A 282780-nucleotide genomic window follows, 5' to 3' on the forward strand; every position below is an offset into this window, starting at 1 on the left:
ACATTTGTCGTCGCATGCACACACAGCTGAAAGGGTGTTTAAGCCCTCAGCATTGTCTCACAGACGCAGTGGCGGTACAGTCAGCATTGTCTCACAGACGCAGTGGCGGTACAGTGGGTAACTTGATGAAACCTCCCTTGAAAACAGGAAAAAAATGAGCATGCTGGAACATGTTCTGAGCTAACTTCTCTGCTGTTTACAAAAACAAATGTCAGGGCAGCAGTTTCAACAGTATGGAACAGAAAATACACAAACGGCTCCCACATGAAGACATGTTTTCAAGCAAATCGCTCTTCCTCAAAATTCAAAGTTGTAAATAAATATTAATCAAAATGTAGGAAGTATACACAAGTGAATGCCCACTCACAAAAAAAGCTTAAATGTCAAAGTTATAATGAAATTCTTTAGGGGCTGAAGTACCCTGCAGTTCACATTTTTTAACAGTTACAGTAATGCACCTCCTCTGCAGGGATTTTTCACTTCTTTCACATCTTAGTGCGGAGACGTTGTTTTCACAAGACCAGCAAAAATAAAAGTGATACCCTAATCTATATCTGTTGAGCAATGTAAAATTCATATTGTGTAACCACTTGTCTATCAAAATGTATGTTAAAGCTTTTTGATATTATTGAACGTCCGTTACATTCAAGCCATTACCAAATGAGTTGCCACAAAGCTAATTAAGATCAGCTCCACACATCTCTCTCAGTAATTTCTCAGTATGGCTATGTTCAGGAGATTGTGTCGTCCGGTGACTTTCCCGCGCAGAAGCTCGAGTGAAGATAATTTCCTCCTCTGAAGAGTCCATCATGTTTTTTTAATCCTCTGTGTCCTCTTTGGCTACTAGCAAATGCGTGGAGGAGGGGTGGGAGCGCGATCACGGAAGGCTTGTATCATGTGGACGCCCTGACAGTGTTGTTGTCATTACTTAGAATTCCTCAATGGGGAGAGACCGAAACTACGCACTGTAGCTTTAAACAAAACCTAACAATATTTTTTCATCTATTCCAGGTGAGTCGTGAAGAAAATCTATTAATTTAGTATGCAGCCTTTAACTGGCGGATGACATGCTTTTCTATGTTGTTATCTTGAGTGCCGGGGTGCATTGCTGTGTTACTCTATTGTGTATTGTAATGTGCCAGATATATGTCAAACTTGCAAAATTGCATATCCATATATATTTTTTCTGAGAAACTCCCAGCTTTTTCTTCCCAGTAAATCTTTTCCTGACGCACAAAGGAGTGTAGATAACCCATCTAATAAAATGTTATAAGAGATTTTGAGGCAACCGGGCTTCACCTTGGCCCGAGTGAGGAAGAGGATTTCAACCAGGCCATTAAAGTGTAATAAATAATAATAAATATTAGAGTTCTGCCCCTGTGAGATGATGTAAAGGATTGGAATGCAGTAAAAATCATATTTCTACTCTTTTTTTTTTTAAAGTTATATTTAGTCATAGAATTACCTCAATCTTTGCTCTTGTGAATTGCTAGATAATTCTACTCTAAAAAATAAAACAAGGAAAGAATTGACTCTTTTGTTGAAGTAGTTACAACGACCAGTAGACTTATGCAACCGGGGACGCAAATAGACACTGCTTCAATTTAAGGGGTCACAAGTCAAAAAGGTTGTTTACCACTGTCACAAAATAACAAAAATGGCTGGTATCACAAAAAATATTTTGTGACCTCAAGAAAATAGGTCCATTATGTCAACTTCAAGAACTTATTTTCCTGTGATCGCATGAAAATAGAAGAGACAATCGTTCCTCTGTGACCTTTCACATAAAGTGCTGCAGCTTAACAAACACTGCATTTCTTCAGCAGCTGAGTGTTAACAGCTACAAAATGTTCAGGCGTTTTCAGCATTTCAACACTGCAGGACTAAAACACACAAATCCCAGGGAGACTATCCTAAGCAGATGTACACAACCTGCATGCTGCAAAGATGAGAGTATGTCTATATACTGTACAGGATTAAAGCACCGGAAGGATTCATAGGAGTTATGCTGACAAGTGATGCCAGACAGTTATATAGTTGTGCTGGACTTTTCTAATATAACTCAATGGGCGGATCCATCAGAGTATCAGATGACAGACGTGGGGTTTCATTGTGCGTAGCCTGACAGGCCGGCTTCAGACGCAGTGAGCTATAGCAAGTTTGTGTGAGCGGAGAAACACTGCTGAGTCACACAAACTGTCCCTGGTTCCACACAAGAGATGCAATGCTAAAAAAAATGTATAAATAAAAAAGGAATTAGATAGGGTGTAGGCCACACAACAGTTACAGTTGGCAAGCAATTTAAAATCAGTTTGATACCCAATAAACCGCTGGCAAAATATGGTTGTATAACAGGAAAGAAAAAAGCAAAGGAGAAAGAGGAAGAGAGGGTTCTGAGTGTGGACGTTACGAAAGGAGACTGGAAAGGATAGGTGGAAAATCATCTGGGAGGGGTGCCTGATATGGTGTGGAGGGGGAGGGGGGGGGGCTGGTTTTTCCACTGCCAGAGAGAGAGAGGACGGCTAAATCAAATTAATTAGCTCCTTCATCTCCAGGCAGCTACTCAGGCATGCTGTACTGGCAAAGAGAGACAGTCGGAGGGAGAGGGGGGGGGGGGGGCGTTGGCATAAAAGAATGGGAGAAAGCGAGATAGGACATGGTGGAGGGGTGAAAAGCCTGCTGTGTATGTGCGCCATTCAGGAGGACGGGCAGCGGAGGGGAGGGGTGCATAATTCTCTGATAAGCGTGAGGGTTGTTTTGCTGGAGCCTCTGTTCAGCCATGAGGAGGAAGTGGCTGCATGTTGGCTGACGCTGTGTGCTGCTGCGCTTCGGGGCGATCGTACTTCCTGTTTCTAGACAGCCTGTATTTTGAGGACACTGTAAACAACTCTGCTTTTCTGCACGCCTCTTTAAATAGCACACAGACACTTCAATCAGAACCTCCCAGAAAAACGGGGGGGCTGAGAATGTCTTGCAATGAGAAAGAAAAAGAAAGATACTAAGGGTTTTGAGCCATGGCGCAACATGAGGTATACTTATCCTGTGATCACAAATAAAATATCACTAATCATTTCGCCGACATCAGAAGAAAAAGGAAAAAACCTAAAAGGGGGAATAGAAAGTGAGGCAGATGGTCAGAGGCAATGGCAGCATGCCAGGGGAAACAAAACAGCAGTACAGCAGAGAAACTAAACACAAAAAAGTGAGAAAAGAGGCAGGGCGAGTGGTACGACCAGGACAGAGCCACAGCAGGCAGCATGTGGCCAACTCTGAGGCTTAGTGTGCAAGAGAGAGGGGTGAAAGAAATGCAGCAAGGGAGGGAAGATGAGAGAGTTGAAGAGGGAGTCAGGGAAAATATGAAGGTTTGAGCACAAGTGGTAGGTTCAGACAATAAAGGAGGGAGGAAAAGCAATCATGTGACTACAAGGGTGGACTTGGTAGGCCAAGTTGATTCACAATGAGAGAATAAAGCTCAGTGAATGAGAGGAGAATGATAGTGAAAAAATATGTTGTATGGCAAAAGGGGAGCACCAGAGACAGTGCCAGAGGTCAAAACCTTGGGAGAAGAGAGCAGTGGACAGCTCAGTGCAGCAGCATTGCCTGGACGAGACTTGGCTGCCCTGTGAGAACCCCAGATTAGCACTAAGCCGATTGCAACGCGAGGTAGGATCAAGAGCAATTAATTTAGCACCCAGATAGTCCCAGGAAGAGGCTGAAAGAACCTTAACAAAACGCAGATCTCCTGCAAAACTCAAATACTAGCTGACTTAACATTCCTGCATCAGTCTGTTCTCTACAAATTAACTGCCTAAAAGGAATCCTGTGTAAAAGAGAGTAGAGGAAAATTTGGAAAGTCTGAAAGGGTGTGTGGATGATAAAAGGAAGGATAAAGGAAAGATGAAGACGCTTGGCAGGGGCTAACATGAGCCAAAACAAACACCCAAAGAACAGGACATTCTCTTGCGGACAGAAATGGGCCGGCCTGTTCCAATGGGCTCTTAGAGCATGCCTACGACTCTGCGTCACCCATTTTTATTACAAAACAACATCCTGGTGCATAATTTGAGTAGAAACGAAGACTAAAACTGATTCTTTTTTATTGATATAACAGACGATTCACTCTTATTTTGCATGCAAAAACTACACACAAAAACGCAATGACTAGCATTTCCTACCAGTTTGTTGTCTATTTTTTGATGGTACATACAGTATATGTGGGCTGATACTGTATACTAGGATTGGTTATTTTTACAGCAATAAGTTCCCAGAATATGATTCACAAACTTTACTGAGGCCTATAAAAATCTCCATTTCACGGTCAGCAGGGATGTTTTCAAACAACAACAGCATCAGCATCGCAGCCTCCAGGCCATGTTGCCTTGGTTAGTTTTTGGAGAAAGTTGTCCATGCACACCAACAGTAACTGAATTGTTTTGGTGTTTACCATTTTTTAGGTGGATTCAGGTACAATGGCTCACTAACTCACTGCAGTTAGTTTAGGCTTTGTAATTTTAAATCAGATTGAAAAAATAAATAGTCTGCTCCTCCCATCATGCTTTGCATCCGCCTGTCTGTCTCACCCTGCCTCCGTGTTCGCCTACTTTATTGTGCTACAAAGCTCCCCCTTCCCTAACTCCCCACCAACCCCTGAAACACTGACAGGCTCTGACATCAACAGACAAGAGCTCCCCCTAGATACACGAATCCTCACCCCTTCTGGGAATTAATGCCTCTCGAAGGAAAGCACATGCTATATACATTTATATGAACTGCTGAGGCAGGAACAAAAAATGATATCTAATTATACCAACTGCCAAAACCATCAACTGCAAGGCCTAATGTTATCAGGGATTTGACTTTTTCAGCACTTTAAAATACCACTTTGAATTAATTAGAATAATAAATATGGACTATTCCATCACTGAAATAACAGAAAATGTAGGCAAATCTAAACACATCAGAAGGTAAGTCAACAGTAGCATTCTCACTAATAAAACACATGAAATAATAGAACAAACTGTGATAAACTGTTATAAGCATTTAGTGCCTTAAAATTTGAAATCATAATTTCACACATTTTAAGGCTTTTTAAGTTCTTGCAAACACGCAGTTTAAAGTAAACTTACATGTTTAAATTGCAGTACAGGTGTAAGAAGAAACCAGATGCTGTAAAGGTAATAATACAATAGTGTAAAACTACTCAGAAGTAACATGTTAAAGTCCTGCATTTAAAATGTTACTCAAATAAAATTACACAAGTGTTACCAGCAGAATATAGGCTACTTTACGTATCAAAAGTACGTATTATACCAAATGGCTCCTATTTTATTATTAGAGGACCATGAAAGTAGTTTTTACAGCTATAGTGGGTCGAGGTTGGGCAAATTTTAACAAATGGATATCATGGCATCCATTTAAAAAAACAAAAAAGAATATTTTGCATGTATAAATTTACCACTTTAAAATGTAATGTAGTCACAGTATAAAGACTCATAAAATGGAAAAACTCGAGCAAAATACAAATACCTCAGACACTACCTAAGTACAGTAACTGAGTAAATGTAGCCTACATAGACTACACTGCAATATATACACAGTATGTCAATTATGAACCTTATGGTGTTTCTTAAAGTTCTTACAAGTTGTCACTTTAACCTGACAGCAATCTTAACAGGCACCGTATAGTAGGCATACAAGCACTTACCAGATTGGACTGTATACATTTCACTTTTAATCCGCAAATGTTGGGAAAATCGGAGGAAATTGCTTCCGATATGATGCAAACCTTCTGCATAAGTCCTTAAACGTTACAAACATACTGTAGATTTTCTATTCAAAACGCGGACGAATTCCCAGCAAACTACAGACTTAGACCGGACACAGTAAAGCCTTTATGCACTAACCTCCTTGCAACAGTAGAGGGGGCACGTTCGACAGCCTGGTGGGACTCGCTTCCGCATTGAAAACGTCGTTGTGCAATGTCTTTGCAACGCTGATCATTCTCAATATGAACCAGAGGAGGGAGCCAGCTGGTCAATAATGAATCCTTTGTATAGTCATGGTATTGCATGGCACATGGTGAACAAAGTGATTCACTGTCACATTCTTCTACGCATGTTAACCTGACGTGCACGTAGTTCTTTCAGTTTATTAAAATAACTCAAAACAGAATATGGTTCGACTCCATAAGGATAATGCAGATGTGGCATCTTTCCTAGCTTCTGGGCTTGAATGCTGCCTTCCTCTGCTGGACCTGCCAAAAAGAAATGATAGCAAAGAGACATGTCCATGCTGGTAGCAGCACATAAACACTAAGCTGTCCCACTTAACATGGACGTAATATTTTTATAGGACTTAAAAGGAATTTTGTTGAAATACTGAAGAATAAAACAACCCCACCGTCCAGCATATTGGTTTAGTGTCTTTATTTAAACAAAAGGCAGTAAAAAAGTTGTAACAACGTTTTTTTTTTTAGCACTGTTACATAGCCATTACATTTCACATTTTAAACACTAGCTACATCAGATTGAGTTGATGCATAGCACGGAGAGATTGACATGTGGTTCAACCAGTGTAGCGTTTACTTCCACTTTAACGTTAAATGTATGAAGACAAAATGCACAAACAGTCAAGAGAAACATTTCAGAACACCTTATACAAATACAACGCTGCTTGAATGGGACAATTGAGATATATGGCTCTCAAATGGTTATATATTAACACAGCGATCCGTTCTGCTTTTGGACATTTATATAGCCATTTACACCGGGGAAACGTGTTCCCTTCCCTTGGGCACAACTAACGAGAGCTAACCGGATAAGTCTATTGTGTAACAAGCTAATGGCATCTCCTAGTCCCCGGTAACAGTACTTACCTATAACGTTAGCACCTAGCTAAGCTTTAAGTAACGTTAGTCAAAAGATTGACTTGGAGGGTAGAATACCTCCATTGTCATATTCACTGTACAAACAGCCTATTGATTAAACAGCAACCATATACTTTCTATAACAGACTAATATGCACGTAGTTAGCTAGCAAAATGGCTTCAACTTCGACGAAGAGTCCAGACACTTGAAATACTGGCTAGCAAACTTCCAAGCAGTTTCGACACTATATCCTATCACGTTAAAATTAGTTAGATAAAACATTCATACAGTCGCTCCTTATTTTGTCAAGGAGCTCAACATTTTCTGAAAATGTGCAACTATGAACACTAGCCGGTCAAGTTAGGCAGCAAGAATATCCCAGACTCCATCTTTCTCGTTCACAACAAGAAGCATATTGTCAAACACCGCCATGTTGGGCGCTAATGTCCAACTATGCTAGCTATTATAACCTATACTGTTGTCCTCGTGGCAACGATATAACACATTGCCACTGTAAACAAAACCCATCTAATACAACCTTAACACTAAGACAAAAGTTGACAGGCAAAATCAGGGATTTACTTAGCTAGCTAGCTAGCTAGGTAGCTATGTCCCACCGTAAGCCACTTTTTTTTCCTAGGATGGCGAAGGCAGGTTGGTAAGGTTTAGGCAAAAGGAGTGGGATTGGTTAGGCTTAAGGTAGAATTTCAGGGTAAGCCAATCAGAGACAGAGTGAGGTAGAGCAGGGCGGGGCATTTTCAGGGTAAGCCAATCAGAGAGGCTAGGGCGGGATATACCTTCGCCATCCTAGGAAAAAAAAGAAAATCGCATTCAGTTAACGTTATGTACAATACTAAACCATCAGGCTGCTTTAGCTTAGCTACACAAAGACATCTTCTGAGCATACTTAGCTAGCTAAACGCCGACAATATTACTTCCCAAGCTTAGCTACGTTAACTAGCTAGATAAGCTAACGTTACACAATTCATGTTGAAAAGGTGTACAGCAAACATCAGGGAACATATTAACGTTACCGTCGTCGTCGGCAAACTAGTCGGATCACAAGCTTTAACGTTAACGCTAAGAAAGCAACATTTGAGCGTTTAGTATTTAAAACCGTATTCAGCTGGCTGGTAACGTTAACATTAAATTACTTGTAATTTAAGTTAGTGGCCATTTAAATAAATACCGAGCTAAAACCGCCAAAACGACCAGACTGCCATAGAATCGTGGCCTACGACAATGTTTTACATTTGAACAAAAATATTAAAAACACAACAACAACTGAACACGATAACTATATATATATTAAATGCAGAACATGTTCATGTAAAAATCCTCAACAGCTGTTTAAAAACAAATGTTAAATGAACACTTAAGGCTTCCCCAGACTTTCCTACAGGGCGTACGGAAAATCCAGTCCACTCTCTGGACATCGCTCTCAGGCGAGTCCGAGGCTTGCAACAAAGTCCCAGAGATCCAAAAATACAGAGGAAGAAAAACCGAAAATTCGATGTGTTTCCAAAGTAGCTCAAAAATAATCCATGATACAGTGTTTTGAGGCGAAAATATTATGTATTTCGACCATTTCCTCCTGTTTAATCAAAGGTCTTAACAGGCCTCAGCCCTGAGCCTCTTTTCTTAGAGCCCAGGCTGATCTAGAGCGAGACGAACGGGAGGACAGAGATTTTTTTTATTTTTGCTCTGAGGGAAGAAATTCACATCGGCCACACTCGGCAAATATCGGAAGCAGGGTGTGTTTTGTGGAAATGATTCTAAGAAGGATCTTTTCTTCGCAGCCATTGGTCATCTGTTTTGTACTCTTCAATATTAATAAGAAAACGGACGAATCGACAGGATTTCAGTTGAATATTCATATATTGCATGCAAAATATACGCCGCACCGCCTACTTGTTTTAATAAAACCAATCGGGATGAGTCTAGGTTCAATTTACGCCCGCCTTTAGTTCCGATTCGTTAAATAAAATAACGTGCTCTCTAATTGGCTGTACGTGTGATAAAATTAATTATTCATTTCACTGTCTTGAATGGCCAATGAGCGTTTTACTACAGAGATCCATGTCCCACCTTCTAAAGAGTCTGCCCCTGTCTTTGTGAGTGTGCAACCCCGTAGTATGCACTCAGTCTATAAAACCAAGCGTTGAACGGCTTCATGCTCAGAAGCGCTTAGAGCGCTCCGGAGTGTAGATCAGAAAAGGGGAAGGGAACAGTCGGTAGCCATTTTACTTAGGACCAAAACACAAATAACTCGGCTATAAAGGTAACCGACAGCAGAGGTTCCTGGGATATCACCTTCGGAGACTTTCCGGTCACCGTTGGCGGCCGGACCAGAGTCGTGGTGACAATTTAAAGCCTGCTCCTGCTCACAAAGCGGCGTGCCGAGGAAGGACGCGTCTCTTTGAATAGACAGGATGCACGGACCGCCCTCCGGCGACAGCGCATGCCCATTGCGCACGATCAAGAGAGTTCAATTCGGCATCATCAGCCCAGATGAGCTTGTAGGTTTTCTATTTGGGGGGAGTGGGGTATTTTATTAATACTCGGACAGATCACACGTCAGTCTTGCAGTTTCTTGACTAATCTTGTACTTTAACATATGTGGCAAAGACATGGTTCTGTTTACAACGGAACATGCTCGCTGTTAGCCTAGCCTAGCTAACTAGCTGTGCCAGGCTGGAGCTTGTGCTAACTAGCATGTTGCAGGAAGTTTAAAAAACTTTAAGCACAACATTCTCAAAAATTATCCATGCTATCACATGAATTAAACCCCCTTTGTATTTATGCAATGTACCTTGTAGGCCCATCAGTAAATAGAAATGTAGCTTACTTTATAGTTTATCGTTATGTACACAGATCGCTTGGTTTTACCACTGGTCGCATTGTACGCATTGGTTTGTTTTCTCACACATTAAATGAATAAAAGGGTACTTCAACAAAGTCCGAAATGCATGTTTTCTTTAACTCCGGATTCGGCGTTTAATTGATTGATGAATGCTAGATTAGGTTATTGAGCATAACGTTCATATAGTTTTATTTTAGCCACATTTAGTTGACGTTACCGTTGGAAAAACTTTGATTTGTCTAAATTTTTTATATCCGGTATTTGAAGTAATTTCATGGTTTATAGACATTAAGAATCTATCACTGATGTGGATGACTGTTAATTTAAATACTTATAACTCACAAATGTGTAGAGGTATTTATATTCTAACACTGTGGGTAGATGATCAACTGCTGATTATTGTAGTATAAATTTATAAATATGATGTATTTCTCCCCAGAAACGGATGTCGGTTACAGAAGGGGGGATCAAATACCCCGAAACCACAGAAGGAGGACGTCCTAAACTTGGTGGCCTTATGGACCCAAGACAAGGGGTCATAGAACGAACTGGAAGATGTCAGACATGTGCAGGTATAATGTCATGTTAGCATTTCATGTGGAAATATATTATTGATCAGTTGGCTAATGTCCCTATCTGATGTCCTTACTTAATGACAAACATGTTTTTTGTTTCCTCAGGCAACATGACAGAATGTCCTGGCCATTTTGGGCACATAGAACTGGCAAAGCCAGTTTTCCATGTTGGCTTCGTAACAAAGATAATGAAGGTTCTTCGATGTGTCTGCTTCTTTTGCTCTAAGCTATTAGTGGATTCAGTAAGTATATTCAGCATATTTCTGTACTTTACGATAATATGTGGGAGATCTGGGTTCAATTCCCACTGCGATACATCAATCGATGTGTCCCTGAGCAAGACACTTAACCCATAGTTGCTCCAAAGGCGTGCAGCCTCCGTCATATATAGCAATTGTAAGTCTCTTTGGATGAAAGCGTCAGCTAAATTACATGTAATGTAAAAAAGTATAATTTCAGTCTTTGATGTTCAACTTTCTCTCATCGCTGCTACCTCCAGAACAATCCAAAGATCAAAGACATCCTGATAAAATCTAAAGGGCAGCCCAGGAAACGTTTGACACATGTGTACGAGCTGTGCAAAGGAAAAAATATCTGTGAAGGAGGGGAGGAGATGGACAACAAATTTGGAATGGAACAGCAGGAGACTGAGGAGGACATTACCAAGGAGAAGGTATATGGGTGCAATCTTTTTGTCAAAGTTATTTTGCATTTTGGTTCTCTACATTCACGGCACTGCCCAACTTGTTTGCTTACTTACGCTTTTGCTTTCACTTCCTTCAATGTGACTTATGTAGGGCCATGGTGGCTGTGGGCGCTACCAGCCACGTATCAGACGCTCTGGCTTGGAGCTGTATGCCGAATGGAAGCACGTTAATGAGGATTCACAGGAGAAGAAAATCCTGCTGAGTCCTGAGCGCGTGCATGAGATCTTCAAGCGCATCTCTGATGAAGAGGACGTCATCTTGGGCATGGACCCCAAGTTTGCCCGACCAGAATGGATGATTGTAACTGTGTTGCCTGTGCCTCCACTGGCTGTCAGACCTGCTGTAGTAATGCAGGGTTCTGCTCGCAACCAGGTAAAGTAATATATCCTTCAGACTGATTGTTTTGTTGTGTTGTTACACTGCATATTTTGTTCCTGCATGTTTTAGAGCTGTGTTAAAAAAACGAGACACAACAACAAATCAATTGACTTTTTTTTTTTAAAGGATGACTTGACCCACAAGCTGGCTGACATAGTCAAAATCAACAACCAGCTGAGAAGAAATGAACAGAGTGGTGCTGCAGCTCATGTCATAGCTGAGGATGTCAAACTGCTCCAGTTTCATGTAGCCACCATGGTGGACAACGAATTGCCAGGCCTGCCAAGGGTATGTGTGCACTTCCCAGATGCCTTTTTAATATAGTTAGATTTGTGCCCAGTACAAGATTCAATGGAAGATAGTCTGAAATACAGTTTTCTGCACAGTATTTCTATGGTGCTTAAATTACATTTTTTCTTTCACAGGCAATGCAAAAATCTGGCCGCCCTCTCAAATCCTTAAAACAGCGTCTAAAGGGGAAAGAGGGGCGAGTCCGAGGTAACCTCATGGGCAAGCGTGTGGACTTCTCGGCCCGAACTGTCATCACCCCAGACCCCAACCTGCAAATCGACCAAGTGGGCGTACCACGATCCATTGCAGCCAATATGACCTTCCCAGAAATTGTCACACCCTTTAATATTGACAGGTACTGCGAAGAAGTTAGCTGATTAAACTTTCTGTAATGCACAACAAAACTGTATTTCAAAAGCATTTTTATGAAATGTGATGTCGGCCAATTCATTCTGATGACCATCCTAGATTACAAGAGCTGGTGCGAAGAGGCAACAGCCAGTACCCAGGAGCCAAATACATCATCCGTGACAATGGAGACAGAATTGACCTGCGATTCCACCCTAAACCAAGTGACCTTCACCTGCAGATTGGCTACAAGGCAAGATTAAAATGCATATAGCAGCTCTAGAGCTGCATCTACTGCTGAAACTATCTTGTTAGATGATCGTTTAAAACTAACATTTTTATCTGTTTAGGTGGAAAGACATATGTGTGACGGTGACATCATCATCTTCAACAGACAGCCTACACTACATAAAATGTCCATGATGGGGCACAGGGTGCGAATTCTGCCGTGGTCCACGTTTCGACTCAACCTTAGGTGACTTATATGAATGTGTTTCTTTTGAAATAGAGGATTTATAGATAAATCATTTATTTAATCATTATTCTTCAGATTTTGGCATAGTATCCAGGCAATGACAATTAAAGTCACAATTTTAGGTAATTGTGAATGCATTTTGATGTCTTAAATCAAACTTGTGTTACATCATAGTGATTTTTGGACTGTATCACTTTGGTCTTTGCAAATTCCTGTCACTTTTTATATTAACCTTGACTGAAATGAGTTACCTATGCGGTGTAGCAGTTCTAACATCCTATCCTCTCGTCTCCCTCCAGTGTCACCACCCCATACAATGCTGACTTTGACGGGGATGAGATGAACCTCCACCTGCCTCAGTCCCTCGAGACGAGGGCAGAGATTCAGGAGCTGGCCATGGTGCCTCGTATGATCGTCACACCCCAGTCCAACAGGCCTGTCATGGGTATCGTGCAGGACACCCTCACAGCTGTCCGCAAATTCACCAAACGAGATGTCTTTTTAGAGAGGGTAAGGAGATTGTTACGGGGTCACCAGCTGCTGCTTTTTCTGGTCTGAAAAGGGTCTCAAAACTGCATTTCCACACCACAGGGTGAAGTAATGAACCTGCTCATGTTCCTCTCCACTTGGGACGGGAAAGTGCCTCAGCCAGCCATCCTCAAGCCCCGTCCTCTTTGGACAGGCAAGCAGATCTTCAGCCTAATCATTCCCGGACACATTAATGTGGTCCGCACACACAGCACCCATCCTGACGAAGAAGACAGTGGCCCTTACAAACACATCTCACCTGGGGACACCAAGGTACAAGTCCCTCATTGATCATGTATAGCTAAAAGACTGAAAATGAACGACCGTGCAAGTGACCCCACGTTCAACTCATTCACACAGGTCATAGTGGAGAACGGGGAGTTGATCATGGGCATCCTGTGTAAGAAATCTCTGGGAACCTCAGCCGGCTCCCTCGTCCACATCTCCTACCTGGAGATGGGCCATGACATCACCAGACTCTTCTACTCCAACATTCAGACTGTGGTCAACAACTGGCTGCTCATCGAGGGTAAATGAACATACCTTTTTTGCTTTATGTCAGTGGTATTGAGTGATGTTGTGTCTAATATTTACAAGTTTCCTCTCGATATTTTCTTTAGGTCATTCCATTGGTATTGGTGACTCCATTGCTGATGCCAAGACCTACCTTGACATCCAGAACACCATCAAGAAAGCCAAACAGGATGTGATAGAAGTAAGCACAAAGTAGTTGTATGGTCACCAACATCTCAGATTGTGTTATTTCAACATAATTCCAGTTTGTTTTTGTTAGCAGAAATTACAAATGGAAAAGTTACATATTCCCTTTGCGTTTTGTCTGCCAGGTCATCGAGAAAGCTCACAACAACGAGCTGGAGCCGACCCCTGGTAACACACTGAGGCAGACTTTTGAGAACCAGGTCAATCGTATCCTCAACGATGCTCGTGACAAAACGGGATCCTCAGCCCAGAAGTCTCTGTCTGAGTACAACAACTTCAAGTCCATGGTGGTGGCTGGTTCTAAGGGCTCAAAGATTAACATCTCCCAGGTAAAATAATCCCTTTAACTATCACTACCTTACAGTAGATGAATGATGGCTCTGATTCACATGATCTTTGACATTTCTTTACCGCCTTACCTCCTTATTCAGGTTATTGCTGTGGTGGGGCAGCAGAACGTGGAGGGTAAACGAATCCCCTTCGGCTTCAAACACCGCACGCTGCCTCACTTCATTAAGGATGACTACGGTCCTGAGAGTAGAGGCTTTGTGGAGAACTCCTACCTGGCTGGCCTGACTCCCACAGAGTTCTTCTTCCACGCCATGGGAGGCAGAGAGGGTCTGATCGACACAGCTGTCAAGACTGCTGAGACTGGTAATTCCATGCAGCTGGGTGGGAGAGTGCAAGAAGAGAGTCAGGATATATTATATACAAGGACTTGCTTTTAGTAACTTTTTTTAATTCGTAGACTCTTAGACCTAAACCTGTCCAACAACAAAAAAGACTTTTTAGTTTTTAACGTGGTAAATCTGTACCCCACCAGGTTACATCCAGCGTCGTCTGATCAAGTCCATGGAGTCGGTGATGGTGAAGTATGATGGCACGGTGCGTAACTCCATCAACCAGGTGGTTCAGCTGCGTTACGGTGAGGACGGCCTGGCAGGAGAGAATGTCGAGTTCCAAAACGTGGCAACACTCAAACCCTCGCACAAAGCCTTTGAGAAGAAGTAAGTCACACGCCCATCAGCTCAGAGAATTGGAGCATTGTGTTTTCTTTGACGATTAGTTTCTTAGTTTAATGATGTTCGGCCTTAATGGACAAAATCCCCTTCATTGATTGAGATATTTGTATAAATTTGATCTCAGTTGCTTTCCAGTAGCTTGTATGGATTTGTGATTACTGATAGGGAGTTTTAGTCCCAAACGCGCTGTAACTTTACTCAACTATGTGCATAATGTTGTTTAATTGTCTATAATCAATGGCTTAAAACCTTCTCATTTTCTGTCTAGGTTTAAGTTTGATTGCACCAATGAGCGAGCGCTTAGGCGGATGCTGCAGGAAGATGTAGTAAAAGACGTGCTGACAAATGCCAACGTGCAGAGTTCCTTGGAGAAGGAGTTTGACAAGATGAAGGAGGACAGGGAGGTCCTCCGAGCCATTTTCCCCACCGGGGACAGTAAGGTGTGTGCTCACATTTTGTAGACACGCTTCTGCGTCTACAAGTAGTGTCTTGGTCCGCCATGTGAAATCAAAAATATTCATATACTGCAATTTCTCCTCGTCTGCAGGTGGTGCTGCCATGCAACCTGGACAGAATGATCTGGAACGCTCAGAAGATCTTCCGCATCAACACTCGAACCCCAACAGACCTCAATCCTCTAAGGGTGGTCGAGGGTAAGCTAAAAAATAATAGATTGACCAAAGAACAATCTATTACAGCTCACTGTTTATTCTCTCTTTAAAATTAACTCGTGCAGCCAAGTTGCGACTCAGTTTCTTCGCCATATATTTAGTTACAGGATTTTGTGAACCATGTGAAAGAAGCACTAGCTGCCGAATTAGAAGGAGGTGGTGGCCTGACCTCAGGTGTTCCTTAAAGCCATGTGAAAGCCACCTGGTGAATCCCTGCGTGTTACGTTACAAGTAGACCAGTTCAAGTCCTAATCCCTCTCTTTGCTAGAGAGAAATAATGATCTCTTATAGCATCACAGTATCAAGGATTTCCCCCACTGTCCCCATCAATCTCAATCCTGGCGCGTGTGTTTGCACCTCCCAGGTCTTCAGGATCTGAGTAAGAAGCTGGTGATTGTGAATGGTGATGACCCACTGAGCAGACAGGCCCAGCAGAACGCCACTCTGCTCTTTAACATCCACCTGCGCTCCACACTCTGCTCCAAACGCATGACCCAGGAGTTCCGCCTTTCCACGGAGGCTTTTGACTGGCTGCTGGGAGAGATTGAGACCAAATTCAACCAGTCCATTGTAAGTTTAGGATATGGTCTTATTTCGAGTTGCCAGATCTCTACTAGACTTTTTTGTTTGTTTAAATACTGAACTTTGAAGATAAGATTTTTCTTTCTTTTTTTTCTTTTTTTAAATAATCTCATGTTTTCCTGCGTTCCCAGGCCCACCCAGGTGAAATGGTTGGTGCTCTGGCTGCTCAGTCGCTGGGAGAGCCAGCCACCCAGATGACCCTCAACACTTTCCACTACGCCGGTGTGTCAGCCAAGAACGTAACACTCGGTGTGCCTCGTCTAAAGGAGTTGATCAACATCTCCAAGAGGCCCAAAACCCCCTCGCTGACTGTTTTCCTGCTGGGTCAGGCCGCTCGTGACGCTGAGAGGGCCAAGGACATCCTCTGTCGACTGGAGCACACCACACTGCGAAAGGTGAGAGAAGTTATTGGACAGTTCCTCCAAATAATTTAGTTTTTAATCCACGACCCTTCTCACGTTGCCAAAAAAGTAATTTCATCCTAATATAAAGCAGTGACTAAAAGTTTGCCTTTTAACACAGGTGACGGCAAACACCGCCATCTACTACGACCCCAACCCCCAGAACACGGTGGTGGCCGAGGACCAGGAGTGGGTGAACGTCTACTACGAGATGCCCGACTTTGACGTGACGCGCATTTCACCGTGGCTGCTGCGCATCGAGCTCGACCGCAAGCACATGACTGATCGCAAGCTGACTATGGAGCAGATTGCAGAGAAGATCAACGCAGGTGGGTTGTGTGTACACATTCTGTAGTCCTGTAGCTCTAACAGAAACTAGCTGGTTCTCCCTCATGACACTTTTTTATTTTTTTTTTATTTTTTTTGCAAGGTTTTGGAGATGACCTGAACTGTATTTTCAATGACGACAACGCTGAAAAGCTCGTTCTGCGAATCCGAATCATGAACAGCGATGAGAACAAGTTCCAGGAGGTGAGCATTGGTATTGTATTTAATAACGATGAACGCACTGTGGTCAGTCTGCGTGTTAATCATAACTGTATTTTCTTTGTCTAGGATGAGGAGGTGGTGGACAAAATGGATGATGACGTGTTCTTGAGGTGCATCGAGTCCAACATGCTGACAGACATGACCCTACAAGGCATTGAGCAGATCAGCAAGGTAACCGAACACACACACACACACACACACACACACACAGGTTTGTGGCACTATCTTTGTGGGGACCTGTCATTGACATAATGCATTCCCTGGCCCCTTATCCTAACCTTAACCATCACAACTAAATGCCTAACCTTAACCCTTACCCTCACCCTAACCTAATTCTATCCCTAATCCTAAAACCAAGTCTTAACCCTCAAACAGCCTTTTAAAGTTGTGGGGTCCAGCATTTTGGCCCCACAAAAGTGTTGGGACCCCACAAGTATACTGGACTCCCCGGTTTTTGAACCCCACGAATATAGTTAAACAAGCCCACACACACACACTCCAATAATAGCATTCAACAAAAGGGATATACCTGTCTGTGGCTATAAGTAAACTGTCACACCCTTCTCCTCCAGGTGTACATGCACTTGCCTCAGACTGACAATAAGAAGAAGATCATCATCACAGAGGACGGTGAGTTCAAGGCCCTGCAGGAGTGGATCCTTGAGACAGACGGCGTGAGCCTCATGAGGGTCCTCAGCGAGAAGGACGTAGATCCCGTCAGGACCACCTCCAACGACATTGTGGAGATCTTCACGGTACGAAAGCATAAAAATAGCTTTGTCTCAACAGTAGAATTACAGCAGGTTTAAAAAAAAAAAAAAATTTATTTATGTTTTCCCTCCTCTTCTGCTCTCTCTCTAGGTCTTGGGAATTGAGGCAGTGCGAAAGGCTCTGGAGAGGGAGTTGAACCACGTCATCTCCTTTGACGGTTCCTATGTCAACTACCGTCACTTGGCTCTGCTCTGTGACACCATGACCTGCCGCGGTCACCTGATGGCCATCACACGTCACGGCATCAACCGTCAAGACACAGGACCACTTATGAAGTGCTCCTTTGAGGAGACGGTGAGACGATCATGAATTAACCCGAAGACATTACTTTTACTAAACTAATGCTGATTTTTACTTGGACAATTTTATTAACTATATATCCTTACCATTCTATTCTTGTCTTGCATTTCCTCCTCTAGGTGGACGTGTTGATGGAGGCGTCATCCCACGGCGAGAGTGACCCCATGAAGGGTGTGTCGGAGAACATCATGCTTGGCCAGCTCGCCCCGGCTGGTACAGGATGCTTCGATTTGCTGTTGGATGCTGAGAAGTGTAAATATGGCATGGAGATCCCTACAAACATACCTGGCATCAGCGTGGCTGGACGTAAGTGGGAAGATGTTTGCTGGCTATAAATCAAAATTGTTGCTGAATGTTAAGAGCTAGGATATTTACGTTCTGTATCCGTCCTGTTTGCAGCCACTGGAATGTTCTTTGGCACAGTGCCGAGTCCCATGAGTGGTATGTCACCTGCCATGACCCCGTGGAACACAGGAGCAACACCGGCCTATGGTGCCTGGTCCCCCAGTGTCGGTGAGTATATGTTCTGGTCACTTTGTCTCTTCCCCCCCCTGCCTTGTTTTTGGGGTTTCCTTCACTGAGTTTTGCCCCTTTTTGTTTTTCCTCCAGGAAGCGGCATGACCCCCGGAGCAGCAGGTTTCTCTCCCAGTGCAGCATCAGACGCAAGTGGCTTCTCTCCAGGCTACTCCCCGGCCTGGTCTCCCACTCCCGGGTCTCCGGGATCGCCAGGACCTGCCAGCCCGTACATCCCATCTCCAGGTTAGACACCGCAGAAAACCTTCTTTTAGGTTACAGCTTGTTTTTAAAGCATTCTAGTAGTAATGTAGGTGATGTTGAACATTTTTCTTCACCCTTTTAAAAGCCTTTTCTGTTTTTCTCTTTAGGTGGAGCCATGTCACCCAATTACTCCCCCACCTCCCCGGCCTACGAGCCTCGCTCTCCCGGAGGCTACACCCCCCAGAGCCCCGGCTACTCCCCAACATCGCCCTCCTACTCCCCCACTTCTCCCTCTTACTCCCCAACCAGCCCCAACTACAGCCCGACGTCTCCTTCCTACTCCCCCACCTCGCCCAGTTACTCCCCAACCTCTCCGTCCTATTCTCCCACGTCTCCGTCTTACTCCCCAACGTCTCCCTCCTACTCCCCCACCTCCCCGTCCTACTCCCCCACATCCCCGTCCTACTCTCCCACCTCGCCGAGCTACAGCCCCACGTCCCCGAGCTACAGCCCAACGTCACCCAGCTACTCGCCCACCTCACCTTCTTACTCCCCCACCTCCCCCTCTTATTCTCCAACCTCTCCATCCTACTCCCCCACTTCCCCGTCCTACTCCCCCACCTCTCCTTCCTACTCGCCGACCAGCCCAAGCTACAGCCCCACATCGCCCAACTACACGCCCACCTCGCCCAGTTACTCCCCCACCTCTCCCTCCTACTCCCCTACATCGCCCTCTTACTCCCCAACCTCCCCCAACTACACCCCGACCAGCCCCAACTACTCCCCAACCTCGCCCTCGTACTCTCCCACCTCTCCGTCCTACTCACCCTCCAGTCCACGTTACACCCCGCAGTCGCCCACCTACACACCCAGCTCCCCCTCATACAGCCCCAGCTCTCCCTCCTACTCCCCCACCTCCCCCAAATACACCCCGACTTCACCCTCGTACAGCCCCAGCTCCCCGGAGTACACCCCCACCTCGCCGAAGTACTCCCCGACGTCACCGAAGTACTCCCCGACGTCACCGAAGTACTCGCCGACTTCCCCCACCTACTCCCCAACGACCCCAAAATACAGCCCCACCTCTCCAACCTACTCCCCCACCTCCCCGACTTACACCCCCACCAGCCCCAAATACTCCCCTACCTCCCCTACTTACTCGCCAACTTCACCCAAGTACTCACCCACGTCTCCCACGTACTCGCCAACTAGTCCTAAAGGCTCCACGTACAGCCCCACCTCCCCTGGATACAGCCCCACGTCTCCCACCTACAGCCCGGCCATCAGCCCCGAAGACAGCGACGAGGAGAACAATTGATGAGCCGCGGAAGAGAAGGGGAGGCCGCTGAAGAAACCCTGTCACCTCACAGGTGGACACCTGAAGGACAGCGCCTTTAACCAGCTGGAGGTGGCGGTACTTCTAGCCACAGGGGTCCCAATTGTTATTTTCTTTCTTTGGGGAAATCTCTCCTTTGGGACCTCGGTTATGCTCCAGTCTTGACCATCTGAGACCCTCCCCGCCCCCCTCCCCCTTAATACCAGAAATTGTTAAAACTACTATGTGAAAGACCTGACTGCTCTGCCTGAAGGGAAAAATGGCTGCCTTTTGAAATAGTTTTTTTTAATATTCCCATGGGGTGTTGGAGCAAAACTGCAAAAACCCAAGAGGGAATGAAAAGGAGAGGAAGATGTGGTGAACACATAACGGGGAGAAAATGTCCCCTTTTAACTTTATAGTGTACTGCATCCAGTCTCTCTCTCGTTCTCCAAATGTTGGGTGTATAGTTGTGGAAAACATACATATTTCCAAAAGCCTTTTTGAAGAGTGGATTGTATTTATCACTAAAGCATAAGCGCTAAAGAAAATCAAGGAGGTAAGGTTTAGACTTTGTTTACTGCATATTTCAACAATGGGCATCTTCTGAGATCTTTTGCTGCTTTTGTAAAAGTACAGTTGCTGCCATTTTAGTGGGCATCTTGTGGATCAAAGATGGAGCTTAAGGTTTTTGATGTATTCAAATGGTTGGGTCAGAATGTCCAAATAAGAAGGTTGGATGGTCAACAGAAATACATACATGATAGGAGAGAGAAACTGGCTTGCACGGAAAAGAAATGTCACTCTTGAACATCATTAACTACATAGGTGTATGTACCCATCGCCCTCCCCTCTTCCTCCTTCACACCCCAAAGACAAAAACCTGAAAGATGTCATGAAAACACCCACCAGCATCCTCTTTTCCTCTACCATTTTGGAGACTTGTGCATCAAAAGCAAAAAACAAAACAAACAAAAAAAACTTTTCCAGATAATATTCTTCCCTTGACAGTGGGAATTAAAAGATTTCTATGAAGAAAAAAAAAAACGATTATTCTGTCTTACGTTTTGATTCTAGGAGGAAATGAGACACTTGGATGAGGGACTCTAGTATGGCGTTGCTGCTTTTGTCATTGTTTGCATGAGTAGCACATGTTAATACATTTTAATCAAGCTTTAGGTTTAAATTGTTTCAAATCCCTTCCACTTCTTGCTAATCTTTGTTCCATTTCTGATAGCTGATGTGTACACAGGTTTATTTGGACTATTCAATTTATTTAAGAGAGTTAACAACTATTCCGTGTGAATATGAATAGAGGAAAATTAAGATGTATTTCTTTTCTTTTTTTTTACTTTTGTTTGCTTTTGCTGACTTTGTAAACCTGTTTGCAGGAGGCTCATGTTTATGTACTGTGGATGAAGGGGCAGGGGACGGAGGGGAGAGCTTTTTGTTTTCGTCCCCGTTCTCCACAACTTTTTTTTTTTTTTTTTGGCCATGGTGGCGACCGCTCTTTTCACTTAACATGTTGCATGCTGTCACCAGGTTGTGACAGAGTTTCAGTTAAAGGTAGAGGGGCAAAAAAAGTTGAGTGCTCAGTTCGGGGTTTTCTTCTTGGGACGACAGAGGGCAACATTTGTCCTTCTGTTGGCCTTTTTCTTTACAATGGCGTGGAACAGTGTATTTTCTTTTAAGCAGAGGTTGTCCAAAGAAACAGCACGTTTGGCTTCTCTGTTAAAAAAAACCTTACCCACTACATTAGTGTGAACTTTCTTTTTGGAAAATGGGTGCTTTCTCACGACTCAACCTAGTTTGACTGTGTTAGGGAACCGTCTGTACAACTGATAAGGGAAACATTTTTTTTCCTTTCCCTCCTTGTTCCATTTTATCATTCAATGTGGTTTCTCAATTCATTGGGCTAGCTGGGCCTCCTCCCTCTTCCCTCTTCATCCACAAGTGATCCTCATTTCAGAAATCAGTGTTCCTTTTTTCTACCAGTGTACGTACCTCTGATGAGGGGAATCATGGGGGGGCGTCTGACTGGGAGTCCTGAGGAAATAAAACGCAGCCAGTAATCCTTTGGGTTATGTTCTGAAAATGTTGAAATGATTTGTCATACATTTTTGAAACTTCAAGATGGTCTTGAATTGAAAGGACTGCATCTTCTGGCCTTTGAGATAAAGCAGGTTTGGTAATTGCACTTAGTAAATATTGTGGTGGACCTATGTATCCCCAGACATTGATTTTATTTTTTTTATTTTTTCTCCACTATGCTTGCATCTAATCCTGTTGTCTTAACTGTGTGCTGTCCAGTCAATTCAGGACATCAGGACTCCCAGGTTGTATGAATGTGTGTATGCGTGTGCAGTTAGTGTGCGTCCGAGGGCGAGACAGGGTTTCAAACTGAGGAAAGATTTCACGTGTCTGGGCAAAGGAAGGTTTAACTTTAAATTGCCACTGTATAAAAATCTGTTCATTATCTGTATCTTTGTTCTGTTTGTTTTTTGACTTGAAAAAAATGAATAAAAGTTTTACTACATGTCTGTCTTTTTTTTATGTACTGCAACAGTGAATATGCTAATAAATAAGTTTTGTGCAACAACAAATGCTACGTTTTACAGCATTTGGGGAAAAGAAAATGCGACATTTAGTAGATATGGAGACGAATACCCGTATACTTGCTTTGTTTATATAATTGAGGCAAAGTACTTACTCAAGTGCTGTACTTCAGAACTATTTTGAGGCACTTGTACAGGAGTATTAACATGGTATGCCACTATTAAGATTTCATATATAACCAATTGTCTCAAAAACATGATGCATCATAGATTTAAGTTAAAGTATAAAATAGGTAATAAACTCCACAATGACTGGCTACCACATAAAAATGTTGCTTAAACAACAATGAATCATCAATAATATACACTTAGTTAAAGGATTATTAGGAACACCCTACTAATAATGTGTTTGACCCCCCTTTGCCTTCAGAACTGCCTTAATTCTTTGTGGCATTGATTCAACAAGGTGGAAGCATTCTTTAGAAATGTTGGCCCATATTGATCTGATAGCATCCCCCACACCATTACACCACCACCACCACCAACCTGCCCTGTGGTAACAAGGCCTGACAGATCCATGTTCTCATTCTATTTACGCCAAATTCTGACTCTACCATCTGAATGTCTCAACAGAAATCGAGACTCATCAGACCAGGCAACATTTTTCCAGTCTTCATTTGTCCAATTTTGGTGAGCTCGTGCAAATTGTAGCCTAATTTCCCTATTTTTAGTGGAGATTAGTGGTACCCGGTGGGGTCTTCTGCTGGTGTAGCCAATCCGCCTCAAGGTTGTGCGTGTTGTGGCTTCACAAATGCTTTGCTGCATACCTCGGTTGTAACGAGTGGTTATTTGAGTCAAAGTTGATCTTCTATCAGCTGGAATCAGTCGGCCCATTCTCCTCTGACCTCTAGCATCAACAAGGCATTTGTGCCCCAAAGGACTGCAACATACTGGATGTTATTCCTTTTTCAGACCATTCATGGTGTTGAACGAGGGTATTTGAAAATCCAAAATAACAGCCAAAACTATACTTCTGCTTTTGAAATGTATTAGCTCAAGAACAGTTGAGACTGTGCGTCTGCTCAGGGCCGGCGATTGCTATAGGCGACCTAGGCGATTGCCTAGGGCGTCAAAAGTGTTAGGGGCGCCGTGGGTCCGTGTACGTTTTGATAGTTTGTTTTTTCGTTTGAACCACAAAACAAAGTAACGACAAACCCACATAACAATTTTTGGTTCTCTAAAGGTTCCGGGAAGGTTCGCTGAAGGTTCCGGGAACGTTCGCTGCAGGTTCGCGGAAGGTTCTCTCCGAAGGTTCGCTCACGGTAGCGCAGGAAAGTTTTCTGAACGTTCGCCGAACGTTACCTAAAAGTGATATACATTGTTCCGGGAACGTTCGGCGAACCGTCAGGGAACTGTCAGTAGGCTAGGTTCGCAGAACGTTCTGCGAACTACTAACTATTTTATTTTATTTTTATTTATTTAGTTATTTAGTTATTTATTTTTTATTTATATTATTATTATTATTAATAATAATAATAGTAATATTTAATGATAGTGATAGTAATAATAATACTTGATCATCCAGATGTAATATTGGCTACTTATTCTAGCCAATTTATAAGCCACCTTGTAAGATATAGGCTATGTTCACAACACTAGATGGATTATGGTCAATGAACAGACGGCATGTAAAACACTGAATGTTTTATTAAGTATTCGCTGGAATTGCAGACGAGAATGATGCACAATTTATTCAGGCGACACTTGGTTTCAATCCGGGAGAATGCCTTCTCCTGCCTTTGGATGATGAGTCCTGCAGCTCCTGCGAACGAAAGAAGAACGCCACTAAATCTACGTGTTTTTTGGGTTGCTGTTTCCCCTGGACCAAAAGCACACTGGATTACTGTACGAGAGATTGGCAGGTGTGTTAATTGTCCAATGCTTTTTGTATTGTATTTGTATTATATCGATCACGCACCAAAAGGCTACATCGTTATATATGCAGACATGCTGTTTAACCACATGTGTGAAACAAGCCGTTTCCAAAGCATGGTTTTTGGCCCAATATTTGATTCATTGTTTACAATGTACATGCGCAGTATGACCTGAGCTGACATACCGCGGTCTCTAGAATCCAGCGACACGTCTGGCCTCCACTCCATGTGTTGGTGTGAAAGACACAAAAAGACGGTTTTCAAACAGTTCATGATATATGCATAGCTAGACACAGGTAGTATAATTGTACCTTTTTAGAAAATGTAATTTAAAAGAGAATGGCAAATATAGCCCTCAGAATAGCTTTTCAGAGTTTAAAAAAAAGTATATATATATATATATATATATATATATATATATATATATATATATATATATATATATATATATATATATATATAAATGTGTAAAGCCACCACCCATATGTATTATTTAATATTATTTACTTAATTTAATTTAATTGCATTATAACAGTTCATGTTCATTATGTGCATTGCTTTATGTTGTTAAAAGAGTCACTGTGCTCCGTGCACTCAGGCATTGTAGTAGAAACATGTTGTTGCTCCCTTCAGCCACAAGAGGGAGTATACCCTTAAATTAGCGCTTCTGTCAGGAGTAAACAGAGTCAGCACGTACATTGAATGGTAGTGCCAAGAGCAAACGCTGGACAGAAATGTGTTGACAATGTCCGCGATGTCTGTGTATTTTGCAGGTAAGAAAACATAAAATGGGTAATAAGCAGATGTGTAGCATGGTGTCAGGAGATTGTAGTGATAGTGGGAAAGTTGGCCGTATATTCCGACTGTGTATATTGAAGTGACACGTAACTTGTTGTTAGCCATGTAAATGTAGCAGCTAAGCTAACTTTTGCTGGATATATATATATATATATATATATATATATATATATATATATATATATATATATATATATATATATATATATATATATATATATATATATATATATATATATATATATATATATATATATATATATATATATATATATATTACATTTTGAGCCTGTAGAACCTGCATGATCATAGTCGTACCCTTTTCTTTTCTTTACCAAAGGAGGCCTCTGTTGTGTGGTCACAAGTGGGATGAGACATGGCCCATGGGTGACAGCTGACCAAAGTGGCTAATTTTCATGTCCTTTCCAAAAGCACCCTTGGGAAGACAACGAAAATCAAATGTGAGTATTGAATCACAAGTGCACACTGAAAAGACACAGTTTTTGTATTTGGATAAAAGGACACAATTTTTATAGACTGATATTGATTAATTTTCCCTTTGCTTTTGTCGTTGCAAGATTTGTTCAAAAGCAGATATAGTGCTTACTTAACTTACATCAGAGGCTGAAAGAGCACATCGCAGGGATCCATGAAAAGGGTTAGAACACTGAAACAAATACATTATATTATTAATTTTCCACACAGAAAATGTCAGATATATTTAAAAATACATTCTCAATGAATTCGGTCCATCATGAGTTGGTAATACTTATCAGCATTTTCCTGAAGCCTCATCGATCTTCGTTTTCTCCAAATCACTTTCCCACCTGTCCACCTATCTGTCCCACTGATCAAAGCTGTCTCTGCAGTCATTGTTATATAGATATACATATGTACTAGGCCTACTGTTAGTAGAACACAGATATGACTGGAATTTGTACTAATTATCATAGACCTTATCCACTATAACAAGTAAATGACAGGACCTGCGATCCATAAATTAGATTTTATTTGAAACTACAGTTTTGTACTTCTCCTCCTCCTTTCCTCTTCCATCTTAAACAAAGAAAAAAATACAAGATTGCTATTAGGGATTAATCAAAATAATTTTAAGAGAGCACTTATGGTGAAATCATTAATGACTCATACCACTTTAATTGTCTGTGTGGTGCTAATTTCAGCGCCTGGCCAATGGCATCTTCCACCTCATCTGCCTTCACTTTATGCAATTTCTGGCATGCTCCTAAAACACATAATAGAGGTTAGAGATGTCAAACAGCTCCAAGTGTTAACATTGTACATAGGGTTGGGCACCGAAACCCAAACAATACCCAACCCTAATTGTAATAAGTAATAAAGTCTTTATTGCAATAACAGCTTACCAATCATTGCTTCACACAGTCGAAGCTTACTAAAAGGGCGCTTGCTCTGCCTCCCTTTAAAACTAAAATTTGACCAGAGGTCATTTTTGCCCACACGGCGGAGCATTCTTCTGACGGCTGCATTCAGGTTTGCTCCGCCGAGTGAGCGCAGGTACATAGTGTGAAAGATATGAAGAGATCATTGTTAGCTGCCACCGCCCTGTTGTACGCCATCATCAGCCCAGTTGTGGGCACAATGATGAAGATGACTATATGTATATAGTCAAAATGCATACCTTTGGAGAAAAGTATACCTTTTATACAATATACCTTTTATATTTCCTAGCCCTATAGTCCAATATGTGTGTGTTTATGAAATTGAATTGGTCACCATTTTTTGTTTTTTTGACTTGTCCTCAAGCTCCTTCTCCAATGTCTCCAGGTCCTCCAGGGTCTCGCAGGGACGGTCAATGATGTCCTCTGACTCACTCACAGGTGGCATATTTTGTTTTTGGTAATTTAGAATTTGTTGCTGTTGTTCAATAATTTGGTCCAATTTCATTAATACTTTCATCTGAAAGTCTAAACAAATAAGGAATGTATCACAATTTTATAAAGAAATAAAGAACATGTTATGTAAATACTATCTTAACGAAGAATATGCAATTAAAGGAACATTCCACCTTTTGGGAAATTGGCTAGGAGGTCTTGTAGATGAATTTAAATAACACTGGGGCACACTGCAAATAGGGTAATTTCCCAAAAAAGGTGGCATGTTCCCTAAAGACAGCTGACTGACTGACTGAGTATACCACAGTATTAAGACTTACTGTCATTTGCCACCTGTGTTGTATTGCGCTCAGCTTCAAATGAGAAAAGAAGACATATTTGTAATTGATGTTACAAATGTTGAGACATTAATAAATGATATGGAAATGTATTAGTAATAATAATAACAACAATAATAATACACTGTTTTGTGACACCAATACAATAGTTGGGACAGGAAGGTGATAAAAGGAACAGTCATCCACAACTGGGGATGATCATCAAGACCTCAACAAAACAACTTTTGTGTAATATTTTTGTATATTCATAGCCTATAATGTATTTTTTTTAAATTGGACTTACTAAGCACCATTCTCTCTGGCGTAGTATGTGACTTGCCTGTTGTAAAACAGAACTATTAGTGATTTCAATATTATTGAATTTTGGAATACTGGTTTGTTTGTTTGTTTTAACAGGATTATTTCACAACACTTTGCTTACCATTTGAAGGACCCGCCAAAGGAGAAGACCAGTCACTGCAATTTCAAGAAATGCATGCTTGTGAAATGCAGTTTTAACACTTAATATTGTTTTTTGTAATTTCAATATGTGTGTATTTTACTTACTCTGCACAAGGGTGTTTGTGAAGGACACAAGAGACCCTGGAGACCCTGGAGACTCTGGGCTTCCCAGCCCACCTTGTTTTGGGCATAAAAACATGTCTTGCGAGTAGAGCTCATCTAGTGATCCAAAAAAAGGGAGACTCCATCAGCAAAGGTATGAGTACAGAAAAACAGCAGAACATTTAAGGGTTTCGTTTACGCCTTACCTGGAGTCTCTGAATCACTCTCATGGTTCACAACTGTTTTAGTGTTGTACTGTTGTACTGTCTTCCGGTTGTTGTCTATCATTTAGAATTTTTTTAGTTAATAGAAGTCGTTTAGAAATAAATGGTAGTTTCCCCCGTAGAATTGTACTTACATTCTGGAGGAATTGGGAGGGTTTTGGTTGGGGCTGGCTCTGTTCCTTTTTTCTTTTTTTTTTGGGAAATTTCATCTGCAAAGTTAAGAAAAATTAGCTTGTTAACATCAAGAACAGTAGATCTGATAAAGTGGGTCTTCAAGGGTGATTTTGAGGTGGTTAGGTCAAAATGGTCACGGTTCTAGAGGGAAGGGGCAGCAATGGATACTTACCGTCGGAGGACTCTCTATTGTAGCGAATCGGCCTTTTGGTGTTTCTTTTTTTTTTTCTCAACCCAGGTGCTGGGAACAGCAGCCATTGCGCCGTCCAGGAATTCTACAACCGTATATTTTTTATCAGTCATTTCTACAAAGTAAAGGAAGGAAAGGTAAGCATGATACAGTAGAGTGTTATATTGCGTTGTTGAGCATGATGGCCCGTTCAATTGAAAGCCCACTCACCACGTCAAGGTACAGGCAGACATAAACTATACATTACACAAGGACATAGAAAGGGCAGGCTTATTGACTGTTTCAGCTTAAATTCAGCATTAGGTTGGGTTAGATTGAACAAAACGATGTGAAAGAACATTACCGACAATGACACTGTCCTGTACATTGTCGTTTGACTCCATGACTGTCCTGTCTACTGTCCTGTGACTCCACGACTGTCCTGTATACTGTCGTTTGACTCCCTGACTGTCCTGTACACTGTCGTTTGACTCCATGACTGTCCTGTACACTGCTCTGTGACTCCATGACTGTCCTGTACACTGCTCTGTGACTCCATGACTGTCCTGTATACTGTCCTGTGACTCCAATACACTGTCCTGTACACTGTCCTGTGACTCCATGACTGTCCTGTACACTGTCGTTTGACTCCATGACTGTCCTGTACACTGCTCTGTGACTCCATGACTGTCCTGTACACTGCTCTGTGACTCCATGACTGTCCTGTACACTGCTCTGTGACTCCATGACTGTCCTGTATACTGTCCTGTGACTCCAATACACTGTCCTGTACACTGTCCTGTGACTCCATGACTGTCCTGTACACTGTCCTGTGACTCCATGACTGTCCTGTACACTGCTCTGTGACTCCATGACTGTCCTGTACACTGCTCTGTGACTCCATGACTGTCCTGTACACTGCTCTGTGACTCCAATACACTGTCCTGTACACTGTCCTGTGACTCCATGACTGTCCTGTACACTGCTCTGTGACTCCAATACACTGTCCTGTACACTGTCCTGTGACTCCATGACTGTCCTGTACACTGCTCTGTGACTCCAATACACTGTCCTGTACACTGTCCTGTGACTCCATGACTGTCCTGCACACTGCTCTGTGACTCCAATACACTGTCCTGTGAGAACAAAACGTACACGGACCGCGGTGTCGTCCTTAGGTCTACTTCTCATTAATAATAGAATTAGAACGACAAGCGAAATAAAACATGTTTATTAAACATGATCCTCCTAGGGCGCCCCCTCAGCCACATGTTTACTTAGGATATCAACCTTTCATTACACAACGCTTACAGTCTCTGGGTCAGACTCAAACACATGGACCTCTGAAGCAGACCTGTGCGTCGCTTGGTGTCCACTCTCGCTGTAGAAATAGAGACGAGCAGCGGCACAGACACGGAGCTGCTGCTTCCTGGTCTGTGCACTTTCCGCGTTTATAATGGACGCGCTCTGTTGTGGGCATTCTGCGGCAAATGTGTCCCTATTTCTTTGTAGTTTTGTGTTTCCACCTCCGATGTAGAGCAGCGTAGCCTACAGCCACTTCCCTAAACTGTCTCATTCAGAGACCAGCATCCCAAACGGGGCTCTCTGTCTGTCAGGAGGTCTGACATCTACCGTCTCAGCAGAGCAATCACGTAATGCACAGCAGACTATGGTACAGGTGGATTATTTTCTGAAATATAGTGACTTTATTCTTGTAATAGCCTTTTGTTTTATCATGTTATTTTTCTCACAATATCACAACTCCTCCAAACCTCAGAGAACACAGATGAGATATGCTGTATTTTGAATGTGCACAAAGTTTTGAAAATGAGCAGAAATATTGCTCAAACACATCTGAAATATTACAGTCCAGGGGTTTATTAATTCATTAAAATGAATTAATGTATCATTCAGGTGAATCATTAATTAATTCCTTCTCAAAAAAAGAAGCAAAAGTGGGAAGAGTAAATGATGCCTAGGCTACATGTGTGCTGTCTCAGATATACGTAATTACAAACATCGATCCAAAGGAAAATAAATAGATGAAAGCAATACAGAATGCCTGAGAGCCTTACTGCAAAATATTCCATTAAGTTTTTATATTTGGATTGCAATTTCTGTTTCCCTTTAGATAAAGATATTTACAGAATAATTGATTCAGAAAAAGGTAAAAAAAGAAAAGAAAAGAAAAAAGTTTCAGGGGGAGGACCCCCAGACTCCCCCATCATAAGTCACCATGCACACAAATCTGGAAACAAAACACTGGCCTTTGGGTTGCCAGACCAGTTATGATTGGACCAAATGTTGGTGACATCTAACTTACATGCAAGCTAGAAACTAAAATGAACACATTGCTACTCTATTGCTGACACAGCGCTGTGGAGATCTGGCAATGCGAGACTGGGGTGGGGGGGCGCAAAACTCAATCGCACCTAGGGCAACCAAAGGGCTGGAACCGGCCCTGACATGAGTTAACCCAAAAACAGCTAAAATATATTTCTGCTCTTGAAACTATAATACTGCTTTTGATAGTGTTGATTCGCTTCTAAAACTATATGATTGCTTAGAAATATAATCATGCTAAACGATGTGTTACTGTTACTGATATCATTATAAACATGGTTAGAGACATCTTAGTGTGAATTACTGTGTGTAACTGCCTGTTTGACCCTGCAGCCGTAGAGTATTTGCAAGAGGCCTCAGATGGATAAGTTGTATCGTGTAACTGTCCGATTGAACCTGCAGCTGGAAAGAGGAAGTGTCTAGTGAGGCCCTAGATGCACACAGGAGCAAGAAAGATGGCTGCATTGACCTAGTGATGAACTGAGCCGTTAGATTGTATGTTAGATGGTAAATGCATATGCATATAGGAAATATCATCACATGAGATGTTTTTACGTATGTCCAGCCTGATAGCTGCATTGTATGCTCACTCACTGAGCAGAGGGGGAGGGGCCAGCGGCTAGAGCAGCAAAAGCCAATGTGTGCTTCTTTTACCGACGATATCTTTTGCGTTTCTTATCTAAACAACGTCAAACTTGCCACTGCACTGTCTCGTGCCCGGAGCAAGACACATGTCAAGTTTGAAATCCATTGGACTAACTGTTCGAGAGATATGCGCTTAACACCCACCCACACACACAGACAGACGTTCCTGCAATTTATAGATAGATAGAATTGCTCATTATTTTACTGTTGATGGTTTAAAGTAAAATTTGCTAATAATACTTGTGTACTTTTAGAGAATTTTACTCATTTGCATTTTTTGTATAGCTAGTTTTATTAAAGGAAGGGTATTAATACTCCTTAGTTTACCAAAATTGCAGTATTTTTGTGCATGCTGACAGACTTATCTTATGATGGCTAGTTTATTGAAGCAACAGACAATCACTTGATTAGTCCTAATGGAAAACACCTGTGCCAGTGAACCATGTGACCTAAGCTAACACGCTCCTTCCTCTTGGGGGCACGCTCATCTAGCTGTGAACTCACCGGCCCGCTGATGGGAAGGTAATTTATCTAGTTAATTAAAAATAAAAAAAACAGGCTAGTTTGTCTGTTGACTGGCCTATTTTGAGAGGCATGACTTCAGCCGAATATCGTTTGGAGGTCCTCATTTTGGAAATTGAATTTACAGGTACAATATGGAGAGTTGAGGCTGTAATTTTAATTAATTGTCAATCACCTTAGTCACCTTACACACTCAGCCAAACTATAGCTAGCTCAAGCTGACTGTTTATCTCTTATACATCTCTGACCATGGCTGTAAGCATATTGAGTGAGCACAAGATGCCTTAACATTAGCAAAACTGTACTTTAAACTGTACTGTAAATTAAATCTTACTGTACTTATCACACCACTAATATAGTATTTGTTTGCAACAGTCCTAAGGGCTATTGAACCCTAAAAGGGATTAGCAAGGATACTTGGCCTGAAATGTGTTGTGCAAGTAACAAAGACAAGAGGAGAATTACATCAACAAGGATGAGAAAAACATACCCACTATGTTCAACTGGACCGACAGTATAGTTTTAATATAAAAAGCCTTACAAATCAGGTTATGAGCAGATTTGTGTGCAGGCCGCAGGGCTGTTAGGCTACTTTGTCAAATCAGTCATTTTACTTCCAAAAACCGCACAATGTTTCATGTGTCTATTGTTTTAGCTCCATCTCCATTGTTTGTGCCATCTCCCCTCTCCAGCAGGTAGCAAAGCATCTTTGCATTGCCATCCCTGACCACCAGATGGAGAGAGGGCTCTGTCACATCCACAGAAAGGTTTGGACCTCACCACGGTGTTTGTTTTCCCCGGAAGAGGCCACTCAGAGCCTAACAAAGTAGGTATGGCCAGAGACGGTTATACGAAGAGGATCTTTGGTATGGCATACAGTTCTCCTGTTGGAAAGCTCATCTTATTTCACATTGTGTGACATGTGTTTGTTTCAGCTCTTCATTAATGCTACAGTATATTATATTCATACTGATATGTTTTAGTATTTCAATCACCCATAGCTGCACATACTGTATGTGCTATATTTGGAAAGTTTTGGATTTCTGGTTGTGTGGGTTTAAACAATGTTTAGCTGCACAATGTGAGTCCGTAATGACTTACTCACCAAAGGGTTAAATAGAGCTTCAATAAAAGAAACAGTGATTTACTGTTTTCAAATAACATAATCTGTCTGCTACTTAAAACCTTTGTGGAGATTGATTATTTAAAAATGATTTAAGTGACCCTAGTCATTTTGTCCCACAAGCATTCATTTATTTTTTCATTTGCTTAAAGGTGCTGTAGGTAAGACTTATAAAACTAACTTTCTGTCATATTTGCTGAAACTGACCCTATGTTCAAGTAGAACTACATGAAGCAGGTAATTTAAAAAGAAATCCAGCTCCTTTGGCACCACCTACATCGCCTGTAGTGCAATTTGCAAAAATCCACAGCTCCCTGTTCAGATGCACCAATTAGGGCCGGGGGGGGTCTAACTGCGTGTCAATCATTGCTCATGCACACTCATTCAAGTCCTGGATCTTCACAATTCTACCTACAGCATCTTTTAAAAATTTGTGGATTTTCTTATACTGTAAAACTTTTTCTTCGATTATCCAATGAAATCCAGTTGGTTGAGTGGTACTTAGTACATTATTTTTCACATGAAAACGTACGAGGTACAATTCCAGTGGAATGTAATCCCCTCAGCTCCTTCAACTTGTTGACAGTGATCTGAATCCTTCAGGATAGTAATCTTCACCTGTGGACATGATGAATCCCAGGTTTCACTCATATAATCTGAGGCTGCCCTACACACATGGGCGTGTTTGACTGGGGGAATCCATGTATGACTACTAGGTGTGTTTGGATCGGTTGCTGAGGTGATACTTACCAACTGTGGACACCGTGACATTGAGTCATTAATGACAGGGCAGGGCAGTTGTTAGGAGAGTTTGTAAAAAGTGATATTTTTTTAAAACCTGTGTTAAACATTATGTACAAGGAGACCAGAAAGAAATTGTAGTTAGTGGTACTAAAAAGCTGAGAGTGGGATGTTAGGATTAGACATGTTTTTGTGATTTTGTGTTTTTGTATCTAATTTTTGTATTTTGTAAAGAAAGTATAATAAAGTGTAAGTAATAATAATCAGATTGAAAATGAGCTGTTTCATCAGATGGACAATGAACTTGTTAAGTAGGCCTAGTTTGCATTTTTTCCCTCCACTACGTCCTGATTCAATTAAGTTTCCGCATTTTTTGTTTCTTTTGTGGTAAAGTCAGTGGGCTGGGCTAAGTCTGCCAAACACAGAGGCAGGAAATATCTTGTGTGTGAGAGAAATTTTTTTGCGTGTTTAGGGACGTGTTACTTCTTGCATGACTGCATTTCCTTTCCACTCTGCTCAGACGTGTTGTGTCCCACTGCCAACTCACTCTATAAGGTATGTTTTGACCTGAACTTTATTTTTGCAGTACAATCTGTTCTTTCTTTGTCTTTTTACTTATTTTCCTCTGTCCTTAACCCTGAAGCTTTTGTTTTTTTCTTCACGTTTCCTCCCAAACACTTCTTTCCCCGTTTGCTCATCACATTCCTTCTCCTGAAATCAGCTGAGGAATCTCAAAACGGGACAATGAAGCTTTAGTTTAACTTCAGCGAGACTCAAGTCTCTCAGAAATCTATCTTTTCATTCAAACCCTTGGCTTCAAACCCACCTTTTCTGTTCTGTTACCCAGTCTGTACCAGTTTCACTTCCTTAACATCATCCGAGTCTTCTTTGCAGCAATGGATGGGGTGTCAAAGTGGCCGTAACGGCCTCAGAACTTGGGACTAAGTTGAGAAAAGTAAGCTTGATTAGAGTAACTTAACATTCATATTAAACTCTATTTCCTGTCTCCCTTCTCTTTGTTCCATTCAGTTTCTCCCCATCTGCATCACTCGGTCTTGATTTAAGGCTCATAAACATAGAGCACACACAGCTATACAGATGCAAACACACACATACACACACTGTATACACTCCCACTCATCAATTGACAGATTGCTCTCAGATCTCTCCACGCCTGCTGCTCTGTCCGCCTGCATACTGCCTGCTCTCATATTTCTGTCTGGTTATCAACGCATGAATGACTGATTGGGTCAGTCACCCCTGTAGCTGTGACCTTGTGTTTCCATCTGAACCCCTCTGATCTCCATGTGTCCTCCACCTAACCAGACACCACTGACCACTCCAGTAGCCCAGGCCAAAAGGTCAAGCTTCTATCTTTTCTTTTAATGCCTCCGTTGGTAACATTATCAAGACTCACTCTTGAAATGTATTTGTAAATGTATAATGTCTTTCATTGTTTCTCCCCATTGTTAATGACTAGATATCCTTGAGACGGTCTGTCTGGGCAGAGGAAACAAAATAATTCCTGAAAATTAACTTTAAATATTACAATAGATGGGTGGCGGCAACAACATGGAGAGAAGAGTCCCTTCTTCATAACCGTATTAAAAGGATAAATGGAATCTTTCTCAAGCTCTGGTCTCGTGTTGTTGTCAGTTATCAGTGTTCCTATTTGAGCTCTGCATTGAGGTTTTAAGGCAAGGCACGAATCACAGCTGTAGCAAACTAAAAACGAGAACAAAACATGGCGTCATAGTTGTTGAATTCTTACAAGATTGACCCAGAATGTGACTGTGAATTACTTTATGCTGCAGATTGTGTTGTGTGATCGGTTTTCTTAACAGCATAATCGTTAGCTTCCACTCTCCAGTAGTGTGCTTTTAAGCTCTGTGATTGTATGTTTTTTACTGGGATGCATGCACCTTGGGAGTTTATCACCTTACGTTTTTATATATTTTTTGACTTTTAATTTTATAACCAGATATTTTCTAATGCAATTTAAAAAAATAAAAAATAAATCTTTTATACTAATGATTTAACCAAGAGAATGTCATGCTGATACACACGTATAATTGCTCAAACTATGAGTCTATCTACAAGCGGCCGAAATGGGTTTCCTCAGGAGGGTGGCTGGCGTCTCCCTTAGAGATAGGGTGAGAAGCTCAGTCATCCGTGAGGAGCTCGGAGTAGAGCCGCTGCTCCTTTGCGTCGAAAGGAGCCAGTTGAGGTGGTTCGGGCATCTGGTAAGGATGCCCCCTGGGCGCCTCCCTAGGGAGGTGTTCCAGGCACGTCCAGCTGGGAGGAGGCCTCGGGGAAGACCCAGGACTAGGTGGAGGGATTATATCTCCAACCTGGCCTGGGAACGCCTCGGGATCCCCCAGTCGGAGCTGGTTAATGTTGCTCGGGAAAGGGAAGTTTGGGGTCCCCTGCTGGAGCTGCTCCCCCCGCGACCCGACACCGGATAAGCGGACGAAGATGGATGGATGGATGGATGGATGAGTCTATCTATGCAGAAAGTAAACAGGACTTCTCCCTCTTGAATCGGGGAGGCCTACAGGCTCGTATTTGCTCTTGCGGATACTTCTTCGTAAATGAAAGAGGAATGATGGTGACATGGGAATGATAAAAGGGGAAAGGAGTCACTTTGTGAGCATGTTGGGGGGGCCTAAAATTAGTGACTAGCGACTACTCCCACCAACTCTGTTGCTGTATTTGTTTCCCTTCATGTAGAATCAGGGGTGTCGGACTGGGGGGGGGGAAGAGGACTGAGTACCCAGGTCCCTCATGTGAGAAGGGCCCAAAAAGATGCTAGAATGAATAGCTGTGGATGCGGGGAAGCCCATAGAAAATGCCTTTCTACAAGGCCCAGAATTTTGTGCTACGCCCCTGTGTAGAATGAGGGTATACAGGGTAAAGGAAGAGCTGGAGTCAGAGGAGAAGGGAAGAGTGGACAGATGGAAGAGCCAGCAGTCTGCTCTCCTAGTAATTATCCACTTGGTGTTTAGCTTTAGCCAGGAACCAGGAACCCGACTCTACTCCCCCACACGCGGCGTCCTATCCACAGGCCGCAGGTAGGCTTTCATCACACAGGCTCTAGTTACCTCCCGCATATAAGCTAACCAGGCCAGGTGAGCGCAAACACTGGTCCTCGCCAGACCTCTCGATCCCTTACAACCACACACACGAACACCGGGTCACTCACACACACTCCAGTGGACACGCACAATGGAGCCGGAGTCAGACAGCATGCCGGAGGTACCAGAGGAGATCCTACAGTTAAGTGGATCGGGCCTTTTTCTCTACCTCCTTACTTACTCTTGGAGCGGCTGTCCAAGCACTGTAACCTTAACTCAGGGCCCCTGCATGTGCTTCCTCAGGCCCTTTCTCTCTGTCCTCGCTCCTTTACCTCCTCTTCGCTACCATTTTATGTGTTCAAATATTCACTCTCTGCTGCATTGTCACCCTCTCTATTTGGCTTGTTTTGGTCAGTTAATTGACCAAAGTAGGCCTATTAGCTTCGTTATTATTAGATAACAGGAGAGGAGCGTCGTGAAACAATCTTTCAAACTTAACCCTTGTGTTGTCCTTCGGGTCACCGGGACCCGTCCAGTTTATTTGACGTTTTGTATTGGCCTGGCGTTGAGCTTTGGGTCCCGTTGACCCGAAGGACAACACAAGGGTTAAAAAAAACAAAAAACAGCCCAAACAGAAAGGGGCGTAGCTCCTGCTGACACTCTGTTCGACTGACCTCAATGTTGACTGTTAGTGCTAATAGTTTTGCTGCCTAAAGATTGACAATAGAGATTATGATAATAGAGTTGATGGCAGTCTCTTACATGTTGGATCAGTGTCAGTCGACTCCAATCACTACTCATGTTGTCCAGTCCTCTTATCAGTTATGATGCTTCCTGGAGCCAATCTACAAACAAATTGCTGACTTACATAATAGTTTTCTAGAAAAGAAAGAAGTGCAGCAAATGCTCCACCCATATTATATTGTTTATTTTAACACTGTGACATTTATGTTTATGTGTAATGCTGCCAGAGATTAATTTGAAAATGTAACAACCTCCCTCTCAAGCTGCAGGGCTGATCTTATCAGAAGACAGGAGCCTCAGCAGAAACTACTTGATTCAGCTGTAACAGGGGTTTGATAAGGTTTTAATTGTGTAATCATCCAGGAAACGCCTTGTGATTATCTGTAGAAGCAGGAAACTGCAAATATGTTACAAATACGTAACACTTAATATATTGCATCAGATATCTTAGAATTGACTACTGGATTTTACCAATTAATATGTTAGTTAATGGTTTAGTTAATAACATTGTTATTAACTAAACCATTAAGCCTTTAAATAACACTTAATCTTGATGAATCAATAATAAAAATAAATGTAATTTGCAGACCTACACCCAATGGCCTTCAGGTTCACATTACATTTTTATAAAGGGACCAAACGGTGAATGTATCTCAGTTTTGGCATCTGTTGCCACATAACATTATTGTGGGACAGCGTGAGAGAGAAAAAGGAAATGAAAGGTAGCGGTAACTCGTCTCTCTACAAACCTCACTTTCTTTTAGTTGTGCAAAATATAGCAAGGCAAGAACAGACAGGAGGAGACAGGTTGGTTTGGGTGACACACTTGGTAAAAATATTTTTGTTTTTACTTTGTGACATGGTGGGGGAAAAAAAACTAAGGAAGCAAGTATTAGAGTGACTCAACGAAATCCATGGCTCATTCTCACCCGTGACATGTTCTAGTTTGCATATAGCCACACCTGCTTTTGTTACGCTACTATTGTTGTGTTAGTGTGCCCTGCTTGGTCTTGTGTTGCATTAAAGTGGTTGTGCAAGGGCTATGCTGTACTTATGTGGAGAATGCAACCGACAGGGTTGCTCAATTTAAAAACTGCCACTGAAAGGAGGAGTTAATGTGCTTACTATATACGTATCTGTCTAATGTATATGAGAGCATGTTTTGTGTTGCATGAGAGTATGTGTTGAGAGATACTTATTTTCTGTATTTTGTGTTGTCTTTGAAAAGCTGCGGAATGGACAGAGTACAAAACAAATTTGCCTTCAGGGACAATAAAGTATATCTTATGTTAAGCAGCAACACAACCCCTCATTTTGTGTCAAGTCTAAGTGTTATAGCAGCGCTCATCAGAATAACCATTCCCTCCACTCAGTCTTGTGATTTGGAGGCGTCTGTGACTGGTCTGGTCTTGCAGTCAAATTTTATTCAACATTTCAGTCAATGTGGAGAACAGTCAAGCTCTGTTAAAATGTCAAGAAATGGTAACTTGTCTTCTAAACATGACAAGTTTGGTACTTCCTTCATTTTTCCTTATCTTGTGCGCATGATTTCTGCTTTTACTTCTCCATACTTCTTTGACCAAAACCACCCATTCCCACATGGAAACGGTGACACAACTCCATGTATTTACGCTTCCTGTTTCAGCCAGCCTGTTCCCCTTCTGTGGGAGGGGATTTTGTAAACAGAGTTTGACTCAGAGTGCCATTTGACTGTCATCCATTGTGAAAATCCCACTTGTCAGTCTGTAGTGACTGTTTCCCACTATTTATGGAAAAGTTTGTTCTCTGTCTCTCCCTGCAGTATGCTCCACTTCCAGCCAGTACCAGGTCAGTTTGATCCAGAGGTCCGCGAGCCGGGCCTCCGAGTATGGAGGGTGGAGAAGATGAAGGCGGTGCTGCTGGATCCCTCCGAGGTGGGAGCCTTTTATAACGGGGACTCCTATCTGGTGCTGGAGAACCGTGGTCAGTCGGGAGCCGACCTCCACATGTGGATAGGTGAGAGAGAAACATCTGGGTTAAATAATGTGTTCATGCCATTGAAGGAATAAAAGTGCACTACACAATAGGGTTATGTAGCATGCAGCTATGCATTCTGACTCAAGACTAAAGAGGTTTGTACACTTCTTGTGAGTCTGAGTAGGTGCCACATTTATAATGATGGCATCTCCTTTCAGGAGAAAATCAATCAGTAATGTCAGACGACTGCTATTTAATCAAGTCAGCGTCATTTATTTATCAAAGAAAAAGCAGGCCGAAAACTATTTCCTTGGAGCATTAAACACTAATAAAACCCAATAAGAGCTGAATGGGGAGATGGAATATTTTTGAGTAAAGAGAAGAGATTATCTAAATCAACAACGCAGACATAATGGGAATAATTGAAAAGAGATAAAATTAGACCATTTCCAAATTACATCAGAAAATTGCTGTAAAAATAGCAACAACCAGTGGTGTAGTCTATGCGACACGCAGGTTTACATAGAATATCCACAGAGAAAGCCCCATGATTTCCATATACCCACTTAAAAATGTGCAATGGCACGTAACATACTTTTTTATAATTTTGATATATTTTGAGTTCTCATCTGTGTTTAGTTTTTTCTTCAAATAGGCTAAATAAAGGTATTTCCACCGTAAATTGGTGCGTAAAAGTGTGTCAAAATCCCAAAGAAGTCACACCCAAATCCCCCCACTATGGTGTGTGTGTGTGTATGTATGTATGTATGTATGTATGTATATGTATATATATATATATATATATATATATATATATATATATATATATATATATATGCCCATGCATACCCACTACAATACATTAGACCACACCACTGGCAACAACTGTCAATAAGACACAGCGATCCCGGTTGTTGTAAGTCAACATACAGAAATAACATCTCTTAAATCTGCAAATTTCTTCAATCTGCTGCTACTGCAGCTGCCATGTCTAGTAAAAAAACATTGTCAGGATATGTCACTTTCTATTGATTTGGTTAGGGCAAAACAAACAAAACTCATAGAAAATGAAAAACATGAAAACATTGTCAGACTGAAAAATTAAGTAAAATAAAATAGCAATTCAGTTTGGTTGAAAAAAAAAAAAATTCTGTCTGAGCCTGATGATAAAAGTAAGATAGAAACTCTATCCAAGGGCAACACTGGTTAAAAGACATGTGTACACTACAACATGGAATGCAACATGATGTTACCCATTTCCTAAAAAAAGTCCACATTAGTGTGAGACAACTCTGCTGCTCTTTGGAGCAGGACAGTCGTTTGGTCTTTAGAAAGCCAGGAGAGACACAAGTCAAGACCTTTACACTTAAACATGTAGTCCTGACTTAAAGAGAGTTTATTGTCCAGTTCTTACTACACACTGGGCCCTGTGCTGCAGTTGACTAGCTAATAACCCTCCCACTAGTATGAGAGAGAGAGAGAGAGAGAGAGAGAGAGAGAGAGAGAGAGAGAGAGAGAGAGAGAGAGAGAGAGAGAGAGAGAGAGAGAGAGCTCTCAAGGGAAACGGGATGGTTTTTGAGCAGGGCCCATTAAAAATGCAGGACCGTTACAGTACTCAAATGTGGCTGTTGTTTCCAGCATGTATCCGGTGCTTGGGTAACACTAAGCTGATTGTCACAGCTTGAATAGGGCTCTCTGTGCTCAAGCATGCGTCTCTCTGAAGCCTCCCTCCACCGGTTTACGATTGATAACCGCTGGGTTATCTTTGTGCGTCTGCTGACCGACACACAGTTTGCCAGCGACTCTGTTCCTCGTATTGTGGCATGTTAACCTTTCTAGCCTCATTTCCTAATGCTTTTCTCATGTGTTCTTTCACTTCTACTGCATTTCTATTTTCTTTCCTCTCTCTGCTGCCTAACTCTATTTTCTTTGACAACCATACCTGTAATGACACAACATGTGACAGGGACTGCATCAGTTCCACACACCCTCTTCTCAGACTACTGTGAGGGATACATAAAATAATAAAGTATTACAAATGCAAAATAAAGTAAACATGCCCAGCCTCATGTGTAATAGATAACAGGTAAATACAGAAACCTTCCAGTTAAGCCTTTCCTGAACAGGCATGATCTAGAAAAGGCGATCCATGCTCTTATCAGTTCAAGATTGGATTACTGTAATGCTCTTTATATTGGTCTGAATCAAACCTCCATCTCACGTCTTCACCTTGTACAAAATGCTACTGCTCGCTTTTTAACAAATACGCCTAGACGTGCACATATTACTCCCGTTCTCCACACTCTACATTGGCTCCCTGTGCGTTTTAGAATAGATTTTAAGATTTTTTGTTTGCTTTTAAGGCCTTAAATGGTCTGGCCCCAGAGTATTTGTCTGAAATTTTAACTTTGCGGGAGCACAACCGGTCATTGCGTTCTTCAAATCAGCGAGTTTAAGAAGTGCCTAGGTCAAGGTATAAACGTTGGGGTGATCAGGCTTTTGCAGTTGCTGCCCCGAGACTCTGGAACAAATTACCCCCTGATATTCGCAGTATCACAGATGTAGCTCTTTTTAGGTCCAAACTCAAAACGTATCTGTTCTGTCTGGCCTTTAATACATAGCAGTGGTGTGACAATTTCATTCTTTTGTTTCTGTGTAACCTTTTCTGATTTTACTGTTTTCTATGTTCATTCTTTCTATTGTATGACATGTGTTTCTGATGTTAAGCACTTTGGATACCTGCTGGTTTTGTAAAGTGCTATATAAATAAATTTTGATTGATTGATTGATTGACCTTATATGTCCACACACACTAACAGTACAAATACGCATCACATTCGTTCTATACAAATCCCACAGGAAAACTACATTTCCCATAATGCCGCGGGTCCTGAAGCGCGACTCTGGGCATGCAGCGGCAAAGCAGCGGCACTTCAAAGGAACACAGTGCAATACAAACTTTTGCAATAACTTTGAAACACATTACAATACAGACTCCAGCCCTACACACCACATCTGTCCCTCATCACTCCTCCAGAACATAGTCATAGCATAGTAAATCAACATTGGAATTACATTTATACACGGGATACTCCGTCAACATAACTGTCTCTCTCAGTTTCCAAAATAGACTGTGAGAGAGAGCCGCTCATGCGCACGTACCACAATACACAGGTTATTCACCGATCACCATTATCAACACATCTAAATGAAAATAAATGTACATGAAACATTACTACTTTCTTTGGGGTTGAAAACAATAACAACAGTGACAAGGCTAATCTAGCACAATCACTGTATTTTAAATAACATAAGAAGTAAAATCTATACCCTCCCCCTGTCATTGTCGACAATTGGAACATCCTGTTACCCCTTTTGAGACAGTACCACTTAAGAAAATAAAGTTAGCTGGAATATACACAAAACACACTATTACACATGTCTAAATGAACAAAGTACATGGTTTTGACCTTTTTTGTAAGTCTTTATCAAGGATCAGAGTAGAAGAAAATAGCTTGGTTTGACCTTTTTGTACATTCATCCATGAGGGGGTGTGTCTTAACAGGTGTAAGATTATTATTATTAGAAAATAATAAATCCAAAACAATGAACAGAAAGTAATTAAAGCTTTACAACCCAAATGTAGTTCTTTCCTTTCTTACCAATCCCTTCTCTGTTGTAGGTGAGAAGTCGTCTAGGGACGAGCAGGTGGCGTGTGCCATGCTGGCCACGCAGCTGGACAACTTTCTGAGCGGTGACCCCATTCAGCACCGGCAGGTCCAGGGCTACGAGTCCCCGGAGTTCATGGCTCTCTTCCCCAGAGGAGTCAGCTACAAGGTGAGGAAGGGACAGACAGAAAATTTCACTTTATGAGGTTTTTTAACCTTGATGTGTTCCCCCAGCCTGCCTATTGTCCCCCAGTGGCTAGAAATGGTGATAGGTGTAAACCGAGCCCTGGGTATCCTGCTCTGCCTTTGAGAAAATGAAAGCTCAGATGAGCCATTTTGGAATCTGCTTGTTATGAGGTCATAACAAGCAAAGTTACCTCCCCTATCTCTGCTTTGCCCGCCCAGAGAATTTGGCCCACCCATAAGTGAGAGACATCATGGCTTTCAAATGAACAAAGTGGCAGTTGGTCAAGGCCACACCCCCACCGTCCACCTCCACACATAAATAGCATTTTAAAAAGTAAATTGGATAATACATACAAATTTATTATTAGAAATGAAACTCTTCATATGTTTAATTTAATTGTAGGCTTTTCTGTAGACGGATTTCATCTGCAGCTTTGCCTTGACTATGGCAATTAATTGGAATTGATTAATTGGATATGTACCAATCCTATTACACATGCAAGACATTTTACATGTATACTTCACTTGCAATGTCAATTAAACTTGCACAGTACATTTTCAATCATAAATGAGAAACGAAATACATTGTCTTTAAACATATCTCTCATTTTATAAACCATCTTTTTATTGCTGGGTGAATCCCTTCTATCACTTTACAGCACCCTGGATATCATGGCCAAAGTTCATCCATGCCACTCGATTAGCACGGGCACCAAGTCGTTAAAACAATCCAGGATGTGAAAGCATGACTATCTCTCACAGGTGGGTGGTGTGGAGTCGGGCTTCAGGAGGCCTCAGGGCTCCGCGGCAGTGCAGAGGTTGTACCAGATCAAAGGGAAACGCAATATCCGTGCCAAGGAGGTGGACCTGTCCTGGAGCAGCTTCAACAAAGGAGACTGCTTCATCCTAGACCTCGGAGAGGTGAGGACACAAACTGGAAATCCAGCTGCCATAATGCAGTAGACCTAAGTACTCCGAATACTGCTGCAATCCCGAATAAAAAGTTTGTTGTGAAGTTTAAACTGTAAATTGCATGAGATGAATATGATTATGGTGTGGCCTCATGTTGTTTTGTTGCGCCGCAGATCATTGTGTCGTGGATCGGGTCGCAGGCCAACATCTTTGAGAAGCAGAAGGTGCGTGAGATCGCCTTGCTGATTCGTGACACAGAGAGACACGGTAAAGCCCGAATCGTCGACTGCAATGAAGGGGAGGAACCGGAGGAGATGCTCAAGGTAAATGCACACTTTATATTATGTAATTAAAAAGAATTCTACTTAAAGGCCAAAGAATTTTAAAGGAACAGTTTGACATTTTAGGAAATGCACCACCCTCATGGTTGTATGCTGTAATGTGTTAATAAGTGAGCTTTAGAGGAGCTGGTAGGTAGACTTACTTTTGGACAGAGCCAGGTTAGCCGTTTCCCTTTCTTTTCAGTTTTTATGCTAAGCTAAGCTAACTGTCTGCTGCCTAGTAGCTTCATAATTAGCATCAGAGCTTCCTGTCTTGTTGCTGAGCAGGTCCTGGGACAGATGCCTCAGCTGGCAGAGAGCACACCAGAAGAGGACAGCAAAGCAGACACTTCCAACTCTGCCTCCCTCTACAAGGTAACTTCATCTGCAAAGCTTTTACAACTGCACAGACACATCAAACTGCCATTTTACATCTGCCTCTGAAGCAATGCCTAAAATGATGTACATTTACTCCTCAGGTGTCTAATGCAACAGGTTCCATGACGATGACCAAAGTGTCGGAGAAGAGCCCGTTTGCCATGGATCTGCTGGTTCGTGACGACTGCTTCATTCTGGATAACGGCGCCAACGGAAAGATCTTCGTCTGGAAAGGTGGGGAAGTACTTTTGACCCCGAACCAGAAAACTTGTGCTGCCTGAAATGCATACTGAGGAAAGTGATAGTTGCTACATGCCAGTGATATTCGGTATCTAATTGGATCAAGTTTGAATGTGCATTGTGAAAAATAAAGGTCCACAGTTTTCACAGGGAGGTGAGTCTCAGGAGGACGCACTCTGTGTCCTCCATGGCTACTAGCAACTGCGTGGAGGAGGGGTGGGGGCGTGTGCGTGATCATGTAAGGCTTGTATCATGTGGACGCGCTGACAGTGTTGTTGTCATTACTTAGAATTCCTCAATGGGGGCGACAGAAACTACGCACTGTAGCTATAATGAAAATAATTATTACAATAATGTGTTCAAAGAATACATATTTTCTGAGTTTATTTTCTGGTAGACATTAATTCCAAAGCAAGAATAATGGAGCACGAGAAAAAAAACTCAACTCTCACAATGAAATAGAGATAAAACCGTGTAAACAACTGAACTAAAGTTGTGCTACTGAGGATCTCTAAACCAACTAAATTGTCAATCTATATTAGATGAAATTAGCAATATGCTATATCTCCTAAACTGCCACTACTTATGTGAGTCATTGATTGTCAGGTAATGGCGCAAATGCTGAGGAGAAGCAGGTGGCCCTCCAGATGGCGGATAACTTCATCGAACAAATGAAGTACCCCAAGATGAAAACACAGGTACTCACACTTCCTCTAAATGTTATTTTAGTTGCTCTCAAACTATTTGCACTATGTCACCAGCTCTGGCTCCTGCAGCCTTTACACAGCCGCTTGGTATGATTGATGATCTAGTTTATCACCTCAGTACATTTACTGTAACATCGTTATGTATACAATAGGTAAAGTTTCTGTGTGTTGTGCTGCAGGTGGAGATACTGCCACAGGGGAAGGAGACCATCATCTTCAAGCAGTTCTTCAAGAACTGGAACTAAAACACAACATGGGAACATTTGACAAATCCTGCACGCAAGAAGAAGAAGCTGTATATCTGAAAACGGACAGCATCTGATACAAAATATTTTTTTTATATGCATTTACATGTATGTACATATTTGTAAGGTACCGTGCAGACACAGCACGCTGAAGTTTGTTTTTAAATTGGTAAAATAAGAGATGTGATGCCACTTTTATAAATACAAACAAGTTTCTTCTATTGAGGTTATTAAGATTTTAAAGTAAATGAGTTTGGATTTTCTTTTTTTTTTACAGTTTTAGTGTCACCGATTTGGAAAAAATAAAACTGAAACTGCTTGCTACTTCTCCAGTAGTTTGATGTTTTTCCCCTGTCAACCAGTTAACTGTGAAATGTGGTGCCTGCACTTATGACAGCAGTTTTTGCATTTTATTGTTTAAACTATGCCTTTTCTGTTGTCATGACTGCTGAATGTAACCTGCACACAATAACCTAGTATGATGATCTCACAGTCAACTGTAAATGTTGGTGGAATTTAACCCCATATTTACTCAAAGGCTTCACCTACTACCTATTCGGCTGATTACTGCAGGTCAAAAAGGTAGGGTGATGATACGTGTCGGGTAGGACAACAATACAATGTTTTATTCTGATGTTCCTTCAGTAGCTAACGAGGAAGTAAATGGGTGAATGTGGGGAAAAATGTGAGGTGTTTTTTGGAGTCATTTTTATGATTTTTATGCAGTGCAAGCATGTTGTTCTGCTCTGTGTGTGCATGTCAAAGAGGGTTTCTATTGTCTTTTCTTTGAACGTCTCTTGAAATCTCGTGAAAAAGGTGTGCTTTAAAACTGCCTGAAAAGTGACTTTTACATTAATGTATACAATACAATACAATACAGGTATACGCAGTATACCCACTAAGAAAGCTCCAGGAAAAATGCCCAATGACAAACTTTCCACTATATATGTTTTTTTTAAAGATTATTTTTGGGGCATTTTTAGGCTTTTGACAGGACAGCTGAAGAAATGAAAGGGGGGAGAGAGAGAGGGGGGAATGACATGCAGCAAAGGGCCGCAGGTCGGAATCAAACCCGGGCCCATACCTGTGTATATATAGGCCACTATATTAATATACAGCACAGTATGCCAACTACAATACATTAGACTACACCATTGTATAAGATTATAATCAACCCTTTATTATGGTTTTGTCCTAGTTCCTCAATATCAGTCTGAAAGTCCTTCCCTCTACGTCCTGCCCAAAATGGACTAACTCCAGATCTATTTTTTTTATGGCAGTTTATGCTGGAGAGGAGATATGACTGATTACAGTAAATAAACATCAATCATGAATATTATGTGTGTCTATGCAAAGATATACAGTTGTTACTGGCATTACATTTTACATAAATGCATTACTTGCGATAGAATATTGCAAATATGGTTTATAAATCTTGTTTAGACCAAATATCCTCTTGCACTTGCCGTCAAATTTATTTCTCTTTCAATATTTTATATTATATAACATAGTATTAGGTGTTTCAATAATCATTTTACACAGCAATTGATGTCTATTATAAGATCATCTATTTTTTGCTAATTATATCTCAGCTCCCACTGTATAAACAATATAATAACTGTAACAACTTTGTTAATAAATGTACTAATAGTTACAGTAACACCACTCAAAATCCAATCATGTACTGTATGTCACTCTGAGTGTAATCCAGAGACTTATATAACCACTATAAAAAAAATCATGCCTTCTTGCCCTCACTGTAAACGTGCCAGCAGCTGCCGGGAAGCCGTCAGGATTTCGTGTCAGAGACCTCTGCTGAAAGTTTCTCTCGCCGCCTCACAGGCCATAAAAAAAGTCCAAAGCTCAGGGAGTCCGAGAAGAACAAATAGGTTGATTAGAGAGCAGCAGCTGTCCAGTCTTCTCCACCAGCAGAGCTGCACCAGCGCTCCCTCAGACCAAAGGTACGACACAACCAACACCAGCAGAGATTCTATATATTACACTTTATCAGTCTACGGCACAAGTTTGCGTGATAGGACTGATTTTCTTCTGAATTTATGTTTCACACAATATTAGAATATTTTTTTGCATTGTAGGTATACATTGATGTCTGTGGTGAATACTGGGTAGTATTAGGTAGTATAGACTCAATTATTTAAATGTGATCACAAACCTGAAGGCATTCATTCTAAATGTAAGAAAAGTTGTCTCACATTCTAAATTGGTACTCAGGGATCACTGTATATAAATAATCATCGTATATGAACAAATTATTAATATGAGGAAATATTAAATTGTTTTGGCAGGTGTTTATCGTTTACATTAAAAAACAAGTAATTACAGAGCAAATATAGTATAGTAGTATAATAGTATAGCTTTCTGTAGACTTAATTCACTAGTATCTGAATGTTAAGCTACACTTTACAGCAATATTATATTTAACATCCTGTAGTTTCATATTTCAATAGATATTTAGAATTTATTTTCTTAAAAAAAAGAGAATGTCGATCTTTCTAAAATATATGTTGTATTGCTACAGGTTAAACTACTCAATAGTCTATAAAATTGTTAAAATTAGCTCCAACTACACATGAATGCATCAGCAAGAATAATCTAATATGATAATAATCAAAAGTATAAAACCTACAAGGGCCATTTTACTTTTGATACATAAAGTACATTTAGCTAATATATTTTCAATGCCGGACTTTTTTTTTATTGTTATGTGTTTTCATGTGTTCTCTGCGCCACAGGAGTAAGGACGCCAACATGGAGATGAAGAGTATCCTGAAAACCTCTAAAAGTATTTTATTTTTTATATGGTTATTCAATCACTGCCAATGCCACTCTTCTACTACATGCAACTTACAAGCTTTGCCTGGTGTGGGTAGATAATGTAGCGTCACAGAGCTTACATTCAGTCAGATACTCAGTCAGATACTATTCATGGTTTAAAGCATTGGAGTGTGACTGTAAATGTTAATCGCGACACCCCCAGACACTCTGAAAGGCTAATAATCACATTTGTCGGAAGTATCGTATTCAGATTTAGTTCATTTGTTGGAAGAGTAAAACTTATTTTTCCCCTCATTTTCTGCTGGATGTTGTGTGAACTTACACTTAAAGACATTGTCTCCTGAATGTGTCCCCCCTGTAGGAGTGGGGATACTGAAGGTGGGTGACAGAAGCAGCACCCAGAGCAGCTCCATTGGGGCCGTACGCTGGACCCTGCCCGAGGAGGACGTCCAGACTCACAGCTCGGCCCCCAGCCGACCGGCCAAAAACCTTCCCAAACACTCACAGGTACATTAAAACATCCTGGATTTTGTTGAAATTGATCTTTATATTTTTAAGTGACTTATATTTTAGGTCTTTTTTTTTCTTCTTTTTTTAAACCTGTATGAATTGTCCCATTTGGGCTTTTGTCTGTCATGAAAACAACCTATAGTAGGAATAAACATTTAACTGTGACCTGTTGTTTCCTGCAGAAAAATCCTCGTCAGAATGGCCTGCAGGATCTACGCAGCCTGCAGGAGTGTGTGCAGTTCATCCATCACTGGAAGAAGCAAGTGGACCAAGTCTGCAAGGTAGGACATGACAGAAGGAAGGAAAATGTAAAGTCACTGGCTCAGCAGAGTCATATTGTTATTACTCATTAACAGTAGTCTTACAGTGTAAATTTAGAGAGCAAAGGACAAAAAGTGTGTGAATGTTTTGCACGTCAGTTGTAGACTTAAGGAAGTACTGATGTTTGTTGGCCCCATATTTAACCCTCAATTTCCTTTTTAATATAGAGGCTTGTTTGTCAGCTCAGGAAAAAAATGTTATTAAAAGAACACTCAAGATCTTTTTGATACTGACACAAAAGTGGGAAAAAGGTGTCAGGCTATGGTTGATCATTTCAGTCTGTTGAAAGTTCATAACTGGAGATAAAGTGCAAAGTTTCTATTCAATACTCATTATAGTTACAACACCTTATTTAGTGCGTGATGAGTGTAGTTGAACCAGTATTTATCACCACACAGATTGGAAAAACGTTGCTATGGGAAATGATTACTTAACTTAGTCATGCAGAGTGATGGCTAGGTTATTTGGGTGGGTGGATGCTGATAGGATACGTGTTTATTGACTCTTTAACAGCCTGGTTACATGACCATCTGCCCTGCAGCACTGGAATCAGTAGGGTGGGTATCAACATGTTTTTTTTTTTTTTTTTTTTTAAGGGGCTTATATGACTTTAACCTGGCTCTTTTGACATCTGTAAATGGAAAACGTCACATGTAGGGTAGTTAACGCTGATTCAACCTGTAAACGAACTGCAGCTGATTGTTTTTTACCAGAATGACCTCTGAAATATCGAAACAAAATAAGTCAGTGCCCAATTTTCCTGAGCTCTGGCCTGGAAACTCACATCACTGTCAACATTTGTCATTTGTCTTTTTGTCATTTAATTGTCATAGTAGAACAGCATTATTTTTTTAAGAGTGTATGACATTGTCTGACAGTGTGGCGTTGTGTTTTAGCAGAGTAGCGGGAATCCAGAGGAGGTCAGCAGTAATCAAGAAGCCCAGAGTACAGACGGGCGTACTGAGCGCAGTCTCGAGGAAAGCAGGAAACTGATCCTGGAGTGGGCTGACGAACTCCACCACGTTGACAAGGTCAGTAAACACACACACATGTACATACACACACACACACACGACTATACTGTATCTATTAATTACAGATTGAAGATATAATTTTTGTAACAGATAGGGTTGTGAAAGAAAACATATTCTGATATAAGAAATAGCAAAAATATCATTCTTACCTTACTGATTTGGTGTTTTTAGCTCCTGAAGGAGAAGCCCTGGGCACCAGAGACTGAAGAAACTGAAGAAGAGGATGCCGATGAGGAGGCACAACAGAGGATCATGGTGTGGGCAAAGGAGCTGCAAAAGGCGACTGAGGTAAGGAGCTTGTGGAAAGGTTAAAGCATACAGAAATGAACACCTACCAAGTGTGAGCCCTTTGTCTGTTGGGCATAAAACTCCAGGAGGGCAGAATTTATCACAGCACAAATACAGCAAAAATGTTTGGTTTACTCTCATGCCAGCAAGCACTTTGTCAGAGTTGGTGTCATGTTTTTTTAAGGAAAAACGGAGCAGTTGAAATGAGCGTTTGTGTTTGCAGAGTTGTGGTGTGCAGAGCGACGAGCTGGGTAAAGTGTTGCGTCTGCTGGGCCTGAAGAAGAAACGGCTGGTGAACCTGCTGCCTCTGCTGGAGTTCATCACCTGGTCTCTGCTCAAAGAAGACAGCATGGTGAGAAACTAGAATTTGCAAAAGAAAATTGTGTTTGCCATAGAATTCTGTTCAAAAATCAGGTTCCTCAGAAGGCCAAAATGAAATTGAAACTATGGCAAGTCAATTGAATTCAAAGACACACATTTAAAATATGATAGCGCGTAAAACACAGAACTGATTGATGCCATCCAGTGCAGATATGACCAGGTTGTTTACGCAACATGCGTTTGAGTGAACCCTGCTCTTTGAATGCGTGCAGAGCACCAATAAATGAACACAGTTTATATGACCATTATCCGACTCTGCCCTGATAAACTTTAACAATAAATGTCCTTGATAACGGATAGTGGAGACTGCAAATAAAAATCATCACACAGATTATGGTGTGGTGTATGTAGCACTGTGCTTTCTTTGATTGTTTAAGGAAAATTTTGCAGTTGGTGCCCGGTTTTACTTATTTCAGCTGGAGTTTAGGCATGAATACTTCACGTGACATTCTGCTACTTGTGCAGTAACAATAAACAGCCATTTGCTCTATTTGTGTAGGGTTATGACCTTAAGGGCTTATATTTAGTGTTAACACACTTCCAATAACGGTGCATTATTTTGTATTATTACTCTCATAAAGCCATTGGCATCACCACAGCCAGCCAAACGTAGCCAAGTGCTAACAGGAACATTTTTCCCTAGAAGGTTCACGCAGCATTTACTGCTTATGATTATATTTTCAAACTGCATGGTCATAAGGAAAGGCCAAATTAGGGAATCACTACATAAAAATGCCGTTCCTATGAAACAAATTTCATTTTATCTTTCTTTTTTTTCCTTTTCAGAAAATGATTCCACAATTATGGTTACTGGCAAAGCAAAGGACCTGGAAGGCAGGAATTCCAAGATACATCCCCAACTCAGGTGTGCATTTTTTAAATCATTTTAAAATCATCTAAATCTTAGCTTTCAAAATGTCATTGATTTGCACTGATTACAATTATAATTATATTACACTGATTGTTTTTAGAACAGTGGTTACCACTGATTCTCCTTGCAGCCCCTCACACAGTTGTGTGTCTTTGAGCAGTTCATTTAAAGAGGGATTGTTTCTTCTCAGAATAATTTGTAGCGGCAACGTTGTCAAAAAAAGATAATGTTAAGAAGTATAATTTAGTTTACCCTATCCTGGAAATCATCTCACGCTTTAGATTCACCTTGTGACTCCTTGTCCAAATCCTTGGTAATCACTGGTTTAGACCATGTACAATAAACATTTCCATTTCCTGTTTATCCACTGCGACTTTAATATAATATCTGTCTCTATTTTCAGTCTGGAGTTGGATTTGCAGCGCAGCAGGTAAGATCAACTTTCACTTTCTCTTCGTGTTATCTCACAGAGCAAAGAAAAAGCAAACCTCACATTCACAGGACGACGAGCTTATTCGTGCCTCACTTTTTCTTCCCAGCTGATGTGATTCTCGACCCCATGACCAACCACCCCTGGCTGCTGCTGTCCGAGAACCAGCGTATGGTGCAGGAGGGCCTCTCAGCATCCGACCTGCCGCACAGCTCCCAGCGCTTCGACAGCTGGCCCTGTGTGCTGGGCTCGAAGGGCTACAGCAGCGGCCGCCACTACTGGGAGGTGGACATAACCAACAATGGCAACTGGCGCGTGGGACTGACCACCGCTGACTCCAAGCGCCACGGTCGGTTCCCCATGACCCCAAAGCTGGGCTTCATGACCCTGTGGCGCAGCACGAGCCAGTTCTACGCCTGCACCAAGCCGGAGACTCCACTGCCCATCAGCCTCACACCTCGACGTATGGGTATCTACTTAGACTACGAAGAGGGACAGATCTCCTTCTACAACGCAGAAACAAAGTCCCACATTTACACCTTCACTGAAAACTTCAGAGGGAAGCTGTACCCTCTGTTCGCCCCGCTGGATGGTCGCACACGCTTGGCCATACAGGATACACATACTGAGGGCGATGAGCCTTAAAAACTCTTTTTGGAAGATTGGAAGAATGCACTTTGACTTGAACAAAAATGGCATTGACCAAAAAACTACTGAAACTAAATCTGCACGAAGATTTCTATTCAAACTGGTGTCATCAGTTAGATTTTAAATTCATTGGAAAGCACAAGCTCTGACTTTATCAAAGTGCTGATGACATTGTTAATATACTGTATGTATGTGATCATATCTCAGATCACACCACTATGTTGAAAATCTGCTATGATATAAGTGGAGATTTTTTATCAGACCACGAGAAACAAAAACATTTGAATACTCAACTTTGAGTAAATATAAAAGTATTTATTTAAATAAATTCATATTTTTGTGTAGACTTGAAAGTCTGAAAACATTCTGCATCTACATACATGAATGCACTTTATTATGCACTTTCCGGTATGCACATAATCAACATTTCAAATACATATGTTGTCTTTCATGCTTATCTTGGACTTTTTTTCATCACATTTCCCAAAGATATTTCAGATTCCACCCTCATATCAACTACATGTACGTGTATGTGTACAAAGCTCTTCAATAAAAGTTCTTTGGACAAAGGTCTCCTGCAAAGCTGATTTATCCTTCAAGAAAATAAATAACTTTGCATGACTAAGTGTAGCTGAAGTGGGAGTGTCAAATTCTGTAACAATATAAAATCTTTGGTATGAAGATAGATAAAATGTGTGTCAGGAATCTCTCTTACAAGCCCAGGGTCCATAAGCCTCACAGCTGGCGGCAAAGAGATGTCCACCTCCTCTCAGGTCTGCAGTCTCTGTGATCAGCATCCCACTCCACACGTGTATGAAATACTCATACAGTGTATATATGTATATGCTTGTACTATATTGTTGTAATAAAAGAAAATGTAACTAAAATGTTATGAGGTTTGTGTTTTAATCTTCAAGAAAATACACAAATCAACAAAAAAATGTGTTTTCTATCTTTCTTACATCATTTGGTTTTGTATTTTACCTGACTCGAACACCGAAATCCCCCTTGGGATAAATAAAATGAGCTCTCTGTACAGCTTCTTCACAAATAAATGTCTAAAATTGGATACATAATTATTTTACTCTGTTATAGATAATAGATCCACAAATGTTTTTTGTATTTATTGATCATAAGCAGATTTAGTTTCTTCTCAGTGCATGCTACCAAAATGACGCCTTTTAATTAAGTAGATTCAGTAGAAGAAAAGTAGGATAATAGTTAAGTAGGCAACACTCATTAGTTATCTTGTTTGTCAGCAACAAAGTCCTGAATGTCCCAAAAGCTTCTCCAGCTATGTGAAAAATTAAAATGATTCTCTTTGGTCCCCCAAAGTCAATCCCTATTGTAAAAAACATCTTGGCTCCAGTTCTACAAAGGTAAACCAGCAGTCGGAATATTTGACAGTGACCATCTATTTGAAAAACATTGAATTACTTGAATCATGTTATCAGCTAAGGAGCATCTCAAAAACAGGGTCATTCATGCTTTGATTTCTTCTCTGATCATTGTAATTCATTGTATTCAGGCTAAAGCCAAAAGACATCTCATGCCTTCAGCTTCTACAAAATGCAGCTGCTGAGTTAACAAACTAAAAGACAAGATTTTATCAGCCCTGTTTTAGCCTCTCCTAACTAGTTACCAGTAAGTTCTGTTTAAGATTTTACAGATTATTTTTTAAAGCACTTTCATTTATTTAAAGACATCTCTCATTAATGCACATTTCTGTTAAATGTTCCAGTGTTTGCCAGCTGGCTAATTTTCAACTCTAGTCCTTTGGCAAGATGTTTTGAGACCACACTTGATGGTTCAGCTCCTAGTAACATTGCTGAATTGCAGCTGGAGCTGGAGCTCAGCCTCAGATAGGGCTCTGCTGACTGTTCCTAAGGCCCGGCTCAAAATAAAGATGCCGGCTGCCTTGATCTCGTGAGGTTATTGTTGGCATTGCCTACGTGTGCATGACATCAGAGCAAGTCGGGATCAAGTTTTTTGTTTTGTTTAAACTATTACATACACAAAACTCAAAACACTAAAAGATGGGGGGAGAAGCATAATAGGGTTTCTTTAACTTGTACAAATGGGTGTTGGAGGAATATCATTGAACGGTAAAAGAAGCCAGGTCCCCTTTCTCATCACAAACCACCATAACCACAATTCTTTTCAAAACTGTCGACTAATAAATCCTAACAAACTGAAGCCGCCACATGTTTTTTTGAGCCATTCCTTTGACATTAAACAGCAGATAGTCATGTAACAACCACACTGCAAATCCTTAGCCTTGCTCAATAAATGTGAGGCCTTAATTTGACAACCTAAGCCTACATCAAGTCCTTGTTTTTAAGTATTGGGCCCACTATTTTATATTTTAAATATCTCTCTGTCCCCTGGCTGTTTCTTTATGCCTTAAGCACAAAGCAGGGCATCCATTGCTTAAGAAACCTAGCCTTGACCCTCTGGATTTACTAAATTACAAATTTTAGTGAGGAAGGCTCTGCATTTGACATTTGCATTCTATTAGACTGCTTTAAAAGTGTGTTGTCATCAGGGACACTGTAGTCATTGATGATGCCTCCTCTTCTGTGGCCCCTCTGCCCTGTGGTGTTACCCAAGGCTCCATCCTTGGCCCCTTCAGTGTATACATGCTGCCACTGGGACATATAAACACAACATCCAGTACCATTGTTTTACAATGTAAAATGCATGCAAATGTCTCCCTTACAAAACACTTAAAGGTGCTGTAGGTAGAATTATGAAGATCCAGGGATTAGCAAAAAAATGTGAACATGGGCAACTTCTCAGTCCCTCCCCGCTTTCCGCTAAAGCCCAAAATGGTCTCCTAAGCCCCTCCCCCCACAAGGGAGAATTAATGCGTGTGCATGAGCAGTGATTGACATGCAGTTAGACAACCCCCCTGGCCCTGATTGGTGCATCTGAACAGGGAGCGGTGGATTTTTGCAAATCGCACTACAGGCTGTAGGTGGTGGCATTTTCTTTTTATTACCTGCTTCATGTAGTTCTACTCGAACATAGGGTCAATTTCAGCAAATATGACAGAAAGTTAGTGTTATAAGTCTTACCTACTGCATCTTTAACCTATCTTGCTGTGAGGAATGTCATAAAGCTCCACAAATAAATCCAGAGCATCGGGATTCTCTCAATAAATGCTGATTTACAGAATATTCTGCTATGTATCTCTCCTGTCACCTTTGTACTCAGATGTTAGACATTTCGATTAATCAATCCGGCATTTAAAAAATGGCTGGTTAACTGTGTGCCAGTCGATCTGTACTTACGGCTTGTGGTGCTAGTCTGTCCCGTCCAACCACAGCCACCTGACAGACCCTCCTGCTTAGCGTCTGTGAGTCCCACTCACAGGAAGGGAAAGAGAGGGAACTTCCTTATCAGACCTTGATTAAATTCCTGAGGAGGAAGTGACATTTAGAAGACTTTTTTATCAATTTTGGGACAGTCACTGAAATGTTACCTGATGTTTCCTGTCTGGCTGCATCCTCTCCCACTTTGCAAAGTTACCATCTCTGCAGAGTCTTGGATGAAAGCCAGGCTGCTGTTGTGTTGCAAGCAGAACTCGGCACTCTCATTGCACCCACTGTGCAACCTTCCTGCAGTCCAACTGTAAAGAAGTAGCCGTGACCCCTCCACCAAAGCCAGCTGTCTGGACACAAACTGCGCCTGGAGTCTACATGCAGCAGGAAGGGAACACTGATTAAAGTAAAGAGTAAAAATCCTGAAAGCGTTGGAATCACTAGTTGATATAATGTTACAGTAAATCACCTTGAGTGACAGTGTGGAGCATCAGGTTGACATCATGGCGCTCTTTATGGCACTGCTGCAGTCACTCCATCAGCTCCTCTACTGACGTTTTGGAGGTCTGATCCACTTCTGGGGCTGCCGGCCACGTAACAAAATGAACATCAATAACACGATGTGAGTTTGACTTTATCACCGTGTGTATCTTAAGATGGTTTGTAATTTCAAGAAGAAAAGTAGGGTAGTGACAGGAAATAGATGTCGACACATGCACAGGTGTAACAACATTAACAACGTTCTGTTGTCCTCTTCTTTTTTTCAATATATTTTGTTCCGGTTTGAAAACAGGATGCAGTAAAAACTTGATGTAGCCTAAATACATTTGAGAAATGTATAAATGGTTATAAAGCTACAATGAGGGTGTGACTGACTGCCTGGCTGACTGCTCAGAAATACTCTGAAAACTATACAGTATGTATGTAGCTATAATATAAAAATATTTACATATGTAAACTGTATTATCTTTTATTTGAACTCACCAAACATTAAACACAAAATAAGTGCCATTACCAGGACTGTCGTTGCCATAGCAACAGCCACACAAGTTGTCAGTTGACAAGTTTGACAGCATCCTGCATCTGTGGTGGTAAAAATCCTTAAACAAATAACGCCATTGCATCGAGACATTATTCTAAAATGATCGTCTTTTGCTTAATCATGACCTTTTATGAAGAGTTATTATACTTTGACATTGTAAATCCTCTACATGTAGAGGATATATTCAGGGAAAAATGTTAACCAATGACATAAATGTATTTTTCATATTATGACTTGACAGGCATGCACAATTTCACCTTTTGACCTCATACCCATTATAATAGATACAACTGTGACACTTTCATAGAAAAGTAAACTGCAGCTTTGCTTGGTATTGTTAAGCCTGTAACTGTAACATTTGATGAAGTATTTTGGTTGGTACACAAAGTAGGCTACTGACAAGTTGTAAGAATATCACACTGACACGTATTCACATAAGCCTGAAAATGAACAAGGTTGTTCTTTAAGTTTGTTGTTTTAATCCTTGCTGTGAAATCTTTTAAAGCTCTGCAAACTCTTCACATAAAATCCCAGGTTATTTACACTAGTTGTGGTAGGAGATGCTCTTTATAACTAACCTGGTGGTGTTTTCCTCTTAGCATCATCCGCCTGGTTTCTCAAATCGATGCTCTTTCTCCTCTAACTTCAACTGTTGCAACACATGCCTGTTGACTCAAATTTACACCTTCTCACTTTCACGCATTCAGCTGAACATAATGTGCCGCCCCAGTCCTCCTATCACAGCCATTCTCTTCACATAAGAGCTCAAAATCAACAGTTCTGAGCCCTAAACGGCTTTTTGCCGTTTACCAGAGGAAGCTGGCTGGGCGTACCGGCAGCTTATATCTGCAGTAACTATTTCTAACAGCACCATCTCAGACCCTGGATGTATGTGCAGCAATACAGCTCAAACCTGGACCTGACATAACAGCTTATAACAGCAGACACTTATCTGCTGACCTGACCTATCGGCTGCTTATTGCCTCTATTCGTTATCTTCTCATTATCAAACAAAGCCATCAGGTCAAGGTGATTCTCACATTGGTCTGGAATCACGTTTGTTTATAAAGGAAGGAGTGTGTGACTTTTCATTTCTCATAGCTGATCAAATTCCCATTTTTTGTATGGCTAATTTGTTTCTTTCTGCTTTTCTTTTATCTGTTCTGTTTTAGTTATTTAAAATAAGATTGGAAACTAACTGAGGGTCAGAGTTGAACATGCTACTTTTTATCGGTTACGTTTGGAAATTCAATAAAGATTTTTTTTTAAAGAAAAGGGAACTTAGGTCATTTATTGTCTTCATTGCCATTATAAATATTGTCTTATTTCAGGAAGCAAGGAGTAAACCTTACACAAACATTGTTATTAGTGTAATAGTATTGCATAGTCTATTCAATAAAGACTTGCTGTGATGTGTATTCAGCTGGAAAACTTTATTTACAGCTGGAACATGTTCAATGAGTTCACTGAAGAACTAATCTCTTACCCTTTCTTTATTCATGATTTAGTTACAACAGACATATTATTTCCTGTTGGAAATGGGCCATACACACAAAACAACATCAAGGGAAATAAAATGATATAAAACAAATAAAAAGCAGTCCAGGTGTTACAAAAAAAGCAGCAAAAGTAGGAAATAGATTTCAGTGTTATTATAGTTTTTATGCTGTGGCATTGTTTTGAATTAAAAATATAAAATAGAATCAGAGCAGTCAACTTGTAACTAGATTCTAAATCACAAAAGACAACATTACTTAATTCTTCTTTTCACTGTGACTTAATATTGATTTCCTGAGCAGAAGTATAGAGCAAAACAGTAAACCCAAGACAGAAAACACTAAAATACCTTCACCAATACATATTGGAAAAAAAAAAAGCAACATTATCATTCTTGTGTTCCTTTGTTTTAGGTTTTATGCTTCGTGAGATTCCAGATAACACTGTCCCCCAACAGATTGTTGAAATTTGAACGCAACTGCAACAAAACACACAAACACAAGCTGTTTATGGACATACATTTTTAAACCAAATGTATTTAAAAAAAAACTAAACAATTTGCCACTCCTTATCACACAATTTTGAGATTTTGCTTACTAAGTTTACCTCCCAAACCCTGTTTTTGTTTTGATCCATGTGGTGATTGACATACCTGCTCAAACACATTGTCCCTTATGGTGCTATTAGCACAGAGGAGAGGTTCAGTCGAAGTGCACAACATAGACAGGCCGATTTCCCTGATCTCTGCAACTGGGGAACAAACGGAGATTGTGAGATGTGTTATGAGAAAGTAGGAACAAAGAGGCACACTCTCATCCATGCTGTAAAATTTGCATGTGGAACATTACATAATATCCCACAAAATTTGAACTAGTTGCACAACTCATTTCCAGTAGTACACTATTCAGCTATCTTTCCGAAATGTTTGGGTTGTGTTTCAGTTAAAAAACAAGCATTTGCTGAATATCATAATCAGCCTCAAAAAAAAAAAAAAAAAAAAAAAAAAAAAAAACTTAGATATGAGAGTGTGCAGCAACCTTTTCAATGAATAGCCACCAAAGTTATTTAATCGTTTTCATGTTTGCCTATTGTTTGCCTTCTGGGTTTGATATCTCAAAAACACAGCTTGTGAATGCATTACTTTTGAACAGCTGACCCTCAAGCGTTTCCTTGTATGTGCCAAAATGCATTTCTCTCAAGACCGTTTCAAGTCTATGCCACTTTATTTTTAGCAAACAGAAACTGACGGACACATGAAAAGAAAAGTCTAGAAACTTAAGAAGGGTTTTTTCTGCATAGAGGAATTTTTGGCACCCCCCAAAGAGGTTTTAGCCAGCCCCAAAGGGAAACCACCAGCACCAAAATGATAAAAATTGAGAATTAAAAATAGCTATTTAAATCCTCTCTAAATGTTTTTAACAGCAATTTACTTAACAACCGTTAAACAAGCAGAACATAAACTTGAATATGAGAGTCAGGCTGTACTGGACTCTCCCATTGATTTATTTAAATTTTAAATTAAAATTTTTTTTTAAATTTAGTTTTGTTAATTGGCATTTTATTTACTCAACAATAATATAAATTTTTGTTTATCAAATTGTCAGAAATAACAGGTAAATGCATAGACCTCTGCCAAATAAGGTAACGAAGACTCTTTGTCCTTACTGTACGCTGACTGATCATGCTCACTGCTGTGCGTAGTCCCCCCCGCCCCCTCCCCGAAGGCCCATTCTGAGCCAGGAAAAACCCTGTTATGTTATGATACGCTAGTTAGTTGCTGATAGGCTAAAGCATGCAAAACAACCAGTATGGTCTTTTAAGTCAGAGTCTCACCTGTCCAATTTGACACACGTGCTGCAATACTTTTCTCTGTACCAGCCATTGTTTGTACTTCAAAGTCGTACCTGGTCCCTGATTTCAAGCCAACAAACTTGTAGCGGATGTCGTTAGTGGTGCTAGAACGGTTGATGTCCCAGAAGCTGGAGTTGATTGTCACAGAGTACATTGCTGTTGTTGATACGTTTTCAGGGGCGTCCCACTGTATGGTGATTTGATTTGTATTAGAGTCAATGGCTCTGGCATTAGTAGGTGGCAATGGCTCTGAAAAAAGAAAAAGAAAAATGAGGCAGTGATTTATCAGATTTTCATCAATCCGCCATTCCCTGCAGGGTCCAATTGCTTTCCCCTGCACAAGGGATTCACAGGAAAAGAGGCAGCATGTAATCCAATGTGAGTGTTTTTAATTTTATCTCACCGATATCAGCCTCACTGTTTACTAAATCACACCAGTAACCACAGGTGTCGCCAAATCAACATAGATGAAGAAAATACAAGAAGGGACAACTGCCTCATTTCCACTGCATGGTTCAGCTCGACTCGATTCACTTTTGGTACCAGTATTTTGTCCATTTCATTTTCCACTGCAGATAGTAACCAGTGTAGGCGGGATACTTAAGCCCAGTTCAGACCAAAGATTTGTGACGAGACAAAACCGTTTTAGAAAGTTGCAGGAAAAAGTTTCCGCGGTCTGAACCGGCCCATCTCAACTGGACTCAAGCCAGCTGATGGTGTTGCTGCGACTCAGCTGGTCAAGAGAGTCAAAAGAGGCTGGTTTTAGAACATTAGTAGACCGGTTTCAACAGCCAATAGAGAAGTCAGCTGGTAAAGTCTGCTATAAACTATAGAAATAAAATGATCCACAATCCAGTTTATTTTTATGTTACAAACAGCTGGTTGAAATGGCAGAGTTTTAGACGGAGCCTCAACAACCTCAGCCTAACGTTTTATGGTCAAGCGAGACAGAGAGCGAATTGGCAGGTTTCAGAACGCTGCAGACCGACTCGTTGCAAGAAGTTGCAAGATCCAATTCATCTCGTCGCAAATCTTTGGTCTGAACTGGGTTTTAGCTGACTGCCATAGTCCCGCGGGAAACTGCCGTGACATCATCTTGAACGAGACACTTAGTGGATCCTTTAATCTGCAACAATGTATACACTTCGTCAATTGTAAGGTGTAGTCTACCTCCTAGTTTTGCAGGCTGCCATTTTTTTCAAATCTGGGTCGAGTAAATAAAAAAATGTGTGGTCGTTATTGACGGTAGCTTAGATATTTAAAAATGGCGAGTATGTGCAGGGAGTTTTTCCTCGCCACTGTCGTAACAGCCACTGCTAATGCTTGCTCTTGAGGGATTTACTGTAATTGTTGGGGCTTTGGAAATTATAGTGTGGTCTAGACCTACTCTATCTGTAAAGTCTTGAGATAACTCTGTTATGATTTGATACTATAAATAAAATTGAATTGAACTGAATTGATGTTCCGTGTCGCAAAAGTGACAATTCTCGCTGACCAATCAGTGGTCTGCAGTGTTTTAACTCCAGCTTCTAGTATTGGCTCAGCTCGCTTGGAACCTTAACAGAGGCCCTACCAAAAAAAATGACCAGGTACTATCCACAACTTCCAACATGCAGTGGAAATGCAGCAAAGGCAACTCACTAGTGAAACAGGAGCTGGTCACTGGCATGCTACTGAGATTTCCGCTAAAGGCGGAGACGATCACTGTGTAATTGGCTGCAGTCTTCAGTCCAACAAAGCACTTCATAAGTGTTGTTATGTTGCCTGTGTCTACTTCTTGGCCATCCAAGTAGAGCTTGATGATGAAAGAATTACCACCAGTTGATGTCCAGGTGGCAGTGAGGGAGCTATGACTTGAAACCAAATTGAGGCCTGAAACAGGTCCAGGAGCTAGGTAGGAGTCACAAAGTCAGATTAGTGACATTCAACGCAGCAAGTTTCTTTTCTGTAAATAAATCATGGATTCTCTATCGACCAACAAGTAGCAGTCAACTGCCAAACACAGAGTTACCAGTGTAGGAGACGATGGTCACTTCTTTTCCATTCAGAGTGCCATTGGTCTGTGCTGTCACACGGAGGGTTATTTGGGTGCCAATTGGCAGCCGTGTTACATACATTTCAGTTTGGTTCACCACTTTAGACTCTGTAATACTGTTAGGAAGAGAAACAGTTACTTGATTAAAATTGCTGCTGGCAGAGGCAACTGTACATCTCCAGAATGACAATTTAAAAAAAAAATTAAAGGTAATACCAGTTTATTGAGACTTATTTTTGTATTTTGGGATATCACTTCTATTCTTATGAAGCACCATCACTAAAATAGTTGGAGCCAGTTACCTCCAGGATCTGTGCTAAGCTAGGCTAGCAGTGGATGCGTCAGACAGAGTTACAACACACACGGAGATGAGAAGGGTATGAATGGACTTATCTAACTCTGGGGGATATGGTGAATAACCTAAAGTCCCAATAAGTCGGTGTGTTCCTTTAAATCATTTTAAGGCAACATAAAATTAGATTTAAAAATGAGATAAGAAATAAAAGTAAATTTTCATTTTGTCTAGGCTTAAGTATTTCAGAATTGACCAAGGTCATTAGTATTCATCCTCTGGGCACCATGAATGAATATTTAGTTTCCACCAAAGTGGTGGACTGACATTGCTGTACATATACGTGAATTTAAAAGTAACGTAAGTAGATCTAGAGTATCTATCTACATACTTGTCATACGTAACATTCACCAAGAAACCCGTGAAGTTTCCCTCAGGTGGACTCCATCTAAGCAGCAGTGAGTTTTGGGTATTATCAGACACCCTCAGCTGCAACACTCTCCCGGGCTCTGAAAGAAACAGACAGATGAATGGACACAACATCACTCTGATTACAGACAACAACCCCAATAACAATCTCACAGGTGTCACTGCCTCTGCTGTTTTGAATTTTATATGATGTAAGCACAAAATGACCAGCTATAAACATTTTCCTCATCTAACACTGAACAAGCTTTGCATGTGCTCTCAGTGGTCTCATTTATACATGTACTTCCTGTTAAAATTCGTGCATTATAATCCTTTTATTTGTGTAAAGTTTTATGCGATCTAAACTCACTGGTGTATGTACTGATGTTGTATCCTTCACTCCATGTGTCATTGACTACTGAATGGACGGTGAATGTGTAAAGGCTTCCAGGTATCAAACTGTCGACTTCTTTGCTCTCTGTGTCACTTGTGATCTTCTTACCACCCTGGACCTCAATAAGATAGAAACCATGGTTTCCAACTGGTTTGTTCCACGTCAGGAAGACAGAGGTTTCTGTCACGTTGGTGACTGAGAGATTTCCCACTTTGTTGGGTTCTGAAAGAAAGGATAGAAATAATCAGGGTTACAAGTGATTACATTATTACAACTGCGGCTCAGGTGGTAGTGCGGTCGCCTGCCGATCGGAAGGTTGGTGGTTCGATCCCTGGCCCTGCCTGCAGTCCCATGTCGAAGTGTGCTTAAGCAAGACACTGAACCCCAAATTGCTCCTGATGCTGCGCCAACGGAGTGTAAATGTGTGAGTGTTTATCTGATGAGCAGATGGCACCTTGTATGGCAGCCTCGGCCACAGTGTGTCAATGTATGTAAATGGTTCCTGTACTACATAAAAGTGCTTTGAGTAGTCGTTAAGACTAGAAAAGCGCTATATAAATACAGTCTGTTCATATAATACAGTTGAGATACACCTGATGGATTGTGGGTGAATTTAGAGTCTGTTGTTGGTGTTAGCCATGGTGCTATAAAGGCTAATCAGGCTAATAAAAGGTTAATATTCCGTCAGAGTCCGGGTTATCATTGTTATATCTACATGTAGTAACAAGAAACAGTGAAGAATATAACAGTCTATTAACATTTACTTGGGCTCATTACTTTCTTGTTTTTAACAATCTGTGTATTAATTTATCAGTGTGTATTTGAAATAAAGCAACAATGGTAATCTGGCTTGAAAATAATCTGCATTAAAATTGGATTATGAAAACACTATGATGATGCTAGTTTGCTTTTTCTCCTCGTTTTACTTCTCAATTACTATTATTAAAAGCAAAATCTGAGCTGACAATAGGACCTTGTTTACCATAAACAGTGATCAGTGTCCTCTAACAGCAAAAAAAATGAATCTAAATAAAGCTTTATTTTAATGCAGTCAGATTTTGCAGGAGGAAAACTCACTGGTGTAGAAGGTGACCATCTGCGGGTTGAGGCGTCTGTCACATTTAACCGGGATCACCTGGACCGAGTAGCCGGTGCCTGCTGTCAGGTTGACAAGGTCATGGGTCAAATTTTCAGCCGGCAATTTCGTCAGGCTTCCGTTCACTTTTAGCAAGTAATGGCTGATGTTACCAGGCCCGGGTAGCCATGTTAAAAAGGCGCTCTCAGACGTCTTGTTGGTCACGTTGATTTGGCTCAAGAAAAGATCTGCGTGGAAATAAGGGGAAGATTGTTCATTGGCAAAGGATTTGAGATATCCAAGTGAAAATACACAGAAAATGACTAAGGTTTCAAAAATGGGGTGTATCATTCTGAATGTGTAGATAGATTGTTATTGATCCCAAAAAATATGGAAATGGAAATAACGGTGTTGCAGCAGCAAAATATCAGACACACAGCACATTAAATATATATAGACTATAACATTTTAGTGTGTAAACAAATCTCATAAGAATACATAAGGTATCAAATAACAATTCCCATATTGTCCTCGATGTAATAGCAAAGAAGGAACATTTATGTATCTTTAATTTCAATAAAGCAATGTTAGACATTGAGGTGGATTTAAGTCTGTGGTTGTATCTTTTAAAACAACATGCCTGATCTTTTTCTAGATAACAGAAAATGTATATTATTTATGATCGAAAATTCGGGTGGGGAAAGTGAAAGAGCAGCGCTTGTCCCTCCCTCATTACCATCACTGAGGTGCCCTTGAGCAAGGCCCTTAACCTCCAACCACTCAGTGGCCAGCAGATCAGACTGTGTCTGTACTGGGCAGCTTCCAGGTATGAATGTGGAACTGTGTGAATGTGATCAGGGTGTTCCTGCAAAAGAGAGGCTGCCTCTCAGTCAGCCTTCCCTGAATAAATAAAGGTTAAATAAAAATAATAATAAATCGCTTGTTTTGCAAAGAAATAATTTCTAAATAAATTAGTATTCTTTCAACAGTTAAATATTTTTAATGATCAGAATTGTTATAAGAAGAGAGAGGTAAAACTGTGGTCATATTTTTCTTCTTTCACATTTGAAAAAAACTACAGTTGTGAGCATTTTTAGATTTCTCTAAATCTACAGGGGATGTGGAATTGTTACATGTGACAACCTATGTTTTATTTCATTTTACTTTTTGGGAGGGTTTTGGAGGTAGGTATGGATGGGAACGGCATCTTAGATTGACGAGTGTGTGCCGTACGGCAAAGCAGCTTTATTTGTATAGCACATTTCAGCAACAAGGCAGTTCAAAGTGCTTCACATAAAACGAAAAAATGTAGTGTGTGAAGGTATGTATATTTATATAAATTGTATCATACATTATAGGGAGTAACAAAAGATTTTTAGCTAGACCAAATAATGGAAATAAAATAATTGGCTGAATTGTTGCTGTGTCATGAACAAAGTTGCTGTTCCATGAACAAAACTTAGTGATGTGGGGTATGTGGGGTGAAATTCTTAAAATATTAAAATAATTAATAATGAATCTAAGAAAAAAAAGGGACAGGATACCTTTACTGAGCTAATCACTGTGTGTAGTTGTATTCTTTGTGTATGTTATAAGTACTGTTTGTGGCGACAAACGTTTTTATTTCTATTAATTTTGCCCAGGATTAGATTTTACTTAATTAGAAAAACTACTGTTCGGGTGCAGTCGATAGGTGACACCTTACAGTTGCCCTGCACAAGTCATCTATAGTGGTTATGTTTGGAATGTCCGAAATCTAAAATCATAGGGCCAACAACAAAGGGGCTTTAAATGAGTCCTACCATCATAACATATGTAAGGCAGAAGCTCCGAACAGTTCTTTTCAACCCAAGCCCCAAAGCTCAGCATGGCCACACAAGAGTCTTCAATGTAGTTTACGTCAGTCTCGGGGACAAGCGGGGTCAGTGTAGGTGATGGCACACATTCTTCTTTTACCGGCATCCTGGGCGTTGCAGTGGGTGGAGTGTTTTGGGTGGTAGCGTTCCAGAGATTAAAGTCTGTCGCAGTTTGGTTTGTGATGTCGGTGAAACTGCTCATGTCGGTGAAACTGCTCATGTCAGTCGTGTTTGTCACATCAGAGGTTGTAAAGTTTGTGAATGTGGTGAAGCTTGTCTTTCCTAGGGTAGTCATTGCTGGGCTGTTGCAGGAGCAGCTGCAGCTGCAGCAGTATGATTTTGGGGAGGATTTAAACCTAGGTGAACCAGGGTACCAGTTCTGGAAGATGAGGGGATCCCCGTTGGCCCAGCGGGACCAGGACATACTGCCGTTGCTGGTGCAGGAGAGGTTCTTGCGGAGGCCGATCCAGTAGTCAGAGGTGAGGTTCTGGGTGAGTTTTGGGATGTTTTGTGGAGTCAGTGTCACCAGCTCTTTGAAACAGGCCTGACAGGACGTGAAAGACGACAGTCAATCTTTTACAGTAGATTTGGTATGTACAGAGTAGAGCCCGACCGATATTTCGGCCGATATTAGGCATTTTCCAAACTATCGGTATCGGCATTTATAATGTCCGATAAAAGAATATTTAAAAAATAAAATATAAACTGACAAAACACCCTTCAACCAGGAGTGTTGGTGTTGCATAGTTTGTCCACCAGAGAACACTCTACAACGTCCCTGTTGGCAACACTCGTGTTTAACCCTTTAAGTTTCATATCTTAAGTTTGTATTTTTATACATTTACATTTATCAGAACTTTAATATATTTTGATGTTCCTCTGTTCTGTTGTGACAATAAAACAAACATTATCATATTATTTTAGTGAGGACTCATAAATAACTACAAATAAGTAACGTTAGGGAAATCTGTTTATGTTTTGTTACGCATATATATATATATATATATATATATATATATATATATATATATATATATATATATATATATATATATATGCCGATGTATCGGATTTTTAAATCACCAAATACTTGTATTGATATTGGCCTTAAAAAGCATTTATTGGTGGGGCTCTAGTGCCAAGCTTTTTTGTTTTGTATAAACTGGGTCAAGTCAGTGTTGATTAGGGTATAGGTAGTTGTGACATCCTAAAATGACTATCAACATTTATGATTTAAACAAAATTGGTAATAACCAAGCAGCTATAGCATATTGGTGTAAGGTGCTTTCAACAGTCCAAAACTCAGTTTCTCATTGGTTTAAAGCACACACAATTTCAAATCCGACGGGGTGGCACATGCAATTATAAGCATTAATCTCACTAATTAAATCCAAACTATAAAGTGTGTTAGAGCAACATGGAAGTAAATTTGCCAATTAAAAGTTCTGAACACAATACAAGTTTTAATTTGACAACAGTATCATTACATGCTGCTGCAAACGCATGTGCCTTACCAATTAAAAATCACAACCTCTTCAGTATCTTTCACACACTTTCATCTAGCCTGATATGTTTTAGCCTCTTTTTGTACATTAAACTGGGCTTCATGTTGTACCTGACATAGTGTCCTGGCCTCATGCCAGGTGACAGGATCCGGACAAAGGAAGTAGTCTTGCTCTGCAGCGCTGCACATCAACACCAGAGCTGAAGAGAAACACACAGACAGGTGATTGGTTGTTTGTCGACACAAGTTTTAAGTTTGTCAAGTAACAGATCCGTTCTGAAAGACTTGAAAAGAATTCTTGCCATTACAAGCCCAAGGTGACATCTTTAATTTGCCTGATTTGTCCAAACAACTGACCAAAATCCAAAGACATTCAATTTATTGGGAGATAAAACGAAAGGGGTTTTGGTGGAAAATGTAATAAAATGATTAATGGACTATCTAAACAATTGCAGATTTAGATTTATCTCGAACAACCAATCGATTAATGCCTTTGGCTCTATACACAACCCAGAGTAATCTATCAAATTCTAACCAAATGTCTGCTGTTAAGCCACAAAACAGAACATACTGTACCTCGGTTTCCTCAAAAGTTATTTAGATTTCAGACCTGGCAGTCATATTTTAGATACAGCTGACAGTAAACTTCAGATTAAAAATATTCAGTTCTTTTTATTAAGCGTTATGACATAATTCTAAGCAGTTTGCATGAAACATGCTTTCACAAACGTATTTAGCTTTCCAAATAGATTTCATTGGCTGCAGCTTTAACTTTTTCTTCAACTTTAAAAAAATGCAGGACTTCTTTTTGCAGGTGAATACCATAAAAAAAAATACTCACCCCAAGAAAGTAAGATAAGGACTTTATCCTGGAGAGATATCTTTCCCATGTTTGATTCCTGTAGAGACTAGATTCGGGGCAGCCACTGGAACATTTTAATCTAAAAAAAGTAGGAGCCAAATGAAATACATTTAAACTAACTTAAGTTTAACTAATACTGTGCGTATGTCAGTACTCACCCAATCTACAGATGCATCCTGTGACCAGCTTCTCTACACAGAAGGAAAGGATCTCTCAGTACGAGACACAAAATAACCGTTCCAGAATATCAAACTGCACATTTGACTGGCAACACAAGACCCCATTCAACACAAGGCAATGAATAACTTTGGATACTCCCTGTTTTGCATCCATCTTCCAAACATGCAAAGTACTACAAAGAGGGATGATGTACAAATAAAAAAAAAGAAGGAAGAAGTGCAATAAACTGGCGGGGAGCAAAGACCGAAAACATTTGTGTGCGTTATATACTGCAACAGACACTACAAGAACAATTTTACATTACGCATTTATTTTGGCTCAACGCTTTGAGTAACAAAATGCAAATTATTACAAAAAAAAGCCATGAAAAAAATGACAATAAAAAATATAAAGATGAACCTCTTATACAAAACTAAATTCCCAAAATAATCTACGGAAATACAACAAAGAAATGCCTTTAAGTATACTTTTTTTGGCAGTGTGAAAACAAATGTGTTAAATGGCGGACAGTGAATAGACACAAACTGAAGTGCTGATTACAGTAGGTGACAAACTGCAGGGTCTGTGGCTGAGGCCAACAATTAAAACATAAAATCAAATCACATTACATTTTATCAGTTTAGCACAGGCAGTGGTTTCTGATATATTAACTGAGTGGCTTGCACCTCATAATTGTTGGTATTCTTGTTATATTGCCTCCCTAAGTATTTTGTTGCACATTTGTCCAAATTGTCCTGTATTTCTGTCAAAATTCCTCTTTTGCTATTTTTGTCAGCTCTTTGCTGTATATAAAAAGTTACAAATACTAAAAGTTGATTAGCTTTTGGGGTGATCCAGCCAGCCCCTCATCTACCAAATCTACTGTTCATTTTCACAAAAATCATAACCGTACATGTTCCCTGCAAGCGGATTCACCAAAAAGGTAAGGCCGCTGATGTCACACAGATCCTTGGAAATAAACAGGGATAATATGCATAAAAAATATTAATTAAACTGAGTTTTACAGCCAGACGAAATTACAGGCAGTCTTTATTCTGGCCTGTTTCTAACTTTCATTTTTATGTCTGCTTGCAAAGGACATCTAATCAGAACTTAACCATTTGGGCCCATCGAACTTTCTCAAACCAAAAAGAGAGTAATACAGCAACATTAATGGAGGTAAAAATCCATTCCAGTTTTACAAGCTCAACTTTAAACAAATGGCAGTGACTTGTATTATGATCCTTCGCAAAATGGAATCATTAAAACTCATATGAAAACCCCTGCATTAACACTGATCAAATACAGACCCTCCTAATTTTAAGTCCTACCCCGATATCCTGTTTCATGCAAAGTATTGTATTTAAATGCAATAAGGGCATAAAGGAGGAGGCAGAGCTTCTAACAGTATATAATGCTCTCCTCTGCATAATCTAGTAAACCTTTATTCATTTCCTAACGTACAAAACGGAATAACACTTTACAGAACTTGCAGCACAGTTATTGAAAGTTTTTCTGGTGTACTCAGGCAAGAGGTGATTTAGGGTTTCAATGACGTGTATTATAAAAGCCTGAAATACACCCAATGGCTTGGAGGGAAAAACAGGACATTCGTTCTCCTGATCAAGGCAACGAGCTTCTTAGTCACTGTCACTCCTCTCTCCTCTTTGCAGGACTCTCTTTCCGCTGGAAGGCAGAGCAAACTCATGTTTCACAGAAACCTTGGTCTTGGTTTTGCTGTGGAGAGAAAGCAGGACAAAGCCAGTGTGTCAGTAATTAAGCAGTTGTGACAGATTTGGTGTATTTGAAAGGTTTTTTATGACAATAACCTCAGTTGACCTGCGGTAGGTGGGTTTAACATTATACACAGTAACCTCTAGTGGCAGGCAATCTTTATAAGAGCCATGGAGTTGAGGATTAAACCCAGTTACAGCCCCTTATCACCTGGTTGCAAGATCCCATCTGAGTGATCGGATCACAAAACACTCAGGAAGCATTGAGATCGGATCGCAAAAAAAAAAAGCATTTGGAGGGAGTAGTCCACATTCTAATATTAGTGAGAACTGGAATGTGTCCTGCGTCCACATTAAAGACCACCTACTCAACTGTGAACAGAACTACCTACTGATTCTAAGTATTTTTCAGGTCACAGAAACCACTGAGTGAACAGTGTGTGTTTGGGGATGGTATTAGAGCTGAAGATCTCTGCTCGACGGGTTCGGTCTTAATGTCTATCATTTTACACGGGCTCGGGCTTGCGCTGCAGGTTGCGTGGTAAATGAGCGGTCAGGTGATGAGTTTAGATTAGCATGTAAATGGATGCTGAGGAGGTGAAACAGAGGCTGGCCTCTGAAGTACTTATTTTATTTCTTTGTTCCAACTTCCAAGTGGCCTATAGACTACGTTAGTCATGAATAAATGATGTAAAAAAAGTAAAAATAAAAAAAATGAGTATAAATGACTCATTCTTGACGAAAGACAAAAGAGCTGTGTGCGTGCTGCGGCGCAGTCTCTTTTCTTTTCTCTCCCTTTTCCACTGAGTGGTGCGTATGCCCGCTCGCGGTGTGAAGCACGTGTCCGCTCTATTCTCAGACATGCACTCTAATCGCTTTTGATAAACGGCCTTTTGTACAGTCGGGCAGTAAACTGGTTCGGGCTTTTAAAAAGCTGTCAATCAAAATGTACTTGTCGGGCTTGGCCCGAATTCTGTCGGGCTCGGTCCTTTTCAGGCCGAACGTTTAACGCCCGATTACAGCTCTAGTTATCATATACGGTTAGTGATGGGTCAGTGTTTTTGTTCCAGTGCGGCCTGCTCTTACATCCCCAGTTGTCGGGGCTCTCGGCAGCTCTGTTGCCTTGAAAATAACTTTTTTGTTTCATAAAGCGTCCCGAATTCACCAATATGTAGGCCATTACTACAAAACTTACTGCATTTAGGTCGTCTCCTTCTGTTATTTATTGGTCTCTCATTACCAGAGCTACAGAGCTGTCTGGAGTTGACGATGAAATAAGTGGTCAAAGTAGCGGCTGTGAAGTTCTTCACGATAAAAGCCCTGTTATTTTGGTATTTGATAGGGATGGAATGCTACACATGATTTAGGCAGTTTTGTTTTAAAGAACGCCCTTCTTACCTTTCTTTGTCCAGCAACTCCAGACCATCATTGATTTTCTTAAGCATTTCATAACGCTCGCGACCACGAACCTGCAGGAGAGATCAAAGGGGAATTAGTCAAACCGAATGAAACATATTGTAAAGCCGTCCAGCTTTATAACAGTATGCATCTTTACTTACATGCAAAGCATACACTTCCTTGTCCTCCTCCTCTGCACTGGAGGCAGACTTTGACTTTTTCACAGAAGTCGCGTCAGGAGCCCGAGGTGAAGGCACAGCCGGCGCGCTCTCTAAAGAAACATGAAAAGTGAAGTTAGCAAGGGAAAAGCAAGCAGGGACGGAAACTGAAATCTAAAGTAATGCTGCAAAAACTTACTACGTTTTTTAGTTTGTTTGGTGCCGTTCTGCATCTTAGTGCTATTTTCTTCCTCAGTTTTACGGTCCCTGCCAGGACATGCACAGACACGCACCTCAAAGCACATCCGGCCCAAAACAAGTCCCCTACGAAGAAGATGAACAAAAGTAAGGGGCAGAATGCTTTCCTAGGCAGCACAAAGAAATGAAGATTTTTTTTAAACTTAAAAAAAAAAAAAAAAAAAAAAAAAAAAAAAGGAAATGGGCATTTTTAGCCAGAATGCACACAATAACGGGTAACAAGTGTGTATATCCAGTTACACTGTGGAAATACCACTTCTTTTATACCCAGAAGAAACATTTACACTCCCACTGACATCTGTTAAAGAGAAGCAAGACTTACTCTGGGGTCTCGAGGGTCAGGATGGTGAGGATGGGTCTGCGGTTCATGCCCCCCATGCAGGAACTGTTGCACATATAGCTGAGCAGGATGGTTGTTATCTCTGAGCCCAACTGAAAACAAAAAAGTAGAACAATTTATATTTACTGCCAGTTGAAGTGTATACAATCAGGGAAAAGGGGCAACTTTACTTATTTTCCCAAAGTCCTCATTGACTCTCCTGCAACCATTTTTATTTATTTGGGAAACCCATTAATACATGGTTTTACAATTTCTGTACTTTATGGACATAGAATTTCCAGTCTAAGATAGGATATTATAATGACACTGTTCATATACTCACTCTTGGAGGTCACATATTAGGAAATGTGAATGGGTAAAAATAACTGCTGTAGTTGACAAGTTCCCCCTCAGACAGATCGAGTGGGGCAGTCATACCTGTGGGGGCTCGTAAGGGACGGTCACACTCTGCCTCTTTGTGTGCGGATCTTCAAAATACTGAGCTCTCTGGCTCCCCTCCACTCTGATCAGATGGCTGCGATGCTCTGCACCTAAATGGAAAAAGATTTAGTTTTTATTTTTATTTTTTATGATAATTTTTTGGGCATTTAGGCATTTATTTCCACAGGACAAATGAAGACATGAAAGGGGAGAATGACATGCAGCAAAGGGCTGCGGGTCGGATTTGAACCTGCGGCCACTGTGTCGAGGAGTAAACCTCTATATGTGTGCGCCTGCTCTACCAACTGAGCTAACCCCCTTGTTTTTTTAATTAAAATCATCTCAAGATATATTAAGCTCCAAATCTGATTCAATGTACATACAAAGCAATTTTTCTCTAAAACATTTTCCTTACCGTCCTCATTCTGGTGATGGGGACATCTGCGGACCACTTCAGCCACATGTTCAGTCTTCTTATAAACCGCTGTGGCCCTGAGGACAGCACCCGGAGGCAGCTCCTTGCTTACCAGCACCTCAACTGGGCTGGTCTTTGCCAGCTGGCAGTACAGCTTATTGAGAACTTCTGAATACTGACAGAAAGCACAGGGAGAAAGACATACACATCGTTATCAGCAACATAGCTTTGAGTACATCATGCCAAGCACTGGTCTGAGATCTGTCCCGGAAAAATCGAGGGCACCATTTTAAAGACTTAAAGTTAAACACAAAACGTTTCATCAAATTTGTTTTACTACTCTTTCTTGTCTAAAAGAAAAATAAACTAGATGTTAAGTTCTTCAAATAAGTAAAACCAGATATGTCAAATTAAGACACTTTTACCTTGCTTTTATCCTTTTTTTTTTTTTTAACCCATTCTGTGCTGGAGGACAACAGCGCAGGAACATGTCCCGTCATGTCAGAGCCATGCTTTATAACCAGACAGCACCTCTCCCACAGAGCAGAGCACAATTTGCAGGGGGCGGGAGTTTCAGGGCAGAGCACCCTAACCTCAACTAAACTGACCAACTGCAGCGCACTGCTGGGTGAGTCACAGTGGAAACATTAATGCCATTGGCTCTTCAAATGCAGTGACTGACTCAAATTTAGCGAATCGTCACAATGAATACGATTCCACGTGAATGCCACCATGAGAAATACGAAAGAATGGATTTTTAAGGCGACGCAAAGGTAAGATAACTTTTTCAATGTTTTACACATTTTAATTTTGTGGGTGATAAAATGATAAAAATTGATAGCAAAACCTTTTTAATTTCCAAAACTCCAAATTTGAAAATTCTGTATAGTCACTTTGGATTTAATTTTGTGAATTAAAACGATACTGGAGCGGAGTTTCTGTATGAATCACATGCTATGGATGATCGAAACTCTGTTGAGTAGTGAAGGGCAAACTCAGCAGCTGTAGAAATCTCTTTTGTCTCCTACAAAATGGGCTCAAACTTTTGCTCCTTGCAATGTTTGGTTGCAGGATAATCTGCTGCAAATCCTGTCAATTAATTCAGTTAAAGTAATACTATTCACTTCACCAAATATGTGCCCTAAGTACAGTCTTCTGTTGCTGAATTTGAAAGCAATTTGTCTTGCATTGTTTGGAACAGATATCATTCAAGTTATCCGATACATACTGTATACTGAAATTCGCTGCAACACATTTACAAGACACCAACAACGAGGGATTACTTACGGTGGAAGTGACTGACTTGGCTGTGCCAGATTTTTGAAAACGAAGCTGGAAGCCATACTCCCCTGGATAGTCCGTCGTAACAGGGACGGTGGAGGCCGGGGGAGTAACCCCGTCTTTGGTGCAACTCTCCGGGGGGAACTCAAAAAGATTTTCATCAAACCCCCGCAAGACATGATCGTCCATGAGCTGTAAGAGGAGGAAATTGAGAGTCATTCTGCCTCTATACATGAATAAATTCAGATTAAAGTTACCATTATATGAATATTGACCATTATATATCAGGAAGCTTTCTCCTGCTGCAATTTAACTTATTGTGTTCAATAGAGGCATGGGTAGGCATGCTTACCAGCATATCCATATTTCCATCTGGTCTCCACGCTTCAGTCCCATTATTTGCTGTGGGAATAGTGGAGATGGAGGGAGTTAGCCTGCAAAAACAAACATAAAAAGCTTAGCCTGTTTTTCTGAACTAAACTGGCATTTTTTAAATGTCATCCAAGACATAACTTACACAGTGTCCCATAGATCTTTAAAGGAGTCCTGGCTCAGTGGCAGAGTGTCAAACCCTTGCTCCTCCATTTATTTTCCCTCCTTCCACGGCTGAGAAATAAAATAGGAAGAGCACAGAGTGCTGTGTGGGGATCAACAGGAAGTAAGTGTTAAACTGATGACATATGTAAAAACTTGCTCTCTATCAAACTCTCCATTTGATTAGTTCCATGGTTATCAAGTATGGCTAACAATTACTTTATTATTTGTCTACTTTTTAGATAATGGTTTGGCCAAAAATTTTTAGAAAATAACCACCACAATTTTAAAGAGTCCACATTGATGTCTTTAAAGTAGGGGTGCACGATATGAAGAAAATTATTAATGTTTAATATCACAATAAGGAAATTACTTGCGATAAATAAAACATTAAAGTTTACTCAGTTATGCCTTTCTGTTGCTTTCTGTATAATGCTAAAATACAACAAATTGTCAATAAATAAAAAAAACTGAACACAAAAGACACCATGATACAGGGCTCTAGAGTGCGACCAAAATTTGTAAGGGTGCGACTAAGATTTTTCCTAGGTTGCACCGGTGCACCTAACGTCCTTGCATCCGCTGCCTCTCCACGAACGAAGCAATGTCGTTTATATCGATATGGTTTAATGTTGTGTTACGTGACCCATTCCTTCTGTAAAGCCGTGCCTGTGTTTTGATCTCTCCTCTTACTCTCCGCGCAGCAGATTTCGGGCTTTATTTTGATAGGAAAGCTAAAGACATGAAAGAGGAGAGAGAGGGTGAATGACATGCAGGAAAGGGCCGCAGGTCGAAGTCGAACCTCTATTTTAAAAGGGAGTCCTCTTTTAATCAGTCTGTTATTGTTGTTGAAAACAAGTGAAGGAGCTTTCTCAGAGAGAGAGAGAGAGAGAGGGAGAGAGAGAGAGAGAGAGAGATCCTAGGCTATTTATTTCAGATAATTTTCATTTAAGTGTGTTGCAACTGTATATTTTCAAACTGGTAATGGAAACCTTGTCTCTGCATTTTATTTTAATCACAATCTGTTTTAATAAAAGATCTTGTGAAAAGTGGCTTTGACTTAAAACTGAACATTTAGCCCACTTTGTAAAAAATAAATAAATACAGAGCTATATATTGTGTATCGCCATTCAGCGTTAACAGCGACCCAGAAGACATGCAGGAAATAGTCACAGATCGGACTCGAACCCTGGAGAACTGCTTCGAGGCACAAACCTCTATGTATGTGTACCTGCTCTACCAACTGCGCTATCTTGGCCACTTTAACGACACTTAACTAACTTAAAGAATCCCTGTGCCTGTCTTCCACGATGGGTTAATTGCGCAAGTTGATCATTAATTGATTATAAAAACGATTTATCGTGCACCCCTTTAGTCCAGCATCCAAATATGTTATACGATTACATAAAAACAGAGAAGCAGTAAATCCCCACATTTGAGAAGATGAAACAAGGAAATGTTGTGACTTTTTGATTTGATAAATGACAATAAGTAACAGTTTGGTTTATCAAAACTGTTTTCGAGTAACTATTCTATCGGTCGACTAATAGTTTCAACATAACTTATAACAAACACAAGAATACACTCACAGTACGCATTGCAAAAGTAGGAGTGAATGGTGTAACGTTATCGATCAAATGAATGAATGATAAAATGACGAACTCTGGTTGATGCAACGCAGGAAATACGAGTTCACGAAGTTGAAAATTAGTCGCGTTAACGTCCATTAGCCTGTCTAACTCCAATATAATAAAACACGTAAAAAACGTTTGCCTTTATAATCAGTGCATCCCCCCTCAAATCAAATAGCTACCACGAGAAACCACCCAACCTGCTAACGTTAGCTACTAGCTAACGTTACCGTCCATTGAATTTCAAGCAGGAGGCCTACACACTGAATGCAGCTACGTTAGCTTTATTCGGCCACCGACTCGGCATATTTAAAATAATTAAAACAACAAATGAAGTAAACGCCAAAATGTGGTGACAAGCAAAAACTATTGACTGTATCAATTAATCAGGGTTCGGTTTGCAATTAAAGCGCACTGCCAATGTTTTGTTGACTAGCGAGTTTAGCGCTAGCTTGCTACGTTAGCAGTACGTTTTGGAATTCGACCGACAAGCTAAAGCGCCGTAAAACTTTCTTTATCGGACAAATAAGTGGTTTTCCGGGGCTTAGTGTAAATAATGACACTTGATGACTACACTTACTCTTACTTACTTGTGTCCGCTGCTGCTGTGAGAGATAAATCTGTCTGGTGTGTAAGTAGGGGCGAGCAAAAACATAGGAAGTCAAAATATTGTGAGCCGAACACGTTGTCGTCGGGGAATCCCACAAAAAAAGGCAGGGGGAGGGGCGCATTTTAAGTGCACTCAGCGTCCAATCACAGAGCGTTCTGCCACATCGTGAAATAATAATAATATTATCGGAAATATTGTAACTCAAGAACAACCGTAGGTATAACAAACCGACGGGTAGTTCCATAGGTAATGGCTGTATATTTTTAGAATTATTAGGACTGTTAAAGTCTCGTTTGGATTGAGACAAAACTATATGTTAATAAACTTTTTAAGTGATTTTCTTTTCTCCAAAAGAAAGCATAACATAATTACAAGCTTCTCCTGAGCACTAAAGGCAACATGATGACAGCATGATGTATGGAAATAAAAATGAAATTAAAGTAGCCTTTACTGCACCCACCAAACTTATTGTAAGTATACTTAGTTTGTGCACAATTAAAGCAGTTTTCTAATATATAATAACCCAAACTTTTGCTTAATTTACATCATTGCTGACTGAGCTATTATGTATGCAGAGTGATAAAATGTATCTTGACACAGTAGCCTACTTCAATATGTATACTATCCCAGTGACAAGCAATTGTTGTACTTTGAACTGGTATACATACACTGAACATACATTCACATAAATTCGACACAAAATAAAAACACACATGAATACTGTACTGCAAATGTAGGCTATAGTTTGCCTTCAGAAACCTCAGTGCAAATTGAAATTTTAAGAAGAAAAAAAAGGAAAAAGTTCCTTAAAACTATAAGTGTCTAGTACATTTTATTTTGGTCCAATTAGAAGTTGTATATTTTTTTATTTAAATTGAACCAGTCCTGTGTACAATCAGAATCATTAGCATAAAGTATCTTAAATGCACAGTAATCAGTTGTAACACCTGGCAGTGGTACTTCCTGTAAAGCTATCTTAAGGGGTGACTATCCCCCTGCTTCTTTCTCTCCAGGGAGGTCAGAGGTCAACTTTAAAGCATGGTCCCTCACTCACGAAATTTCAAGGATGGTTTCCTCCTGCGTGATTTTAAACAGTCCTACCATACTGATTGGGTTTAAAAACTAAAGTTTAAATCAGTTAATTTCACACTTTGATGCAGTTTAATTCATAATCTGCTCTTACAGGGTGGATAACGTCACCTCTCATCACCCTTCAAATGCCCCTGAGCTGATAAGATAAACTTCTACGCTACTGAGAGCTGCAGAGAAACTCCAAGCAAGACCTCACTCAGGTGCCTGCAGCTGCGTCGGGCCACTTGTGTATCACTGCTGGCGTCTTGTCCTGAACTGGCAAGAGTCACATCCAAAGAGTACGCACTGAATGTTGGTTCTCGTCTATGGTGCCACTTTGGGTCTAGGTGGCTGTTTGACCTTTCAGTGAATGTGTTAATGGTGCCAGCGAGTCCACTATGAACTTGATCTCAGTGAGACTGCTTAAAGATACAATAGTGAGGTCTAACAGAACAGGACCAGGGCAGAGAGCAAAAAGAGAATGTGTATAATGTAGCAGCAGACCTAATCTGATGTTATGTGTATTTCATTCTTTTCTTATAGTGCATGTCATAAGACAGGACAAGAGGCTGAATTTGTGTGTGTGTGTGTGTGTGTGTGTGTGTGTGTGTGTGTGTTTTCGCAGTGGTGGAATGTAACTGAGTACATTTACTCAAGTAGCCTACTGTAGGACAAGTTTGATCGTTTCCAGTTTCTAAAAGTTTCTAAAATGCTTTCTGCATTAAGTACTTTTACTTTGAATATTTTAGGTACATTATCCTGATAATACATACATACTTTTACTTAAGTACTATTTTCAATGCAGGACTTTTACATGTAAGAAAGTATTTTTACAGTGTGGTATTAGAACTCTCACTTAAAGAATCTGAATACTTCTTCCACCACTGGTGTTTTGAAGCCTTTCCAGTGATTATCAAGCCCAGAGGGATACAGTCCTGATCTGTCGATCTATTCCTCATCTGGTACTGTGTCTCAAGCACATGTGGTTTGTCCTCAGTGGGATTCAGCAGATTAGGTCCTTGCAGCATGCGTCCTTCTTTTTTAAATTTATTTTCAATTGTTTTGTTTTGGACTTTGTGTAATCAAGGTTGGTAATTGGTAGTTGAGTCAAATTTTGTACAGTGTATCGCACCTTTTCACTGTATGGTGTCACATAATGTTCATACATGGTATCTATACAACAACCCATCACTCATGTTTGTGTTGGAGGTTTATGATCAGAGTTTTTCTCCCAGTAAATAACTGAACTGACATGCACATTGATGCAAATGTTATTGGCTGTCACACTCAAACACTGACCATAAAGTGCAACACACCTGCCTTCCATCACACAGCTTTACTGTAACATGCCTTTGAACCAGCTGACCCCCACACACACACACACACACACACACACACACACAGGAGGAGTATTTCAATCACTTGGGTGAGCAATAGAGGGCAGTCACATGCTGTGTGTGTGACTTTTTGGCACACTGGCTACCATCTCCAGTTTGGTGACATGCACACTGGCTGGCATCTCCAGTTTGGTGACATTTTGGATTGTAAATAGTGCTGAACACGTGCTTTAGGATAAAAATAGTGGCTGCTTGTAGCAAGGTTGTGCGTGTATGCTTATTTATACCATCTTCTCAGTCAGTAATTGCAGTTCTATTACTGTTTTTGGCTCTCTCTGTATGAATTCATGTGATACTTTTGGAAAATCTATCGTCTCTGTCTACCCATGGTTACGCACATGAACCCTTAAACTATGTTGGTGAGGCTCTACGCCACTGTTCTGATGGTGTAAAGTTTCTCTACATTTAGTCAGAGTGACACACACATGACTGTGCTTGGGGCCCCTGGCTTTGGATGAGGGGTGTCAGGTTCCTCCCTTTCTCAATGTTCGTATGAGGGCAGGAAAAGGCAAAGGCGGCAAGCTCCTAGGAGAGAGTGGCATGATGTAGAGAGTGGTGTAATGTGGAGGTGTGTCTGCAAGGGGTGGACTTAAATAATTTGATTGAGAGATCTAGAGCAGATATTTTTCCACTGAGCTCTTTGCCCGATCTGTACTTTTCCCGCCCAGTGCAACACTCCCACAACACACCCCCTAATCCCTGCCTCGGACACACTGAGTGTCACAAACTTCCCCTGACCACACCTACACTGCTAACGAAGGTGGCAAAGCCCAAATTTAGGATCCACCTGTTGCCTGCTGGAGGAGGATTAAGCTTTGTTGTGTGGAACAGAAGGGGGGGGGGTTGTGGAACAGGGTGAGGTATGGTGTGTGACCCCTTTGACATGTGATCTGAAATAGAAATGGATTTATTGCTGTTGGGAAGTGACAATGACAATGGGAGCCCAGGCGTCAAAGACGAGCCCCTCTCTGCTGCCCCATTAAAAATGTTGAGTCATAGCTGGTGGCGTGACAGACTCTGACTTGGGTTCGTCTAAGGTCCAACACCTGTGCAGTGCTAATATTTTTCCCTCTATAGATGATGCTTCACAGATCTGTAGCTCAAAAAAAAGAAAAAGATTCTTCAACACAATACTGCAAATGTTGCACCTCATGAGTAAGATGCACCACATTAGAGAGAGTTTATACAGTAATTCTTTAAAAGGCCAGTCAACATTATGTAACATGGGCTTTTAAAGTGGGCCCAAATTTGGTCCTCAGCAAACCTTCCACTCATCCTCAGATAAATTATTGTTTATTTAAACAGGAATCTTAAAATGTAATCACAGCTCTCTCACTTTCCATTATAGAAACCAGACGCCCTTGTCTTGGAGAAAACCTCAGTTTTCGGTTGCACATCATGGTCTTCCTATGCTCTCCCTTCAGCCAATAGCAGTTAAGGTCATATGAGCTTCCTGCTGCGCGTGCCCCGACCTCTGCGGGAGGACCTCAAGATCAGCCACCCCCACCCCCACCCCGACAACGCTCTATACGAGAAACTTGTGTGGGTGTCAGTCTATCCCAGCTGGACGGACACAACGCAGTTTGCAGCACAGGACGCACCAGACCGATAACTTTGGCGTTCTCTTTTGGATTTTACGTTTCCCTCCGTTTCTTTGTTGCTTAAGTGCTAAGGTTTAAATCGGGACTTGTTGTCCTTTTTGGGGGGTTTCACGTGTCTCCACTTGGCACCAGACGCATCTGTCATCGACTGCTACTGGGTGCCTGGAGCTGTCAAAGTCATGCCGGCCGGGTTTCAGCAACTTGGAGGGGAGGTAATTTTCGTTCTTTAGAGCTTTTCACAATGTGTAAATGTGGCTGTGTTTTTTTTCTTAGTTCTGTGCGCATATCACTGTTCGGTGCGTATTAGAAGACATTTTACGCACGGGTTTATCTCCGTCATATACAAAAAACTGGAGACCAAAACCATTTCTCTCAGTTTCGTTGAAAACGTGCAAGGCAACGGCCTATATTATCATTTACATAAAATCTAAAGTAAAGAACAATTGAGAATAATAACAATCAACAATTTTCAACTTTGCAACAACCAAGTAACTACAATAAATTTGTCCGTTTCAGGGAGGAAAAAACATCAGCTTTGATATGATTTTGAACAAGCCATGGCCCTTATTTAGTCCTGAGCAGTGACCTTGACCAGTCAAATAGCTGAGTGTTAGGTCAGAGCCGACTGTTGCTTTGTTACAGGCCACCTAGTTTGACTGGTTCCTTTTCACCCTCATAAACAATGCCTGTGCTATGTGCTACCTGCAGCTCTTTCTGAGAAATTAGGTCAAGTGGATGTATGAATCACTTTTAAGTGATTCAGTTTCATCTCTGCTTAATTTTGAAACAAGAGTGAGTGGACTGTTAATCTTAAGAGAAAAACTCCTGAAGGCGCTTCAACACCAGTCTGTGAGAACGCTGTCTGTAACAGGGCAGGCTGATGCTCCAGGGATGTGGGGATGTCTGTTGCACCTCAGACATTTTGGCTTCAATGTAAAATAAATCCTGCAAGCTTGGACACTCAAACAAAGCAAAAAGCAAACACACTCTCAGCGTTCTAAGGAATCAGATTAATTCATAAGAGAAAAGTAAATGAATAACTGAGCATTCAACTATGTGATTTTTAATGAAATGCAGGTAACATGAAGTGTAATAGAGCATAACTGGCTGCTTCTGATGTTCTACCTTTTCCATTGCAAGGACACAAACACACACACACACACACACACACACACACACACACACACACACACACACACACACACACACACACACACACTTTTGTTTTGGTTCATGAATACTACACAGCACTTATCTAGAGACTCAACACAGCAAGGTCAAGACACAGTGTTACAGACGCACGCTAACTTAAACTTAAACTGCTGAATGATCTGAATACAATATAACAGAATACAATACAATACAGGAAGATCAGCTTTGCACATTTTAGTCATATCATCTTTTTGTTGTCAGGAGGTCCACATCACCAAAATGCCAATTTAACAGGAAGCCATAATGGGTGTGTTTTTTCTGTTTATCCAGCAGGTCTTGAAATATTTCATAAACCCTCCAAAAACATGTAAATCGGTTATTGAGTTATGTCTTTAGCATTGGGATGCTATGGTAACTAATCTGCCAGTTAATGAAATGGCTCTTTGAGACTGAAACACACTATGCTAGAGGGGAAGACCTCATCTCCCCAAGACTGTCTCGTCTGTCACCGTGGAGACAGGTGCCTGTAGCCTGATGGGGAAGTTAAAGTTCAGGCGTCAATAGAAAAGTAGCCTGTGAAGTCATGGACAGTGCTGAAGAGACTGTCTCGCATCAGGATCACAGTTATATATAGTTGATGTTGGAGGGAGTAGAGCTACAGTGCTGAAACCAAGCCCAGTTATTCCCTTAAGCTCTCTAATTATTTGCCGCAATTATCTTTACACTCAGTGTGCGGTTTGTTTTTTTACCTCTCTATATGTGTCTCTTTGTGTGTGTTTGTACTCCAGACATTGACTGGAACCTTTGTTCTCTCAGTCTTCACTGCTGTCCTGGGATCTCTGGAGTTTGGATACAACATCGGCGTCATCAATGCACCTCAGAAGGTAAAAACAAAGAACAGATCACTAGATTATCAAAATTGGCCAATAAAAGTTCCAAACCGCTGCCAATCTGTATTAAAAGAATGGAGGTGTGTTTAAAAAAAAGTGCTGGTGTAAGATGCGGAGTGACGTTTGACCAGACATCAACTGGAGAAGCAGTGGCAGCAAAAACTGTCCTGTCCTGTTAGTAGTGTCCTGTACACTGTCCTGTGACTCCCAGACACTGTCCTGTGACTCCATGACTGTCCCTGGACAGTCAGACACTGTCCTGTACACTCACAGTGTCTGACTGTCCCGGGACAGGCATGGGAGTCACAAGACAGTGTACAGGACACTACCAACAGGACAGGACAGTTTTTGCTTCCATTGCTGCTGGTCAACTGAACTGTTTCTCATTTTTTCCTGATGTTACAATGCGGAGTGTTTGACACCTCAAACAATGCCAATTGTGTTCAGAAAATAAACTTGTACATGATGCAAAGGAGATAAATGCAAGGGAGTCAGATGTACACCTTATATGATCATCATAGGCATCTCAGTTGTGTTTATGTATACACAGCAATGCCAAAACATGACTGCCTCTGGTGTGACTGGAACGAGAGGGTATTGCTGTCTGGTTTATGAGGAAAGTAGGGTTAGGCTAAATGATTAGTTTTCTGTTACATCCAGAAGGCAACGTGGTACTGAACACACTTATGTATGGAGCCTTTGCATAAAAACGCTGTATGTAAATATATATATATATATATATAGATAGATAGAGGCACATGATTTTTTTTAAACTTGACTTGCTCTGACTGCTCATATTGCAGCCACATCTGGTGTTCCAGTATGAAGGCATGCTCGGTGACTGTATGTGAGAAATGTATGATTTTACGACTGCCCATATAGTGTATGTATGTTGCTCTTTTATCAGGACTCAAGTCAATAAATACTTCCACTTAATTCCATATATTAATATGTCACACAACACTTCACAGTATACGCTGTTGTTTGGCATTAGTAACACATTTACAGTCAGTCAGAAAGATGAATGCTCACAGATAACTAAAGCCAAATCAGGTAGGTTTTCTCTGACTCGGCTGCTTAACTACAAACACCACTCAGTTGATTCACTGACACCTGACTAGAAGCTGTCTTTATGTGTGCGTATGACATTATTAGACAGTTTTGTTGGTCATTAAAATAGAGCCGTTTTAGAAGGAGGCAGCCAGGTGTTGGCTGTTTATATATTTCTCTAATTTATCCTTTATTTTTTCTGCTGTGTACATCCTCCATATGGATTTTTTTTCCTGTTGTTTTGACTTTACTGTTTTGATGACCCCTTTACATTTGTATAAATGTATTTTCATCTCAGGAGCTAATAGTAAAATCCTGGCCCTGCCCAACTTCTAAGTGTGAACAGGGTTCTTTGAAGATTTTCAGTGTTAGCGCCCACACAATACCTGAATTTGTGTGGGCAAATGTTTTTTTTTAAAAAACACTTATTTGAGAAATATATTATATATATATATATATATATATATATATATATATATAATATGTTTTTAGGAAACCCGTACTAAAAATGTAGTACATTTGGACATTCAATGCCAGCTTTCAGTATCAGTACTGAAACACTTTGGTTGGCACCTGTCTTATTTCTTATTTGTCTTCATTTGTTTCTGTTTGACTCCTAGGGAGTTGAACTCTCGGGTCGATCTGTTGTTTAACATTACTCATGCTTTCTCTGGGTCTCCTGTCCCCTCTGTGCCCTGTCCAGATCATTGAGGCGGACTATAATGCTACATGGGTGCACCGGTATGGAGAGTCCATCCCCACAGGGACTCTCACCTCCCTCTGGTCCCTGTCCGTGGCCATCTTCTCCATTGGTGGCATGCTTTCCTCCTCCTGTGTGGGCTTCATCTCCGAGTGGCTGGGCAGGTAGGGAAACACAAAGGATGCCACACATAATTAAGGGATTTCCAATGGAATTGGGAGTTTGTATTTTGCCTGTTGCATGAACCCAAGCTTATTTAACCCAGGCTACAACTGATTTACTACATTACATTTTAGGTTCCTATTATCAGCTATGTCAGTGGTTGCACATTTTACTATCTGTCCAGTATGAACACTCAGGCACTAGAGTTTACATGAATATCACTGTTTGATTCACGTGTGCAAAAAACAGAGCAAGAACAATTCAAACAGAAATACTTGTGTGTATCACACTTAAATAACCTTAATTACTAGAATACACAGTATACATACTGTATAGTTTAACTAAACTACAAAACTCTTCCTGAATCCATGCTACCTTACGTTTGGACAATCTGGTAAATTGTGAAATATTTCAGTGGCCAACTCTATGAGTCATGATACATCAGTTTGCTTTACACCCTGCATGGATCCAAAATGCCAACATCTACTCTATAGTCACTTAGGGAAAACTCTGCCTAGGATGTTCTCCGTCGTCCCAGTTTCCCTCTGTAATCTGAGCTGGGATGCAAACTGAACTGCAGGCCACAGCTTGCATTGACTGAAAGGGGCGCTTAACAGAGCAGGCAGCACTGGGTCAGGAGGGGTCAGGAGGGTGGTAGCGTTCGGCTTAGGTGCACTCAGGACAAGGACATCCTAAAAAAAGCAGCGGACACTGGTGTGGCTGGTTGAGACGGTGGGAGCTGCTGTGACCTCTGAGGTCAGAGTAATTTAGATGTAAGTCTACAGGGCACAAATAAGAGTTTTCAAGACTGGAATAGGAAAATAACAGATGTGAGCACAGACGGAGCAGTGAGCAGTATGCTTTGAAATGAGGTTTTGCTCACTGTGCAGATGATGTATGGGCAGAAGGCTGCTCTAACGCACATTCACTTACAGTGAGTATGTCATTTTAAGATTGTTTTGGTAATTGAACATTTTTGTGAGGAAAAAAAAAAACATATCAGACCCAAATTATTATTCAAAGCAGAACATTTTTATACGTCTAAAACATGTTTGGGGAATCATATAAAATATGTGGGAAACATAACCTTTTGGCATGGTCTGAAAATAACTTCAGATATAATGCCAAACTGCAAGAGTGAGGCTGGTAAATGTGTCCTATTTAAGTTTATTTAAGAATAACTATTCATTTCAGTCAGGAATTCAGCAACTTACTAAAGCATTCAATGTTGTTGTATGATACTGCCCTCTGGAGGCAAAAGTGATCTGTCTAATTCATCTACACCCACCATACCTTATATCAAACACACAGACTATAGTATAAACAAATCTACTGTATAATGTTCATTATTCAAATAAAGTGTGCTGTAGTATTCTTCAAGTCAATCTTTGGACAAACATTTTTTACCCCAAAGTCATTGTGCTAACACTTACAGGACTAAAAGTTATTTTTATGTTTACCATAATTTTATGTTGCAAGTGATTTGAGAAGAGTGTGTTTTGTTTTTCCAAACAGCCTCTCAGCAAAAAAACAATGTAAAAAAGACTTATTATTATGAAATACTCTTAATAGTGTTTAAATTAATGCTAATCTTCTGGATGATAAGTTAAGACTTTTATTCCAAATGCAACACCCCCTCCAGGACTCTTTGATAATGATGATGATAATAGGTCAAGTTAAGATTTAAAAGCTGTTGAATCACTTCAAAGATGCTTGTCTGTGTATTTTCCAGGAGGAAAGCCATGCTCATAAACAACATGTTTGCCTTCATTGGTGGGAGTCTGATGGGGTTGTCCAAGCTCTGCCGCTCCTTTGAAATGTTGATCCTCGGGCGCTTTATCATTGGTATCTACTGCGGTGAGCGCTCCACTGTTCATTAGGTTATCTCCTACACACTTTATAGAAAAAGTTTCTGTCTCTCATCCAACTTTTCCTCTCTGCAGGGTTGGCATCAGCCTTGACACCGATGTATGTGGGTGAGATAGCTCCTACGAGTCTGCGAGGGGCACTGGGCACGCTGCACCAACTGGCTATAGTCACTGGTATTCTCATAGCACAGGTATGACAGCACATTATGATATAGATGTTGTAGAGATTATAAAACCTTTATGTATGAACCCCAGCTGCAATGTCCCATTATGTCAACAAGTGTTTCCCTGAGTTTTATGTTAATATGTTGTAATAGCCTTTTCTTTAAACGTTTTTATATATCATCTTATGCCCTCACACTTGACCCTTCTCCCGATGCAGGTCTTCGGTCTTGAGTCGTTACTGGGGGTTGAGGACTTGTGGCCAGTTCTGTTGGGTATAGCCATTGTGCCGGCTGTATTTCAGATGGCACTTCTGCCTTTCTGCCCCGAGAGCCCCCGCTTCCTCTACATCATTCGCTGCCAGGAACACCAAGCCAAGAGAGGTGAGCTGGGCTGGAGTACTCCAGACTGGTCTTACGATGTCTTTAAGATCTTGGTTTTTATACTGGAGTAAGCCTAAAAATGTTGCTGTCACTTTCATCCCCTTTAACATAATTGTATTTTGTGGTTTATTTTGTGAGGTTAAAACTAAAACCCAAATATACCAGAGGGAAATTATGATAACTTTTATTGTTTTCATCGCCAGTCACAGCTAAACTGGCACACAGAAAGTTAGCAGCCGTAGCGTCGTGTCGTGAGTAGGTATAATAAAGCAAATGTTATTATATTTAGTTATTATATAAGTTTTTTTATTGAATGACAAATTTGCTAAAACAATTACTGTACGATGGAATATACATATTTTTCCCTATTTTCTTTAACCAGAACATACCCCACCCTCCCACCCAATTACAAACAAACCTGCATTAAGAAATTCCTACAACAGATGATTTAAATCACATTCTAAATTATAATACATAAAGGTTGAAAGGGTTAAGAATGGCAGAAACGAAATACACACATAAATAGAATGGAATAAAATAAATTAAAAGAGGGGAAGGGGGTAGCTACTCTGATATTGTTGTAGTTGGTTTCTCAAAAAATGTCAAGAAGGGCGCCATATTTTGTAAAATTTATTCTCAGATCCCTGGGTAGTTAACGTATTTTCTCTAAATTCATACAGGACATAAAGTCTCTAATCCAATGTGAGTGGGAAGGAGGAGCAGGGTCTTTCCACTTGTGTAAGATAACCCTACGAGCCAGTAAGGAGGTAAAGGCCAATACCTTAAGCTTCACTTTAGGCAAGCCCAAATTTGGAGAAATGCCAAAAATGCCAGTAAAAGGGTTTGGCTCAATTTGATGGTGAAGTACTTCAGAAATTGTTTGAAAGACTGATGTCCAGAACTCAGTCAACGTGGAACACGTCCAATACATGTGAAAGAGTGACGCAGGTGCGCTCTTACAGCTATCACAGGTCGGTTCCACATCAGGGAACATACGAGCTAGTTTGGTTTTAGATATGTGGATACGATGTACTACTTTAAATTGCACAAGAGCATGGAGGTAGAGCGTATCCGATGCAGGACTGAATCCCACATGTGATCTGTGAAGGTAGAACCTAGGTCCTGCTCCCACATGGTTCTTATAGCTGCTAATGAAGGGCTATGCAACTTCGAAATAAGGTTGTAAAAGACAGAAATTGTGCCTTTTAATGTGGGGTTAACAGAAAGAAACATATCGGGAATTAACTTCTGTATATAATGCCTGATTTGTAGAAAGTCTTTACGAAACCAAAGTTTTTTGTCAATTGAGAGAAACTAGCAAATAGATCATTAATAAATAAATCGCGATGCATTTTAAGCCATTTTTTATGCCAGATCTTAAATGCACCATCCACCATCGATGGAGCAAACAAATGATTAGCTGCAATTGGGCCAAGAAGTGAAAAAATCTGCAATCCAAAATTCTTCCTAAATTGGGTATAGCAGAAGAGAGTGGGAGTGTGGCGCTTAAGAGGGCAGATAGAGACAATTGGCTAATAGCGCTGGACTCCATTGTTACCCAGACTGGGGCTGAGTCGTCGAGGTGAACATGCACCCAATACACTAAAGAACGAATATTAGCAGCCCAGTAATAGTACTGGAAATTAGGGAGGGCCATTCCACTTGTTTGTTTGGGTCTTTTAAGAAAAGCTTTCCGTAACCGAGGGTGTTTACCATTCCAAATATATTTTCAAGAGTCAAGGGCCTGAAAAAAGGATTTGGGGAGAAAAATGGGGAGACATTGGAAAAGATATAGGAACTTTGGGAGTACTATATTTTTGAAGATATATATAGAATTTTTTTTTTTTGCCGTTCCACAAGTACAACATATATATCATTATTTGTTTATAGTTTCAAGCCAGTCAGGAGACTGTGGATTTGGCTACAATGATTGGATCATGCTGAACATGAAGACATTTTATTGACATTTTCTGTATTTTTGTTGCTGTTGAACGAGTACCACAATAATATAAATCTCACGAGAGAAGGCTGAGATGCTGAAGTGAATTTAGACTTACTTACTTTGTGTTTGTTGGTTTCTAAAAATCTGACCTGAGGATGAGACAGCAAGACTGAATTCCTAATTTGGGGTAAACTACTACTTAAGTCTTCTATTTAAGTTGAGCAAAGAGCTGTACAAATACGTTGTCTACAGATTTACTACACTATCTAATCACTTGCAGTACAGTATCTTGCTTTTTGTACTAAAGTACTCTTAGGTCACCTTATGTAACATGTATGGGGCTGAATGTACTCCAAGTGACTAAAGGCCTTAAACAGGTTTTCATAAGAATATTCTAATTGAACATACACACCTTTGTGCAGGCCTGAGGAGGTTGACGGGCAGGCAGGAGGTGGGCAGCATGCTGGCGGAGATGAAAGAGGAGAAGAGGAAGATGGATATGGAGAGAAAGGTGTCCATCCTGGAGCTCTTTCGCTCTCCGCTCTACCGCCAGCCCATCTTCATTTCCATCCTGCTGCAGCTCTCCCAGCAGCTGTCTGGGGTCAATGCAGTGAGTTTAACATTATTCTTTATACTTCTGTTGTATGAGTGACATGAATACACCTTGCATAAAGTCTCAAAAAAGATTAGTGCAAGTATAATATTAACATAATCATATCATGTGTTTACCCCTCTGGTCAGATTTTCTACTACTCCACGAGTATCTTCATGAAGGCAGGAGTCCAGAGTCCAGTCTATGCCACCATTGGAGCCGGCGTGGTAAACTGTGCCTTCACTGTGGTCTCGGTTAGTAACACGCCCTCCTCTTGGCTTTTTGATGTCTCTCTTCCTTCCTATGAAATAATCCAATTGTAAATGTTCAATCTTTTGTGAATTTAGTATGAAAAAGATTACTGTCCTCTTATGTACCAAAGTGTGTCTCTATTACTGGTTAACATTGTTATCAAAGAGTGGATAAGATAGCACGGCTGGTTCTTCTCGTGGCTGTTTCTTAGACATTTCTGTATCCAAATAGGTCAAGGTTGGTTTAGCAGGTCAAGATGTTTCGTCATTAAACGGATCAAAAAGCGGGATTTACTAGCCACACTTGAAGCATGACTCTTTGGATGGCAATGTTGGCCGGTCCACAAATGTTTTACAATAATCCTGACTTTGGTGATCCCAAATCATCACTGTTCAACCTGACAGAGCTTCTAGCAGTACTGTAGAATCTTGCTCTTGTTTTGACATATTTGTCATATTTCTGTACAAACTAGGTGGTAGGGCTGCCACCTCTTAGTCGACTAATCGGTCGTTTTGGTCTTAGTCGACAAAGATTTCTTTAGTCGATTAGTCATTTTTTATGCTTATTCATGCTTAATTACTTATTTTCAAGAAACTTCTGAGCACATTTATGGTAAACACAAGATTTAATGTGGTGCTTTTGCAGGATTAATTGTGGAGAAACTCAGTTTTACAGATGGTTAATTAACTACATTTATATTGTGCTCTTCTGGTCTTAACCACCTCTCAAAGCGCACAGCTCTGTCAATTAAATCAACTAATCGATTAGTCGACAAAATCGTATAAGTGTTAGTCGACTAGGAATTTCTTTAGTCGAGGACAGCCCTACTAGGTGGACAACTAACCTTAGCAACTACAGTAGAATATGTAAGTTTTACCTCAAATTACCTACTGAGGATAACAACCTCTCAATTACCACATTTTCTTTTTATTAACAGCTCTTCCTCATAGAGCGGATGGGTCGACGAACGCTCCACATGCTGGGACTTGGTGGGATGTGCATCTGTGCCATCGTCATGACCACAGCTCTTGCTTTGTTGGTCAGTTTCTCAAAGATGCAAGTGTCCTTTACAGTTATGGATGTTTTCTCTACAAACTTCTGAACCCTTTTTCCTCCCACCTGATAGGACAGTGTCCCATGGATGAGCTACATCAGCATGCTGTCCATCTTTGGCTTTGTGGCCTTCTTTGAGATCGGTCCGGGCCCCATCCCTTGGTTCTATGTGGCCGAGCTGTTCTCTCAGGGTCCAAGGCCGGCTGCCATGGCTGTGGCTGGCTTCTCCAACTGGACCGCTAACTTCATCATCGGCATGTGCTTCCAATATGTTGCTGTGAGTATTTCTTAAGTTGAATAGATGTTGTAGATGTCCCAAAAAAATGTCTAACACTTCTAATATGTTTTAATTTGGACTTTTTTTCCCCCACCATCTTTCCCCAGGACGTGTGTGGGCCATATGTTTTCCTGATCTTTGCAGCACTCCTCCTCTTCTTCCTCATTTTCACATTCTTCAGGGTGCCAGAGACACGGGGTAAAACCTTCGACCAGATCGCTGCAAACTTCGATCAGCACTCTGCAGCAGGAATGATGGACATGGACATGGACCTGGACAAGCCCAGCACAGAGCTGGACTACTTGGGGGAGGAAAGCATCAACTGAAGATCCCCTGCCTGAAGAGAAATGGGACTGAGTACAGCTTGGGATGAACTGTGTGGGCCTGACTCCAAACTTTATTTTCTGACATGTATATTGAGGTCAATTGATGTATTCATATAGATTGCAGTGCCAAAGCAATTGTTAAAAGGTATGTGACAATTTAGGTGTTTTTGAATTGTCCTATGCTGGTACCACTGCAATATGAGGTTACGAATTGAGCCTTGACAAAGGCTAAAAATCTATGGATTAAAAGTTGACTACTGTAGTTTCAAGGAATAAGATGCATATCAGAACAAAGTGTCTGGACTGTTGAGGCATTGACTGCCCATGTGGTAGGATGTTATTCCATGGTGACATATTGAAAGACAGAGGTGGAGACTTTGGAATTCCTGCACTTTATCTACAAAGACATCCAAAGTTTTCAGTTTTGGAGGAACCCAAAAGAACTAGGATATACAGCCATATTTGCATATTTTGTACTAAAGCTGGGAACACTTACCATTTAGCTCCAACTATAGGATCATGGCCTGAAAATTGTAGATGTAATGGGTCTAACTGGTTAAGATTTAAATCCTAAAACCCCTTTACATTATACAGGAACATGGACATGGGTTTTAAACAAATACTTTATTGGTACTAACTGAAAATTTACTTAAGTACTGAAACATTGAATATCAAAAAGGTGGTCAAATTTATTCTTGATCAGGTTTAGATTAAAATTATAATTTTGCCAATTTTAGATTTAGAAGCAAGGTTCTTGTGCAGCTGCATGAGTTTAGACAACATTTAACATTTGGGATGTTTAAGAAAAGAACATTTTTATTCAAATTTAAATAGGTTTGTCATCAGTATCAAAACTCCGGTATTGTATCAGTGTAGAAACATTTCAAACGGTACCCAGCCCTAACATGTCAGCGGTTCATATTGTGTCCCATTTTAACCAGCCACTCTTTCATTTTTAGAAAGAACCTGAAAAGTCTTCATTGCCAAACTGGGCTTTCATTCATGTAGTCATTCCCAGCTTAAAGGTGCAGTAGGTAAGACTTATAAAACTCATTTGCTGAAACTGACCCTATGTTAGAGTAAAACTACATGAAGCAGGTAATTTAAAAAAAATTAGAAATATTCGGCTCCTCTGGCACCACCTACAGCCTGTAGTGCGATTTGCAAAAATCCACAGCTACCTGTTCAGATGCACCAATCATGGCCGGGGGGGGGGGGGGTGTCCAACTCTGTCAATGCCTGCTCGTGCACACTCATTCATTCTCCCTTGTGGGAGGAGGGGGCTTAGGAGACAATTTTGGGCTTTAGCAGAAAGGGGGTGGGGGGGAAGAGAGAGAGAGGGACTGAGAAGTTGTCGATGTTCAAATCTTCGCAATCCTACCTACAGCACCTTTAAACTCAGGCAAAGTGCCATGACGTATATTTCCGATGAGAAACTCATTGCACAACCTGCAGAAAAGCTACATTAAAAAGAAACAAAATGTATTTTAGTACTTTGTGTACATAGTGTGTTATTTGGTAGTTTAAAAAAAATTTAAATAAAAAGGTGTGAGGTTCTAAAAGTTCAATTCTTTAAGCACACCAGTGTTTGGTTTTGTAAACAAGCCTGATACATGAGAGCAAGATTTTTTTTTTTGGAATCACACAAGAGTCATGTTTGTGCATTTTTCTTCTGTCATGTGTGCGGTTTGCTGTCCAGTCTTTAAATGGTGTGTAGCACTATCTTCTGAGGATTTGTATTGAGGTTGTTCAGAGAGGCCCTGCCATTTGTATAGAGTGAATAATGATGCCAAGGTCATGTGAGTAAAGAATGCAAGTACTGTAAATAATGTTACTGAAAACCCCTATGAAGGACTCCATTTATTTCTAAATAGTACTTAATTGTGCTGCATTAAATATTAAGTAATCCAATTTCAAAAACAAATAGTCAAAGTAGTATCTTGTAATCTGCACCCATCGTCAGACAAGAAATAACGACTGTATCCTGAGATTTGCAAACATGATTGTTTTAATTAGCATTTGAACTACTGACATTGCACATAATCCCCTCCAAAAGAAAAGCACACACACACAAATAAGTAAAAAAAAAAAAAAAAAAAAAAGTTTCCTTTCAATCTATCCTTAACTGAGGAGATGAAGGGAAGAGTATGTTTTGAGAGGTGGTAACAGAACTAAACTGACTCCCATAATGCACCACCAACCTCAAACTTGCTTGGTTTTCCCCTCTTCAACCAAATTTAAAACAAGTTAAATAAAAATCAAGGTTGGTTCCTCAATAAACTACTTGATGTGTCCCATCTAGGCAATCAAAGAAAAATCATTTTCAAAGGGGGGTTGGAATAACTGGGTTACCAAGCAGATTGTCCATTTTTTTTTTCCCCCCTTTTATTTTTTTAAAGATGTATCAACTTCTAAATATGCACCCACTTGTATTCCCCCATTTCCCTAGCTCATCCCTCTTTTCAAAACATCATTGTCTAGACAGGACAACACAAGACAAGATGAGGGGAGGGGGCCTGAGGGATGACAGCGACACAGGGTGGGTTGGAGGATAGGGCAAGTGCAGGGAGGGGAGAGCAGTGCATGTGTTCTGAAATAGGTCCAGCCCTCCAACCCTAGGACCTACGAAAACAAAGACAAAAATAAAGACGCAAGGGAGACACAGGAAATGAGAAAAAAAAACATACAGAAACAAAAGACATTAAAAACACAAAAGACACCTCTGACCCTAAAACAAGGATAGTATCAACCTGAAATCCAGGATCAGAGCTCAGAGGTTTCACTCTGAATTATTCCCTGAATTGAAGAACTCCTTAAAGACTCCTCAAAAATCTTGCCACCCCTTTATCATTCCACCTTAAAACCAGCTACAGGAAATCTTTAAACAGCCTGTTAATGCCTGTCATCTTGCACTCTGTAAAAGATGTGACAAGTGCAACCCTACACCCTCATGTCCCCCACCCTGCCTGACCCACCTCTCACCAAGGGTCACGAGACTGTCCTCTCACTAACGTCACTCTGCTGGTGCTGGGACTGTTGTGGCAGCTGCCTGCTGTGGGGAAGGAGACCGTTTAGATATTTTGTCAACACAAACACCAGTGATCATACAGATAAGGGAATGAGTGTTTTAAAAAAAATAAAATAAAAAAAAGGCAGTTGTTTAACACCTTACCTCAGGTGATTTTGCTGTTTTGGGAGAGGTTTTGGGGGAGGCCTTTGGAGATTTTGATGTGGATTTAAGGTCAGCTGGTTTGGAGGTCTGTGGGGGGGTACCAGGTTCTGATGCAGACTTCTCTGTATCGTTCTGTGTAAAAGTACCAACATTGTGTTAAGCACACAATGACCGTAAACACAAATGTCTTACAAAAACAACAAAAAACACACACTTTCCATCTAAAATATAAGTAAACCAGTGACATTGGAAATTAAGGTATGAACCTTTCAAACCACAGGGACACTACAGATGCTTCTTTTGTATGAAAAAAAAAAAAAAAAAAAAAAACTTATTGATTTTAGTGGCACCCCATCAGTCCATTTTGTACAATGCATCACGGTCTACAAGCTACACACTGCTCTAGCAGATGAACGCTCTGATCAATATTTTGATTCCCTACATCAAACCTTTGATGTCACATCCTGTTTCAGGGCAACTTTGTGACTTGAGGCAAGTTGCAGAAGAGTCTTTATAATCCAATATGTCTCCAAAAAAAAAAAAAAAAAAAAAACAAATTCAAAATGTAAGTTCTTACTTGTTCCATATAGATATTCTGCACTTGGGAGTCTTTAGTTGTATTTGGGAAATGGCCCCAGTAGCTCATTTGTCAGTTACAGTACAGATACAGTTTACAGACCATAAAACCACTCACCTTCGAGGTAGAGGACTCAGAGTTCTTTTGCCTGCGCCGTCTAGACTGGCGGCGTTGTGGTTTCTGGCCCTCAGCTCCTTCTCCGTTGGTCTGGGGGCTCTCAGAGGCTTCAGTCTGCTTCACTTCGCCTTGCTCCCGGCTCTCTTCCGGAGCAGCCTGCTGGCCGTCAGCAGCCTGCTCAGGAGGTGGGCGAGGACGGAACGGTCTGCCACAGGAAACAGTAAAATCAACTTTGCAGTTCTGTAATTCAGAAGCAGAAAAATAAAATAACGTAGAATATAGGCAGTGTTGGCACCTGCGGTATGGGCGCCAGAATCTGCGCTGTGGCGGCCGCTGTGTTTGGTCCCCCTCTGCCACTCCGTTCTTTTGCTCTCCAGCCTCAACCTGACCGATCAAAAACAACCAGCAGACAAAACCTCAAGACTGATGCAGAACAGTTCCATCTCTAGCCTAAGAGATTCTTACTATATTTAATAACTTTGCAAAACTTCAAGATTTAAAAAAAAAAAAAAAAAAAAAAAGTTTTCCAATGTTTAAAATCTCCCAAATTACCACTATTCCTATAGTTTTTAACTGTGTCGCAACTTTACTTCTTAAATACAAGCTTTACACTCATTTTACTCTGGGTTGTAGCCATATAGCTCTACAGTTATTTTATATAGCGTTTAAAATTAAAATAAAAAATTTTAAAAAAAAAAAAAAAAAGTACTCAAGGTTCTTTACATAAAGACAAACCATAAAAGCAGAAAAAATAAATAAATACAAAATACAACTTGGTTGTTGCTTCCCCTTGTAGCAATCCCTGTGCTTCAGCTTACATCTTGTGCTTCCTGCCGTGGTCTGCGGGGCCTACGGCGGCGCTGCTGAGGTCTTGCTCCATCGTTCTCTGACCCCTCACCCTCAACAGCTGAGGACTGGCCATCAGCTGGTTTGCTCTCGTCACCAGGCCTTGGGCTGCGGGGGAAGAACCGTCGACGGAAGCGGCGTTTGTTTGGTGCGTAACGACTGCCTTTGACTGGAACACCGCCTGGACCAGTTACATTGGCTGCTTCCGAGCCCTGAGGGACACCAAAGAGGGGCAGGAATGGAAAATGTTAAAAATCAGACCTTAAACTTCTGTGGCAATGCCATACCATCAAATAGTTTCCGATTCTCACCTTGGCGGCTTCAATCACATCAAACTCTACGACCTCCCCGTCTCCAACACTGCGGAGGAATTTCCTAGGATTGTTCTTCTTGATCGCAGTCTGAGGAGAAACGTTGGACATTAAAGAATGGTTCCACATCAACCCATAAAAAAACATTAATTCAAGAAAATGCACTTTGTCTTACCTGATGAACAAACACATCTTCTTTGGTATCATTCCTGTGAGAAATTAAACTTGAGTATTAGTACTGAAAAAATTAATATGCACTAAAATTGTAGTGATGCAAGTAATACAAATATCCCAAAGTTATGTGGAGGAAACGCAGTACCTGTTTATGAAGCCATATCCGTTACGCACATTGAACCACTTCACTGTTCCTTGGACCAAGGTGGCTACAGTAACAGGTAGCACATGATTAAATGCGTATCCCAGTGACATTTCACATAAGGTGCATTGTTATACAGCCATTCAAAGAGCATAATACTGACTGTTATCTTGCTTGTACCAATGGCAGCCTTAACTTACATAAAGATATGGGAGCTCTGTGTGTCAATCATTAACAGTAAGACTTTGAAACCAGGTCTGCACTAGGTCACGAGGGAGGGGGCTGCTAAACAACAAGGCTACATTTTTCTCATCTCAAAGATGGTCATGAAAATCTAAATACATCACCCTTACGAGGACAAGCGGTTAACCGTTCCCCTGGAAGTTCACCTAAACGCATTTAAAGTGGAACGTTAGCTTCTCAGTTAAATGATTTGCACCTGTGAGGGCGCGCGGGCACGTCCAGATCAGAGCGCGCGACAGCTGATAAAGAGGAAATTTAGGTCACTTTAGGACACTAAAAACACAAATAATATGGCTTCCTTTTGTTTTGCTTTTTAGTGCAGAAAACAAAAAAGCCGCTAAAAGTCGATAAATGAATGTGCTTTTATTTTTTTTCCACAGTCTAAGGGGAGAACCAGACATGTTCTAGTGACCCAGTTTTGCATTAGCCGAACTAGGACTTAAATTAGGCCTAACGTTTTTTTTTTCTGCCAATAAAAGCTCTTAAACAGGTATTTGGTTTCCACAGTGGAGGTTTGACTTAATTGGTAACGTTAGTTGCTTCCCACAAAACCCATGTGTGAAACTCAGCACACGTGTTGCTCCAAAAACCGAAAAAAAAGGACTGATTGACCGTTATTCGTCGATTTAGCTTAAGTGGTACCACATAAGATAAAAACACAGTTTTCTTTTACATTAGTAGGACCACAATGCATCAAACGATATGCTGCAACAACATAAATCTGTTTACCTCACTCATATACATAAAGCGCACATGGACTCAAACTAAAGTTGTTTGAAATATTCCTGAACAATTTTCCACACACAGGTCTGTACCATAAACACTCTCTACACCCACCTATGACTTTCCTCTCCGGCTGTGGCTCGTCTTCCACAGGTGCCGATGGTGGAGCGCTCTGCGCCTCAGCGTCGGTCATGCTCGCTGTCGGATTGCTACTCACTCCGGAGTCCCCTCCCTCCTGTTCTTCCCGAAACCTTTCTTGTTCTTCTTCTTCTTCTTCTTTGAGGTTTCCCGGCAGTTGGCATCCTTGAAGTTGCATTACTGCCTCCTTCAGGATATAGTCTATAAGTCGTGTAATTACTCCAGTAGCTCTCATAAAACCAAATAGCTTTCTGCCCTTTGACTTTTTCTACATTTTATTATACTTCTTATGGCTTCTACCTGACATGCAAAATATTCTCATTGTATTGTCAGCAAAATGTATCAAAAGTAAAAGTACTTTGCCACTAAATTATTACATTATTAATATTAATGCATAGTAGCATATGTTGTAGCTGATCCAGGTGCAGCTACATAGTTTGAACTAGGTCTCCTTTAGATACAGTTAGGTAGTTTAGCGCAGTGGTTCCCAACCTATGTGTAGGGCCCCTCCAAAGGGTCACAAGATAAATCTGGGGAGTTGTGATATGATTAATGGAGTATAGAAAAGAAAACCCAAAGTTCTGCTACACAATCTCTACTTTTTGTGAAATATTGTATAATTTGACCTCTTTCTTTGGGCCTCAAAATGTTATTTACATGAAACCATCTCAGAAGTTCAGAGGGGAAATGTCACTTTGGTGAAACTGCTAACAACTCAAAAACATCTGAAATGTGACAAGGGGCCCCAAGTAGACACTGTAGAGTAGCATAAAATGGAAACTCGTTGAGTGGGCTTATCAGACAAATGCTGTCTTTAATAGGGGGAAGGAAATACTATGATGCATTTGGTTCATATGGTTATGAGGATGATGGATGGGATTTCTTTTATTCACATTATCATATATGATGTGTATGTATCATATATGATTATTACTGAGAAGAAAGAGAGAGCGAGAGAGAGAGAGAAAGAGAAATAATTTTCCTTTTGGAGTTACAATAACTATGCCTTTAACTACAGCCCTCAGCACATAGGTCATAGGAATCCAGTTTCACAGCACTAAATTTAACCCAGCAGCTCTAAGGACTGCCAAGTTCAACGTAACCATTTGCTGTGCACAGAAACCATGAGTCTCTGGACAGAAAAAACACTCTAATTAGAACTGTAATTATTACTATAGCAGAGGGAATTACAGCCAGCAGAGGAGCACACTGACAGGACGACAGCACTGACACAGTGGATTAAGAAAGATGCAGGGTAAATTATAAGAAAACAATACTTGGATCCTGTTTATTAAACTTCTGTTTAGTGAATGTGAAAAGTCCAGAACACACCCTAAACCATGTCTTGTAGTTTCAGTACACTGCATCTGGATTAGAAATGTTTTAAAACATTAATATGCAAGTAAAGGCACTATAGTCTGTATATGTACCAGATGAAATATGGCAGCAAAGCTCAGCTTGCCACTTTTTTTTATTTTGGGGAACTGATAGAACTTACTTTTTTGTTTTTTCATAATACAAGACATGCGTAAAAATGCGTGGCTAAAATCAACGCATACATTTGTCGTGGCGTCTAGGCTCCATGGGAAGTAAATCCAGAAGAGTGGAGTGGTCCCTGCAAAGCGACGCATGCGCAGAACATACCAAATTGCCGAGGTTTGTTTCATGGGCATTCGGATGAGAGCAGCATCAAGCCAAAGCCACTGTAAATTAGGGAAGAGAAGACCGGACAAGTTGAAACTGGACCTTCAATGTAAGAGTGTATAATTATGTAGGTTTGTTATGGCAGTATTTTTCACATTTTAGTTATTGGCATGATAATAAATTAAACGGATGTTTATAAGCTAAAAAAACACACCATGATTTTCCGAATTAGTGTTTCTCTCTCACAACGTGTTCCAATCCACCTCTTCTTTTGAACAAAAACATGCTTAAAAGGATTTGTCCAAATTAAAACAACAATATCTGAACTACTGACTTAATGCATTCTTAAATATACATGAATAAATAGCTTTTAAGGTTTCTTGTGAAAATGTCAGACATATGCAGTAATAATGAGCAAGCATTCAAATCCTTTAAGTAGCCTACTTACTTACTTGAAAGAGCACAAGTATAACCATATCAAAAAGTATTTAAGGCGCAATCATAAGAAGCATTGTCACAATATAATGTGAATTTGATGTGCACCTGATAGTGGGAGCTAACAGTTATTCACTTCAAATTATACATTATGTTATGTAACATCCCACTCTACATTAGAGCATAAACAATATATTGGTATGGTCGATATCATCAACTAATTTTTGGTTATTATAGCTCTATTGCTATCAGCACATATGTCAAACTATAGCCTAGTAGAGATAATTTTTCCGAGGCAGCCTATCATGACTCCACAAATAACATTAATAACGTCTTTTACTAACTACTTTATTCTGACAGTTCCAACGGGAAGTCGTGTGTTTAGATTCCTTTTTGATGTTCTGATAGTGTTGAGAGGAGCTGGGCAGAAGAGACAGAGAAGGTTGAGGCTACAGACGTTACAGACAGCAGGGTTCAGGGCTGTGATTCTTCTTGACCTGGTGGCAGACTTTAACAGTATTGTAGCCTACCTCTTTACGAGGTAAACTGCAATCTGGATTACAAAGCAGGGGGAGAAGAGAGGCCAGCGGAAACGACAGGAATGAAAGAGGAATAAAAGAGATAACGTTAGCTAAAGAAAAAGGGAGCGACATCGCAAACGAGCCACAGAGGAGGAGACAGACCCCGGCCAGACAAGCACGGATACAGGGAGGCAAAGAGGAGGAGGGAGAATTAAAGGGAAGAAAGGCTGATAAATAACATAAAGAGAGGAGAGCTATTACCACTAGGGTAAGTTCCTTATCAAAACATCCAATAGACGGGGCGTGTTTGCGCCTGAGCAGACGAGTTATATACTATGCACATGTCTGTCTAAGGCTAACATATTCAAACGGTCTCAACTTAGTCAACATTGTAAGCTACACCATCGGGCCAGCATTCAACCAAGTCTATAGGCTATGTCTGGGTTTATTGACAGTCAGCGTAGGATTTAAATAATCACGGCCGTTTGTAGGTCTACGTTGATATCGCGACAGGCACAAGTGGCTTCGTTATTTAGCCTGGAGAACTTGATTCTCTTCATCAGAAGGGCCTCGGCCGGCCCGAGTGCAGTCAGTGCGCATGGATCGTTCCGTGGCCGTGGACCCGCTACGACGGCGGGCACGTTCTGTACGCGCTAGGCCGCAGTTAGCCTCATCTTTCTACATTTCGCACCAGTGTTTAACGTGTAGCCTAGGCTATACATGCCGTTTACGACATGACAGGTGGTTAAATAATGTGGCAGGGCCGGTTCTAACCTGGGCTGGTAGAAAACATAGGTGGGAAACTTGGGCGGTTGCAGCCCAGATGGTAGTAGAGAGGCAGACTAGTTGCCCAAAGGTTGTAGGTTAAAATGACAGCACCAATTCATGGTGAAAATGTTTTTATTTACAGTATCCTATGTAAAGGCAAACACAGGTGACAATTCAATATCAAAAAAACATAAAGGAATATAATGCAGTAAGGCTCTCAGACAGTCTGCATTGCTTTCAAATAGCCTATATTTATTCTCCTGTAGATCATCTTTCTCTTTCTCTCTGCTGAGTCAACCTACATGAAGGCATCATTTTCTTCTCTTTGTGTCTTTTGTTTGGGAAAGTAACCTCTTTGAATGTGCATGTGGCACCTGCTCACGTCAATGACACATTCATTCATTTGAATTCATGTATAAACCCCCTTGGTTGTTTTGTTAGTGCAGGGAGTGTTGTATGTGTTTGTGTGCCAGTTGTGTGCATTTATGGAAGTGGGTCGTGTCGGACTTCACACAAATAAAATGAAGGTTTTGTTAGGATTATTCATCGTTTTGCAATAAGACAGTTAATTGTTAGGATTTGTTGTTGTTGTTGTTGTTGTTGTTTTTTTTTAGAGGAAAGTGTGTTATTGTTAGAATTGAAACTTTAAGGTTTGACGTAATCACATAGCCCAACTATTTCTTTTTCTTTTCCCCCTTTGTGTTATGCCACGCGGCAATTTCAAAATCACAATATTAAATCTAATGCTTCGTTTTCATTGTACCACAACAAACCAAAGGTTATTTTTTATTATCATCAGTGTTGAAACCAGTAACGGTATATGAAGAAAGTTCATGCAGTCATTTTAAATTCTTTTTTGAAATTCTATGATAAATGATGCTAGGATTTGAGTGAATGAAGCCTATGTGTACGTGTGTGTTTTTTTCTGGATCCACACCTCCCTCAAAGTCCTGTCAAGCACACTATTATTCTTTTGCAGGTGACTTCCAAAAAACTGATCAAAAATGGCAGTCTGTAGTTGTTACTGTTGTTGTTATGCTGATGTTATTGTTTTTCTTTGTCTTTACCATTTAAAGTGCCTTTGAGGACCTTTTAAAGTGCTATATAAAATAAATGTATTATTATTTATTATTAATGGGAACACGGGAAGTGTGTGTGTGTGTGTGTGTGTGTGTGTGTGTGTGTGTGTGTGTGTGTGTGTGCGTGTGTGTGTGTGTGTTCAAATTCTGCTTGTTTTTCTGGATCCACTTTCTCAAAGTCCTGCTAAGCACACATGGTATATTCTTTTGCAAGTGTAAATGTGATGTTAATACAGATATTAACAAAGCACTGAGTTTTATTGAATTACTATTATGGTAGGCAATAGCATATTGACCTTTTTCCACTGGTGGGGGCTCACTACGTCATACATTAATTCATTTTAATTGATCTACGACTTTAACAGCTCAGATGTGTTTCAGCAAGATTTCTGCTCATGTTCAAATTCTTTCTGCACATTCAAAATATAACTCAGCCCACCTGTGTTCCTCGGATGAGATTTGGGGAGTCGTGATGTTTTGAGTAAAAAAAAAAGTCGTAATATTACGAGAATAAAGTAATTTAATGTTCAAAACAAATGGACCATAGACTGTACACTGACCGACCACTGCTCATCTCTACTTAAAGAGACAGACACCGAGCGGCGGACGGGTCTGCTTCAGAGCTCCGTGTGTTTGCGCCTGAAATATAGACTGTAAAAATAAGACAGAAGACGACGGGAAGAGTGGGCTGTATGGGTCATTAGAGCGGGTTTAGCCCCGGTTTAACGTTTTACCCGATCGACAGCCACGCTAATTGAGCAGTAAAAGTTTTTTTTTTTTATGGAATATGTTCACCTGTTTGAACATTAGAGTTAGTTGATCCATTTTTTTTGTAGTGAACTAGCTCGTGTGCTACATCACTGCTACGTTAATGACGAGTTTGCCACGAACATTGATTACTGAAATTGCAGCTAAATAGCCTATTAAACTCCAATTTTAATTTGTTTTAATTCACTTTATGATTTATTTATTTTTTACAGTAGGACTGGGCTTGGTTTGGCTAACAAGTGCCATGTTTCTGTTGCTTTATTTAGCTCGGCATTATATGAATGTGTGACTTCCTTTGCACCCCCAAGTTTTAATTGGTATCACCAGCCAACTCTCCATTCACTTTCCATCTCGCTCTGCTGCAACACTGACAGCTATTCACCAGGCAGAAGTAAGACAAGCAGCCCAGGCTGGCTGCTTGTCTTACTTAATGGACTAACCTGTATAGATATTACTTACTCTTTAAATCCAACTATACATCCAGTGTGTGTACCACAATGAAGTTGAGTCTGACCTGAAAGTCAATAGTTAAATCAGCCCCAGTAAAAACCGGACGATAGAGTAAGAAGATCAAATTAAGTATTACAGTAAGTTTGGCAATTGTTTTCTGTGTGGCTGATGAATTAATTAAAATACTTAATCTGAATACTGTAGAGCACAGTGTCTCTAAAACCGACCAGGGTAACACTTTAAAATAAGGTACACAAAAAAATAGGTAGTTACTGTTTTTGAAAGGGTAGTTACTGTTTTTCAGAAGGGTAGTTACCCTTTTTCAGAAGGGTAACGAATGATTAGTTACCCATTTTCAGAAGGGTAACAAATGATTAGTTACCCTTTTTCAGAAGGGTAGTCACCCTTTTTCAGAAGGTAACTGCCCTTCTGAAAAGGGTAACTATCCTTTCAAAAACAGTAACTACCTATTTTTTTGTGTACCTTATTGTAAAGTGTTACCTTGACAAGTATCAAAAGTTGGTATTGAACGCCTGGCCATATTTGTAGTCTTGTTTACTTATCCTTTAATCAGATATTTACTGTTTTAAATCATCATTTTGGCAGTTTTATACTGTGTTTTCTTCAGGCAAATTCTTTTATGGTTGTGTTTAGGGAACATGTTTGAGGGTTTGGAAAACGCCCTTTTCGTTTGATGAACAAAGTTTCATAGAAAAACATGTTTATATTTACCAAAATAAGGTATGGAAAAAGTATTGTTTTTGGTATCATATCCAACAACAGTATCATCAAATTCCCCAGTCTTAGTAAATGCATGACAAGTTGATTTCAGTCAGATCAATCTGAAAATTGCATCACTAAATCGTCATCCCATACAGCATTTTGTCCTATGTCCCAATATGAAGTGAAAACACCTCCTAGATCTCATGGTAACTGTGCCTGTTGTCATTTTCCTGAATCAAACGTTTATTTTTATGTCTGCATCCTGTGTGCTGGCCTCCACAGCAGGCATGGCAGAACAAGATCTGGACTTCACCTCAGGTGATGCCGGGGCATCCGCCACCTTCCCCATGCAGTGCTCGGCCCTGCGTAAAAATGGCTTTGTTGTGCTGAAAGGCCGACCCTGCAAGATCGTCGAGATGTCCACTTCCAAGACTGGCAAGCACGGCCACGCTAAGGTCATTAAACCTTGAAGTGCTGGGACACAAGGGATGCTGATGTCCGAGAACATTATTGCTGGGCTTAGATGCATGATTCAGACAAATAACTAAAAAATGTTTCCAACGTGGACTCACTTTGATAAATATTGTGCAGTTTTGAAACAATTCTTGCTACAGGTTTAGGAGAATTTCAATGAATTATCACTCTACAAACTATCCATCTATCTCTGCCATAAACACTAGATCACAGTCATTAATATTAATGCACATTAATGGACACTTTCAGTCTGTCCAAGAACAGTAAAGTGTCCCTGCTGGGTTACTGTTTCCATTGCTAAAAATATTTAGTATTTGGAAAGGTTTATGTTTTATGAATTATGTTTAAATGTGATACACTTATTACCCAACTACCCTTTTTTAAAGGATAGTAGGACACTCAAGCACTTGCTTTACTCACTGGAAATTAAATATAAACTTAGCACAAAGTAAGGAAATTTGTGTTTGGTAGATTATTTCTCTGTGGTAACAATGCTTTTTGGCAATACATCTTATACCGTTGGAAAGCCTGTTTAGTTCCCTTACAAATGACATGCATTTGTGGGATGAGCAGCAGCGCCGAGTATGTGGGTTGCGCCCATGAAAATAATTGCCAAATCTTTTCTGTCATTGCCAAACAGGTTATTATGCGGTTGCTATTGACACTTCTTTTGAGCTTCTGGTACCCCCAGGTGCTGCCAATCAGGTGCCTGATTTAGGGATGAGATTCTGCAGTGGCAATCCCATATCTCCACAGTCTGGGACAGAACTCTGTCCTCCAAGATGACAATGCTCGCCCCCACATGGCGGGGTTTATCAGAGACTACCCCCAGAATGTGGGAGTGGAGAGGATGGAATGGCCTGCCAGCAGTCCTGACCTCAACCCCATTGAACACTTGTGTGATCAGCTTGGGCGTGCTGTTCGTGCCAGAGTGACCAACACAACCACGTTGGCTGACTTGCGACAAATACTGGTTGAAGAATGGGACGCCATCCCACAGCAGTGTGTGACCAGGCTGGTGACCAGCATGAGGAGGAGGTGCCAGGCTGTTGTGGCTGTGTATGGTTCTTCCACACGCTACTGAGGCTCCTGTTTGTGAAATGAATAAAGTGTTAAATTGCCAATGTCATTTTTCTTCAAACTTCAATCATCCAACCCACCAAACGAGTCAATGGCAGAATAAGCTGTTTGGCATTGGCAGAGAAGAGTTGGCAAATTTTTCATGGGCGCAACCCACATACTCAGCGCTGCTGCTCATCCCACAAATGCATGTTCCTTACAAATGGGGCACCATCTGAAAGGGAACTAAACAGGCTTTCCAACGGTATAAGATTTATTGCCAAAAAGCATTGTTACCACAGAGAAATAATCTACCAAACACAAATTTCCTTACTTTTTGTCCTAAGTTTATTATAGATACTGATTGATAAAATAAAGCTAAGGTTTTTTTTCTTCTCTAAAGTGGATATTTTGTTTTGAGATACACTTCAGTTAGAAAGCTGATTGTCATTTTTGCTGCGTGTTTTGTGCTGGCGCAGGTCCACCTGGTCGGTATCGACATCTTCTCTGGTAAGAAGTATGAAGATATCTGTCCCTCCACCCACAACATGGACGTCCCCAACATCCGGAGAATGGATTACCAGGTGAGACAGCTGGAGGGGCTGAAGAGACAGCAGCTCGTAATCCAGTATATTGTTAAAATACAATATTAGATAGATTAGATTAGATTCAACTTTATTGTCATTGTGCAGAGTACAAGTACAAAGACAATGAAATGCAGTTTGCGTCTAACCAGAAGTGCAAAAAGAGAAGAGTAATGTGATATTCAAGTATAGACAGGACAAGAAATATAGTGCAGTGTAGACAGTGGTGTAAAGTTGGTTTACAGAAAGTGGTTTAGAGTAATATAAATTAAATATAAATGTGTGCAGTGTATTAGCAGTTACCTTATAAGTGTGCAATAAATATGGTTATGTAATATGAACAATGTATGAACAACATGTACAGATATGTGCAATGTAGCAGCAGTGACATTATGATAGTAGTAAGCAATAATATAGGTAAATGCAGTGTATTATTATAAGAAAAACAGAATAAAATATGCATATTCAGTATGAACCATAAAGACAGATATGTACAGTATGAACAGCTATGTGCAGTGTGTTGACAGTACCATTGTAGTGCAGTACAAAATACAATATTACCCGAGTCTGTTCCATACTACTACTCAGAACATTTGGTCAGGTACACAACCACTTCTTTCAAATAACACACTCCCAGGCGAGGAAAAAGTCAGATTATAGGATACTGAGTGGAGCAATGACAATGAAGTCAAAACAGTTTGCGTAATAGAAATCATTCAAACTGAAATGTTTGTACATAAAATAAGCATTATGTATGCTACAATAATAAACATATGAATCACACATGCACACTAAGACACTACCAGTTAGTTCAGTGGTTAGTTCAGGAACAGAAAGAGGAAAAAGATAATACCTGCATGTATCAAAATACTCTACGTACTCTTTTCTGTTGTTTCCAACGTTTCCCTCTGCCAGCTGATTGGGATCCAAGAGGGCTACCTGTCCCTGCTCCAGGACAACGGGGAGGTGAGAGAGGATCTGAGGATTCCCGAGGGAGACCTGGGCAAAGAGATAGAGAGCAAGCATGAAGCCGGAGACGAGATTTTGGTCAGTGCTGTCACCTCACTTCACCTCGCACTCTTTTCTACTGTCTACTTTGCCTGTTCTGAAACTAGGCGGGACACGTCGCTATCGTTGTGGTGTGGAGAGCACCAGTCATTGTTTTAACGCAGTAATATACTCCAAACGTTAAGAATCGTCACACTCACACTACAGCTGGCTGATATAGAGTTGCCTTCTGAGTCTTGAGTCTGAGACATTGTAGCGAGGAAAATTATTTCAAGATCCAGATTCATGTGATATTTTCCAACAGTCCGAAGCCTCAAATAATAATTTTAAAGATTATATTTTGGGCTTTTTCTGCCTTTAATTTTGACAGGACAGATAGGTGAGAAAGAGGGGGAAGACGTGCAGGAAATCGTCACAGGTCGCATTCGAACCCTGGACCTCTGCGTCGAGGCATAAACCTCTCAGTATATGTGCGCTTGCTCTACCTGCTGTTCCAACCCGGCCACCCCAAATAATAATTTTAAACATAAAATCCTCACATTTGAGAATCGATATGATAAAATTTGACTTCAGGCAACAGGTTTCTTAGCTTCATTTTCAAATTGTAGCCAGATTGATGCCCATGACCTGGGATTAAGATAAAGGTATCAAACTCAAATTGCCTGGGGCCCACCGGGCAGGTACTTCTTCTATTCAACTTTTTAACTTTTAGCGCCAAAGTGATCACGTGAAAAAAGCAGGAAGAAACTATAACATCTTAAAAGTCTTATCTTTTTGCTCTTTTAGATCACTGTTCTAAATGCAATGGATGAAGAAGCTGCAATTAGCATCAAATCCGTGAATAAATAAGCCACTGCAGGTAAATACAGAGCTACAGCTGTGTTGACATTTAGCTGTCCTCTCACCCCCCCCAACTACCGCCTGACCCCAGCCTGCCTGAAGAGGAGTGTGTGGCTGTGTGTGTGTGTGTGTGCGTGTGTGTGTCTGGATGTTACAACACAAGCCACCAGCACGTGCCATGCCAGTGAAAGTGTGTGTGATGTCACAAACATGCACAGTTGTTCATCATTGGACCGAGGGAAAGGCAACTCCTGTCAACAAGTTCCAAGGCCGAAGTTGGATGTTTAGATTTGACCTTTTATATGATAAAAAATATTATATTTGCAATTTACAATTATGCATACCCAGTACACTGGATATCTCCAAGTTTTCAATATTATTGCACAATGACTTTTTCATTTATATGTTTGTTTAAACTGTACATACTAGAGATCAGCTGAAATTTTCAAGATTCCTAATTGACGAAATGTAACTTATTTGATGAGTGTAATCTAAATTTGAAGCCTGTGTGAAGTGATGGTTACTGAGCAGTGTGCCACTGTGGATTTGCCTACCCCTTAATGTGTTTTTTTGTCTCATGTTAACACTATTATGAGCATGTGTATCATTTTACGTAGCATTGAATATAAATAAAAGCTTATGGTTCATATTGTACTTTTGAGCAATGACGTATTTTGTTCTGTGGGTTGCACTTCATTTTACAGCCTCATCTAGCCAGTCACTTCCAGTATTCCTCTAAGAAACAGCTTGTAGCATTGTTGTAATTGTTGGGTATTTGTGTTTCAGGGGCAAACGAGATCTGCTGGACCTAGGAAAAAGGAGGAAATATTGCCTCGTCAATGCTACCCCCCCCCCCTCCCTATTTTTGTCTTTGTTTTTCATACTCTCTCTATTTTATGACCCTATTTGGGGTTCAGTTAGAAAAGAATTGGAAATGTCTAACGGTAAACAAATATTCGCTACGTACATGCACACATAAAACCACATCTGAGTCTGGACAAACGGATGTAAATAGATTCAAAGGTCAGCGGTGTAGAGGAAGTTCTCTCACTATTGATTAAGTCTACAGATCTTCAGTAGCTACCTACCATCAGGGAAAAGAAAGGTGGTGGTAATGTCAATACTGGGTTTTTTTTTATAATCTACGTTTCCCTGTTTTATAAAGGGCTTCACCTCTGGATCTGCATTGTTCTGTTGAGGCTTGTTCAGTGTGTGCTATTACAGGATTGAATACTAGGTTTCATCTTTTCTGTATTCAACTTTTCTTTTGGAGATCTGAACAAGCCCCTCCTGCTGTTTACTTTATCACCTGTCTATTAAACAAAGGTTACCAACATGGCACACCAAGGTTCTGTTTCATTTCGTCTCAAGAATTTGAAGGGTCAAAAAAAAAGAAAAAACCCTGCTTCAGGAACAAATTCTCATCTGTTCAAAAATCATTCACTATTCATTCGCTCTTTCAGAACCCCTTTACAGAGGCCACTTTACACTGAGCTCTTTGGAGAATATGAGTGGGATATAATTTGGTGTACTCCTGAACCTTGAGTGATGATTCAGGAGGCAGATAACTTGTGTGTACTTGTTTGGTATCCTTACTTTGTGTTCAAATCCAAACTGTGCAGAATGTCTCCATGGCCCAAAAAAAAGAAAGAAAACATGACACAAACTCTTGGACGTGGCGTTTGCTCATCATTTTATTTAGCAACATAAAAGCTTTAAAAACAGCAGAGACTCAGACTTCATTTATTCTGTAGAAGAGGACAATGCAAAAAACACTGGAAATCCTCCATCATTTTGTTAGAACAACGGTCATCTTGTTGATTTAATTAATGGTAACCAACCCTAACTGGTCGAATGTGATCGACCAGAAGTCAACAACACAGTGAAATAGATTCTTTTAGTTAAGTCAATGTGTTTCAGTTTTAGTAGTGCTTATCAGGGTGCGTGTGACGCCAGCAGAAACATGTTGATTTATTCCACATACTCCAAATTCAACTTAAGTGTTGCTGACTATTCGGTTTTTCCCCCCCTATTTTTTAGCGAGCAAAGTCACTGCAGAGAAACTGAACACTCCACTGATGTCGGAATTATGAATGTTAGTATACAAAGAACAACCTCTGCTTCATTCAGTCTTGGTTTATACAAGATCTTAACATTTTAGTGCACTCATGCACCTCCAGAACGGCTTTACAGTGTAGGTAAAATAATCTATTTTACAAATTAACATTTGAAGTGATGTAAAACTCAAAGTTGGATTTTAACAGAAGCACACAAGCATGAAGACTGCTGATCACTCATTATCAAAGTAAAAAAAAAAAGATACTGTACAGAAAATAAAAACACAAGGAACGTGGCATAATTCAGCCAAATTACTTTTTTTTTTTTTTTTTTGGAGGAAGTTGATCCATTACTCGTCCAAAAGGTTTTCCAGAATCTGGAGTGAAGCTGTGACGTCTCAGTGACGATGAAGGTGAAGGTGGCTACGAGTTACTTGCCATGGTGGTAGAACCTCTGCCCGCTCTGGCTGTGGGGGAGGAAGCTGTGGCGAGGAGCACCCTGGGGAGAGCTCTGGAATGGGGCCTGGTGATGGAAACATGGAATACCATGATGAAATGAGCTGTATTTTTACCGTTTTTTCTCCAGCAAATAGAGTGTACATCATCATAAACAGAAAGACATAACAAAACTAAACTAGAAGATGGAAAAGGATTTCTAAGCAAGCACATTCTAAGCACAGCACAAACGTGGGTTTGGGAGTAGCTCTAAAACAGTACATCATAACCTCATAATCAGACTGGACCCAGCTGGAAGATGTAAATAAGTGAAATGCAACGACCAAGGAAGCAATTGCCGCAGGTCTTAGCACCGCTGCCCTCTAGCTAAAAAAAGCTAGCACAATCTGGTGGTCCTGTGCAGACAACCTGAAGGTCTACAGCCATGGCAGCAGCCCTGTGAGGCTGGGATGCTCATTACACACAAGAAGACAACACTGTTTGATGAGGCTTCAGGCTGGCGCCAGAGGAAAGCTATTATAATATACTGCTTGTATAGCTATAGATATGCACACCTCTGGCCAGAATTAGAGAGGGAGCGATGAAGATGAATGGTTGGTTTAATGAAAATAGAGGTGTCTGTGTGTGTGCGTGCGTGTGTGCATGTTTCGAGATTCACCTTTGCGGTGGGAATCTGGACCGCCATCGATGGTGTGGGCAGCAGCCCTGGAGCAGAAGGATGCATGGCTGGTGGATGCATCGGCCTCAAAGTACCCTGTGAGAATATCAACAAGACAGAACCAAAATAAAATGTAATCAGATAAGGAAGTGATGACCTGAAGTACAAGGCAGGTGAATAAAGCTTATGCCAGCTGCTTCCACCATTTAGACAATGGCATGTTAGTAAATATTTAAGCGCAAACTTTAATACATTTTATGTTCTGTCTGATACAAATAAGACATAATATTATCTTTTGTAGGACTTCAGCATTTTAAAACACTACCCCCCTTTTTTTTTTTTTTTTTACATTATCCAATGCTTTTTTATCAAGTGTCTCAAAATTATATATATATATATATATATATATATATATATATATATATATATATATATATATATATATATATATATATATATATATATATATATATATATATATTAGGGTTGATATTTCATTTCTTACTGCATCAGTAAAGCCGGACTGTTGGTTGGCATGTTCCAGCTGCTTCTGGAGGGGTATTCCTGCTCCGGGAATGTATCCTGCACGAGATACAACGGTTACTATTGATGACCAAACAATCGTTTACATCAGATACATCAGGTTAGCAACGAAACAGCAGTGGGAACACAAGGACGATGACGACAACAACAACAGAAGAACCGACCAGGCTGGGAGGTGAAGTGACCGTGGACGGGGTAGCCAGCCTGCTGGTGGGGGAGGTACGGCATGGCCTGAAACGCAGACGCACCTGTGGGAGAACAAAAGCCAAAAAGCTTCGTCTTATAGCAATCACTAAAGTCCACTATCATGTGGTTAAAATTATTGATCTGAGCATGTCACAATAAGCTTGAAGGACAATGTAATCCCAAGGAAAAACAACTGAACTAGGGAATTTACAGTATATCCAAGTTGCAAAGCCTGAAGAGATATCTCAGACTGTATGTACTACACGACAAATATATAAATTTATTTCAATGTGCAAGTTTCCTTATATTACAGATGACGTGTGATCCCTGCCACTTAAACAGACAAGTGTCCTTTACCTCTGATCTGAGAGCTGCTTGCGAAGCTGACAGGTACTGATGGTCCAGGGGCGTAGGTGGAGGGATGCTGGGCCTGAGCCACCCCGTAGGGCTCATGGACCCCTTGGCTCCCGCTGAACTGTCCGTGCTCGGCTGAGCCCGAGCGGAAACCAGGCGTCTGATAGTGACGTGCCTAAAAGCGAAGGAGAAGCAGGAGGAGGGTTGAATAGTGTAATACGCAATGCTTGCATCTCCTAAGGCACACGGATTAAAAGGTGTAAAATGAAGAGAACAAAATCAGAGACAAATTCTAAACACACAGGACTCAAAGAAATTACATATCTCCGGGAATCAAGTATCTGCGGCAAGTTATTTTAGATAGATATTTCATGCAAAGACATTGGTTCTTTGAGTGAAACACCCCCTTTACTTACTGGAATCACAGACGCTGGGAACAGCTGTTTATTACGTTCTCCAAGTAGCGCACCAGGTCGACTGTGGCTGACTGGGCTGCCTAAGAGAGGCAAAGAGAAGGATCGGTTGACTAATACTAAATTTTTTCCAGATAACCAAATAGGTTAGGCATAATAATACTTGAAAACTGCCTTACCTTGAATGCTGAGGAGGTGCTGCCCTGAGTGCATGGGCAGGCTGGGCTGGTAGCTGGCTGATGTCAATGTTGTGATATCGCTGGAAAGGACAAAAATGCAACTGAATACCAAAAATACTTTAAGTAAACTTCTGGGTTTAATAAAAAATTCTGTCATACCGTTATGTACTGAAAGTACTGAAAAGCTGCGTCATCCTTACTACCTCTGCTCCTTTCTGCGCCTCTTTTCCTCTTCATGAAGTACTTTCTTGAGCTGTAAGAAGAGCTGGTGTTTCTCTTCTTGGAGTCCCTGAAGTTTCTCCCCCATCTTCATTACCTAAAGTTTAGTTTGGGGTTGGGAATCATAGTATAAGAAAACAAAATTGCCATATATTTTGCCGTATATTATTTGTCCCAACCCAAGGTAAGACGGAAATGCCACATGGAGTTGGTAGCACAGATTGCAGTAGAAATGTTCCCAACCTGTTCCTTTGTTTCCTCCAAAGACATCCTCTCCTCTATTTCTTTTGTCCTCTTCCTCTCTTCCTCCTCTTTCATCTTCTGCTCCATCATTTTATCCACCTCTTCCTCCTCTGAAAGATTAGATAATAATGTTGTTCAGTGGTGGTGAAAAACAGGTTCAAATCCCTTAGTTAAAAAAATTATGAGAAATAAAATGTACTTATGTATAACCTTAGATGGGAATATATTCATTCTGCAGAACTTAATAACTTCATTATTACGTATTGCACTATACTGAAATGGGTTTCTAATGATATGTCCATCAATTTTGATAATTATTTAAAATGTCCTGCCTCCAATACCCATATTACCATGCTATTTTTGTAGACCAGAAAAAGATTTAGTATGTCCCAATAAATAGCATGTAAAATGCAGTGTGCCAAAAATACCAGGATGTGCTACTGCATCCAGTCGGATTTTGCAGTATGCAAGCCAGCGTGCTTTTCTGGCTATTCTGAGCCAATCCTTTGTGCAGCAAATATTATTATTATTATTATTAATAATAATAATAAAATGGCATTAGCTGCTTGGCTTTATGGTTTCATAATATCCTAAAGTGAATATTTTCGGTTGTGGAGATGCCTGAAGTATAGACAGACACCAATAACACTTATCACACAATATGTAATAATCATAGTATTTCTGAGTGAGTACACTACAGACCGATGCATATTTAGGAGAAGAATTAAGTAGATGCTGGGGTATGTTCTAAAGTTGGGAGGCAGAATTCAGAGCCATTATTGCAGAAGTAAAATGGACTAAACAAATGGGAATTCATGAAACGGAACCACATTGTTTTTTTAGTGACATGTAGTATTTGCAGCCAGTCACAAGTACAACACTTCTACCTCTTCAGCTGTGACAGTGCACACTCGGCTAGTTTTAAAAACACACTGCGCACCTTGTCTCTTGCGCTCCCTCTCCCTCATGATGTGCTTGTGGAGGGCTCTGGCCATCGCGTTGGACAGCTTGGGTCTGTCCAGCAGGGCAGGCATGGTAACAGGGAGCGGAGGGGCCAGCTGGTGTAGATACAGAACCGTGGTAAAAATGTTACAATAAATATCCGGGGTTCATGTAATGGTGTCGATTATCTCAATCGTAGTGTAACGTTAACCAGTAGAAATACCACAGGAGTGACAACGTCAAGGGTTAAAGGCCCAGGTTAGCTGCTATTCGGCTAACAGATAGCTAAGTTAGCATTGTTAGATTTAGCCGCTGTAAACTGTGGTATAATTTAGGACGAAGATGTGTGGAGCTTGAACATGCAAACCAGCAGCGGCAACCTTTTTTTCCAACATCCCCAAAACAAACGTTAACTGGAGTTAACGTTAGCTAGCTGGCTGCTTAGCACTAACATTACGCATGTTATGGTAACGTTACGTTATCTATTCTAACGTTAGGTCTATTGTGGCGGAGTAATTAAGGACAGGATATCTTACTTTTGTTGCTTTGAGGGTCGTTCAATAAGAATCTAACCGTCTTGCGGTTTTCAATTTGAGGTGACTTGACTGTGTCTGGAGCAGTTGAACAAGATCAATTAAAAACATTTACCCAAAATATAAACAGACGAAAGGTTTTCAGCCCGGGTGAATGATGTTGCGCTTCCGGGTGTAAAGGACACCGAATTGCTTTTTGGGAATTGTAGTTTCTCCTGTATTTTGGCAGAGACCTCAGCCATTCTTATTTTGTTTCTTTCCCGCAGACTAGGCACTGATAGAATATTGCTGCCTCCCACTGGTGATGCCTATTTTCCAATATAAATCCGTTACCTCAGTCATTCCTCAGATCCCCCAGTCTAAATAAGAAAACTTAAACATCCTCTCTTACTAGGATGCTTATACTATGGACACATTGTAAGACAGAAATGAACATCTTATTATAGATCTTTAAAGAATATGTTATTTTTTTAAATGTCCACCATTTACATAATTTACATGGTCTAGTTATTCACTTCTTATCTGACCAAGTCAATCAATTTAATGGGTAAATATCAAAATGCAAGTGGTCTAACAGGCATCCTAATCCAAAATGATATCAAATATGAATTTAAAGAAAACTCTAGTATTCTTAAAAAATTAACTATTACTGAATACAATTCAGGACAACAGGCTTGAACCACCAACCTTCTGGTTATCAGCCGAAGACGCCTGCAATCTCATTGTCCAATCAAGTTATTCACTATCCAATGTCAGATTGGATGCATGCCAATCACAGCGCTTCTTTCCAATGTGAGAACAACGCTGACACAGAGGAGACATGGAGAAGGGAGGATATGATGAGGGCAAATTATGCTGCTAATCTGTTTTTTCTTTTCAGGCTGTGGATGACTCTGGTGTGCATGGACAGAGTTGACAGCATAGATATTAAACAACTGACAACAATAGCCTAACTGACTTAGAAGGCGGCGTTAGAACGCAGCTGGTCCGTTGGTATAACAGTAAAATTACGTATTTCACTGACCTTTTTGTTGTTTAGTTGACCTATATGTAAAAAAATAAATGTCAAATTTACTCTACACGTCTCTGACGTGTGAGAAGTGATGCCAGTCACTTTGGTCTTAGGCTAAACAGCAGAAGAAAAGGTAGCTGTTTTCAACCATTTTAGGTATGATTATCAATTCTAACTTAATTTTTTTTAAATGAACTCACCACTATTATACTAGCATATTGCAATGTTTGAAAAATTCAATTTATTGAGCTTTGAGAGGGAGTCATTGATCCCGTTAATAAAGAACACACTATGGAGTTAAAGTCTCTTAAAGATGAATTATTCACCAAGTCATCTGGTCAGTCAAAACATAAAGCTATTAAACTACACTAGGACAGGAAGGGTATAATAATTGTAATCTGAAAAGGCTAACTAAAAGCTGTAAGATAAATGAAGTGGAGTAGAAAGTGCAATATTCGCTCCTGAAAATGTTGTGGATTAACGTTATATTAATTGCATGGATAAACACGAGTAAAATAGTCTACAAGTAGGCCTACCTGGAATGTGTAGTTAAGTGCAGTAATGTTATTTAATAGTAGGCTACTAAATGTAGGCTACTTACATTCCACTGATTAATGTTGGTTACCACCGCTTCTTAGCCTACTAGCCTGCTGTAGCTACTTTTTAATAAAATATCACCAGAAAAATGACAGCTTCCTAGCGACTGCGAGCTGTGCTGTCTGAAGTTGCCATATAACGTAGGTTTATATGACACTATACAACAAAATGATACGATTGTTTGTGTGACCGATAGGCCTAAATAGGCCTAAAACGTGTATGGGTAGCCATTTAATAGTTACTTAGAGTACGTTGATGAGTTGTCTGGCTAACGTTACTGACAGATGAAAGCAGTAAAAATGCCCGCTGAGTTTGAGCATTATTCTTCCATTAGAAAAGTGCGCCCTGATTGGCCTACATCCAATCACACATTTGGCAGTGTTGCAACGTGAATGGCCTTCAATAGAATAGAATAGAATGATTGGATGATAAGATTGGAGATTCATCTACTCCTATCCTTGAATATTTTCAAGATAGATAGGCGATATTTGTTTTTTGTCATACGGGTAACATAAAGCTGGTCAATAAATAAATACCGTCCCTGGGTGGATTCGAACCACCAACCTTTCGGTTAACAGCCGAACGCGCTAACCGGTTGCGCCACAGAGACGAACCTAGATTGGAAAGGCGTGGCCACTGTCTTGAAGTACCCTCCTGTATATAAGGCAAAAGCTATGCTATTTTCAAATCGATTGAACGCTCATAATGCAGAATACCAGTACATTTAGTTACTTTGTGTAACAGAGATATTGATTTAAATATTTTTACCTTTGTGTAATTAATGTGATTTCCAATACAGATTGTCATCAATAATGACATCGAAAAACTTCAACAACCATCTATATTTATTGTTATATTTTTGAATGGAGCATCGCGCTTCCCAGCATTTCAGTCACATAATCCAGAGCCTGTCTACGGAGAGCCTGTTCACTCCCTATAAGACCCAGTGTACCGAATTTGGTTGCAGTTCCAGCAGAGTTCAACTGGGGGTGATCGCAGTCCAGTGCAAAATGAATGGCAGTCTATGGAGCTAGACAGCTAAATTTGTCTCTTTCACCTGATTGTCGAGAATTCTCAGATTTGATTGTAGTTTTTGCAAATTCAACATGGATTATAGGTCGAAAGTTTAATGAACGAGTACTTATGTCCTTTCGATTTCTTACAGGTTGAGTCGTTGTTTTTGATTTCTTATGGAGCTTTTCCATTACGTAGTAGGCCTACCTAACTCAACTTGCCTTTTTTGGTTTTCCATTATGAAAAAAAGTACCTGGTACCTGCTAACAGGTACTTTTTTTAGTACCACCTCAGTCGAGGTTCCAAGCGAGCTGAGGCGATACCAAAGGTGACGTGAAAGCGACAGATGGGGGTGTCCTGAACAAACCCGCCATTTTTAAATAGTTTAGCCAGTGGTGTTTTTTTTTTTTTTTTTTTTTTGCTGCATCCAGCTTCTTTTTAAACAAAATGTGTCTTCTGGCTGTGGCAACAACAACACACCTTCGACGTTCTGTGTGTGTGTGTCGCGCTAGGTTACGGCAGTTTACTGCGGCGCCGCTATGACAACCAGCCACGCTGAGGCAGTAATAAAATCTGCAATGGAAAACGGACGCACAGTGCGTTGAGTCGAGTCTACCCAAGGGGGTAAGCTTCGCTTCAGAACTCGAGCCATCATGGCGCCATTTTGTTGCTAACTGGCCATCACCTCCTGTTAGCATTCCGCTGACCGCCATTTTTTTTTACGTCACTTGACTGCGAATAACTTTACATCTGAAGCGTTTAAAGACTCTATTTGTCCGTTGTTTAGTTCCAAAGAAACACGACAATGTATAAAAGGCTCCATTACCTTGTACCTCACGTTATGGCTCCGTAGCAGACGTTTTTGTAAAAATAGGCTAACGATTGTGTCATAACCAAGTGACTTACTGTCGCATAGTAGAGGAATTACCGTATAGTACAGGAGAAGCTTGCAGGCAGTTTCGACTTACATGAGATGTTTAGGTTTAATTACTAATGTTAACTAGCATGTTAGTGATCAATAATTAGCCTGTGCCCATGTTATCTCCTTACATACACCTACAGTCTCCGTATCTGTAAGATTGGGAATGATTGAGATTTCTCTTGGCACAGCTACCAGAAGACTTACAACTTTCAGACACGTTGCTCACGTCACATTCTCTCAGTTGGAGGCTGCGCAGTAAAGCTGGCCATCACCGGAAAAGTGCTTCTAATAGCCTTCACTGGTCTCCGTCCAGAGCAACGGGGTCTATTGGTCCATTATATACTGTCTATGAGTCTACCGTGTAATGGAAAAATGCCATTACAGGTTGAGTCATTGTTGTGTTGCCCATAACATTCTGCTCATGCATGCTGATTGGTCAGATTACGACCAGAGATCCCGCTTGACGACATCCGAAGTGGAACCAGAATGTCAGAGTGATTATTTTGGCGTGGTCTTTAAAACATTAGCAAACCTCTTTCTAGCACATTTTTAGCACATTATTGACAGGGAGAGCCTAACCTGTCCAATATGGTCGATGCCTCGAGAGAAAAAAGGAAGTGACTCAGAGCTTGCCGTAAAGCAGTATCTCTGGCCGTGCGATGTGTATGACATCACTTGACATTTTAAAAGGCTTTTTAGAACAAAAAAAAAAACGACTTCTAAAAAAACTTCTAACACCCAAAAAAAAAAACGACTTCTAAAAAAACTTCTAACACCCAGCAGTGTGTATTTTCTTAGCCTACCCTTTTAAATGCAACATTCAAATTACTAGACAAAAAAATAATATCCTGAGAAAAGTGGATTTTGAGGGGTATAGCTCCATAGACCTCCATTCATTCTGCACTTGCCCGTGAGCGCCCTCATATGGAACCAGAGTGGAACTGCAACCAGTTCAGAAGCCGAAGTTTCCAAAGAGTGGAAGTTCTCCCCTTATTAGATATTCTCTGACACATCCCAGGGGTGGGCTCAAATAACCAACCTTCAGGTTAACAGCTGAAAGCGCTAACCTGCTAGTTTCCTAACTGATTTAACAGACAAAATCATGGACTGCTGTGAAACCTGTTTGTCACGTGTTTACAATCTGTATCTTGGGTCAATTAATTGTAGTGCTTTTGGAAACATTAGTCAGTAGTTTGCCGTTTATAAATGTATTACTTTCGTAGTTTGTTTCCCGTGCTGCTGTAACTCTAACAACTACTTCTTATTTAGTTTGGATAAAAGGACATACTGCTACTGCTGTGTCCTGTTTATTCTGCCAGTCATACTTTTGCTCCTGGTTTCTCGAACCTTTACCCATGGAAACCAGCTTATACAGTCAAATAAAGTTAATATGAACTTTGCACAACTTGGAAAGGCACACGTTACTTAAGCAGCCACAGTAGCTGATATGACTGGAGAATGTCTGGTCTATTTGGTTAATTTGCAGTCCATACCACAAGGGTGAGCCTCTTTTTTCTCAGGAAAAATGTTTACCTTTTTTTTATTTAACCTTTATTTATTCACTGAGAAGCAGCCTTTTTTTTTGCAGGAACGCCCTAATCACATTCACACAGTTCCACATTCATACCTGGAACCTGCCCAGTACAACCACAGCCTGATCTGCTGGCCACTGAGCAGCTCCACTGGATTGGTGTTAATGGCCTTGCTCAAGGGCACCTCAGTGGTGGTAATGAGGGAGGGGACAAGCGCTGCTCTTTCACTTTCCCCACCCAGATTTTTATCCTGTCGGTCTGGGGATTGAACCGACGACCTCCCGGTCACAAGCTCGCTTCTCTAACCTTTATGCCACCACTTTTTAATCCTGTGATAAATAGATATTCAATAAAGACAATAAACACAGATAGCTTTTCATCACATTTTTATCATTTATGAGTGGAGAGAAAGAGCCAGTAATGCAGCTGTATACAGAGTTCAAATCTTGTTTTGTTTTTAAAAAAAAGAAGACTTAAAAAAAAGAGAAAATTGCACTCCGCTTTACAATACCTTTTAGAAATTAAGCCATCTAAAATTAACAATAACAACAACAATAATCATAGTAGCAGTCAACATAATAGTCTTACCACTGAAAGCAGAGGATGATTGCTTAGTCTGAAATCTATTATACTCTTTGCTAAGTTCAGATGCGGGGCAGCCCACTCAATTCTCATTCACAGACTCCAGTCAGTCCAGTGGCTGGTGAATTTAAAAAATAAATCTCCTAGCCAATTTAGTTGTTTTTTTTTCTAGGAAAAGAACTGCTGCAAAACAGTTATCTTTTACTCTGCCAGACACAAAATAACCTGCCTTCAACTGGTAGATGCTATTCATTTCCTAACCTAAACTCAAAACAAACTTAATACTCCTGCAAGCCAACAAAGCAGACAAACAATCCATATTTATTGTCAATGAGAGCTGATTTGAACTCACATACTATGCCTTTCTTCCCTTTACCTTGGGGTAACTATATTTATGGCCTAGTTCTAACATTATTTTATTATTCTTTCTCAGGTTTTTTCGGTAAAGTTTGGTCAATTAACACTTGACACTAGAAAAATAACTGGCCACAAGACCACTTAACCCAAGTCGCTACTGAACAGAAAAGTAGAGGCAAATACAATTCCGACTGCAGAATAATAAAGACGTACATGGATGGGAGAGGGGTAATGTATGGGTGGTGAAAGTGCATTTGACATATTTACTCTGGGAACTCTAGGCTGCTGAGCTGGATTTAATATTTAAATGAATGAATGGTGGAGGTCTCAGAAAGGTGAGTAGTGGTTGGAGGGGGATGGTAGTGGGATCAGATTTCCCTTTGGCTGCTCCCGTACACACTCTCATCACTGTAGGCAATGTAGAGGAAAAAGTCCTCTTCGTGATGCTCCTGATAAAGAGAGTAAAAAAAAAAAGAGATATTAGTAGGACATTAAAAATGTAGAGGGACTTTAATACAAGTGTGGGGGAGGGGGGTAAATAAAAAATATGCTGATAAAGACAGTCTGAGAGCAGGTCAGTGAGGTAGAAAATGACCCTTGCCTGGTACAACAGTCCCATGGTAGCTGAGGTGGGTGGAATGACGTTGTTTACAAAGAAGAAGAGTGCATCCTCAGCTCGCAAGTGGATTCTTTTCCGGATGAGGAAGTAAAACTGGCCCACTGTTAAAAGAGAGTAAACATGATTGATACAATTTTAGATATTACCATATTAGAGTCTTTTAAATTTTGTCCAGGAACTTGGCACATTTGGGGTGTGCAAAAAAAATCGATTCACATTCGTATCGCGATTCAAGCTCTACTGATTCAAAATCTATTCACAGAATTCCAAAAATTGATTCATAGTTTTGTAATAGCGTGTATACTATTGTGCTGAAATGAGTTTAGCTCGCCATTCCCATGCTGCGTCGAATTCACACTGCCGCCTGGGCACTCTCGTCATGATCAAAAGAACGAGTGCAGCAGAACTAGTTTAGTCGGAGCAAACAATGGCAAACCTCACTTAAAGAATTATTCAACCTGCTCCATCCTCATTGAAGGTGAGAGTTTGGGCGCATTTCGGCTTTTATAACCTCGAGGGGAAGACGGAACTTGATAGGAATTGGGCTATATGCAGGCTTTGCAAAGCGAAAGTCAAGTATTTTGGAAACACCACAAACTTGAGAACTCGCATGGGACGCCATCACCCAGAGATTAACATTAAAGACGTGGACGAACAACAACCTAAAGTACCTAACATGCCAGTCAACCAATGCACTCTTTCAATGCTCTAAACTCCCACCGAACTCTGAACAAAAAGCTCTTTTTATTTAACAGTTTTATTTTATACTTCAATTAAATGTTTTTGAAAGCTGGCCAAAGCTTGGCACTTTGCAGTTTTTCTTTTTGTATGAAGACATATAAAGTAATATCAAAACATACACAATACATTTAATTTGTTGGGTTTCTTTTCATTTAAATTGAAGGTCTACTGCAATCACATGGGAAAAGTAACTACATTTACATACAGTGAATCGTTTTTGTTTTTTTTTAAATCGAGAATCGAAAATTGATTTTGAATCGAATCTTGAGCCTAAAAATAAATATCGAAACGAGACATTTTCTGAATCGTGCACCCCTATGGCACATAATAAAGTATTTACCTGTCAGGTCGGAGGGGACAAGGTATTTCTTCTTGTCCAGATCTCCTATTCTAGCTTTGGGGGCTTTCTCCACAATTACCTGAAAAAAGAAAAACAAGATTGCACATATTCTTTGCAAATGATTCTTTTACATTTCCCACTGAACAAAGGCTGTGTGTATCTTGTGAAAAGTACTTTAATACAGGGTTTCACCTTTTTAAGAAAAGGGATCTGAGAAACCACAAAGTTATATTTTTAAACCAGATGTTGCGTTTCATTTTAACAGCATATAGAGCCTGGCATTTTGTTAGAAAGACATCAGTATATTTATGTTTACAATTCAGACCAAAGATTTAGTACAGTGGACTGGCCGGAGTGCAAAAATTAAATTACTTCAGTTTCTTCTCTTTAGTCTAAAAATAGGACTACTACCTGCCCACACACCAGGCAGTAGCACGTCATTGTAGAGCTTAAGTGATTAGTCGATGGCTAGAAAATTAAAACAGCAACATTTCTAACTATTAATTTAATTTTTAAGAAAAAAAAATATATAATGATTCCAGTTTCTCAAATGTGAATATATTCTGGTTGTCTTCATCAAAAATGCTAATGGCTGTGTATTATACAATCTATCTTCAAGAGCCAGGGTGACGTAAACAAGAGTCCTGTTTGTTGACATACTATTTTAAAGGTGCGCTGCTGTTAGCGTTTCAACATACAGCCATAAACAACACCCAGACCATAATCGGTCATTACACACTTAAAACCGTAGTTATGTCTTTTACTGTAATAACCACCACGGTGGTTACAACCAGCGTGGGGTTAAATTACCTTATATTATCGTTATGATTTAGTAATATTATCTTGAAATAAATACACACACGGAATGATTACAGGATCAGTAACGTTAACTGGCCTGCTCGGTGCGGGCCGAAATTCTTTCTGGTTAACCTCTAACGTTAGCTTTGTAGCTAACGTTACCTGGTGTGCTGTTTACTAACGTGGCACTCAAGTAGCTATAGAGAAAGATAGAATAATTAGGTGGAGCTATAAATGAACAACATTATTATAGATAGAGGTTATCTGCGAACACTGAATGTAATTAACAACAGACTGAATAGCATTAGCATTACAACATAGATCGCGCTACCAAGCTAACGTTAGCTACTTACAGGTACCCTGTCCGGATACTTCTTCCTTATTTTCTCGCCTTCGGACCGCCTTTTCTCAAAAGGGTGCTCTTCTTTGTACTGAAACTTCATCTTTAAAAGAGATGACAGACAACAAGTCGGTCACTCCTAGGTCGTACGATAGCGGTTTGTTCAAGGAATTGCTCAAATCGCTGACACACACGACAAAAACAAACGATGCTGCTAACTACTAGCTTTTAGCTCGACACAGCTGTTTTCCTAGTGCGAATGTGGCGGAGGGATACAATAACAACATGACGTTGCAGAGAGTCTTGTTCGCAGAGTAGACTAAACTGTGGCTATCCCAGACCACTTTAACGGTAAGTTCCGATAACCGGTGTTTATTTAATAGAAATACCTTCTTTTTAAGTGAATAATTTTTAAGTGGTTTAAAATATGGGATGTCATTTTCTGTGGAACTATTTTATTTTGATCAACCGCGCGTACATATGTAGGGCAGGGCAGTGAAGAGGCAGCTGTCCTTGTCATATGACCGAGGCCCAGCAGTTAGCAGCTAGAGAAAAGAAACAAAAAATAACATGCGACATTAAACTGTATTTTTTGCTGTATCGGTTAACGTTGCTCTAAATCTGGGCCCATAGTAATTCAGCAGGTCCTCAGAAAAATGGGGAATATCATAATTGAATGTGTATTCACTCATTATCCGAGCCCAGTGATATTGGCTTTAAGTTGCGCAATTTCCGCTGATGCCACAACATCGTGGAAATAATGATGTGGACAGTGACATCATTATTCATCCCGCTAAACCGTTTTATCAATCGATCAATTTTATTTGTGGAATAATAAAGGAGTCCAATTTTCTACTCGATCACTTAATGGTTAATAGGCTACTGGTTTTAAAATAAATACTGTACTAGTTTTGGGCATTTACAAATAACTACTTACTGACCAAATATGTTACTTCATTTTAACTGTAAATCACGTGTCTATTTAGAGATTAAAGAAAAAAAAGTTGGAGTATTTGATCTGATAATATACAGTACATCACAGTTTGCCATTCATATTCCCATGTCTGGAAACACTAATGGGAAAAGTTGCTAGCCTGTAGCCTACATTGTGCATGTGACTGATGACTCACTGTCTACTCCTGACATCTTCACCTTAACTCCCCTCTGTACTTTGACAGACAGACTTCTTACATGTTAAAAAAATGACAAAAATGTCCCAGTTCACTTTTCTTACTATGGAGACAGTTCTGAAAGTGAAACAACTCTGTTCAAACCAGAAAGTAAACTGATAATTTTAGGTGATCATGGTAAAGTTTTCTGCTCTACCACATGGTGTAATGTGCTGAGTCACTTGTGGACAGGGTTTATTTCCAGTAGGGTTAAAATAAAAAGTGTTTTAGAATATTAATACTTACTGACAGCAGCTTCAGGTTAACACGCAAGCTGTAGGCTACAGTAAAAGTTGAGTCTTACTATGAGGGTTATTGTGGGACTTTACTTATGACAGATCTACATCATAAATGGCAGATGTAATTGTAAACTCCATCATAAAAAGTGAACACTCAAATTTCCTTTGCTTCTTCCTCTCCTATCGTCTCTTCAGGGGTGCTCATAACAGAGGAGCACTCAGGCCTCGAAGGCGGTACCACGTTCTCCATAGTCATTCTTGCGCCCTGCCAAATTATTTCTCCCACAAAAACTCTTCATCATCAGTGACAAATCCCAAGTAACGCCTTCCCCTTCCACCGCAAATCATGATGTGATCCCCAATAACCAACTCTCCCACAAGGCCTACTACAGATGCACGTTTGCCATTTTAAGCTTTTGGTTTTTGCTTTAAAACCATTAGGAGTTGAGGTTTTGGAAAACAACGGCTAATATATACAATGGTTTACACTTGGCCCACCATAGTTGCCTACCCCTGCACTAGAATGACTACAATTAAGGAATGTTAACATTTAAATGTCGAGGAAGGAAACCGCTTCTACAAAAACCATGTGCACACACAGCACTGGCTGATCAGTAGATGTGCAATCATTGATAAATAACGTGCGCGCACAAGTTATGACTGAGAGGGATGGAAATCACAATGTTGTCGTCCACAACATTATTTAGTTTAAAAAAGTAATGAACACTTTTAAAGAGCTTTTTTTTTTTTTTAAATTAAATGCTAGAAATACAGTTTCCTGGAAAAATAGAATTAATACATTTGCACACATATTTAAAAAAAAAAAAAAAAAAAAAAAAAAAAATGTAAAATTTGCCTATATTTACTAAAACGGGTATATACGCTCAGCTGCCAGTTTATTAGGCACACCTTGCTAAATCCAACGCAGTCTAATACAACAGTCCTATCCCCTCAACTGTTTTCAAGAGGTTTTGATTCAACTGCATGATCATTTTGAAGGATGTAGCTTCTGGTTTGTTGTATATTGCATTATACATTGTTTTCTGTTATTTAGCCAACCCTCATTGATATAAAATGGGTTGGACAAAACATCAGCAACACGTCAGTATAATGCAATACAACTCAACAGCTCTACAGACTTCAGCATGCAAAATGCTCATACAGTTGAAATAACCCCTCTCTCATTATAACCTTGGACCATTGATGTTGGATTTATTACAGGATTGTAACATCAGACTGCATTAGTTTTAGCTAGCTGTACCTAATAAACAGGCAGCTGAGTGCATATCAACATATAATACACACAAACATTACAAGCTATTAAATGTCATACATGACACAATACTGCTCTTAAACAAGCACAAATGTTGTCCGTTGCCTTCATGTGAAGGCTAAGAGGGCGTCAATGTTGAAACCGACAGTAAGGAAAACTAAAATCTTTTATTTCTGGTTTGATACCAAAAAATGTTTTTGGAAAAGCCTTGAACCAAAATTAAATTTAGTTTCTCGCTCTAGCAGGCGAGGAATACCGAGAATACCAATGCAGTTTCCTGTCACACCACAAGATGGAAGCAGATTGTTAGCTAAAAAACAAATTGCCTCAAGCAGAAACTGTGTCAATCCATTTAAGGTCTTTCTCACCCCAGCAAAGGTCTACAAGCTGCAAAATGTTTAAGCCTCAAGTAGGACGAAGGCTGCAGTATGAATTGCATTAAAAGAAAACAAGCTGGATAATAACTGGTCGATACTGACAAGTGTTTTATTAGTAACACAGACCTGGAGACAGAGCCAATAAGAAACCGGTGTGAGCCTTGACAAGACTGACATTGTTCAGAAGGCATTTAAAGACGGAGGGTCTAATAGTTGAACCCATACAGTAAGCGGAGCAGGTAAAAACTTAAAGAGGAAGGCTGCAAATTTGAATCAAATACAAAACCAACTGCAACAAAAACAGAAGGAAAAAATTAAGTGCAATTCCTATTAGATGAAATCAGGATGGCATCAGGTGGCAAAGGGGGAGAGCGAAATGCAGAAGTCATAGTATCACATATTATAATAGAGAAATAATCAGATATGGAAAGGCGGCACGGCAGTCCACATGTCGTTACAAGCCATTCTTTTTTTTCTCTCACATCTTTTCAGTCAAGTCTTTATCACTGAGTCCCATGAGGAAAGAGTGATGGTTATGGCTGAAAAAAACAAAACATATCTCAGGCTGCTCGGCTATTTGTCCAGAAAAATGCCTGTGGATGGTATGTTGCAAGCAAAAGTCCATCAAAAACACCATTTAAATTGATCCATTCTTGTTTAGGGAAAATAAACGTACCTCAGGAATCAATTAATTACGGTTGAGGGGTTGAGTCTGATCTAAAAAGGGTCGGGTTTTCTATTTGACCCTGCTCAGTTTCTCGGAAAGAGGTTAAGACAGTAAATTGATGAGTTGTCTGCTCAAGTGCAATGTCCGATGATGATGGAGAAGAAGAAATAATATTGTAGAATTGTCTTAGTTGCTTTGCTGACCCCTCCACACCCCCCCCTCCCCCAGTTTAAAAAGGACTAATGAACTCCGCAAGCATACTCTGACTCAACGTACACAAGCTTACCCCCATATGCACACAGTCAGTATCAGGAGCAATAAGGCAGAGAGGCTCCGTTTTGTTTTGGGGGAAAAAATAAAATAAAAATACAAATCAAAGAGAAGAAAAAAAAAAAAAAAAAAAAAAAAAAGCTGCTGCCCCCTCCCCCCACCCCACCCTCCTCAGTAGTTTCTGGGCTCTGGTGATCCCGTACTGTTCATCCCATGTTAGGCGGTCACCCCAACCCTCATCTCCTCAGGACACGTCTGAGAGGCTCAGAGAGGGCTGGTGGGTCGTCTGTGTGGGAACGGAGAGCAGGATGGAAGCCGATAGAGAGGAAGAGGCTGGTCAACAAGCCCCACCCCTCTTGATTCAGCCAATCACCAAAGTCGGTGCTGGTGGAGGTTTCGACTGAGGACGGAGCGCACATCAGCAGTGAACCTATGACAAAGAGAAAGAGAATTAAACAACTTGACATTGAATGTTTCACTATCTTAGCCATTAAAGGAAAAGCTCAACATTTTGGAAATGCACGTATACTTTCTTTCTGAGACCTCTGGGCTTGGAGTAAGATGCGTTGATCTTAGCTTAACATAAAGACTAGAAACATTTAACAGCTAGCCGGCCTCTTTCCAAAGTATACCTCTAAAAGCTTACCAATAAAAACATTGTATCTCCTTCGCTTGTTCGATACATAAACAGATACATGAACTCAAAATTTTAGGACAGTCTAGCTGCACCGTCTCAGACTATAGTGTGGGTTGCCAAATAGGACTGCTAAGCTAACTGCAGGCTAATTCCATCTGTTCTCAAGACACTGACATGAGTTGTATCAATCCTCTCATCTTACTCTCAGAAAGAAAGCAAAAAAGTAATATTTCTTAAAATACTGAACTATTCCCAAGAACATCTCAAAGCACAAGTCTTTTGCGAAATTTGCCCCCAAGATAGCCTTCAAAGTATATTGTTGCAACATAACAGACAGGTAAGGTTTTAGGCTAAGTGCTGGAGGGAAACTGACATTGTAGGGTAGTGTAGATGGGGCATCTTTAGCCGGCATTCACATAGGATCCGGCGTTGCGGCGGTTAGCCACAGGGTTGTGCGGCGGTGTGGGTGTGTCGCCCGTTTGTGTTTCCATTGTGTTCTCCATGGTGCTAGCATTTAGCCATGCTGCTAGTATGCTGGGTCCTACGACGAGATTGTCTGTCCGCATCGACAGATTAAAAAAAAAAAAACATTTACTTTCAATAACTAACCAGGATGCGAGGTCTATCAAAACGGTGGGTGCACAAGGCCAAATTGAGTGACTACACGTGAAACATGACGTTACACTCCAGTCCGTTGTGTGTCCGTCTGATCACCGGTTTCGTGATTGGCCACCGCAGCATGACGTTGTGTTGTGTGTCTCAAAACTTTTCGCCTCTGGCCACTGCTTTTTTTCCCGGCACCCCCTGCGGCCCCCACCGCCGCAGCCTAAACAGACTACCCACATTCAAATGAATGGGAGAACGGGCATTTTCGCCGCAGCGCCAGATCTAGTCTGAATGCAGCGAAAGTCAATCAGGCTGTGCACCATCCCATATAAATGGGAATATGAATGGAATATTACACAACCAATATTTGTCAACAGCTTTATTGAAATACTATCTCATTCAGAATGTTAGTAAGGCGTTGCCTGCACTCAATGTTACCAAATCAGAATTTGAGTTGTTAACTGACTTAAATCATATACGCCAGATGCAGCCATCAGCTTGCACCTCTTGAATTACCACAGACCACTTGAATACAGACAGTATGCACAAAAGTTAGTGTTTGCATTGTCTCTTTGCTTTCATGCCAACTTTGTCATGCCTTTTACCTTAGTGCATCCAGCATAGGCAGCAAGTTAAGAAGTGCTGTGTCACTAGGGTCGCTGAACCAGGACTTGATGGGTATTGCATTGTCTGGAGGGCAGAAAAACGCCAGTCAGTCAAGTCAGTGAAATGGACAAGGTTGTGATTTTATGCTGCTCTGTTAAAGAGGCCACTGAGTATTAGAGGAGCTGCAGATTTAATGCACAATACCACATTTACAATATAAGCCTTGTACCTAGAATAAACTGCTCAATTATTGTCCTCTTCCTGCACCATCACAAGGTTGATGTGTATAGGAAGAATCCCCATTTGACTTTGTATGTTTAAGATAAATGCACACAGAATTCAAGCAGCTAAATATATACCAATCTGAATAACTTTAAGTCTTACCTGGATGGCTACGATAAGCACCAGGCGAATTGTCCAGGATGACAATACTGGACAGGTCATCGTGTACTACAGATAGGTCTTTAATATAACTACCTAAATCCAATGTACAATGCTGGCAAAAGAAACAAAAACACAAAAGACACCATCAAAAAGGGAAAGAGAATGAAGAGACTTCATAGGGCCATGCAACCAAAGAGCCTAAACAGCATCAGCTTTAATACATGATGTTAAAATACAGTTTAGAGCCACACCTGTCTGTAGTATCTGCGTTTAAGGATGTTCCTGTTGTTGTCAAGCTTGTCTGCCACAGCTGATCCATAGATCTCCATACTGGCTGTAAAAACCACCAGCTCATACCACTGGCTCACCTGTGTACACACAGGGTATAGAGCACACAACAGTATAAGTAAACAAGTTACAGTAAGTGCTTTGATTGTTATACAAAACTAATATGTCTTTATGACATCAGGTAGTGTTGAGAGTGCAGTACAATGGAGAGTGATAGAAAAGATGACAGATAGGATAAAAGCTGTCCTGGAACACCCAAGCAATGAGGTTTCAAGTTCACAGTGTGCTTTACTGTCCCCTTCCACATTAATCTAGGATTCAAACACTAAAAAATTGACACTGATTACAGATCGACACTTACCACTTCTAAAAAGAAGTCAACATGTGGCCTTTTATGTACAAAGAATCTGACTGGGTGCTTGTCAATGACAACCTGCATGGATAAAAGGAAAATAGACAGTGTTTAGGCTTGAATGCATGCATCCAAACATACATACATACATACATACATGTGGCTGAATGCGCATACTTTGAGGATGAAGTCTGGCGGCGTGCCAGGTCTCACTGTGGGTCTGAGGACCCCGTCATGGTGAGAGTGGATCAGCGTCTCGTCCAGGTCCAAAACCAGAATCTTCCTCTTTACTGCATCTGGAGTTCACCACACAATAGACTCTTGAGCTTCTTTATCTCAGTACATTAACATGCACACAAGAAACCACCACTGGGACAAATGAGGTTACACAGGAATTAACACAAAGCAATTACATGCACTGTAATAGCGATGGTTACTGTAAAATCTGCACATATAGCAGGTCAGTAATCAGATTTCTCTCCTACTCCTACATTTATTTTAAAACCATGACTTTCTCTGTTTTAAGTGTTATAATGACAAAAGACACATTTCTCTGATTTCCTTACAGCGCACAGTTCTTACAGTTCTACCTAATGTCACCCTGATGAAGAACTAGAGTTAATACACTGTCTGTTGAATTGCCTATATGCACTGTGCCTTGTTTTCTTTGTTTTTTTCCAATGGTTTGTCTGCAAGACTTTTTTGGTTTTTGCTACTTAATGTCAGTCTCACCTTTAGTTGAACTAATTTTAAATACAAGGTAATAGTGATGGGTAATTACTCCTGGGCCCATTCCCATTCTTCAACTGGTTTTATCTCTCTTTAGATTCATGATAGTGTGCTGTATGTGCACCGGCTCTGTGCAGGCATAGCTGCGTCTCACGGGCGTAACGGCATTATTTTCAATGATATTGATGCCGATAATAAATAATGAATATATTATGTACATTTTGCAACCTAGGTGGAGCAGTGTGCTGTCTCAGGACAGAGCTGGAGAGCAGCACACTCTGCTCTGGTTTGTAATCCCACAGACTCTCCCTTCACTTTTGCCCAGCAGCTGGGAAGCAAGACTCGGGAACTTCTTGTGTATTGAGGAGCTGCAGTGTTAATTCACGGGCAAACTGACTGTAAAATGAATGAATGAATATATTTTTATTATTGTGTCATGTCATCTATCTATCTATCTATCTATCTATCTATCTATCTATCTATCTATCTATCTATCTATCCATCTCTTGGTCAGTTTATCTGCTTGACAATCCCATTTTGGAGCAATACAATTGAAGTGAGAAACAAACAGAGCAATGTATCTTTTTCGATAAAACAGATGTTGACAAAGTTTCCTTTTGGGGACATAATTTGAAATTGGGAAAAATGTGAAGTTGGAAAAAAGGTAATAGTTGCAATATATCGCAGAATATTGCAATATGTTTAAAAATCACAATAATATTGTATTGTGACATAAGTATCGTGATGATATCGTATCGTGAGGCCTCTGGTGATTCCCACCCCTATAAAATATGCCCAGCCCACACGGCTTACAAGACACCATTACCTAGGACAAAGGACCAGATGCCAAAGTAACCACATACCGTAAAGAAATAAACCTTCTAGTCTTTTTTGCCAAGCTTTAGAAACAAAAGTCGCCAACTTATACATACTAAATTTAAACAACCACTCCAATTGGTCATCATTCGTGCACCAGAACATTTAAAAAAATTTGGACAGACAATTCATGTAAAATCGGTGTTCTTAACTCATCATAATATAGACAATAAAGGAGAAAACTTCTCCTAGTTCACACAACCTTTTATCTTCTTGGATGTTTTGGAATTTACCTACTTCAAGGGCAAGGGGAAGGATTCCTGTTCTCAACTGAGCCACCAACGACTTTTGACTACGACAAGTTTGCTGTAACATATAGTTCAGGACCATAATAGTGTTTGATTTGAAGATAAGTTCGTAGTTTTGGTTTTAGCAGTCTTTTGACCATATTTCTTCAAATCTTGCAAGTAACTTACTTCTGATTGTGTACATGCTACAAGTACTGTACATGTATTGCCTTACTATTGACTAGTAATATAATACTACACATTATATGCACTACGATACACACTCTTCAAGCAAGGGTTGCTCTTCAACTCAGATTTTTTGGTCGCAAGGATTTCCAGGAAGTGTGGACCCCACTTCCTAAAAGCCTTTTTTTGATGACCTTATTCTGTTATGAGAGGTATACGATAGAGCAATGTGACACATAGATTTGGAGATCACTGTTACTTTCATTCTGTCCACCATGCTGTTAATACCAACAGAAACACCAGCCATTTACAGCTAAAGGAATCACTCATTCCTTTGAAACTGGACCTGGAGCTCCAGTTGAGGTCACGGCTGTGAGTGAGAGGGGAGGAAAGTGAAACTGAAATGCAACCCTTCCTCCAAGTCAACAGTGTGCTTTTGAATGAGCGCTCTACATACAGAAGGAAATCTCCTTCAGAGTGCAGTGCACACACCAGTCCATGCTAGTGTAAACGCTGCCTTTAACATTTGTGTTTCTTCTTCCCTTCAGTCTTGTCATTGTTCAAGGCAGAGAAGGAAGCTAAACTTATCTAATTTTCTTTGGTCACCATGCCACTGTGCTGGGTGGATCGTGACATTAACCTGCTACCATAATTCACTGTTTTACTCAAACGTTTTTTGGGGAGAATGGCCGTTTACGTAGCTAGCACAATAGCCAAATTAGTCTTAATTTTAGCATTCTGGTTGCAGGTCTTGATAAACACTATGGTTTGTATGCTGCCTCTTTATTAGTAAAGGCTTGCTGTGCAGTGTCATTTATAATGGTAAACATTATTTAGATTATGCAACATTGGTACTACATGCTTAGTATTTTTACACTAGCCTATTACATATCCAGCTTAGCATGAATGTTATTGATTGACTGTAGTTTTTAAAGTGTCTGCCTTTGCTTTATTTACAGGTATTCATCTCATTGCACATTTACAGCTGTGCAACAGACTGACATTTCTTTTTAAGCGCTGATGTTGTCTGAGGGAAATTCAGATATGCAGTAAGCAAAATCACTTGTTATTTTTACTACTTCTTTGGCTTTTAATTGTAATGATGTACCAATGTCATCTCAATGATGAACCAAACTTTAAGCAAATGACTTCGATCAAAACCATTCTTTGTTGCAACGCTATTTAAAAGCTATGCAACACAATAACTGACTAACGTAGCACAACCAGTTTACTGAAACAATTGAGAGAAAATACAAGCCAACTGTGGTTTGCATCTATCCACCTTAATAAATATGGCTAGAAGACATATTATAGAAGTCCTGTCAAGTTTGTATGTCCAGTAAAACAGATAATGTTCATTTACTCTGAGGTGACAAAGGTCCTGAGAACAGGGTCAAGTGTTTTACATTGCTTTTCTTTTCTGTACAGTCTTTTAAACTGTACTTACATTTCCACATTGCAAATAGTGTCTCCCCCTCTATCTTGTTATAAAAATTATTTAAAAATGATATTACACATCTTACAAAAGGGCCCCGGAAGTTTAGCTGAGCAGTCAGATCATGTACTCACTGAGTCTGTTTCTGGAGATAGGCGAAAGAGGCAAAGTGTCGTATCGCACCGTCTGATACTGGATTATCTGCAAAAGAACAAGGCAAATTAAACAGTCGTCAATCCTTAACAGAACCATGAGTTAACTGCATTAAGGATAGATTTCAAATGTGTGTTATTCGCACTTTAACTATAGATGAAAATAGTTTGCACAGAACACCAGTATTAGTGTTTTGGGAATCCTTTGGGGCACAAAGAAAAGTGGTTTTACATCATAATTGCTGCAATTCATAATCCAATTTGAAGAAAGCATCACAATTGAGCTAAGGATCAGTCAGACCAGAAGTATGGCTAATATCTCCATGAAGGTCTTAAAAACCCAAAACTTACACTATATTTGAGCCCTTAGACAATTCATTATTGGGAAATCAGCCCTCTTCTTTTGCTGTACATCAGAGATTAAACAAGAGGACAGAGGAGGACTCCATACTGAAATGAACACAGTTACGTCCACCCCACGACTCCTCCTCTCTAACTTCCTTGCTCTGCTCTGGTCAGGATCACCACAGGGAGCACCCTTTCCAGTGTCACACTTGCCCAGGGGCTCTGCACTTTTCTTCACAGGGCTATTTTTATCCCTCCAGCTGTCAGTGGGTGTCAGCAGAGCATGGGGCACACGTAGAAAGGAAGACTTGCAGGGTGACTTTGACTGAGCCTTGGTACCTAAGCCTTGGACAGGGCCTCCCTCAGTGTCCCCTCCCACTGCTGCCTGGCAGAGGAAGCTCGGGGGAAGCCTATTGGTGCTAGCAGCTGCTGAGCACCATGGGGGGACCTCACCCTCGACTCAGCTCCCTGCACCTCCAAGAGCCTCTATCTGGACCGCAGGCCTGCAAACTCAAACTGAGTCCTTTGCCTCCACACTACAACTAATATTTCAAAATGATCTTGCTCCCTTAAGCAGACCAACAGCCACTAAAAACTCTTCAATGTAATGATATGTAAGGGAGAATTATTAGATTTATAAATAAGGTCATCATAGTTATGACTAAATGGGGCATTCAACATGAATCCCTTATTTTAAGGTATTGAGTGGGTTAGGTTTTAAAATCCTCACCTCAAATATTTTTCATCAAATCACCTGCTATCTTTAGGATCACCTACATTACGTTCCTTGCCACATTAGCGATCGCTGGATCATGACATTGTTCCAGTGCTTCACATATTGTAAACAACAGCGCTAAACTGTGAGTGAGAATGAGAGAAACAGAGGGAGGGAGAGAGAACAGTACACTCTCTGTGCTAACATAATCCCTCTCACTTCAGCCATAACATGAACTGGACTACTCACTCTCAGGGCCTGTTGACAACCCACAAGTGTTACTGCCACACAAAAATCTGCAGAAAACCTCATACAGCAAGATGAATACAACACAGGGCACTACTCTAAGCTTTGTTGGCTTGATACAGAGCTAGAGTCGAAGTCTGCTCAAATTACACCACATATGCATGTCTATTAACAACTCAACATCTCTGTGTGCGTCTAGGTTACAGGCAGACACCTTAAATGCCATGTTTATTGTGGAGGCATTTGTGAGCAATTGAAGGTGACCTGCAGGCTTGTACTGGCTGTTCCTCAAATTAGGCATTTGGATGTGGGAGGTTTCCACGTTGCACTGTATTCAAAATGAGCCATTCAATTACCCACTATTGCATCACACAAAATCTGACACCTGGACACAATACAATTAGACTATTAATCAATTAGTTGACCAACTGATAATCGATTAACTGTTAGTCATTTATAAAAAAAAGAAATGCCAAACACTGTATGGTTTTAGCTTTACAAAAGTGAGGATTTTCATGGTTTCTCTGTTTTAGATCATTATTAATTGAGTATTTTATTGAATATCCTTTGCTTTGGTTTTGGACTGTCGGTGACGGATACTTTACTATTCTGACGCGTAATAGCCTAAACTAGGGCTGGGCAATATATCAATATTATATTGATTTTGTGATATGTCTTAGATTTTGAAAATCTTAATATTGTAATATGACATAAGTGTTGTCTTTTCCTGGTTTTAAGGGCTGCATTATAGTAATGTAATTTTCAGAATTTCCCAGACAGTTCTAGCTGTTCTATAATTTGCCTTTACCCACTTAATCATTATATCCACATTACTGATTATTTATCAAAAATGTCATTGTGTAAATATTTTGTAAAAGCACCAATAGTAAACCATACCATATCGTCGCAATATTGATAAAAGGTATTTAGAAAAATATTGAGATATTTGATTTTCTCCATATCACCCAGCCCTAGCCTAAATGGTTAATCACTGCATCTAAGAAAAATATCTATAGATGTGTCAATAATCAAAGTTATCTTGCAGTTGTACATTTTTGTGCACTTTACCATCTTGTGAGGCAAATGGGTTTACTCTTCAATATCCTCTTTTGAATGACTTTATGCTGAATATTACAGCAATGCATTTGACACGGATACTATTGAGTGGGAAGTTGATGCTACTCAGTGGGATCTGTTCACACACATACAGAATATTGTGATGGATGCACATAATGAGACAGGATAAGCACAGGCAAGAAACACGGGTAGTCTAGTTCTCGGAGTGCCAACTGAGCACCACTAAAGGTTAATGTGATCTGAAAAATAATGTTGAGACACATGTGGACCATGGCAACGTAATCATTTGCTCAACTGTCACAGAAAAACAACAGGATCACCTGCCAAATACTTTTAAACCCATTCTCACCGTTCGTAGGTGCTTCCTGAGGATGTACATAATGAAGCCCCATATTCTCGATGTTACTCCGAGAAAAGTGCGGATGCCAAGTAAACATTGCCGGGTCTTCAGCATGTTGACGAGCACGCAAAGACCCCACAGTAACTCAACTTCAATTCTCAGTTGATAGCAGGCTTTTGTCCGAAATTGTTGGGATAATTACTTAAGGAACTTGCTTGCTAGTAATAGTCAAAATTCGTCTTTAGCCAAAGCCGCCAAACTACCAATTCAAATTAACAAGAGGCCAAGCAAACGTGTGAGTACCTCGCTCTGCACACTTGTGGCACAATTAGCATTAAATAGAATACATTCGCATTGTAACTGTGAAACAAACGTGGACGTCGTCAAAATAAAAGCTGCTGCAAGACGACTGCTGCTGTATGGACCTTAGCGCGCAGCTCGTCGACAAGCTAGCTCATGAGCTAGCTTTATACCATCTAACGTTAGCTTGTAGCCACCAAGCTACCGCTAGCTCGACAGGGTGACCACCTTGAACCTTGGACAAAAATACCCCAAAAAAGCTGTGGGGCCGCTTGTTGTCAAGCACCGGTTCAACGCGACTTCACTCTGTGCGGCGTCCGAATAGAGACAGCTTAACAAAAGTTCCACAAAGTCTAACCGGTCTGGTTAAAATCAGCTTGTAGTCCAGTGGAAATCCGGAATGAAACTGCGAGCCGCCATCGCCGCCTTGCCGTCACTTCCGCGAGGAATCCTGTGGTTGCGCGCAGCACGTCCACGTGGAAAGAAAATAAACAGACGTGAACGAGCAAGTGCAAGTAGGATGAAAGCCTGTTAAAATTAACCAGTTTTGGGGTCTTTCTGTAATTTCTTCAGCAACTATTTGAGTAATTGTGGTGCCTTTTAACACAAAAATGATTTATGGTAATAGTTTTGCTTTCATTTTGGCAGTGGTTTGTTGATGTCAATAAAACTCAAATATTCCAGTAGTTGTAATTGTAAAACAATACAACATGTAAAAATGAGCTGGGCGTGGCTACTTTTTATTTTATAGGCACAGTATTATATTTGGCAAGGACAGCTTTTACAGCTGTCAGTAGACACGTGGGCATGCCTATGGCCAGTTGGTAAAAGTTACTCTGCACCTAATGAATTACTTCAGACTATTAGAAAACTAACCCCCTCTGACACTGCCATGCAAATAGCACTAATGATTTAGTGATGTTATTATATTATAAATCTTATATCTTATAATTCGTTTGACTAGAAACTAATGATAATTTGCTGCAAACAGACCTGGACTATCAGACCTGGGATCTGTTGAAGGAATCAAAATTTGTCAACATAATTTACAGTAAAATTACAGTAAACTATAATCATATAAATTAATCTCATGAAAATTTCTTCCAACCATGGTATGGAGAGGTCTGAATTTTCTTAAGAGTAATTATGTTTGATGATGAGACAATATCTACTTGTGACCCTTATATTTTATGGCCATGACGTGGACAGTTGTTAGCAGTATTTTTCCCTCTGATTGTTTGATTTGTACTGTAGGATTTTTAGAGGCTCTGGAAAAGGAAAAAACACCCAGCATTTTACAAGAAAAGAGCTAAACTTAGAGAAGTAAGAAAAAAATTATAGTATTTTGTGTAACAGAATGGACTTTTCTTAATCACTTTAATAATATTGTGTCCCTGCTCCTATTTATTTTGTCCCGAGTCCTAAATTGGGAACCACTGCAAAAGATCATTGTGTAAAGTCAGTTGGATGATGCAATAGCTTGGATATGAGATTGTTTAGTACATTTGCAACATTACAGTTTAGGAAAAAGCAAGGTGTAGTATTAACCGTTAAAAAAGCATAGTTTTATTCAACAAAGAAAAAACACTCTTGGATAGAACCATTTTATAAAACATAATACAGATTTCTTACAGAAATATTGTACATTATTTTATATCTATAAAACTGCATGAGATTGCAGGAAGTCTTTGAATCTCCACTACTGAAACCGTCTCAGTGTCTTGAATAGCAAGGAGGACATGAAACATGGATCCTCTGTTGCCGAACCCTACACATCAAGATCATCATCAGGGTCCTCCTGGTCATAGTCATCATTGGCATCAGGCTCATACAAAATTCGTCCTGAACCTGGGCCTGAGTGGAGCAGAGCTGTTTTCCTGTAAGAGAAAAAGATGACAGCGTTTTTAAGTTGTTTACAAAAAAATAACTAAACATATGGGACGTAAAAACTGAAAAATAAAAGTGTTTCTCACTTCTCTTTGCTGAACACAAAGGGAAGTGCAAGTTTCTCTTTGGCCTCACGCTCTGTATCAGATAGTCGAAGGTTGAAGGTCAAGTTGGCTGTTGGGTCCGTCTATAGAAACACAAAAAGAGCACTATTCAGTCCTGTTATATCGGAGCCCTAAATTTATTCTATCGATCTGCATATGGTTGGATTCAGGTATTAAACACGCGTTATATCACACCTCCTGTTCCTTAGGGTCGGCCTGTTTGGGTCCATGTTGGCTGGGCTTGCCCTGTACTATCACTGTAAAATCATCTTTGATGCTGAAAATCTCTTCCTAAGGACAAAAAAAAAAATTATCAAAACGATTTAACAGCAAAGGTATAGAAAATAGTCATCCCAAAGGAAACACTGCTTACGTCTTGCATAACTTTCCCCGATTTTGAGCGCTTTGTTATCTTTGCCACAGCTTTGTCTCCCTTCACCACAGGTACTACAGTGATGACTGAAGTAGCCAAGTGGCATACACTTCCCACAGTACCACTCTGATGCATATCTGCATGGAGCAGACCGATAATAGCTCTGACAGCTCCCCCTAATGAAAACACAGAAAAAGACCCTTAGTGGAAAAACTGCACAGTCTTAAAGTATCACTTTAAGCCAAGAAAGTCTATTTCACAATATGATGGTGCACTTATTTTAATAATCAATATGATTGTCATTGATTTCTCTTAAAAGATAAAAGCTTTGCAATGACTCTTACAGCCTGGATGTCATACTTTCCTTCATTAAGTACTACTACAAAAACTTTTTGACATCACGCTGACACACATTAAGATGATTTATAACCTTTTCTAAATTGCTGAAGAGTCTTGCAGACATCAGGAGGGCTGAGGTGTCTCAAAATCCATGAGAGAGAGTCGATCACTAATGTAGCTGGTTTGGGGTGTGATGTTTGCTTGACCAGACGTGTAAGTTCCTCCAAACAGAACTGGTGAACCGTGAAAGCTGGGTGATCAGTCCAGCCAAGTGGGTCTGTATAAGCATTGTGAAAGTGTAGCCTGAACAGTGACAAAAACAAAGTATTTAAAAGTTTGGTTATAGGTTACATAAACTGCCTAAAAAGGGCTGCAGCAAACTATTATTTTCATTATCGAGCAATCTAATGGTTGCGTTACCGGTCACTTGATTAATCATTTGGTCTATAAAATGTCAGAAATTTGCAATTTACACACACACACCCACACATATATATAAAAAAGAAGAAAAGCAACACATGACTTCAATGACAAAGGTTGGTAGGTAGTTCAAAAGTAAGTGGCTATTCATTTTCTGATGGACTAATTATTTCAGCACTAATCTTATTTACCTCTGAATGGGTGATCCTTTCAGTCCATCTTTTAGCTCTTCCTCACTGACCTCAAAGCCAAGCACATGGACAGCTTCCTCTCTAAATTCATAACAAAGGTCAAGGTAGGATTTTATAAAAACGTTTTTTTGTTTTAGCAAACTTAGAAACATTATAAATATATGGTACATACAGTACATAACCAAACTGTCACCATACGCATGTATTTAAATACCTGTCCAATGCAGAATTGATGAAGCTTTTCAGGAGGTGTCGACCAGAATAACTAGCAGAATCTAACAATGCAAGTATAAATTACATGACTTTACTGTATGCTATTGCTTCGGTTCACATCGTTACGTTATTTATCGCAATTTAGACTTACATTCTACAACATTCAAAGCATTTGACGTTACCTTGTATTATGAGAAACCCTCCAGCATCAATGCCTTGCAATAATTCAGGCAACATTGTACTAGGTTTAGTTAACTAGCTATATAAGAAAATTGTAGAAGGTCCAGGTAGCTTCAGCTAGTTAGCATGCCATTGATTTACCATCTATTTAAATATGAATATCATGACAAAAAAACGGCGATGTCAGTAATTTAACAGCAGAAGAACAAGGTCTATCAAAATTCAGAATGGCGAGCGCCTAAAGTCGCGGAAACTCATATTTCACTGAAATAAAGCTTTCGCTGTCCAAACATAATTCCAACATGTTTCGCTAGCTAGATAGCAACTGGATAGCATTTTTGAGTGTACGGATTCAAAAACGTCATATCCCAGAGTTCCCCTTACTTTAATATCGATAATTTATGGGAAATGTAGTTCAGCATCTTACAACCCGTGCCTGTGTCGTATTGAATGACTGCCCAATACCCTACGTTACCCAGAATTCCCCACGGGAAACACTGCGCTGGCAGGCTCAAGAGGTTTCTGCCGCGCACGGAGAAGATCGTGCGGAATAAAGTCAAAACTCCAGTCGTTTGTGTGCCTACTACGAAGAAACGACAAAACTTCATCGTAGAAGTTTACATTACGGACCTACATTAACTAGTAATAGCGTTCATCTAAGGAGTTTTGCCATATTTTAATACCGAGGGTAATACATGCAGTAACGAAGAAAAAGGAGCTTTAAGTGCAGCACGTTAAGCGACAGAGGAATTAGTATTTTGTCAGGCTAATAACGTTAACGTTAGTATAGCGACAGTTCATTGTGGTACGTTAACGTTAGCTGTTGTAACAGATCCCCAGGGAGGGGATATTACAACTTCGACCCACAGTGGAGTGTTTTGAGGAAGAGTCTACTCGATCTTCCGCGCCCTTGGCTTGCTGCTGCTAAAGTTCCCCGGCGTTAAGGTGCAGCCACGCCGGGGGAAGGCACAGCGCGACGGCCGCTACTCTCCGGCTAGCTCGCCTGCTGCTTCTGATTCTTGGATCGGGGCCTTGTCGGTGAGGCGACAATGCTTGACATAATGTCTGAGCACCAAGGTATGTTTTACTAGTGTCAGCGTCGAACCATTAAACACACTGTTCCCGTGTGCTGTTATTCTGTTTACTGTTGAAATCCGTCGTATTTTGCGGACATTAAGATAGCCAAGTTATGTCTACGTTACCGTTAATGTTACGTGTGGTTGCGTATGCTGTATTAATAACACCACTTGCTCTTGACCAACTTGTGTTTTGTCAACATGCCATGAAAGTTGTGTTAAAGTGGAATTTTGTTTTGTTACGATTATTGTAACGGTAGCTAACCTGATGTCAACGTTAGATTAGCTAACGTTATGCATTGCACAGTTAAGTTAACGTTAGCTTGCTGGTTAACGCGCCGATCCATCTAACGTTAGCTAGTTTATAGCTCGATAGCTAACGTTACCCAACCACATCACACAAAACACTCTCTACCTTGTCAGATTTAAGTTGAATTAGATTACTTGTCAACCACAAAAAACATTTGCATTAGTTCAAACAAATAAAACCCTTGCCAACACCAAGCTAACATGGCTAATACGCCTCCCACTTCCATTTCAAGAAAGCCAGCGTGATTAGCTAGCAGACCTAGTAACATTAGCTGATTGTTAGCACAAGTTAACTCGAAATTATCCGTCAGCAATGTCGAGTTTAAATGCAACTCGTTAACGTTATATATAACGTTATATCGGGCATTAAGGAGCTCACCCTATCACTAACCATTGCGCATATTATATACAACGTTACTGTGAACTTCTGTACATCCCTCGATTAATATTTTTGCACACCCTGCACAAAATCGTACAGCCTTATTTTCCTTTCTAAAACAGTTTTATTGTACACATTTGTTATAGTGTCTTTTACTTATGTTTATTTCAATATTTATATTCTATATTTATGTTCTTGATTGTTGCCGCTACATTGCTTTAACGTTATTGTTTATTCCCTTTTCATATGTTTATTGTATGCACCAAAGGCAAATTCCATGCAGAGGAAAATTTACTTTGGCAATTAATCTAATTTTTAATCTGATTCTGACAAGTGGAAACCCTGTTTGCAGTTATCGCTGTAAACTGCACAGCGTGTTGTTAGCTTCTCCTCTAAATGTCAGCTAACGTTAGCAGGTAACGTTAGCATCTAGACAATACGAAATGACAAGTTTAAAGATTGGCAACCAGCATTGTCGTTGTCTTGCTTCAGCGTTGATATTAAATCGATGAACAACTGTCCATGGCTGATGCCGAAATATCCACACTTTATATAAAGTTGAGATGGTCATCAAGTGACACCAGTTGCGGTGGTTGGCAGACCCAGTCAACTAGCGTTATCACCCGATGACGGACTGGCCTGCTTATTTTCTGCTTAAACGGTTATCAGTAAACTCTCTCGGTCAATTTAACTTAACTAAACAAACACGGCAAACATGATCATTACCATTAACCCTGATTAAGTTATTGAGCCGTGTTAGCAAGCTAATGCTAGCGTTAGTGCACATGTGTCTTATGATACCCCTATGCAACCGAGTGCTTGGTATACTATATGCTACTGTGAAAATAATAAGCCAGTTCACTTTTGACTTACAGAATTGTTTGTTTTCTTCTCTACTAGATTCACTTTTGACGTGCAAAACGGAACCTTTGGTGAGTACTTTGCAATGTTACTTTGAATACCCTGAGTAGTTCGTTGAGTAGCTTTTTATTGATGGAACCTTTTTATATTAGCTTCATTTTCTTTAACAAAGGCATGTGCTTTCTGCAGCCCCCGGAGAGGAAAAAGAGGACTGTTGAGGACTTCAACAAGTTCTGCAGCTTTGTCCTGGCGTATGCTGGTTACATCCCCAGTCCAAAAGAGGTGAGCTGCTATGAATGTCACTGTGGATATTAGAAATTACGGTTATTGCCTGCTTGCTGAGGTCGAGAGGAAATATCAAAATGCTTTTTCTTGTTGTCTTGTAGGAAAATTCATGGTCTCCAACATCATCCAGCTCTGCACACAGTTCAGGGTTGTCGGCAGATGGAGGTGGTGGAGGCAGCAGCTCCACCGGCAATACATGGGCTGATGGAAGTTCCGACATTCATACCATCCATACGTTTGTTCGTAAAGCTCGGGCAAATAAGGGCAAAAACATTCGCCGCATGCACTCTGATAGCACACTGCTGGACAAGATGCGCCTTAAAGACTCCCTGTATGAGGGCCAGGCCAGCGCTAAGGCCGAGCGCAAGAAAGACAAAAAACTGAAAAAGCTGTCATTGGGCTCTGCCATGACGGCGGCAGATAGTGGCAGTAGCGAAGGCGAGAAAAGAGCCCGCATTAAACGCAGCAAAAACTCAAAACAGCCAAAGCCTAAGAAGCTCAAAAGTTCAGCTGCTCAAAGTGAGACAGACTCTGAGGCACGGCATACACATACAGAGGTACGACCTGCCAGAGATGAGCTGACGGAGCACGGGGGCTCCACCCCAAGCATGCAGGGCCTGGGGAAGATGCAGCCAGACGAGTCCATCAGGGAAGCAGAGATGAGCTCCAGTGAGGGTGAGACCTGGATCGCTGATGAAGACATTATGGTGGAGTCAGGTATGACTGTATGCTTTTGCCATTTAAAATAAATTAAATGTATTAAGATGATCATATTTGGCTGCATCCAATGAACCAATGTTTAATTCCAAACTTAACTTGTTTTTTGTCCTATTCTTAATATTGACTACTTTTTACCAGCTATAATATTCTGTCTCTTTTTTTGTTTTGTTTTCTTCAACACAGGGGATGATTCATGGGACTTGATCACCTGTTACTGTGGGAAGCCATTCGCAGGACGGCCAATGATAGAGTGCAACCAGTGCGGCATATGGGTTCACTTGTCGTGTGCAAAGATCAAGAAGTCCAATGTTCCAGACATCTTTTACTGCCACAAGTGCAGGGACTTGCGGCGGTCTGGACACAAAAAAGACCCCTAGGCATGAAGAGGATGGGGAGGGACAAGGAGCACCCACCCTTTTTTTGCTGTCCTCTGACACTTTTCTTTGATGCCTACAGCCAAAACAGCCTAAACTATCACCTGGATGGCAACTGTATTGTCAGTTTGTAGGACTTCTTTTGACAATCACAACCATTCTTATTTATCCCTCACGGTTTATTTTTTTATTTTTTTTTCTTCTTTGGCTACTGTGAAGAACTGGACAGAAAGCAACGGTGACAGCGGAGAATCATTTATTACTTACTTGTTACTAACAATTCATTAATTGGCTTTATTGTTGTATACTGTGCTGGTGATTTGCACATAAACGTTCACACTTATTCACTGAAGGCGCATTTAGACTTCTTGAGGATATCGACAAATCAGTGAAATTTCTTTTAGTATCTCAAGGAGTATCATTTTCAGTTTGATAGCCTTTTCCTCTCAACTTCAATCAATGCAAGTTTATTTTAAAATGAATAGCATAACAGATGAAAAACGTCACCCGTTTTTTTGTTTAGAAGTATGTCATAATGCTAGATGAGCAGCTCAATTTTTATTTTTGAGTTTGCATTTTTGTTTTGGTTGTCAGTGATGACCACTGAACTTTAAAATGTAGAAATCTCACTCCTCGAGAATAAGTTATCTTTAAATTCACAGAATCCGTCGACATTTATCATTTTGCTTCGGTAAATGCATCTAAATTGCTACATTTCAAATTGCACACAGACAATTCTTTCAGCAGTGCACTTTTTTAAATATAAACCTAAATACCATTCCACTTCATATATGGGTGGTATTTAGGCTATGATGAGCTACGGCGGATTCAAATCTGTACTTGACATGTAGCTGTGTACTTTCACAACTGAGCGCTTAATGTTTCTCCCTGTCTGGCTTGTTAATCAATGATAGCCATTTACCATGAACAACATTACATTGAAAGCTGTTCAATTTTGATGTTTTTGTTTCATGTGTGGTTTTAGTTTTTCATGTTAAAAACTCATCTAAATGAGGGCGTAATGTTGCTGTAAGACGACTGGTTTGGCAGTGCTTTACAATATCAAAGTGGCTCCGAGGCTCGTTTAAGAATGGTTGTAAAATATTTGCTTTTCTGTTTCCTGTAATTGTTTATTTCTTAGCTTTCTGAGAAGCGGGATTAGAGATGGACAGAAGATTGTCTCACATCGAGAACAAAGTTGTAGTGTACAGAAAATAAGTTGACGCTGCGTAGGTTGTGGCGTTTGTTTATGTTGTTTGGTTTTACCATGTGCTTTTTCTTTTGTTGGTGGGAGAGTCTTGGCAAGTCTCCAGTAGCAGTTGCACTCTCTCTACAACTTCAATTCTGTGTACATATCCTTGTTCTTTGACAACTGTACATATGTGAAAGTGAAGAGAGAAAATACCCAAGCAAAAATCTATATTTTCTGCAGTCTATTGTTTTCTTTAATTGTAGCTTGAAAAATAAAAGTCCTTGGGAACATAATGGTGGTATTTTGAATCATTTGTATTTAAAGGACACATTAAAAAAACACATTTGAAACGGTTATTTTTGTCACATTTAATTTAATTGTTTGCACCATAGACTGTATATAAAACTGGTTTGCACACAGCAGTGTTTGTCATGTTTGCGTCTTCTACCACTAGAGGGAGTGGGTGTACAGGAATCTCACTTGTTAGTATGGCAGAGAGTTAAATAATAAGGAATAAATATCATGGAATATATCGTACAAAGTTCACACATGGATTGTCACTGACAAAAAATATGAGGAGCTTAATTGTTGGAGTTGCTCTTTAATCCTTGTATTCTTCCCAGTTGATGTCCGGTTCATCCTGTAACACAAATGCTCAGTTTTTCACCTACCAAAAGCACTGTCTTAAGGATTTATTATCCATGCTATAAATCATTGTTATACTCTACACATAAGCAAGCTTGTCATAGAACATGTGGGCAAGTCAAGGTGAAATTATGTTCATGCCAATGATGTAAGTAATTTAAGAAATCTTCTATTGAAAGTGTAACGTTTAACCACTGATATAGATCGATAGTGCTCATAACTCTATATGTATACACAATGTGTCTATTTTCCTCAGTATAGCCTCTAACATAGCTTTATGAGGAGTTTTCCCATAGTGTTTTTCTTTTGTTACTCACCTTTCGGTTTCGGAAACTGGACATTTGAAAGCTGCCGATGGAGTCCAGAGGAGCGACCTTCCTCCTGTAGACACAGCAGTCAAAAATCAGTAAATTTCTGTGATGAACGGTGACTGACCATGAACAGCTTATACTTCCATTCATAATATACATTCACCCTGTACCACACATTCCAAAAACAACTTTAAACTTTACATTTCTTTTATTTAAAAGACTAAAGAGCCACAAAAACAACAGCCAGACCATCTTAAAGTTAGACATCTTTGTTTACATATCAACTGAAAAATGAAAAATATATAATTACAGGAAAAAAATGTCTACTATTTTTCACTTCAGATCAAATAAATAATTTCTCATTCTATCCCATTGATTTAGACGATGGTTGACATAAAATAAGTTATTTAAATCTCTTGGGTTGTGAGTTATTTACATTTTCAATTATCCTGGTTTGTTCATTAGACAAAAGTCACATGTTGCAAAGCTTTATTTCTGCGTTATAATTTCATTATGTGTGACAAAACACAAGTTTAAATCCATTAAAACAATGATAGTTGCTTTCTCTCCTTTTCTCCTCACCTCTTTTCATTGGCTTTACGGTGGTACTGGTTCTGGTTCTGGCGTTGGAGAGAAAGGTGCTCTGTTGGGGCGAGGAAAGTCTCTGAATGAGGGGGGCGGCCGTTCACATCCCTGTCCATCTCCCCAGCGTCACCCACAGAGAGGTCTCCCGGCTCTGAGCGCTCAGGCAGGCGGGGGAAGAGCTCTTGGTCCAGCCAGTTGACTTCCTGAGAACAACAATTAGATTATAAAAAGACAAATACATTGCATAGTATTACATACAGCAGGTATTTTGAGTTGGGATGATTATGTTGTGTATATAAAGGCTTACCCTTTTGTTTTTGAATCTGCTTGGTAATACAGCAGCAGGCGTCACCTCTGGCAATATGTAAAGAGCCAGGAAAGGCAGCACACACCTGGAGCAAAGCATCTGAACAGAGTATCCCGAGTCAGTAACAGTAAACACACAAGCAATTAAACATTGCTTACAAGAGGCAACATGCTCACCTTAAATCTTCTGTTTTCTCTGTGGAGTTTCGTCCTCAAAGCTGATGATGGTTGCAGCTCTGTGTCTTCTGAGCTGTTGAGCAGCGTGGAGGGTATTTGTAGCCGTGCATCTAGGGTGGGTTTATATTATGGGACTGGCATCAGTGGCTGTTTAGGCTAAGTGAGTGTGTGTGTGTGTGTGTGTTTGTGTGTGTTTGTGTGTGTGTGTCTGTGTGTGACTGTGTGTGACTTCAGACATGCCAATTACATCTGCCGCCTTGTAGCCTGGCATTGTCATTAGTGTCAAACCTCTAAAGCCACTCTTTTTTTAAGAGATTTTAAGTGCTGACAACATGCCTTGACACACACACATACACACCGTCCCACCCCCACGCCCTCTTCCATTTTCCTTACAGCCGCTATGAAGGAAGATGGGAGAAAGATATGGTCATTATTGAGGATGTTGTAGCTTGCTGTTTACAGGTTTGCCTTGGAGTGATACATTACTCTCAGGCTGGTTTCCGCTGGTTTGCTCACAGCTGCATTTAAAGTTTAATTGTTTTTACTCCATGGACATGTCATTGATATCCTATCATATAAGTTATAGTCAGAATAACAAACTTGTGTTGACAAATTAACTTGACAAAATACAATTCCATAAAAAAAATCTATATACAATGATATTTATCAATTGCCCAACTCTATCTATCTTTTTGATGGCAATAGGTTTGTTGTACAAACCCCAATTCCAATGAAGTTGGGACATTGTGTAAAATGAAAATACAATGATTTGCAAATCATTTTCAACCTACATTCAATTGAATACACTACAAAGACAAGATATTTAATGTTCAAACTGATAAACTTATTTTTTTTTTGCAAATATCCTTTTGAATTTGATGCCTGCAACACCTTCCAAAAAAGCTGGGACAGGGGCAACAAAAGACGAGTCCACATTTCAATTTGTTTTTGGAAATCATGGACGTCATGTCCTCCGGGCCAAAGAGGCAAAGGACCATCCAGACTGTTATCAGCGCAAATTTCAAAAGCCAGCATCTGTGATGGTATGGGGGTGTGTTAATGCCCATGGCATGGGTAACTTGCACATCTGTGAAGTCACCATTAATGCTGAAAGGTACATACAGGTTTTAGAGCAACATATAATGCCATCCAAGCAACGTCTTTTTCAGGGACCTCCCTGTTAATTTCAGCAAGAACATGCCAAGCCACATTCTGCACGTGTTACAACAGCGTGGCTTCGTAGTAAAAGAGTGCAGGTACTAGACTGGCCTGCCTGCAGTCCAGACCTGTCTCCCATTGAAAATGTGGGGCGCATTATGAAGCACAAAATACGACAACGGAGACACCGGACTGTTGAGCAACGGAAGTCGTACATCAAGCAAGAATGGGAAATTATTGGAATTGTTGGGTCTTTGTAAATTATAGAGTGCGGTCTAGACCTACTCTGTCTGTAAAGTGTCTCGAGATAACTCTTGTTATGATTTGATACTTAAAATAAAATTGAATTGAATTGAATTGAATGAATTCCACATACAAAGCTTGAACAATAAGGGTCCTCAGTTCCCAAATGCTTATTGAGTGTTGTTAAAAGGAAAGGTGGTGTAACACAGTGGAAAACATGCCCCTGTGCCAACTTTTTTGGAATGTGTTGCAGGGATCAAATTCAAAATGAGTGAATATTTGCAAAAAAAACAATAAACTTTATCAGTTTGAACATTAAATATTTTGTCTTTGTAGTGTATTCAATTAAATATAGGTTGAAAATGATTTGCAAATCATTGTATTCTGTTTTTATTTACGTTTTACACAACATCCCAACTTCGTTGGAATATTTTTTTTTATTTTTTTTTTAAACGGACGCCTTGCCCCATATAGAAAACATTAAGTCCTTTGTATTAAATTATCCCTGTAAGTGTTACTCTGTAATCTCGAAGAAAAGCTTTTTTTGATGAACTAATTCATCTATAAAATGTCCAAAGTATTGGCAAATGCCATCGAAAAATATTAGAGCTGAAAGTGACATATTTAAACTACTTAACAACATCCACCAAAACCATGAAAGCAAGCAACTATTTGCCACTAATACTTAATAAATTATATAAATGATACACTTCAGCAGTTAATTGACAGATAAAATTGAAGTAAATTAACTGACCCATTCATCCAATGCTCATATCTGCATTAATTCAGTGATTTTGGGGTTTAAAAGAGAAGCACAGAGACAGAGAGATCAGAGATAGTATCAGGACCCCAGTGTTTGTGGTAATCTGGAAAACTTTATCACTCTGCTTCGCCTGACTTCACCAGCAGATTGCCACCCAATCCAGACCACACACTACTCTCTCCACCCGCCTGCCTGCTGCCCCTGTCTCCAGAAAACAAAACAGAGAGGAGACAGTGTAGCAGGGATGGATGGAGAGATTGGCGGATTGGAGGATGGGGCGGGGGTCCGCTCTGAGTGTATGCGCATTCAGACACGTTTTCATTTTTCCTCTTTTCCCGCCCTGTCCTAATTATTTCTATTCTGAGACACTGAGGCCCACCAAACATAGAGCTAGTGCTGATAGATCAGGCGTGTATAAATAAACTAAGGCAAGGCTGGCAGCATGTCAGCAGGGGCAGAGGCCAGATAGGCTGCACTGATTACCTTCATTATCAGGGACGGGCCTCATTAGGAGCCTCTGGCTGGGTGTGTGTGTGTGTGTGTGTGTGTGTGTGTGTGTGTGTGTGTGTGTGTGTGTGTGTGTGTGTGTGTGTGTGTGTTGTATTATTGCAATACAGGACCAAATGTCCTCCCAAAGATGTAAACTGATGGAAAAGCAATGGGGACATTTTCTTGGCCCTTACTTCTGTAAGAGGTTAGTGTGGGGGGTAGAATTGGATCTAGTCTGGGTAAAATAAATGTTAAAGTTAAGTTGATTGGATGCCAGGACAACTTGGTACAAGTTTGGTCAAATTAATTTCAGGCTGTTTTTTTGGTGAGACTCTACTGGAAGACAGAACTGTGCTGCTCAAGTCACTGCCTCCTGGGTTTCATCTTCATCACCACCATCTTCTTACCGCTCACTAGATCTTCGCCATCTCCACTACTCACAGGATTTTCACGTCGTTTCCCTACAATATTCTCTGAGGAGCCAGGATGGACAGTTTTACCTGCTAAGGGTGGTGGTAGGAACTTGAGTGCACTCAAACTAATGAAACAGGGTTGAACAAACAAACTGATTTTATTATTCCCCTGGTTATCTCTATGAAATAAGAGATCTCAGTTTTTGGTTAATTTGGTTTTATATTTTTATTTTCTTTGTCAGGTTTTTGATATTTAAGTTGTGGTTTGAGTACATTGGGTTTGAACCTAATTGGCCTATCTACCAAACTTATTTTGATTACCATACTAAATTATTTAGTTTAGCCATGCTAGACTTTTGGTAAAAGATTATTTTGCATAATCTCAAGTTTTAAAGTAGTACTGGTTGTGGGTGCAATTTGTTTCATGCCCAAGCTACGAGTTAAATGAAGACAGGAAAAAAAATAACCCTACAGTTAAGTCAAGTTACTCTGTTGCGAGTTAAAAAAAAACTCAGTGAGTCACTATCTTATTCTGTTTGTAACTTGAATCTTGAAAGCTCTTTTTAAATACATTGTTGTTTAAATAAAGTTGTGCTGGTTGTTTTGCCCAGTTTCAAAGTACTGCTTTGTATTTATTTGCCCCCCCACCACCAAAAATAAGTGCCCCCCCAAAAATAATTATCACCAGCCGCCACTGGCCATATCTCTACATAAACTGTGCTATTTCCAACATAGCATTACCTAAATAACTTAAAATATTCTTGACTATAGTTAAAAAAAAAATACGCTTGGGAAATACGCTTATTTGCTTTCTTGCCAAGAGTTAGATGAGAAGATTGAAAACACTTTCAAACATGAGAGTTGCATTTATTTTATTTTAAAACTCTCAGCAAAAGAGAGGAATAAGCAATGCTAAAACTATTCCTCTAACTGCATTTAATTACACTCTTAAGTTATAATTGTTTTTCGTACATAATTGAAATATAACTTAAATTCAAGTATGCACAAAGCATATGGTTAAAAAAATTAAAAGGTAACCGTTAAGAGTACTTAAATAAGTTAATAGTACTTATGTGGGGTGAAAGTGTGGGTTACTACTTTCAGTCACAGTTAAGGTTTGGAAATGAATATAGTCACTGAAAGTCTTCATGAGTATAGTGGGCTTCATCCAGTGTGTGTGTGTGTGTGTGTTTGTGTGTGTGTGTGTGAGCTCATACCCCGCCCCAGTCCAGTGCCCTATAAGTAGCAGGCATTGTAGCAGTTGCCAAATATAGACAAGACAAAGACTGCTCCCTCCACAAATGTGAGCAACCTTAGAAATTATAACTAAACATTTGTCAGATTAAATTTGTCCAGCAATTGAATGTCATTTCAGCCATAAAGTTTGTGTTGTTCACAGAAACACTGACAGACAGAATGTAGAGGCTGTGCTGTAAAAGAAATAAAACAATAGGCTGAAGATGCTAAGAAGCTGGTTGATAACTGTTTGGCTAACATTACTAATGTTACCCTTCCACAAAAAAAAAATCTGTGCTGTCTGTTAATTTCATTTTAAATTTCATTTGGTTGCATTCGTTTAGTCAGTGCTCTTAGTTTAGAGTATATGTTATATATTAGTTCATTCAGGTTTAATTCAGTTTAGTTTACAATCATAGACTGTATATACAGTACAATGGAACAAGGAAACATGGTGGGATGTCAGTTTTAGCCTTTTTGGCTAGTTAAATTCAGTTTAGTTGTCAAACGTTATGTTAGCTAATTTGTTTCATTAAGATGAGTTTATTTTAGCTTGGTTAACTTGATTTTAATTTATGTTTAGATTAATGTAGTATAGTTTCAATTTCATTTAGTTGTAGTCAGCAGTGGAAAGTTACTACATTAAAGTAACTTTAAGTAGCCTAGGCTACAACTACTACTACTACTATTAGCCTACCTAAAGTACAGTTTTCAGGTAGGCCTCTTTGTATTTGTTGACTTGATTGAGAATTAATGTACAAAACATGGCAATGAAGCAGCTTATAAAATATTACCTTTTAATATTTACTGATGTCCAACAGTAGGCCATATCATATATTTTACTGTATAGGCTGTGAGTAGTATGTGTTTGTACTACCTTGCTTTTTAGTAGTCCACATTTAGTTGTTTAGTTTTTATTAGTTGTGATGCCCCTTTAGTGTCATTTGAGTGCTTTTGCTGTCCACATTGTGGAGATGTGTTCTAACTAACGTGTGTCTCCTGTTTGCAGGTTACTAATTAGAGTAACTCAGCTCACCTGTGTGTGGTGTGCTGAGGTTTCTCAAGCTGCTTCCTCTCCCTGCTGTCTCCACAGGCACACCAACGTTAGGTTAGGGTTGGTTATGTTACCCTATCCTAGATTTGCCTTTTGCTGAGTTTACACTTTACAACACCATACACACACACACCTGTTTCACTCATGCACAACCTACTCCACTGATTTATGGTCTATTAGACATTTGTTCTAATTTGGTTCAAATTGTTTTAATAAAGTATTGTTTAAATATTTAACATGGTGTTGTCTTCTTTATGACCACCTGAGCCAGGTCATCATGACATAGTTGAGTGTCCTGACCATAGTGACATGTGTCCGCGGTCGCCCCGTCAAGGTATTGGCTCCCTCTGGTGGTCCTCTCTGCTGTTGCTGCATGCACTAAAATGTTTTTTTTTAAATTTCCATGGCGCAAGTCCTCGTATGTGACAGTTAACATAGCTAATACTAAAACAAGTGGAAACGATATATTTTACCAACTTAGTTTCCAGTTTCCGCCAACAAGATGATAGCTAGCCTTTACTCACTGTGTTCTCACACGGAAGCCTTAATAAAAGTCGTATGACTCTGAAAGGGGAGGAGGATATCATATTGACGGCAGAGAGGAGTGACAAACAGCGTAGCGACGAGGAACAGGTTTAGGTAGACGATAAAAAACGCCTCCTAACTAGGACCGAGAAAATACCTGCTGCTAAAGAGGTGAGTTTCTTTTTTGCGTCATTTTCGTTTTTTTCTTCTTCTTGTTAATATGGCAAGGATTAGAGGGTCTTACCAGACACCGTGTACGTGAGGCAGAGATGTAGCCGCCATATGCTGCGAAAATTTGTAAAGAGCTAGGGCTTTTAGAAAAATTTACTCCTGATCACTTTGAGGGATTTGTAGCTGTGTTTCAACTTTGTCTTTATCCGGAATTGTTGCTGTATCTAACAATAGAGGACCATTGAAAATGCATGACCAGCTCCTGCTAAAACATGTTTACACCCACATACTTATTACACCATTGTGGTCTGGTGACCAACAAGACACATGATTCTAGGATAATAGAAGACACTCCACATATGCGATTGAGCCTGGATGCTGAAAAAGCTGGACTCTTTTGTCCTCTTCACTTTATGTTTCTGTGAACCCCCCCCCTTCACTTTTTTTATCCCACCCTCTGTTCCTTCCACTCCTCCAGTTTCCCGTAGAGACCCTGGGAGGAGACCCGGAAGTGTGACCTCCTTTCACTGCGTGCCCAGAACAGTTTCATCCAGCTCCTCGCCATGTCTGCTCCTGGTAAGCGGCTGACAAATGGGAAAGTGGAAAAACCACTAGATTTGTTTTTTGTTTTTTTCATCTTAAGATTTCCTTCCTTAGTTTGACTATTACACCGAAAATGAGAAGAATTAGGAGCTTTGATTGTGATTTGTTTAATACAGTTGCTTTAACACCTAATGGTTTCCTTTTTTTGTTGCCATTGTTGAAATGATAAAGCTCTTGCATCTCAAAGTTTCCATTAGACATTCCTGTTCACTGAGCATCATTGTGAAGTGACACGCTGTCCTTAAGAAATGCTGTCCTCCCCAAGGTGGCGAAATCTGAAAGAAATGCTTGCATTAATCTTGAAGGGGAAACACTCCTGATTTCGCCCATTGGTACAGCACACTCCTCCCTCTTTAAGAGGTGAAAGGTACCACTGTGTGGGCAATGGCTGTGTACATGAGGACTGCCTTCCTGTGATTTCACTGGTTTGTTTCCTGCAAGTAGAAAAAAGGAATGTGGAAAGAGGTGGGCCAACAATAAGCCTCAAAGTTCACCGACCACGTTACTCAGGTCCTCCCTTTTGGTTTCAGGTGCTTAATAGAAAGTTTTTCTGACTGTAATCCATGTTTGTTTTGAGATTTAAACTCTATGCCAGCTAGTGGTGGTTGGACTTGGACTGTCCTGCCATGCCAACAAAAACCAGTTTGGTCAGTTATGAAACCCACATCCTTCATGACTCAACACTAATGATACGTGACGACACTGACATTTTATTACAAGCAAACTCAATAAGCTTTACATTTAAGTGCATACGGCGACTGGGTATTTCATTTACAATAATATAAAGCAGAGAAGCAGAAGATTCTCACATTTGAGAAGCTGGAACCAGAGCATGTTTTGCACTTTTGCCTGAACAATCATTTCAGTTTTATGCTAGTTACAGATGAGGATAAACATCACATTCCGTTTAAAGGACGAGATGATTGTAAAGTGAGCAATCCGGTGCATTATGTGGTTGAACAATCTAAAATGAGAGGTACCTTTTGATATCTCTGACTAGAGAGAGGAAGGACTATTATTGGTGTGAAACTTGTGGAAATGTCCAAGCTGCCCTCTCTGAGAGAGACTCCGTGGTGACACTACATTGCAGACATCTGTCAGTGATTAAACTCATGACAGACAGCGCACCCACTTCCTTTATTGCCATTTAAGCTCTTCACAATCAACATATTGTGATAAACTAAGTGTGAAGGACAGTGTATTGAGTGAGTAATTTGGCATTCTCGAATTGCTTTAAACTCTCTTGAACCAAACATAGTCTTCTATTGGCCTTTTTAAAAACATGTTTTGAAGATTCTTCCGTCATCAGCAGGTGTTGAAGTGCCCTTGCTGCTTAAACTTCAGAATAGAGCTGGGCAATATATCGATATCGTGATATGAGACTAGATATCGTCTTAGATTTTGGATATCGTAATATGGCGTAAGTCTTTTCCTGGTTTTAAAGGCTGCATTACAGTAAAGTGATGTCATTTTCTGAACTTACCAGAATGTTATAACTGTTCTATTATTTGCCTTTACCCACTTAGTCATTATATCCACATTACCAATGATTATTCATCAAAAATCTTATTGTGTAAATATGTTTTGTGAAAGCACCAACAGTCAACACTACAATATCATTGCGGTATCGATATCGAGGTATTTGGTCAAAAATATTGTGATATTTGATTTTGTCCATATCGCCCAGCCCTACTTCAGAATGACAGGGGAAAGTCCTATCTTTATTATGAAGTCAGACTTGCACTTAAAACATAAACATACAAACAAGCAGAAACAAAGTTATGTTGCATGTCATTATGAAGACTTTATTCATATGAGATGATATAAAGCTTTCAGGCTGCTACTAAAACTGAAGTTCTTGCTGTAAATTGCCAGTTGAAAACCTTACTGATTAGTGTAGTTTGCTCTGCTTAAATAAGAGCCTGAAGCTGTTGAATTCATGCCCGAATAAAGACCATTATCAAGTAACTGTACTGTTTAAAAGCCCCATTTAGTATTCACCGTGAAAAGATGATGGAAAAAACAAGAGCAAATCACCAGGGCTATTACTGTATAGTATAGTCCAGTATTGGTTTATAATTAGCTCCCTTGTAAAAGTGCTTCCAATCTCCTCTGTGGTTCAGATAATAAGTAGCTTATTGGCTCTACCGTCCCAGCAGGGAAAAGCAGGATGATCCACAGTAAACACACCCACACTCTCACACACTTGGGAGCACAGAGCAGCTGCAATCAGCCATAGAAACGCAGATCATGACTTCCTCCGTCTGTGTCACTGAGGCGCAACGATGACTTGAATATTTGTCTCTGCAATATTTAATTTGTTATCTTAATGGAAGGTAAGAAGTTGGCTGCACTTGGCTGAAACATCTGGTCACGATTCTTTTTTTTTTTTTCATTTTTACCTAAATGTATGTTTTGTATTGTGTATTATAGAGGTTTTCATTCATGTGTTTATTGTTTAAGTTTTGTGAGTTATGTTTTTATATTGTATGTAAATTGAGGTTCATTTTTAACAATCAAACATAATATTGTGTAATGGTTAAATGAACCTTGAGTGCTTCCAGTTTGAAAGCCATCTGGTTTTGTACTGTGAAGAACTCCTCTGTGTGTAGCTATTATAATCAACAGTCTTTGACAAATTCAGTCAAATAAAAAAATAAACCTGTACAAGATGATGTTTGAACTAATATGATGTGATGATGTTTTTTTGTTTTTTCTCTTCAGGTTACCCAGGCTCTTACAGCAACCCACCCTACCCAATGCCTCAGCAAGGTGGCCAGTCCGTAGCCCCTTATCCAGTTCCTCAGGGGGGGTATGGAGACCCCAGTCAAGCCCCTCCACCAGGCTTCAACACGGGCTACAATCCAGCCCAAGGCCCTGTCATGTATCAGCCTGGTGCGGTCGGCCCAGGCCCAGTTCCAGGACCGGAGTATGGTGCCCCTCCAGGAGGGATCGCTATGGCTCCAGCTGGGTCTCCAGCTGTGGTTCCTGTTGGTGTCCCACCAGGGCTCGAGTACCTCACACAGGTAGGACAGAGTAATCAAAGAAAGATCTGCATAGCCTGTGCAGCCAGTTGAGGCTTAGATGGATGATTCACGCACCACTCCTTCACTTCTGGATTTTGCTCCCTCTTTGTTTCTGATTGTGCAACTGGCTGATAATGACAACTTGAGTTGACTCATAGAAATGAACAATAAGAAGCTACACTTGAGGTGTAGTGTAGCACCCAAGAAAGCTACTGTCAGCGATTGGGTACCAGTCTACAACATTGAAATGCATGAATTAAATTAAATTCCTAATTTTCCTATCTTTCACACGTTGCGTGAAATAAAATGTGAAAATAGCTTATAATAGATTCACGCAACTACATTTTCTTCTGTCACTGTAATTGACTTACCATTAATGTACGTGTACTGCTTAGTTGATTGAACACATCTCTACAGCTGAATTCAAATCCATTACAGAGTAAAAGTGTCTGCTTTGCATCAGATATTGGAGCCAGTTACAGTGGATAGTCAGTGAGTGAAAGAAAGGAGCAATCTGGCTTTAGTTTGTGCATTGTTTGTCAGTTTTTCCATTTAAAACAATGTAGTAAGTCATCACAGCCTTTAAACTTGTAACGGTCATATTCAACATGGTTCTTTCTTAAAAACAGCAACTCAGTAGGTTTTCTTTGTGTACATATAAGGATCAACATTTACTTTTATTCAAATAACGTTTAAACAAATAACTCTTTCTATATTCCAGCATCGACATATGATGATTTTATGGACTAAGTTGCTTTGCATTGCAAACAAGTGAAATAGTCCCCTTGTGTTTGCCGCTTTTCCGCTTGTTTCTCGAGGAATAAGACTTTCAGACATTCAGATGGATATATGTTGCAGTGATAAACTGTTCACTGTTCCTCCTTGTGGTTTTAGATTGACCAGATCCTGATCCATCAAAAAGTGGAACTCCTAGAAGGTAAGGCCTGTTACTTGTTCTTCCAGTCATATCTGCACTCATCGCCACTTTGAAAGCAGCAAATAACCATCAGCAGTTTGTCCCGGCCGGCGAGCTTTAAACCCCTCATAAATCAAAATGGAAAATGACATCTGTCCTTGAAATTCTTTACTTATCTACACTTTATTATTTACCGTTTCCACCCGTTTTCCTTTCTCACGTCCAAGCATTCATCGGGTTTGAGACCAACAACCAGTACGAGATAAAGAATAGTCTGGGCCAAAAGATCTACAAGGCCAAAGAGAAGAACGACTGCTGCACCAGGAACTGCTGTGGCTCGCTGCGCAGCTTCGACATGAAGATCAAGGACAACATGGACAGGGAGGTCATCCGTCTCATACGGCCTTTCCGCTGCGTCTCCTGCTGGTGTCCCTGCTGCCTGCAAGAGGTCTGTGCGTGTGTGTGGAAGTCTCAAAAACAGTTTTTTTTTATAGCCTCGTATTATATTGATTTACCACACCAAGACTAATATTGTATCAATTCAATAGTTCATTCAGCTTGCCCTGAGCACTCACTCTGCTTGTGGATAAACACCCTGATATTTGTGTTATAATATTTGCCCTAAGTGTTTATTTAATATAACATGTTCACTTATGAATGTTGTTAATATTTAACCATATTGATTGAAATGTTTCTGATGGAGAAGAAGGAACTATCGCTTGCTAAAGCAGTTGATTTCATAGTTTAGCTTTACTGATTAGGACATAATAACAATAATAATCTTTTGGGAGGGGGGTACTTTTAGAAATAAAGTTAACAGAGAGCTTCCCAAAAAAAAAAAACTAGGAAATAAAAATAAAAACAACCAAAGCAAAAAGTGCTAAATTGGGATTTAGAACCTTTTTAAAGAGACGTTTCTTGGTTTCATTTGTCCAAATTTTGAGATATCGGTCTCTGAGGTTTCTTCCGCCACCTCAATACAGTGTGTATTACTGTTTATTGTTTATTGTTGTGGTGCTCATAGCATTGGACATTTCATTTTTTTAAATGTGTTTCCAGAAACAATGTTCTGGTTACTCTGGATAAACTACTTTCTACTGAACAAATAGTCCCTATGAAAACTGTTGATGTGGTGTGTACGGTCATAGTTAAGAGATGGACATTTCAATATCTGGGCAAATAAATCTAAAACTATTTGCATGTCTAGATAGCAATCAAAGTATGTAAGCAAACCAGCCCTTTTTACAGTGGATTTTGAAATGGTAATTTGTGTGCAGATTTTTACTTACTCCAGCCAAGTATTAAAACGGCTAATTTCACTGATAAAACCTTTTTTGGTATCTATAAGCATAACCATCAGTAGTCTCACAGCTCTCAGTGGCTCATATTTAGAGGCTTCTGTCTTTCCTCCCTTCGTTAGTGTTGAGTTGCTGAGTGGCGCGTCCATGTCTCTGTACACCAGTCTGTTCAGGCAGGGGTTTGTTGAGACTATGAATGGCCCTTTGTTTGTCCAAACTATCTCCTTGACTCCCCCGATCCTCTTCCATCCCTCCACCCCTTTAATCACATCATTAGCAATCTGGCTACAGTACCATCCCATTGGCCTGAACCCAAGCTGCTACACTCTCACATACTGCCTTTCTGTTTACTGGCCAGACAGGAGCCATGTGAGATGTATTACCTTTATGTGGTTCCACAATGGAGCAGTCAGAGGTTCACTTATCAATCCTGTTGTGACATGCTAACCCCGTGGTTTTTATTTATAGCTGTTAGCGTCAAGGGATGAGGACAGATTTTAAGATCTCTGGAATGATTTTATAAAATTTAGTGGCATGTAAGTATGTGTATGTAATTATGTATGTGACCAACAGTTGGAGGTCCAGGCGCCGCCAGGCACCACCATAGGCTATGTCAAACAGGACTGGCACCCTTGCCTGCCAAAGTTTTCCATCCAGGGAGCCAACAAGGAGACCCTGATGAAACTGGAGGGGCCCTGCTTTGCTTGCAACTGCTGTGGGGATGTCAACTTTGAGGTGAGGTCAGATTGTTAGAAGAAGGTCAATACCACGCTCATATCTAGCCAGGCTAGCGGATTCCCCCTGTTTCCAGTCTTTATGCTAAGCTCAGCTTATCGCCTGCTGGTTGTAGCTTCCTATTCATCCTACAGATATCAGAGTGGTTTCAGTCTTCTCATCTAACACTCTGCAAGAAAGTTAATTTAGACTCTGCAAGAAAGTTAGCGTAATTCCCAAAATGTCAAACTATTTCTTTAAGTGAACCATTCCAGTCCAAGTTAGGCATTTTGAAAACCCCCAAACATGATGACTTCACAGTATATTTGATAAAATGTCTTATAAACATTGCTGTACTTATTGCTCTGTAGCTGAAGACCAAAGATGGGGACACGCCCATTGGTCGCATCAGCAAGCAGTGGAGCGGCCTTTTGAAGGAAGTCTTCACAGACGCGGACAACTTTGGCATCCAGTTCCCGCTGGACCTGGACGTGAAGATGAAAGCTGTGCTCATGGGAGCCTGCTTCCTCATTGTAAGACCATATTTTAAGTATTTGCGCTTTGAATAACACCAATTATTTTTTGTATACTTTCTGCCCCGGTCTAATCGGGATAAATTAATTTCCTTCTGTGTTGGCACTTTTATAGGATTTCATGTTCTTCGAAAAGGTCGGGGACGCCAACCAGCGCAGCACGGTGTTTTCATAACAGAGGGGAAAACAACAGCATTACAGCAAGTGCAAGATATGCATTGTATGTACTTTGTTTTTTTTTTTTTTTTGCATTCACCAAATTCCAGCCAAAATGGCGTCAATCCCAGGATCATTTTATACAAGCAGACCAAAATGGGCCGATAAACTCATGATTCCAGGTGCCTGCCAAGGATTGTTTTTGATATCTATCCAAACTCTGAGTGATACCTGCTTAGTTCTTTACACTCCATGCAGTCTGTAGTTTTATCTATTTGAAGTGCGTGAATGCACCTCCATCTGAGCTTTAATCCCTGCCAAAAAAAGTCAACATGACCCCCTCAATGTCGTTTTCAGTGCCCACAAATTTAGCTCAAAGCACTGCTGTGCCTCACTACAGCCTCAGAGCAGCTAGCTCAACATCAACAAAAGATGTACATAGAACCTGAACATGAGTCATTTTTTAGCTTAAATAGGGAAGTGGTGGTTGGGCCAGAGAGAGGACTTGTGAACACAGGAGTTAACACATGCTGAGGCCATTTACCAAAGTGCTCTTTCTTCTACCTCTCAGCAGCCTTTCTCTTCCTCGAAGCCCTCCGTCTTAAACCCTAGTACATTATCTAACAACCCTGCAGCATAGACTAGAGTGTAAATGCTCTCATGCCCCCTCTGTAGTTTATTGGTTGCCATGGAAACCGACATCACTGCCAAACCTCACCCTCCAATTCCTCCAGACACCAGTGCCTTGAACATGTGCCAGGTTAATGATTTAGGTGAGAGAGTGAGTGTAGGCTAAGGTTAAAAGGAGGAATAAGTCAAGTAAAGGAATTGAAAGAAAAAGCAGAAGTTGAGGTTGAGGTTAGTAAACGTTAATCTGACTCCACAGTGGTTGGGAAAACCCTTGTTGGTGGTGGGTTTAAGGAAATGTATGAACTTTCTGTAGTTGTGTAGCAGAAAGAGACCTGAATGTAAAGTTGTCATGTGAAATTTAGTTTTTGTTTTAGCTCATATTACACTGTCAGTAACTACATGTGTCTGATATATAGGCCAGATAAGTCCTTCCGTTGAGGCAGTCATTTTTTTATTGCTCACACTACTTGATGTAAATAAGCTTGCATAGACTTGAGTTAAATAAATTGAACATTATGGCTATTATTTTTGCCACATTTATGTTCTTGTTGTATTCATTGCAGTGCAGATTTTTCAAATCAATCTGCACTTTTAGTTGCACCACACAATAGTTCAATAACCATAGTAAGACATAATATAACAATTGCATTAGTATGAACAACTTTAGTTAGCAATAGTTTAATAAGCACTTTTACCCAAAACAACTCATTATTAACCTTATTTTTTTGTTATTTTCATTCATTGTCTTGATTATAATTAGGCTTTGCCAACACATGTCGAACGTCATGCCTATTAAGCGTATTGAAATGAAAAATTTAAGTTGAATTGCTACCATCAGGCTCTGTGCAGTCTGACCTCTGATAAGGAAAGATGAAAGGAAAGTAGCCAAAGGATGTACAGTACATGTATTGCAAATGTTTATTCATTGTGTCAGTTTGATGTTTATCTGCAGCACTTGCTTTTATAAATCAGTTATATCTGCTGCAGGCAGGATCTGTAGTATCAGTTTCCTGTTTCTATCAAAACAATTTTGTTCCATTTTTCTTGTATCTTGTAAATCACATTTTTTTTACACCAAAAATACCCTGTATTTTAGAAGAAAAAAAAATTTAGAAAAATAAAACAATTGCCATATTATGCCGTGTTATAGTCTTGTTGTCTTGTGTTCTTCTGCTCCACTCATCGCCCGGGAAAGGTTTTTGGAAGGCCTTTGGAAACCTAATGTCTAAATGTGGAACATCTGGTTTCACTTAGAAAAAATTCTTTGCTTAGAGGGAAATCCCGCCTCTCCCATCAGCCAAAGGTTCTACTAAAACTCTGCTCCACTTTAGTTAACTGGGTAACTTTCTCAATACAACATGAACTTTATTGGTGTCAATATCTGCTTCCTTTATCTAAAGATGATATCCTAAACTTGCAGATGGAACAAAAGGAGACCCACATCTCTTCTCAAGTCACATTAAACATCACACTGCTCCACCCTCTGGGAAAATGCAGGAATTACAACAAAGTATTTAAGGGAGCATGTCTGTACATGCCTATCCATGACTTAATGATTCTGGGAAATACCTCAAGCTTTAATTGTCTTCCCAATATCCAATGGTTCTTATACATTTCTCACCAATTCATTGACTTTGCAACTAGTCACACAAGTTGACCTGCTGTGGAAATATTTACACCAGTATGTCTATGTACACAGTCAGTGTCTGTTAGTTTTCACAATCCATTAAGAAGAATACAATAGACAAATATGTTGTTTAAAGTAAACATGGAAATGACAAACAGGGTATTGCATATCCAAGGTCTGAGTGACTGGGTTGATGTCTCACAAGATTCCATGACCTCTCTTAAAACCGACCTTAAGTTTAAGGCTTGTTAAGAAATTTCTAAAATACGTGTTCGTTCTGATTTCTGGAGGAGGAAGGAGAAGCTTGGGTCGAATTGAAAGTTAACTAAAAGGTTTAATAAAACAACACGATGAAAACAACAGTCAAAACACAAATGTTAAACTGCAGCTGACAGCGGACTGATCTCATGCTTCTCCTTGCGGAGTTACAGAAGAACTGAGACATTCCCCGGATCATACATTTATTCCCCTACATCTGGGTGGTTTCTCAAATGAAATCTTCCCCTATTGGTCAGATGTCTCTCAGGTTAAGGGCACACCTCTGATTAAATTAACTACAGGTCACAGACAAGGTCATTTATCTTGGTAGTGCTGATTATACTCAAGTTTACAGAGTTTGCATTTCCTTTGTTCTAACCCAGACTTGGCACCAGGAGGTTGCAGACTCAAAGAGACGTTTCTCTTAATATGTTAATAGTTGGTTTTAACCTAATCTATCTGCAAGAAACAGGAAGAGAGTGGGAGAGAAATAGCCAGCTGTTTTTACCTTAGTAGGCTAGTCATTCTAGATTCCATTCCTATTTTCATAACCTGACTGCAGCATACAATTTATTATTTAAAACATAAAACATAAGTATGGTTTTAACTTTTTACAACCTAACAGGCTCATTAAGCTTTGATCCTGCATTCGGGGCAATATCAGGCATTGAATTTAAATAATGTAATACAATTTAACACACTAAATCTTTCTGAAGACCAGCGGGCACTTGTTGAGTTAAATAAAGTTGTAACAATGCTAATTTTAATAACCATGTATGTTTTATGTTTTAAATAATAAATTGTATGCTGCAGTCAGGTTATGAAAATAGGATTTAAATATAGAATGACTACTAAGGTAAAAACGGCTCGTTATTTCTCTCCCCCTCCCTTTCTGTTTCTTGCAGATAGATTAGGTTAAAACCAACTATTAACGAAGAGAAATGTCTCTTTGAGTCTCTAACCTCCTGGTGCCTAGTCTGGGTTAGAACAAAGGAAATGCATATCTCTCTAGAATCGGCACTACCATGATAAACAACCTTAGTCTGTGACCTGAAATTCAGAGGTGTGTCCTTATCCTGAGAGACAGGAATATAATTTGGATCCTGAGATGATCCCAGGTCTGCAAGCCTGGGACCCGACAAGGGAACAAAGTTCTGCAGTCCGCTGTTTACAGTGTATTGTTTTGTCATGTCTCAGGGCTGCAAACTGTGACCCCGCAATGGGAAGCATGTCTTGAAGTCCGCTGTCAGCTGCAATGTATCATTTGTTTTTGTCATGTCGTTTTCATCATGTTGTTCATTAAACCTTTTGCTTAGCCTCTCCTTCCTCCTCAGAAATCGAACGAACACGTCTTTTAGATATTTCTTAACACACAATCCCATGAAATTAAAAGGGTGTTACACAGTGACCAACTGATTAAACTGCTCATATTATCACACCTCAGCATTAAGACCAGATCATTTTATTCAACAAAATAATCATTTCTAATACAATATATACAAATGCATTAAGATACAAAAACTATTTGCATATAGCACATAATGTGCTGGCAAACGTCTCATTTTTTGCTAAATAAGCTAAATATTTTTTGTTTGTACATTAAAAAAATCTTTTTTCTACTTTTATATGCACCGGACCTCACGTCTGTTCCCATATCAAGGTGGTCAATGAAAGCAGTAGAAGTATGCGGCAGCTTTAAGTGCCAATATTGTTACTAAAAATGTCAACCATCGATGCACTGATGATTGAAATCCCTTCAGACTCGTCTTTCTGTGCTAGCTGGAGGTCGCTCCCTCTCGCCAGTCGATCGGAACAGGAAGCGGCTGGCCAGCTGCAGGTTCCACTGGTATCTGGAGAGGATCTTCAGACAGTCCTCTCTGGAGCAGAGGCTCAGCGAGTACATCTGCTCCAACTGAAGAGACACAAATCAAGTAGACAGGGATCAGAAGTGGCGGTCACAATACACATTTTCTAGATACATAAATCCATTAACACCTCGAGCATTTTATGGAAACCAGACAGACAAGAGAAAACGGTTGGTTATTTGCTTTTTTGAAAGTTGCAACTTTCAGGCAAGTTGCACCTCTGTCCACACCTCAGAGCAGGCCGTCTCATCAGCAGCATGCAAATGCAAAACACCTGCTGTGAAATCATTGTTGAGGCTATGTCCTGTAGTGCAACATACTTCAGTGTTTAGTGCAGTCACAGAATTGCAATATTCATGTTCAAAATATGAAACGCAAATTCCTTATAGATGATTGATTAAAGCTACACGGGAAAACAAGTTACACATTAGTATGCATCATAAGATAGGTCTACATTAAAGATGAACATCTAACTTCAATGTCTTGACATATATTTGCTCTGTTTATTTATATCAAATAAAGTTTGAAACAAATGTGTTTGAAAATTGACTAGATCTCTGCTTGGTAAAGACCTTAGATGATATTTTCATCTATATCAGGGGTGGGCAATTGTTTTTTCCATGGGGCCACATGAGAAACAGAAAATATTGTGGAGGGCCGGGCCAAAAGGCTGAACTCAATTCTGCATAATATTAATTGTATTTCTTTATAAAAAGCAGTAAATAACATTGTTTTGACAAGCTGGTGAGAGTAGGCTATATGTTTATAATTAAGCAATGAAAAAGTGAGGTCGCCTTACAAAAAATGTAATTTATTCAATTAAATTTCCCAAAGCAATGGTAAACAAAATGTGAACACTTTTTTTTTACCATTTTGACTTATATTAGTGAACATTTTCTGTCACATTCACTCCAAAACACATTTTGAGTTTCAAATACTGTTGGAAAGAAATTCCTAGCATTCTAAAGACATCACAATATTATATTTGTGCTCCAAACATTAAGCAAGACACATCATATTGAACTGTCAATGTACATCACTGAACTGTGAATATTGAGAAAAAGGGTTCCAAAAAAAGTGTCCCAGTTCACTGCTAAGTGGTGCCTTTACATGCCTACATGTGGTCTAACCACCTCATTTGGTGTTTTTAAGTTATTTTTTCTTCAGTGAGAGAAATCTAGTCTCTGCTGGGCTTTAACAAGTGCATCGAAGTCAGGTTGAATGTATGAGGTGGAGATGCGAAGCACAGCTGACAGATGATCATCAGTGAGAGAGGATCTATACCTGGATTTTGTAAACTTCATCGATGAAAATGTTTGTTCACATATGTAGGTAGAGCCAAAGAGAACCAACATCTTCTGAACATGTCTCCTCATGTTTGGAAAGTTCTCCTCCTTAAGAGAAGAGTAGAAATCCAGCAGAGATCCGGACTTAAAGTGCTCTGCCAGTACTGCATCAGACTGCAGGTCAATGAGTTCCAGCTGAATATCACTGGGTGCATTATCCACACTGCAGGTAAAGGGAGAGGAAATCATGTGCATTTCATCCTCGATTGTTCTGAGATCTTCAAACCGCCTTAAAAACTCACCATGCAATGCTCCTAACATGGATAAGTACTTGCGGAGGTGATCAGCTGATGGTGTGACTTCTTTCAGGGTTTGCATGTGAGTGAGTGTTGCTCTCCAGTTGGCTTGAAAGAAACTGCATCTTTCTCATGAAAGCCTTCACCAGGCTGTGCATTTCATGAACAAAAAGGCCCTTGCCTTGCAGTTTGGTGTTCAGTTCATTCATCATTGCAGTCACATCAACAGCAAATGCAAAATCTGCCACCCAGTCATCATCTGAGAGCTCTGGGATGCCTTTGCCTTTCTTCTCACAAAACTCTCGGATCTCTGCTTTCAGGTCCCAAACTCTTTTTAGCACTTTGCCCAGGCTGAGCCATCTGACAGCTGTGTGGTAGCCGATGTCACTCTGCTCAGTCTCATGCTCCTCCAAAAGTGCGACAAACTGTCTGTGATTCAATGCCCGTGCCCTGATGAAGTTTACGGTTTTAGTAACAACACCAACAACATGGTTCATTTTTAGCACTGACTTGCACAACACATGTTGGTGTATAATACAATGCAAAAACATCAATTTCTGATCTGCGTTGATTTCAGTCACTTTATCTTGCTTTCTTTTCAAAAGTCCGACATTTTTCCCTGTAAGATTGGGACCGCCGTCCGTTGTGACACCTGCCGGTCTGTCCCATTTCAATCCCAGGGTGTCCATGCACGCATTTACCTCCGTAAACGGATTGCTCCCTGTCGTCGTTCCTTTCATCGACCGCATTGCTGCCAGCTCCTCCGTAATCTTGAAGTCCGTAATCCCACGGACAAATATGAGTAGCTGGGCTGTGTCGTGGACATCACAGCTCTCGTCCAAAGCCAAGGAGAAAAAGTCCAAACTTGCCACTTCACGTTGCAGTTGAAGCTCCAGATTTCCCGCGAATTTCCTCGATCCTTCTCGTCACGGTTCGCCTGGACAGCGGGACTTGCTCAAATGCTCCTTTTTTTTCAGGGCATATTAGTGCTGCAGAGTCCACCAAGCACTCTTTGACAAACTCCCCCTCCGAGAATGGCTTACTGTTTTTAGCGATTTTGTGGGATATCACAAAGCTGGTCTTGGTTGCTGCATCCCTGGATGTGTGAAGCTTGGTAAAGAAGCCTTGCTGCTTTTGCAGCTTAGCTAGCAAAGCTTCCGATGTTCGTGCCCTTTCAGCATCAGACAAGTTTTTGTATTTCTCCGCGTGTGTTGTCTCGTAATGCCGACTCAAATTGTAGTCCTTAAACACGGCGATCCGCTCCCCGCAAACTAAACACACTGCTTTACCTCCGACTTCAGTAAATAAATACTTTTAACCTTACACGGGCCGGTCAGAGTCAACCAAAGGGCCGTATGTGGCCCGGGGGCCGTAAAATGCCCAGGTCTGATCTATATCATGCTTAACTACCTGGTGTGGCTTTAACTTCATGCATAACAAAAACAACACAGACTGGATTAAGGGCCTTACAAAACCCAGCCCTACCCAAGACCACCATCACCATCCTGTGGCCTCTAGGTTTGCTTTGCTCTAAGTACAGTGAACACAGCAGGCTACATACAGGGCAGCTTCATTATATGCCCAGCCACCTACTCCTATTCCAGATGAACTCTACCTGGCCCCAGGTTTTCTGTATGTCACTTTAGTTTGTGGTAATATGAATAATTTAGAAATATGCACCATGTCAGCACAAAATACTAAAGGTCAGGACAGGCCCCCTTTACATGATGGATTAACTACTAATGCAAGTGTGTTGGTACTGACCCTCACTGGTAAAAAAAAAAAAAAATCACAAAAACAAAACCAATTAAAATGCAGTGAATTTGGGTGTTCTCGGTCCCCTGTGCCCGGTTGGTAATGCAGTCTTGCTGTAAAGCTGTATTTTGTATTGTACTTTTGTGAATATTTTGGTTATGATTACTATTGATAAGTGCATCGGTACTTTTTAAATTTAGTTTGCCATTGCATTTTATAAACTTAAACCTAGGCCTATTTATTAGTACCTCTCATTGTACTGTAATTTCTTTTTATTATTTTGTAATGTCTTTTTATATTGCTTTAAGTTTCTTGTAAATCTTGTCTTAATGTCTTCTGATGTCCTATTAAAATCTCTTGCATCAGTAGCTTCTGACACTTCTGCACACTTTCACAAACTAGACTTTGCAACATATAAAAAGGTAGATACGATACACCCCCCCTCCCCATTATGTTGACAGTCATTTCCTGGTCTGACCTTGAGTTGTTGTTCAGCTCGCACTGGGTTCCAGTCATTTCGTTCAAGTGCAGCCTGAACCTCTTCAATGGTCACTCCATGAACTGCCTCCATAATCTGAGAAGAAGCTCGGTGTTAATCCATTGAACAAGTTGTCATACAGAAAAAGCAAACCGATATGGATTATGAGTCTCGTACCTGTGAGGTGAGACTGTCTTTCGTGCTCTGCACATTAGATAATTTCTCTCGATATCTGACTCGTTCCCTCTCTCGATCTCTCTCTCTTTTATCCGTGTACTCGTCCAGCTGCGGGGTTGAGCGTGCCATATGGGCCATTTTAGCCAGGTTGGAGCCTCCGATGCTCTGCTGCGGTGGGTGTTGGGGTTGAGGCTGTGTCTGCGCTGGAGGGGACAGGACCACCTGTGGAGGCCATGGGGTCCGTGGGGCCGGTTGGATTGCGGGCCTCCTTGGTTTCATGTTGAAGCGTTTCAGGTTGGGTGGCGGTGGCCGCGGAGGCGGGACTAAACTGGCCTCGCTGAACCGGCGTGGGTCCTGCTGCATCACTACCCTACAAGCTGCCATCCCAGGGGACATGAGTCTGCCCTGCTGATCCACTGCGAACGCCCCTACTGTGTGAGCCCGGGGACGGTGTCCGCCCAAAACTGACTCCAGGCTCTGAGACATACCTGAAGACACAGGGACAAGCCTTTTAAATCACAATTAAATATTACATAAGTCAAGTGAAATGAAAGAGGAAACAAAATGGACAGTTCGGAGTGTATGTGGGCACTGCCAGGAGCCTGTTAAAGCCACTAGGGGACAGATTGGTGAGAATGAATGAATACATAAATTGAGTTACTTCCTGGATGTCTGACAATAGCATAACAAACAGCATTTTAAAATAAAATGTGAAAAGAAATAAATGGACAAATAGCTTTATTAGCTATATGTCAAACCTTTTGAGGCCTTAACACTTTTATGGTCTGTAGAAGACACAGGGTGCATGACCCTCTAGACTGCATGATACATTTGGAGCAAGGAGGGTAATGTATTAACAGGTAAAAAGTGTGGCAGACATTTTTTTTTAATACTGGAGCTGAGCAATGATGACAAAATTAAATATCACTATTTTGACTTCTGATGCTTTAATGCATTGCAGAATCTGTAGTAATGATGCATGGCATGATTTATGAGAAAGATAAAATCTAAAGTGGACCTTAGGAAGAGACTAGCAACCACTTGAAGCTGATGATGTACTTGTAAATAATAATAAAAAAGCCTTTAGACCAGGAAAAGACAGCATTAAAGATATGTAAAGTGCAATATTATAATATATTATGATATTTAGTCATATCATGGTGTTAAAATTATCCTGAAATAAAATCTTCTCTCGCAGATTTACTCACTACATTGTGCCATTATTTTTAGTTCCTACCTGCCATTCTTTGCAGATTGGAGCCCTCCTTCTCCCTGGCAGGCACCGTCCTCCAGCTGCCACTGCTGCACAGGATAGAACAGAAACACATTAGTCTGACAGCCTCAGCTCACAAACTACAGTACAGTGGCTGACAGCAGGTGAAAGTTCAGCGCTGCACTGTTGGTGTTAGCATTCTGCAAGAACTCAGTGACTCAGGGACCTGAGATGGAATTTCTTCGAAGATTCTACATGATATGCAGGCAGAATCAAATAGTAAAAATCACAACAACTCATTTTCTTTGTTTTGTAATTTGTAGTATTCTGTAAGGTCAATAAATTAAGAGAAAAGCTACAAAGGCTACAAGGCAATAAAAGACACATTGAAGACATTGTTAAAAACAGCCAAGAGAGATGAACTTTGTATCTTTGGGCCCGTTTCTCTTGTTTTATGGTGTATTTTTAGCTGCAGGTAATTCAAGCCACTGTCCACGAAAATAAAAACGAGCCCTTTGTGAGAGCCTGACAGCTTTATCACTTGAGTTTTGCTCAGTCACTAAACCATAATTCCTGAGTCATTTTACTGCCATGCAAGTTTCAGTTTATCGCATACTTAATTGTATCTGTGCAGGCTGGCCAAACCAGAGTTTGACAGCAGGCAACTTTGTGCACTAAATAACAATAACGTGAGGTTTTGTTTTCCTTTAGAAGAAAAGAGCAGCAGCTTCTTTCCAGATTTATCATAGAAGGAGCAAATATACCAATCCTAAGTGAGACAGAGAGGAATGAATGAGTGGTGCAACTGACTCGTCCAGGTTCTCAGGTGTCCCCCAGCAGCGCTCAGGTTTGATGTCTCCGTGCGCGTAGTGTTGCAGGCTGCCCTTCAGCGGGGCTGAGATGTTAGGGGTGGAAGAAGCAGGGTTGGGCCCGGAGTTTCCAGCAGTGGCAGCAAGAGGGAGTGACACAACAAAGCTCGCAGGAAACCAGCCGACTGTCAGCGTCCTCTGGTTCTGTCCCCTCCACTCACACAGCTCCAGACTGCACAGGGAGAGAGAACAGTTCAATTAGAAACCAAAGAGTGAGACCACCGGGACGCAACTTTTGCAGCATAATAGTCAATGCTAAAACACTGTCAGCGAATTAGCTTCAATATAAGCCTGTTAAACAGAAATAACTACCTTTTAAGTGGGCTAACATTAGCCACTATAAGCTACTGGTCCTGCCAGACCAAGTAAGACTGCAGCAGTAAAACCCCTGCATGGATTCAATTGGTCAATGATGTTTGACTGCTTATGAACTAAACTTTTCATTTGTAAGAGGAATAATGTATAACTTCTCATTTTGAAGATTACAGTCTCACTTTGACTTGCAGAAACTGTTATGATGTGACTTGACTAGCAATAATAATACAAACAGACTTAACTCATGGTATATATATATATATATATATATATATATATATATATATATATATATATATATATATATGATGTCTTCTTACACAGGTTTATTTTGTACATTTGACTGGCATTACATTTTTTGAAGACTGTGAGTGCTTAAAACTTTATGACTGTAATTTTAGTTTGGAGTTTTATGCATTGACTAAAATCATTTTAATGGCCTGTAGAGGCTGATGCACAATGAAAAAAAGTATATTTTTTGTGTTGATTTTTATGTATTTGGTGTATTATTTTGTTGCTTGAGGATTTCCGTAAAAAAAAAAATAAATGCAAACAGTATCACCATGCCCATGAATCTATTATGTTTCATAGCTGCTAGACTTGTTCAAACAAACAAAGCAAAAAGCATTTGAGGACTACATGAGATCACGGCTGGAATGCACTTTTGAGAGGCTGATTTAAACCCCTGTTTTATCACAACAAAGGCCCATTGTGCCGGTCTAAATTTTCCTTTTCTCTTTGGTCCCACCCTCCTTTCTCTCACCCACCCATGGTCTATGATGGTCACAAGGTCGTTGGCCACCAGTGCAAGTTTTCTGGATTCGGCAAAGTCTCTTGTTGCTTGCGCCTCCAATGGTCTAGACTGCAAAGACAGACAGAAGTGAGGAAACCTAACACAAAGATTTACTGAAAAACATGAATTTCATCAGCATTTTAAGAGACAGATTCTTTTGATAAGGCTCAATCAATAGACCCTCTCTCATTTCATCACCAAGGAAAACATTAAATTGCTGACCTCTGCCACCATTGTGATGAGCTGGGCGAAGCTGGGTCTGTCAGCAGGGTTGCAGGCCCAGCACTTCCTCATGACATTGTACATTTCTTGGTGGCAATCCGGCGGTTTCTCCAGACGCTCACCTTCCCGCTCCACACGCCACAAAATCTGGATTGAAGAAAGCGGACGTCAGAGATACTAAAACTCTGAGTCATATCGCAAAAGCAAACAGCATCAGGGCGTGGACACACATTCCAAACATGAGGACAGTTATGCTGATATGCTGGCATGGATACAAACACTGAAAGCAAAGCGGGGATGTTCACATGTGGCTGACAAGCGTGTACCTGTTTGCCTGACAGACTGAACCAGGGCTCCTCACAGTAGGTGAACATCTCCCACAGGGTGATACCAAACATCCACACATCTGAGGAATGGGAGAAAGAGCCGACACGAAGACTCTCTGGAGCACACCTGTAGGTTGATGAAAACAAGGAAAGATGTAACTAGTAAGAATGTTCAAATATTTTTTCCTCCTCCACCCTTATTTCCCAACAGTCCTCACCATGCAAACGGGATCCTTCTGTGTGCTGACATCACATAGTGGTCCTTGTCTTGGCTCAGGCCTCTCATCAGCCCAAAGTCCCCGATCTTCACCATCTCCCTGGATGCCAGCAGTACGTTTCTTGCAGCCAGGTCCCTGTGGATGAACCTCCTGGTCTCCAGGTAGTCCATACCCGCTGCGATCTGGGTAGCAAAGAGCCAGAGGCGGACCAGAGGGTACTCATACTGACGCGACCGCAGGGTGTCGTATAGTGAGCCCAAGGGGGCCAGCTCTGTTACCTGGAGGAAGGAAAATAGGTCATTGTGTTGAAGCTGCTAAACACATCTTAGTTTGAATAGATCCATATTGTATCCCCATGTTTAAACATCAAAAGACAACACATCTTACCATCTTGAGGGGCTGTGTGAGCACCACACCATAAAGTCGGATGATGTTGGGGTGGTCCAGTGACTGCATGGTGGTCACCTCTTGGAGGAAGTCTGTCAGTGTGTCCGTCTGCCTGGACATGCTGCTCCTTAGTGACTTTACTGCTACAGGCAACTGAGAGGAGTAAAAAAGACAGAGACACGGGCTCAATCCCAATCCTGCATCTACCGTCTCTAACCCCCAGCCTTTGTTTTTCCACAATGAGGGAGCGCCATGTTAAGAGTCCCAAACCAGACAGTGTTAGGGACTGTCAGATAGGGTGTAACGGGACAATAACACCGTCTGACAGCAAGTGCTGACTTGTCATTCTTTACTATCCCTATCCAGAAGTATGAGTATGGTGACTAATGGAGGACATTTGTGATATAAAACACATGACTTTAAACCTGCAATAACCAATGAATTTAAGTTGAATATTCACTCTCTTTTTAGCTCTGTTTTGGTCACCACCAGCTCCGGAGGGAAATACCAGACTCTTCAGCTGCCAAATGCTCCACTATGTTCTGAGGGGCTTTATTTTCTGTGGGTTGTTAGACACTACGAGTGACCCCTTTCACGTCCTTGTGAACACTATGCATCCTGCACACACACCTATACCAACACTTTGTAACACTGTGTGTTCTCATGCTGGTTCTAAAATCCCATAATGTGCAATAAAGTAAAATAAAAGCAGCTAACTTTGTCCCTAGATACATTTATTTGATTTGTACTTGTATGCCCGCAGCAATCAAAAATACCATGTACCATTCCATGCTGATTGTTTTGGGGATGTTCTACTGTTTAACTGTATCAGTACAGGACATACAGCATCTATCAGAAAGAAATGCCAAAAAAAAAAAAAGTCTAGAAAAGCTGTCCCTTACCACTCTCCCAGTAGGTGCGTGCCACTCTCCCCTCTTCACCACCCCAAAGGACCCGGAGCCCAGCTTCTCTCCCAGGATCAGCTCGCTGTCCTGGATCAGACAAGGAAGAGCCCGGCTACCACCCTCCTGAGCCGGGCCGCCTCCGCTCCACTGCTCCCCTCCATCCGGACCTCGACCACTGATCTATATGCATCAAGAAATGAATTAAAAAAACGTATTACTGACCGCCATCCCTGATATAATGTACTTCTTATTAGATATGAACTCTACGACAAAGTGGATGTACAGTAACTACATGTGTCAGACCTTGGGCATCAATGGCCGTCCTCGTGAATTAATCTTGTAGGATTTCAGAGCTGCCCATAATCGTCTTTGTGCTGGAATAAAAAAAGTAATTATCGAACATATCCAACATGACACATTGGTCAGATTTGAAAATCCCAGTTTAATCACAGCCTGGATTATAATCTACAATAAATGATATTGTTTTATAACCAAAACATGTACTTAACCCTTTTGTTGTCTTCCCGTCAACCATGAACGGTTTGTTGATTTAGTTGCTTTTTTCAGTTTTCTTTTGAAAGTTTTGGTCACGTTTTTTTCAACATTATTACCGCTTTTTCCAATATTTTTTGACACTTTTTCAATGTTGTGAGAGCTTTTTTTGTTACGTTTTTGGCGTTTTCTTCCAGTGTTTTTGACGTTATTTTTCATCGTTTTTTGTTGCTTTTCCCAATATTTTTTTATATTTTTGACATTTTCAACCCATTTTTTCTGATAACATTTTTTTATTTGAAAACGGGTTTTTCTACAGTAATTATCGCTTAGATTGTATTAAAGGGTGCTAGTAAAAGAAATCCACTTCATGTTTTGTGGGATTTTTGCATCAAACAGGATGTTGGAGCAGAAGTAACTTCATAAAAAGTGCTGAAGTTTGATTTGGTTGATCAGCAGAAAATTTAATTGACATCAGACACCTTAAGCTCTGGAAATTGTGATGTACAATTTTCACAATTTTACAGACTAAACAAATAATAGAAATAATTGTAAAAATAATCAACAGGTTAATTGATAATGGAAATAATCACTGGTTGGCGATCTACTATATATTAGAATTTAAAAGGAGGCAGGGCAGGAAATTAAAATCTCAATGGTGAAGTTAGCTGTTGATCACACTTATTTAATATCTTTTAAATGTCTGTTTGATCAAAATAGCGATAGAAAAGTTATTTCTCATTTTCACCTTCAAATCTAACCTGGATATCCTCAAAGTGACATCGCTTTGATGACTTATGCACCAAAGTAAATTGATCTCATTTCTACATACGAGTATGATTAATGTTTAGTAGGAAATAGTAAGGTCTAAGTATATGTTTTTACAGTGAGCATCTGCTGATGAAGGCCATGAGAGGTGGCTGAAAGCATTAGAAAAGCAGGTAAGTGGATGCTGTGATACAGTTGTCAAACTTTAGTTCTTGGACTATTGCTCAACAAATACTGTAACTCCAAAGGACATTTAAAAGAGACACACTCTACGGTAAACAGAAGACAGTGTTTTTGTAGCAGAAGCAATTTTAACCCTTCTTTATCTGGGACTGACCCAAACATCAGTTACTGAGCCTGTCTGAGAAGAAAACAGATAAGTATTGATGTGTGTATGATCAAAAGGAGACAATCAGGCTCACCAGGTTTGCTGATTCCTATCTGCTCCAGGTCGGACTCCTTGACGTAGTTGAAGTGCTCGATGCGGCTGATGTTGAGGCCATCTCTGACGCGCAGGTAGAACTTCTCCAACTGGACCTCGGCCAGGAGATGGTACAGCCACTGAGTTTCCTGGTCCATCAGCATCACCTGGCCGACCTGCCTTTAGGGTCCAAGGTTATACAACAGTTATGAGTTAGTCATTGTTTTTGTTCACTTTTCCTTGTCCATCTAAATTTCTTACATTAAATCAACTTAAATCTTAAATTAACACTTCACAATAAGAACAGAAATTAGGCCCTCAATCATGTTTTTCAGTCTGGGGCCCAAAGACAAAACCCAAAGACACAATTATGAACCCGTGCTCATTAAAGAGCCTGTTTAATGGTAACCTTGCTCCCACTTGGGCCTTGTTAAGTTACCATGGAGACCTAACAAAAAGCCCTTGGTGTGGGAGGCCGGAGGGGGATTGTTCAGCTTTTTGCTGTGTGCCAACTTTTTCAAACAAGCTGTTTGCTGGTGTCCTATGAGAGGAAATTCATGTTGGCAAATCCTTTACTCTCAACAGCTACTGCTCTATCTTTTGTCTTTTTAAACCAAGAAAACATGAAAGTAGTGTCATTTGCAGGCAGTGTGCTACCCGAATGAGAGTTTAAATCAGATAAGTGAAATGGTGTAAGATGACAGAAGAAGCATAGAAGTGAAGGCACACAAGGACGAACAGGATGATGAGGGGACAATAAACAAAAACAAACAACAAAAACATTGTCTTTTCCTCAGAAGCATGAACAAGTATGTGCAGCATCAGCGCTGTTAACTGTAACGCGACTCATTTGGAACCTCAGGGGCAGCCACGGTAGCTTGTCTGTGATTTAGGGGCACCAGTCAGACAGGATCCTCTTCACACAGTGTTCATGTAACTGCTGAAGTAATGCCGTGTGTTGACAGCAGCATGACAGCTCTTGTAAGACTGACTGGAGCGTCATTTTCACTTTTAACTAATGTTGACAATTGCAGCAATTGCAGTGTCTTAGGTAACAGGTGCAACAACAAACATTTAATTAGATGATTTACTTCCTTATTGCTAAAAAAAAGAGAAGAATTTAAAACACAACACATTCTTCTTGTGTTGGCTTCTGTTCCTGATGTCACTGGAGGGTTGTGCAGCCATAAAGCACTTGCTTATCAGCCCAGCAGGTATGAGTCAGGGGAGGCCTTCACATTCTCCTGTCAGCTACCCTAGGAAAAATTAACATCTATGCTAAACAACAAGCAGATCCACATTGTCAGTCGGCTCATTCTCACAGCCAACTGATTCTTCAAAAACCAAGCAATTGTTAGAGGGTACAAGCCCGAGCTTGCATTCATTTCCAGGGACAACTCCCAATTAATTTGCACCCAACTTGAGGCAATTCTCTGCAGGTCACATTCAAATTCAAAGGCAAAAAAAATGCAGCTTGGTAAACAAAGAGACCTCTCTGTGATCATTCTCTCTATGTACAGAGGGATCAAACTTTAACCTGCCCAGCTACTGGAACCCCCTCTCAGCCTAGATAGCATGTGTAACCAGCTGAACAGTCACTGGTTGAACTGGCCTGACTTTTATCTTACAAGACATTATCTGCAACTTGAAATGGCCAACACCGTTGTTTATCCAGTATAACTGCACTTCTGTTGGAGCGCCTTTGTTTGTACCGGTGAAGCATGTGTCCTCTGGCTTAGCCACTTAAATCAAAGTAGCAATACTATAATGTAAAATAGTAACACATAACTACGATCAGCAAAATGCACCTATGTATTTAAAGACTACAAGTATTCTTTAATCAGCAGAATGGTCCCTCACAACAATGTTTGTGTTATGGTACATGTTACATTATTTGATTAGTATCTGTGATGGATTACTGTCTATGCAGCATTTTCATGTTGTAGCTGGTGGTGGTGATTAATGATGGTAGATTCATCCATAATAATACACCATATTTTATTAACTCATCACACGTTTTGTATATAAAATCTGAAAAGTAGCTAGGCTACTAATTATTACTAATAATACAGCTGTTAAATAAATGTAATAAGTAAAATGTATAAAATTTCCATCTGAAGTGTGGTGAAGTAGAATAAAGTAGCATATAGGCTACATTAAAACGTCATACCTAACCTGTACAGTAGGCCTACTTGAGTAAATGTTGGCTAGGCTTACTCATTTATTCCCCCACTATAAAGACACACAATATGGTCCTTTGGGATATCTGCCATTAATATGCCTATTCATTCTCAATTATTGTGTAAAAGAACTTCTTTTTTTTTCTTTTTTTTACATATGTTAACACAATTTAAAGACGTTTAGGGCAATGTTTTTAAGAATACATTTACTAATTGTTCACTAAGAATTTTTGAAAACTGATATGTTCATAAAACTTTCAAACAGTTCGTACCTACTATTTCCCCAGACTGCAGCGTCCCTACAAACCCGGTCACAGACAGAGAAACTGATAGGCCTATCACCTCTGATACTTCACCTACCGTTATTCAAAAGAAGTCTGTTCTCCGTATGTTGACAGCCAGCTCTTAATCGCACACGCCCCGAGACAAGTGATCCATGTTGGCATTGAAACGTCGAGCGACGTCGACGTCGGGCTTTTCCACAAATCAAAACTCTTCTCTGAATCCTACTAGGCTAACTCTAAATAAAGCACCACCTGTTAGATTCAGGCAGACCAATTTCAAAGATGAAGCCTATATTTGTATGTAGGCTACCTGTTATAGTCTCGACTACCGGGTTTGTGATCTATCTAGGCCTACCTGTGTGTTTTCAGCTCTTTTCTCCGCCTCTTTCCAGTTCGGCTACTCCACCGACCACACCTCTTCCTGACTTTTCTCCTTCTTTTACTGTCTACGCTTTTCTCACCTGAGCTTTAAACGCGCCACTAACATCCAGACCTGTACAGGAAATAACTTTACATAATCACATAAATCACCATCGCAATTAGATAGGTCACCATTTACCAAAAACCATGTGGCCATGTGGATAAACTAAAAAGTATAGTTTGAGTAGCAATTCTTAAGATGTCAGTCCTGGTTGATTTAGAATTGTATTTGTATTTGTGTAGACCTATACAATGGAGAAAAACTGTAAAACAGCATATATTTTTTTGGCTCCCGGGAAGTGTCATTCAGTTCATACTGCATATAAATATTATGAATACTTTCATCAGTGGGTAAAATGATCAATCACCATTGTGTTACCTCATTCAGCAGTAGGCTCTTAACACACATTTATTTAAATGAAAATTAGGATTACCTACTTTAAATACATTCTTGTCGAAATGTACACATAGTCATTCGCAAGTTAATCCAAGTTATTGTTATACTATGTAACAATACACTCAGTTACCAGTCTTTTGGTTACACCAAATCTAAGCAAAGATATATATATACTGTAGACACACACACACACACACACACACACACACACACACACACACACACACACACACACACACACACACACACACACACACACACACACACACACACACACATATTTTTACAGTCTTTAGGTGCACCTAATATATATCCCAATGAATCCTCCCTTTATAGTGTACAGTAAAATGTTGTCTTTTTTTGAAACAGTGTTTTTTTCTCTCCAGTTTTATGATAATTGTGGAGCCTTTATTGTGATGTTGAATTCATATTTGTTTTACTCTATTCATATCAATGAGAGTAGAGGCACCTCAGTCAAATGCTATACAATTCAACAGTACCACAAATGTCAGCTTCTAAAATGACCATAAAGTTGAATCAACTCATCTAATTATTTCTATAAATAAAATTCTTTTTCTCCAATGGCCATGTTTAATTCTTATGTTTGGACTCAACAGAAACTGCTGTGAGTCAAAAAAAAAAGGAAACTCAAATACTTTTCTGTCCCTGTCTTTCACTCCTCTGCTGTTGCCAAGCAAGTTTGACAGGATTTTTTTAGCCTGTCACATGGCTGTTAATTTGAATGTAAACCAGGCAGCGCTGTGGAGGACCTGCCTGCACTTTGCACTTCCTGGTACAATATCTACCTCCTGTAGTCACTGCTCCCTGCCTGCCTTCCAGAATTACTCAACACAATAGATTTCAGTGGAGCAGCCATTACACTAAATAGACAGATGACAGTTTGTTAGATGATTGAGAGGGACCTATTACACAACTAAATCTGGGTTATTACATTTGTAAGAAGTGGTTTTGATAATTCTACAGTTAAGAGTCTAACAAACACTACACATAATAAACACAAATAATGACAGTGATGGATGGAGGTGATGAATTACTAAAACATCCCACCAGACAGTAGTTAGACAACAACCTGTCATTTCCAGGATTAGATGAGCAGTTGAGTCCACAGGGCTAATAAGGAGTGTGTGGGGTGGATGTTAACACTTGTTCTACAGTCTTAAATCAGCTTGCAGTGTGGGAAGCTCTCCATGTCTTGTTTCATGTGTCTGAGAGACAGACTGGAGGTGAGGGGACGTGGCCTACGAATCACTGCTGGGAAAATGCAGTCATTGTTTAAATTGAGCAGAGAGAAATATAGTGTTCAAAGTTTTCTTGCTCTTGCTCATGTATTTATGAGAGAGATGCAGTATGAACCAACACTGTCAAAAGGAATGGGTTGTCACTCTGTGAATATCTACAGTCTGAAAATACAGTCAGAAATCCAGGAAAGGTGGACAAAAGTAATGAGATACTTGACGTAAGACAGGGGAACAAAGAGTGAACCATTATTAGACAAGTTGAGTCATCTGTTTGCATTATTTGCCAGAAAGGTCAAGATTACGTTGTCACGTAATTTGAAAGGTGAGAATGTGTAAAGATATAGGAAAGGCGTTAACCCCTTTAACTTCACTGATCAGACTGTTTCGAGTTTGTCATCAAAGGCACATGTTGTACAGACAAAGACTGTTCAAGCCCACAAAACTTTCAAAAGACCAAATATGTGGGAAATCTGTGTGAAATAATGTACATACACCTAGGATATGTGCATTTTGATGGGATGATGCAGCTCTTAAAAACAAACAAACAGAAAAAAAGGTTTTACTCCGTGTAAATGTTATATAAACTGATAGAGTTGCATTAATTCTAAAAAATAAAACAACATCTCATGGGCATGTAAAGGTAATTAGATAAAATAAGATACAGCTTGACTGGGAAGTAGCCTACAAGGGTAAATAGAAAAAAAATCAAATAACATATAAAGCAAAGTTAGAAAACTAACTACATAGCATAATACATAAGCTATACAATCATGCATGATGTGAAAATATTGTGAATCAATGTACAGTATGTAATGTATAGGGGGTGTTCTTCAACCTGAGTTTACATGTAGACTAATTATTGATACATGATGTTATTAACGTGATTAACAGCTTCCATACATCAGTGATGGTGCTACTAATTACATAATAATAGTCATGATTACAATATCCAGCTAATGTTTGGGAATTTGTTTGCGTATTGGTTGAAAAAAAGAACAGTAAAGAGTAGTTATTAAAAAAAGCTGCCCTTTTATATATATTTTAATAAAGGATCAATATTATCCCATATTGGCAGCTGAGGAAACCTGGACATGAGAAACAGCGCCCTCTGCTGTATGACTGTGATAACTGATATTTGTCGCATGTAAAAACGTCATCATATAGCGACATTTCTTTTTTTTCACTTTTTCATAGGATAATGTTGATAGAGCTCAGCTTTTTTTTTTTTTTTTTTTTTTTTTTTTTAATGGTATGATGGGATTTAGGAAAGAATACGAACTAATTTTACAAGCAAGTTTTATATTTATTTTAAAGTACTAGTTTTCTTTATCTACAAAATAAAAGACCCCGGAAGTCCACTCTCCGTTTGTAAACACACGCGGCTTGTAGTCGTGTCTACTACTCAATTATGGCAAAACTGTTTGATATAAAGTTCCCAGGAGAATGTAAGACTCTTCCCGAAGGCTTTTGGTCAGCTGTAGACGTGTGGGTAAAGAAACCTCACGTTGTAAACAAGCGTCTTTGCGGAGTTAAGGAGACGGAGAGTAAAGCTGTGGGCAGAGAGGCTCTGCTGTTCCTGCTGGAGGATCCTCAGCCAGTGTTGTCCTTCATCAGCAGCAGGCTTTCACCGGCACAGACACACGACAAGGAAAAGCCCTGGTCTTCTAGTGTCCGAACATTTATTCCTAAAGTAAACCGGTATGGGACACACCTTCATAAAGAGCTTATACTCAAAGGTAAGAGTGGACTTGAATGAAAGACCCTCTACCAAACTGTTCTCCTATATTGACTAACTTTTTCCTTTTGTCCATTTAAGACTTTGACAGACAACAAGTGACCTTTCTTCCGTTTGAAGAGGATTCAGAAGGAAAGGTGTCTCTGAAGAGGGGCAACATTTATCAGTTCCAGCTCCTCCATCAGGAGGACTGTGAGGAATGGTGAGTGGCTCAATGGGCACTCTCTATCAAATATAAGCCTGGAGTAGGGCTGGGCGATATGGAGAAAATCAAATACCTCGATATTGATACCGCAACGATATTGTAGTGTTGACTATTGGTGCTTTCACAAAATATTTACACAATGAGATTTTTGATAAATAATCATCAGTAATGTGGATATAATGACTAAGTGGGTAAAGGCAAATAATAGAACAGTTACAACAGTCTGGTAAGTTCACTTTACTGAAATGCAGGAATACTTTAAAACCAGGAAAAGACAACACTAATGCCATATTACAATATCCAAAATCTAAGACGATATCTACAGTCTCCTATCACGATATCGATATATTATTGATTTATTGCCCAGCTCTAGCCTGGAGGTCAACATGACTGTGTGAAACCTCTCAGCAATACTGACAAGATAATGTGGCTCAATATATTTTCTGAATGCCTTATTTTTGACAAGAAGCTTTCGGATGCTTTCAGAAATATTTATACAGAAAATGGTTACACAGGGTCATTTTTTTTCTTGGTGTGGTTTATTGACAACATTATAAAATACACCATAGTCAACTTTTTCAGGGATACAATGATGAATATAGCAGAGAAGTCTTTGACTTATCTCCATCGTTGTCCCCTGTGTTTTCACAGTCCACCAACAATTACTCAGGATGTGTCTGACATTAAGAACTATTGAATAGGAACTTAAAACTTGAACATGGAATCAGGATTAATTGTTACTTTATTTTCTTAATATTTAGTATAATGCAAATATTGTATCAATGTACCACCGTGCCGCTACTGAATACCGTTATACACTTTCTTGTTTCTCCTCACATAAATACAATGTTTAATTAATATATCAGTGTTAGTGTTTGTATCACATTTCTTTATGCTTTCTTTCACATCAACTACAATAAAAGATTACTAATGGAGAAAATCTATTCATGCACTTTAGAAAACACACAGGGCAGATATTCCATACAGTTGACATGCAGAAAAAAGTGATTCTTCTATCACAGTAAAATTAGATTAAGTAATGTTTACACTGTATACAATCTTAAGCACGGCCCAAAATGTGACAGAGGTACTATGCTGTCTGTATTAGCAGTAGTAGTAGTGATATACAGTCTGAATGTAGTGTATGTAATGTAATGTAGTGGTGCTTTCTAAGTGTAGTTATTGGAGAACAAGAGGACTCTCACATTATACAACAGTGTAACACTTTATTACACTATTAAGTTAGTAAGATGAGAAGGTGGGGGTTGACTTAAGTGGCAGTGATGTGTCTCGGCTACACCTCTTGTCTCTTCAGCTGGAGCCTCGTATGTCCTTTTGAAATGTTTTCAGATTTAAAATGGTGTCCTGCTTTCTAAATCTGATGGATTTATAACAGGACAGTGGGGCAAAAAGGGAAGGATTGTTTAACAATCTGTGGGTATATTATGGCCTAGCCTAACTGCTAGGGAAGTTAGCTGCTGGGTGTTTATTAGCTCCCCTCATTCCTCCCACTCTCTGCGCAATATGTGCAGTTTTTTTGCTAGAACACTACTGGATCCATATTTGCTGTGTGGTAATTTAATTAAGTACATTCATTTTGAAATATGCAACATTAAATCACAAAACTAAACTACTGTAGATCTTAACATTTGGTTTTGACACAGGCACTCCTGAAGACAGGCCCTTAAAATTAGGTAATTAAGCAGGACCCACATTAAGGCCCTCATCTTGTCATTACTGTGCGTTTAGTAGCACAAATTGTTATTTAAATGAGCACAGACTAGTTGACACACAGAAAGCTAATCTAGATGACTCTGCTTTTATCTGCAGGGCCTTGGAGCTGCATGTTCTGGCTTCAGATGCGTGGTTTTCTGATGGCGTGGCGTACCCAAATCTGCCCTGGCTGTCCACTGATCTGCTACCTAAACTGGTGCGCTGGGCCACCGAGTGCAAGAGCAGCGAGTTCAGGAGCACCTTGTCTCTGCTGCCGGTAGAGAAGTACAGCGTCATGTACCAGCAGCTGAAAGAGAAGTACAAGGCCATGGTCAAGGTAAAGTCTACTCAGTGTAAGGTGGTTGTTTTATTTATATATATATATATATATAAACGGTTCTATCATCTTTATTACTAAGTACTGATATTTTCCCCATGCTCTCTAGGTTTGGCCTGAGGTTACAGATCCTGAGAAATTTGTCTATGAGGACGTTGCCATTGCTACATATCTCCTTGTGAGTTCAAACTTGGTTGTTAATGTCTTGATATAAAAAAAAATTGGTTAATTATTGATACTTGTATTGGATCTTGAACATTGATATGTGAACTGAAGAGTAGGTCTTTTGCCTCCTCTTTCTTTTCACACTTGTCCATACTGTACATGTATGTGTAGGTGAAACTCATTTTTATCCGTCACATGTTGTCAGGTCATGCAACCAAAGCTAGGTCAATCAATTTGAGTGCGAAAAATTGCTTTGACCCAGTAAATGAAATCATATGTCATGCCAGAGGCAGGTGAAAGGGTGTTAGCTGCAGCTGCAGGTGTCACACTGCAGGCAATTGAAAGCTCTCATGAGCATACTGTAGTGTTGAGTCTCTGTCACTGTGCTGCAGGTGCTGTGGGCTGAGGAGCGAGCAGAGAAAGGTCTGAGCGCCAGACAGTCCTTTGTGGACCTGGGCTGTGGAAACGGCCTCCTGGTTCACATACTGGCCAATGAAGGGGTAAGTCAGGTGCTAGCTGAATGTTGGCTGTCAGTGATATGTACAGTACGTTACTTCCTGGTTAAAAGCTAACTGAAAGCCCACATAAGCGTATAGATTGATCTACATAACTGTGATGTAGATAGGTGGTTTTGGGCCTTGTTTTGTACTGAACTGGATGCAACACGTCCAATGCAACAAACTGGACTTACTTAGAATCTAAAACTGAACTGAGGAAAGTCAGAAGCCTCGCCTTAATGCCACATTATAAACGACAAAGCAATATTTAATAATGTACGTTTGAAAGCAGATGCAGTTGCTTAAAGGGAAACTTCACCGATTAGCATTAAGCTTTGTATCAGTAGAACCCCGGTAGTATTTTTGAATGACCATGCTTCCCTCCCTCATGTCCTCCTGAAAGGGGAGATCTCTGTATTGAGGGTCTGGGAAAAAAACCTCAGATGACGCAAAATTACGATTTTTGCGTCATCTGAGGCTTTTTTGCCCAGAGGCAAAAGACTACAGCCTGTATTCCCAAAGGGGGTTGGACTGTCGGCTTTTTCCGGAGATTGTGAGTGTCAGCCATCTTGAATCCTCGCTTAACTTCTGAGCAGGAGCAGAAACTGTTCATCCCGATGGAAATTTTGGGACGCGAGCTTTTATTTTGAAAAGTAGACGGGACGGCATGATATGGGACGCTCCAGGCTGCAGCCATACAGTCTTGGAAATGTTAGAACAACAATTATGTGCATTCAAACTACCACACACGTGTACCACCGGGATACATTGGAACACATCGGAGAATATGCAGGACACTTTATTACGGACGCAATACTCCACACACTACGCAAGCTTTGCCTACACGGAGACCAGCGGTAGTGCTCGATTCCTGTGGCCGGTAAAGTGACCTCATCAGTGGGGAGCGTTGAACGAGTGTGCCGGTGGAAAGCTAACGCTAGCCAGCCATCTGTTCACCAATCGTGCTTGCAAGTGTCCGCTCATTAAACAAACTGGACTACATCCAACTTCAACGAAACTCCCAACGCAAGTTCAGAGACAGCTGTGTTTTTGTTGTTGTGGAAATATTGCTGTGGACAATCCAGCCTGCTGTCACCGGGTAAGACTACTAGTAGAGGTGAGCTGTGTTACCCCGGACTGCCTGTTGCAGAAATGGGGTGATTTGTATCCAACTAACTGCTGGTGGAGTTTGTGACTGGAAAATGCCGACAATTCTAGCTATATCCCACGCAAATGTACGGCTGTGTTTATACTCAATATTTATACCACAGCCCACCAAGAGCTAATGCTAGTAGCTATGAGTTAGCCTTCTTTTATTAAATGGCTTGGTTGAATTCTAATGTAGAATTCGGTATGTTATTTCTTGATAACAGACCGCTGCTAAGGATAACACACCGTTGCCATGCATAGCAGAGCGTTGCCATGGACACAGTTCTGTTTACTCTGGAGCTATCAATCAATCCGCTGAAAGAAGTGCGGATAATTGAGCCACGGTGAAACGTTTTTTCGTATATATGGTTGAAATGACAATAAAACACACTTGTTGAGTTGATCGTCTCACTGTCTGTCTGTAAAGGGCAGGCGTGGCTTGGGAGTGGCCTCATACAGCAGCAAAGCAAGTGCATTCTGGGATTTGGTGTCTTTCATCCATATGAGCCAAAAACACATTTTCTGTCTTATCTTGGCCTAGAAGGCACCAATTTCAATTTCTTTCACATTTCTACTACATAAGTGACCCAATTTAAAGATATATTCAGCTTTCCAGCGGTGAAATTTCCCTTTAACTGAACAAAACAAAAAGCATATCAACTACATCATGAAGAATTTAATTGCAAAATGTTTGAAATGAATAAGATCATCGCTCAATGTAAATCAAACCAGCTATTAGTTGAACTAAAAGTACCCCATGCCAATCTCTAGGTATGGTGAAGGGTATGTGATGATGTGGGGGGGCTATTTTAATTCCAAAGGCCAAGGGAACTTTATCAGGATGCATAGTATCCTGGATCCATGAAATAACTGGCCTTTAAAAATAAGAAATCTGCCTGCCTCTATGGGAATTTAACATAGGGGTGTGTATAGTTATGCCCACTTTATGTTGAGGAAGAACATTAATTTATTTACGATACATTATTCATTCACAAAGAAAATTGGTGTCCTTTTTAAAGGTTGGATTTTTCCAAATTTCTTTAATTAAGGCATTAAGATCAATTTCCAAAAGACGATTTTTTTATTCCTCCTTTTTATTCAACTTTAGCATGGGTGTATTCACTTATGCTGAGTACTGTACGTATTTGGCTTTCTTTCTTGAAAAATGACTGAAACAATTGATTATTCAGATAGTTGACTATTCATTTTCTTAGGTTCAACTAATCTATTAATTGAATAATTGTTGCAGCTCTTGTCCTGAAGTGGTGGAACATCTGTCTGACTAACTGACTCTGCCATCCCAGAGCCATGCTACCTAAATCCTAAATAGGAGGGAATAACAGATTTTAAACTGCCTTTTGTAAAAACACTGGCCCCTCGAAGAAGAAATCTTCCAATCAGCCAGATCTTCCCTGGTAGCTTAATCAATGACACGGGGCTGGTGAGGGGATTCATGTCTCTGCATATATCAAATCTACAGTATTGTGTCACCGTAATGGGCCAATCGCAAACTCGGACAGGTGTAATTGAAATTGCACCCAGCCGTTGATGTGAATGTGGCTGAAAGTGATTAGCCGCTGATTGTCATGCCGTCTTGTGTTGCAGCATCCTGGAAAGGGCATCGATGTTCGGAAGAGGAAGATCTGGGACATGTACGGCCCCCAGACCGTGCTAGAGGTGAGCGAGCTGAGCATGAAGAAGGCGGATTCATTGTAACCATATTCAGGTTTTTAATTAGCGTTATTATCTTTTCACATGAGGCAGGGAATCCATATCACACGCTGTAGGTGTCTTTAAAGCTGGCATCGCCCCCTCACTGCGGCTGCTTGGGGTTCAACTGTTAATTCTTTTGTTCGTATGAGACACATTTTTAGGAAATGAGACAATCTTTTGTATTAAAGCACAAACTGTAAATCAGATTGCTAAAAAAATAAAACAATCTTACATCAAAATGTCAGTTTTTGTACCAAACGTTGGCCAGTGAAACGTAAATATATCCCATCTTATTGTTTATGCTAGTCCTTGATGATAGACAGATTAGAGCTTAAGCAAAGAAAATCCGTCTGCACCAATTTTGATAATCCACTAACCATTTTATATGGAACATGTAAGGCTTTTCAGCTTTTGGTGATCTTATATGATAGTAAACAATATATTTGTGTTTAGAGCTGTTGTTTGGACAAAACAAGCATTTTGTAGACCTTTGTTACTGGGAGCATTTCTTCACTATTTTTTCTTTTTTTTAAACTTGCAGACCAAACAATGAATTGAATAATGGACCAAGTATTCAGCAGATTAATAATCATCAGTGGCTGCCCTGGAATGAACCTTTAACTGTTAATTATTTGCAAAGAAGAAAATGTGTTTATTTTGTTATTTAACAGGAATACAACAGTGAGGTTTTCACGCTGACATTACCTGTCTGGAACAGACAGTTTTACACTTAAGAAACTCTTGATTTAACGATTGCTACAAGCTGCAAAAAAAAAAAAAAACATTACTACTGCACAGGGGACTTATGCTGAATCCAGACGAATCCATGTTAACATGCACACATTTGCAGGGAAACCTGCCCCAAAAACACTGCACTCTCACTCTTATCTACCTCCTGGACTCAGTCATTCATTTGACAACAAGCTGCTGACTGCTTCCATTTGAGATCATCTATTATTGACTGATTCTTTGGGAGAGGGTGTGTCAGACCAATCTTTCTGAGCCTCCAGGGGTGCTGTAGTCAGTCTAAACCTTAATTTGGAGCCTCTCTCTGAACCTCACAGGCATCAGTGCTCCTAACCTACATCATTTGTGATGTTGGTGATGGACCTGCCTGCTGTAATGAGCCAAATAGGAAATGTTTTATATAAATTTTCAGCTGGATTTGCTTGGCTCGTGTTAGTTTGATCATCTAAAAGCCCGACAACTAAATGAGTTCTCATACACGTCAGCTGTTCAGTGATATATTCAAAGTTTGAGAGTTTTTTGATAAAGTGAATAAGAATCAAATCACACCGGTGTGCATCTTCCCCGCTCTAAGGAGCTCATGTGTTTTTTGGGTCTTTGCTCAATCAGGAAAAAGCAATTACTCCCAGCGAGAGCTTCTTATTCCCGGCTACGGACTGGCTGATTGGGAACCACTCGGACGAGCTCACACCTTGGATCCCCGTTATAGCTGCCAGGCGAGTCATCAGCAGACACAATCTCACTCAGCAGCTCAAGTGCCAGCTGATCTCTCTGTGTGTGTGTGTGTGTGTGTGTGTGTGTGTGTGTGTGTGTGTGTGTGTGTGTGTGTGTGTGTGTGTGTGTGTGTGTGTGTGTGTGTGTGTGTGTGTGTGTGTGTGTGTGTGTGTGTGTGTGTGTGTGTGTGTGTGTGTGTGTGTGTGTGTGTGTGTGTGTGTGTGTCCGTTGACAAGTTTGATTTTCAAAGGTGACCACCTGATGGCGATGTTGAGCCTCAGTCTGACAGATCTATTTGTGACTACAGATGATAATCTCTAGTAATGGCTTGTTGTTTCCTGTCTGTTCAACAGATTCAGAATCTTGAAAATAACTCAGTACACTTCCTGATGCAGATTTATAATCAACTTTTTCTTTTCTTTTGCCCTCACTGCAGGTCATCTTACTCCTGCCGGTACTTTGTCCTCCCTTGCTGTTTTTTCGACTTCTATGCAAAATACCAGAGACGTCAGTGCAAGAAGTCTCAGTACAAGGAATACATCGACTTCATCGCGGAGGTCAGCCAAGTCAGTGGCTTCAGCACTGAGGAGGACTGCCTCAGAATACCCTCCACCAAACGGGTAGGCTTACGTAGTCCGGAGTCACAACTGACTAGACTTCCTATATTTTACACAAGACTTGTCTTATTACTAAAAGATTTGTCATATTGTGTGATTGACATCTTTTAAAATATTTTTTCTTTCAACCTATACTCCAAAACAAGTTACAAAGTAACTATTTAACTCTTTATTTAACAAAAAAGTGTCCAACACTTGAGTCGCTAGTCCATCCATCCATCCATCCATCTTCGTCTGCTTATCCGGTGTCGGGTCGCGGGGGGAGCAGCTCCAGCAGGGGACCCCAAACTTCCCTTTCCCGAGCCACATTAACCAGCTCCGACTGGGGGATCCCGAGGCGTTCCCAGGCCAGGTTGGAGATATAATCCCTCCACCTAGTCCTGGGTCTTCCCCGAGGCCTCCTCCCAGCTGGACGTGCCTGGAACACCTCCCTAGGGAGGCGCCCAGGGGGCATCCTTACCAGATGCCCGAACCACCTCAACTGGCTCCTTTCGACGCAAAGGAGCAGCGGCTCTACTCCGAGCTCCTCACGGATGACTGAGCTTCTCACCCTATCTCTAAGGGAGACGCCAGCCACCCTCCTGAGGAAACCCATTTCGCCGCTTGTACCCTGGATCTCGTTCTTTCGGTCATGACCCAGCCTTCATGACCATAGGTGAGGGTAGGAACGAAAACTGACCGGTAGATCGAGAGCTTTGCCTTCTGGCTCAGCTCTCTTTTCGTCACAACGGTGCGATAGATTGAATGCAATACCGCACCCGCTGCGCCCGATTCTCCGACCAATCTCCCGCTCCATTGTCCCCTCACTCGCGAACAAAACCCCAAGGTACTTGAACTCCTTCACTTGGGGTAAGGACTCATTCCCTACCTGGAGAAGGCATTCCATCGGTTTCCTGCTGAGAACCATGGCCTCCGATTTAGAGGTGCTGATCCTCATCCCAACCGCTTCACACTCGGTTGCGAACCGATCCAGTGAGTGCTGAAGGTCGCAGGCCGATGATGCCATCAGGACCACATCATCTGCAAAGAGCAGCGATGAGATCCCCAGCCCACCAAACTGCAACCCCTCCCCACCCGACTCACGCCTCGATATCCTGTCCATAAATATTACAAACAGGATTGGTGACAAAGCGCAGCCCTGGCGGAGGCCAACCCTCACCTGAAACGAGTCCGACTTACTACGAGAACCCGGACACAGCTCTCACTTTGGTCATACAGAGATTGGATGGCCCTGAGTAGAGACCCCCTCACCCCATACTCCCGCAGCACCTCCCACAGTATCTCCCGGGGACCCGGTCATACGCCTTCTCCAAATCCACAAAACACATGTAGACCCGGTTGGGCATACTCCCAGGCTCCCTCCAGGATCCTTGCGAGTGAAGAGCTGGTCCGTTGTTCCACGACCAGGACGGAATCCGCATTGTTCCTCCTCAACCTGAGGTTCGACTATCGGCCAAACCCTCCTTTCCAGCACCTTGGAGTAGACTTTACCAGGGAGGCTGAGAAGTGTGATACCCCTATAATTGGCACACACCTCTGGTCCCCCTTTTTAAAAGGGGAACCACCACCCCAGTCTGCCACTCCTTTGGCACCGTCCCAGACTTCCACGCAATGTTGAAGAGGCGTGTCAACCAGGACAGCCCCTCCACACCCAGAGCCTTGAGCATTTCTGGACGGATCTCATCAATCCCGGGGCTTTGCCACTGTGTAGTTGTTTGACTACATCAGTGACTTCCGCCTGGGAAATCGGCGACAATCCCCGTTATCCTCCAGCTCTGCCTCTAACATAGAGGGCGTATTAGTCGGATTCAGGAGTTCCTCAAAGTGCTCCTTCCACCGCCCTATTACCTCCTCAGTTGAGGTCAACAGTGTCCCATCCTTACTGTACACAGCTTGGATGGTTCCCCGCCCCCCTCCTGAGGTGGCGAACAGTTTTCCAGAAGCACTTTGGTGCCGACCGAAAGTCCTTCTCCATATCTTCTCCAAACTTCTCCCACACCCGCTGCTTTGCCTCTTTCACGGCAGAGGCTGCAGCCCTTCGGGCCCCTTCGGTACCCTGCAACTGCCTCCGAGTCCTCCGGGATAACATATCCCGGAAAGACTCCTTCTTCAGTCGGACGGCTTCCCTGACCACCGGTGTCCACCACGGTGTTCGTGGGTTACCGCCCCTTGAGGCACCTAAGACCCTAAGACCACAGCTCCTCGCCGCAGCTTCAGCAATGGAAACTTTGAACATTGTCCACTCGGGTTCAATGCCCCCAGCCTCCACAGGGATGCACGAAAAGCTCCGCCCGGAGGTGTGAGTTGAAAGTCTGTCGGACAGGGGCCTCCTCCAGACGTTCCCAATTTACCCGCACTACACGTTTGGGCTTACCAGGTCTGTCCAGAGTCTTCCCCACCCCTGACCCAACTCACCACCAGATGGTGATCGGTTGACAGCTCTGCCCCTCTCTTCACCCGAGTGTCCAAAACATACGGCCTCAGATCAGATGAAACGATTATGAAATCGATCATTGACCTTGACCCTAGGGTGCTCTGGTACCAGGTACACTTATGAGCATCCCTATGTTCGAACATGGTGTTTCGTTATAGACAATCCATGACTAGCACAGAAGTCCAACAACAAACAACCACTCTGGTTTAGATCAGGGAGGCCGTTCCTCCCAATCACGCCTCTCAGGTGTCTCCATCATTGCCCACGTGTGCGTTGAAGTCCCCCAGCAGAACAATGGAGTCCCCCACTGGAGCCCCATGCAGGACTCCAGTCAAGGTCTCCAAGAAGGCCGAATACTCCGAACTCCTGTTTGGTGCATATGCACAAACAACAGTCAGAGTTTTCCCCCCACAACCCGCAGGCGTGGGGAGGCGACCCTCTCGTCCACCGGGTAAACTCCAACACAGCGGCGCTCAGCCGGGGCTTGTGAGTATCCCCACACCCGCCCGGCGCCTCACACCCTGGGCAACTCCGGAGAAGAAAAGAGTCCAACCCCTATCCAGGAGTATGGTTCCAGAACCGAGACCGTGCGTGAGGTAAGCCCCACCAGATCTAACCGGTAGCGCTCCACCTCCCGCACCAGTTCCGGCTCCTTCCCCACAGAGAGGTGACGTTCCACGTCCCCAGAGCCAGCGTCTGCCGCCCGGGTCTGGTCCGTCGGGCCCCTGACCTTCACTGCCACCCATGTGGCATCGCACCCGACCCCAACGGTTCCTCCCACAGGTGGTGGGCCCATGGGCTGGAGAGATGGGAGCCACGTAGCTTGTTCGGGCTGTGCCCGGCGGGCTCCGTGGCAAACCCGCCACCAGGCGCTCGCCCGACGAGCCCGCCGTCTGGGCCTGGCTCCAGACGGGGCCCCGGGCTTCCTCCGGGCAGGGTCACTCCATCTCTACCTTGCTTCTTCATTGGGGTTTTTGAACCATTCTTTGTCTGGCCCCTCACCTGAGACCACTTTGCCTTGGGAGACCCTACCAGGAGCACAAAGCTCCAGACAACACAGCCCTCAGGTTCACAGAGACACACAAACCTCTCCACCACGATAAGGTGATGGTTCACGGAGTCGCTAGTACAAAAATAAAATTGATAGAAAGGCCAATTCCCATTCAAATCAACGTAGCAGGAACAGTCCCTCCTCATCACTCCCCACTCCTCCGGAGAACGTCTCCCGAGCTGCGTCGTCCCGCTCTCCTCCCAGCGAGCTGCGACACACTTTACAGCCCCACTGACTCATGTTGTCAGCGTGATAACTAACAACAATTGCCATTTTGTTTTGTACTAATGAAACAACCATGGCAAAATGTCAAGGTCCTTTCTATCCATTTTATTTCTATGATCCCTAGGATGCATCACCCAGCAAAAGAAAACTATACATCCTACACTTCCCATAATGCAACTTCCTGATGAACGCCCACATCTTCCAAACTCCACACTCCACACCAGTTTATAACACAGACGTAGACGTTGGTAAGCTTCCTCCAGAGCCACGCTTGCTTTGCATGACCAATGAAATACACTTCCAAGCGTACAGTTGATGGAGTGCCCCTTTAACACTTTACCAGTTACAACCATAGAAAAGAATTTGGACGTTGAAGGTAGAAAACCCCACATAATTAAGGTTTCAGTTGTATACCATGCATTGTACCTGGAATATTTTAAGGTACAGGCTTTCTTTTAGAAAGTGACCACAATAAAGATGTGTCTAATCTTTTGATATAGACTGTATACTACACTTTCACAGACTTGTAACTTTTCACAGCGCAGTGTGTAAAAAGACGTGCGTAGTGAATCAGTGGGTGGGTAAAAGTGACTGCAGTACGCTGGTTTCTTGATTACCTAATGCGCACGTACCTCATACTTGTGAAGTCGTAGGTGTGAACCTTTGTTGCGTGTCATCTCTTTTTTTTGTTTCAGATTTTTCCAAACTTTTTTCACTGTGACTTGAGAACATGAACATATTTGTTTTTTTCTTATTAAAAAGGTCATTAGCCTTCTCTGCATTATTATCACAAAATGCATCCCTGCCTTTTTCTTCACCTGAGCCTCATTTAATATAGACAGACAGAAATAAATAATATAAAAAATAAGTCTTTAGGGAGGTTTCTTTCACAGCTGGCAGCCATTAATGGCTTCCTTACACATGGACACATAATAAGAACACGCAAGTATTGACTGAGCTTTTAATGTAGAGAGATCAGTCCTAATCAGTTTGTTCATAATAGAGCAAAACCTTCCCAAACATCAGCACATATGAGCGTACTGAATTTTTATTCCTACTTTTGAGTTTCTGTTTTTTTACAACTTTGAGCCTCAGCACCCATGGGAGTCGTCCTGACGTTCAGCTCCGTTTTTTCTGCAGGTGTGTCTGGTGGGACAGTCAAGAAACTACCAGCTATCTGACGAGGCCGAGGCCGAGCGGCGAAGAGCTCATTACATCCAGAGCCGCCAGCCCTCCTCTGGGGCCACAGTTCAAAGGTCAGACATCGGAAATGACGTGGACTGTTGCCATGGGAAGAGAGACACTGACAGGTCCCCCGACAGCAGCTGGGGAGAGGGGTTCCAGCCCAGAGACAGGGTTGAAACGGTTCGAAACTGTGCCGCACTCCCGCGGGACTTTGTCCACGGTGTTGTCCTGCAGGTTGCTAATGTTCTTCTGGGAATGACTGAAGATGACGGCCGTGGGTCCTCCAGCGACTGGAATCGAGGAGGTAAACCACAACGCAACATCCAAGGTCAAAAGAAATCACACAAATCTCAAAAAAAGGTTCAGATTAAATCCAGAGTAGTACACGGTATACTATGAAGCTCACCAATCCAGTCTTGGTATTGTGCACTTTGGGGATTTCTGAATTCATAACTTTGTAATATCTGTTGCCGGGCAGCTGTGTATATGTCCTACAAAGGGAGAGATTGGTATGTACAGAAGCAGTGCAGTTGAGAAAGCTATAGATGGAACCCGAACACGGATGAATCATTTCTCACATTTCTCTTTTTGGCAGCCTCTGCAGCTTGAACCTCTCAACTGACCCCCCCCCCCCCCACCCCGTCGTCAACACCCTGTTCCCCTCTCGGCATCAGTCAGCAGGGCCTTCGTGACACACAGCGACGCCACTTTGAACTCTGTATCTCACTCTTTGCCAGCCACTTCCTGCACTGCACGATACAGAGAGTGACACGCACACACACACATATGCGCGCGCACACACCACCACCACCTTTGTCAACGCCTCTGCACCCCCCCTGCTGCCACACAGACACACACAATATGAATGACATAAAGAGATGAGGACCACTATGATTAAAACTGAAAATTCTCTGTCATGATGTCAGGGCTGAAATTAGAGGTACAAAAAATATGAGGGAGAGCGAATAAAGGGAGTCTGTAACCCTGTAAAGAGATGACTGGATGAATAATGCACCACTATCTATGATTTATGCATGAGTATGCATTTGTATTGAGGTATTCCTACCAGTTATGTGCTGTGTAAGAACAAAGGGTAAATTCAGGTGAGCCAGCCGATGTTGAGAGATCCAGGAGGGCCTCAAGAGTCATCGAAAGGGCTTTGAGATTCAGTTTCTCTACATTTTTAATGCATCTTCAACGAGTATGATGATTATTGACGGTTATAATATATTCATTTTTTAGTTTGAAATGATACTGAATTAGAATTTTGGTTAAATAGCTTCCTGGCTTTAGTGTAAGTTCAGAGTGGAATATATTTATCAGTTGCTCCTGAGCACCCAGTCTGAAACAGATCTCAGATTGTTTTAGTCCGGTGCAACACCAGCAGCGCCGCCGCTAATTAGCTTAGCGTAGTGAATGGAATCCTATGTTGCCGGTTAGCATGTTGTGAGTAAAAGTGAGCAAACAAAAGACAAAAAAACAACCTAATTACTTGCACTGAGACAAAAAATGCTTTGGCCCACCTATCTACAGCTAGGGGAGACCGTGATAAGCCCTATTTCAACAAATGCTGGTGTATTCCTTTTAAAGAACCATATATGTGTACTACTGAGCATTAACATGTGTTTCATAGAGCGGAAGATATGATGACTAGTTGCCTATAAGTATTGTAATGGTGCAAAAAGTTAAACTTCAGAGGCATGTTATCAATAGCCTTTATTGGAATGTAAATGTACATCCAAGCTTAGCTGTAGCAATCTGTGAGGGCAACGGATGTAAGATAACCAAACTGGACAAGAAAATTGCCGGTGCTTGGTTGGGACATTTCCCTCGAGTCCTCTAGAGTCTCTGCCACGGACATCTTCGTACTAGGCTACATACGTCTGCTATTTCCTTGCTGGAGTGTGATGTGATTTGTGTCATGTGCAGGTGCGATGGATCGTGTACAAACCAATAGGGTGTTGGAATGGTATGCTGTATGCTTATACTTCTCATCCAACCACAATCAAATTCACTCTATCCGGATGGCGCAATTTATCTGGATAGCTTTGAGGTTTTTTTGGTGTTTTTTTCTTGTTTTTTTTTTTTTGAACGATGACAAGCCGGAATGAAAACAAGCCGAACTGAAATAAAAGTAATGAGGCTATTTTTAAAATGTAAGGAGTATAAAGTACAGATAATTGCATTAAAATGTAAGGAGTAGAAGTAAACAGTCTGCTGTAAAATAATTACTCCAGTAAAGTATAGATACCCAAAATATCTACTTAACCCTTGTGTTGACTTCGGATCACATTGACCCGTTTTCAATTTTTGTTTTATATCAGAAAATATGGGACGTAGAAATAAGAGCTGAAAATGTGTAGAGGAAAAATTTAACAATTTAAAACGTTGGAAAAGGCAAAAAAAAATAGTGTTTTTTTTCCAGGTTGACGGGAAGACAACACAAGGTTTAAGTAAGGTAACGAAGTATTTGTACTTTGTTACCTGACACCTCTGCTTTAGACTATGTGTTTTAATAAGGCAAAGGTCATTATTTGAAATCAATATTGACAAATGTACAAGTCTCACTGCTGTTATATAGCACGATATTTGTGCCCTGACGTTAAAATAATGTACCGTACACCTTACTGGCGTTTCGAATAGTTAACGTGTGAAATGTGCAAACTTGTGAAGCTGGCTACTGTAGCTCTAAATCAAGTTACTAATTCATGCATGCCATACTGCTGACTGGTACTACTCAGGTAGTTATGTAGTCATGCTGACAACGAAAGTCAGTGTGTAGCTGTACATCTGACATACATTACACTCTGCAACACTGAACCTCAAATCAGTCAAATCTGGTTTTTAGACCTCTTTTTTTTCTATCAAGACAGGTATAGTAAGTCAAAAAATGCACATAGTATCTTATGTAAATGTCCTTTGTAGTGCTTCTTTGTGCACCCATTATGTATGTACTGAACAGAAACAGCTTGCACAAAAGAGGGAGTGGGTGAGAGTTGATGCAGGATGTTATTAACGGGTGGGTGCCTCCCATCACACCTTTTACCAATTTAGTCCAGAAGACCCAGCAGTAAGTTGTGCTTCCCAGAATCCTCATTGTCATCTTCCTCCACAGCTGCTGTCTTCACTGATGAAGATGAACTGCACTCTCCCCACACACACAGATGGGGCCATCTCTTTTATATATATATATATATATATATATATATATAGATATAGATATAGATATAGATATAGATGGATGGATAGATGGATGGCCCCGATACCATTTTTTGCTTCCCGATACCGATTCTGATACCTGAACTTGCGTATTGTCTGATACCAAGTACTGATCCGATACCAGTGTGTCATATATTTTATTATGTTTTAACAACCGTATACTACTATCCCTGTATGGATGTGATATTATTTCTATCTTTGTTGTCTGTCTGGCTCAGGTTAAACTCTGTGTGAAACATGGACAAACACAAACAATGAATGCCATAGGGCTGCACAATTAATTGAATTTTGATCACGATTTTGGCTTCCCACGATCAAATTTGCGTGATTGAGCGATATTTAAAATGCGTCATAGAACGCTCATTATCTATAGTGACTATAGTGCCAGTTTGTGTCTGTTAGCTCATAGCTTTAGCAGCAGACTGTTGGACGTCCCGTTGTTGGAAATACATTCACACTACACCGTTTAGCTGTCAGCTTTTTAGCTGTGTTTAATCCAGTTACTACTGTGGCTAACAGTAGGCTAACGTTACCTGCTGTGTAACGTGTTATTAGTGTTTACTGTAGCTAACAGTAGGCTAACGCTACCTGCTGTGTAACGTGTTATTAGTGTTTACTAGCGTGACATGCGGCAATGTTTATGTTGCCCCTAACGTGGGTTTCGTAGCATCAGAGGGCAACGCAGACATGTAAGTGGCAGTGTAATGAGCCAATGAAATCCGCGTTGCTATTTTGTCAGGTAGATACCATACGGTAAACCTGCATGTATGGAAAGCGGTCGCACAACAGCTGAAATGGCATACTCCTTCACAGTATCCTTCAATAAAGGAGGAATGTAGCACAATATGGATGTAAAAGCAGTTATAATTGGCCTATGTGACAATAAAATTTGTTTTGGTTAAATCAACAAATAATCGTGATAATTAATTGTGATCTCAATATTGATCAAAATAATCGTGATTATCATTTTGGCCATAATTGTGCAGCCCTAATTAATCGTGATCTCAATATTGATAAAAATAATCGTGATTATCATTTTGGCCATAATCGTGCAGCCCTAGAATGCCATATAACTTTCTTTTATTATCCAGTTTGACAGTCAGTTATAACGGAAGAAGAACATAAATAAACTACTTTAACGTAGATTTTCTTTAGGGCTTTATTACGTGATATGGGATCGGTGCATAAACTCCAGTACTTCCCGATACCAGCATTTTAGGCAGTATCGGAACCAATACTATATCTATCTATCTATCTATCTATCTATCTATCTATCTACTGTATATGTCTGTCGTCGGTCAACAGAAATGTAATTGGCAATACTCATTGAAGAAGTCTTTTACGTGACTAAATGGCAAAAGTCATGCAATTCACTATTTCTATTTTTGCCTAGAAGGTAATTGCCACATGATTCTAGAATGAAAATAGCAGCACTACATAATATTATGTTGGGAGTAAAAAATAAATGTAGAAGTGTTGTTATGTTCCTGTTTTCAGAGCCATTTAGTTGATTTATGATTATGGTTATTATGGGTGTTTTTATTATTGAGTGGGATGGTGTTTTGCCTTTCACATTACTTTACAAATAATTGAAAGATTTAAGAAAAGACAGAAAAAAAGAGCAGAACTATGTTTTGTGCTCTTCTTTCCGAACTTGTCAATCATCTTGTCACCCCTTTGGGTAATTCTGACTCGCAGATAAAGAGAATAAACTTTTTTTTCAGCATTTTCAGGTTTTGACAGGCAGTAAAATCAAATCATGAGCTGACCTGTATTACAGCTGTGCTCTCTTGGTAATGATCCTTTCAAATGTTTTTTATTCAGCTCTCAGCAATCTTAGAGCTAATTTTCTCCACTCAGCCTTATTCTGAATTGGCTTAAGCAGCAAAAACTCCACAACAAACAATCAATCACTTGCCATCTTAGCGTTTTGCACAGAGGACGTTCAGCCTTAAAAAAAATAAAATAAAAAAGCCGAGCCATTAATAATCATCTCCGTTGGTCTTAGTCCAAGCAGAGTCTGCTCTGTCAATACTGCCCTTTTCCCATTGATCCCCAGTAACATTGCAGGCAGTAAAGGGCAACTCTAAATGGTGTACTGATATTATATTAAGGCCTGGAGCTCCCTGGCGTCTGGGCTGTAGGACGGCAGTCTGCCCAGTTTCACACCGTCTTTGGCCATGCAAGTGTGAATGTGGGAGTGTGTTACATATTTTAGGTATTGACTCAGCTATTTGAAGTTTAGGATGTATTTGGTTGGACAATATGTTTTAGATAACCATCATAGCTCTGTATACAGTATGTCACCTGTCTAATTAATGTAAAACTTAAAATAAAACTATATACAGTATATATTAGCTCTGAAGTAGTACATTTATATCTTTGCCCAACTGAACTTCAAGTCAGAGGCAAAGACAATATATTTCACAGTAAAACTCTCATATTCAATAATCTCTAAACCAACAGGGGTTGCCTGAAGTGCCACCAGAGATTTGAAGTAAAATTATGAAAAAGATCACATTATGTAGCTGCAGATATAGGTCGAATATTGTTATGAAACGGCACAAAGGAGCATTAGAAATCCTGCAGTGTGTCCCTCTCCAATATGTCAGAGAAAAGAGGAGGACAAACTCATTTGTACAAACCAAAGGTCAGACCTGATAGAATTCTCTGCGGGGGGTAAAAGGGCAACGCCAGACATCCAGAAAATCTCATGAAACCCAAAATCCAAAGGTGGCGTGCTGTTCCGGGTACGTCATTTATTTATCTGCTTACTACATGCTAAACTCCTAGCATAAGACAATGGATTTCAATATCCATCCTTTCTACTTTTTGTGCTCTTTGGGTATCTACAATTACTGTCCCAGTGGGGGAGTGACGACAGCAGCTTTAATTGAGCACACTTCAGAGCCCTGACTTAACACTGAAAGACAGTGACTGATTTTTTTTTTCTCTCCTCCTGTAAAATGTTCCGTATATAGCATCGATCACCCTTTCACTCCTGGAGTATTTTCTCTGAGACAATGTAGTAGCTCTGGCTCTCTCAAAACAACTGCAGGCGACTTTGACTCAAGCCAATCGGCTGTGTCTGATGCTATTCTCTTACTCTGTAGTGGTGGGTAAAAATGATTTCTGTGCATGACCGAAGCAGCGTGTTAATATATTGATGAACGTAACATCCATTGACCTTTTCCATCCTTTTCTTCCCCTCCTCCCTCCTCCTCAGGCAGCCTCTCTGTGAGCGAGGTCGCTGGGCTGTTGGAGCAGGAAACCTTGCAGCTGCTGAAGAATGAGTGCGGAGGCCTTGAGACGCTGCTCAAGAACAACCACCAAGTCTTCAGAGGTAGTTGGACCACACGCTTTATAGAAGTTTTCATAGCTAGAGTACATCAAATTGAGGGGAAAAAAAGGGGATCCGGGATTGTTCCGGTGCTGCCGGAAATTCCGCCGGATCGCGCTCTTTTCACCCAGATGTCCGTTACCTTCTGTTTTCTTTGTATTGGAACATTTTAAACTCCGGTAGATTTTCTGAGGACTATGGTTAACTGCTCCTCAGATCTCTGCAGGGTAAATCCAGACAGCTAGCCAGACTATCTTTTCAATCTGAGTTTTCTGTTGCACGACTAAAACAACTTTTGAACGCACACCAAAACAAGTTCCTTCCAGAGGCTATTTGGCAGCGGCACCCTTTGCTCCGTCCGGCGCTTTGCACCGCCCAAAACAAGTGTGATTGGTTTAAAGAAATGCCAATAAACCAGAGCATGTTTTCCTCCCATCCCGGAATGCTGTGTGGACTGGCCAGACCCTCCTCCGCAGCGCCGTGGAGGAAGGTCTGGCAATGCGAGGCTAGGTTAAATGTAACTTTTCACTAAAAGGGCAACCTATTGGGAAAACTAGTTTATCCATTGTACATTGAAGTATTCCCTTATTTTCTCCACTCCACCATAGGAACCAATTTGTTTGTATCTTTCGGAGGTAGCACTTTATTCTGAAGAGGTCTTGTATCTCCTGTCATTCCTTCTCTTTCAGTAGAAGGAGGAAGGGTGTACATAAGAGACTGGCGGGAGAGGAAGTCCTCCAGGGTGGATACAAAGAGGAAGCCCGTTGCCCTTGGTGCCCTGAAAACTCGCCCCTGCTGGTTCTACGACCACCACCCTCAGCGCTGCCCCCTGCAGGCCCAACACTGTGCCTTCGCTCACGGGCCTGATGAGCTCCGACCCTCGACCAGACCTCTGAAGAAGATGAAAAACGATGCCTTGTGATTGGCTCATTCCTCCTGAACACTTTATTTGAAGTCATCTATTTAGTTAATTTTTTTTACTTGACATATATTACAGTATTCACTCATATGAACCTCTTAAAGCCTCCCCATCCAGCTCTGCAACCACAAAGAGGAAGAAGTTCAGGTCCAAGCAGTGTGAGTTTTATTGATGCCACGTTACATCATTTCTGGGAATTGAGGACTTGAAATTTCTTGAAGTGTCCTCTTTTCTTTTTTTTTCTGTGTGAGGCTGCCAAAATGTGATGCAGCTTTAAGTTTCACTGTTGGAGCTTCACTGACAAATCTGGGTTACGTTGTCTGCTGAAATTTAATTTCAAAGGATTCTTTTATTTAAGAAGTGGACTTTTGTAAAGCTCAGAAAATTTTTACACTTGCTCTGTATTAAAGTGCATTGCAAGCTTTATCTTTTTATTTATTTAAAGATGATCAAGTCCATCATGGATTTTTTTTTTTTTGTCGAGCACTTAGGGCATTTTTCAACTTTTCCCTCCACTGCAGCAAAACTTTAAAAGCTTCTATATATTTCACTTAGACATTTTATTCACCTCAAACAGGTACTTTGAGGTTCACAGGCAGGGCGGTGGATAAAGACCGGACAGCGTTTGAACAAAGTAAATGTTAGCGGTATAAATTATTTGTTGGCAGGAGTTGAGGGGTGAGCTGCATGTCATCCCTTCACTGCTGTGTCTCTCTGACACGGTCTGCCATCACCCTGTGGCTCAAATGTCAAAAACCAGTAAGGCCCATGCAGGGACTGCAGCTGGGTTGGTTTGTTTATGTGAACGACAGCAATCACACCACTGATGCAATAATAAAGCATTTTTGCAATCACGTGAAAAATGTGAAGTGACATAGAAGACTGGGAATAATGTTAGCATCATTTTAATCACATACTGTCTCACAGGTAGTTCACCAATGTGCAGTGTGCAGGTTTCTGACATTAAATGGTAGGATATCTTGGTTATCTCGTTTTCCCATCTGGAGCCATTAATGTGCAAATTGACCACTGAGAGTTAAAGGGTCATTTCACCTGAGTTATGAAAAACGTTTTCTCAACCCTTGGTATCTTATAGAAGGCCATTTCTGCCAGACAAAGAAAACCGATGAATTGTTAGCAACATCAAAAATAATACACCTGACGTATGAGATGTATAAATTATCTCATAATATCTCACAATTGTGATTTAAAAAATACTGTATTTGGATTTACTTGACTTAAAAAGTCTCACTTTTGACTTCTCTCATAGTTGTTGCTTAGGCCATGATCTCTATTTTGACTTAAGACCATATATTGACTTTATTATCTTTTATAATTTTGACAAATTTAGTAGTAATTTTGACTTATAAAGTAAATTCTCTCAAAAGTATAATTGAAGTCTTATACGTATTTTTGACTTAGTCAAAATGTTGACATAACTTTGTCTATGAAGTCATTATATATATCAAATATATTATGTGCACTTAATCCATTCCCTGATTTTTCGGTTTAGTTGAGGATAACATCCAAACTGTGGTCGAAAGGGACATTCTAAGGTCAGCTCAATGTGTCATTGAATATTAATGCAGACGTATACGTATATCCTCACCACAGGTCAACGCTGTAGCTGGAAAATTTACTGTTGATGAAAGGCCATTTAGATGGGTTTGTTTTCTGTTTATTCAGGGAAGGTTCACTGAGAAAGCGTCTCTTTTGCAGGACGTAAATGATGCTTCAGCTGTGACGGACAGAAACTACAGTGGAGCTGAAAGTGATTGTGGTTATGTTTTGACAGGCAGTACTCCGTCATAATATGCACATGTGGGTTTTTAATGAACTGCTCAAATCGTCCCCCGCTGTGTGTCATTATGCTTCCAGGAAGATATCAATTCATGCAAATACTCCTTTAGCTCAGGGTCTGCAAAGATCATCCGATGCAATTGACCTGCTGCCCTGCATTTAACTGGAGAGGAGTGTGACGTGGCAGGGGGAGCAGAGGCCATCGCCTGCCCAATACACAACTCCACACACTTGTAGCCAGCCCTTCTGACAGCTGTTCATGACTCTGTTTATGTCCGCCTCACACCACTGCCCTGACACCAGAGGAACCCTCCCTTTTAATATAAAGGTCACAGACTAATAAATTATACAACCAGTAACATAGGAGAGTGATGATATACAGTAGGAGCTGCACATCACAACATGAATTCCTGTGTGCAGTTGAGTGGGCTTCCAGATAGGATCATGTTGCTGTTCCCATGAAAAACTATGTGAACTGTGTAAACAAACAGTTTCCCTTACAAGTTGGTCTTACGCAATGCATGATACTGGACACGGGCTTCAGTTCTTTATTCTGCAAATGGTACTTCGCATGTTAAGTGATTTCTTGCAACAAAGAAGAAGAGTTTTTTTTCCCTGGGTTTTCTTACTCCAAGTAAAGTGTTTAAATGATCATGACCATCCGCTCTTTAAGTTTCCAGAGGAATAAATTAGAGATGGTGAAAGCAAAAAAAAAAAAAAAAAAGATGGGGAACACATTAGCAGACAGAGAAAATTACTTCCCATGCATGAAATCTAGGTCAGGGAGAAGTGGCTGCATCTCTTTGCCTATAAGCCAACAATTTTGCCCGTGTTTCCCTCATGCTTTATTCATTGTGGCACCATGGGGCCCGGCGACTTACAGAAGTCTCTCTCAGCAAAGCGAGTCGTGTAGGGCTACAACGCTGACAGCTGTCACTGTGATGAATTATTTTGTTTGGCTGACATTATTTTGTGTCAATATCTATTTATTTACGCATGAATCTATGGAACTGCCATATTCATTATTCCCTCTGACAGTTAACTTAGCCTGTTTCTACGCCTCTAAGCTTTTCGATGATATAACACTACTGCTACGTCCATTATCTTTACAGTCTATGGTTGGTCACAAATGGGGCTTTTCAAAAGGAAAGCTCTAACCAGTATCCAACAAATGGTCTTGAAAGTAATGCTGGCTTAAATGTAAACTGGTTAGCCGGACATGCTAATGTCCATCCATTCCTTAGACCAGGGGTCACCAACACGGTGCCCGCAGGCACCAGGTAGCCCCCAAGGACCACGTGAGTAGCCCTCAGGCCTGTTCTAAAAATGAAAATTGAATATTTATATTATCTGTTTCCCACCTTGTTAAGTCATTGTTGATAATTATTGTGAGAAATCATTAACATGATCAGTGTCTTCACACAGATGAGTATCATTAATCATTAATAATCATATATAACTAAAGGCAAACTGAACAAATTTGTTATTTCAGAAGAGTGTATCAAACTGGTAGCCCTTCGTATGACTCAATACCCATGAAGTAGCTCTCAGTTTCCAAAAGGTTGGTGACCCCTGCCTTAGACGTTACTGTGGAAGGAGGTTACACCTATGCTGCCATTTTGTTGCTGTTCATGGTGTTCATGATTTTAGTGTTTGTGTTAAAGGGTTTGTTTATCTTAATCATGAAAAACTTATTTTCTAACTTATCCTTATTCTTTTTTTTCTTTGGAATATTTCTACTACTACTCCTACTAGACTACTTCCAGTGACACACACACAAAAAAAAAAAAAAACATCAGTATATCCACTGTGGATATGGACCAGATGGTTGGACTTTGTTAAATCAATGTTTAATTATAAAGTATGTCCTGCTGTTGCTACCACATTCCAATATATGTAGGCCTATACGTATGTATTTATTCTTCTTTATTTTATTACTTGTTTTACTTTTTTCTCTTCACCTGATGGCACTACACATTGATTGGAGCACATTTCTGACAAAAATTGGTTATTTAATTATATAATTTATTGATTATTTTTTGGGCTTTTCCACCTTTAATTTTGACAGGACAGCTAGGTGAGAAAGGGGAGAGAGAGGGGAAAGACATTCAGGAAATCATCACAGGTCAGATTCAAACCCTGGACCTCTGCGTCGAGGCATAAACCTCTCAGTATATGTGCGCCTCCTCTACCCACTGATCCAACCCAGCTACAATTATGCAATTGCTTTTGGTGTGATGATGTCGAAAGCACTAAATGTAAAATGTATTAAATACTAAAAAAATTTTAAAAGAGCTCTTCGGAGGATTTTCCAACCACCGAAAAGTCCAACACATTTTAAATCCTCTCCCACTTGATAAGTCGAGGATAATATTCTCATCCAGGCACTTGATCAATATCTCAAAGCAGACAAGCGGATGGTAACTGCAGATAACACACTTAGGCTACTACTCATAGAGTCTTGTACTGTACCTGAAGGAGACACCTCTTTTCACCCACTTCTCCTCCCCCCTTCCCTTGATCTTCCTCATCATCACTGTGTGATACTCGGAGATAAGGGTGTTGGGCTCTCCAGCTGTCATACCTGGTGCTCCCTAGTGTGCCATTGTATAAACTGAGAGATACAGAAAGGGTGAGTTGGGGGGAGGGTGTTGTTTGGAATTGTTTCCATTTGACATTTCACCATCAACACAAACTTCAAAAAGTTGGCAGTGGAGAGCTGCCAAGCCTGGATGGCGCTTCTTCTCGATGCAGAGCTGCAAATACACAATACACACATGGGCCGTGCCATGGCATCTACCCAATTCACTCAGATTTACATGGTGTTAATATTAGAACACAGTTTATGCCTTCCTGCACGTATAAAGCTGTCTGATGCATCGTATATTCACTGATTTATCTCATTTATGTATTTTGCAACAGAATCCCCTTCTTCACAAAATCATAACTCGTATGCATCAAAATATATCTTTTCTGCTTGTTGAAATTGTCACTTGGGGGCCAATCCACTGAATTAATATTTGATGAGATGTTAATTTAATACTGTGTTCTGCACAAAATGGGATGCCACACAGTGTGAATTCGCGTCTCTCCCAGTCCTTTCCTTTACCCCCTACTGCTTATCAGTTAAGAATATATATCTTTTTTCATGCACTATTCAAATTACTTCCTGTTTAAATCTCGGCAACTGTGAAATGTCTGGGGAGCATGAAAACGCTGAGTGATTACATGTTTTCATGAACAATTTTCATCTATAAAAAGCATTAAACTCCCTTTAAAAAGATTTTTTTTAAAACTGAAAGAAATGTGTTTTTCCTTTTGTTTACATGACATATTTCTTATTCGGATTGAGTAAAATGCTCTGTCTGAACACAAACCAAAGGGTGAAAAACATAAAACTATGATTTCTGTTTCATAGCACAGAAAATGATTTCCAACTTTCTCTGAGTTAAACAAAGACGTTGTGACCCAGGCAACCAATGTCCACGACACACAAAATGGCAGTAGATGCACAACATGCTGGAGACAGATGCTAGACTAATGGCTTCACTGTTGCAACAACAACGTCATGGTTAAATTAAATAATCAGGGATGATGCTTTACTGACTTGCGGCTGCTTTCTTCCAGATTGTATCATCTTATCACACACCCAAAAACACACACCCTAAAAAAAAAACTGTTAACCAATTCATTCAGATTTTGTGTTGGTGGGGATGATAGAATGTAACAAGTTCATAAAAGCAATTTTTTGTGACCAAAACATTCATTCCTTTATTTTAGAAGAAAAACAAACTAATTAATTACACACATATAGACACAATTATTTTCCAAACATGTAAAAAAAAGAGATAAAGACATTACTGTAAAACCTTTTCTCCAAAAAAACAACTAATTAATAGAAGCCTCTGAATGTGGGTAAGTATTGTACTTTTCCAAAGATAGTGTGGAATTTAAGTTTCTTTTGTTTGAATAGAAAACTATTTCTCATCACATGGTATCAACACACACTGAAGAAATTAAGTCAGTGTTACACATTTCCATTTTCCAGTTGTGAAAATTAGATGACACAAACCAAGTTTATGCTCCAGACTGTTCTTAAACCTCTCCATACAATTAACTCAACTGCATTAGCAGCTTACAGGAGCGCATTGTATCATTCTCGTGGGACAAAAAATTTCAATTTTGGTTTCATGATGCAATAATGTATAATCTGTTTTGCTTTTAGTGTGACATCACGCCTTTAGCTAATCATCACGTGAAGAACGTTAAAGTGCTGTGAGCATCCAGCTCCCATGGGTTAAACGACTTGCTAAAGTGAAAAAGGAAAATGCATGTGACCAACATAAGAGCAGCTTGGCAGCTCTGATGTGAAGTGAAAATGGGACATACCATAGGAGCAGAAGCTGGAAGTGGGTGTCGTTACCATGGGTGACGAGACCAAGGTCACCCAGATGCAAGCCCCCAGGAAGTGCGCTCAGCCTGGCAGCCAATTTTTTTCTAGTGGCCACAGGGCTCCCAGGAAGTGCGCCGGTCTTTATACCCAATTTGACCAAAGTGGTTAAAATAGACAGACTTGCCGTAACAGATTTACATAATAACCTCACAATAACCACCTGTAAGGAATAGTTCAACAAGTTGGAAAATATGCGTTTTCTCGCTGAGAGTTAGATGAGAAGATCAATGCCACTCTCATCTCTTCAAGTATGTACATGTAGCTAGAGCCAGGAGGTGATTAGCTTAGTTTAGCATAGCGTAAAGATTAGAAGCAGAGGGAAACAGCTAGCTTGCCCCCCGTCCAATGATTAAAGGTCCCATGACATGGTGCTCTTTTGGTGCTTTTACAGTATCTCACAAAAGTGAGTACACCCCTTACATTTTAGTAAATATTTCATTATATCTTTTAATGGGACAACATTGAAGAAATTACACTTTGCTACAATGTAAAGTATTAAGTGTACAGCTTGTATAACAGTGTAAATGTGCTGTCCCCTCAAAATAACTCAACACACAGCCATTAATGTCTAAACTGCTGGCAACAAAAGTGAGTACACCCCTATGTTAAATTCCCATAGAGGCAGGCAGATTTTTATTTTTAAAGGCCAGTTATTTCATGGATTCAAGATACTATGAATCCTGATAAAGTTCCCTTGGCCTTTGGAATTAAAATAGCCCCCCCACATCATCACATACCCTTCACCATACCTAGAGATTGGCATGGGGTACTTTCCATAAGATCATCTCTCAATGCAAATCAAACCAGCTATTAGGCTAACTGAAATAAAACCAACTGCCACTTTGCTCGTTTGAAAGCCATGATGTCTCTCTCACATGGGTGGGCCAAATTCTCTGGGTGGGCAAAGCAGAGAAAGGGGAGGTAACCTTTCTCCTTATGACCTCATCGGCCCATCTGAGCTTTCATTTTCTCAAAGGCAGTGCAGGATACCCAGGGCTCGGTTTACATCTATCGCCATTTCTAGCCACTGGGGGACCATAGGCAGGCTGAGGAAACGCATATTAATGTTAAAAAACCTCATAAAATGACATTTTCATGCCATGGGACCGTTAAAAATAAGCATAGCAGCATTTTGAAATCTTGATGATTTAATCTGTACACAAACGCAGATTTAAAAATGTGTGGTTTTACAGGGAGTTACATGCTGGCTAACAGCAGTGCAGCTAAGCTACGCTTCCCAGAGCTTGTTGTCAGTTGCCTGATGGATACACTTTTGTTTGTTGAGTAGTAGTTACAGCACATAACCTTTACTTTCCTTTACTTTTCAGTCTAGGATGGTGCTTGACATTTGTCTTATGCCCCACTGATGAATGTATAAGCCTTATAACCTCATCTAAGTTATATACAACTGATGCAAACTAGTGCACATTTTCTAATGATTAAAGATTTTACAGGCAGATTATTGATGCCATAAAAAAATGTGTTTGCTACTGTACATTTAAATCAGACTGGCTCATGATGAAGTATGTAGGCTGTAAAGTGTAATGTTAAAGTACAGCCTGTGCTTTACCTTGTACTGTACTATGCAAGGCCCTTTCACTCTAGTGAAACATATCGGCCTAAAATATTCAGAGCTGCAGTCGTATTATGTGTCATAATCATGTTACTGTGAGAAATAGGGCCATGCAAAGATATTAAACAATGTAATCTTAACCAAAATAATCAAGTGCCAAAACACAGGAATAGCGGATCTGACAGACTTCCTGTGATTGAATATCCTGTTCTCTAAATCTTTTACATGCTACCAAACACCAAAAGCCACATATAGAAGACACTTTCATTATTTAAACCAGCCTGCGTGTCCACAATCAAAAAAGGACATCCGCTTGAAAATAGCTTTCCTCAATCTAATTGCGCTTCGGAATGTTTGTTAGCCTCTTCCCTGCTTTTCAAGATCCCCTCTGCCTCTCTAGAGAGGGTAAAAGTGGGCGACAGTGGCTAAAAATAGTGTTCGAGAAAGGATAAATCAACGCTGCACCTTATGCTTAATTAAAGATTAAAGAGAAATTGCTTGCTGGTGTGGAGGTTTCTCAAAGCCTCACTTTACTTCCCTGATTAAGGTTACGTAACACTTGTTAATACTGCATGGACTACGCTAAAAAAGTAATGACATCTACCCGTGTGGCAGAATCAATCCTGCCATGACATGCAGCAAAATTTGAAGCTGGTGTGTTGCCAATGCATTGATTAATTGGGTGCTCACAGCTGCTAAATCACTTAAATCATATTGATTTGTGCAAAATGTATCTGAATTAATAATGAACCTCATGAAAAGATCCAAGCAGTGGACCTTAATTTGTCATCTCCTTGTTTGAAGCACCGAAAGATGGTTTTTGTGACTGACACAGAGTGCTAATGTCATGCTACTAAATGGCCCCAGGAGCTCACCGGATTATCCATATTTCCAGAAAATCAACAAAATGACATAATGATATCTTTTCTTTTTGGTTTGCCTCAAAAAGTTGTATTTTATAGCAGGACACATTGACTTTTTTATTTCACAACATAAGTCAAAACTTTTTCAAATGTGCTTCATTTTGTCTGTACACATAGCTGAACAAGAACTTTCCCTAAATAAAATACAATCCAAAAAGCCAAACTATTATTTAAAAGAAGACTAAAACAAAGTATTGAAATTAGATAACCAGCTAAATTTAATTGTGTCTTGCTTTCAGTGCTGTTTTGTCTTTTAGGAGCCTCCTTTTCATAGCAAAATCCACTGTAAGACTTGAATCAGTATTCTGTAAGGTGTACTCAGACAGAATCCTGGCAAATATTAGAACCCTGAAGCTGTACGACTCAAATTCTTGAACAAACTGAGACAACAGGAAAATGAGAACATGTGATGGAAATAGAAAGAACTGGAGTTCAAGGTGAGTTTATAGATCAGACAGCCATTAGTCAAATTTGTGCAAATGATGCAAGGCAACATAGATTTACTTTGCATTCTGTCTGAACATGGCGAAACATCACTCATTTATGGTTTTCTTTGGCTCAAGCCAAGTTAAGGAGGTTTCTTCCCTAATTTGCCTTTGGTGATGTAGATAGGCAGGGAGAGCTCGAATGGTTCTGAAATAGTAAATAAAATTGACTGGCTTTAGTAAGAAATCATATCTTTTCATCCAGAGTAAACAGCCCCTTCAGGTTAACTACTAAAAACACACTCTTGTTTATGGATACAGCCAGTGGGAGTAGTTGTAGAGCAAGGGAAAACACACACACACACACACACACACACACACACACACACACACACACACACACACACACACACACACACACACACACACACGCATGCACGCACACACGCACACACAAATACAGTCTTGTACTTCTGGCAACTGAGCCGTGAAGCTCGCTCACTGGTGCCTCCTCTGTAGATTTTTTTGGAGGAGAGCAGACTTCCCATTGTGCAATGCAAGCCAGCGACTTCTGCAGTCTTCGTGTTTCCACTGCCCTATCCAGTTGTACACCTAACATGACCGATCCAAGCCACTATGCAGCCTTTAAATCCTTATAAATATCCAATGACTGTGTGTTTCTGCTGTGTCAGAAGGTATGGTGGCTGTCCTTACCCAGAGTGGGGTGTGTAGTGACTACTTTCGTGCTCGGCCCTCTGTGACTCGTGCGACTTATTTAGCGTGAGTCACTACACTGCAAGTCCACACCTTTAAGGCCACTGGAGCCTTGAAGGAGGGTTGAAGCAGGCGTTTTTGGATACAGCCTGTTCTGCTGCAGATGGGCCGCTGTAAAGGTCAAGAGGATGAGTAAGAGCCGAGGTACTGTAAGATGCACAAATCAGAACAATCTACTACCACTGGGGATTTAACTTTGGATCTGTATGTATATATGTGTGGTTGTGTGTGCAGGGAGAGAGAAGAAAATAGGCAGAGCTAAAAAGGAGTGAGTCAATGCTTAGACTATGTGTATTTATTATGGCAAGGGGTTGGATCATAGGGATACAGCTGATGAAATTATACATCTCATAATATATTTATATATATATTATATATTATTATATATATAAAATGTAATTTCCACAAACTATAAAACACACAAAGTGCTGTAATAAGATAAAGGAAATTTCTGGATAATCAGGAAATCATAACAGAATATTCTTATTCTTTATTTGATAGCTGATAGTGAAGAGAGACAAAAATGATGGAACAGGACATTGAATATAATTTGCCACACCCTCCTCAGTTACGGTTGCTACGCCTGTCAAGTTTTCTGTTCTAGCATGGCACTTATGCCACTCGAAATTCTTATACATTTTAAAAACAATAAACCCTTAATTTTGTAGTGATAGAGTAAGTTTTAGAAAGCCCAAACCTATAAAACCCTCCCAAAAACAAGTGAATGATGTGAAGTTCACCAGGAAACCTTAGCAAATTTCAGGTTTCTCCCAGGCGATTTTCATCCAACAGCAGCAATGAATAACAATGAACATGTATTCATTTAGTAAAATACACACCATAAAATTCATCTGTGTCACACTGTAATGGTATAATGGTGTAATTGCAGAGGCCCATTATGGTGTGTTTTTTCTGTTATTGGTGACAGTGATGGGCTCATTATTGGACAGCATGATGGATAGTTTACAAAGCTGTACTGTACACTAGATACATCTCTCTGTACTCAGGGCAGGGCACCATATCCTCACTCAGGCAGGAGATGAAGTCTGTGTGCCAAAATAACACTATTAAATCAAATAACACCTCAAACCCATCGGTGTTTAATTTTAGCTTAACACAAGAGATTTGCCTGAATAAAAGTAAATGAAGTTTAAAATTAGCTGCATTATTATATCAGGATCTAATTACGTAATATTTTCACAGGGCTGAGAATCTTAATTGCTTGATACACTGCGTAATCAACACAATTTGCCCAACTACAGTACTACACTTTTTAGCTTCTTCCAAAGGCTTTCAACCACATTTCATCTTCCACAACACAAGTATGCTTTGTTGTCATGGAGATAGCTCAGTTTCCATCAAGCGACCCATGGAACTTTTGGTCAAGTGAAAACAGGTCACATGAATGAGAGGAAGACCCTGAGATGGGGTTTGAAAACCATGGAAAAAGCTAGTAAGTGGATGTTGAATCAACATCTTGCAACACTGTTAACATCAAGTCCAAGCTTTCACATGCACATGGCACATTAATCTTAGAAAGCAGTTGTGATCTCTGCACACAATTTCTAAAGAGCTGGTCTGTTCATTACACCCTCCCTGTAAAGAGCCTGTTAGGTAATGTTTTCTTCGTCAGTGTGCCTGCACCTTTTACGAGGCCTTTTTCATAGTTTGCTGCTATAATGAAGCTATAATGCTCCATCAGGTGCTGGCCTGCTCCGTCTGCCCACTGGAGCCCTGACTGGCTTCAAAGCGCTCCTGTCGCCTAATGATAATGAATGCAGTGTGTCTGCTCAATGTGCTTCTTGGCTCACTGTCAATCTGTTCCACTCAGACACAGGTTTCATTTTACTCTCTCTACAGGAGCAGCCGCTCCCGAGAAAGACAGTTTTCCTGGTTGGTTTGCCCGCTGGACGCTCTGAGTGAGTGGTCATGAACCCTTTGCGATAACAATGTGTTTGTGACCCTGTGGTCTGAATCCAAGGAATGCTCTTTAAATCCAAAGCAAATACTGCAGTTAGCAGTTTGATACAATGCCAAACTCCTGCACTTTTTCTTCCTCATATCTTTTGCATCCAGGAAGCCTGTGTCATATAATATATTTTAAAGCTTCATAAAGAAAATCTTTGACTGTTTATGAAAAGATTGATGAAGAAATCAATAAATGGGCAGGGCATCGCCTACTAGGTCATTAATAAAACACTAAAGGAGTCCTTTCAGATGTGGCTTTATGTGGTCTGTCCTCATTGGGTCAAAGCAATCTATTTATGCTTCTTCCTCACCCCTGCTATCTCTCCATCCACTCCTTTAGGTCTCCAGATAAAAGAGGGCTCATTGTGAACAAAGCAAAGGGTTTGACAGAGCTTTGGACACCTGCAGCGGACCAAACCATTCTGTTTGCTCAGGTTTGTTAAAACAGGTTATCTGAGGATGGGAGAAACCATTCGGTTACGGGAGAGATGAAGAAGAACCATGAGAAATGTATGATGATGCACACATGTCACGAACAGCATTTAAGCCTTTGAATGCTGTCAAAAATACTCCTCCAGTTGCACAGATGCTATAAAAAAAGAATACAATTTCAATGTGCTTCTTTTGATGTGTCATTTAAAAAAAGCAGCAGGCAATAACGGCTTCATAATCTCCTTGGATGGCCATAATACCCCATGTAAATGATATTTACATCCACATTGAGAACGTGCTGCCAGAGATGGTGCGATAACTTCCCAGACTGGAGTGTTGCTATGGGAACATGACTCATCACAAGTCGTTCCTGCTATACCTGTGGCAGCTGCACAGTACTCATGAAGGCTATTTCATGCTCCTTTTGTTTGCCAAGCAGCAGTGCTGAGCCTCAATTTTCAATAACATATCACATTGGATGTGCGGAAAACACAATGACACACAGGTGCGAGTTGTTTTGTGCTCTTCTTTCACAGGAAATACTGTATCTTTCTGAGCACTTTTTGTTGACTTCAGGACATGGGTTTGAGCCTTAACAGAGCGAGGCTGTGATTGAATCACACAATCAGACCCTGATTGTGTGAGGAACAACACAGAATACAATAGAAGCAATTCCCAAAGAAAATGCATGTGATTGCAGTATGTGTTGATGCTAATTTGCATGATTTTTGGATGACTTTAAAACATATGTGAAGTCCTTGACCTTATTGTATCAGCTGGATTATAAATGCAATTGGAGTTAATGGAGGCTCGATGCATTATGATAAATAACTGTATGTGTCCTCATAATAAGCTTAAATACAGTTTATCAGTATGCAATAGTGAGCTTTTTTTTAATGGTCCCATGGCATGGGGGGAACGCATTAATATACTGTTCCCCCAGCCTGCCCATGGTCCCCCAGTGGCTAGAAATGGCGACAGGTGTAAATCGAGCCTTGGGTATCCTGCTCTGCCTTTGAGAAAATGAAAGGTTAGATGGGCCGATCTGGAATCTTCTCCTTATGTTGTCATAAGGAGCAAGATTACCTCCCCTTTCTCTGCTTTGCCCACCCAGAGAATTTGGCCCGCCCATGAGAGAGAGACATCATGGCTTGCAAACAAGCAAATTGGCAGTTGGTGATGGCCACACCCCCACCCTCCACCTTGCCTCCACTCTCTCCTCCTCAATAGCATTTAAAGCTACAGACACAGAAATGGCACATCCTGAGGAAAGTTCATTGTGGGACTGGCTCTAGTGGCTGTAATTCTGCACCAAGGCTGAATTTCAGGAAAGAGACTTCAGATACAGTATTAGGGGACCACTAAGGTCTATATAAAAGCATCCAAAAAAACGCATGTCATAGGATCTTTAAATGTAGTTTGCAGTTAGAAATACAATGGGCCTCCATACACTTTTACACATTATATACAGTAGCCTATAATAGCTAATAACCTGTATATGTCATCATAAGGACTTTACGTACACTTGATCAGGGTACAATTATTTTGAAATATGAATTGAGTTTGTACAGCATGCAGTTGAGTTGAGAGAGTATACCATTTATCAAGAAGAAGTCACCCATCCACAAATAATTACGCAGTTCAATTCAATTCAATTCAACTCAATTTTATTTATAGTGTCAAATCATAACAGAAGTTATCTCAGGACTCTTTACAGATAAAGTAGGTCTAGACCACACTCTAAGTTACAGAGACCCAACAATTCCCCCCAAGATCAAGCATTTCCCATAAGCTTTTTTGTGGCATTAGAATAAAAAATGTGTATGCAAATGTGTGCAAATGATAATAAGAAAAAGAATCATGCCAAGACAACATGATTCATATGATATGAGATTAACAGTCTTTTCTAATTGTGCAACACGCGCACACACACACACACACACACGCACGCACGCACACACACACACACACACACACACACACTCTGCAAGTGGCAGATGTTTGAGCCCAGTTTTGTTTCTGTGTGGTGGTTTTCAAGTATGTTGTCAAACACTGAGAAGTGTGGAGGAGGCCCAACTGTCACACCACTACTAACCCTGTAAACACAATCCTGTGCTGTCATTCATAACGGGCCCACGTCATTTTATCCCCACTGGTTACTGGGAAAATATATCTGCAATAAAAACAAAATGTAGCTCTGGCTGGAAGCACAGAAAATTTCTGTTTTGGGAATATGTCCTTCATTTTGATGTGTAAGGTGTGAGCTGTGGTACGTTACTTCAGGTGGGCGTATAATGGTTTCTGCTGGAGACTGTTGTTTTTTTTGTATGATGTTTTTTTGTATATGATGGATCATTGTAGTATGAGTCTGAGCACAGCCCGTTTTAAAGGTTAATGACTTCTGACCTTGTTCCTAACCCTTACCATACTGTATATCTATCCTTATACTGACTCAATATGAGCTGACCTATATGGCCAATATGAACACATGCTTAAATACAATAATTGGGTCCACAAAAGTAGATAACACATTGTGAGAGTCTAGACAGACATATTGACATCCTTACAGTTTTTCTTGATTGCTTTGACCTGCTTAAAGAAACTGGGATCCACTCGGTTTTCATCATCACTGTCTCAGCAGAGCAGAAGACACCTCTTGCAAATGTGTTAACCCTTTCTCATTGGATTGACACATTCCCCCCACCCTTTTGCAGAACAGTTAACACGGATGTCATTCAAGCATCCCAAACTCCATTGTTTTAGCTATGGTAACCAAACAGAAACCATCTGTTTCCTAACTATTAGAAACTACCTATCATACATACCTATCAGTATGAAATCACTGAAGCACCTGTTTGACACTCCTTCACACAAATCTTCAATTAGCAGCCAGTCTGCAGGTCTTAATGTGATGTGGATGAGGCCATGTGGCCCCCCCATCGCCAAGACACAAGAGACTGAGTATCAATAGTGGCTATTTCTTAAACTCTACAGTAATAGATGTTTAGGCTTTACTGTAATAGATTTTATTTTAATTTTTTTAATTTCTTATACTCTAATTGATTTAATTTAATTTGTGTAATATTTACAGTATTTCAGTTTTCAGCCACAGTTTGAAAATAACAATCAATAGAATCAATAAAATTTGCATCAAAGCATTTCTGATTCTGGATCCAATTCTTTGCAAGAAGGCAAATTTGAAAACAAATGGCACTGGCATGAAAGCTACGTACAGTAATAGGCTACAATGACAAGCAATGGTGCTCTGATTCGCACTGAGTGCTGTATTTAGTATTTTGTTGTCCACTGTGTAATGGTTGATTGGAAGAGCTCATACACTTGTTTGCAAGTTGTGTTGCTTGAAGGCAAAATTAGCTTTTGCTGCATATTTGAAATGTTTTGGCACAGTTAGAGCCTTTTGCAAACAAAATGTGTCATTTTGACCATGAGTGCCACTGTTTCGGCCTGTGTGTTAACTGTTTTGAAAATGTGGAGTTTGAGTTGACTGCTGCATCAAAGCAATCAAGAAAAACTGTAATATCATGAGTAAAATCTGTTTTTAAAATGAACTGTCTGCACAATATTTGAAGATGCTGATGTATTATTTTCTTTGGAGTGAAAGAACATTTAACTTTTATGCTATACCTATATTCATTGTGAAGATAAAGAGATCACATGTTTGCAACCCTGCAGACTGACTACGTTTTTTATATGCACACCTGAAGGAAACTGAGAAGAGAGACAAACTAAATTAGGAGCAAACTGATGGTTTTGCATGTTTTATCATTTTCCAAAGCGTTACAAATATATTTCAAATTGATGTCCCACCTTCTAGGCAGCTAGTGGTTAATTCATTTCAATATTATATACAAATGAACTTGCACAGAACTAAAAGTTGCTTGAAATAGATAATCCATCACATTCAATTCAACCTTTATTATTTTAGCAATGTCAAAAATTGTAATGCAGTCGCAGGCAGGGACTGTTCTGGAAAATATCTCTTGTTAGTGCAGCATTCAAGTACTTGTGGGGAAACTGCAACAATGAAGACTTAAAGTAAAAACCTGGGTATTTCTATATATTTCTTGATGTCTACAAATCCCATAAAAAGACCAAAAACCATCAATGTGTTAGTCTGTGGCACCATGCTCCAAGCCCATTCGTTCTGTAAGTCTTAAAAAAAACATATCACAAATATAGCTTAATTTTTCTCTTTCACAAAGTCCACATTTGTTTTGTGAATCTTAGTTTTTTGGAAATGCTGTAAATTGCATCATCTCACAATTTTACTATCCCCCAATAATAATAACATAACTTAATACAGGAAGAAGTCAAACTAAATAAAGATGACTAAATGCTCCCTTTGATTGATTATCTAAGTAGGTAAAATTCTTTGGCATGTTTTGGACACTGGTTGACGGCAACACAAACTGCACAATTTTTAAAATGCTGTAAAATATGCAAAATAACGAGTGTAATCTATGAATGATTTAGTGGTTGAATAGCAAGTGATGAAGAGTAGAAATCATCTGTTAAATGCTTGAGAGTCTTTATTACACAAAGCTGTCCAAAGGCATCATGTTACCCACTACTGTATCTTATGCTGTGACTCTGAGACAAGACATATCAACTGCCAAGTTACCTAATGCATGACCTGAGGACCTGTCACCCCCGCCCCCCTCCCCCTGGCCTCAGGCTGTGCTCTACCTCCTGGGACACTGTAAAGGCAGTGGATTTCAAAAGGTGCAGCACAGGTATAAGCTCCGAAGGACATTTGAGATCACACTTATTTCTAAACATCTAAGGCATCTCTCCTACTGCCTGAAGGTGATTGGCACGGTTGGTTTGGTATTAAGGTCCAACGGTTACGTAAGATCATTGGTTAGAACAGGAAATTGAAAGCTCTCGGAGCAATCTTTGTTATAAGGCTGAGGTTGTGAGGTGCTAACAGAACACCCATTTTCCTCTCAGTGTGCTCTGTTCCAATTTTTTCTCTCCTTGCAAAACACCAAATTCATTGCGTTGCTCCATAACTGAACTGTTTACAATGAAATAAGGCAGAGAAAAGCAGTAAATCCTCCTATTTCAGAAGCTGAGGCATTTTCCTTTGGTAGTGACTTACTGAGTAAATCGAATATCAAACGTATTTGTTGATGGACTAAGAGAGTGGATCCAAGCCAGGGGATCAGAACACACTGAAGGTGGTAAACATTGCTGCTAAACCTTAGCATGTTAGCATGCTGATGTTAGCATTTAGTACCACTTTGCCCGAGTGCAGCTTCTCAGAACTGCTAGCATGGCTGTAGACTCTTTTAGTCCTGTTTACTAATCAACGTTCAAATGTTCAAATTTGCATTGTAAATTGTGAAATTCTTGTATTGTGGACAGTTGGTCTGATATTTAGGTCTAATACTAATTTAAAATGAAAATTTTGGCTCTGGGGAATTGTGACGGACTGTTTTTTTCTTTTTTACATGTTATGAACTAAACAATTACTGTAACAGATAAGACAAAGGGCATTTGTTCCTAATTGCACCTATACTGCACATGTGCAGCTCATCTTATCTCCAAAGGATCTACCTCCTTACTTTCCGTCTGTGCTTGAGACCGACTCTGAATCTAATCAATTACAATTTGGTGATTTTGCCCAAACGCATGGCTGGAGATCAGCGTCTTTCCCCTTTTTTTGTTACCATATGAACTTTAGTTGATTGTAGGATGTGTAGGAAGTTGGCTACTCTGCGTGCCTCTGTGAGCAGCGGTTGGTAATCAGCAGATATCTTACTGTGTTTAGTTGTGAAACTGCTACAGTTCCTTGAGGCCTTTTAGAGGAAACCTAAATCTGCAGTGGCTGATTACGTAACACAAATAAAAGCATCCTCCAAAAGCAATCTCATTTGCGATTTTGAAGCTGTGTTCAGTGCTTCGCTCTGATACATTGGTTAGGTAATACACCGGTGCTGAGAGTTATATTGGAGGTGACACCCCATCAGGCCTATAAATAGCTTTGCACTTTTCCCCCAGGAGCCAAGCTGTGGCTTTCTCCCAGGCATTTGATCATTTGTTTGTAGAGGACAGACATCACCCACTGCACATGCACGTCTTCAGTAGCTTCACAGTATGTGAGAAAGACTTTGATCAACTGTGATTATGATGCTTTTAAGAGGCAGTCACTTTGCAGGTAGTTCACCTCAGGATTTCCCTAAACTAGGCCTATAAAGTGATTAGGTGAGTCATCATTAAATACTCAACTATCATTGCCACAAGCAAGGCCGGTTCTGAGTAAAATGAATTCTCTGATACTGTGTTGCTCTTAAATAAAACAGTGCACTTAATTGGTGGGGGATTCAGGCACCAGCCCATAAGCCTCATAACAAGTGGGAGTATGAAGTGAATAGACACAAGAAAAGATATATAAAAACCCCTGCAGGCTTTGTCTGATTCCAGTGAGTCACTGTCTGCAGTGGCTTCTCCGGAATTGGGCATGACTAAGCACAAACATTTCTGAAGTGCACTTCTGGTGCCGGCTGCAGCATGTTACTCCAGTTTGGATTTTAATAGGCCAATTCAGTGTTTTATGCCACAAATTTCAACCATCAGTGGTGGTTTTTAGCTGGAGCTAATTTGTTTGATAGTGCAATCCTTTTTCTTTTAGCCTTTTCTTTATTCCACAATAATGCATCAATGAGGTACAGTATATGGACACAGTTACACATAAAAACAAAAGAAACATGTAAGGTGCTGATTTTGGGGGGCAGTGGTGAACACCTCAGTGCTTGTAAGAGAAAACAAATGAAAGGATCAACAAAGTAAATAAGACTATCTGTGTGGGGTTCCACTTTCTGATGAATCAAAAATAAAAAGAGAGTTTTTCCAAATCATTATCTACTCTTTTGAACAATTGTAAATTATGGCTGGTATGTCTGATACCAAGAAATTCTGATCTATTGTTCAATATTTCAACAAAATGTGACATTAAAACACTGAACTGTCTACTTCAATGTCAGAAAATATCACCTCCAGGGATAAATGCAGGTAGGCCTACTTCTATCACTGTGGTTCATGCTGGAATAGTGGATGTGAAAGACTTTGTACTGGCATTTCCTCTCTATGAGGACTTATTCTTCCTTATGCCATGCAGAGGTAAAGTGGATTGGGTGTTGTGAGTTTTTGTTTTGTTGATTGATGAGTTGCTTGGTTAAGGGGGCTTTGGTTGACAGTGGTAGGTCAGTGTCCTTCACAGTGTAGAAATTGAAGTAGAAAATATAAAGAAATAAGACTTAACTACTTACCTAGATTTCAGTCTCCATAAACACAAAATCATATTGGCCAAAGATTAACAAAAAAAGATTTTAGGGCATAGTTTGCATTGCATTCTCTTGTAAATAGCAGTCCTGTTGTATATTTTTGCATACCAGACACAAATTATTATTGTGCACAGTGAATGTACAGTAGCCACGGGGCTATGAATAATTCATTCCTGGAAAAGGATCTATTTGCCCCTGTGCCTCTCCGCGCAGCTGGTGCCATTTGGTCACGGCAGAAGCGTCTCCAACTATCCAGGAGCACATCCTCTGGATTTCTCTGCACTCTTTTGCCTCCAGATCAATCCACATTGATTTTGAGCGAGCCGTGATCAATGCGGACGACTCAAGAAACCCGCATGTGCATAACTCATGCGGGATGATTGATGTGTATTTGCGCAAAGAAATCAAACAACGGGCAAAAGGGGAAATCCTTAAACAGAAATTCTATTCCATCCACAATATGAAAGAAATAATATGTGAGTTTAGGTGTGTCTAGGACAAGTTGTTTCCGTGTCTCTAGGTGTGATCACCGTTTCTTCACGTGATAAGTAAAAACGATTATTCAATTCGATAGGCATGCTGGTCCTCCTCAGTCCCCCCACCAGGTCTGTCTGATGAGTGGGCCGCCTTCACACCACACACGCCCCGCTTTACACCTGCACCTCTCGGGTGTTAAACTGGAAATAACCGACACGTTTGGGGAGAGAGATGGTGGCGGCGGCTCGGTTCAGCACGCTGGACAGCGCTCGTGGAAGTTGGAGAGGACGGCCGCGCGCGGACACACGAGGATTTAATTGAAACGAATTTGTGGGAGCTGCTGGAGAGATGAGCGACGGTTGACCATGGTTGATTTGAAGTGCTTATTACCAACAACAGGCGCAGGTAACCCGAGAGCGGACTTTCTGGAGTGAGACATGGACTTTGCTGAAATTATTTTCGCTTTGTTCATCATCGTGGTCGCGTTCGTCTCGCTGTTGTCAAACTTGTTGGTGCTGCTATGTTTCGTCCACAGCACCGAGATACGCCGCCAGGTGCCCGGTGTTTTCACCATGAACTTGTCCTTCTGCAACATACTCATCACCGTTTTGAACATGCCGGCCACTTTGGTGGGAATTATCAGGGACCAGCAGCCTTTCGGGGATTGCATTTGCCACACGGTGAGCTTTCTGGAGACTTTTCTGACCGCGAACACCATGTTGAGCATGGCAGCTCTGAGCATAGACCGCTGGATTGCGGTGGTCTTCCCGCTCAGTTACTCCACTAAAATGCGCTACAAGGACGCGCTGATCATGGTGTGCTACTCCTGGCTGCACTCCTTCACCTTCTCCCTGACGGCGCTGCTCTTCTCCTGGGTCGACTACAACGACGTTTACGCGTCCTGCACCTTGCAGCCGAGCGAGGAAGGCAGCGACAGGATTAAGTTTACAATCTTCACTGTTGTTTTCCACGCCACCAGTTTCATGCTCTCCCTGCTCATATTGTGTTTCACCTACTTGAAGGTGTTGAAAGTCGCCAGGTTTCATTGCAAGCGGATCGACATTATCACCATGCAGACTCTTTTCCTTCTGGTCGACATTCACCCAAGGTAGTTCACCTAATGCGTTCCTCATTTGTATATAGGCTAAGCATGTTTTCTCATAGGCCTTTCAATTTATAATTCAGAGTCTAAAAGTTATTTTTTTTGCCGTTTTCAGCGTGAAACAGAGATGTTTAGCAGAGCAAAAGAGGAGAAAGCAGAGAGCCACAAAGAAGATCAGCATCTTCATCGGCTCATTCATCATCTGCTTTGCTCCTTATGTAATTACAAGGTAAGTCGAATTTATTGTAACCCATAAATCATTTAATTTACTCCAAACTCCTGTGCAATGTAAAACACAATAGGACTCATAACATTAATATGTAAAACTCATATCTGCATCCAGACTCATTAGAGTTGTTGTTGTCCTTTAGAAGATACACATCTGTCACACCATTAGTTTACACTAGAGACAATTCAACACTTGAAGAGCACAGTCCCACTACATAGCTTCTCTGAACCATAACATGGCTCATTAGTCACCTGCGTCACCCTGCTGCTTCCACTGAAACACACACAATACAGCGTAAGACAATAAATACAAAAAAACAACAGTGGCTTCCACAGAAAAGAGGAAATGCTTCAGGGGCCCACAAACCAGTTGTCATCCAGATGTGGCGAAGATGATCCATCAGTTGGACATCTGTGGTGCATGCACATATGGGAGACAAGAGGGAGGACATATTGACAATGAAAAAGTGTCTGAGATATTGAAGTAAACTGCTTACCTACTGGCAAAGTGAAGTATCTAATTATGATAATTCCTACTCATGTATCCGTTCTGCTTTTAAATGAGCATTTATACACATCATTTAGTGATGGTTAGAGGGGAATATTCTTCGCTCTCTGTGGTAACCTTATGCTTCGATTACAGTACGGTACTGTGCGGAAATCAGTGGAGTTTGAAGGGGGGCTGAAACCTATGGTTCAATTTTTAAAAAGCCAAAGCACTCACATGTATACATTTACATGTGTGAGTGTGTGTGTATATATATATATATATATATATATATATATATATATATATATATATATGGTATAAATCTGTGGAAGATTTTAAATGCCTACATAAAGCAAATTAAAGAAAGATACAATGCACATTGTTATGCGTATTCCTTTCGTATACTCAATGTGTGCTCTATGTATACTCTATGGAAGATTTAAAATGCTATCCCAGAAAAAAGAAAAAGCTCCCCTGCACCTCCTTGTGAAAACTAATGATATATAGTGCTTTACATTTATATATTGGCAGGTTTAAGCTGTTCTCGGCTGGACAACACTGACATGCATTACACCTCTTCACTTTTTCTGTGTTGTGATAGGGATTTTATTGTGACATGGAAAATTCATGTCAGGTTGTTGGACCAAGACATTTCACAATATCCACATAAATGCATAACATTGCACATGAGAAATGATGGCGAACATAGAGTCCTGTTTACCAAATGTTCCTGAACAATTATTTCCACTGTCAGTGATTGAATGAAGACACAGGCAACAACTTTGTGGACAAACCTCCATCTTGACCTCTCAATTTTCATACAGTCCCTAATGTGTTAAGGGCTCCATAGGTTCAGTCTTACCCAATCAACTTTGGGCATTTAAAAAACAAGAAAAAAACAGTGCTGACCAAAATGTACTTTGTTTAATTATGTTTCTGCTGCTGCCCTTGCAGGTTGGCTGAGCTTCTACCCTTTGTGGACATCAACCGCCGCTGGGGGATCATCAGTAAGTGCCTGACATACAGCAAGGCTGCATCTGACCCCTTTGCCTATTCCCTCCTACGTCAGCAGTACAAGAAAGTGCTGGTTACTGTCGTCAACAGGCTGCTCCGCCGTGACCTATACCCATCATCTGGCCACAACAGCTCTTTAGACACAGAGAACGACTACTGTCTCCAGAGGATCAGCTAATGGCAGACGCGGACATGACAGATACACACTACAGGCCAAAAATAAAGGTTGCCTCTTGGAAGAAGGTGTGCGGAGGAAACGAATGAGGAGAGAAACAGAGAGGGCAGGATGCTATTAGGAAGGGAAAAGAGAGCAGAGGAGGGGACCAATTGTGGGTGGGGGGCAAAGAGAGAGAGAGCAAAAATAAGGAAGATAGTGGGTGGAGAAGATTGAGAAGACAGTAATGAGGGGGAGGATGAAGGTGGCAGAGTGGAAGACAGATAGGGAGCGACGGAGACGATGTGGAGACGGCCTCAGAAAGTATTGGTAAACAAGAGAGCTGTGATTCATCGGTGGCAGCAAAACACACTAAACCACACAGATGCACACACAGATCAGACAAATCAATTTCATGGAGTAAGTAGTGGGTTCAGATTAATCTCAAACGGAAGGACCACACAGCTGGACACCGGCCTGTTGTTCTCTTTGAGCGACATGTATAAAGTGGCCTTTTGTACTGTACCAACCACTTTGTAATGATTTTGGCAAATCCACATGTCCTCTGCCACAAAAACGCAGGGACAAAGCGAGAAGCTAAAGGTCGATAGGTGCTGGAGTGAAGATGTGAAAAGAGGAAAGACTGTGTTGCTCCTGCTTCTGGATAATGTATTCTTAGGTGTGGAGACTCAACTGCTGCACATTATTGCTATGTTCTACAGTATATTGACCATGTTAGACTACTTTGCAGTGTCAGTCACTGAATATTGATGCACTTTGTCTCAAATTCTCTCAGAGCTACTATAGTTACAGGAGCCAAAGGCAAATAACATTTACACCATGATATTAAATGGTACGGCTGGTGATAACTATATTTTTGTTATCGTCAACAAGTGCCATGTGAAGACCAAAATCAACAAGGAGTTGCTCCACCTCTAAATATTTTCAGAGCCTTTTTTAAATTTTTAGTTTGTGGCACTTTTGCCTTTATTTGAGAGGTATGACATGCAACACATGTCTTCTGTCAAATCAAACTGCCAATCAAACATTGTGCTTTTAACATATGGGATGCATCTAAACTGATAGGACACAATGATGTATGATGATCTTAAGAAACAGGTCATGGATATATACTTTCATTTTTAAAACGGGTTTCATAATTTCTTAAATCAGCTTGGCACTGTAGATTTTAGAGAACATTGCTCAAACAGGAACAAATTGTAAATTGTTTGGGAACTATTTTTAGATGCAGATTTATACACATTTGATGCACTGAGAAGTATTTGTGACAGCAGTACTGGTTAGTTTGTTTGACCAAAAATAAACTACAGTGCCCTGGTTTGTGGTAGTGAAGAAACATGTCACCCAGTGCAACAGCATGGCTTATTGATGTGCTGATGAGTTTTTGGACGATTGACAAACAAAGACCACCCCATGTAAGTAAGCAAATGTGTTTATTTGAATGCCAGGTGTACTAGTGACCGTTTCACCATGCTCCAAGTTCCTACGCCACTTGGTCTGCAAAGCATCTTAGTTTGGATGTGTTTCATTTAATTAAATACAACTCTCTTGCAAATTAAACCAGCGTACTCACAAGTCCAGGAGGCAGGAATAACACTTGTTAGTAGGATCAATTCATTATTGGTTTGGTTTTCTTTATTGGCTCTTTATGGGATTTGTTGACAAAAATGAAAACATAGAATATCGCCCAACTTATCCTTTAAAGTGTGAGTTTGTAACTGAATGTACTAGAGATAGCCCACTTTTGACTTAAATGCATATGTACAACTGTGCTTTGTTTTGCCAGTTGACTGGAGAAAATGTTTCTATGGATATTTACATGATGTTATTATATATTTTGCACTGTACAGGAACAACTTTTTGTCTAGATAAAAGGGGAGCAATGTGATGTAGCATAGGAATGCTTTCAAAGTGCTTTAAACACACCGTTTTGTGTTTGTGCCAGATTTTAATATGTGACTTTTTCAGTGACTTAAACCAGAATAGCTGCTTTATTATTAAAAAGATGTTTCTTTGGATGTAAATGTATGTATTTTTCCTCCTGTAAGCCACTTGCTGTTCTTTGGCAGTGTGATTAGCTATTTGTGGAATATGTCCAATAAAAGCTGTCAATTAAAAATATATTAAAAATATTAATGTTTTCACAGTAATGTCATTGGATCTAGATAATGAGCTTTGATTGAATTAGTAAGTTTATAATTTCAATTCAAACAGTGCAGTTAAGCCTTGGACACTAAATGACAAATAGTAGGACTTAAACGATAGATGAGGATTTTAGAGAACTTATGTATTCAATATTCAAAATTGATGGATACAGGTATACTTGAAAAGAAACATAATTTGTTATTCTCAAATAAAGCTCTTTTGGTTCCTTGTTTACCACCGGCTAGTCAACTGTTTTTCCATCACATTGTTTTGTTTCCATAAACCTCATGGCCCTAATTATATCGCAGATGATAATACGGTGTAAATGTCTTTGTTGCAGCCGCATTATTGCCAAGTGTAATTAAAGAGATGGGTCAAAGATCATTTTGCCAATTATTTATCCTGATTCACACTTAATTCAATGCATGGCAACAGCATGAAGTTTAGGAATCTCCATTGTTTTGTGGCTACCTCAACCGCCACTATTTTTATATATATATATAATATATACATATATATACATACAACAATATATATACAACAATATAATGATTTCAAGCAGTTCATGCTAAAAGCAGCTCATGGTCATACTGAAGCCAGGGGTTTAACACATTGTTTAATTAACCCCAATCAGTTAACCCCATCAGTTTTTCCTTTAGACTGCTAAAGGAAAAACTGATGATTACAACTGCTCAAATGGAAAATGTATGCATAGAAAAATATATGTCACATCTGCTGCTCAAGTTTAAAAGGACAACTGAGTGAGTGTCAACCCACTCTTGAAACTATATTTTATACATGACTCTTCTGACACTAGTTTTAAACTTATGATTAAGGACCATTTAGCAACATGACCCAGTCTGCAGGTAGCCTGCTGCATCAATAGTAAACACCTCAACCAAGAAAGGCAATACAACAGTGGTTACTTCTCTGACAGATTACATGTGTTGATAAGGAAGTAGATGTCTTAAATTCTAATTCTGGAAAAAGCACTGACATCTGTGTAAAAAAAAAGTAGTCCTAAGCATTTTTACAAATCTGCAGAATAAATGTTGAGGATCTAATTCATATTCCAGATTTAAGATAGAGTAGTATTTCTACTTAAAATACTCTTGCTCGCACCACTCTTAACTCACTCAACTTATTACAGGGAGGGTCGAGCTCCCTCTCAAGATACTCACGCAGGGGTCCTGCCTGCATGATGAATAATCATGCTTCCCTATTATGCTAATTCAGATCAGCTCAGCTTGAAGGAGAGAAGAACCTATAATTAGTTGGATGAGTAAAACAAGCTCAACGTAATAAAGCTCAATGGAAGTAGCCATGACCAAAAACTACTTGTGCGATAACCTCCTACCACATCAAAATAGGATGTAGGCTAAAGCTGCTCACTTGACAATCAAGTTAAATGGATAGAAATCCAGTCAGGTGGCAATCACCTTGACAGAGTCTTGAAGCAAATTAAACCTTCTTTTGAGACAATCAAAGGTCTTGCTTAGTCTCATGACTATCTTAGTAGTAATTTTGTGAATCATTGTTCCATTAAGAATATCTTTTAAGGCTTAAATTACTTGCTTTCTTGATTGCCAGCTAGCCTATCACAGCTAGCTCCCACCCCCTCAGCTGCACCCTAGCATCCCCCCTTTTGCTTAAATGTTGATTTTCTGGCTGTAAGATGGAGTTTAATGGTAATGATCGACCAAAAACATTCCAGACTTAATGATTAAAAAAATGTCCTTTTCTGAAACCAGTCGGTGATGCCACAACTATGGCATTAGGTTTAGCCAAAAAATCAGGCAGGTATCTTTGGGCAAAGAAGGAGAAGCCAATAGAACAACAGCCTAATAGCCTATGTAGCTCCATTTGAACATTAGTTACATGTGATTTGGTTCTATAATATTCCACAGATGTCTGCTTTCTGCCTGAATTATTAAATGTTTGTTTATATAAATCCAACATTTTCACAGACTGCAGCTGCTCTTTTTCTTCGCTGATATGTAGCTATGTTACATCAGCTCAGGAGTAAACGTTAATATGCATGGAACCAAAATTTTATGTGGTAAAGAAAAAAAGAAAATACAGAAAAAGTAGGCTATGTTATATAGGACCTGTTTACGGTTAAACCTAAATTTAAATATAATTAACTTAAAACTATTTATGTGTGGTGTAACACCCTGCTAGTATGATACTTTAAATCTATGATACATTAAACATTTTGAAGTAAGTTATTGTGTAGTCTTCATCATTAAGACAGCTAAGCTAATTTATAAAAAACTAGCCTAATAAAAACTAGCTTAGCTGCTAGCTTAATCATAATTATTCCTAAAAGTTAGACCAGAGTTAATGTTGCAATAAAGGTCTACATATAATTTTTTTTAAATTAAGAGAAGAGAAAAATGGGCACAACAAAAGTACTTATGTTAATAATATAAAGTAATACTTCTAATTTTATGTAATGTTAGTGACTCCAACAGGCATCTTTAATGACAACCATTTTTCTCCCGCCAATTGAGGCCCTGTGCGCATTATTGACCAAACACCACAGCAGAAGTGACACTCCAATTAAACCAGGTAAAAAATATGAAATTAATATATTCAAGGAGGCACTTTCATTTTCATTCATTTTAATGAGAGAGTGAAAACCTCTCCTGGAACAAAAAGTCAGCTACTAAACTCAAAAGTTGGGAAAAAAAAAGAGATTTATGCCTGCGTGGTCCCGTTTTAACTGAAATCTCCGTAAATACAGTCACTGGTGAATATAGCTACGCCATATTCGCATAATCTACGTTCTCATGTTCATTCACATGTCCCTACTTCACCTCAGAGCCACTTCCTCTGTAATTTGATATTTGACCGTAATACATGTAATAAAGTGGGTAAAGTTCAGGGGGAATTTCTGCAGACTTTGGGAAATTGACGCACAGACCGTCTGGCTGCGTGTGCGAGGTGCCACATCGAAAATATAAACCGCAGAAAATGAGCATCATGCTGCTGATCCTGCTGCAGTTGTCTGTCCTTGTGTCGTGTGCTCCTCCACAATGTGACCCAGGATTTCGAGGTAAAGTTATTGAGCTTTATGTGATGATGACATACTTTATTATCCTACGTGCATCCGGAAACTGTTGCATGATTTGGACATATTTTCACGTTTCACTCACACAGTTCTCTAGATCCAGAAGCTGACTTTCATGCAGTAAAACTTGTGAAAAATGCTTGTAAATAACTTTTTAGCTAGAAAATGATTGTGAATATGATTAGATATTGGCCTATAGCTTTTCAAATGGTATTAATATTCCAGATGAAGGCATGCAGGAGGCAGGCATTAATGATTAAGATTTATAATCTTGTAAAATATGTTGAACTTCTTGTGACTTAATGATACTTTTGTAGACAGACGGACATTTTAGAAAGCTGCTGAAGCATAACCAGAGGTAGATCAAGCAGAGTATTTTGTAGATCACATTGAGGCATTTGCAGAGACCACTCTGCCATCTACTGTCAGCTGATGACATGCTGATGTGTCTTGCAGGACTGTGCAAGCCAAAAGTGGAAGAAAAACGTGAGTACCCTTGGACTCGGAGGAAGAGCGATGTCTTGCATGAGCTGTTTGTCATCCAGCAACATGAGGCATGTTGTAGCAGCTGATCATCTCTTTGGACTGTTCAGCTTTATAAATGGGAGCTTTTCTTTGACGTTTTGAGCCTAAAACCACATACTTTTCACACCAGAGAATGATCAGGCTCTAAATCTCCCTGACAGGTCAAGTGTTTGTACAGTTACATCCCTGTGAGTCAGTGTTTTCACCAACAGAAAGGATGAGATCATAAGTCACACTAGGCGTAGTCTTAATAGGATCTCGCCCGAAAGCCATAAGACCATCATGTGTATTTTTAGATGATCAATGGCAGTATAAAATATTCAAATACTAATTTCCAGAGATAATAGAAATATTTGGGGCTAGATGATTGAAGACAGCACAGTGAGGCTCATAATTAAGTGTGTGACACAGATGGAGATACATGTCTGGATCCCTCGAAATAAGATTCATAAAGTTATATTACTATTGGCTGTTCCTGACTGTTTTCTGCACTTTTTATTTTTTATCTGAATTCCTTTTTTTTCTACCTCAGCCAAATGCACAGATGTATTACTATCCTACTGCGATGACATGGCCTACACTCAGACCATGTTCCCGAACATCCTCGGCCACAAGAATCGCGAAGATGCCGAGGCCGGCGCCGAGTACCTCCTAATGAGCGTGGTCGAATCTCTGCTCGGGGGAGAGTGCAACCCTGAAATCCGCATGCTGAGCTGCTCTGTGTTGGCCCCGCGCTGCGAGAAGGAGAAAGTGCTGAAGCCCTGTCGGACCACCTGTGAGACGGTGCATAAAAGATGCAGCCACTCCTTTGAGGCCATAGAGATGGCTTGGCCCTACTTCCTGGACTGCGATCGCTTCTTTGTCAGTGACCAAGAGGGGTGTTATGACCCGCTGGAAGGCCTCAGAGGTGAGAACAAAGTACAATATTATTGGGATTGTGACCTTAGTGACCCGACCTTAGCTTTGGCTATGACTAATTATATCCTTGTTAATATTTATTTTAAATTTTTTTTAAGATTTCTTTTTTTGGGGGCTTTTTCCTTTATTTGATAGTGACAGTGGATAGACAGGAAAGGTGGGAGAGAAAAGGGGGATGACACGCAGCAAAGTGCCACAGGCCGGACTTGAACCCAGGCCGCTGCAAAGGACTTACTGGGTGAGCTAGAGATCACCCCAATATTTAGGTTTTTACCTTTTTGTTCTCATCTGCAAGAGAAACACAAGTATGGTCCTTTTTGAGTTTCAATAGAGCCGGCATCTGGTTTGCACCCATGCTCAAGCGGCTCACCTCAAAATAAAGTCCAACTTGAACGCCTTATTTCCCCACATAAACTCTACTTACACTGGGTCCTGTGGCTATTGTCATGTGTTTTTATTAGCAGCAGATCCATATAAACAGCGCCTTAATGCACCACAGGAAGGCAAGCATTGTCTTAACTGTTGTACATTCTCAAAGTCAAAAACATGTTTCTAAAGATAAAAAAGATACTCTGCTGCAACTAAGAGCAGAAAGAATGTGTGAGCCATATGAGAGTTTTACAGCCGGAACCTAGGCAGGACATAAGGAACTGATTTGAGCCTTTAGTCTTAACATTTTAGCATTTGTGTATCGTAAACTGCGTACATGGTAAGAATCTTAAAGTCAACCAATTAAATTAACTAGCCTACTCTGTCTTAACACGGACTACTATATGAAAGTGTCTTACTTTTTACTGTAGTGGAAAACTTTTTTCAGTCATTTAGAATTTATTTCAGATGTCTGGCGGCAGGTTGGACCTGTGTAATTATTCCCATATTCACATTAATTTCAACTGACTTTAAGCTCTTCACACAGTAATCTTGTACAGTGTGTACATATGTAGCAAAAGGCATGTTAGTGAAAAGTGGGTGTTTTATAATATTTAGCCTCACTTTATGGAAATTATTAAAATACTTTTTAACATGTTATCCCTTAGATTCAATGTGTCTAGATCATCTATAAGATGAAGAAGATTGAACCATTTTTACACTGTACAAATAAGGGTACCAGTAGTGACAGTTTTGACAGATGGTCTTCTAGGTCATTTGAATCTGGCAGCATGAAGGTTTAATGTGCTTCATGTGGTTTTGGAGCTGGTTTCTGCTAAGTGTGAATACAAAAATAAGGCCAGACATCAGCCTTTTTGCCAGTTTAACGTATTTTCTGAAATAAGCATATTCGGCATTTGGTCATATATTGACTTTCCACACTCTCTGTATGGTTTCTGCTGTAAATACCAGACTCTTCAAGCACTCTATTTACAGCTTGGCATCTGTACAAGAATGTAAACAGCATTTTTGTTTGATAGATCTAAAATGGGGCCAGTCACTATTAGATCTAAAAGCACATTGATCAAACTGACAAGACTATGCTATCATTTTCTGTACAGCAGAGCAGGTTGTAGAGGATGTTGACAGCATTGAAATTCCTCCTCCTGAGGAGCCCGCCACCACGATACAGTTTACCTATCACTCCAACGCTCAGATGATCAGTATCTTGAAGAAAACTGAGGAACAATGCTCCGACATAGCCAAAACCTACAGCATCGGCCGCAGCATGGAGGGCAGGGACCTGCTCGTGATCGAGTTCTCAAACAACCCCGGCCAACATGAACTGCGTAAGTAAAGCTTGTCAAAGTCTGTAGATAGTCTGCATTCTTTTTCATTATCAAGGAAGTTAGACCAGTTACTGTAAATGTGACCCTGTGTAGTCGAGCCAGAGATAAAGTACATCGGCAACATGCATGGAAATGAAATCCTGGGCCGCCAGCTGCTGATCTACTTGGCTCAGTACCTGTGCTCCGAGTATCTGCTGGGGAACGAGCGCATCCAGACCCTCATCAACACCACCCGCATCCATATTCTGCCCTCCATGAACCCTGACGGTTACGAGAATGCTGTTTCTGGACTCCAGGACAATAACTACAGTGATGATGAGCAGGCGGTCAGTTCTCCGCGGTCACATACATTTATTGCTGTTCAGTTTGAGCCATTTTGTTTTGTGACACATTTGGAAAACCAACCAAACATCCTAACAATCTACACATCCCTATTAAATGTTACAGTTAAACAACATGCAAAACAGACCTGAGCTTGTAAGATATTTAAATACCTTGTAGCATGAGTGCAGAGCATTTTCTAAACCGGAAGCATGCCTTTACACACATTACAGAACACTGTGCTTCGTTACAGCATCTGTCTACCCTGGTGCTTGAATGGTTAGTCAATAAATCAAACAGTTATTCCACAGAATATTCATTGACAGTCAAAGCAAAAATGCAAAACATTATCTGTTTCCTGTTTCTTTATTGTGAGGTAAATTTAACATTTTGGGGTTCTGGACCGAAAAACAAGCAATTTTAACGTTAGTTTTTATTTCACATTGGGATCTTGGGCTTGCAATAACTATTTTCTCTGAGTTTATAGTCAAAACAATCCATTAACTGAAAAGAAGAATTGACAGATTAATCGATAATGAAAATAACGCCTCATACTGTATGCACGCACCATAGCTTAAGATCTTACATTTAGGACAATATAAAGCATAATAGAGCAACAACATCCATATAACATTCCCAAACTCTCCAGAAGTCAAATAATAAAATAAAAAAAAAAAATCAGGTCAATAAGTAGAAAGGACCACTATCTGTAATGTAATGAATGCATATATTTTTCTTTCATTCGCACTATCCAAAGAACGAGAAGAATAAAATATATGGGCATAATAACACGAGCGTACAAATGTCTATTTGTGTAAAAAACATATAAAAGTGATTGGATAATTTACCCAGCATTTTATGCATATAGTTATGGAACTGTTGTGATTCTTGTCCAGATAGATAATTGTTTTGTAGCCTGAAGTGTCATGAATAAAAATACCAGCAGTAAGCGAGGCAGTGTGTGGGATTTGCAACTGCAAACATTCCTGCAATTACTGTGTGCATCATACTGTTGAAATACGAAATCCAGATATGCATTTCATCATTAACACAATCATCAGTACTTAAATGAATATTATTCATCATTGTCTAATTTTCTGAAACACAAATTTGTGACTACCACAGAGCTACGATTCTTCCCACATCGGCCGGAACAATGCTCAGAACATCGACCTGAACAGAAACTTCCCCGATTTAACGTCCATCGTTTACGGTCAACGCAAACAGAAGGGCTACCGCACCGACCACGTCCCAATTCCAGACTATTACTGGTTTGGTAAGGTACAGTATGAATCCTTTCCCATATGTGTCATGCCAGTGAATGAGGTTTTAGACCTAATGGGTGACATTGCATCAATTGAATAAATCTGATTTGTTTCATTTCTTGGTCCGAATAAGTCTTAATGCTGCAATCCAGGTTGCACCGGAGACTTACGGTGTCATGAAATGGATCCGCTCCATCCCGTTCGTGCTCTCCGCTAACTTCCATGGCGGGGACCTGGTGGTGTCCTACCCCTACGATCTGTCCAAACACCCGCTGGAGCGCAACATGTTCTCCCCAACACCGGACGACAAGGTGAACGGGTTCCTTGAAACACATCACAGTCAAAAGTGCATTAAATCCACCAAATAAGAAAAAAAACATGACATGTCTTCATGTCACAATGAATAATAGCTGATTCAAAAAAATACTATGAAAGTGAATATGGCTCTTTGACATGCATGCAAACAATACATATTTATTTTCCCTGCGTCCTCAATTTTTGACATATTTCAAAATGCAATAACGCAACGTTTGACCTTCTCATTGTCTGTAATGAACTTAAAGAAGAGAAAAATATCCCTCAGATTTTTCTTCCATAGGTATTTAAGCTTCTTGCAAGAACATATGCAAATGCCCATGAGACCATGTCCAATGAAAATGCCCAGTGTGGATCGTCTCGTGGTATCAGTACCAAAGGAATTGTTAATGGAGCAGAGTGGTACAGCATGGCTGGTGGTGAGTTGAAAAAGTGAACAACATTCCTCAGTAACAGCGTTCCAGTGGTAATGTCTGACTCTGAAATAAAAATAAATGTTAGATGGAGCCACTAGAGGTTGCTGTCAGACCGCTTATGATAGAAAATCAGGGACGCTGAGAGGTGTAGGGGAAAGGTCAGCACGGTTTCTCATGGATTTCTGGGTAAAACAGTTTGGTTTTTGTCTCTGGTCAGGCATGCAAGACTTCAACTATCTTCACACTAACTGTTTTGAGGTGACTGTGGAGCTGGGTTGTGATAAATTCCCCCCTGAAGAGGAACTGTTTCTCAGCTGGCATGAAAACCAGGAGGCCTTAATCACATTTATGGAAACGGTAAGAACATGATTATGGTTATGTTTGCTGGTTTCTTATTTTTGTTGGCATTGCAGTGTTCGGCCTAAGGATGCACCGATCCAATCCCCAATTTCAAAACACATCACTTAACTACTAACTATTTGCTATTTACAGTATCTAGTGACATTAGCTCCCAACAATGGTTCTTCTGCTGTGAGAATGCAGTTTGAATTACAAATAATAGCTAAACGGGCAGTATTGTACAGTACAGTGAACAAGGGGTTCAGCGGAGAGTGATGTTTATAAGGTCAATATCGACGCCGACACCAATCCACCGTATCAGATCGGTGCATCCCTAAGTATGGCTGCATAGAGATGTACAAAACATTGAGTGGATGATGACTGATCCACTGTCATTATTTAAGTAAACTTGCATTTAAAGTTAAGTGTGGCTTGTCATGTGTTGTTCCTCAGGCCCATCTAGGTATCAAAGGAATTGTAAAAGACGAGGAGGGAAATGCAGTCAAAGGTGCACGAATATCAGTCAGACGAATAAGGCATGATGTGACCACAGGTAATAAATCTTAGCTGCTAAGAAGATGCACCATTTTCCACAGATGAATTAGCCAAAGCTATGACATTAGATTTCTTTCCTTGTCATTTTCCAAGTGTTTGGCCAATGTGACACATTTTGTCTTGCCGACAGTGTACTGTTGTACCAGTTTCTGACTGGAAAATATGTATTCATGTCAACATCAAAATCACTATCACAATTAGAAGCTCAGATTTTACTAAAGGCTTCAATATATCCGACTGGAAGTACCCGAAGACCAAACAAATGTGGATGCCTCGCTTCAACCAAAGTCTGTCATTTAACATCATTAAACCAACATTTAATGAATATAGTGTTATATTTTCAATGCAGTATTTTGAATCCACACACAGTGAATCCACAACTCTGTAATCATACAGCTGATTTCAGTTGTCCAATGACATAAACACTTGCAAGTTGTAATCTTCCCCATCTATACCATCTGTCTTTTTTTTTAACGAATGCTGCATTAAACCCTACCCTGCCTGCTATACACTCAAATTCCACGTCCCCAGTTTGTAGCACAGGCTTTCACCCTGATGAGTATAGTGTAAAACTTGCGGAGTTCTCTTTCAGAAAAACACAGTCCTACTCAAATATAAGCATGTAAATGATGAGTCCAAACACTCAGCCTCCTTCTCCCTGCCCAGCTGAAAACGGAGAGTACTGGCGCCTCCTCACCCCTGGCATCCATGTTGTGAGTGCCTCGGCCCCGGGCTACACCAGAGCTATGAAGAAAGTGCGCCTGCCTCCTCGCATGCACACAGCAGGCCGGGTGGACTTTGTGTTGCAGAAAGCTGCGCCAGAGCCTGACCTGCAAGAAGAGGATGACACCATCCCGTCTATGGGCACCTATGACCGCTTTGACCCTTATAATCAGTACGAGCGCTACACCCTGATGGCCGATTTGAGCCACAACCGCGAGGAGAGAGTAGAGAAGCCCTGGTGGTGGAACTACTTTGTCCTGCCGGGAGGCCCTGCACCAACCTGGCTGCTCAAACACAATTAGAGCTTCCATGGGAAAAGTTGAAAAATAGTATCTCTTGCTACAGTATACACACACACACTGAGCTATTGTGTAAAGAATGTGCTGCTTTTTATTGATGTTACACCGCAGAAAATGGTAAATGCTAGCTGGCTGGCCTTCATGTTAGCTTTTACACTTTTACCTACATGTGCTTTGTTTGGTCCAAAGTCAATAACATTACTTTAATGAATAACCATGATGAAATTAAGACTTTTATAACAATTTTACAGCAGAAATAAAGAACTGTTGTGTCAATGATTGTATATAGTCACAATGTGAGTCCTTATAGCTGTCCTAATAGCTCTGCTCTACTTTTAAACAAGAACATAAAAAAAAAATAATATGTTGGAAAAAGAGAACTCATAACTTTTTCTTCTGAATGACCCACCTGCAATCTTGGTTCAAGTATTATCTCTTTAGTAGGTCATTAAACCAGGGGACCACTAGGGGGCAGGCTGAGTCAACGTCTGGCCCAAGTTCCTGCATACCATAGGGTCTGGTTAATCTTCCACACAGTGTACTATTTGTAAAATTAGCAGAAATAATTTTTAGCGGGTGTGTCTTGAGTGTTATGCTGAGTCAGTGTTTAGTAGGATTAAAAGCCTTTTCTGATTTCTTTTGCATTTTTTTATTTAATGCATATAAACAAGATGTGGTTTACTACAACATTTATATAATAAACTATATATTTCAACAAAAAACATACAGTACAGAAGTAAACCTATTTGATAATATTTTATAAAGTATTTAAGAAATATTCAACTTACGATCATTTAAATTAAACTTTTGTATGCTTGGAGTCCTTATTGCTGTACATGTGATTAAAGCTGTGAATGGTTCCACCTCTTTTTTTATAGACTTGGAGAGGTTAAAGGATCCAGTTCCACAAAAAGCAAGCAAAGAAAAAAAAAAAAGACCATCAGTTTGGGACCCACTAATCTAAACTACAGACTTAAAACTCTCAACATGAATCTCTTTATGACCTGATTATTCCTGGATAATGGCTAAAACTTATGTCCGTACATAATTACATATCTTCCTCCCACACACCTGAGCAGGAAGGATGTTTTGTAAACTTAAACTTAATTTCTGTTTGTATATAATTTTCAACTGTCAGCTTTATGGTGGGGCTAATCTGCGTGGTGGAAAGCTCATACAGCATGTTCTAACTTGTAAATGTTCCTATGATACTTCTAAAGCCTTAAAACCATAAAATCTATAACATAATGACAGGTAAGGAAGAAAGTAAGGAACTAAATAAACCATCATTTATGATTGCAGAGCAGAGTGGGCCTATTTTGTGACCAAGTCAAGGCATTAGCATGAAAAAGCAACAGCAATAGAGAACTGACCAAGAGGATGAAAAAGAGGGTGTGAATGTATTGTGCTGCAGCCAAACTAGAGGATCCGCTCAATAGAATTGAGAATATAAGAAAAAAATAAAGACCTAAGCCACATTTGTCACATGCAGCTAAAAAACAACAACGCAAGTTCACCTTAATAAAGCCAAATGGACACAAAATCCCCACAATGAAAAGTAGAGCAAAATGGAGTAAGGCGCGCAAGAGCATTACCAGCCCCAGGGTTCCAGTGAAGTCCCAAATCGTATAAACAAAACAGCTTTTTCTGTAAGGTCATGAAAGAAGCATGGGAAAAGCAAATTGCCCCTGCATAAAGGTCGAGTAATACTATTACAGAATCACAGAGAAAAGTCTGCTTGGTGAACTAGTTGACCCATGACAAGTCAGTGAAAAAAAACAAAAAAAAACAGGCTTCTCAGGGGATTTACAAAACAAACACATGATTTGGCATCAAACCCGCTCATCCAAAAGGCAGAGGAGAGACCTCCATCTACAGTAGACTGGAAAATACTGTACATTATCCCAGTAACATACTGTATAATTTACTTTAAAGATGGCATCAATGTTGCTGGGTTAGCTGAGTTGGTAGAGCAGGCGCACATACGTAGAGGATTACTCCTTGACGCAGCAGCCGCGGGTTTGACTCTGACCTGCGGCCCTTTGCTGCATGTCATTCCCCTTCTCTTTCACGTCTTCATCTGTCCTGTGGAATTAAAGGCCTAAAATGCCCCAAAAAATAAATAAAAAAGATGGCATCAACAATGTCTTTTTCCATGACATACCAGTGTGTTTTAAATACTGGAACTCATTATATACTGTACAGGCATTACGGTGCATGGCTGGGAGGATGATCTCCATAATAGTATACTTTGTAGATTAATGGAAGTAATATAACGGTACAACATACTCCTTTTAGCTGCATCTTGTGGCCCCATCTGCTGACGGAGTTGTTCAGTTGTCATAGTGATTGAGACCAAAGTATGGCATTTCACACCTGTGATAACAGCTGGTTGTATCTCCATGACAACAAAGCCACTCCATTCGCAGTTTACTACCAACTAACTACCGACTGACAGTGTATCTATGTAGGAATCTATCATGTATCAGCAGAGATAGTTTTTTTTCTGTTTCTCGATCCATTGTTTTGCATTGTCTTTCTCAGTAGTGTCTGTACAAAGCGCTTGAGAACAACAGGACATAATACAGAGTCTCCACAGGTGAGCCGAGCAGTAACCAGAAAGGCTAAAAATAAGGTTAGCTGGTTGAAGCATTTATTGGACACTGTTGTAATTCTCCTTGATTTGATATCTTGATTTGTTTTCTTTGCACATTGTTATTTAATGGATCAGCCAAAACATTTATTTGTCCAGTGTGTGCACATAGATTCAATGCTTCCAGATAACATTTAATTATATTACATGAGAGGAACAAACTGGGTTTACTTATGATTTAAAAGCTATTGCCATTTGCCTTGGTGCGAAGAAAAAAAAGAACTTACGGTAGTAATCAAATTAATATATAATGAGGTGTGTAATGCTGCGAACATACATCTGGCACGAAGACATCCAGAAGACCTTCGAGTTGTACATCAAGTGCATGTCTAAAGATATCTGTACACTCTGTAAGAATCTGACGGGTGGACTTTTTTTGTGACATTCTGAGATTGAATGAGAAAACGTACATAATTTAGATGCTGGAGCAGTAAGTGTATCTGTCAGTTAGCTAGCTAAGGAAAGGCTGCTCCATAGCTCCACAAATTAGCCTCTTTAAGGAATGTTGAAAGTTGACGTAAATGCCACCACAATCCCTCCCACAGAAGGTACAGATTGATGGGACTGAAGTCTAAACCAAAGCAAACACTGTCAAACAGGCCTGTGCCTCTCTGTAGGAATGACTAGTTTTATTTGTCACATGCTTTCTAGTGAACATATATGTAGGATTGACCCTATTTGCTTTTCTGGGACCATGTTCCTCGAGACGCCCATGTCAGGTGGGGTGCTGGGTCACCCATTACTTGGTGAGGCTGAGAAAGTAGCATAGAGTTGCCCTGAGCTGCCATGTTGTATTAGCATCATGCTGCTGGCTAGTAGGTAGGTAACGCCTCATTTCAGTTCAGTGAAGCTGTTCTCAAAGGAGCTTTAATACGCTTATGTACTACCTACTCAAGATCAGTTTGTAACTATGACTATTTATGAACGCTCAGTCCACCATGTAAATATAGTGCCACCGGGTACTTGTTTCACAGCAGGGGGTTACTTTAATTTCATTCATTTTTAATACTCTCATTACCTTATTTTAGTCATTGGCCGACAAGTGTGCTGACAAGTGTTACATTTATGAATCTGTCAGGTTTTCATTTTTTCCAATATTTGTAAACAAAACTGGAAGACATATTCAAAACGTTATTTAAGTAAAAGTATGTACGTATTATCAGCAAAGTATCAAAAGTAAAACTGGTCATTGTTGCAGTAAAATGTTCCCCAGTCAGTGTTTTATTATATGTGATGATTCTGGAAGAACTGACTCTGTGGGGAGCAGGATTAAAGATAGAGCGCATGATTTCAAAAGCAAATTGTATTCCTTGTTAACAGCTACAGGCTTTCTAACAGTAGGAAATATAGATTGTATTCTTCTTTCAGTTCTCTCTACTTTTGAGTTCCACAAAAGAGCTTTTCATGTTGTCAAGTGCAAACTGGACCACTGAAGGAAATATCATTTATTTTTAATGGGTATTTTGTCTAACCTGCTAACCAAGTAAGGATGCAAAAGTATATGCTCATTAATTTGCTGTTTGAGGACATAACATTAGTTTGCTTCATCTCCATGTAGAACGAATGCTGATTTCTTTTGCTGTAAGGTCATGGTCGCACCTTCTAGTTTGTTTCTTAACAACAGCCATGAGAGTCGATTCCTTGCAACAGGTGTATACTTTAGAAAAGACCAGAAGTGCTTGCCATGAAGACAGGATTGTACTAATGCTGTCACGTATAGTTCACATTGATGTTTAAACAGCAGCAGGTCATTCAATTTATTTTTGTTGAGCCTGTAACAAACGAAGTACCAAGAATCAGACTGGTTTGAGTAACAATGACACCTCTTCCAGAAGAAAAAGTACAACTAGGTGTCATTGTTATATTTCACACAGGTTTATTGCACATCTCTATGCTCTTAAACATCACACAATACTTCTGCATCTTTGTGGATGTAACTGACTTCTCTTTTTTACGATCCTTACATGGGAGATTCACTGGGCACTGCCAAACTCCAATTATTGCAAAGCAGCATTTCATTTCCTAATAACGGCTCAATGTCAAGTCCAATTTAGTCTGCCTGTTAAGCGGTAGCAATTACCGGATCGTACATGTGCAGACAACTCCTCCGGTGGGTGATAATAAGCCACTTTCTTTGTTACAGACCCTGAACAAACTCGGGAGGGAACACGTGAAGCAAAGATAATGCGACCAGTCGAGCGTGAGTGTATACAAAACCCCACCAATCGTTCTTGTAGAAAACCCCTCAGCTATGACAAAAGCTGGTCCAACTGGGTTAAGGTGATTCCACTTTAATAGTGTTGGGATCCCGAACCACAACAGAATATAACAATAGAAAATACAGCTGCTCGTTTATGAAAGTCACTTCCTTTTGAAAAAAAAAAAAGGCTGAGTCCGGGTTGATTGACTACTGGTGTTTATGAACTTGGGAGGTACGTGGGGGATTGGAGAGTTTCTTTGTTGCGTTGTACTGTTGGTATATTTGGGGTTTCTCCTTCAGCGTGACGGACAAAGGTCACCGTACAACAAGGCCACACAGGCTTTAATTTGACCTGCAGGCTCAGATGAAGAATCATGTTTGTTGACATGTTCCTCCTGAGTTTGATTGTGTTCATTTGTTTTGATTTCATCCTGCAACGCTCGGATACTCTCTTATGCTGAGGGATCAAAGGGGAGATCTGTGTGGAGATGGCATCTGCTTGTTCAGTCTTTGTCAAGTCATAGGCCTTTGCTTGGTGGAATAGGGGCAGCACAGACCCTTTTTCATTTTCAAAGATTTAGCATGTTTCTGAAAAGTGAACTTTGTCAAAGCCTAGAATGTTAGAGAAGAAATGTTTACTAAAGTCGAAAACCTCTCATTTATTTGCGCGTGAGATGCCTTTCTAGAGTAAAAGTCTGCAGCCATGCTAGCTGCTCTGTGAGGCTGTACTTATAGGCACAGTGGTGATTTGAGCTAAATACTAACATCAGCATGCTAACATGCTCACAATGCTAACATGCTGATGTTTAGCAGCTATTATTTACCAAATTCTCTAACTTGGTTTGGCCTGTTATTTGCTAACCAGAGGCCATCTTGTGATGGGATCACACGTGCCTTGATGCCAAATTGGGGCCAGGGGCGTAAAGTGTGTATGATTATATATTTTGTCATTTATATCACACCTGACAAAGTACTCAAACCCGCCTCTGTGGTAGTTCCTGCTACAGTACTGTAGGTGTCTCCAGGACCACATTTTGCCATATGACATATACACACACACACACACACACACACACACACACACACACACACACACACACACACACACACACAAGGTAAAAACAACACCAGCGTCACGGCTGTAGTCAGCACTATAGTACATCTGAGTGAGTATATGATAGAGAGAGTATATGGTCATTAACCAAAGAATTGGACAAATTCTAAATTTTGACAAGATTGTAGTGCGAAATGAAAAGTCAGTCACCAACGTTAATATAAATAATCCTGAGGAGAACATAAAATAAATGAATGTCATGGCAATCCATCCAGTAGTTGTTGAGATATTTCAGTCTGGACCAAAATGGTTTGCTACCAATATGACATACTGTAAGAACACATGTTTACCCAAATAGTACACAGATCGGTTGCATCAGACCCTGTGTATTTTACTGTATCTACAGTACTAAACATATCTTCCCTTTCTTTAGCTTAACTGTCTACACATGATTTGTATTCATACTAGACAATATGATGTATTAGTTATGGTTAATTTGAACCCATGCAATGATTTATAGCAAGGTCTGAATTCAACATCTTGTCTCGTATAATTCTTCTAGAGTGAATAGAAACACACCAAGTTCACACAACAGAGATATACTCTGACAGCCACTGAAAATTTTAACTGCTGAATAAAAATAAAAAATAGGACTACAACTGCCACAGAAATCACTTTGGATGATACTAAACACAAATAAAATGTTTATTTTTTATTGTTATTATATTAAACAATGTGATATTGCCATTTTATTTTTGAGGGTATAATACCTAATACAACTTTAATATAGTTTAGAATGAACCACATTCCTGTCAGAAGATTCTTGTGTGAAAGAGCAAAAAAAGACCATTTTAATTTCATGTAATGTTTTGTATTTTCTGTTAAAACAGGGTGTCATTGAACTGTAAGGTTAGAGGGGTAAAATGGCTTGATTGGTTGAAGTTCCTGCTTACGCCCACCTGGGCATGATAGTGTCAAGGAAGTAATAGTTTTCCAGGAAGTGTTACTGTCTTGGGGTCTTCCAACTCATTTCTAACAAAAAAAGGTCTTACTTTGGGACTGTCTATTTACATCACAGGTAAGAGTGTGTTGTCTTTATGTTCTAATTTGAACAGCATGGTCATATTCCTTTATCATGTTCTGTTTAGGTTAGGTGATTAGCCTGCTAGCAGCACATGGGACTGTATGGATGCAGAGTGTGTCAGTTGTTTCTAGAGTTGGTCGGTACAGATAACTCAAGTCTGGTTTGGTGTAAAGCTGCATGGAATAAAGTAGCCACAAGACGTGTGTGTGTGTGTGTGTGTGTGTGTGTGTGTGTGTGTGTGTGTGTGTGTGTGTGTGTGTGTGTGTGTGTGTGTGTGTGTGTGTGTGTGTGTGTGTGTGTGTGTGTGTGTGTGTGTGTGAAAAATGAGTACCTGGAGCTTTTCCATGAATGTATGAATATTAATACATGGAGTTTCCTACATGTTAAATTCATTGTGTCAGAGAGTAGGAAAAAGTTGGCACATAATCCGGTGTTGTATTACACTGCTTTCATATTTGGTGTCTTTCTGGCTTTGGGCCTCAAACTTGGTTGTTAGAAAGACTGTTTCTAATCGTTGCATTGTCATTTTGAACATATACTGAAAGCCTGTGCAGTATGTTTAACACAACCTTGCACTACTCCCCTTCTCCTTACCCTCATGGACTTTAATTGATGTGACCTGTGTCAGCCTCGTTAGTGTCTGAGGGCAGGAGTGTGTGAGGGGTGGGGCAGCCTTTTAGTGGTTTCCACAGGATCATGATTGAAGTTATGCTGTATAGTTTTAGCAATGTTGCAATGCTTTTTCTTTATGCAAATAGTATCTTTTCATCTGTGTGTGATAGAAGCTCTCCCAAATGGTCGTTCAGGATCAACAGCATTGCTTAACAGCATTACCTGCTTATTCATCTGTGCCACAGAGCTCCATTGTTTTCCAAAACTATAAAAAAAACAAAAAAAACATCGATGAGCTACACTTTCCCACTGGGTGACATGTTCCCTCATTACAATAAACATGCACCATGGTTTGGTTAATCTAGAAAACCCACATTATTTAGCCTTTTATCTGCACTTGTGACCCGTTTTTTGAAGAGTTATGTCTTCAGTAGGACCAATGGGCTTGGGCATGAGCGCCACAGACAGGTTTGGGAAGCCAGAAAGTGTCGACAGGTTAACACATTGTTGGTTTTGGTCTTTTTTTAGGGGATTGTTGAAAATAAGAGGAGTATAGAATAACTTCAGCCTTATATCCTTTAAACCACAGACACACAAGAAATCACTGTTATTTTGTTGCAGTTTTTATCCGGTATTAAACAGTGTATAGATTTCTGAAGAGACCGGAATAATTCCTCTCTATAATATATATTTATGCTATTGACATATGTTTATAGGGAAATAATTTGGCTTTGTTTGTGCCTTTTTAACTCGGTTTTAAAAAAAACAAAATCCTTCTTGGCAACAAAATGATAGACTAATGTTAGCATACTTAAAGTCATTGGATCTTCCCCATGTGAGCTATTCTCAGCAAGTCACAGTCTAGACACTGCTGAAATTGCAGGCCAGAATAAAACATAAAGCACAATTGAAATAAGTGTTCTTGATCTTAATGCACATTATCACTGTGTCCCAGGGATAAAACGCTTTTAAGTCAGTCATGAAGAAGAGAGAGCCTGAGGGCTCTTTAGGCTGGGTACATGTCCGTGATGCACCCAGCTACTTTAGCTGTCATGCAGCAATATCTCAGAGCCTTCTCTGGGTGCACGGATGCTTGAGTTAAGCCATTTAGCAGCGCCATGGTTAACTGAAACCGACAAAACTTCTGATTCCAGCCTGATCTTAGAATAACACCCCTGGCGACTGTGAAGCTGTCTTTGCCCATTTCATCCAGTGCGGTCCCACAACTGCGTTTGTATCTGACTGAGAGAGATGCAGAAGAAGATGCCTTATGATGTTACAACTGCTACTCTGAGAATTAAATTAAATGGAAAACATTACAATAAAAGAGAAATCAGATCTGGCTGTCAGTTGAAGAGAGGAAAACTCCAAGAGAGTGCCAGACCAAAGGGTAAAACATGAATAAAATAAGATGGCGTTTGGCCACTTAAAGCCAATGGGGGCTCCAAAGGGTAAAGTGTTGGATGATTCAAGTCTAATATTTGCCAAGGGTTGCTCTTTGCACATAGTAGTTGCCCAGAATCATGCACAGCAACAACACTGGGTGATGAGATGTTTACAGCTGAGTAGAAATGTGAACACTGGGCGGTGTGAGGAGTCAAATTTGCTCATGACACTGGACAAAATTTCACTGAACATTACAAACACAGTGTTACAAGACTGTAAAGATGGCTGCTTGTGCAACACATAATCTTGAGCTGACAAGTTTCTATTTGTATTTTCTGTACTACTGTATGGCACACTAGATGGATAACTGGGTATTTGTTTCTTGTTTTGTTACAAAAACAAAATGCTATTACATGCGATCTGTATCGCCCTCATTAGTGTAAATCCAGTTATTTGCTTCATGTTTTGAAGATGCTGGTAGGCATGCATCTGATGCTGCTGTTAACACATGCAATAGAAACACAATAACTCTCCTTTTGGGTACACAGACATATGACATGTGCATTGAATAAATACTAACTGGAAACGTTAGCACAAAACTATGCTAGCATAAAATAGCTGACACAATCAACAGTTGGGCTTTGTGCGATGGATCAAGAACATCTCTATAGCTGTGTCCCAATCACATACTACATACTCATATAAAATGTATACAATATAATATTGTTGTAGTCTTTTTGCAGTTAGTAAGACATTTATTTTTCTTTGACAAAAAAAGAGTTAAACCTTTTAGGTCCACTTACTATCTTCTTTAGTGCTTTTAACTGCATCTCATGGGTTGTTTTTTTTTTAGCAGGTGGAGTTTGCTCAGTTGTCTTCACCAAAGACTTAAAACATGAAACAGCAAGGGGCCAGAGTTATGGACCAGGAGCCAATGGATGGCAGGACAAAGACCGAGGGTGCCACCCACATCTGAAACTCTGAAGAAGACCATGAGATGCCGCTGAAATAGCAAAAGAAACTTGTAAGTGGTCCTTGAGTTGAGCTTTCTTTTTTATGTAAAACTATACTGTAATTAGTTTGGAAATGTATATGTGCACCAACAGACGTGATAAGACTTTAGAAGGCCACTATCCATGAAATATAACAGAGAAAACTAAATATTTCTAATACGAGTTCATACGTCGTTTCACAAGATCCTTCAGATTACTTTAAATGTTTTGAATTGGCTTGCATTGTGCAACAGTAGTGTCCATCAACAACCCTGTCTCCAGAAATTACATTTATATACAACTGACTGGCAAAATCAAATATGTTTTGAAGTAATCCGGCCTGTATTATGTTTCCTATTAACATAATGAGGAAATGTTAATGTGTCTGTCAAGTCACAAAATGTTTATATTGAACACATCAGTAAAATGTTCACTGTTGACCTATTTAATTTATTTTCTGCCAAAATATCTAATCTAGCAATACAATATCAGCTCATAGCAACTACAGTATTATTACACTTGTTAATGGATATATATAGGCACTGAAAGAAGCACTTGGTTAACGTTAAGGAAAGATCATGGTCTGATTTATATATTTGTACTGATGCATCAGTGTTGTCTGTAGCATCCAGCAGAGATCCGACATCAAAGCGCTGCCCAATACCAGACAATTTGTAAAACAAATGCAGTTTATAAAGGCCAGTGTTTCGTCACAGCATGCTCATACTAACAAGTTAATTAAGCATAGTCATCTGCACATGAACTTTAAGCTTGTATTAGCAGTCAAAAGAGATCTGCTGTTAGGTGCTCCGAGCTAATTATGTGATGATAAATCTTCTCTGGCATGAGGTAATTTCTCAGTGGTCTTTAAAGATAGTAGAGAATATGGCAGATAACTGCTTAAAGCCTTTGCGAGTCAGCAGCGGCTAAGCTAAATGTGGCAGCAAGTGTCAGGCCAAATCAATACACGCTTCCCAGGATTCCTTTGGTGCCATAATCCAGGCTGTTGTGGGCACTGACCCTGGGGAGGCTTGGCCTCTTGTTTTCTTGCCCTGTTTTTAGCAAGGCAGCTGCACTTCTGGATATGACAGCATTGAGCACAAGCTAATTACCTTTTTTAAAAAAAAAGAGAGAGAGCAGAATTTGCGCTATAAACCGCTTAGCTCATATCTGAAACACGTTGCAACCCCTCTTCCCAACACTGGGAAGCTGGCTAGCCCTTGGGATGTGCAGAATTTACATGAAGGTGTTTACAAAAATTTTATATGACCTGAAGCTCAAAAGCTGTGTAATTTTCACTAGCTGTGAACTCCTAATGTGTGGTGCATAGATGATTTAAACATCCAATATTCCCCTTGGATATAGGGTTTTGGTCAACTATTTCACCTCAGCAATTCAGAGTTTGACCAGCATGAACTGCATTTTGCAGATCTGTCTTTGAGAGAGGCCCCCTTGGTGTCTTCCAGCTGAATTCACAGATCCCATTAAGTCATAATCTTGTATTATCTGCCTTAAAATAACAAGAGATAATGCTGGCATCAGGCCAATCAGCCATGAAATTGAGGATTTTCCTAAACTGGATTTCATTGCAGCAAGTGAACACATGATGTGTAGAGTGTTCAACAACGACATAATTCAGTAAAAAAAAAAAAAATCAAATCCTTTTTGGAATATGAATATTCACTTTTCTTTCTTTTAACAGGAGTCACATCTCCGTCCTCCTCTAACCATTTTATCCAGAACGAGGAATTGGAAGTGTGTGGAGGAGGATTTCCAGAACATCACATCTTCCCTTGTAAGCGGCACTCACTTACCTAAGCCATCAGACAGTCATTAAAAATGCAAAATTAACATTTTTTAAAGTGGAACATGATTCGGTTCTGTGCTTAGGAGGCAGTGAAGCGTGATGCTTGCATATGAAATGCATTCGGTCATCCCCCTGGCAACGGAAGGAAAAGGTGCATTGAGTGAAACGAGAGCAGATTGCTTCTATTCTTTATTTAGAGAGTTATTCTAGACACTGAGTCACAGATGCCCTGCCATCATAAAAATCCTTCCTGCTCGATTAAGGCTGTTGGAGGAAAATGTTGAAGGCTCAGGTCTCTGTGGGGAAGCATGAAATGCTATCATGTTTTTTTTTTTTTTTTTGTCTCAAACATGTTTTTTTTTCATTTGTAAATATGTCACAGAATTTGGCTACTTACATTATATTCCTCCTGAGACAGTCGGATAGCAGGATACAGACAAAGTTGACGCTGTAACATAAATAGTGTGAATTTTAAACATGCAAGGGGTGAGCACAGAGCTACTAGAAGTGTGTGTGATGTTCAATGCATCTGTTAACAGGCAGGCTCCTTTATGAAATGTGCTCTCGTTCACACTGCTTAGCTATGGGGCTTGGCCATGTGTATCTGGACATAAGTAACAAGCATTTTTGTACTGCAATATCTTAAGACGTGGTGGAGTTAATTTAATTTATTTTTTAAAATGAGTTTATTTTTAGCCACACAAGTGGCTTGGGTAACTAATTTGTTCCAAAATGAAATCTCAACAACTATTGGATTTATTACCATGAAATGTTGCTTATTGGCCTTAGTGATCCTCTGACTTTTCCTCTACTGCCACCATAAAGTTGAGATTTATAGTTTTTAGTAAAATGTTTTGTTTGTTAATGACAAAATGTTTTTTTCATCCGCCTAAACAGCAGCCTATTTTGTAATTGGGGCTAATTAGCTAATGGTAGAATGCTAACACACTAAACATTATACCTGATAAACATTATAGCTGCTAAACGTCAGCATGTTAGCGTTGTGAGCATGTTAGCGTTGTGAGGATGTTAGCATTTAGCTTAAAGGGGTCGTACTTAGCATTCAGAACATTAATATAGCAATAGCACACTCTCTTTGTGTGTTGCAATCTGAGCTTTGCTGTTCTTTGTTTGATAGGCGGTCCGGTTACGAAACAAACGTAGGTATTTAACGTATTTTGGAACGTATTTCGAGTACATGTGCAGCCTAACAGAGCAGATAGCATCGTTGTGGTTGTAAATCATCCTGTTTTGTGACCGTATTTCTAAAGCTCATATCAATCAACGAATCAAATATTATTGGCGTATATCGGTCAGACTGTAGTGTGCACAGAGTGTTTAACACAGCTAAGACCCAAGCAACAGAAAGGCTTTGTAAAATGCAAACTGCCAACCAGGCGTTAACCACCTTCTCACTGTAAAAATACTACAGTAATGTGACCTAAATAATATGTTTAACTACTCATCAGCTGAATCTTCACATTTTATTACAGCTTCCTAAAGCTCCCCACTGTGGACTTTTAACTAAGGGACAACGTTCTCGCTGAGAATTTAAAGGCACAAATCAGTTCCCCTTTTTGTCATCATCAATCATAATTACGCCACAATTTCTTCACCTTGGATCAATTTGTGTCATTGAGATCAAACAGCAGTGTTAATAGGTGCCCAGGTTTCTCTAAAGGTAATTTATATCATGTGGTCTGAGCAGTAGCCTTTCAAGCCTCAAGTTAGCTCATGCTGTATATTGTTTGTCACTGATCAGTTTTCCCTGCAGCTAAAATGTAAATATATATAGTTGGTCAGTCATTTAGATAATTATGGCTGTTGGCAATGTGCATTTAAAACTAATATGATTGTATCATTACTTATGGGATACTAAGTTTTGCAGGATAGAAAGGTCTGCTTTTTAAATGTGGTTGCTTTCCTGTCTGAGTTTGACAAGTGAACAAGCTCTAATCATCATTGTTTCAGTCACAAAGCAAACTGGGTCTTCAAAGGTTTCACCCGTGGTGCAATTACACCAAATTACTCTCACCATTTGGAGTCAGTCAGGGGCTCTGTTTTAACCCACTCTGTCTGTAAACAGGATGTTTCAAAATGTTCTGAATAGATTTCACTTGGATTTTACTCAAATTGACATTTTGTGGAAGTGGTGGTTATGAGCAAGGAAGAAAATAAGATACCAGTCATTCCAGTTGGACTAAAAGGGCTGTGGCAGTGGGCATGGCTTTATATAGAAAGGCAACCAGTATTCCGCACAACAATTCATGGAAAAAGCTTGGAAAAAAAAGCTTAAATTATTTTTAACAAAAATTTAAGTTTTTTTTTTAAAATTAGTTTTCTTTTTGTTATGGGCTTAATGTGTTAAATGTGTGCAATTCACTCATCCAACTTTAATATAAGCCAAGAAACTCCAGAAAAAAAGTTATCAAAGGCATAACAAATGTTACCATGACATACTTGCCAAAAAATCTAAATACTTTAATTTTGCACTGTATTTTTTTTTCTTTTGACCTGAGCTAAATCTAAACATGGAATGGAAGTTCATTCTTGACCTACAGTAGGAGGTAGTAGTTTGACAAAACAAAATCAACTCCAGGTCCACATGGTAGCCTTTACCCAGGACTTTCAACTGTACTACATACAGTAGTCTTCCAAGGTGGAAGAGAAGTCGTAAAAGTGCTTTGGATGAGCTCTTGCATGTCAACAGATCCATCTCCATGGCAAACTGATCACACTGATGAAGACAGTGTTGTATATTTAAAATCTCTGGAAAAAGATAGTAAGTAGACCTTGATTTGGGATTGTTTTGTCGCAGATAAAATGGTAAAGCTAGTGAAACAAACTAAAAGAATGCAAGAATGCAATAGAAGAATGCAATCTGGATTCATTCAATGAATAGTTGCAGTTTGAAAAGTGGAACGAAAATTGTCGTGGGAAGCCCAAATTAACTCTCAACAAATGCAAAGCTGCTGTGAAAATCTGACAAAATGCTTGAAAGTGGCTTCAGATTGAGCAAATATGAACACTTTCCAAACAATTTGGTAAAATCTGACATAGAGCTGCATAGCTGTGGTGCATGAATGTGCCTGATCCAGTCATGTCTGCACGTTGTCTTCAGGAGAGTTATAGCTTTTTAGAATTCTTTTAAAGACTTTCAAAATAAAACTAGCTGCTGGTTTTCACAATCTGCTATTTTTAGTATAGACAACATAAGATAAACACCAGTTTGAGTTAAACACTGGAGTTTTACTTGTCTTTGGTCTTTGCCTGAGTTAGACCAAAGACTTGGACAATGAGCTAAAGATAAGTTGTTGGACTCCTCTGCCATTTCCTCACAGTTTCCAAAATTGCACAGAACCACATTATAAACTCCTAGTGCTTAAAAGGCATTAGCATGCCCATACCCAGGAGATGTAACACTATAGTGTTGGGAAATACTGTAAGAAACAGAATGTGCAGATGAAAAGGCCGGGAGCCCATCACTGTTCCTTGCATAATGTGTTTGTAGTTAGCATGCAGCGGTTGTTTCTCACCCCCATGTACTGTAGTTTAAACACCCTGTCACTTCAAACTAGCATGATCTGAAATTGTTTTGTGTGACTGCTGAGAATGCTAATGCCTTGGTCTTTGTATCCTGTGGCTCTTTTGGCTCAAATCAAACCCAGAGAGGCACAAGGAAGAGGCAAAGCAGCAGCTATGCCCACTTGAGAAAGGCCAGTAATCTAATCCTTCAACAAGTCTATTTGGGATCACAGAGTGGGTAATGCAGGCCTGACACTCCAAACACTATTCATTGTTATCATTTAGGAGTCTGTATCAAAGAGATGAAGGTTAGACTACAAACTGCACAGTCTTAGTGGTCGATTTTTACCTGGTTACGTGTTGCTGAAATACTGTAGTGTGTCGACTTTTAGAAGTCCACAGAAGACATTAAAGCTGCAAGTTTGTTCTTTGTTTTCTTAAATTATTATTTAGGTCTGAAATATACTAATGCTTCTTAAAGGGGCGGGGGGGGGACACACAGATCACTGTTGAGCCGATAATAAATATGATTTGTGTGTGACTGATGGGGCTGTTTTGGACTGATTTCAGTTCACATTTAAAAAGACTGCCAGCCTGGTTTTAGAGTTGTATACTCTTGGCTGCTCTTGAATGCAGCTTTTTTGGCTGCAGAGATTTCCAGGAGATATAGATAGAGTTGTAACAATTCCAAATGTTGCGGTACAATTAAGTGTCTCAGAAATAATTGTGATTAACAATATACTGTATATGTCTCTTTCAGTCCAATTAAAAAATATTTATTTTTTCCAGCAAATTAAAGTTTTGAATGAGTCCCAGGATACTTTTTTGGTTATATGACTCAGATAATGTTATAACAAAAATGCACCGCATATGAACTAAACCACGCCTCTTCATCATCATAAAAGAAAAGTGAAGGGTGGTGATGGTTATTTAATCAGCGGGTTTGTCAGGAAGATTTCGGGCAGCTGCCGCTAGCATAAATTTAGCTAATCAGTCCGACCAGTAACTAATTATATAATTACAATTTAGCATATCTAAACAAAATAACAATTACAAACAACAGTCATACCCCTCAGGACTTTAGCAAATGTTAGCATTAATTAAAGAAACCGCGATTATGTATAATAATTGACAATTAGACAATTATGTAATAATTGTTACAGGCCTAGATATGGATCCCATCTCTTGAAAGCCTTTGCTGTGTGACCATTAGGTCAACTAGCTATATGCATTATGCTTAGAGATCAACCTTTTCATGATTATTAAACAACACTTGTGTGCTGGCATTTTATGCATCACAACATAGTGCTTGTGTGTTCTCTTCATATAAAATCCATTCAGTAACAAATCTCAGCTAACAAGTCAGTGACTTTTTTTTTTTTTTTTGAGGAGCAAAGCACAGCTGCTGGAGCTGATATTTCTCATCACCAGAAATCTAGAACTATTACGCTATAAGCAAGATTAAATTTATCTTAGAATTCACTCATTTATTGCATAATAAAGATTGACATGGTCAAGCAGCAGACCGAGACACGCACATTAAGATGGTTGCATGCCTTATCATTTATTTGTTGACAATAAGGTTTTTTTTGTTAATTTAGCAACTGGTCAAATATTCATGAGCAGCCATGCAAACTTTGGGCCACATATTCAGGAAACAACTTTAAAATATGAACATTAACATGACAGCATGCTCTTTTACAGCACGTTCACATATACAGCAGAACACATTATTGTTCTGTTTGCATCGGCATCGGCTCCTGGCAAAGAAATCTGTCAGAACAGCTTTATTGTTTTTACAGCTCAAAGGAAACGCAATGAATTTTTGTGCACTTGACTCTCACTGTTTATCAGTATCAGAATCATTTGCAGTTTTGCTCCAAAAAACTATACTTGTGAATTTGGCACCAGAGTGCAATTAAGAAAGGAAACCTATAGGGTAGGTTGTTGTGTGTATTTGTCAGCTTGCAGTTATTTAAAAGCACCATGCAAATGCACGCTTGGTTGTTATCACACAGCATTATCATTCAGCAGCCCATCTCCCCAGCTTGTAAATAAACCACTTAATTTTGATATTCCTATTCGCTTCCCAATGATGAATAACTGGTTTCTAATTTCCAAATGTGTGGGCGTTTAATGAGGCCTAAGCTATTTTATTCTCTTGCTATAATGCTGTCTACAAAATTGTGCGCTGCTGAGTGTAATCATGCAACGCTATCTGGCACAGACACACTCTGGCAGCAGCGAGGCAAAACCTGCAGCCCAGAACTGCTCCACTTAAGGGAAGCTGATGTGAGAGGAGCAGACAGGCGAGAGTGGAAGGCCCTCCAGTCATGCAAAATGCAAAAGAAATATGACTTTATTACAGCTCCCTAATGGACATAACAATCTGTTCAGCCACTTCCCTCTAAATCTCAAAGCATTTTTGGAGAGTGCTTTGGTCTCCAGGATAGGGATGGGTTTGAAAATCTGTCTGAATGAGTTTAAACACAAGTGAGTTTGAAATATGGCTTTGACCAGCTCTCATCTCTGACCGCTTCTATTTAGGTTATTTATTTACTTTATTTTATTTGGCTTGTTCCTGTTCCTCATGTCAAAGTGGTAAATGTCCTGAGAGTTATGAACAATACACACAGGATGTCTTTTATCACTGAAAGGGTTACCATAATACAAGATGTGCTGTTTATTTAAAGCTTTAGTATGTAACTTTTTTTTGCCATTAGCCATTGCCAAATTAGTTGATACAAATCTAATTAAGACTATCAGCTTCACAAAACACTCTGTATTTCTCAGTATGGCTGTGTTCAGAACGTGGTGTCATCCGGCGACTTTCCCGTGCATGTTTTTTTAATCCTCCTTGTCCTCCTTGGCTACTAGCAACTGTTTGGAGGAGGGGTGGGGGCGCAATTATGAAAGGTTTGTATCATGTGGATGCAACAACAGTGTTGTTGTCATTACTTAGAATTCCTCATCGGGGCGACAGAAACTACGCACTGTAGCTTTAATATTAACTGTGTAACTGATTAGACATTTTGGTAAATTGAAATAGTTTTCTAAGAGTGAGACAAGAAGAGTGGTACGAGTCTTGTGTCTGAGCTTGTGTATGTATAGGTATGTATAGAGCCAGTAGGTGATTATCTTAGCTTAGCATATAGACTGGAAGCAGGGGGAAACCGCTAGCCTCTCTCTATCTTAACAAAGGACTACCAGGAGTTACCCAGTTGTTTGTAACTAGAGATGGTCTTATACCATTCTTTGCTTCCCGATACCGATTCCGATACCTGAACTTGCGTATCGGCCAATACCGAGTACTGATCCGATACCAGAGTGTCATATATTTTATAATGTTTTAACAACTGTATACTACTATCCCTGTATGGAAGTGATATTATTTCTATCTTTGTTGTTGGTCTGGCTCAGGTTAAACTCTTTGTAAAACATGAACAAACTCAAACAATGAATGCCACAGAACTTTCTTTTATTATCCAGTTTGACAGTCAGTTATAACGGAAAAAGAACATACATAAACTACTTTAACATAGATTTTCTTTAGGGCTTTATTACGTGGTATCGGATCGGTGCATAAACTTCAGTACTTCCCGATACCGATACCTGCGTTTTAGGCAGTATTGGAGCCGATACCGATACCAGTATCGGTATCGGAACATCTCTATTTGTAACCCTGTTTCTGAAATCGGCGTCCACATCTCAAGTCCTCATAAAAAATATAAATTGTCAGTTTCACTGTTTGTGTTATGATTAAACAAACCTGATACTACATGTTATGGCGTATTTAAGAATTTTAGGGAGGGTTAGGCTAGCTGTTTCCACCTGGCTTTATGCTAAGCTAGGCTAATTGCCTCCTGGCTCCAGCTCTGTACTTGATGTACTGACATGAGAGTGGTATCAATCTTCTCTAACACTCTGAAAGAAAGCAAAAAAGCATATTTTCCAAAATGTCATACTATTGCTTTTTAATACTGAGATACATTTGTGGATAGAAGGTGGTGGTTAATGTTATCATTCGTTCATCTCTATAGTGATGGGCAACACTGGCAAAGGTTCACTATTTGATACCTGCTCATAAATCTTTAACGAGTACAATTTGCAGCTATCTATTTGTGGATTTAAAAGATAAATAAAATAAACACAAACTCTTCTGTTTTCTCTTTTGTAGGGTTGTGGAATTAAATGGTGAATAATGCATGGCTGGAAGCATCCCTCTCTCTGAGTTGCATCTCTTCTGGACAGCAGGGGATCTGAAAGCAAGTAAGCACAGATATTTATGAAGTGTTGTTTGATTTCAGAACAACCGATGCTATCAAGTCACCACTCACCTGGTTTTTAAAAGCACTGTAGACAAAATAACCCAAGAAATCAGCTTTTGGCTCTGTACTTTCCAGCTGATGGCAAGACTTTTAATGACCCTCTGTTATAGTAGAAATAATATACAGACATGTATAGTAATACATGTGAAAGAGAAAAGCCTAAGAGCAAAACGTTGACAGACTACTGTAATACTGTGGATCACAGACAGTATGGATGGGATCACGCTGAATGTCAGTTTGTACAAATTCAATTAAAAAACCCATGTAGCACTCATACTGTGGCTCTTGCAGTAAACTCCTAACCATTAAAGGGGCGCTTCACTGTTTTTCCACAAGTATAGTCAGGTTACCTGTTGGCATTGAGTACTACGAAGGCTGGGGAAAACGGTATGTCTTGTGTTGCTCTGGAGGAGCTTTGTTAAGATTGAGAAACTAACCCTGGTGATAACATAGTGATGTCATCAGGATCATCTCGGTTTAAGGCATGCTCACATTACAGTACATTTCAGGTAGACGAATATTTGCTTTGTCTCCCATTCACTTCTCTCGTCCAAACGATGGACACAAAGATGCCATTATGTTGCATAATGGGAAATGTAGGATCAAATGTTGACCCAGTTTGGAGTTTCTGCTGCTTCTTCTGTCTCTCACAAGTCCCCTTGCTTTACCATCAGGCAGAGGATGGAAGTGTAACACTAACTTACCCTATAATCGTTTTCTCTGTTTGAACATGTTACTGAACTGAGTAGTTGATGTTTTTTTAACACTGTTATCAGTTCTTGTTGTACAGTCTGTGGATGGCTGACAAGTGACTTTGCGTGGAGGCATGTTCCAGTGGCAATCATTTCTGTACCTAGAAAGCTTATAGGCTTATATTCTGTGTATTCTGCTATTATATTTCATACATTATGTTTCTGAGCTTTTGTCAGAAAATAATCCTTGATAAAACTAACAAACACACACTACCACATTCAGTATTAGTTAATAATAGATTCACAAGTGAAATGTTTATACGGAAGATGATTAGGGCACATATGAAAAAAATGTAATTGAGTTCTGACTTTAAAGTCAGAATTCTGACTTTTTTTCCTCAGAGCTCACTACATTTTTTCATGTGTCCCTAATCCTCTTCCGTATGTTTAAAAGAACATAGATGGAATTCAGTGTTTTTTGACATACATTGCATTAGACATACATTAGACATTTGTTGAAAGTCTGAATTGGCCGTGAACTGTGGCCTTTTGTTGCACATCAGTCATCTCAGCTGATGAGTTGTTTCGACAACAACCATGTTAACAGTGGCTTGGATAGCAGATGACAGATTCTATGAGAGTCTTTTGAGTGCCAGATCACGAGAGTTCAACCCCAGGGTGCTGTCATGCTGGATCCATTTGTCCGCTGAGATGTACTGTGTAGAGGATCGTCAAGCCTTCATCACCAGTCTGAGCAGATATTGTGTTCATTTATTTTTTTTTTTGCTTATTGGCATTTTCGTAATGAAGATGGTTGTTTTCTGCTCAAGGAATGTTAGCTAAGTGTCCATCATGCATTAACACAACAGTTAGTCGTGTTGCACCATCTGTATCTGCATATCACCCAGAGCCACTGGATTTGTTTCAGATGAGTGGTTCAAACAGAAATAGCTGGACTGTTACAAATTGTTTTTCACTTGGGATTTCAGCAAGGGCCAAAGAGCTGGTGAACAGGTCAGAGCTCTGGCAGCGAGAGCAGCATCACTGTTTAGCTCTGAATGCCCTCAATGCCCAAACTTGTATTTCTACTTTGCACAACAACGCACCTTTAATTTGTGCCTGTACATCCTCTTTTGTTCAACATTTTGCTGTTTTAATAGCTACAAATCTCTTAATACGAACGTTGAGATATCTGTTATCCCCTTTAAAACCCTTTTGTCTCAGAACTGTGGCCTCCAAATGAAAAACAAAAATGTTAAAATGAGATAACATTGACTACATTTAATATGACCATTTTTATTAAACATATCAAAACAGATGTAATAAGCAATAAATATCAAAACCACCTTATTAAAAACCCTGTTAAATATGCACTTATGCTGCAGCTAATGGCGTGACGGCTCATAGTTGCCAGTAGTCATAGTAAAGCAACACTCTTTCTGGCTTGTGAGTTTTTCAGGTGAAGAGAAAGCATTATTCCTATGAGATATTATTTAAAAAAGTTTGGGATGCACTGTATGTAAGCGTATGTCATCACCAGTTAAATAATATGGAGGTAGATGGCTTTTTTCAGTCAATGGAGGACGTTAATTTGATACACTCAATGTGAGACTTTTTAGCCTTTTCCGTTGTATCATTTTGTTTGTGTTTTGGTGATATGTGTATGTGCTAGGGGTGGTACAGTTCACAAAACCCACGCTTCGGTTCGTATCACTGTTTTAGGGTCACGGTTTTCGGTTCTGTACGGTTCTTGATATTTTTTCTTTTAATCTTTAACACTCCAGAAATATACTTCAGCATATGATATATAGCTAAAATTAGCATATTGCATGCATGTTGCACAATACATGCACACAGTGGCATCTATTGTTTTATTTCCGCTGTCATCATAGGTAACATGAAATCCAAAATGTTCCCACACACCTGACTATATACGACGCTGGCGCATCCTCCAACTCCGGGCAGCCTTGCTTATCTCTCCCACTTGACATTTCTGCATGTGATGTGACCTGCAGCAGCATTCCACACTCCACTTGAGGAGCGGTCGGCTCAGTGCCTCTCAAAATCTGACGAACCGTGCGACGTACACACGCTCCGAACCAAGACAAGCGAACCGAGCGGTTCGGATGTTTTGTTATGAACCGTACCACCCCTAGTGTGTGTGTTTTGTTATCCATACCTAAGTTATTGACTTGTTTCCTTACTAAAACAGTTACACTAAAACTTTAAGGATGTGTGTTTGGAGGTGAGATTGTTAGGCTATTACACTCGGTTGTGTTTTTTTTTTTTTTTTTTTTTGTGTGGCTTCAGTAACTTCCAAGATGTCTGCAAAGTGTTTGTCCAGTTTGTGTGTCATACATATAACTACAGTATGTGGCTACAGGACAAACAATTAGTTGATATTGACCACTGTAGGAATATATTACGTTGTTGTGCTATCGAGTGTAAAGGTTCTTTCTCAGCAGCTGTGCTTTAATGGTACTCTGAAGCCATATGTAATGGTTTAACTGTTGTGATGACACAGCCTGTTTAAGAGCCACAGGTGCATCTACCTGGCAGGCTGCCACTTAGGCTATTAGCCCACAATCCAATGATCCCTATTTGGGGAGTAGTTGTCCTTCTCACTGCATCAATCACAGCCCGACTTGTATTCCACTCAGCCGCTGATTGCTCAGTGATATGTGTGTTTACCGATGATAAATTCCCATGACTGGGCTGTTGCACTTGTGATTTCGGGCTGTCACACTGGATGAGCGGAGTGCTGCGCAGCTGCTCAGCCCTCGGGGAGAGCCGAGCTGGGAGCACATGCCGTCCATTCAGGAGGAAGCTAAATGGTTACAGCGCAGATTGATGACATTTTGTGGTAAGAGATGTGGGTCAGCTTACCGTCCTGTTGCCAATTGCCTGGAAGAGGAGGGTAAATCAGCAGGAAACACACCAGCTGTCAATTAACTACCGCTTTCACACTACAATCTCATATTGAGTCAGCACTTTGTATACAACAGTTGAGGTGTTTTCTGCAAACTGAAGCACAAGTTTTCTTTTCTTGTCGCCTCTACATATCTGATAAGTGGACGTCATGGATGCAAACTAGATAAAGAAATCCAGTATATTGAATGGAGGCTTAGTAAAATACACTGCAAAATAGTTTCTCGCTCATTGTGTTTCTCCATTATACCTTGTGCTCAACGAGGCCATGAGCTGCAGTCGAATGCACTAGACTAGTGTAAGAAGTACACTAAAACAGCTGGGGGTCAGGACCCGACCAAGCAGTAACAAGATAAATCTGAGGGCTCATGAGATGAATAGGTCCCAAAAGAAGAATAAACACATTTCTGTTCTTGTGTTTTCCTTTTAAACTTTGTGAGATTTTGAAAAAATGTATTTGAGTTCTGACTTTAAAGTCAAAATTTTGAGTTTAAAGTCAGAATTCAGACTTTTTTTTTTCTCTGACTTCTGACTTTGAACTCAGAACTCAAATAAATTCACATGTGGCCCTAATCCTCTAACGTATGTTTAAAAGAACATACGGTTCTTGTGTTTTCCTTTAAACTTTGTGAGATTTTACCTCTTCTGGCTCAACTGAAACAGTAAGAAGTTTTGAGGGAATAATCACTCTGCTTCTTTTTAAGCGGTTCAAGCCAAGAAGGTTTTAGGAACCATTGATCTAAAAGGTCAACAGCCCTGCAAAGGTTTGGGTTTCTGCGTCACTCGCTTATAAACAAATGCAATATCTTCTGGCTGCTGAACAGTGAGCAAGGAAATGTTTTAGAATCTTGGCATCTATTTTGATATAATAGATTTCATCTGTTTAAGTTGAATATTTTGATATTTAAGATGCACCATACATCACTGTTGTGTTTCAACTTGCAGTGTCACAGACAAGTAGAACAAGAAAGTCTGTCCGTTTCCAAGGTAAAAAAAAAATTAATCTTCAAGCTGAAAATGAGTTTAGTAATATTAATATTTGACCAATGATACACTTTTTGAAGGGCAAATGTTTGGTGAACGAAGCCTTATTTTAAAAGGAGAAAAGTGTGCAATATGCACTCGTCTGAACCTCGCTTTGTGTGCATTCTCCAAATTAGAGAGATTCTCCGTTTGCAGCAACATTACAACAGTCAGCATGCTGTGAAACATTAAACACAAGACACGAACAGCATTTTATAAATTGTCATTTTGGAGCACAATTAAAGAGCAAGATTGTCATTTTCATATTTCAAGATGTACACCATCCTGGTCCTGAGCAGAAAAAGGTATTATTGAATGACTAATAACGTGCTATTGATGAGAGTGAGAGTCCCTCAGGACTGCTATGAAACTGATATGTCTGCATTCGCACACAAAACGTGCACATGTACAAGCGCCCATACAGACACATTTATTCTAGTGCAGCCATACGCAGACTCTGTGCCTCCTGTTTAGTCACAGTAGCTTCTTCCCAATTCAGTCGATAGGCGTCCATTAAGAGGGGGTAGGCTGTCAAAGCAACCTGTGACCTCCTCTCGCCGCTTTGGAGCCCACTGGGCTGTGATGTCCGTATCAATATGAATTTCAGCCCTTTGTGCCCATCAGCCGCAATTCCCAGTATCCATTAGTCTCAAGTATCTGTTTCCTCCAACTTGTACCATTGATTTCGGTGTGTCTTTTGTACCAGAGCATGTACACTGGTCTTAAAGACGGAGAAAGCTTGTTAGGCCGGGTGGATTCAGTCAACGGGGGCGTCGAAGTTCCTCCATATTCTACTCATTTAATGATATTTATAACATCTGTCTCTTTGAATGGCACTGCCAGTCTTATTACTGCTCATAATTGCATTGCAGCTGTATGAAGCAGCAGACATCTGACCTAGGATCAGATGATGTGTAGTTTAAAGTTGGCCAGACCGGTGCCCTCGAAGGTCAGGGCTTTTCATCTCAGAGGCCACAATGAAATGACCCGTTGTTGCCATACACAGAGGGACATGGCAGCCAACACAGAGCACAATATGGTCTTAAGTGCCTGGAGACATCTGTTACTGAAAAGTGTCACGCGGGTGTGATATTAGTTATGTCAGGCTTCACCTTCTTGCACAGGAAAGACTGACGTGACCTACATAAGGCAAGGTAAGATTAAATGTAATGATCCTCAGAAGGGAGATTATTATCATAATAATATGATAATTAAAGACAACTACATCTGATTGCTCATAAAGGAGGTGACTATTATCCTAGCTATCTTGATTATTTGCCATTTACACCAAAATGGAAAGTTACACAATAGTAAGAAGTCATAGCCCTGGCTCTCTTTGATATAAAAAGGGAGCAACATTTATTAGAGAAAATAGCCTGGTTTAATTAGTACTAATCACTGTAATGACTAGGGTTGGGCATCGTTTTGATTTTAACATTTTAACTTCCTTTCGATTCCGGTTCTTCTCGATTCCATTTCTGCGATGGGTGGAGTTGAAACTGGTTGAGTGCTTATTTCACAGATGAGATGAAAATTTTATTTTGAATCAAAGGTGATTTACAGTTTTACCAGGCTTTTTCAATGTAAAAGTAAAGCCACATTAGAGAGCCGCTTACTGTGCTCCATGGCTGCAACGCAACAAGCCTGGAAATATGGTGGCTGCTACGGAAGCCAAAACTTGCGCATGTTGAACTTGGAACCGATGATCAGATTCAAAACCAAATTTTTCCAAACGATTCCAATAAAAAAAACTATTCCATTGGAATTCCAAGTTGGAACCGGTTCTCGATGCCCAATCCTAGTAATGACAGATGTTCACAAACAATAACCCTTAATTAGTGCATGAAATACATAAATAGCATCCCTGTGGTGCCTTGGTCCTCCTGCTTCTTCAGCCCCACTGTGCATCTCCAAAGTGTGAAGAGCATATACTGACATTTGGCTGCTCCTCACTGCTGTGGCATATTTGCCACTAGGGGGCATTCAGGGATGAGACGAGATACCCCTTGACACAGTGGACTGGTTCCTGAGAGAGGGAAGGTGGATGACCTTTGGCTTTATTTATGTCGTTGCCACTCACGCAGGACCTTTTCATCAGATACGGTCATTGTAATCCCTCAGCCCCCATTCAATTTACAGAGGCACTCTGTCACTGCAGACCACTAAAGTCGACGAAATGAATGGATCAATAAGCCCTCTGAAAGCCTGGCGGGAGGGTCCAGATCCCCCTGGTTGCTATCAAGTTACGAGTCATAATGAATGGGGTGTTGTTTATGTTGTAAAGTGCAGCGTCACCGAGTCCTTTGAAAAAAACACCCTCTTAGCTGGAGCTTAGTACACCACTGCAGACAGTTTTTGGATATGTGATGAGGAAACTGTGAAATTGAAATTAAACACATTTTTGATAATGCACCCATTATAAAGGGTTTACAAGTTCTAACTGTATTTATTAATGGTTAATACATCTGTATACATCAGTTACAAGCCATTAATCCGAATAACGTTTTTGTTGCCAGATTGTGAAAAGCCCATTTAACTGGTGTTCATCCTTCTGCATGACATGATAAGACTATTGTAAAACTACTTTTATGAATGACTTAACATTTATGACTGCATACTTGATGGCTTATTAGGAAGTGAGAAACCCATGAGCATCCATTTACTGTACAATCACCAACATGTATGTGGTTAAACCAGCCAAAGGGATTTTTTTTTTTTACAACCTGGCAACCCAAATGTTGTCCTTAAAGGGTAATTACCATTTTTTTCAACCTGGACCCTATTTTCATATGTTTTTATGTCTATGTGACTGATGGGAACAATAATCTTTGAAATTGGTCCAGTATTAAGCGAGATCGCTGCAGTTGGCAGCGGCGAAACCAGCTACAATGTAAGTTAATAGAGCAATTGTCCAGCTTGTATTTACCAATCACAAAAGTGCTCGTTTTGCCATTGTGTCTAAAAACATTATGGAAAGGATATCTAAGGAGGTCGACTTTACTGTTAAAGAGTAAGATCCTTTTTTTAAACCTATAAACATCTGCGAAATTGTGTTCACTAAACCCACCAGACTCCATCTAAATAAACAGTAATTTTAGCAGCATGAAATGCACTTCATTCTAAGTCAACAGAAACAAAATAAAACTATGAAAAGACGTTTTGGGTCATCCGACCACTTTTGAAACCATCACAACTCTAGTTTTGGTTGAAATAAGTTTACCGATTAACATGTGAAAATATGTTGGCTCTATACACGTTAAAAGTATTGCTTTTTAAATGGAGTCTGGTGAGTTTAGTACTAGCAACTTCAGGGCTGTTTCTGGTTCAACAGAAAGGTCTCAAAGAGGTTTTAAAGTCTATCTCTTCTTGTATCTGCGCTTAAGATCAGCCCTAAAATGTTATGGAGTACCATGGGTCTTGAGGTGCACCCAGTCATTAAATGGTTTGTTGATTTTCCTCTGAGAGGATTAGTGTCCAGGATTTATGCTAAACTGTTGCAAGTGTCTATAGGAGAACTCCAGAGATGGGAAGTAACGAAGTACAAATACTTTGTTACTGTACTCAAGTAGATTTTTCAGATATTTTTACTTTACTATTTATTTTTGTGGCGACTTTTTACTTTTACTGGTTTAATTGGCTCGTTACTTTAGTTTTGTACAAAAGGTCGTCTATCAGGAGTGATTGAGTGCATGTCGTGTGCGTCCTTGAGAAGTTGTATAACTTATGTTGTCAGTTAATTTAAGCCTGTTGTTGTATTGGTCTATAGTTCTAGCAAATTTAAAGTAAGTTAGCTAGTGATTTTGTTGTTTGTGTTCACCTGTTAGCTAGGTTACACATTGCTTGATCTTAACAAAGCATCAAAAGAGAGAAGTTGTCTCCGTCAGTGTTTTAACAGACACACCTGGGGCGAAGTTGGAAACCAGAATGGTCACCTTTTAAATACAGTCCTAATCTAGTCCTCATTAACAAGTTTCAAATAATTTCACTGGAGTTACCGTTATTATTTTTCGCGTCATCAATACCAAATTCAATCTTACTGATAATATACTTGACGCACAACTACAAGACGACTTGACAGATTTGGCGGCATTCATTTTCGGCAAATCGTTGCAGCATGACTGTGGTAACGTTAGCACTAGTAGTATGGATGGCGACATGAGAGATCCCAGAGATTCAGCAGACAAGCAGCAAGACATTCTCAATCATCCTTGGCCTTATCTGAGAGAGATGTTTAGGCATCAAGAATGACTCCTGGCGAATGTGCTGCGTAGCTCTTAAAGTATGTGGAACTTCTTAATTAATGACTGTTGTTTAGTAATTCATATTTAATCCTTTATTTTCTTTCCAGAAGCCATATTTGTGCACACATGTAGATTCCTTTTAAATGTTAAGGGGAAGATTAAAAAAGAGAAACTGGATCTGTGAATTCTCACAGAATCACAACTGAATTCATATCATACTACTCAGTCAGAATCTTGTTAACCTGGAGTCCCATTCTCTGTCACAATAATCATATATGTGATGTTTTAGGCCTTGGCAGACATCCATTTAAAATGTAGGCAATGCCATATAAAAGAGCCTTTTTTTCCATGTCCACTGAAGTTTCTCAGCTTGCCCTCTAGTAACATTTGTGTGGACCAGGTAGCTTTGCATAAAAAATGGTTGTCATTCGCAAGGCTACTTTTATTATTTAAGTAAATTTCCAAGCCTGTTCTTTTGTTACTTTTACTTGAGTAAAGACGTTAAATCAGTGCTTCTACTTTTACCATAGTATTTTTTAACACAAGTATCTGTACTTCTACTTGAGTACGAGAAGTGAGTACTTTTGCCATCTCTGGAGAACTCCCAATAGCAAGGAAATGGGAGTGAGAGCTGAGCACTGAGGGGAACGCAATTAATTGGGAGACAGTTTGGGACAACATTTTCCATTGCTCCAAGAACCCAAATCACCAGCAGATCCACTTCAACATATGTCTTAGGACATATTGGACTCCACAGAAGAGTGATCTCTCTAAAGTAATTCCCACTCCCTATTGCACGTTCTACCAACCTGAACAAACTGGAACTTTCCTGCACATGGTCTGGGAGTGTGAACAGGTGCATGAGTTCTGGAATAGCTGGTTCAACCGCAACCAAGAAAATGATAGCTCAGCGCTGGCCCCCTCCAAACTCGCTTTATATAAAACAGTGGTTGGTGTATTTTCTAGACATACTGATTTCTGCTTTTGTTTATTTGTTTTTGTTTTCCTTGAGACCGCAGAGGGTGGGGGGTGGGAGAGGGTTTTTGTTCAATTATATTATCTTTTAAAAAAAAAAAAAAAAGGTCTCTGAAGGGATCCTTTCCATTATGTTGTCAGACACTTAGAATATTAATCTGAGCCTGCTAGTGGTAAAACAAGCACTTTTTGAAGGTAAATACAAGCTGGACAATTGCCCTGTTAACTTACATTGTAGCTTGTTTTGCTGCTGACGACTGCAGCGATCTTGCTTAATACTGGACCAATGTCAAAGAATGTTGCTCCCATCAGTCGCTTAGACACAAAAACATAGGAAAATAGGGTCCAGGTTAAAAAAGAACGGTAGCTACCCTTTAATAATAGCTTATGATTGACCTACAGTATATATCATTAGATACATTTGATACCCAAAGAAATATAACTATATATAATATAAATATTTGTCCTAGTGACTCCCTATTTAAGCTCTATTAACATGAACCTCTAGTAACAATACAAATAGTAGAAACGACAGCAGAACAACAAATCCCCCTGGGTGTTGTCTAATGTGTCATGTTTCCCATCTTTACCAATTAATTCACTCTGTTTTGTGTTTGTGGAAAAGCACAGTTTTTGGTTTGGAGCAAGTTGTTCTTTGATCTGCTTTTATTGCTCATTGTTTGCTTATTCCAGCAGAATTGTCGTGAGGCAAGTTAAATTAAATGTTACTGTTGGATCATGTCACAACATTGAACATTTGTTGCATGTTGTTCATTCTAGTTTTCGTGGGCCAGCAGTAGTCTGGAAATTAGGGAGATGATTTGGTGACCTGAATGTTGCTTGGCCATGATGCGAGGTGTTTCTCCTCAAATGTTTGTTTCCTGGACAGTTTTTCCTGGAGTCCTTAACCTTAAAATATTTCAGTTATTACCTATATGACACCCCAGATGTGAAAATACTGAAGGACGCAATCTTTTTGGCAGTCCTTTATCTTGTCCACAAAACTAACAGGAAGGGAACTGGAGCTACAATAGAGGAGGGTTTTAGGAATTGCTTTGCAGACATGAATAATTCCGTTCAGTAAAGAGAATCGTAGTCAATGATTATGCAGCTCATTTAGTGGTGTTGTTGCTTTTTTGTGTTGAAGTTTGGTGTGCTGCTTCTGAACATCTTCAGTCTTGGATGTGATTTGAGCCAGTTTAAGCTGTTTTACACTCTGTTTGAGAATTTGTTGTCGAAGATTTGTTTGCTCATACACCTCTACTGTACAGGGTCTATCCATTGAAATATGGTCTTTCTTATAGGCTACTGACAAACTGTTTGTTAAAATTGTTTTCCGTATATCTGGCAGCTTTTGAAATACTCACTGTCTCACTGTTTACTATCTTTGCCAAATTTAGCCTAAAAAAAACAGCTGTAGTATTTTACAGCAGTTACAGCTCACTTCTGATAAATCATGTTAAGAAAATTCAGTTCAGTCTTCAAAGTTAGTTGGTGCTCCAGAACCAGCCTGCCCCAAGGCAGCTCTAACAGTAATTGGTAGTAATTATAAATCCCATCTCGAGAATGCACAAAGAAAGCTCACGGCAAAACAGGCCTGTTCTTGGGCGTAGAGCACCAAGATACGTCTAATGGCTCCTTACACAATTCCTCAGACGTTCGGGTCTAGTTACGAACAAGGCCAGTGGTGAACGATTGATATGGAAGTCTCAATCAAAATTGTCACTCTGTGTTAAGGAGATGAAATCCGATATGACGACATGTCAACCCCTTTGAGACAAAGACAAGATGATTGTTTTAGCTAACACACACATGCACAAGTGTAGTGCACACAATACATAGCAGTACTAATATGACTGCAGTATCTACATTGGTCTCCACTCTATTCTCTCTGTATTTTGGACGTGGTCTAAAATGACTTCACAGGGACGTGTAAACACGGTGCTGATGGTAAAACGAAGCCGTAGCCGTCTGGTCACATGTCCATATTTGCATGCTAATGGCACGAGAGAAACTCCCACCACAATCATTCAGTGGGAACACATCATTACTTGCAATTCCGGGATCAATGATTTCAAACAATCACGCTCAGCATTCATACGTTTAACACAGAATGGAAACCATGTGCCGTGAGGTTTACTGATGGTCAAACTGGAGGAACGTGCTGACAGCTCTGCGTGGCCTTGAGCTGCACATCAGCCCGGAATACCTCTGCCAAACTCGCAGCTCTATTTCTTTGTAGAAAACCAGTCTTTGTTGCCACTGTTGGCAGTAAGTCAATGGCATGTATTAAGCTACCACACAATGCTCGCCAGTCATCGATAGCCCTAAATAGCTCTAAATGAGTGCATATGGTGTCTTGGCTTTGGGCGTCTTTTTGATCGGATTGAGATTTTAATGGATTTTTCTTCGCCTCTGACAGACGAGGCTGTGGGGTGGGGGGAGGTTGCGGCCCGGCCCGGAGCAGACTGCAGGCAGCCGGTGGGGTCACTTGAACCTTGTGGTTGCAGGGCAGAGTGCTGAGACACAAAGAGCTAACGCTGCGCTCACAAGTGTCCGACAGCGGGGGAGTCAGGAAGTCTGGCGACTGTAAACCCCACCCGACCCCCCCCTCCTCCTCCCTCACCACCATCTCAGACACACTCCAAGCCACGCCAAGGCGGCACTTCTGCACACAAACCTGCACTACTACACTTGTGAGGACATTTGTATTGACTTACATTCATCCTCAGCAGACAAATTTTACCATAACTGTTTGATGTAAAACCCCGACCTTTAACCTATAACTTCACTTACAGTAGCCATAATTATAACCTTAAAGGCACAATCTGTGATCCAGGTGTAAACACAACTGTCACCCTACCACCAGAAAACACAGAATTAACACAAGATCAAAATTATTTTGAATAAAATGGCGATTTCCCATCAATGATTCAAATTATATAATAATTAAGGTGAATATATTTTAAATGTATATGGTTGGAAAAAATTACAGCTCTGTCCTTTAACTCTAAAACCAAAATGATGCGCTGGTAAATCCTTTTTAGTGGTTTGCTTGGAAATAGTGTTGAAAGTTTCTACATTGTCAATTTTTGAAGTCGAACTTTGAGGTTTTTGTGTGTAAAATGTTTTGTGCACTCATAACAAATTTACATGCAATTAAATATTTAAACCTAACATATTAAAGCTGCAAGCAAAGCTCAGACATGTGTCAAACATGTCAGAGTTTACAAGTAGAAACGTAATTGTGCAAGATCACAAAACTAAAATCACAGATATGAAACTCTATACTTTCAAGCACAAACTGGTAATTTTGACTCAAGTTTGGTCCGAGACACTACAACATGATGAATACTCAAGGTCAAGGTAACTTTATTAATACCCAAAGGTAGATTTGGCTTACAGTGGGTGTTGAGTGGGTCAGCCTCCTTTTTTACACACACACACACACACACACACACACACACACACACACACACACACACACACACACACACACACACACACACACACACACACACACACACACACACACACACACACACACAATCAGCAGCAGACTGTAGGATGTAACATGACAAAGGAGACATCATTTCTCATTGCTAATAAAATGATCAATGAATGAATGAATCAATAGTTCCGCAGACAAAGAAAAAATAATAATAAATAAGTTAATAAAAATAAATAAGGCAGTGGACCTGTATTGCTACTATTTATTTAATATAAGTACTCAACATATACTCATACAGTATGTATATTATCACATATATACAAATTACGGTGCACTCTGAGGTTTCAGTGCATAACGGAAAAAAAACATTTGCAAAGACTTGCTACCAAGAAGTCAAGTTTACATTTGGTACCATACTAAATATGTAAAAAAAATAGTTGAATAGTGCTGCTTATAACTATACTGATAATTATCAATCAGTTTAGTCCTGCATTTACAATGTTGCGCTCAGTTAAAATAAAAAGGAACACTTTAGTATATATTGTGCTTTGATTTGTCAAATGCATAGGTGCAAAAAACACATTAAATACAGAAGAATTTAAAGCTAAACATGTTTATCAGTTTTTAGGCCACCTACTCCTTTTTATTATTTTAGACCGATCAAACGAGATAACATATCAATGTGTAAAGGATCAAAAGAGTCATTACTTTCTTTCTGCTCTTCATTTTTTCATTTTAGACATTTTCAACAACTTGTGGGAATAATGAGATACAGTATGGACAGGAATTTAGTAGAGAAAACGGCAGATTTGCAGGCAGACTAAGTGGTTGAGTGAACAGGTTAACAGCGACGGGGCCTTGAATGGCTGTGACAGGGAGAGAGCAGTGAGAAGCTCCAGCACTGAAGGGGGAAGTGACCCGGAAACGGTGTGTAAGTGCAGCTTGCTGGGCCCTTTAAGAAAAATCTCTCCAGAAGCACTGATGCAAGTCCACCAAAATACACATTTCTCTTATTTCTCTCGCTCCCTCTGCAGAGATGCATTACTCAGCAACACTCATGCACACTCATGTGCTCTAACTGCAAAGACAAACATATAGTGGGGGATCTTTTGACTGTGTTCATCACCTACAGACCTGTAACAAAAACTTGTAATGAGTCTCTGCTGTGAGCAGATTTTCAGCACTTGGGTGAGAACTGCTTTTTTTATTTTTTTTTATTTAAGAACGTAACAGCTTTTTGTTGGTCAAGGACAGAAGTTTAAATTTTATGGATTCAAGTGACATCATGAGTCAGGATGTCATGATGTAGTTCAATCTTGGTCAATCTTGGTCTCTCTGAAATAGCTTTTTGCTCGTGCAGTGTGAAAATGTAAATCTTGCAATCAACAATCAGAGCTCAGTATTTATGCAGTAACCTGGTCTGCCATTGGTTGTGTCTGTTTTCATACTCCCATAAAGAAGCATTTGTCAACCTTATTTGTTACTTCTTTGTTTTAAATCAAGATTCAAGTAACTTTTTTGTAAGTTAATATCAAGGGGGAGGGGGGGGGGGGGACTGAATAGCTGTGGATGCGGAGAGTGGCCCATAGAAATACTATAATTATAAATAATGTGTAAATATACTGTTAAAAGCAGCAACTCAGGGTGTGATGGAAACTTTCTGTGACTGCAACATATACATGCAGGTCTTCACTCTTTTTTATGTTAAATGTTAGTTTGAAAGGGTAGATGTTCTTTAGGGATATGTAATGGCAAGTTCTTTACAACATAGGTCGATTGTACGACATACAAACATTAACCAACCTGATATGGTACACTTTTACTACCTTCTGTTAATTAACACAGTCATCAATTGTTCTAGACATTTTATGTTCTTTTCTTCTTTTATACTATATAAATAAATAAAGTGTCCCTATTTGAACTACCAAAACGTTCCTCTGCTGGCTATTTGTACCTGTTTTTTTTAGCAGAAATGCCTTCAGTGGTAAAAATGATAGATGATACAATCCAAATGATTATGTATATTATTTAAAAAATAATAATGTTCTAGAGTAATATTTTTTAAGGTTAAAGACAAGATTTTTCCCCATAGTAGACAATCTTTTCAAAGTTTCTATACCCTAATGAAATGAATGTCACAATATAGTCTGAATGTCTACAGCATTAAAGTGATGAACACATTAATGCATGAGGAATTATAATCAAATAATATAATTTTGAAATGGACTGCAAAATGAGTCCTTTTACTTTTGGTACTTTAAGTATTTTTTTATGCTAATTTTGTACTTTTACTTAAGTCAGATTTTGAATGCAGGACGTTTACTCTGCGGTATTATACTACTTTTACTTACTTATACTCGTTCCACCACCGCTGAGGCGGTACATACACAATTACCAGTTAGAGTGAATACATGAATATGCAGGGACGTGAACTATTGCTTTGAATGATTTTCTGTACTAAGATGTACTAAGAAATTTACTTCGAGGTTATTTCACAACGCAGTTCTGTTCTTTCTTCACAAAGCAGAGGAGTTCTTGTTCTGCTCCGCCTCGGCCCAGTGTCCTGCACATACGACAGAGTTGTCAACATGAGGTTTTAAGAAACCCGACAAATCTAAACTTTAACTTCGTTGTTGCCAGTGATGACAGGATTTTATATATCTTTCTAAAATAGCTCAAAAAATAGAATGAAACGCAATCAATAATCCAATGTGGGAGTTGCTTTGTTGCGTCTTTTTTAGAATATAATTCACCTTGAGTCAACACACTCTGGTAAAATTGCAAATATTATACTTTTTATTGCAAAATTCATCTTAGTCGTGATATAGCCTACTAACTGTTCACAGTTAACAGTCTGTCATATGAAAGGTCATTGAAAACAAACGAGTTTTATTAATAATAATAGTAATAAAAATAATAATAATAGTAGTAATAATAATAATAAGGCCATATAAATACAAATGGAGTGTTGCACCACAGAAACTAATTAAAAAGTTTAAGACGAGTTGGGGAAAAAAGAGAATTGTTATTACGAAGTAAAAACGTTGATGCAGCATTAACGTACATTCATTCAGATGACATTACTGCGCGAAATAAAACTGCTCAGAGGAACTTTAATGCATAGCATACACAATTTTTCTGACGATAAACTTTATATCCAAAAGGTCTTAAGCATTGGAAAATATAATAATAATAATAATAATAATAATAATAATAATAATAATAATAATAATAATAAAAAAACAATTTGGGGAAGTACAAAAAGTGGCACATGCATGTCTTGGATTAGTTAATATGTTATATAAATTGGGAGATTTTTTAGGAAGTCCAAAAAAAAAAGTGACAGGCCTAAAGCCCAAACAGGGGAGACTGTATGTCCGACTGTCCACACACGGTCATCTGATCAGAGCAAATCCTCAGTCTGCATCAAACAGGCCAACATATTTGCCGGTGTTGGAGAAGTAGCTGTAAGGCGCAGCGGTGGCAGTCGGGTACAGGACAGGGAAAGGCATGGGTAACAAACATCCGCCCAGCAGGATGCTGTCTTTGTAAAAAGTCGGTAATTGCACATTTTTGCTCGCCTCCGAGAGGTGCTCGGCGGCCAGCGGACCCTCCATGTCCGTGGATAACTGTCTCTTGAGCTTGTTGCGGCGGTTCTGGAACCAGATTTTGACCTGGGTCTCAGTGAGCTGCAGGGAGCTGGCGAGGCACGCTCTCTCCGAGCTGCTCAGATACCTCTTCATGTCAAAAGTCGCTTCCAGCTGGAATATCTGTCTCTTGGAGAAGATGGTGCGCGTTTTCTTCTTGACCATGGCTTTAGAGTCCGCGGTGGGCTGCTGCTGCTGCTGCTCGGAGGCGTCCTCGGCGGTGTGCGCACTCTGCGCCCCGGGACAGGAGCCAGAGGTCAGCGTCGGACTGTTTTCCCCGCGGTCCGCACGGTGCACTGTGGGCTTCGTTTGCGCTGTGAATGAAGCGACAAAACGTGCTTTGATGCAGCGGTAAAGGCAAACTTGTTTTTCTGTGCGCAAACACATGCGAAGAAGCTGCACAAGCATCGCTGTAGCCTGATTTGATAAATACAAATAAACAACGACCTCATGGTCCGCGAACTTCACCCCTACCATTTCTGAAAATCCCTTCAATAAATACCATCAGTCTCTTGTATTTTGAACCATCCATCTTTACTTTACGCACCATCTGGCTCTAAACAGACTAAAACTGTTCCCATTGCTTATAACGTGTATTAATCCGTGTAAATAAAATACATACAGTCGTCGAGATTAAGATGTATGCTTAATAAATGTAACCCAGTTACCTGTCTCGTCTGATCCGCTGCCATGTCTCCTTCGGACTTCCCACTCCTCATCATGCTGCGCCTGTAAATCATCCGTACATCCACTGTCCCTCTGCGGCTTTGACCTGTCCGGGTGTCCGCTGTCCCGCTGCTTCAGGTTGAGGATGTTGTCAATGGTGAACGTCAGAGAAGCGCTTCGGCTCGGGGCATCTTCTTTGCTCATGTTCCCCGGCATTTCATCTGCTCCTTCGAGATTCCCGAAACACCGGCGTCTCCGCACGCTCCGAGCACCATTGCTCCTCGGCTGCGGACTAGCGCGCGCAGAGGAGCGAGGTGCGACGTTCTTCAGCGACCCGGAAGACTGCGGTTTAGCAGCTTTTGATAGGCGAGGTTGTGGGGCAGATAAGGGCGGGATGCAGATTTACGTCTGGCTGCCATATTGTAACACTTTTCTGTCGTCCAAACTCATTTCTGCTGGCTTCATTCACGCGCAAACTTGAGACGTTCGCAGAGTTCCTTTTGAACTGCCTTTAACTTAGAGTTGGAGTCAGTATCATTTTGGGGTAGCTTGATATCCAAACCGGGTCGTTTCTTTTATTTATTTTTTTAAGTATGCCACATTCAGACAGCTTGACAACTCCTTATACTGGGCTCATGAGAATTATAGGACCTAAAATATGGCTTCAGGCGTCATTTAAGTTTAAAGACACCGCTAAAGTCTAACTTGTCTAAAGCACGTTTTGTGACTTTTTCTATGTTGACGGTATCCTGAAAACTTTTGTCTTTAATCCGACACCTGGATTTGTCGATAACCTTAATTTAGCCATAGAACTAAATGCCTTCACAAATTAGGACAGACAACACTTCTAATGTAACAGAGTTGCCTTGCCAGTAAGAAACCATCAAAAAATTTTTACATCCATTTTATTCACATGTGAACATATCAGTGTACAAAAGTATGTATTAAAATCCTCTTTAAAAAAAAAAAAAAAGTCAAAGAATATTGCTAATAATACCAAATACTTAGAGCTATCCAAAGTCACAAACACCAAATGCGTTTTTCATAAATTATCAAGTTTCTACAATTCTGGAGATCATTCTGAGGACACTGTGCATATATGTTATGTGTATGGGCTCAAATAAGGGCAAAAAAAGATTCAGAGCTTGTGAAATCATGTTGAGAATGAACTTCAAAACCTGTGGTTATAAACTATATCACTCTTTTCTGCATGAGACCTGGAGTACAGATTATAAGCAGAAAGAACTGGAATGTGGGTTCATAATGTTAGTGTCACACAGACTGGAGTTTTAGTTTCCTGCTTTGAATTTGTACTTAGATATTCACAAACATTGGTTTTCTTGGAGTTGAGCATTGATATAATTTGTGCATTTATACTTTTTTATTTTTTAGTAATACCATTTTTTTCCATGGGCGAGTTGTTTTCATAGGTTTACAAAGGCGCATACCACATGCAGGTTTGTTTTACAAGCTCAAAATCTTCTTGACCCTTATTGGACCCCGTATTTGGGGACCCCAGGAAGATTAGCCGTCGCCAAGGCATCAGCTAATGGGGATCCAGTTAATAAACAATATGTGTGGGTCATTCATACAATTTCTGTGAAAAAAAATCACACAATAGAGCTTTAGTTGAAACCTGTGTGACCTGGTGTGAAATGTCCTCCAGGCCTGAGGGCAGGATTGTGGGCAGCTTAAATAGACTGAATCTGTGACCGGGTTGGCTCAGTGGGTAGAAAAGGCGCACATATACTGAGAGGTTTATGCCTCGACGCAGAGGTCCAGGGTTTGAATCCGACCTGTGATGATAGCATGTCTTCCCTCTCTCTCTCCCCTTTCCCCCTCTCTCTCCCCTTTCTCACCTAGCTGTCCTGTCAAAATTAAAGGCGGGGGAAAAAGAATACACTGAATCTCAAAACCACTTGATAAGTTTGAAGTGAATTAAAAAAACAACATTGGGGAGAAATGGTCTTGTGTTAAGGGTTTTAAAGCAGCCATTCAAGGACCCCGATGATCCACCTTAAAGGGTAACTACCGGTTTTTTTTCAACCTGGACCCTGAATAACGTTTGTGTTGCCAGTTTGTGAAAAGCCCCTTTAACTGGTTCTGCATGACATTATGGACTATTGTAAAACTTCTTTTATGAATGACTTCATGACCGCATACTTGATGGCTTATTAGGAAGTGAGAAACCCATGAGCATCCATTTACTGTACAATCAACACATGTATGTGGTTAAACTAGCCAAAGGGATTTTTTTTTTAACAACCTGGCAACCCAAATGTTGTCCTTTTTAAAGGGTAACTACTACTATTTTTCAACCTGGACCCTATTTTCCTATGTTTTTGTGTCCAAGCGACTGATGGGAACAACAATCTTTGACATCGGTCCAGTATTAAGCAAGATCGCTGCAGTCGGCAGCAGCAAAACATGCTACAATGTAAGTTAACAGGGCAATTGTCCAGCTTGTATTTACCTTCACAAAGTGCTAGTTTTGCCACTGACAGGCTCAGATTAATTTTCAAAGTATCTGACAACCTTTTGGAAAGGATCCCCTCAGAGATAGACCTTTTAAACCTCTTTGAGATCTTTCTGTTTAACCAGAAACATCCCTGAAGTCGCTAGCGCTAAACCCACCAGACTGCATTTAAAAAATAAATACTTTTAGCGTGTATAGAGCCAACATATTTTCACGTGTAAATCAGTAAACTATGTGTTTATTTCAACCAAAACTAGAGTTGTGATGGTTGCAAAAGTGGTAAGACAACACAAAACGGCTTTTCATAGTTTTATTTAGTTTGTCAACTTAGAATGAAGTTTATTTTACGCTGCTAAAATTACTGTTTATTTAGATAGTCTGGTGGGTTTAGCGAACGCAATTTCGTGGATGTTTATATGTTTTAAAAAAGGATCTTACTCTTTAACAGAAAGGTCGACCTCCTTAGAAATCCTTTCCATAATGTTGTCAGACATTTAGAATATTAATCTGAGCCTATCAGTGGCAAAACAAGCACTTTTGTGAGGGTAAATACAAGCTGGACAATTGCCCTGTTAACTTACATTGTAGCTTGTTTCGTCGCTGCCGACTGCAGCGATCTTGTTTAATATTGGACCAATTTCAAAGATTGTTGTTCCCATCAGTCACTTAGACACAAAAACATAGGAAAATAGGTTGGAAAAAAATGGTAGTTACCCTTTAAGTTGCTTCTAGACATGTTAAACAGAGGATAACTTGACTTTATTATCATCTGACTTTACAGGATCTGAAACCAAACTAAAATAAATATTTCTGCAGCATCTTTATTTGATTAATTGGCGTCAAAACAGTCACAAGTATGCTCGGCCTCTTTAACATCCCTTCCGCCCTTAAAGTCACACCAGTCCAGTCATCTGTGGCGTTATGAACGACACCGGATGGCTGAAGTGGGAAGTCAATGGATAGCTGATAGAATTAGAGAAGCCGAACACAGGTGGTGTCACTGGAGGCAGGCCAGTCAGCGTCGCAGGCGAGGTGCCATTCTCGCGATACAACACGGGAACTCTGACCACCCTCTGGGTGCCGTACGGGATGGCGGCGCTGCTGGCCTCCATGTCTGCAGCGATCTGCCTCTTCCACTTGTTCCTGCGGTTTTGAAACCAGATCTTCACCTGGGTCTCGGTGAGCTGCAGCGAGGCGGCCAGCCCGGCTCGCTCCGAGCTGCTCAGGTAGCGCTTCAGGTCGAAAGTGGACTCAAGCTGGAACACCTGACTCCGGCTGAACACGGTGCGGGTCTTCTTCTTTCGCGCCACTTTCATGTCACCTGAGAGGAGGAAGTGGGAGAGATTTGACTAAATGGAACTGGATACAACTAGTCTAACAGTGCAGCTAATGGAGGGTGGGTGAAATGTAAAATCCTCTTGTATCGATTTCAGTATATATTGTGATCAGGTTTAAAGTGGGAAAGTTTCTAGGAAGTCAATTGTGAGTTTATTAATAATAAAATAATCAATCCAGGGAATCAAATACCTGAAACATCGAGCTTACTGATTAATATTACCCACAATGACTCACTGGACCCAGGAGCTCTTGGCTACACCCCTGCAA

At 40.3% G+C, this 282780-nt stretch overlaps 22 protein-coding genes, 2 long non-coding RNA genes and 1 other non-coding gene across 55 annotated transcripts in view; 11 read left to right on the top strand and 14 right to left on the bottom strand.

Moving 5' to 3' along the window:
• zbtb4 (zinc finger and BTB domain containing 4) overlaps window positions 1-5892 on the bottom strand; it is a 28811-nt gene extending 22919 nt beyond the window's left edge. For both annotated transcript variants that reach the window (XM_028564575.1, XM_028564573.1), the window contains exon 1: window positions 5705-5892. The gene's annotated coding sequence lies outside the window, so the exon portion shown is untranslated. The remainder of the gene's footprint in view (window positions 1-5704) is intronic.
• Window positions 5893-9010: 3118 nt separating this feature from the next.
• On the top strand, window positions 9011-22615 carry polr2a (RNA polymerase II subunit A). The gene is made up of 29 exons (XM_028563791.1): window positions 9011-9385; window positions 10169-10301; window positions 10410-10546; window positions 10804-10977; window positions 11102-11383; window positions 11516-11677; window positions 11815-12035; window positions 12149-12281; window positions 12379-12503; window positions 12803-13013; window positions 13095-13304; window positions 13392-13560; window positions 13652-13746; window positions 13877-14080; window positions 14183-14405; window positions 14575-14758; window positions 15042-15213; window positions 15321-15426; window positions 15809-16014; window positions 16158-16421; window positions 16549-16756; window positions 16858-16958; window positions 17043-17147; window positions 17549-17731; window positions 17838-18041; window positions 18167-18353; window positions 18447-18560; window positions 18657-18806; window positions 18932-22615. The coding sequence occupies exons 1-29, from the start codon at window positions 9299-9301 to the stop codon at window positions 20080-20082; spliced, it is 5901 nt and encodes a 1966-aa protein (XP_028419592.1). The 5' UTR covers window positions 9011-9298; the 3' UTR covers window positions 20083-22615.
• Window positions 22616-25711: 3096 nt separating this feature from the next.
• On the bottom strand, window positions 25712-26628 carry LOC114545468 (uncharacterized). Its single transcript, XR_003690888.1, has 3 exons — window positions 26516-26628; window positions 25983-26422; window positions 25712-25802 (listed from the first exon to the last, which is right to left on the bottom strand). It is a non-coding gene; the product is annotated as an uncharacterized LOC114545468 (long non-coding RNA).
• Window positions 26629-28178: 1550 nt separating this feature from the next.
• On the top strand, window positions 28179-47178 carry capgb (capping protein (actin filament), gelsolin-like b). 6 transcript variants are annotated; one of them, XM_028563737.1, is made up of 11 exons: window positions 28179-28272; window positions 28755-28843; window positions 32888-33021; window positions 39679-39872; window positions 43516-43670; window positions 44450-44608; window positions 44773-44922; window positions 45208-45294; window positions 45399-45531; window positions 46144-46235; window positions 46424-47178. In XM_028563737.1, the coding sequence occupies exons 3-11, from the start codon at window positions 32930-32932 to the stop codon at window positions 46487-46489; spliced, it is 1128 nt and encodes a 375-aa protein (XP_028419538.1). In that variant the 5' UTR covers window positions 28179-28272; window positions 28755-28843; window positions 32888-32929; the 3' UTR covers window positions 46490-47178. The 6 variants fall into 6 exon arrangements, with proteins under 6 accessions (XP_028419538.1, XP_028419539.1, XP_028419541.1 ...); XM_028563738.1 differs by lacking the exons at window positions 28179-28272; window positions 28755-28843 and adding an exon at window positions 32015-32195; XM_028563740.1 differs by lacking the exons at window positions 28179-28272; window positions 28755-28843 and adding an exon at window positions 32015-32195 and having other exon boundaries at window positions 32891-33021.
• Window positions 47179-48229: 1051 nt separating this feature from the next.
• si:dkey-219e21.2 (E3 ubiquitin-protein ligase TRIM39) lies at window positions 48230-54031 on the top strand. Its single transcript, XM_028563670.1, has 10 exons — window positions 48230-48450; window positions 49243-49271; window positions 49647-49792; window positions 49978-50076; window positions 51013-51147; window positions 51322-51438; window positions 51662-51790; window positions 52606-52684; window positions 53094-53120; window positions 53230-54031. The coding sequence occupies exons 1-10, from the start codon at window positions 48230-48232 to the stop codon at window positions 53763-53765; spliced, it is 1518 nt and encodes a 505-aa protein (XP_028419471.1). The 3' UTR covers window positions 53766-54031.
• A 5516-nt stretch (window positions 54032-59547) lies between these two features.
• LOC114545464 (receptor-type tyrosine-protein phosphatase eta) lies at window positions 59548-70310 on the bottom strand. Of its 2 annotated transcripts, XM_028563730.1 has the most exons (12): window positions 70066-70310; window positions 69887-69953; window positions 69157-69245; window positions 67488-68085; window positions 65688-65933; window positions 64587-64832; window positions 64200-64317; window positions 63493-63632; window positions 63123-63371; window positions 61464-61730; window positions 60283-60380; window positions 59548-60108 (listed from the first exon to the last, which is right to left on the bottom strand). In XM_028563730.1, the coding sequence occupies exons 2-12, from the start codon at window positions 69933-69935 to the stop codon at window positions 60040-60042; spliced, it is 2169 nt and encodes a 722-aa protein (XP_028419531.1). In that variant the 5' UTR covers window positions 69936-69953; window positions 70066-70310; the 3' UTR covers window positions 59548-60039. The 2 variants fall into 2 exon arrangements, with proteins under 2 accessions (XP_028419531.1, XP_028419532.1); XM_028563731.1 differs by lacking the exon at window positions 70066-70310 and having other exon boundaries at window positions 60019-60108; window positions 61535-61730; window positions 69887-69973.
• Window positions 70311-70554: 244 nt separating this feature from the next.
• Window positions 70555-78946, bottom strand: tp53 (tumor protein p53). Of its 5 annotated transcripts, none has more exons than XM_028563734.1 (11): window positions 78825-78946; window positions 76587-76675; window positions 76422-76503; window positions 76076-76261; window positions 74789-74963; window positions 74371-74483; window positions 73936-74045; window positions 73555-73679; window positions 73359-73468; window positions 73198-73268; window positions 70555-71803 (listed from the first exon to the last, which is right to left on the bottom strand). In XM_028563734.1, exons 2-11 carry the CDS (start codon window positions 76652-76654, stop codon window positions 71707-71709), a joined length of 1137 nt encoding a protein of 378 aa, XP_028419535.1. In that variant the 5' UTR covers window positions 76655-76675; window positions 78825-78946; the 3' UTR covers window positions 70555-71706. The 5 variants fall into 5 exon arrangements, with proteins under 5 accessions (XP_028419535.1, XP_028419533.1, XP_028419536.1 ...); XM_028563732.1 differs by having other exon boundaries at window positions 76587-76706; XM_028563735.1 differs by having other exon boundaries at window positions 78815-78946.
• Window positions 78947-82805: 3859 nt separating this feature from the next.
• LOC114545717 (solute carrier family 2, facilitated glucose transporter member 1) lies at window positions 82806-94730 on the top strand. The gene is made up of 11 exons (XM_028564179.1): window positions 82806-83125; window positions 84854-84949; window positions 86709-86869; window positions 88600-88724; window positions 88811-88926; window positions 89118-89280; window positions 91645-91832; window positions 91964-92068; window positions 93004-93105; window positions 93193-93396; window positions 93504-94730. Exons 1-11 carry the CDS (start codon window positions 83093-83095, stop codon window positions 93720-93722), a joined length of 1512 nt encoding a protein of 503 aa, XP_028419980.1. The 5' UTR covers window positions 82806-83092; the 3' UTR covers window positions 93723-94730.
• A 974-nt stretch (window positions 94731-95704) lies between these two features.
• Window positions 95705-100358, bottom strand: LOC114546062 (Y-box-binding protein 2-A). 5 transcript variants are annotated; one of them, XM_028564724.1, is made up of 10 exons: window positions 100142-100358; window positions 99065-99128; window positions 98921-98954; window positions 98746-98835; window positions 98407-98646; window positions 97884-97972; window positions 97589-97793; window positions 96895-97026; window positions 96705-96771; window positions 95705-96344 (listed from the first exon to the last, which is right to left on the bottom strand). In XM_028564724.1, exons 1-9 carry the CDS (start codon window positions 100341-100343, stop codon window positions 96736-96738), a joined length of 1092 nt encoding a protein of 363 aa, XP_028420525.1. In that variant the 5' UTR covers window positions 100344-100358; the 3' UTR covers window positions 95705-96344; window positions 96705-96735. The 5 variants fall into 5 exon arrangements, with proteins under 5 accessions (XP_028420525.1, XP_028420526.1, XP_028420523.1 ...); XM_028564725.1 differs by having other exon boundaries at window positions 96698-96771; XM_028564722.1 differs by having other exon boundaries at window positions 96705-96774.
• A 945-nt stretch (window positions 100359-101303) lies between these two features.
• Window positions 101304-112242, top strand: LOC114545528 (eukaryotic translation initiation factor 5A-1). Of its 3 annotated transcripts, none has more exons than XM_028563864.1 (6): window positions 101304-101420; window positions 106836-107008; window positions 108566-108670; window positions 109586-109717; window positions 110465-110537; window positions 111305-112242. In XM_028563864.1, the coding sequence occupies exons 1-5, from the start codon at window positions 101414-101416 to the stop codon at window positions 110525-110527; spliced, it is 480 nt and encodes a 159-aa protein (XP_028419665.1). In that variant the 5' UTR covers window positions 101304-101413; the 3' UTR covers window positions 110528-110537; window positions 111305-112242. The 3 variants fall into 3 exon arrangements, with proteins under 3 accessions (XP_028419665.1, XP_028419666.1, XP_028419667.1); XM_028563865.1 differs by lacking the exon at window positions 101304-101420 and adding an exon at window positions 102642-103033; XM_028563866.1 differs by lacking the exon at window positions 101304-101420 and adding an exon at window positions 102642-103033 and having other exon boundaries at window positions 106839-107008.
• gps2 (G protein pathway suppressor 2) lies at window positions 112195-117504 on the bottom strand. 5 transcript variants are annotated; one of them, XM_028563859.1, is made up of 11 exons: window positions 117417-117504; window positions 116767-116884; window positions 115827-115936; window positions 115565-115680; window positions 115365-115444; window positions 115189-115268; window positions 114776-114947; window positions 114397-114480; window positions 114195-114271; window positions 113690-113797; window positions 112195-113098 (listed from the first exon to the last, which is right to left on the bottom strand). In XM_028563859.1, exons 2-11 carry the CDS (start codon window positions 116858-116860, stop codon window positions 113006-113008), a joined length of 1014 nt encoding a protein of 337 aa, XP_028419660.1. In that variant the 5' UTR covers window positions 116861-116884; window positions 117417-117504; the 3' UTR covers window positions 112195-113005. The 5 variants fall into 5 exon arrangements, with proteins under 5 accessions (XP_028419660.1, XP_028419662.1, XP_028419663.1 ...); XM_028563861.1 differs by lacking the exon at window positions 117417-117504 and adding an exon at window positions 117305-117410 and having other exon boundaries at window positions 115568-115680; XM_028563862.1 differs by lacking the exon at window positions 117417-117504 and adding an exon at window positions 117305-117410 and having other exon boundaries at window positions 113690-113785.
• A 1942-nt stretch (window positions 117505-119446) lies between these two features.
• trnan-guu (transfer RNA asparagine (anticodon GUU)) lies at window positions 119447-119520 on the bottom strand. The gene has a single exon. It is a non-coding gene; the product is annotated as a tRNA-Asn (tRNA).
• Window positions 119521-122747: 3227 nt separating this feature from the next.
• On the bottom strand, window positions 122748-126423 carry gabarapa (GABA(A) receptor-associated protein a). The gene is made up of 4 exons (XM_028564561.1): window positions 126169-126423; window positions 125018-125096; window positions 123919-124037; window positions 122748-123766 (listed from the first exon to the last, which is right to left on the bottom strand). Exons 1-4 carry the CDS (start codon window positions 126256-126258, stop codon window positions 123686-123688), a joined length of 369 nt encoding a protein of 122 aa, XP_028420362.1. The 5' UTR covers window positions 126259-126423; the 3' UTR covers window positions 122748-123685.
• A 3880-nt stretch (window positions 126424-130303) lies between these two features.
• On the bottom strand, window positions 130304-140166 carry ctdnep1a (CTD nuclear envelope phosphatase 1a). The gene is made up of 8 exons (XM_028564675.1): window positions 139361-140166; window positions 136611-136677; window positions 133201-133319; window positions 133033-133104; window positions 132635-132751; window positions 132384-132495; window positions 131999-132083; window positions 130304-130580 (listed from the first exon to the last, which is right to left on the bottom strand). The coding sequence occupies exons 1-8, from the start codon at window positions 139463-139465 to the stop codon at window positions 130520-130522; spliced, it is 738 nt and encodes a 245-aa protein (XP_028420476.1). The 5' UTR covers window positions 139466-140166; the 3' UTR covers window positions 130304-130519.
• Window positions 140167-141194: 1028 nt separating this feature from the next.
• elp5 (elongator acetyltransferase complex subunit 5) lies at window positions 141195-143946 on the bottom strand. Its single transcript, XM_028606111.1, has 8 exons — window positions 143361-143946; window positions 143180-143240; window positions 142966-143046; window positions 142446-142657; window positions 142016-142191; window positions 141838-141933; window positions 141625-141725; window positions 141195-141528 (listed from the first exon to the last, which is right to left on the bottom strand). Exons 1-8 carry the CDS (start codon window positions 143413-143415, stop codon window positions 141420-141422), a joined length of 891 nt encoding a protein of 296 aa, XP_028461912.1. The 5' UTR covers window positions 143416-143946; the 3' UTR covers window positions 141195-141419.
• Window positions 143832-148847, top strand: phf23b (PHD finger protein 23b). The gene is made up of 5 exons (XM_028606110.1): window positions 143832-144435; window positions 146023-146054; window positions 146173-146265; window positions 146370-146985; window positions 147172-148847. Exons 1-5 carry the CDS (start codon window positions 144408-144410, stop codon window positions 147363-147365), a joined length of 963 nt encoding a protein of 320 aa, XP_028461911.1. The 5' UTR covers window positions 143832-144407; the 3' UTR covers window positions 147366-148847.
• An 84-nt stretch (window positions 148848-148931) lies between these two features.
• On the bottom strand, window positions 148932-156905 carry LOC114573901 (uncharacterized). 4 transcript variants are annotated; one of them, XM_028606115.1, is made up of 6 exons: window positions 156704-156905; window positions 150579-150688; window positions 150403-150501; window positions 150093-150298; window positions 149517-149580; window positions 148932-149194 (listed from the first exon to the last, which is right to left on the bottom strand). In XM_028606115.1, exons 3-6 carry the CDS (start codon window positions 150499-150501, stop codon window positions 149156-149158), a joined length of 408 nt encoding a protein of 135 aa, XP_028461916.1. In that variant the 5' UTR covers window positions 150579-150688; window positions 156704-156905; the 3' UTR covers window positions 148932-149155. The 4 variants fall into 4 exon arrangements, with proteins under 4 accessions (XP_028461916.1, XP_028461913.1, XP_028461915.1 ...); XM_028606112.1 differs by having other exon boundaries at window positions 156235-156905; XM_028606114.1 differs by lacking the exon at window positions 156704-156905 and adding an exon at window positions 155917-156225.
• Window positions 156320-165031, top strand: LOC114573897 (phospholipid scramblase 2). Its single transcript, XM_028606109.1, has 8 exons — window positions 156320-156630; window positions 157109-157206; window positions 159958-160259; window positions 161154-161196; window positions 161403-161623; window positions 163047-163208; window positions 163559-163720; window positions 163836-165031. Exons 2-8 carry the CDS (start codon window positions 157194-157196, stop codon window positions 163893-163895), a joined length of 963 nt encoding a protein of 320 aa, XP_028461910.1. The 5' UTR covers window positions 156320-156630; window positions 157109-157193; the 3' UTR covers window positions 163896-165031.
• A 2800-nt stretch (window positions 165032-167831) lies between these two features.
• On the bottom strand, window positions 167832-182104 carry tnk1 (tyrosine kinase, non-receptor, 1). 3 transcript variants are annotated; one of them, XM_028564153.1, is made up of 14 exons: window positions 181997-182104; window positions 179179-179357; window positions 177800-177870; window positions 177494-177676; window positions 176592-176744; window positions 176205-176482; window positions 175987-176113; window positions 175661-175807; window positions 175413-175507; window positions 174272-174502; window positions 173486-173550; window positions 172249-172736; window positions 172072-172167; window positions 167832-168303 (listed from the first exon to the last, which is right to left on the bottom strand). In XM_028564153.1, the coding sequence occupies exons 2-14, from the start codon at window positions 179339-179341 to the stop codon at window positions 168148-168150; spliced, it is 2253 nt and encodes a 750-aa protein (XP_028419954.1). In that variant the 5' UTR covers window positions 179342-179357; window positions 181997-182104; the 3' UTR covers window positions 167832-168147. The 3 variants fall into 3 exon arrangements, with proteins under 3 accessions (XP_028419954.1, XP_028419953.1, XP_028419955.1); XM_028564152.1 differs by having other exon boundaries at window positions 181718-182104; XM_028564154.1 differs by lacking the exon at window positions 181997-182104 and adding an exon at window positions 181630-181707.
• Window positions 182105-184959: 2855 nt separating this feature from the next.
• trmt44 (tRNA methyltransferase 44 homolog) lies at window positions 184960-206545 on the top strand. 2 transcript variants are annotated; one of them, XM_028564106.1, is made up of 11 exons: window positions 184960-185453; window positions 185534-185654; window positions 187488-187707; window positions 187817-187885; window positions 188265-188372; window positions 191124-191195; window positions 192588-192694; window positions 193129-193312; window positions 198160-198508; window positions 204650-204766; window positions 205453-206545. In XM_028564106.1, the coding sequence occupies exons 1-11, from the start codon at window positions 185126-185128 to the stop codon at window positions 205683-205685; spliced, it is 1908 nt and encodes a 635-aa protein (XP_028419907.1). In that variant the 5' UTR covers window positions 184960-185125; the 3' UTR covers window positions 205686-206545. The 2 variants fall into 2 exon arrangements, with proteins under 2 accessions (XP_028419907.1, XP_028419908.1); XM_028564107.1 differs by having other exon boundaries at window positions 205456-206545.
• A 19582-nt stretch (window positions 206546-226127) lies between these two features.
• On the top strand, window positions 226128-228953 carry gpr78b (G protein-coupled receptor 78b). The gene is made up of 3 exons (XM_028564598.1): window positions 226128-226922; window positions 227032-227145; window positions 228589-228953. The coding sequence occupies exons 1-3, from the start codon at window positions 226252-226254 to the stop codon at window positions 228824-228826; spliced, it is 1023 nt and encodes a 340-aa protein (XP_028420399.1). The 5' UTR covers window positions 226128-226251; the 3' UTR covers window positions 228827-228953.
• Window positions 228954-233489: 4536 nt separating this feature from the next.
• Window positions 233490-241715, top strand: LOC114545928 (carboxypeptidase Z). 4 transcript variants are annotated; one of them, XM_028564549.1, is made up of 12 exons: window positions 233490-233539; window positions 233871-234026; window positions 234498-234527; window positions 235099-235473; window positions 236975-237202; window positions 237296-237528; window positions 238649-238804; window positions 238941-239099; window positions 239387-239522; window positions 239737-239876; window positions 240312-240411; window positions 241080-241715. In XM_028564549.1, the coding sequence occupies exons 2-12, from the start codon at window positions 233945-233947 to the stop codon at window positions 241436-241438; spliced, it is 1998 nt and encodes a 665-aa protein (XP_028420350.1). In that variant the 5' UTR covers window positions 233490-233539; window positions 233871-233944; the 3' UTR covers window positions 241439-241715. The 4 variants fall into 4 exon arrangements, with proteins under 4 accessions (XP_028420350.1, XP_028420348.1, XP_028420351.1 ...); XM_028564548.1 differs by having other exon boundaries at window positions 233496-233539; window positions 233856-234026; XM_028564547.1 differs by having other exon boundaries at window positions 233491-234026.
• Window positions 241716-248326: 6611 nt separating this feature from the next.
• On the top strand, window positions 248327-261012 carry LOC114545929 (uncharacterized). Its single transcript, XR_003690957.1, has 4 exons — window positions 248327-248420; window positions 251278-251448; window positions 253119-253211; window positions 260926-261012. It is a non-coding gene; the product is annotated as an uncharacterized LOC114545929 (long non-coding RNA).
• Window positions 261013-277650: 16638 nt separating this feature from the next.
• Window positions 277651-278915, bottom strand: LOC114545399 (homeobox protein HMX2). Its single transcript, XM_028563671.1, has 2 exons — window positions 278702-278915; window positions 277651-278404 (listed from the first exon to the last, which is right to left on the bottom strand). The coding sequence occupies exons 1-2, from the start codon at window positions 278913-278915 to the stop codon at window positions 277803-277805; spliced, it is 816 nt and encodes a 271-aa protein (XP_028419472.1). The 3' UTR covers window positions 277651-277802.
• A 3063-nt stretch (window positions 278916-281978) lies between these two features.
• LOC114545921 (homeobox protein HMX1-like) overlaps window positions 281979-282780 on the bottom strand; it is a 2456-nt gene continuing 1654 nt past the window's right edge. Inside the window, exon 3 of the mRNA XM_028564525.1 lies at window positions 281979-282496. Within this exon, the coding sequence (XP_028420326.1) occupies window positions 282069-282496 (428 nt within the window). The 3' untranslated portion in view covers window positions 281979-282068. The remainder of the gene's footprint in view (window positions 282497-282780) is intronic.

This window comes from Perca flavescens, chromosome 19, assembly GCF_004354835.1.
Source record: "Perca flavescens isolate YP-PL-M2 chromosome 19, PFLA_1.0, whole genome shotgun sequence".
In the NCBI taxonomy this organism is placed as follows: domain Eukaryota; kingdom Metazoa; phylum Chordata; class Actinopteri; order Perciformes; family Percidae; genus Perca; species Perca flavescens.

Coding starts and splice junctions, on each gene's coding strand:
- polr2a (XM_028563791.1), top strand. CDS start 9,299: ATGCACGGACCGCCCTCCGGCGACAGCGCATGCCCATTGCGCACGATC. Junction 11,384..11,515: donor AGGGTTCTGCTCGCAACCAG/GTAAAGTAATAT, acceptor TTTTTTTTAAAG/GATGACTTGACCCACAAGCT. Junction 16,015..16,157: donor CCAAATTCAACCAGTCCATT/GTAAGTTTAGGA, acceptor CTGCGTTCCCAG/GCCCACCCAGGTGAAATGGT.
- capgb (XM_028563737.1), top strand. CDS start 32,930: ATGGAGAGAGGGCTCTGTCACATCCACAGAAAGGTTTGGACCTCACCA. Junction 45,295..45,398: donor ACTCTGCCTCCCTCTACAAG/GTAACTTCATCT, acceptor TTTACTCCTCAG/GTGTCTAATGCAACAGGTTC. Junction 45,532..46,143: donor AAAGATCTTCGTCTGGAAAG/GTGGGGAAGTAC, acceptor ATTGATTGTCAG/GTAATGGCGCAAATGCTGAG.
- si:dkey-219e21.2 (XM_028563670.1), top strand. CDS start 48,230: ATGCCTTCTTGCCCTCACTGTAAACGTGCCAGCAGCTGCCGGGAAGCC. Junction 51,148..51,321: donor AACTCCACCACGTTGACAAG/GTCAGTAAACAC, acceptor TGGTGTTTTTAG/CTCCTGAAGGAGAAGCCCTG. Junction 51,439..51,661: donor AGCTGCAAAAGGCGACTGAG/GTAAGGAGCTTG, acceptor TTGTGTTTGCAG/AGTTGTGGTGTGCAGAGCGA.
- LOC114545464 (XM_028563730.1), bottom strand. CDS start 69,935: ATGGGAAAGATATCTCTCCAGGATAAAGTCCTTATCTTACTTTCTTGG. Junction 65,934..67,487: donor GCCTTACATATGTTATGATG/GTAGGACTCATT, acceptor ATTTCCACGCAG/ATCTTTTCTTGAGCCAAATC. Junction 60,109..60,282: donor GGGACAATGTGTTTGAGCAG/GTATGTCAATCA, acceptor GTTTTGTTGCAG/TTGCGTTCAAATTTCAACAA.
- tp53 (XM_028563734.1), bottom strand. CDS start 76,654: ATGGAGGAGCAAGGGTTTGACACTCTGCCACTGAGCCAGGACTCCTTT. Junction 73,469..73,554: donor CAAACAAACTAAAAAACGTA/GTAAGTTTTTGC, acceptor ATGTTTCTTTAG/AGAGCGCGCCGGCTGTGCCT. Junction 73,269..73,358: donor AGGAAGTGTATGCTTTGCAT/GTAAGTAAAGAT, acceptor TCTCTCCTGCAG/GTTCGTGGTCGCGAGCGTTA.
- LOC114545717 (XM_028564179.1), top strand. CDS start 83,093: ATGCCGGCCGGGTTTCAGCAACTTGGAGGGGAG. Junction 88,927..89,117: donor CTGGTATTCTCATAGCACAG/GTATGACAGCAC, acceptor CTCCCGATGCAG/GTCTTCGGTCTTGAGTCGTT. Junction 89,281..91,644: donor GGAACACCAAGCCAAGAGAG/GTGAGCTGGGCT, acceptor ACCTTTGTGCAG/GCCTGAGGAGGTTGACGGGC.
- LOC114546062 (XM_028564722.1), bottom strand. CDS start 100,343: ATGCAACTTCAAGGATGCCAACTGCCGGGAAACCTCAAAGAAGAAGAA. Junction 98,955..99,064: donor GGATATGGCTTCATAAACAG/GTACTGCGTTTC, acceptor AATTTCTCACAG/GAATGATACCAAAGAAGATG. Junction 97,794..97,883: donor TTCTGGCGCCCATACCGCAG/GTGCCAACACTG, acceptor TTCCTGTGGCAG/ACCGTTCCGTCCTCGCCCAC.
- LOC114545528 (XM_028563864.1), top strand. Junction 107,009..108,565: donor GCAAGCACGGCCACGCTAAG/GTCATTAAACCT, acceptor GTGCTGGCGCAG/GTCCACCTGGTCGGTATCGA. Junction 109,718..110,464: donor AAGCCGGAGACGAGATTTTG/GTCAGTGCTGTC, acceptor TTGCTCTTTTAG/ATCACTGTTCTAAATGCAAT.
- gps2 (XM_028563859.1), bottom strand. CDS start 116,860: ATGCCTGCCCTGCTGGACAGACCCAAGCTGTCCAACGCGATGGCCAGA. Junction 115,937..116,766: donor GAGGGAGCGCAAGAGACAAG/GTGCGCAGTGTG, acceptor CTAATCTTTCAG/AGGAGGAAGAGGTGGATAAA. Junction 113,099..113,689: donor TCCAGATTCCCACCGCAAAG/GTGAATCTCGAA, acceptor TTCCATCACCAG/GCCCCATTCCAGAGCTCTCC.
- gabarapa (XM_028564561.1), bottom strand. CDS start 126,258: ATGAAGTTTCAGTACAAAGAAGAGCACCCTTTTGAGAAAAGGCGGTCC. Junction 125,097..126,168: donor AGTATCCGGACAGGGTACCT/GTAAGTAGCTAA, acceptor TTCTTTTTTCAG/GTAATTGTGGAGAAAGCCCC. Junction 124,038..125,017: donor TGTCCCCTCCGACCTGACAG/GTAAATACTTTA, acceptor CTCTTTTAACAG/TGGGCCAGTTTTACTTCCTC.
- ctdnep1a (XM_028564675.1), bottom strand. CDS start 139,465: ATGCTGAAGACCCGGCAATGTTTACTTGGCATCCGCACTTTTCTCGGA. Junction 133,105..133,200: donor CGCCAGACTTCATCCTCAAA/GTATGCGCATTC, acceptor TTATCCATGCAG/GTTGTCATTGACAAGCACCC. Junction 132,752..133,032: donor TTGACTTCTTTTTAGAAGTG/GTAAGTGTCGAT, acceptor GTGTGTACACAG/GTGAGCCAGTGGTATGAGCT.
- elp5 (XM_028606111.1), bottom strand. CDS start 143,415: ATGTTGCCTGAATTATTGCAAGGCATTGATGCTGGAGGGTTTCTCATA. Junction 141,726..141,837: donor CCGACCCTAAGGAACAGGAG/GTGTGATATAAC, acceptor GTGTTTCTATAG/ACGGACCCAACAGCCAACTT. Junction 141,529..141,624: donor TTTGTGTTCAGCAAAGAGAA/GTGAGAAACACT, acceptor TTTCTCTTACAG/GAAAACAGCTCTGCTCCACT.
- phf23b (XM_028606110.1), top strand. CDS start 144,408: ATGCTTGACATAATGTCTGAGCACCAAG. Junction 146,055..146,172: donor CGTGCAAAACGGAACCTTTG/GTGAGTACTTTG, acceptor TGCTTTCTGCAG/CCCCCGGAGAGGAAAAAGAG. Junction 146,266..146,369: donor ACATCCCCAGTCCAAAAGAG/GTGAGCTGCTAT, acceptor GTTGTCTTGTAG/GAAAATTCATGGTCTCCAAC.
- LOC114573901 (XM_028606112.1), bottom strand. CDS start 156,370: ATGTTAACTGTCACATACGAGGACTTGCGCCATGGAAATTTAAAAAAA. Junction 150,689..156,234: donor CGCGGACACATGTCACTATG/GTCAGGACACTC, acceptor AACCCACCCTAG/ATGCACGGCTACAAATACCC. Junction 149,581..150,092: donor CGTAAAGCCAATGAAAAGAG/GTGAGGAGAAAA, acceptor CTGTGTCTACAG/GAGGAAGGTCGCTCCTCTGG.
- LOC114573897 (XM_028606109.1), top strand. Junction 161,197..161,402: donor AAAAGTGGAACTCCTAGAAG/GTAAGGCCTGTT, acceptor CTCACGTCCAAG/CATTCATCGGGTTTGAGACC. Junction 163,721..163,835: donor TGGGAGCCTGCTTCCTCATT/GTAAGACCATAT, acceptor GCACTTTTATAG/GATTTCATGTTCTTCGAAAA.
- tnk1 (XM_028564153.1), bottom strand. CDS start 179,341: ATGCTGATGGACCAGGAAACTCAGTGGCTGTACCATCTCCTGGCCGAG. Junction 174,503..175,412: donor GTGACCATCATAGACCATGG/GTGGGTGAGAGA, acceptor CTCCCTGTGCAG/TCTGGAGCTGTGTGAGTGGA. Junction 172,737..173,485: donor CAATCTGCAAAGAATGGCAG/GTAGGAACTAAA, acceptor CTGTGTCTTCAG/GTATGTCTCAGAGCCTGGAG.
- trmt44 (XM_028564106.1), top strand. CDS start 185,126: ATGGCAAAACTGTTTGATATAAAGTTCCCAGGAGAATGTAAGACTCTT. Junction 187,708..187,816: donor AGTACAAGGCCATGGTCAAG/GTAAAGTCTACT, acceptor CATGCTCTCTAG/GTTTGGCCTGAGGTTACAGA. Junction 193,313..198,159: donor GAATACCCTCCACCAAACGG/GTAGGCTTACGT, acceptor TTTTTTCTGCAG/GTGTGTCTGGTGGGACAGTC.
- gpr78b (XM_028564598.1), top strand. CDS start 226,252: ATGGACTTTGCTGAAATTATTTTCGCTTTGTTCATCATCGTGGTCGCG. Junction 226,923..227,031: donor CTGGTCGACATTCACCCAAG/GTAGTTCACCTA, acceptor TGCCGTTTTCAG/CGTGAAACAGAGATGTTTAG. Junction 227,146..228,588: donor GCTCCTTATGTAATTACAAG/GTAAGTCGAATT, acceptor CTGCCCTTGCAG/GTTGGCTGAGCTTCTACCCT.
- LOC114545928 (XM_028564549.1), top strand. CDS start 233,945: ATGAGCATCATGCTGCTGATCCTGCTGCAGTTGTCTGTCCTTGTGTCG. Junction 237,529..238,648: donor ACAGTGATGATGAGCAGGCG/GTCAGTTCTCCG, acceptor TGACTACCACAG/AGCTACGATTCTTCCCACAT. Junction 240,412..241,079: donor AAGGCATGATGTGACCACAG/GTAATAAATCTT, acceptor CTCCCTGCCCAG/CTGAAAACGGAGAGTACTGG.
- LOC114545399 (XM_028563671.1), bottom strand. CDS start 278,915: ATGCCGGGGAACATGAGCAAAGAAGATGCCCCGAGCCGAAGCGCTTCT. Junction 278,405..278,701: donor CAGCGGATCAGACGAGACAG/GTAACTGGGTTA, acceptor GTTTGCGCACAG/AAAAACAAGTTTGCCTTTAC.